Here is a 235,598-nt window from a genome sequence, read left to right on the forward strand (position 1 = left end):
AATTCACAAGAGTAATCTGTAAAACAACAGGCAAAAGGTCAGGGCAGGGAACAAACAAAATCAGAAGGAAAACAAGCAACATGAAACAAGAATGAGCAGAGAATGTGTGTAAAAGTGGTGCTCAAATGGTCCAAATGATTGCAAACAGGTGTAACAGAACCAAGGAAATGTGCATCAGCTGTTATGGAGTGACTAGTTGCAATGCATGTTGGGAGTTGTAGTCCAGGTGAATGGCTGATGTAGTGTACAGATATTTGGAGTGCCTTCCAACTATGACAACTGTATCCTGGTAAGGAAAAACTCACCGTGGCTGAATAACACATATGGGTTTGCCACCGGTGATCGCACATAGCACAGCACAGAACCCCAGCACATGGTTAGACCAAGATTAGACATCGTACTGGGCCAGGCACCAGGCTCCTCCATTGAGTAGGGTGCTGGGGGCCTTGGAGGATCTCTCTATAGATTGCTAAATGGGAAACTCGCTTTAGCAAAGCAGAATAAGTGCATTTATTTCTGGGTTAGGGAACATGGGGCAGCAAGCGTTTTTGACTCCGAGATTAGTTTTCTCCCTATTGACAAGGGTTACTCACTCGGGAGGAAACTCGCTCCAATTTAAGTGTATAAAATTTTGTAAAAGCATTAGGTGTCGCCCAGTCCGCAGCTCTCCAAATATCTGTGAGAGAGGCATAGCATGCTAACGTCCAAGATACACTTCTTGTTGAGTGTGCTCTCATCCCCCCACAAACGCACGGTCAGAACATCATCTTTAAAAAGATGTGCTGCTCAACCGTGTTGCTCTTTTATGGGATCTGCTCTTATACGGAAGCTACCAGCAAGACGTCCAGGGGATGGGAAAGGAGCCCAGTTCGACTGCCGATGTCATGTCGTTGCCCGCACTGGTTTCTCTGTGAAATCACGTTGGCAGAATTACTCTTCGGTCTCTGGTGTGAGGCTCTGATGCAAAAAGCCAGTTAATGATTTACTAATGATTAATCACTGGCACCTGCAGGGCCAAGCTCTGCCAACTTATTGGCATTCATTGGCTCATTTTCTTAAGCCTTTTTTACACCACAAGTGTAAGCAGCGCATGAGCAGAATGTGAGCAGTGTGTTTTTTTAGCGTCCATGTTAACGGATTAGAGTTTTCATACTGCACGCAGCAGCAGCGAGGCATGAGTGTCGCTGAAGCAGTAGTGCTGCGATAGTTTCGGTGCTGGGTCTATTTTTGCAGTGCAGCACACGCTCAAAGTGACATTGCATTGATATTGGAACAAAAATTGCGGGCCCCATGGGTAAACATGCGTATAAGTCAAAATGAGATAAGACAGAATGTAGAATCTAGAAAATGAAAAAATGCATAATGTTTCCTGTGAGGGTTGAGTTTAGGAGTTGGCTTGGGTTAGGTGGGATAGAATATACAGTTTTGATAGCACATACATCATAAGTGGTTCTCATGCTCATGGTTCTCATGCTCTCAATGCTTTTGACATCACATTTATGTTGTTAAAATAGAACAACTAATGATGTATTTGCTATCAAAACCCATGGGGCACGCAATTTTTGTTCCAATACAAGTCCACATGAGTCTTTGTGCATTCAGGTTCCCACCGGGATATAAAAACAAGTATACACACACACACACACACACACACACACACACACACACACACACACATATATATATATATATATATATATATATATATATATATATATATATATATATATATATACACTTTAAGATTAATTATATATATATATATATATATATATATATATATATATATATATATATATATATATATATATATATACAGATAATGGGCACCATCCAAAAAAAAAACACACACACACACACACACACACAAAAAATTCATCACAGCACCACCAACAGCAAAACAACCCTAACACAAAACAGAAATTTCACACTGAAACAGACAATACAATTTATTCTGTAGTGTGTACACCTTCACAAGATAGATCACCTAATAGAGGAGATTAAACACATCTGAAAAGTGTGTATGAGTAATGTCCATGCTTTCATAGTTAATCAGTAAAGATTATCAACATTAAATCACATCAAGATACATTACTTTTCTTATGACACACCTTTAGTTTTTTTTATTTTGAAATGGGCTGTGGATCACTAGGATTGATAAAATGTAAAATATCATAGCCATGTGCAAACTATATATTTATCTATTGATGTCAAAGAGCCTATGGTTAACCACTAGATGGAGACAGTAATGTATGAGACTGTCCTGTTATCACAGAGAACTATTAAAGTGACAGTTCACCCAAAACCCAACATTTCAACAGCTAAAGCGCCAACACAGATTGGCAACCTATAAGATTGTAAATTATTTGACAAGAAAAAAAATCGATAAACATGTTAAAGTGGAATTAACTTAACTAAATTTAACTAAATTAATAAATCTCTTACTTGTCTTGTAAAAAGCAAATATTTCTATCTACAGCTGGACTAGATTGAGTAGTTTTTGTAGTACATATGTTATAAAGTACTACTGCTTGTAACATTTTCCTGTTCCTCAAAGCAATATTGTAACGTTACTTCAAATCATTAATTTATTTACAGTACATTAAGGATACCTTTCACATTTATTATCTGGACTCTTCACACTGCTGTTTTCCAGACGAAACACCTCTTTAATGCCCCCATTTGTCCAGTTTATTTTTCTGTCACTTTCCAGTTCCATGCTTTCTAATTTTTCAGTGATCTGGAAAACAAGCAAGAAAACAAAAAATGAAAATACAGGCTTTATCTTTAATTAATAATGGAATATTTATAATATGATCTTGCTTTTGGTTATATCAATAGTGGCTTTGCACTCTTACGCATGCTCTTGCTCACCAGCAGCAGTTGATTGACACACACTGCTTAAGGGCGCTACACACTACACGAAGTAGGCTACATGATGTTTAATTGACTCTTCGCTAAGCCACAACCAAAAACCACCACCTACCAATCGTGACTTAGCAACCGTAGCTATGGGCAGGAGCTCTGTCAAGCTTTCGAGCGAGGGAAACTGACGGCAATAACTCACAAAGCTTTTACTTTAAACAAATCTAAACTGTTTCATACAAAAATACAAAGCAGGTTATGTTTCCCAGCGGTCGATTTCTTTTTTTTTTTTTTTTGCTTAATATATAAGCACTGCTCCATTTAAGCCTTCACCATAGTAGTCATACTAATAGCAATCATATTTCCATCTGTTTAAAACTACGAATATTTGAAATTACATATCAACAGAACGAAACCGAGATGTGATCTCAATCTGAGGGATCAATATACTTTACCCGCAGCTGTTTTTCAGTCATTTATAACCCTCATGTCCATGTCAGAGCTACAATTCACTGATGTTTTCGTCAGTCTTTTGGAGATTTAGTTATTGGTGACGATGTTATAGCGGGTTAGTGTCTGCTTTTATATTTGGTGTCGGATTAATCTTTGCTGGTAGGGAGAATCTATTTGTTCACTTCTGCTATTTATACTTTAATTTGCATTTCAATTCATTTATTCCTTCCACTTAACTGCAAATTAGAATAGAAACAGTATAAAGAGCGCACAAACATACTGTACGTACAGACAGTGATAGGTTTACATTGTTATGGGTAAATGATGCTAATCGACACAATTCGACACAAATCCACCAATTTCCCCTTTTTGGCTGTTCTTTCTTTGAATGAATTATGTAGAAGCACTGTCCATGTGTGTTTCCTTGTCGGTTAGTAACCCTACATTTCATTTCACAATAGTCTTATCAGGCATTTTGGCTGAATAAGATAAACTACAGTTTAATTAGTTATTATTAGATTATTTTAAAGTTTTACCTCTCCTGCTGTGCATGAACTAAGCTGCTGAATGGTCAGCCTATTAGGCAGCTAGGCTAAGCTAGCTTAAATTTTGATTCGATTATTTTCTAATCGTTGCCTATTATGTAGTAAATATACACCTGTAATGCACACTGCAGTCCTTTTTGTCCGGCTTTCTCCGATATCTTACCTGTTTGCCAAAAATGAATAGTTATATCCCTGGCAATGTATGACACTGGCGCATAAACATTGTAATAGACGTTGCAGGCACGAAAGCTTGACAGTCGAGCAACAGTAACTTAGGAGGGCGTGGCTTAGCGAAGGGTCAATTATGGGTCGCATGTGAATAAGACCAAACATTGTTTGTGCAAACTTTACCTACTTTCTCTAAAATATTAAAGTACTTTAAGCAGTTTTATCTTATTATAGACAGGCATAAATACGTGTCACGGCAAGACATTTATAGTTCATATATAAAAAGAGCGCTTACCTTATTTCACTGTGATCACTATGCGGATCATATTCGGTTATTTCTTCAGTAGCCTTGTAAATAATGTGTTTTATTAATGGATTGTTTATAAGGACAAAGCTATTAATTCCTGTAATTCTCCAAATGGAAAATGCTTGGGTGTTTTGATAATATATCATTCAAAACTTTATCATGTTTATGATCTGCCCCTTAGCGTTCAATATTACAAATCGACATTTCACGTTGCACGCATCACCGTCGCGCTTGTACACACGATTTAAATGAATGCTTTTTGTCTCCCAAATTCATAAAATAAATAGAACGATAAAATAACCTTATCAACTGGTTCACTGTGATTTCAAATAAAAGTTTCTGTTCAGAATGATTAAAATTGATTTTGTTTCCGTTTTTTTATTTTTGCTCTTGCAAAATATCATTTGTTTTCGTTTTGTGTTTCCATTCCTTGAATAGGTTCAGAGCCCTGGCTATAGGTGAACTGAATAAACTAAACTAGCCTTAGTGTGTGTGAATGCAAGAGTGTTTGGTTGTTTCCCCAGTGCTAGGTTGTGGTTGGAAGGGCATTATAAAATATATGCCAAAATAGTTGGTGGTTCATTCCGCCGAGGCGACCTCCGATAAATAAGAGACTAAGCCGAAGGAAAATGAATGAATGAATTTTAACCATTTCATTAAGTGTATACCTAAAAGCAGTGTTGTTGAACTACAAATTGAGAGCGTAGAAGGCAGACACAAACCTGATTCAGAATGGCAGTCTGTACTGAAGGATCATTCAGTTTGCAATTTCCAACACAGGATAATTTCAGTTTGACAATTTGTTTTCTCTTTTCCTCTAGTGAAATACACACATGTAGTCATTTTCAACAAGGAAGAGACATTACTGATACATCACAATCTGAATGTTTCAAGAGTGATCATGTTTCTATTAACTGATTAAACTCACCTGCATAGCAGATAAAAGGATGCAGGACATTACAACTTTCTTGACTCCATTTCCCAGAATCAGTTGTTGACATGCTGGCACAGTCAGGCCGTACTCTCTGGTTTGGTTGACCTTTTGCCCAGTATCTGAATCGGAGATCCCACTGATCAGACCATTCCCAAGTGTCCCGGAACAGACCAATCCAGATGTACCATCCTTTTAAAGCTACTGCAGTTAGCTTGTCGTTCTCCACAGAGCTGTGGATTGTGGGCAGGTCTGTGTAATGCTGTCTGCAGTAACTCTGAGCCTCTGTCCAGTGTAAAGTACCAGCATTTTGTATCATGTAGTATGTAGTGTTTTCTGTTAGAAAAAAATTAAGTATTAGTTCCTCATCTCTTCATAATCTCTTAAGTTAAACTGCAGAATAAAACACTTCAAAGAATGCAGAACTCACTATAACACACAAAATATCGCCCATAATTGCATGGCATATTACTCCAAGAGCCGGAAAAAGTAGCTACACAGTATCCATCATCATTTGGCATTCCTGAAGCCCAGTTAAAGTACTGAGAAGAGTTTTCTCCATTCGACCAACCCCAGCGCTTCTCTGTTCCACTTTTCAGTCCAATCCACACTGATCCACTGTATCCAGCATCCACTGAATGCATCAGTACGTTCACATCATCCATGGTGTCTACAGTAGCCAGATCAGTGAATCTCTCTCTGCAGTAACTCTGAGCATCTGACCATGACATCTGCAGGTTTATATATTGATACTGACGAGAAATAGCAGAACTGCTGCAGAGGAGCCCTGTAAAAACCAACATGTTAAATCATCTATATCTGCACACGTCTTCAAAAATACAGATTACAGCCAACCAACCTGACAGCAGAAGCAAAAACAGACTCTCCATGACTGCTCAGACGGATGTTTTCTGTTGGCTCCTAATGAAAGATAAAAATAAAATTTGTTTACAGTACCATTGTACCAAGTAGAGCATGTTGAATTTAATTTATTTAATTTAGGGCCCTGTGCATCTGGGGACTCATTAACGTTAGGCATGCCCAAAACAGGCTCTGAAATATGCTATTTTTGGGCATAGATGGGATTTATTAACAAAAACTTTTTAGCAGCACCAGTGGTGAGCTAACAGACTGACAGCAAATAAAAGAAAGATAACATATTTAACTTAAATATTCACATGTGTAATAATGTTTTTTAACTACAGCGGTTCAAACAAAAGTTTTGCCGAATGACTAAAAAGTTATCATTATGCTGGCGAAAAGTGTTCTAGTGTTCGGGAGATAATAAAGGAAAATAGGTCAGCATTAATAGCTAGTAAATGTGGGAAAGCGTTGTCATTATGTGATTTTTTTGTATTGCAATATGGAGCAATTAAGTGTTGATGTTACATTAAAAGTAATTCACAACTACTTGAATATGAAATTATTTAATGACACTAACTTGCTTAGATTACAAGAGAATTAGTCAAAAATAACTGTATAAAATGATAAAACATGAAATGATAAAAATGATAAAAACGGTAACTGTACCCAGTTTACATGTAAAATAGTTGCCTGAGAGAGAGAGAGAGAGAGAGAGAGAGAGAGAGAGAGAGAGAGAGAGAGAGAGACAAAGACCAGAGCGTAGGGCCTCAAAGTGAGCCTAATAGCAGTAGAGTCAGAGAACATAGACTCAAGACAGAGCAGGAAAGGAGCAGAGCAGGAAAAGAGACAGAGCAAGGTTTACCACATATTTTGTATCTTTCTTTACCATGTGACCCAAGCCCAAAGGCTGAGACATTAAAACTGACCAACCAACATGTGACCATATCTAAACAAATGCATATGATAAGTTGTACTCTTACACATTATTGAACCTGTTGGTCATAGAACCATTTACCCATAAACATATGAACCTCTTTAAATTATTATTATCAGTCCTTATAATTAATACTAAAAAAATTTACTTTTTTTAAAAAATAGGCTAAAACAACATACTTAAAACTCCACCATAACTGCATACGATACATGACAAAATTAACAATTTCTACGTTTATAGGTTCAGCGGCTAATCAGCCGGAATCAGTTGACGAGACGGTGACCAGCAAGACCTAGCTGTCACTCAAATATCCACACCCTTAATTATGCAGACTAAATATAACTTAATATAAATGAAACTGTTGAGTTACAAAGAAATTAACCCCCCATCACAGTTGTCATGAAGGGTAATATTAGCTATATGAACCAAAATCGTTTTTTGGACCAGGCTGTAAACACCTTTTTTTCTGTTATTAAGTTAGCCATTCTAATAGTGGGTTCAATAGAAATTTGCAAAAGTTGCATGTTTAAAAAAAGAACATAAAATATGTGTATGTTTATAACCACCTCAGAGGAATGTTGGGGTTGCAAGTCACTGGCATTGCTATTTTGGGGGTAAAAAGTTTGGGCTGAAAAGTTTGCGAACCACTGCATTAGAGATCACGGCTGGTGGTTGCTTACAAACACCAGACACCTCAGGTGCACAGCTCCTGTTAACTCAAAAGGCGCAGGGCTTTTCAGCAAATGTGTCTGATTGTAGTTGGATCATATCAACACCTTAAACAAACAATACCAGATTTTGCTTTGAAATGGCATGAGACAACATCTCTAGCTGGATCTTGATTTATTTTTTTGATGGACACCAGTGTGGGATTGCTGTAGCAGCTCAAATGTTCCAAACTAAATGGAGACACACTTAAGTTCAATTAGGTCAAACCAAACAAGATTATTAATTATTATGACTGACACACCATCAATACCAGCACCAAAAGGCATATCACTAAAATATTGACTCACTATTGTGATTTTGTCATTTTTGACCCTAGGGGCGAAAGATGTATACAGAATTCTAGGACAACACAAGGATTAAAATAGGTGCTTTACCTACGCTCAGAGCTGGAGAACCTGCTGAATTTAGATGCTTATAGATCTGTCATATAAACAATCATGAACAGTAAATCCATTGTGGCCAGAAGTGAAATTGAAGTTTCTTACCTCAAAATAGTTTGTCCAGTAAATCCTTTTTATTTGTACAGTGAGACTTACTGTACAGTTTCTTCTGTCACCTGACGAGGATAATGGACGTGTAACAGACTGATGTAAACTGACGATGTTATATTTTACCCACTATATTCCACATAAATACACCCTTTAAATGGTCAAACACTATAAGCTGCAATGTGGACCAGAGCTTAATCTAATAAATCCCCTGGCTCTCATCTATTTGCTTACGAGGTCTTTGACAAATATATTATCGCTTAAAGCCACCAATCAGAATGTAGAATGTAGAATGTACACCCTTTAAGCCATTTTACTACATTTAAATTTAACTTTGCCCCACAACAATTACACTTTGATTCATTTTTAAACACCGAGATATGTTTCAGAATGAGGCAAGGGCGTTCAGTCTGCACCATAACGTTACATTATCTGAGATCAAAAGTAACAAAAATGTAAAATAAATGTTCTTTTTTTAAATAACAAGGCATGAGACATTTTAACATTCAAAGCCCTCATTTTCATTAAAGACGTTTGCATGTTGTTGCTGGTCAGAACATCTAATCTAATGGATCATGTGGAAGATGCTTTAACTCTCAAAACACTATTTTAATATATTGTATAAAACATCTACAGCTTAATATACAAACAATAAACTATGAATCCATTTAAAAATCATTCTTCAGGCAAGTCAACCATTGCAAATTATTATAAAGCGTGTATAAAGCGTGATTTCAATAAAAAATAAAAAAAGAGCAAACAAGGAACTTTCTGGAAAATATCACTTATACATTTGGAAGTTGCTGCATGAGTGCTAATTTAATATTTAATATGTGTGTGGACATTTGCTTGTGTTCAGTGTCATTGCATATGTTTTGTGCAGCAGTATGTTATCAAAATGTTTGGTATGAGGCAACCACTTCACTGTTTAACATTTGCGCATTTAAAATTTGCACATGTTCATTGTACTAAATTGCACTAATTCACTTATTTACTCCTTGCACAAGGTCTTTTGTAATTATGTACACACCCACTGTACATATACATTTGTAATCATGTTTATTTATCTGCACACTTCTGATTATTAATAGTCAATATGTACATGTATTCATTGTAAACCTCTGTTCATAGCTAATTCAACCTGTATATAATGTTCATAGTACATCCATCTGTAAATATCACCATAGTTTTTCTATAACTGCACTTTATAACTGATACCTGTATCCTGCACTTGCTGCTTTTCCACTGCTGGTTAGACCTAAACTGCATTTCATTGCATTGTACTTGTACATGTGTAATGACAATAAAGTTGAATCTAATCTATCTAAAAAATGCATGGACAATTCAACAAAAGTAACTAAATAAAAGCACTACAGCAACCAGTCTCATCACACAAAACCTTAAAAGTTGATTAAAAAGTCTGTCATCAAAATAATTATCTTTAATTACCTTCCTGAGTCACATCACCATGTTTATTGTTTTTTCTGTTTGCTCTGAGAGGCAAAATGCAAATAACTGGAATTCATTTATTTGAATCATATTAATGTTAACTGGTTAAACTCTGGCAATTTGTAAATCTCAACCTATCATGGTTTTTGGTTACCTGTTACTGACTGGCCTCTTCCCAAATATCTTATTGATTTGCAACACATTTACCTCACAAATTAACCACAAAAACATGGTGGTTACTAGTGCAGTCATGTAGTGATGATTTTTACCAGCAGAGAGCACTATCAGTAAATCACATATAGTCTTTCATATTCTCATGACCAACTGAAGTAATACTGTAAATCATATAAGTGAATGCATTAGGAATTGGTTACCAATTAAATAATCAAATAGGAAACATACACTATATTCAATCTGTTAGGAACCAGCCAACCTTCAGGCCTTCAGTCCTTTATCCATATCACTACCATCGGTATATGATCCACCATTCAAATTTGCAAGCATTTCAATAAGTACAGATGAAACCAGAAGTCTACATACACTGTATAAAAAGGCACATAACCATTTTTTAAAAAGTCAGATGTTAATGTGAACAGATGTTGAACATGAAACAAGACTGAGCAGAAAATGTGCGTTAAAGTTGTGTTTAAAAAGTCCAGGGGCCTCATGTATGAAGACTTGCGTGGAAATCTTACTAAAACATTGCGTACGCACAAAGCTGTAAATGTGCGTACGCAGAAAAAATTTCAGATGTATGAAACACTGCGTACGCCGAATCTCACGCATATTCTTTTGTACATCTGAATGAACATGAAACTGAGCGCAACATGCACGAGCACAAAAACCCCTCCCTGCCTCCTCCCCCGTATGAATATGCTAATGACTATGCTAATGGCAAAACCCAACGAAAAAGCAATGGCAAAAGCAAGCAAAAAGAAAACTTTGAACAGAATGTGAATTGGAGGTGCTGCTTTCGGAGGTAGACCGGAGAAAAGCGGTGTTATTTGCAAGTTTGTTCTCCGGAATTAACAACAAAAGAAAAAAATAGAGTGGGCGAGTTTAGCTGATGCGGTCAACACAGTTGGGTCTGAACATATCGCACTGAGTGCATTAAAAAAAAAAGAAATAGTGTGGTTTATATCTGTAAAATGTTACAGGACGCTTAACAGTCTCAGTGGCGCGCTCGTAAGACGCTTGTGATCATGAATTGATACGTTCGAGCATGAACTCGGCTCGAATCCAGCGTCTGATGAACTCTTTCTTGTTTTTTTCCCCGCTACACATCAGATTTTGCCAACTATTTATCACGAGAAAGACAAGTAGCAATCATCAATAAGTTCATATCAATAAGCATCATATTTTATTTGCAAATTTTTTGAATGGAAATGTTTCTGATTCACGCATGCAAATTCATCTTCAGATAGTGTCTTTATAGCAATGTGCATGCGGTAGATTGCTCAGATTACATTGGGAAAACAGGCGACTGCTGCAAATTGTGCTTTAATGTTTAGCTGGTCAAATGTATGGTATGGAAACCTTATATACCTGCTGAACCCGTCTCATACAGCTGCCATTGCAAGGCTCAGACACTTTGTAGAGAGGAATTTAACACAACTGCCTCTAGGAGTCGCCAATGGAAATAAAACAGACACGCACAAAAAATGTGCGTACGCCTGCCAGAAAGCTGCCGTGAAGCTGCGCACATTCCCACGTTCAGTTCATTGTTAGTAAATCCAAACGTGAGCGATTCTGAGCATGAAACCTGGCGTACGCAAAGTTTTTGTGCGTACGCAGCGTTGATACATGAGGCCCCAGATGAACACAAACATGTGTAACAGAATCAGAAAAATGTGCAACAGCTGTGGAGTGATTAGGGGCAATGGATGTTGGGAGTTGTAGTCCAAGTGAATGGCTGATGGAGTGTATGTTGGAAACTAAGCAGAACTTAAACCAATTGATGTATTGAGTGGTAAATGCACATTAACACTGTACTATACGCATGTTTAGAAATGTTTTTTTACTAAACATTGCAAAATTTCTTCAACTAGTTGATGTATCATTTATTTTATTGCATTGAGGTACTACAATTACAGGGTATTGTTAAAAGGGTCCTATTATCATACCTGCCAACTGTAGGAAGCTGTCTGAAGGGGTGCCTGACCTGTCCTATGCAATGGGTAACAGCCATTGCCATCGAAACGGTCAGTGATCCGGGATTGTACCAAAAAGCTGAGGAACAGAGCAAGGGGTTGAAATTCTATAGTTTTACGGGAGAACTGACATACCGAGAGATGGGTCTGAAATTCGTAAGACTCCTGTGAGAAATGGAAGTTTTTTCAGGGATGCCTATTATGTGTTTTCCCTTTTTAAAGTTGTGCTCAGTGTGTATAGTTGCGTGGTTGGTTATAAAAGCATACAAAGTTCCAAATGAAAAGGGAGAGATCACTTTTTTTTTTCAACTACAACGAATGTGTCACCAAGTTAATCTGCACTGCAGGGAGTGAGCTGGATTTACAACATGCAAACTCATAGACTTGTGTAAGAGTGGCTGTTGCACTTAAAGGGTCACGAAACACCAAAACACATTTTTTGAGCTGTTGACAGTCGTATATGTGTCCCACACTGCTAAAAACACTATTAGGACACCTATATTTCACTAAAAAGTGTAAATTGGTTGTTTTTGCGTTATTTCAAGCAAATTCGTACTTCCGGTTTGAAACTAATTTTTGAAGCTGCGTCACAGTCATGACATAATAGCGTTTTATTCCAGCGTGCAGACTGGGCGTCTGTGCCAGAGTGAGTCTTATTACTTCTTACAGTGTGATGCATTAATGCATGAGTAAGGCTTGGTTCAAACCAATCAGCGCGCTCTATTGTGCAACTTCATTAATATTCATTACTATCACCATGTTTTCAGGACAGAGACGCCACGTTGTGTTGGCAAAACAAGCGTGAAGTGTTGCTTTTATAGTTTGCTGCAGTTAAGTTTCGTTTTCATTTTCTCTCTGTGAGAGCTCAGAGTCACGTGTGGATTAACAGTGTACGCGACGCGCGACAACAATAACTTAAGTGTCTAAGGAGGATTATTGTTTACCTGAGAGCTGTTCTCATCTGCAAACGCTGAGATCCAGATTCGTTTGTAGTATTCTCTTCATAAAGACGCGGCTCTAGTTGCTGGTGATTGTCCTGTCTCTACAGATTTGGTAAGTGAGCGACCAGTGCTCTTTGTTTATTCAGTTTGGTCGTATCTAACAAACTATTGCACAGAGTGTAAACACGTTAGCACCACAACCAAACTTTAGGTTCAGGGTTGTTACCACATTTAGTGACCGGAATAACACGCGCGGCTTTCTGACACTACCTGTCGTGTGCATCTAAGTTTCTGGGGAATGCTGAGGGGTTTTTTTCTCTCATTCGCCGTGCTGTATAAAACATTGCATGAAAAATACACGCTTAGAGCAGCTCCTCGAATCAAATATCTCGTGTGTCGCGAGGGGCATGAATGAATTCCCTGAATGAAAGAGCCAAACTGCAGTTAAAGTCCACCATTTAATAATTTGGCAAATAATTCGACTACAGATGTCCATGTAGGTTAAACACCATAACTTTCTCCTGTATGTGTATGTGTGTGTGTGTATTTTGACTCTGAAACTCGCGAGTGCCCAAATAGACACTCCCACACCATCCCACTTTTCTTCCTCCGACACTCCCCCCTAAACAGAGCTGGACACGCCCACTTTTCTGACTTTTTCCAAAGTAGAGGTGTGAAAACACCCTGCTGAAACGAGGGGGGTTCATGGCCCTTTAAAAAATGAAGTAAACATTCTAGTTTCTCAACTAGATTTTAATTCTCTATAGTTTCTTAGTGTATTTGTTGTGAATAACAGACATGATCAGATTAGGTGTAAAAGGATTAGCATGTCATCCCCATAGACATCAGCATGTATTATACAAACCATAGCCACACTTTGTATTTTAAAAACCACAGACCATACTATTCCATTCTTAAAATAGTAAAAGTGGATTGAAACACAAGCTTAATGCGTTTGCGTAATGTACTTATTGTAGTACATATTTTACAAAGAACTAGAACTAATAATATTTTCCTGTTCCTCTAAGCAATATGGTATTATTACTTCATATCATTGAAATTTTTACAGAGCGTTAAGGATACTTTTGACATTCATCTGAACTCTCCATTATTCTCCAGATAAAATACCCCTCCACCGTCCCCATTTCTCCAGTTGGTTTTGCTGTCACTTTCCAGTCCCATGCTTTTTAATTTGTCAGTGAACTGGAAAACAAGCAGAAAAAGACCAATTTAAAATACAGGCTTTATTTTTAGCCCAGAATGACGGCAAAAGCAGTACTGCAGAGGTGAAGGTATGAGTGCTGCTAGATGGGTGTAATGGTGATGGCAACAGAGGTTATGCTCCAAATTCAGCGTTATTATAATGGAGCCTCAACAGGCAAGGGTCAAAACAGAAGCAAAACAGTATCGTAGAGGGTAATCAGTAACAGTAATCCAATAAACAGAGTCCGTTTCAAGAGTGATCATTTGATTTTGTTAACTGGTTAAACTTACCTGCATAGCACATAATGGATGCAGGTAATCACAGTTTTCACGACTCCATTTCCCAGAAGTTGTTGACATGCTGACACAGTCAGGTCCTGCTCTCTGGTTAGGTTTGCTTGATGCCCAGTATCTGAATGGGAGATCCCACTGATCAGACCACTTTTAAGGCTCCCGGATGGATGGTGGCCAGGTCTGTGTAACACTGTCTGCAGTAAATGAGACTCTGTCCAGGTATGAGCACTTTGCATAATGTAGTATGTGTAGAGTCTTCTGTTAAGAAATAAAAGTATTAATTCATCACTTCAAAATCTGCATAATTTCCAGTTAAACTGCAAAATAATTCACTTCAAAGAATGCAGAACTCACTCTGACACACAAAATATTGCATATAGATATAGTATAGGGATCATTCTATGCTTTTGAATGACTGTATTTAAATGCTACTCATCTGCTGCGTCTGGTGCAGACAGTAATAGGACTCAGGGTTATAATGCATTCTGCTACTTTAAATTTACATTGGCAATATTTATATTATTTGTTGATTAAAAAACAAATTATCTGTATTTATCTGTATTTTTTATTTCATTTCATTATATGCAATTTTCAGCTAATTGGATTTCTACGGCGTTTCATGAATGAGGCCGGTGTTGAGATGTGTTTTATTCTATCTGATCACAATACAGTATACAATTGAAGTCAGAATTATTAGCCCCCTTTTAATTTTTTTTCTTTTTTAAATATTTCCCAAATGATGTTTAAAAGAGGAAGGAAATTTTCACAGTATGTCTGATAATATTTTTTCTTCTGGATAAAGTCTTATTTGTGTTATTTCAGCTAGAATAAAAGCAGTTTTTAAGTTATGTCCTAGTTTTCTTATGCCTGCCAATGTGAAGTAAGTGTTTTTGTAGGAAAAATATCCTTATTTGAAGTGATAGTTTTCTTAAAAATGAAAATTATGTACTTAATTATTTACCCTTGTGTTGTTTCAAACACCTGAGACCTTAGTTCTTCTTGGAATACAAATGTAGATATTGTAGGTGAAATCTGAGAGCTCCCTCATCAAAAACCAAAACCACTCCAAAATACGAAAAGAAAAAATAATCGAAACAGATCAAATGTCTTATCGGAATATTATCAGTAAGACAAATAAATACAAATAAAAAATTATTTTCTGCTTTTATGAATACTGATAAAATCTTTTTTCACTTATGCAGATACTTAGTATTAGTATTAGTATTAGACGATATAATAATACGATATATGTCAAAAACAAGTGTTACTCACAAATTAAACTTTAAACTTTTTTTTAAACATTCACATAGTTTGTGATGAAGATGAGGTTGTTTCTCCATACAAAATATATTTAAGGATGGACATCGTAATTTATCTGATTATTTAGAGGTTTGGTAAAGGGCGAACGTGTATACAGAATTCAAGGACAACACAAGGGCTAAAATGGGTGTTTTCCCTACAATCATACAGGAGAACCTGCTAAATTTAGATGTTTCTACATCCATCATTTAAACATTCATAAAGAGTAAATCAATTGCGGCCAGAAGTGAAATTGTAGTTTCTTACCTCAACATTGTATTCCAGCTGCTCAACATATTGTTTTCCAGCTGCTCCTGTCACCTGACAAGGAGAATGGCCATGTAAAAGACTGAAGTAAACTGATATTATTATATTTTACCTACCATATTTCAACTAAATACACCACACTAAATAACATGCAATCTAGACCAGAGCTTAGTCTAATAAATCCCCTGGCTCTCATTGATTTGTTTATGAGGTGTTTGACAAATGTTCTAATGCTTGAAGCTACCAATCAGAATCAAGAACTCTCTACACCCCTTAACCCATTTTACTACATTTAAATTTAAATCAATGAGTTCATACACTTTCAACTATTACATTTTGATTAACATTTAAACACCTCAATGTGCTTCAGGTTCAGTCTGCACTGTAACTTTACATTATTAAATACATTTTCATGTTGTTGCTGCTGAGAACATCTAATCTAATGGATCATGTGGAAGATATTTTGACTCTCAAAACACTATTCTAAAATATTGTATAAAACAGCTTAATAAACACTATAAATCATATTCATCCCATTTAAAAATCATTCTCCATGTCAATCACTACAATTTTAATACAATGTAAAGCATTCTCAAATAAGGCATGCTTCCAATAGATGAATAAATAAAGAGAACAAACCAGTAACTTTCTGAAACATATTACTAATGAACTTGGAAGTTGCTGCATGAATGTTAAAGCTGAGAGTCTGCAGTTAAAGCACATCTTGTTCTGCGCATTTCAAATCTATTGTGTTGGTGTATAGAGCCAAAAATGTAAGAATTGTGTCAATGTCCAAATATTTATGGACCTTACTGTATATTCATCCATTTTAAATATTGTTTATAATTATTACAACCTCTATATAATGTTCATAGTACATCCTACTGTAAAAATTACTAATAGCTTTTCTATAATTGCACTTTATACACAGTTTAAGTCAGAATTATTAGCCTCCCTTTGAATTTTTTTCTTTTTTATATATTTCCCAAATGATGTTTAACAGAGTGGGGAAATTTTTACAGCATGTTTGTTAATGTTTTTTTTTTTTTTTTTTTGGAGAAAGTCTTGGCTTTTTATTTTGGCTAGAATAAAAGCAGTTATTAATTTTCTTAATACCATTTTAAGGACAAAATTTTTAGCCCCTTTAGGCATTTTTTTCCCCGACAATTTACAGAACAAACCATCGTTATACAATAACTTGCCTAATTACCCTAACCTGCCTAGTTTACCTTATTAACCTAGTTAAGCCTTTAAATATCACTTTAAGCTGTATAGAAGTGTCTTGATAAATATCTAGTCAAATAATATGTACTGTCATCATGGTAAAGACCAAATAAAAAAGTTTTTAGAAATAAGTTAAATCTATTATGATTAGAAATGTGTTGAAAAAATCTCTTTGTTAAACAGAAATTTGGGGAAAAACGTATGCAAACATATGGGGTCTCATGGAGACTTGACATTCCCTCTGTTAGCAATTAACATTACAGTAAAAAGGAAATGTACAGTACAGTGTCCACTTCGTATCCCTCTTTTCTATCCTAAGCAAGCAGCTATGGAATAAAGAGTTCTTTAAGCTAAATTCTTCTGGTCATGTTGATGATGCTTCTTGGGGATCTATATGGTGTAAATTTAAATTTACCTCAAAGTACTCCAATCTTCAGTGACATAACCTTTCCAATGTGGCACCTCATGAGATTTGCAAACAAGTCTTATGTGTTACATATGGGCCGCAACTTAAGAATGGATGATCACTTTAAGAGACCATATTTCTCACTAGCTCGACGTTAATGCTCTCTGGCTCTAGATGGTCTGGAGAAAAAGGTTGCTGTGCATGACACCTCGATACCCCGAGATGCTTATTGCACGCTGGGGACTTATTGCCACTGTTTAACCTATATTGCAGATGGGGAAACGGAGTAAACTCCCTCCTTAGCTTTTACAAACCCAATCACATTCCAAAGCCCCTTCCAGATTTGAAGAAAAGAACTATTCGAACTTAAAGCTCACTCTAATTGATATTTAATGTGTGCTGGAAATCTATATACTCTGCCCTATGACGAAAGTAATTAAAACAGTATATGCATGCTTTTATAAAGTCCTTTTTGAGCCTTATACAGTATAGAAATGCTTGGGAGGTCCCTCATTATGCATAGGAGCGGTCCAGAGACAAAGAAAATCTCCCGCTCAAACTTTACCATGAAACTATAGGTCAGTCAGTAGAAGCTCTGCGCAGAAAGGTCTGATAGAAGCTCTTTAAAAATGCCCCCCTTGAGTGGGCAGACCGCATTTCTGATATTAAGTTTTTCAAAACTTTTAAATGAATAATCTATTTCACAAGGAGAAGATATAATTCCCTTTCCTAATTTATAGATCATTACAGAGTCTTCTCAGACGAGCGGGCAAGGTCTTGTTATATTTATTTGGTCACATTAACAATAACTTAATTCAGAATATTAATAATATTTTTATTATTCATAAATCATCTCATTATTATTGATCATTATTATTCATAAACTGAGCTAATTTCTCTACATATGACTCATATTTATTACCACTTGAGAGTAACGGCGTTATGCCACAGAATGTAGCAAAGTAATAGTAAAGTTTGATCCCTTTTTTTTTTTTTAACTTTGAGTAAAAGTAGAAATCTTTAAAACAACTCAAAAAGTACCCCAATTTTTTACTCAAGTAAATGTAACAAAGTAAATGTAATTTGTTACTACCCACCTCTAGCTATGAATGTATCCCATCCTAAAGAAATCTAGCATTTTGTATAGTCTAGTTATATTTAATCACCTATTATATATCATAAAGTTAGTTAGTTAGTTAGTTTATATAGCACACTTTTTACAACACAACGCAACACAACGTTGCCCAAAGAGCTTAACATAATCAATACTAAAAATAAAATCTACATCACATACATAACAATTAAAACATAAGGCAAACCCCACAACATTAAAAAGGCTCAAATACTAAGAAACAAAGATGGCCTTTCAAACGCTTTTTAAAAACAGATAGAGTTGGAGCATGTCCGATGTGGGATGGAAGCCTGTTCCAGAGTTTTGGGGCAATAATAGCAAAAGCGCGATCCCCACTTCGCTTACACCGGGACCTTGGTACAGAAAGAATAAATTCATCAGAAGACCGCAGTGACCTACCATGTAGCAGGTCTGATAAGTAGGTGGTGCCTGATCGTTTAAGGGTTTAAAAACAAAGATTAATAGTTTAAAATCAATATAATATAATATAATATAATATAATATAATATAATATAATATAATATAATATAATATAATATAATATAATATAATATAATATATAACAAGTACAGCTCTGAATAAGCACGTTGTTCCATTTTTATGATAACTGAACATTACCCATATTTTGACTTGATTTCCCTACCCCCACAAAAAGGTATTTGAAACATTACAGCAGATACTTTAATTTGATGTTTTCTGTGCGTATAAAATCATTTTGTAGTTGATTTGATGAACACACCAAAATGCACACTCTCATTTTAGACACATATACAAGAAATATATAATCAGGTTATCATTTTACAATAGTTATTTCATTATTTTTATTACAGAAACAATATTCTTTAATTAAATTAAAACATAATCAGAAATAAATAATAAATAAACACACTGCATAACACACTGCTCACACTGCTCACATTTGGATTTTATTGACCTTTTTAGTAGTTATTTTAGGTTACAAAAATGAACTTTTAAGAGAGTTTCAATCTTAGAAATAAAACTATTTGTAGTTCAATTTGTTTTTATTTAATTGATACAACTTTCTATCTCCTATATGTAGTTAATATTTCAACTTTTAATCTTTAAATCGGTTTCAAAGTCAGTGAGGTACACAGATGAACGCTGGCCTTTACGTTCAATAATTAGTTGGCGGGTAAGTCTCCTCATGAAACACCTCTTCATCTTCACTCTGTTTCCAGCTTATTTTGCTCTTTCTTTCCAGTCCCAAGCTCCTCAGCTTCTCATTTATCTGGAAGACCACCAAGAAAGAGTCAAATACAACACTATTCAGGTCAGAATTAGAGATTATGCACAGAGATACATACCTTATTTAGAAAGGCGGTCTGTAGTGTGGGGTCATTCGGTGTGCATTTATCTTTACAGGACAATTTTATATGAACAATCTGCTTATTAATTAAGCTGTCATCTTGAGAAAAACAGAGAAAACATGTCATAACATTAGCACTTAGAGTCATCGATGGAAGAAAAGATACACTACCTGTCCAAAAAACAAAAAAAAAAAAAAGAACTAGACTAGTACTTAAGAAAATTTAGTAACACATAGATTTTTTTTTTTCATTAGTACTGACTTGGTACTGAAGTTTTAGTTCTTTTGACAACACTACTGGCAGTGGTGTAGTAATATTCAATATATGGATATTTGTTCTTGAAGGGCAAATTCAAACTTAACAATAAAGTGGGATCTTATATAGAGTAATTAAGCATTCTTGCTGCCAGGTAGAAACTCTTTCACGACATGGTCTTGGGTTGAAACCTGGTGGTTTGTGACCCCTTGTCCAAATTTACCCTATTCCAGAGTAATAGACGCATCAGGATGAGAAGCATGGTAAATTACATACATACAAGCATGGTAAATTAATCAGGCTCAAATTATTTACACATAGATTGACCATCATCCCATCATTAATACAAGATCTCGGCTGAAAATGAATGCAACTCTACACATTGTGACATTACAGAAGCATACTGAAACAATGACACTGTGAATTGATGCCACAATCATTTTTTTTTATGTTGCAGCCTTGTTCCAAAACGAATTAAATTAATTTATTTCCTCTCAATTCAATACACAATACCCCATAATGACAATGTGAAAAAAAAGAGTTTTTAAAATTTAGCAAATGTATTGAAAATAAAAAACCTGAAAAAAAAAAAAATCACATATATATCAGTGTTCACAGCCTTTGCTCAATACTTTGTTGATGCACCTTTGGCAGCAATTACAGCCTCAAGTCATTTTGAATATGATGCCACAAGCTTAGCACACCTGTCTTTGGGAAGTTTTGCCCATTCGTCTTTGCAGTACAACTCAAGCTCTATTACATTGGATTGGAAGAAACGGTGTACAGTCACTTTCAGATCTCTCCAGAAATGTTCAATAGGATTTAGATCAGGACTCTCACTGGGCCACCCAAGGACATTCACCGAGTTGTAATGAAGCCACTCCATTGATATTTTGGTGGTGTGCTTTGGGTCATTGTCTTGCTCAAAGATCTGTCGCCCCAGTCTGTGGTCAGGAGCACTCTAAAGCAGGTTTTTTTTTATTCAGGGTGTCTCTGTACATTGCTGCATTCGTCTTTCCCTCTATCCTGACTAGTCTTCCAGTTCCTACTGCTGAAAAACATCCCCACAGCATGATGCTGCCACCACCATGCTTCACTGTAGGAATGGTATTAGCCTGGTGATGTGCCTGGCCAGGCTTTCTCCAAACGTAACGCCTGGCGTTCACTCCAAAGAGTTCAATTTTAGTCTCATCAGACCAGAGAATTTTGTTTCTTATGGTCTGAGAGACCTTCAGATGCCTTTTGGCAAATTCCAGGCAAAGAGTCCATACAGGCCTGACTGGTGGATTGTCCTTCTGTAAGGTTCTCCTTTCACCACAGAAGAATGCTGGAGATCAAACAGAGTGACCATCAGTTTATTGATCACCTCCCTGACCAAGGCCCGATCACTCAGCTTAGATGGCTGGTCAGCTCTTGGAAGAGTCCTGGTGGTTCCAAACTACTTCCACTTATGGATGATGGAGGCCACTGTGCTCATTGGAACTTTCAGAGCAGCAGAAATCTTTCTGTAACCTTCCCCAGCCTTGTGCCTCGAGACAATCCTGTCTCGGACAATTCCTTTGTCTTCATGCTTGGTTTGTGCTTTGACATGCACCGTCTACCCTGGAACCTTATATAGACAGCTGTATGCTTTTTCAAATCCTGTCCAATCAACTGAATTTACCACAGGTGAACTCCAATGAAGCTGCTGAAACATCTCAAGAATGATCAGTGGAAACAGAATGTACCTGAGCTCAATTTAGAGCTTCACGGCAAAGGCTGTCAATACTCCGTACATGTGGTTTTTCAGGTTTTTTATTTGTAATAAATTTGCAACAATTTCAAAATATCATTTTTTCACATTGTCATTATGGGGTGTTGTGTGTAGAATTTTGAGGAAATAAATGAATTTAATCCATGTCGGAATAAGGCTGCAACATTAAAAAATGTGAGTATTCTAGCGCTATGAACACTTTCCAAATGCACTATAGCTAAAGATAGTCCAACACAAAAATTGTATTTATATTAGAGTACAACTACATATCTTTGAACACGCAGAGTATTGCCATTGTTTTAAGGGGTGATAATTTTTTTTTTTGTTTAAATCAATGAATGAATTGGTTAAACTCACCTCCGTAGCAGATAAAATTCTGCTGTAAATTGCAGCTGTATTGAGCCCATTGCCCAAAATCAGCTGTTGACAGGCCGGCACAGTCACCAGATACTGAACTGAGGGGTGGTTGATCAGGAGCCCAGTATCTGAAACTGAGAATATCCTGATCAGACCATCCCCAAGAATCGAGGAAAAGGCCGATCCAGAGCGTTGATTGAGTACTGATCATATGCTGCTGATCTACACTGTCGATCGTCGCCAGATCAGTGTGGTAATGTCTGCAGTAGCTCTGGGCATCTCTCCATGTCATAGCAGTATTAATAATAGCAAATCCAGTGTGATCTGTTCAGAAAACAAGACAAGGGCCAGCCTTTTGAGCCAATCAGATATACTGTATAAATGAGATGGAAAAAACTGATCTGAGGACTCACCATCGAAACATAAAAATGGGAGAACAGTGCTGCAGCTCTCATCAGACCAGTTTCCATAAGTACTGCTCCCACAATCCCCATCTCCACTCGGTTCTCCTGGATTCCAGAAACTGTAGGTGGACAGTACGCCGTTGCCCAAAGACCAGATCCAGCGGTTTTGTCCTCCATTTTGGAGACCTATCCACACTGAACCACTAAATCCAGGATCCACTATATTTACCAGACGATTCACATCATCCATGGTGTCTACAGTAGCCAGATCAGTGAATCTCGCCCTGCAGTAACTCTGAGCATCTGGCCACGTCATGCTTTTATTCACATACTGGTAGATGTAAGGAACCTTTGTCCCTTTAACAAATGGAACAACAGCACTGTAAGAATATTGAACTGAATATTCATAATAATATACCTTGCTTAACACTTATTCCCACTGCATGCATACATTTAGAAGCCAATTTAATGATGTATTTCAAATTGACAATGGTGCTTATAATGGGAAATCTTTTAGATTTTGGCACTTCAACTGCCAAAATTCAAGCACTGTTAATGCAATGCATCTTCTTTTTTTATTTCTTGTATTCTCTGATTATACCAACACATTCTTTTCTGACACTGAGAGTAGGAATGCACTGATTCCAATACTTGGATCGCAAGAGAGTAGAGAGGGTTTATCTGCGCTTCACACACAAAGTAGGCCAACCTGAAAGTTTAAATAAGAGAAGGCTCAATAATACACTGGACAGATCCTCAACGCACTGATTTCTTCCCTTTGTGCTGCTCAGTTTTGAAAGTGTCCGCAGATACTGGAGGGCTGTGCTTGTGTCTCAGTGATGCATCAAGCACTTTATCAAGCGCACCGGCTATACAGAAGCTTGAAACTGGGGCTGCAAATGTACACAATGTAAACAAAGCAGTACTTGCTTACTATTTTGAATATCAAATAAGTTCACTTTCTGCGCATTTGACCCGACTGAGGCTCAGAAAAACAAATTCCCTTACATGTACATTTCCCATGAAAAGTGATGTTTGCAATTTGCAACCATTGCCACTACTTTTGGTGCAACAAATTTAATCATAACTGTCAAATGTGTTGACATCTGTGCTTATTGACGAACCGGTAAATGCAATTTATTTTTATTTGTTTTTATTTAAAACTGTTTATTAAATATAATACAAAGGTAAACAAATACTGTTCATTTAACAAAGTATATGCTTATCTCTGGACTTAAAAGACAAAGTTATAGATGGAGGGAAAGTATGTTTTGTTAAAATTATTTGTTTAGTGAACATTTTTTTTGTGTTGTTAATGCAGTTTGTGGGAAACGTTTTTTCAAAATAGTGATTTCTTAGAAAGAAAACTAGAATTGGCCTAAATGGCATCAGACAAGAAAATTGCAATTGTTGCATCAATAATTTGAAGAGTTTTTGAACATGTTCATCACCGTCCACCAGAGAAAGAAGAAATCCCATTTACAATATTTAGTCCATTACTTTTGCTTCCTAAGAAAAACAGCATGGATATTAACCCTACCTATGACAATGACATCAGATGTGCAGGAATGATGCAAATCTGGCATTAGGGTGGTTAAATGATGACAAATGTTATTTGAATAATTTCAAATAAAATTTTAATATACTTTCAATTTTAAATATTGTTTATATATTTTAAATATTTTGAGAACCACACTTTGACATCTGCACATTTTGTAGTAGCAAAGAAAATTAGTGCATGATTAGTTTTTTTAAGAACAGCCTGTTTATAACTTTTCCTGAAACTGTTTATCTAAAGCTATCCAGTATTTCTCTATTTTATTATATTTGCTCTCCATACTTTTGTATATTTTGTGGCACGATAATATGGTAAAGTAAATGGTGAAGTTCTTCCTTTCCAGCTGTGGCCGCTGGTTTGCATGGTTCGGGACCCTTGGAGCTGCACATCGATGAATTGCTCTTCAGTGTTTAAACTCTTAGAAGTGAATATTAAACCACACTGAAAACTGAACTGACACTGTTTTAGATCACTATAATCTTCTATGCGAAGCTGCTGACACAATCTATATTGTAAAACCGCTATAGAAATAAATAATATATATATATATATATATATATATATATATATATATATATATATATATATATATATATAGTCATTGCTACTAACTTTTTGACCGCTTTTAATAAAAAAAAAAAAATTACCGTAGAGCACTGCAATCAAGGGTACGTTTTCCAATCAACAACATTATTTTTTGTATCATTAAGGATATAAATAATTCCTGAAAATGTTAAATTGTAAATCGTTAAATTATATAAGACATGACTGTGTTCAAAATGACAAACGTAAATGTTTCGGAGTGCATTTGAAGTGAGCGCAATTGTCATAGTTAAAACTGAACTGTATTTCAAAAGTTCATACTTAGCTGAGGATTCATTATAAAGCTTGTTTTGTGTGCTGTCGTGGGAGAGAGGCCTAGGTCATTAAGATCCTCGAGCCCGGGGTTCCCTTCCGTTTGCAAGGCAAGAGGGGAGTTTGAGCTCGGGTAAATCTCGAGATCTCCCCTGCTGTCGTAGCTAATGAACAGATAGTGATTGCTTTTAAGAGATAACTACTTACTAGGAGCATGTCTATGGCGCCGATTTGGATTAGTCAATTAACTTAAGTTGCATGTTTTTGGACCGTCGGAGGAAACCTGGGAACCCGGTGGAAACCCATATGAGAATGGGGAGAACGTGTAAACTCTGCACAGAAACATCGGCTGGCTTGGTATGGACTAGAACCAGCGATGTTCTTGCTGTGAGGCAACAGTGCTAACCACTGAAGTTTATAAATAAACTTCACTTAAAATAACTTCATGGCTTATAACGTAAAAATGTAAAAACGTAAAAATGGAGCAAGAGAAATTTAAACTTTCGAAATTATTTAAAGTGGACGTTGAAGTGGGAATTTAAGTGTTGGCATGGGGGTAATTTGGAAATGAACACAGCCGGGAAATCTGCTAATAACTACAGCTCTAGAGTCAAATCAAATAAAAAGCTTGTGGACGTGCAATTTTTATCCAACAAGCTATTAGAATGAACAATCAGATTGTTTTCATGCATGCAAACGCTTTAATTTTTAAAACCACACAACATACACCAAAAAACATCAACCCTACTAAAATGTTATTTTAAGAAAGAAGAAACACTCACCTCCATAGCAGATAAAAGGCTGCTGTAGGCCACAGCTGTATGAAGCCCATTTGCCAAAATTAGTCGTTGACATGCCGACACAGTCACTAGATCCTGCACTCGGGGATGGTTGACCTACTGCCCAGTATCTAAAGAACCAGCCCCATTTGTCAGACCATTCCCAGGAGTCCTTGAACAGGCCAATCCAGAGCCACGCATTGTAGGAAACAGCACTGTTTATCTGCGCCAGTTCTGTGGAGTTGTGGATGGTGGGTAGGTCTATGTAATGCTTTCTGCAGTAGCTTTGAGCATCGGTCCAATTCATCCACATAGTTAACATGGTGTATCCAGTGCCTGCTTTCAAAAATAGGTTCACAAGTCACCATTCTCAGCTAAATGAAATAATCAAGTGCCAAACTTGTAACTTACCATTGTAGCATGCAAAGTAAATCAGATCAGAGCAATTGTAAGTGCGCCAGTTTCCGTAAGCCAAGAAGCCACATTCATTTGTACTGGACGGTTCTCCATTGCTCCAAGCAGTGTACTGTGCGATTGTGTTATCTCCATAAGACCAGCCCCAACGTTTCTGTGTCCCTCTCTTCAGTCCAATCCACACCGATCCATTGTATTGAGCACCCACTGAATTTAACAGCCTGTTCACATCATCCGTGCTCTCTGCCGTAGCCAGATCAGTGTACTTCGCTCTGCAGTAACTTTGAGCCTCTGGCCATGACATTCTTATATTTATAAAGTAGTAATCACGATAAAGCTCAGAATTCATCCTCAAAAGCCCTGCAGGAGTGATTCATATGGTTGAAGTCAAAATGATTGGCCCTCCAGTGAAATATTTCCCAGATGCTGTTTAACAGTCCCTGCCATAATGACAGTAGATAATATTGGATTATACTTTATTTTAAGGTGATGTTGTTTAACTGATTTATTCATTTAACTATTGAGTTATTTTACTTCTTTGTAAGTACTGACTATATGGTTGGGGTTAGAATGTGGGTTAGGTTTATAAAATTATAAAGCAGTCAGTCATTCATTGATTTCATTTTCGGCTTAGTCACTTTATTAATCAGGGGTTGACACGGCGGAATAAACCGCCAACCTATCTAGTATATGTTTTACTCAGCTGATGCCCATTCCAGCTGCAACCCAGCACTGGGAAACACCCATACACTCTCATAAACACACATACACCACTGACAATTTAGCTTACCTAATTCACATATAGTGCATGTTCACCTATAGTGCATGTCTTTGGACTTGTTGGGGAAACTGGAGCACGAAGGAAACCCACACAAACACGGGGAGAACATGCAAACTCCACACAGAAATGCCAACTGACCCAGCCGAGGCTCGAACCAGCGACCTTCTTGCTGTGATGTAACAGCGCTACCCACTGCGCCACTGCACCGCCCAGCAAGGTTAAAATAGTCTCCGTGTTCAGTCTATTACTTCCACTGTACTTGTAAAGCTGAATCCAACCTTGTGACATCAGACACAGCGATAATCTAAGATGGCGGCGCCCTAGCTATAAAAACTATAGTTCAATATGCCGTTTTCTGCAAAATGGTTTCATTAATCGAGTTCGTTTAATCTATTTTTATTAAAGTGGAAACCAATTTACAAAGTGAAGTTTATTCATAAACTAATTTTGAGAGTAGCACATGCTTATGATTGACTTGTATGATTGACTATTGCAACCACCAATCAATCTTCCCTTCCACCCCAACTCCTCTTTTTACAGGGCAGCACAGAGGCCCAGTGGTTAGCACCGTTGCCTCACAGCAAGAATGTCTCTGGTTCAAGTCTTTACCTGGCCAAGTTGACATTTCTGTGTTTACATGTTCTCCCCATGTTTGTGTGGGTTTTTCCCAGGCTCTCTGTTTTTTTTCCACAGGCCAAAAACATGTAACATAAGTAATTTGACCAAATCGACACCATAGACGAGTGATAAATCAGCAATATTCTCTTCATAGTTATTCATAATTTGCATTCACTATTAACAAGCAGGGCAGTTTTCAAGATCTACCCGAGCTCAAACTCATCTCTCGTTCTGCAAACAGGAGGGAGCCCCATGCTCAAGGATCTAATGAGCTCAGGGTCTCTCCCAGAACAGCATGCTAAACAAGCTTTCAAGAGTTCACACTTAGCCGATGATTAATTATAAAAGCTTGTTTGGCATGCTGTCCCGGGAGAGAGCCCTGAGCTCATGAGATCCTCGAGCCCAGGGCTCCCTCCCGTTGCAAGGCAGGAGTGGAGTTTGAGCTCAGGTAGATCCCGAGAACTCCCCTGCTGTAGTAACCAATGAACAGTAAGTGATTGCTCTTGAAGATAACTACGTACTAGAAGCATATCTATGGTGCCAATTTGGATTAGTCAATTAACTTTATTGCATGTTTTTAGGCGGTGGGAGGAAACCGGGGAACCCAGGGGAAACCCACGTGAGCACTGGGAGAAGTGCAAACTCCACACAGAAATGTCTGCTGGTGTGGTAAAGCCTGGAACAAGAGACATTCTTGCTGTGAGGCAACGGTGCTACGCACTGGGCCACCGTGTCACCCATCTAAGAAGGAGGAGTAAGGGTGGAAGGAGGGATTTTTCAAAACAAGCATAGCAGTGGAATGAAACCCAGGGTATTTATAGTAGTTTACGAGTCATCTGATTGGAGCGTAGTGAATTGGATAAAGCGGATCCAGCCGCTAGCAATCATAAGCACGTGATCCTCTCGAAATTAGTTTATACATAAACTTCACTTCTTATCAATCATCAGCTAAATTTGAACTCTTGAAATAATGTAAACATGACTGACTGCTTCACTTCCACTAATTTTTCTATTGAGAAATGTTTATTAATTACAAGTACTGGGGGTAAGGTTTATAAAATTACTGCATAATGACAGTAAATACTGTAATACTGGATTACGCTATTTAAAGTGACATCATTTAAGTATGTATTTATTCATTTAAGTATTGCATAGTTACTTTATAAGCTACTAGTATTCAACTTCGTGCAAATTTAAGGCATAACTAGCTTAATTAGGTTAAGTCATTGGACAATAGTTGTTCATTCTGTAGTCAATCGGAAAAAAATTCAATTTAAATGGGCTAATAATATAATACAAAATAATTGCTTCAATTCCAAGAATAAAAATACTGTATATAATAGGAAATAGTAATAATTTCCTTGCTCTGTTAAACAGCACTTGGGCAATATTTGAAAAAGAATCCAAATTTCACAGGAGGTCTAATGTTGTGTTCACACCAGAAACAGTACGCAAGGATAAATTATTCATACAACCAACCTGACAGCAGCAGCAGCATAAACAGACTCTCATGCATGACTCCAGATCCTCTCTGCATTGATGAAGAGATATTCAAACATTATAATTTCCTTCAGAAGTATGCAATAGTGTTATGTATAGTACAGGTATTAACCATAACTTCACAGTTCTGTCTATAAATGTTCTTGATTGCACTGCAGATGTATTTGATACCAAGAGCACAAAATCAACTCTACAGACTACAGATTTCACTAAACTCGACACAATTCCTGCAGTCTCAGACAGAAGCACACTCATATTGTAGACATTACTAATACTGATACTTTCTCAGGTGAAATTTAGTCATCTGGGAAATACCAAACACCATTGTGGTTTAAATTTAGGGGCCGTGATGGCTCAGTGGTTAGCACTGTTGCCTCAGCAAGAAAGTCGCTGGTTCGAGTCCCAGCTGGAATCCACTGTGCAAAACATATGCCAGAGTATTTGGCAGCTCATTCTGCTGTGGACCCCCTAACAAATCAAGTACTAAGCGGAAGAAAATTTAAAGAATGGTTTACTTTTATAGACACTATTCTGCATATTTGCCTACATTGCAATCAAGGCACAGTTCATTTGATCTTTTCATGCTGTCAAAGCAGGCAAACTCTTGAGCTTGGTAATTCTACAGAAACACAGATTTTTTAAAATAAATTTTAAATAAACTTCCAATTGAGCATGAGAATCAGACGAAGTTTCAGTCTCAACCGTACCGTGATATTTTCCCTGAAAGCAAGATGTACTACCTAAAACAACACTACTGATTTTAATGCATTTGCCTGCATGCAAGTGTAGCACAAAATAAAAGAAGCTGATTTAATGCTTTATTATAAGGTATCCTTACGTTCTGAGTATATACAATTAATTATGCATAACTACACTCATTTAAACTTAATCCTAAGTCAATATCTAAACCCTTTTCCTGTAGTAAGCACATGACATTAATTGAAGCTACTAAGTAGTTAAATTACTAGTTAATTTTAACAAGTAGACCTTAAAATAAAGTGTGATTAAATCTGATTTAGGTGATGACAACAAGAGGAGTGATATTAATATTTAAATACTGTAGCTCAATTTCATTTACACGTTTTTTTCCCCCTTCGCTGTATCATATTGCTGTTCTTCATGCATCAAAACTCATTTGACAATTAATAATAAAAGGAATGCTCATTAAAGCATGTTACCTATTAGTATGACATATTTCATATGTTGTGTGTCAGTTAATGTGACTCCTTTATTTATATGACTCCGTTTCTTCAAATCCAATGATGGGAGGAAAATATGACAAGTATAGTAATTATACTTTAATATTTTGTTTATTTATTTTTTTTAAATTTCAACATAATTTTTAAAGTACTGTTTAACAGTTTTTTGTATAGTGGAGAGCAGGGACTAAAGTAACATGGGACAAAAGTAACACAGTGATTTTCTGGAAGCTCTGACAACATTTGCTTTCCAGCCTAACCGCACATTTTACCTGCAACCCTTGGTAGAGCTGCCAAATATAATTTGATTTCCAGACTGTGTCCTGCGGTTAGCTATAGATTTTCATTTTTAAGTGCAGAAAGTAAACGAATGTAACTTTTGTCTTTATTACAAGCAGTGTTGGGAAGTAACTAGTTACATGTAACGGCGTTACGTAATTTAATTACAAAATAAAAGTAACAGTAATTAGTTACAGTTACTGAGAAAAAACGTGTAATTAAATTACAGTTACTTGTGAAAATGGTAAAGACTACAAATGGGGTTACATCTAAAAAATTGTCCTTAAAAATCTGGGATATGTTGAATAATATTAATCTGTTGCTTTGCCTGTTTTTGATATGCACGATGCCTTTTGCTAAGGCCATTTATTAAAGCGGTGTTATTCTGATACTTTTGATTTGCAGCGCACCCACGGGCAAAATTCTCGGGGGGAACATGTCCTCAGTATAAATGCTTGAAAATTATTTTGTTGAAACTGTCTATTTTAAACTTAAAAGCAATCAAAAAGTTATCAGACGTAATTAGTTACTTTACTTTTATAAAGTAATAAAAGAGTAGAGTAACTTATTACATTTTAAATAGGGTAATTTGCAGTGGTGGAAAGAGTACTGAAAAAGCATACTTAAGTAAAAGTACCATTACTTGCCTAAAAATGTAGTGTGAGTAGAGTAAAAGTACCTGTTGTAAATATTACTCAAAGTAGGAGTAAAAAGTAGCCCTTTTAAAAGTACTCATGAGTAGTGAGTATTATGCTGTTTAAAAGCTGATGCATTTACATGTAATTTGAAGATGTGTGTGTGTAAACGTAACATTCTGTAGTGCATTTAGTTATTGTCCAGCAGGCACACAATGTCATAAGACGTTAATATTAGGTTAGAATTAGGTTGTGATGTCAGGTGACCAAAATTCAATGTCTAACCAGCGTCTAAGGACAGCATTATTTTGATGTCCAATAATGACATCAAATGATGTTGATATTTGGTTGATTTTAGGTTGTTAGAAAGTGACCAAAATCCAATGTCGAGCCAACATCTTAAACCAACATCCTATTGACGTCAAATACTGACATTTATTCATCAGTTATGGCAGCCAAAATTCAACATCTGACAGATGTCAGTGTTAACGTCGACACAACGTCAAGCTGTAACATCATTAGACGTTGATATTTGGTTGGTTTTAGGTTGGTCGTTGGACATTGATATCGTGCTGACGTGGAGTTTTGATGTAAACTCGATTTTCATTTCCAAACAAAATGCAGCGTCTCCACGACGTTAGGGTACAATTTTAATCTGACGGCATGTTGATGTCTTTTGCCTGCTCGGTCTTTAAGGCCATTTCGGTCATCATACAGTAAATATCCATCATCTTCTCATCAGTGACATGCATCTAAACCAGGGGTGCCCATACTCGGTCCTGGAGGGCCGGTGTCCTGCAAAGTTTAGTTCCAATCCCAATTAGACACACCTGGGCTAGCTAATCAATCTCATACTAGGCTTTCTAGAAACATCCGTGCAGGTGTGTTGAGGCAAGTTGGAGCTAAAATCTGCAGGACACTCTGGAAGTCCCAGAAGTCATTGCGACCTTAGGTGGAAAGCGCAGCATTTTATCTAGATTTAATGTTAAAATTTAGAGATTTAACTTATTCACCTCAGGAGTTTACCTAAATGAAACGGTGAAAGTAAACATTACCAGAGACATCTTAATAAAGGAATAAACACATTTAGGGTGTTTGTTTGCTGAAATTCATATTAAAATCAGTTTTATTTATATTGTACAGAGTATATTAATAATGTTTTTTTATGCAAAGTATGTATTTTGAAAAGGGGGGAAACAATAAATCTTTGTATGAATGCTGCGATGTTTAGATAAATTAAACTTTAAAACGCGTGAAGGTCATGTGACCATCAGGAAGAACGCAGCATCTCATTTCTTAAAGGGGACATTCTCTGCCCTCGTGTTCTCCTGAGTTCGTTCTTCCGAGGACACCTGGCAAGACCGCTCTCCACAAGAACTCAAGTCCATTCTCTGGGTTCTTGGAATTGAGAAACAGCATGGGTTTGGGCATCCCTGATCTAAACAGTCTCTGGGTCAATACATGTAAAGATTTTGAACATCTACTTGGACATTTAATGCTTCCAAACAGTTTGCTGCAATGTAAAGTGCACATGTCTTGAAGTAGTTCATTATGATGCAATTTACCTTCTATGTGTGATTTGATGGTGAAAGGAATTTCAGGACTCATTTTTCTTATTCCCATAATCAAGAAAAAAATAAAGTAGTGACTGCAGGTTGAAGGAAAGTAGTGAGAGTAAAAGTACAGATACTGCACTAAAAATGTACTCAAGGAAAAGTAAAAGTACACATTTTTAAAGCTACTTAGTAAATTACAATTTCTGAGAAAAACTACTCAATTACAGTAACTTGAGTATTTGTAATTAGTTACTTTACACCACTGGTAATTTGTGATCTGTAATTTATTACATTTCCAAAGTAACCTCCCCAACACTGATTGACAGTAATGATCAATCTACAGGTTATTTAGTGCAATAACTCATCCTTAAGTTTACAATGCCTTCAGCTTTTCAGTTTAATAGTAAATCAGGTTTAAATGGTAAGAGTTTCTGTGGGAATAAAAGCAACACTGTTATTTATGTCCCACTGCTTATAGCTATACATTATTTTTCTTTTCCACATTAGAGTTTGCAGTGATTGGTTTCAGAGGTTTTATAAAATTAATGCACAATGCCAATAATAATAAAAAATATAGAAACATTTTAGAAAATTTTTACATTTTGCATTGTTGGACTGCTTTCGAAACATTTGATAAAGCTGAAATTTAAATTGAAAATGCAGTTTAATATTATTTTGCAGAAGTAAAGGACAAAATATGTTTGCAGTTCACATTGACAAGGTCATAATCAGATATATATTAAATAAACAGGATTAAGCCAGTAAATCTAGCAGATATTGTTGCGTTACTTTTGACCCACTCGTGTGTTACTTTCGTCCCTGCTGATGGAGTCAAATGTAACAATGTGCAACTTTTGTTTAAAGTGAAGTTGTTCTACATTGATATAAAATAACACCTCATTTTGATCGACCACTGTTATGAGTTAGTAATCAAAAATATATTTCTGCTAAAAACATTATCTTTTAAAATTAGTTTATGAAAAATGAATTTTTATCCCCACTCTCCCCTAAACAATGTTTATTAAATATATTTGTAAATATATTTACTAAATATATTTGATATTTATTACAACAAAATAATTTAAACTAATGAATTATATTTAAAGTCTACTCGAACCAAAAGTTGCTGAGACTCTGGGGCGTTTTTTATTTATTTATTTATTTTTTGCACATCATTTTCTCATAGCAAACTAATGGTGACATGGTATTAATATGCAGGTCCTATTGAAGCCCTCAGGTTGATGTCAACAGAAAAATCCCAACACCAAGTACAGAAGCAAATGAGCTTTTACTGAAGACTACCAAAACAAACTTTTTTTTTTTCAGTGGAATATATTTAATGGATTATTCACCTGAAGAAAAACAATTATAAGCAACCAAAATAAGCATTACACTTTGAGTTCAAACTGACTTTAAAGGCATATTTTGAATAATACTAATAAATAAATAAATAAATAAATAAATGTTTATTCCTAATGGTAAATTAAATTACAATAAAATGTGATATTGGGCTTTATTCTGTTTGGCAGTTCTGATGGGTGTAGCATGTTGCTACCAATCTAAGATCAACATTCAGATAAATTACATATGCAAGAACTGACACGTATGATATGAATAAAGATGATTTTGATGAAAATACATCAGGTTAACAACAAAATAAAGCTTAGTAACAGCTTACACTGTTTTTCTGTTTTATAAACTAGGTAGGAATGTGTGTGTGTGTGTGGGGGGGGGGTGTCTCTGCCAAATATAAAAAAGGAGGGGGGGGTTGGGGCGCAGTATTATAAGAATTACAGGAGTTCTACTGGAAGATATAACTAAACAGGAGATGGGTGTAAAATACGGGAGACTCCTGAAAATGCCAATATAAACACATGCCTAAATATAAATTCAAAATTAGTTAAAATGCATCTCTCCTATGTCATTATAAATTTTTGTCTTCAAATTTATATGAATTAGAAATGCTGTATTTTACAAAAAGCTTAAACAAATACAATTAAAAATGAATACTTGTATACATGGTCAACCACTCTAATAACAGTGTTCACATGTCAAAAGTGTTGTAGTCTGTATATCGACATATTCTGTGCAATCTACCTCAATATGAGATTTATGAATTTAAATTCTGTGCAGATATTATATAGGCATCAAATAAAAAAAAAAATCCATTATATAACAAATTATAGGAAGAAAAGAAATGTCTTACCTTTATTAGTTTTTTTTTTTACCAGAGGCGTCTGCTGGAGCTCAATTGTAATTGATTAAAGTGATGCAACACTCACCACTTTATATATATCCACACTCTAGGACTATCAGATATTTGAATGGGATACTGAGTACGACAATTTGAATAGGATTCCAGACAACAAATGAATTTAGGCAGACATTTCTTTCTTTCTTTCTTTTTTTTTCTTTCTTTCTCTATTTATTTGCAACATTTTTCTCTATTACATATAAATACTAAACCATAATGCCTGAAAAAGGGTTGTTGTTGGATTTAAGCAACCAAATACATTAATTATTTTAAATGCTTTGTGGGTTGTTATACAGGCATCAAAAAAAAAAAAAAAAAAAAAAACACTTTCAATATGTATCAAATGATAGAAAGCCAAAAAATCTCTTACCTTTTTTTTTACCAGAGGTATCTGCTGCAGCTCATTTGTAATTGGTTAAAGTAAGGCAACACCAGCCAGTATTTACAGTAGTTGGTTTAAGAAAAACCGGCCCCTAAATTAAATTGCAATTAAACTGCAACATGGATTAGACTTAAGCCACTAAACCTAACAAATCCAAATGTTTTTGGCAAATAATGTTTCCAACATGGAAACTGAAAATGAAGCGTTACAGAAATCTCATGAGTTGTGAACCATCTGAAATCCTTAAAATACAGTTCATTTAAAGGTATGTTTATTAAGAGTGACATTGGGATGTTCAATATGTACAATATCAAGTAATATTCTCTGAAAGCAAAAAAATAAAGCACCTATAGAACAACCCTGTCAAAGCTAATTAAAATGCATGTGGATTTCTGTGAGGCAAAGACAAGTATTTTTCATATTCAAATAAGTCATTTTCATTGAAGATGCAGTTGGACATTGTCTCACGTTTATCACATTCCTCAGACTTAAAATAATTTCAATATTTATTTGTTCTTAATATTTGTCTGTCAATATTTTTTTCTTATATAAAATAAAAATACAAAAAAAAAAAAAAAAAACATGAGAAGGTTTTCAGGATGATGGAAAATCCAATACTGACATCTTTGCTTTGCAAGTTTAAAAAATAAATTATGAAAAAAAAAGACAGACAAACAGACAGACAGGCAGGCAGGCAGGCAGGCAGGCAGACAGATAGATAGATAGATGCATGGGCGAACGGATGGATGGACATACTGACGGACGGACAGACGGACGGACCAACCGAGTAACAGACAGACGGACGGACGGACAGATAGATAGATACACAGACAGATGGACAGGCAGGCAGACAGACAGATAGATGTTAAAATAAGTTTCATTGTAGTTTATGTACTTTATAGGGTTTGATGCTTTTTCTAAACATTATTAAATGAATGTTTGTTGTAGGCCTGTTTGCTTGTGCATTTCATAACTGTTCACATTTATCTGCTGATAGTCAATATTGTCTCATTAGTTGCCGAATTACAGAAAATGGTTTTAATTTCCAAAAGTAGTTTTTTTTGTTTGTAAGATTTTTTAACATTACAGTGAAACTGCTGCATTCACTACAAATGATATCTATCACATGTTCTGTGGTGTGAGAAAGAGAAATAAGCAAAACAGCTATGCAAAATCTGATCAGAGCACTCAGACTCAAACGGGCTGCCAGAAATTTGGGATTTAGAGTAGGATCATTTGAATAGGATTCAATACAACATATGACATGACACTTTTTACTTGATTTGTTTTATTTTCTGAGAAATAAGGTTATTTGCAACATTTTTCTTTATTAAACGAGAATGCCAGAAAAAGGGGTCACTGTTTGGATCTAAGCAAGCAAATATATAAATATATGTATGTGTATATATATATATATATATATATATATATATATATATATATATATATATATATATATATATATATATATATATATATATATTAGGGTGAATAATTATTATAGGTTTCTGGCTAGGTTAAACAGTATAGTCAGCTCCAGAATAACTATTTAACCTAACAGAGGCAGTGAGTAGCTTTTCAATCATTTATATATGCCAAAATCATATTACAAGATCACAATTTTTAGATTTATCTTAAATTTAGCAATTTTAACAAGGTTCAAATTTTGAAATGCTTAATCTTCACCAATTGACAGTTCACTCAAATTCACGATTAACTGATCAGAACACTGTTGAACATCTTTTGGATGTAGTATACAGGACATTGAAATTGCTCTAGATGTGGTCTTGTTTTACAAGACATTTTTCTGAAGCTCTGGAACTGTTGGGCAGGGTTTATTTCTTTGTTACTGTATTGCTATTTCTTAATTAGCTGAAGCAACCTGAGATAGATGATGAAAAAACTGTCATGGACCAGAGCTGAATTATAAACTCAACTAAACTAATACTGCTACAATATAAAAGCTAAGGAATCCTAAATCATTCCAATGATGCAAATGTGGTCAAACAATAAATGTGTTACACGTCAACTGTTCATGAATATTTTTTCATAATATTCTCAGACTGTCTGTAATCTTTGTGTTAGACAAACTAAATTATATCTAGATGCAGGTAAATAATCTTACATTAACACTGTTATTTTAATTGCTGTTTGTTAATGTAAGGTTAACTTTTACATTGCTTGTACTGACATTGACTTTACTGACAATTGTTCTAAAAGCTGGTGATTCTGTTGCTAAGTATACACACCATTACATTGCTAAATTGTCAAGTAACAAGTATAATATTATCATCAACATTTTATTAGCAATGCGTTAAATTACACTGCTATAACAGCAAAGATGATGAGATTACTATAATGCCATTATTGTTGCATGTGTGGCATTAAAGAGCCCCTATTATGAGTTTTTAAAAATGACCACGCAGTGTGTAACAGCACTGAGTGAATGAAAACATCCAGCTGAGGTTTAAATCTAAAGGTGCACTGTGTTTACAACTATTAATTCTTTAACAAAACAGTCGATTCAGAGTCTAATGAATTAATCGAGTTGGGTTGGAATCTTTTGCCAGAACGTGTCGACGTCGATACGGTACATCACCAAATATGTAATGTAATGTATGTAATGTAATGTGTATTTATATAGCGCATTAATCATTTATGGCCATACACTTAAAGCTCTTCACAACCATGAGGGGGGGGGGGGGTCTCTTCACAACACCACCAGTGTGCAGCATCCACTTGGATGTTGTGACGGCAGCCACATGACAACAACCCCAGTGCGTTCACCGCACAACAGCTATTGGGGGAGTGGAGAGACGATGATAGAGCAAATTCGGTGGATGGGGAGGCAATGTTCGTAAGGGCCAATTGAGGGACTTTGGCCAGGACACCGGGGTTACACCCCTGCTCTTCACGAGAATTGCCATGGGATTTTTAGTGACCCCAGAGAGTCAGGACCTCGATTTAACATCTCATCCGAAAGACGGCATCCACTGACAATGTAGTGTCCCCTTCACTTTTACTGGGGCAATAGGACTCACACAGACCACAGGTTGAGTGCCCTCTCCTGGCCTCTCTAACACTACTTCCAACAGCAACCTAGTTTTCCCATATGGTCTCCCATCCAGGTACTGATCAGGCTCAGCCCTGCTTAGCTTTAGTAAGTAACCACTTTTGGGCTGCAGTGTGATTTGGCTGTGAAATATGAAATATGAAGTGCCAGTTCCAGTAAAAACATTAATGCACCTTTCCCTTCAGACACTAGTGGAGCGCGGGGGATTACGGCACTGATCCTGACACGAAGATGACAATCACTGACAGATGGAGATTCGGCTGCGGGGAATAAAGGTTTAAATTTTTTCACAACAATACCACAGTATAGCCTACAGCTAACCTATCTCTCAGATTCTGGCGTGCATTGCAGCTCTAAAGAAAAATATAAATTATAAATGATCTTAAATAAAACAAATACATTTTTAGAGATGCCATAAGTATATAATTTCACTCACCTGGGAAACAGAGGCCAAGTGAATGGTTTGTGAGCACAATTAAGTGCACACAGCATGCCATATCATCTGATAATTGTAAGAAATTAAAAAAAAAGACAAAAAGACAACTGATTGTGTAAAGCCACATAAAACAACACAAAAATACAATGTGCCAAGTTCAGCGGCTAATCAGCCGGAATCAGCTGAGGTGACGTGACAGTGACCAGCGAGACCTAGCTGTCACTCAAGTGGCCACGCCCTTAATTATGCAGACTTTATAATATAACTTAACATAAACGAAACGGATGAACTATTAAAAAAATTCACCCCCTCACAGTTGTCATGAAGGGTAATATTAGCTATATGAACCAAAATCGTTCTTTTTAACAGGCTGTAAACACTTTTTTTGGCCATTCTAACAGTGGGGTCAATGAAAATTTGCTCCTTATGGAGCCAGGCCTAGTGGAATTTTGATGAATTGCAGCTTCAGTTATTTTAGTATTTGCTTCACGAGGCAGAGCAGGAGGTTGCCGCTTGGCTGAAACCAGTTGACCAATCACAACACATTGGGTCATAGGACCAATTAGTGCAGATGCAGACAAATGAATGGCTAAACTAATTATATAGGAGTCGTTGGGATAATTCGGTACAAATAAACACATATTATAAAACAATGAAAGTGTTTTTTTTGACCTTGCATGCATATCAGCCTGTTGCTGGAGACCCCTAAAACCAAAATGTCATTTTTTTAATGCAAAATACAGTCTCTTTAAAAGTCACTTTTGCAAATGTAATGTGATGCATACACCAAACACAACATCACATGTTTGAAGCATATACAGTATACATGATAAAATGTGAAAATACTTTTATTATAGTCTCTTCACATCTTTTAAGAAAATACTTTTCCCTAAAACTGTTGTGACAGACAAATGTTTGTTCTCACACATTCAAATAGCTGAATATGCATGTGAACACGAGGTGGGGGCATAATCTCTACTCAAAGCAGGAAACATGTAGGGGGCTATACTCTGGTCTTTTTAACAGGTAGATGGAAACAACCTCCGCTCTGCTTTCTATCTTTGGTCAGCTGAAAAACCAGCATCGCAATGTTCTCACCATAGTATTTATGCACCTTACACATTTATTTTTAAATGGGTTTTAGAGCTAGTAAAGTACCAGAGGGGAAAAAGAAGACCACAAACAGGAAGTCAGTTGCAGACATCATACCTGCAGATTAGATCGTTTCTGAGAGCAACAGAAATGTTTTTATGCTAGACTATTTTAGAGAAGTCACTGTCGTTTAGAATTTTTGAACTATTGATAGTAGATATTTTGTAAGTCATACTCTGCAGAAACAAAAACACAGAGATAGAAATACAGACTTCAGAGAGCAACGTAACTCACTTTTTTTATTTCTTGAAAAATTTATTTTTGTAGTGGTCAAATAGAGGGACCACTGAATGAACCAATAACTTTTGAAAACAGGGACTGTTGTAGCCTAAATGATTTTCATAAAAGTATAGCTGTTTTTTTTCCTTCTAAATGCCTTATTCCTTTAAAAAAAAAAAAAAAAAGATTCCATGTCACTTCCTCCCACTTGCATTAACATTATTAGTCACAAGCTCACAGTCATGTGATTACTTCTGCAAATGCAACCATGCTTCTTGTTTTATTTCCTTTTTTTAACTTACATGTTTTGTTACCTGATTCAGACATGTTCAGCTAGCGAGTACCTATGAGGTGATGCATACAGTATGACAATGTATTGACTGCATTTAAAAAAAAGGGTATTTACAAGTTGTCACCACAATCATGTGACTTTCAGTTCCATCTGGCAATTTTAAGCTCAAGTTCGCAGGTTTAAACAGGTTGACAAGCTTAATTAAAATACCGTATGTGTCATAGCCTACATCTGTGAAACCACAGAACATACTTAAATATAGATTTGACTGCAATACAGGTCAAATGAACACTATGGGCTAGGATGGTACCAATAACTTTTATTATTTTTTACACTAATGATGTTTACAGGGACACATTATCAATAAATAAAGGATTTTAAGTGATATCTTTTTGAAGAATGCCAAATAAAAACCACAAAACCCCTTATGGGCTAAATATACAAAGACTTTTCTGTCGATGTTATTCACATATAAAAGTGTTCTTATTTACAAAAAAACACTATGCATTAATGAAGTGTGCTTCACACAGGTAAGTGGGCTTGACAAATCACATGTAGAAACACTCTTCTTTCTCTCTCTCATTCATTCATTCATTCATTCATTCATTTTCTTTCTGGTTTAGTCCCTTTATTAATCCGGGGTCGCCACAGCAGAATGAATGGCAAACCTATCCAGCACGTTTTACGTAGCAGATGTCCTTCCAGCTGCAACCCATCACTGGGAAACATCCACACATACTCATTTACACACATAGACTACAGACAATTTAGCTTATTCAATTCACCTATACAACGACTTTGTGGGGAAAACCAGAGCACCCGGAGGAAACCCACACGAACACGAGAAGAACATGCAAACTTCACACAGAAATGCCAACTGACCCTGCTGGGGCTCGAACCATTGACCTTGCTGTGAGGCAATTGTGCTACCACTGCAACACAGTGCTGCTTTTCTCTCTCTTTCAAAAAAAAAATAAAAATTTATATATATATATATATATATATATATATATATATATATATATATATATATATATATATATATATATATATATATAGATATGAAAATCACTGCCGACTGCTTTATTCTAGAACTTAAATCTCTGAACCGTAAGGGCCCTATCATACACTTGGCGTAATAAGGTGCAAAACGTGTTTGTCGCAATTTGTGGCTATTTACAGACCAGCGCAACGCTAATTTGCACGTTTTTGCATATTGTTTCAAAAGTTCACACTTAGCTGATGATTGTTAATAAGCTAGTTTGGCATGCTGTCCCGAGAGAGAGCCCAGAGCTCCCTCCCGTTGCAGGGCGAGAGGGGAGTTTAAGTTCGGGTAGATCTCGAGACACCCCCCTCCCTCCTGCTGCGTAAGGATTGCTAAGGTGATGTGTTGCTGACAGAATTTAATTTGGTGCTAATTTGGTTTAGTCAATTTACTTAAGTCTCATGTTTTTGGGAGTGTGGGAGGAAACCGGAGGACCCGGGGAAAACCCACGCAAGCACGGGGAGAACATGAACTCCACACGAAAATGCTGTCCGGTTGGGTGGATACCTGAGTCGTAGGCATTTTTTGCTGTGAGGCCGCAGTGCTAGCCACTGGGCCGCCCTGCTGTCCTGAAGAAAAGAGGAGGAGAAGGGGTGGAAGGGGGGATTCTTCAAGACAAAGATGACTAAAGGTAAGATGTTTGGTTATTTATACTGGGTTAGGAATAGTCTGATTGGTGGTTCGTACATTAGCTTGACTCGGGGCCAGCCGTGTCAATCATAAGCATGTGATCCTCTCGAAATTAGTTTATGAATAAACTTCAATTAAATAGAATATCCATTTATGCCACTTTGTGAACTCATGGGTGTGCTGGTCTACAATAGAGGTGTGTTAAGGCACATTGTTGGCGTGTTGATGTTTTGAGGAACTGAAATAAACAGCGCCATTGACGAAGTAAAAGCTGCTCTAAAGTCCAGCGCAGAGCGCGTTAGTTATGTGCCTATGCAGGTCCAAACACTTACACACTGTACAAAGTACTGAACTACTGAAATGTTTTTAATACTTTTTGGTGCTGCTTTTTTGGTGAAGGCCTCTCATATGGGGAATGAAGTCAAATGAATTGCTCAGGTGTTAGTTTTTTCAGACTTCAACAGAGTGTAAAAACCTTGATAGTTCTGTGGGTCTCGTCTATCAAATCTGATCTTTAATTTGAATTTTTTATTGGATTCAAGTCAGGTGATTGGCTGGCTCATTCTACAGCTTTATTTTCTTTCTCTAAAAGCATTTGGCTGTGTTTTGGATCATTGTCTTGCTGAAATGTCCACCCTGGATTCATCTTAATCATCCTGATAATGTAGATGTTGGACTGAAGTACCTGATGTTAATTTATAATGACGAAGGGCAAAGGGTTGATGAAGAACTACTGAGAGATTTCAGCTGCTGTCTGGGCATTTTTGTCTTTTTACACCTCCCTTTCTTCATGTGTTTAATACTTTTTTCCTGTGTCATTTCATTTTCGTACACATAACCTCATTTTTAAACTAATTAGTTTGCTTTGCGTACATTTTTTTGGTTAAAATCATCAGGTGAAAAGTCATGAGCACCTTTAGAATTTTATTTTATTTTTTTAAAGAAAAGTTGACTTTTTTTTATACTTTTCACCCTCACTGTATCTGCAAAATTTAATAATAGATACATTTTAACCTATGACCAAAAATCATATCACGCCTCTATGTAAGGGGTATGTGTTTGTTCAGAATTTTCTCAGTGTCTGATTTTAATGTTTTTTTTTCTGAGATTAAACAGGGAAGCACTGTCTATTTGTATATTTATCTTTATATACTTAAAGTATGGAGTTATGTTCAAGTCATATTAAAAGAGAAATTATGTTAATAATTTAAATAAGTTTTATGTAAAAATCCGTATTTAGGGAACAACATGTGGTTCTAAAGCCACTTTCTGTGTGTGTGTGTTTCAGTTTCATCAAAGTAATTTCCTGTATGTCATATACTTCCTATTCTACATTGACAAAAATGTATTCTTGAACTCACGCCAGGAGTTTGTTAAAATGGAATTAAATAATCTGCGCCTGATCGTCACTTTGATTTTCATCCATTTACAGAGTTTCAACATGGGTACAGTACCAAGTCCCTGTGTTCTACTTAAACTAAGTTCTGTTATTGGTTAATATATCAATATATATATTGAGAGTAGTCATAAGATTATGATCAGAAGGCAATTGTTTGACTTAAGTCTTTTTAAGAAATACTGTTATACTGATTAAGAAATTAACAAGCTGAAAGAATGAATTTACATTACCATGTTTTCCTATATTTTTGAGTACTGTTTAGACAACTACGCAAACTTGTTTAAATGACATGCAGTGGTAAAATCACTTAATCACAAAAATGCTGTCCGGTTGGGTGGATACCTGAGTCGTAGGCATTTTTTGCTGTGAGGCCACAGTGCTAGCCACTGGGCCGCCCTGCTGCCCTGTAGAAAAGAGGAGGAGAAGGGGTGGAAGGGGGGATTCTTCAAGACAAAGATGACTAAAGGTAAGATGTTTGGTTATTTATACTGGGTTAGGAATAGTCTGATTGGTGGTTCGTACATTAGCTTGACTCGGGGCCAGCCGTGTCAATCATAAGCATGTGATCCTCTCGAAATTAGTTTATGAATAAACTTCAATTAAATAGAATATCCATTTATGCCACTTTGTGAACTCATGGGTGTGCTGGTCTACAATAGAGGTGTGTTAAGGCACATTGTTGGCGTGTTGATGTTTTGAGGAACTGAAATAAACAGCGCCATTGACGAAGTAAAAGCTGCTCTAAAGTCCAGCGCAGAGCGCGTTAGTTATGTGCCTATGCAGGTCCAAACACTTACACACTGTACAAAACACTGAACTACTGAAATGTTTTTAATACTTTTTGGTGCTGCTTTTTTGGTGAAGGCCTCTCATATGGGGAATGAAGTCAAATGAATTGCTCAGGTGTTATTTTTTTCAGACTTCAACAGAGTGTAAAAACCTTGATAGTTCTGTGGGTCTCGTCTATCAAATCTGATCTTTAATTTGAATTTTTTATTGGATTCAAGTCAGGTGATTGGCTGGCTCATTCTACAGCTTTATTTTCTTTCTCTAAAAGCATTTGGCTGTGTTTTGGATCATTGTCTTGCTGAAATGTCCACCCTGGATTCATCTTAATCATCCTTATAATGTAGATGTTGGACTGAAGTACCTGATGTTAATTTATAATGACGAAGGGCAAAGGGTTGATGAAGAACTACTGAGAGATTTCAGCTGCTGTCTGGGCATTTTTGTCTTTTTACACCTCCCTTTCTTCATGTGTTTAATACTTTTTTCCTGTGTCATTTCATTTTCGTACACATAACCTCATTTTTAAACTAATTAGTTTGCTTTGCGTACATTTTTTTGGTTAAAATCATCAGGTGAAAAGTCATCAGCACCTTTAGAATTTTTTTTTTTTTTTAAAGAAAAGTTGACTTTTTTTTATACTTTTCACCCTCACTGTATCTGCAAAATTTAATAATAGATACATTTTAACCTATGACCAAAAATCATATCACGCCTCTATGTAAGGGGTATGTGTTTGTTCAGAATTTTCTCAGTGTCTGATTTTAATGTTTTTTTTTCTGAGATTAAACAGGGAAGCACTGTCTATTTGTATATTTATCTTTATATACTTAAAGTATGGAGTTATGTTCAAGTCATATTAAAAGAGAAATTATGTTAATAATTTAAATAAGTTTTATGTAAAAATCCGTATTTAGGGAACAACATGTGGTTCTAAAGCCACTTTCTGTGTGTGTGTGTTTCAGTTTCATCAAAGTAATTTCCTGTATGTCATATACTTCCTATTCTACATTGACAAAAATGTATTCTTGAACTCACGCCAGGAGTTTGTTAAAATGGAATTAAATAATCTGCGCCTGATCGTCACTTTGATTTTCATCCATTTACAGAGTTTCAACATGGGTACAGTACCAAGTCCCTGTGTTCTACTTAAACTAAGTTCTGTTATTGGTTAATATATCAATATATATATTGAGAGTAGTCATAAGATTATGATCAGAAGGCAATTGTTTGACTTAAGTCTTTTTAAGAAATACTGTTATACTGATTAAGAAATTAACAAGCTGAAAGAATGAATTTACATTACCATGTTTTCCTATATTTTTGAGTACTGTTTAGACAACTACGCAAACTTGTTTAAATGACATGCAGTGGTAAAATCACTTAATCACAAAAATGCTGTCCGGTTGGGTGGATAGCTGAGTCGTAGGCATTTTTTGCTGTGAGGCCGCAGTGCTAGCCACTGGGCCGCCCTGCTGTCCTGAAGAAAAGAGGAGGAGAAGGGGTGGAAGGGGGGATTCTTCAAGACAAAGATGACTAAAGGTAAGATGTTTGGTTATTTATACTGGGTTAGGAATAGTCTGATTGGTGGTTCGTACATTAGCTTGACTCGGGGCCAGCCGTGTCAATCATAAGCATGTGATCCTCTCGAAATTAGTTTATGAATAAACTTCAATTAAATAGAATATCCATTTATGCCACTTTGTGAACTCATGGGTGTGCTGGTCTACAATAGAGGTGTGTTAAGGCACATTGTTGGCGTGTTGATGTTTTGAGGAACTGAAATAAACAGCGCCATTTACCAAGTAAAAGCTGCTCTAAAGTCCAGCGCAGAGCACGTTAGTTATGTGCCTATGCAGGTCCAAACACTTACACACTGTACAAAGTACTGAACTACTGAAATGTTTTTAATACTTTTTGGTGCTGCTTTTTTGGTGAAGGCCTCTCATATGGAGAATGAAGTCAAATGAATTGCTCAGGTGTGATTTTTTTCACATACTTCAACAGAGTGTAAAAACCTTGATAGTTCTGTGGGTCTCGTCTATCAAATCTGATCTTTATTTTGTTTTTTTATTGGATTCAAGTCAGGTGATTGGCTGGCTCATTCTACAGCTTTATTTTCTTTCTCTGAAAGCATACGAGAGTTTCCTTGGCTGTGTTTTGGATCATTGTCTTCCTGAAATGTCCACCCTGGATTCATCTTAATCATCCTGATAATGTAGATGTTGGACTGAAGCAGCTGATATTCATTTATAATGACGAAGGGCAAAGGGTTGATGAAGAACTACTGAGAGATTTCAGCTGCTGTCTGGGCATTTTTGTCTTTCTACACCTCCCTTTCTTCATGTGTTTAATACTTTTTTCCTGTGTCATTTCATTTTCTTACACATAACTTCATTTGTAAACTAATTAGTTTGCTTTGCATATATTTTTTTGGTTAAAAACAAACGGTGAAAAGTCATCAGCACCTTTAGAAATTTTTTTTTTTGAGAAAAGTTGACTTTTTTCTATACTTTTCTCCCTCACTGTATCTTCAAAATTGAATAATAGATACATTTTAACCTATGACCAAAAATCATATCACGCCTCTATGTAAGGTGTATGTGTTTATGTTCAGAATTTTCTCTGTGATTGATTTTAATGATTTTTTTTGTCTGAGATTACACAGGGAAGCACTGTCTATTTGTATATTTATCTTTATATACTCAAAGTATGGAGTTATGTTCAAGTCATATTAAAAGAGAAATTATGTTAATAATATAAATAAGTTTTATGTAAAAATAAGTATTTAGGGAACAACATTAGTGGTTCTACTGCAGGGTTTTTGCGTGTGTGTGTTTCAGTTTCATCAAGTAACTTCCTGTATGTCATATGCTTCCTACTCCACATTGACAAAAACTCATGCCAGGAGTTTGTTAAAATGGAATTAAATCATCTGCGCCTGATCATCACTTTTATTTTCATCCGTTTACAGAGTTTCAACACAGGTACAGTACCAAGTCCCTGTGTTCGACTTAAACTAAGTTCTGTTATTGGTTAATATATCAATATATATGTATTAATAGTAATCATAAGATTATGATCAGAAGGCAATTGTTTGACTTAAGTCTTTTTAGGAAACACTGTTATACTGATTAAGAAATTAACAAGCTAAAATAATGTATTTAAATTATCCTATATTTTTGAGTACTGTTTAAACAACTATGCAAACTTGTTTAAATGACATGCACTGGTAAAATCACTTACTTTTCTGAACACAAGTATAAATGAACAAAACGCTAAAAAAATAAAGTCAGAAATCATAGCAAAACTATCAGACAAAATAAAAAAGGTATATTTTGTAAAATGAATACTTATCTCTGATTGGACAAGACATCTGTTAATCAAGGCATACAAAAAGACTACAGGGATGTGTTTAAAGTCACAGTGTAGAACTTACACCCATTGACTTCCATGTATAGTATTTTTTTATAAATATAATTCAGGTTAATCATGTATGAGTAATAGGAAGTTTTTTTAGGTAAACTTAATAATTTTAGCCAGTGTGATTAATGTAAGTTGAGATGACCTAAACCTAAACAAAATTTAGGATAGCAACATTTTTTTTACAGCATAACGCCATAAACAATCACTATGGTATTTCCGATTTAGCTGAAATGTCTCAGTTTTTTAATTTGTTCATTTGTTTTAAGTTTCACCATTTTTTCTTGACTTGTAACGTTCATATTTTTCATTTTTTGATATTGTTGTTGTGTTTCATAACTTAATTTGCTTTGAGATGCATCATTGCATTTGTTAATTTGTCATTTTATTTATTTAGTTTTTATTTAGTTTTCAACTGTGAATTGTTTTGTATCTCAGTCACCGAATTAAAAGCATAAAAAAAACGTATGTGTCATAATGAAAATTTAGATAAACCTATGCATAGCTGAATAATAAGTTTAGTACATGGACATGACTACACTGTGAGGCTCAAACATCTTTTTTCCTTATTTTCATGTAAATCCAGGGACTGTAAAGTCACAATGAAACCAGGTTAATCAAACCAAAATACAGACTGCTTCATTGCATACAGGATCATTAATATGCACACAGAGGCTGCGTTTGATTAATTATGATATTTGCTAGTGAGATTACAACAAGTCGTTGCCTTGTACTTGTACATGTGTAATGACAATAAAGTCGAATCTAATGTAATCTATTCCCCTTATTTATTTAGGTTGATCTAATTGAGATTAAACTTAATATGTATGTGGGACTCTTATTTTGAAAATGAGAGAGGCTGGAAAACTGCACTATATTTAATTCACAACAAAATTTTTCCCTTTTCTCTGCTTCCCACGCTTTCCTGTCTAACCTCTCCACTGTCCTATCAGTAAAGGGTAAAAAGCTGACCAATCATTAATAATCGAGGATAAACTCATTAAGCAGTTGTGTTATATTATGTGTCATGCATGTGATCATTATTCACACACACACGTTTGGTTTTGTGAAAAGTGGGGACATTACATAGGTTTCCATTCATTTTATACTGTCTAAACCGTATATTAAATTGCCCTCACCCCACCCCACCCCTAAACCCAACCATCACAGGAGACTCTGTGCAGCTTTACTCTCTGATTAAACTCACTCTGTAGGATTTATAAGCATTTTGAGTAATGATGACGTGACCAATGTCCTCATATTTCACTTCCTTTTTTTAATACCTGTGTCATACCCATGTCAGTATACAGATTTATGTCCTGATATGTCACAAAAACACACACAAACACACACACAAACACACACACACACACACACACACACACACACACACACGCACACACACACACACACACACACACACACACACACACAACGGTAAATGATGGGTAAACGATGGCAGAATTTTAATTAAGGTAATTTTATCTCTTTAAAGAACAATGTGTAGTAGAATAAATAGTTTTCTTAGCAAGTTTTGCGTGTGCTTACACTCTTGTGCAAGTAACAAAGAGTCTGAACGTAAGTCAATACATGGATATATTCACAATGAACATTATAATTACAAGCTGTTCCCACATTAGCAATAAAATGTATTGATAAATGTAAATTCTTACCCGTTGTCATTGTATACGGTCCATAAGAATAAAATCAATTGACTGCTGTTAGTTTCGAAGCCACATGAACCTAGTGTAAATGCTACACAACATAAACATTCTCTTGATCACAGATGCATTAATAATCTAAATAGCTATTATCTGCATAGGAAGGAAATGTTAATTTCAGAAATTCAATGTCTAAACTAATTGTTTTCTCTTCACAGTATCCAGTGAGGTGACTCAACCAAAAGCAATAAGTGTCAATAAAGGACATTCCATTACACTTACCATACAAGACAACACAAGCCAAACAAAACAATACGATGATTTTCAATGGAAAAAAGATAAAGACGACATTGTAGTCACTTACATTTCTAATAAATCACAGATTCAGCCTTCCTATAAAGATAAAGTGGATTTTAATCCCGACTACTCTCTAACAATCAAGAACACACAGGAGACAGACGGTGGACTTTACACTGCTAAAGAAAGTGGAGATTCAGATATCATTCTTGCTCTATACAATGTAACTGTTGGTAAGAAATACTTTTTTTTTTAACCATTTTTGTTGTGTTCAGAGCAGCACAGCTTTCATAGGATATTTCAATGCTTACTTGCTTTTCATTATTTACAGTCAGTGGTGGATCAAGCCGAGGACCAGTTTCCCTCACATGGATCACATTTCTCTTTCTTTTGGGTCCAGTGATAATTTGAGCCAAGTGATGTGCTGGAGCTGCAGAAAAACCAAAAATATATTTTATTTTTTTATTTTATAGTTTATCATTAAATGTCCTTGTTTTATGCAAAAGCAAATTATACTCCCCAAAACATACACATTTTCAAAGATTATAGGTTAGATTTCAGTGGACAGAAATAACTGATCAAAATATGTACCTTTGATGCAAATGCTAGGGCAGCACGATATTGAAGAGATCAACATCATCAATTAATTATACCCAATTATACTCAATATCGCAAAATGAAATGACAGAAAAATTATATATTGCAATATGATTTTTCTGTCATTTCATATAGCGATATTGAGTATAATTAATTGATTATAATTGACTAATCAAATGTAAAATGTATCCTCGTATTGACACATAAATAAAATTCATCTTTCATATACTTGAAAATATGATTATCTCCTTTGCCTGAATGCTTTTTGAAATGCTCACACAGTCACAAGTCTTAAAACATCTGCAGATTATAAAGCTTTTGCTAACTTTATGGTTTTATGGCTTAAATTTTGCAATGTCCTCCAGAAACGATATGTTTTCATCCGTCTGTCAAAAAATATTAGCATCTAAGTTTTGTTTTTAAATCTTTGTGTAAATCCTTGATGAATTAAAGAGCATATTGTAGGTTAGACAACCCAGTGAGACAATGTAAGAGTAAAGTAGGAACTAGATTTTCTTTAAAATACATGTTAAAGTTTATTATTAAGCCGTTTGGAGTCGTTTTTGGTCACAGATATTTACTTCAGCATCTGAAAAATCGCCAAACCGTAAGTGACATCGGATGAGGGAGTTCGCGCAAATAACAGTATGAAGACAACTGAACGTGGTGCATGTTTGGATGCCGAGATAAGATACTCTGAGAGACTCACACAAACGACAGACCACAGCCATACAATTATAAGCCTGTGGACAGACCAGCAGACAGAACAGCAGTCAGCGAAGTGTAATTTAACTCTATTGTGAGGAGAACCAAGAATAAACTTCAATCATAATTCAAGTTCAAATTCTAATTCAACTCAAGTTCAAGATTTATTTATATTGCACAAAATCATAAGCAGTGTTAATACCGGCATTTTCACTCTTTATATATGGATAAGTATCTGTGTGAGTGTGTGTACACTGAAAGAAAATATATCATCTGACCCATTTAAAAGTAAATCTAAAATAATTTTTCAGTAAGTTGGCTAAAAATTTATGTGGGTACCATACTATCATGTCTTTAATGTGTGCTAAATTGTGGATGCTGTGTAAAAAGATGCCGACAGCCTCATCATTGTAAATCCGCTGGAAGGATCTAGAAAGGAGAGCAAATGTAGTGGACAGTTCTGCATTCTTGTCGAGCCTGTGATTATGGCGAGTTTGATGACCTCTAGTAAGGCAAGGCAAGGCAAGTTTATTTATATAGCACATTTCATACACAATGGCAATTCAAAGTGCTTTACATAAACAAGAATAAAAGAAACAAGTAAAATAAAAATAAAAACAAATAATAAAAATGCGTAAAAACAAAACAGAACATAAAAACAGGTAAAATGTGATATAAAAGAATGAAGAAGAAGAGAAAAACATGATAGTGCAATATGTCGGACGTAGCACAGTGCTCATTCAGTAAAGGCACAGCTAAACAGATGCGTTTTCAGTCTTGATTTGAATGTGCCTAATGTTGGAGCACATCTGATCATTTCTGGAAGCTGATTCCAGTAGCGGGGGGCATAGTGGCTAAAAGCCGATTCACCCTGCTTTGACTGAACTCTTGGAACTTCTAGTTTATATGATCCTAAAGATCTGAGTGATCTGTTGGGTTTGTATTCAGTGAGCATATCTGTGATGTATTTAGGTCCTAGGCCATTTAGAGATTTATAGACCAGTAATAATACTTTAAAATCTATTCTGAATGTAACTGGCAGCCAGTGTAAAGACCTGAGGACAGGTGTGATGTGCTCTGATTTTCTGGTTCTGGTTAGCATTCTGGCTGCAGCGTTCTGGATGAGCTGCAACTGTCTGACTGTCTTTTTAGGAAGACCAGTGAGGAGTCCATTACAGTAATCCACCCTGCTGCTGATAAAAGCATGAACAAGTTTCTCTAAGTCTTCACTAGAAACAAAGCATCTGATTCTTGCTATGTTTTTGAGATAAGGGCCGGCGCGTCCTAAGAGGCAACCTAGGCAGCCGCCCAGGGCAGCGTCCGCGACACCTCCTTTACCACCTCAGTTATGTTCGCGACATCTCCCTCACCACCCGCGCGTCCTCAGTTAAATCCGCGCATAGGGCGGCAGAATAGAGAGGCCAGCGTCTGCGACACCTTACTCACCACCCGCGTCATCAGTTATATCCGCGCATAGGGCTGCAGAAAAGAGGGCGGCGTCTGTGACACCTCCTTCACCACCTGCATCCTTAGTTATGTCCGTGACACCTCCCTCACCACCCGCGTGTCCTCAGTTATATCCGCGCATAGGGCTGCAGAAAAGAGGGCGGTGTCTGCGACACCTCCTTCACCACCCGCATCCTTAGTTATGTCTGCGACACCTCCCTCAACACCCGCGCGTCCTCAGTTATATCCGTGCATTATTATAGGGCGGCAGAATACAGAGGCCAGTGTCCGCGACACCTCACTCACCACCCGCGTCCTGACCTGTCAGCTTTAATTGAGGGGAAAACTGGATAATTTTAAGATTTTGCCGGTTAATTTCATTTTCCGGGTTTAAAATTATTTTTGGGGCGAGATCAAAATCTGTGACGTAGCACGAATCTGCTAGTGGAGTGATGACGCATCAGTTTCTCATTATTGTTCATAGACTGAGTTTTCTTATCCTATGAGAAAACCCTGCTTCTTAATTATTCGGTAGAGCACATGCTTTCCAAAGGCAAGACAGACCTGTCAAGCTGTGAGATCCAATGACTGGGTTAGACCACATTCGCACACAACAAGCAGTATTTACAACCCAAGCTAATTCTGAAAACGTAAAATGTTTTTTTAAAGTGGACGCTACGAGACGGTGTGACATCGTTCCTCTTCGCGCTCGCTAGCTGACAGCTCACCTCCATGTGGAGGGCTTTCCCGCTGCAGCCAGTTTGTCCAGTTAGCTAATCGTGTATGTCGGCAGAGTGGAGACGCGGAGAGGAGCTGTCCGCAACAACGGCGACGACAGGGTTTGAGTCCGGGGAAGAGCGGTTCCAGAAATCAGGAAGGACAAAAACAGAATCCAAAAAATAAAGTGAACAAGTTAATAACAGGGTGAGAATATGGTGAAATTTAAAAATGTGGTAAAAAATGAGGGCTTTTCCTTTTCTGGACGGCTTTTGTAAATCGTTTGTTGGGTTTAGGGAAGGAAGCTGGAGGGTGGGCGGTTCAATCGGTAAAACCGGTTGGGTTTAGGGAAGGAGGAGAAGGGTGGATCAGCCGACTGGCCGGTTGGTCACCCAGTCAATCATTCAGTCAGTCAGAAAGACAGACAGACTGTCACTGGACAGCGGCCCATGAGAGACGTTCGAGATGTGAAAAAGCACACACAGCAGCCTCTTGCGGATTCGCGAAAACAAAAACTACACAAATACGTACCTACCAGGACGTATTTCGTGGTCTCCAGAAACGTTAACGAGACAACATTTTCAGAATGAGCCTGGGTTGAGTATTTAGCCAGGGCTGTGTTTCTTTTTATGATTCACAGGGTTTGTGACATGTTTTCATCACCTATCTCCGTGCTGCTATGTTCACCTATGTTTAAATTCATCTGGATAACCGGCAGGGCTAAGGGTTGAAATAGACAGGGAAAGAGACATGCTGTACGGCTATCCACTGTGTCTGCAGTCAGACCCAAGGATTTAAGAGGAGAAAAGTCCTCCTCATTTATAGTGTTTATATGATTGGCTTTATAATGATAATGAAATGAAGAAATTATGAATAAATCATGTTGCAGGGAATTAAATTACTGTTTATTTCTTTGCATTTTAACTTCATAAACTATAAAATCATGGGTCTCCTCACGGTTTGTGTCTCATTTTGTAAGCCAACTGATAACAGTTGTTCGCTCCCCTCTTTTTTCCCTTTGCCATGATGACAGTAGATAATATTTTACAAAATATTTTTAAGACACTTTTGTACAACTTAAAGTGACATTTAAAGGCTTAACTAGGTTAATTGAGTTAACTAGGCAGGTTACAGTAATTAGGCAAGTTTTTGTATAACATTAGTCTACAGAACAAACCATCGAAAAAACATGGGCTCTATTTTGACGGTCCATGCGCAGAGTGTAAACGCAGGGTGCAAACGCTTTCAGGGCGTGTCAGAACGCATTTTTGCTAATTTACGGATGGAAAAATCTGCTTTTACTCAAAGTAAGTCTAAGTGGAAAAAATGAGCATTTCACTAGTAAACAGTTAACAGTTTTTTTTAACAAAAAACTGTTAAACAGAGCATCTACTGCATGAGAATGAGAGATAATGAATCACTTTAATATTTTAAGCACAAATATTCTTTTCAAAACTATTTCTAAATCAGTTCTAATTTCCAGCAAACGAATAAATGAACAATATTAACGAAGTGTGTTCAAAAACCTAAAACACATGCTGTGCCCCTTATGGTCTAAAACCTGCAGGTGGACAAATCTTGTTTTTAAAAAAACAAATATAAATATGGATATAGTAAATAATACTGATAATAATAATAACATTATACAAAAGCAAATTGTTATGAATGAACTGAAAAAGCCTCCCGAGATGAAGAAGACATAAAAGCAGTGATTTTTCATATTTATGTAGGCTACAAAATAGTATGTTTTGTAATATTTTAATCCTTTATATTTATATCCTATATCTATTCTTATTATATCCTATATATATATCCTTAATCAAAATAGTGACGCGCCAGCAGTGCGCCTCAGAACACCTTCCTTTTTAGACCAGAACGCCTATGGGTGCACAAATGAGTGCTAATGCATTTGCTATTTAAACAGCGTAGCGCAACGCCTCAAAACGACTCTTGCGCCAAGCTGAAACTACCAAACAAGTATTGCGCCGCGCCTTGCGCCACATTGCGCCGGGTGTATAATAGGGCCCTATATAGCTAAAAGGGGCTAATAATTTTGCCCCTAAAATGGCTTTTTAAAAAATTAAAACTGCTTTTATTCTAGCCAAAATTAAACAAATAAGACTTTCTCCAGAAGACAAAATATTATCAGACACACTGTGAAAATTTCCTTGCTCTGTTAAACATCATTTGGGAAATATTTAAAAAAGAACAACTAATTCAAAGGACGGCTAACAATTCTGACTTCTACTGTAAATGTCACAATACATCTGAACTAACTAAAACCCTGTATTACTTTGTGACATTCTGAATTTTCTAACAAACTAAAAAAAATGTGACTAGTCAAATGCACACAATTGTGTCAAATCTTATACAGTCTTACAGTCTTTTTTTGCCAATATTTTGTATGTAAGCAGTTAATTATTGTGTCAATTAATCAGAAGCAACACAATTACTAAGTGAGGTCATTACATGTACACTACAGAGCAGATAAGTTTTAGTGAGTAGTACTGATAACTAAAATGTATTGGCCAAAATAAAAACATCACAACAAATGTGCATGAGCCAGAATGCATTTCAAAGCTAAATACACTTAAAATCGTTGAGCCCACATCAGCACTTTGGGTTGTGCCTTGTCTAGCAAATACGTTAGAAAAGTTGAAGTGCAAAAACCACAAGGGTTGGGCTGTTTCTCAAATATAACGGACAGTCCCAGCAAATTTGTATGTCTATACTGCAATCAAAAGCAGCAATTTATATTCTTTTTGCAATGATAGGCACAACAACACAAAATGTGACCATATGTGGTGAATATACATGCTTGACTGGAATACATTGAGGTCTCTGAAATTTCCATCCCCAACTTTATCTAGATAGTGGCATCAGCCATTATGTTTCTTTTGCTTGGTTTTTAAATAAACTAGTGCAAACATCTATGGCCAGTCCGCTATGCCACTGTTTGTGGCACGTTTTTTTGTGGCACCACTACTGTAGTCAACATTTGCAGTGGATCAAAATTGTCCTTAGACAAAAATGGGTGTTGTTAATAAGTTTTAGGAGAACTATGATGAAGGTTTTATAACTATAACTGATTTAGAAATTGAAAGACAGGCTTGTAGATGTTTGGAATAGTTTGTTTGTCAATGTGTGATTCAAGTTAACTGTCAATTGTTTTTTGTTTGTTGTTTGTTAGACCCATATGACATGTATACTGCCTAATCTTGGCCAGGTAGCGCTTGTAAAAGAGATTTTTAATCTCAATGTGTCTTTCCTGATAAAATAAAGGCTATAATAAGAATAATAAAAGGTTTTGATGTAAATGTTGACTACTGTAAATGTTCTTGGTGTTGTACCAGGCATAGGCAGGAAAACATTTCTCATAAAAGAAAGTCCTCCCTCTACTGTAGATAAAAATGTGCATGAAAGTAAACAACATTGTGGTTATACTTTAAGTCACATTAACATCACAAAATAAGTGCAATGCACTTATTGTGTTCATATTGTACTGCAGAGGACTTGATATATTATGCTGGGATGTGGGCAGGGTTAGGTAGATTTAAGGGTAGGTTAAAGTGTAAGGGATGGTCATCAGTGTAATTATAAATGTAATTACAGAAATTACATATGTAACTAGATTCTTAAAGTTTGAGAACAAACTTTGAGGCTGGCTTGTGAAAGCCTGATGGTAATAGTTTATTTAGTTTAAACAGTTTTAAAAAGTATGAAAAGATAGATAGAATTCTTCTCTATGATGTTCTGATACTGAGATATAGCTGCTGTTATATCGTTGCTAGGTTAGTCTGTTTTGTTGCTATGGAGTGGATTGACAGCTTAGACTGATGATGTATCAAAGCTTCTTGCCAGTATGAACAGTTAAAAGCAATACCCATGTCTATATCACACTGCAGCATGACGATAACAATCTAAACCTCTATAATGGCAGTTTATGGGACCGTTGCTAGGGTGCCGTATCTGGTTGTTAGGGGTGTGGCTAGAAAGTTAAAAGCTCATCAGTTATTGGTAGTTTGGTAGTCTGAGTTAAATGAGCCCAGTTAGAAGTTTGTGCGACAGTCGGATGTAGAGTTATGAGCTCACAAAGTTTGACCCCATGTAACGTCAATGAGAGTCTTTTGCAGTGGAAGTCTATGGGACAGTTTCTAGGGTCCCAAAAGTGGTTGCTAGGGTGTGGCCAGAAAGTAAAAAGCTCATCAGGTATTGGCAGTTTGGTAGTCTGAGTTAAATGAGCTCAGTTAGAAGCCTGTAGGACAGTCTGATGCAGAGTTATAAGGTCACAAAGTTTGGTCCAATGTTAAGTCAATGGGATTTTTCAGACGGTCCCGGGACGTTTTTCGGAAAACCAAAAGTCGGATCAGTCGGAAAAGATATAGCAACCTGAGTCAGACCAGTTTGGAGGTCTGGTGTGAGTTTGGTGGTCATAGCTTGAAAGCTCTAGGAGGAGATAGAGTTTAATTTTTAGTCTCAGAAGAAAAATAGGATAACAATAGTCTGGCTTGCTACACAAGCCAGCCTAATTATATGCAATTAATTGTAAAATATAGCTACAATACCTGTACATGTATGTTGAAACCAGAAGTTTACAAAAAGGCACATAACCATTTTTAAAAAGTCAGATGTTAATGTGACTACACCTTTTTTTTAGGTAAGTTAGGAAAAATGTGTTTCTGTTGTGCTTAATAGCAGAATAATGAGAGAGATATTTTTGAGAAATTGTTATAGCTTTTCTTGAAAGTCACGTTTACATACAATAAGATTATTATGCCTCTGAAAAAGCTCAGATGATGGTGTCAAGGTTTTTTAAGTTTCTGGTTGGCTAATTGACAACATTTGAGTTAATGAGAGGCAGAGCTGTAGAATATTATTTAAGGAAAACCTCAAACACACTGCTTTTTTGTGTGACAACATGGGAAAATCAACAAGCCAGAATCAACAAAAAAGCCAGATTACAATTTGCAAAATTACACTGGGAAAAAGAATAACTTTTGGAGACATGTCCTGTTGTCTAATGGAACTAAGATTGAACACTTTGGCCATAAAGACCAGTGTTACATTTGGAGGACAAAGGGGAAAGCCTTTCAAGTAGGAACACCATCCAAACTGTGTAGTATGGGGGCAGCAGCATCATAATGTAGGACTGTTTTGCTGCAGGAGGGACTGGTACACTTCACAGCATAGATGGCATCATGAAGAAAGAACATTATGTAGAAATACTGAAGCAATGTGTCAAGACATCAGCCAGGAAATTAAAACTTGGCCACAAATGGGTCTTCCAAACGGACCATGACCCAAAGCATACTGACAAATTAGGTAAAATGTGCTTTAAGGACAACAGGGTGAATGTTTTGAAGTGGCTATCACAAAGCCCTGATCTCAATCCTGTAGATTTGTGGGCAGAGCTGAAAAAGCTTGTGCGAACAAGACTGCCTACAAATCTGACTCAGTTACACCAATTTTTTTCAGGAGGAATGGGCCGAAATTCCTTCAAACTATTGTGAGAAGCTTGTGGAAGGATACCCAAAATATTTGACCAAAGTTATACAGTTTAAAATAAAAACATACCAAGTAAATGTATGTAAACCTTAGACTGTCTAGAAGAAAAAAATAAAATCATTTTCTCATTATTGTGGCATTTAGCAAATGTAAATCATTCAGGTAATCCTAACGAACCTAAAACAGTCAAAGTTTAGTATAATTTACCATCAGACATTTTGGTTATGTTCCTTTTTTTTTTAGAGTGTATGTAAACATCTGGTTTTAACTGTATGTGCATTGTACCAAACTATTCATTTAAAAAGGGAGAAAAAGATGAAGTTGTTCTTGGTTACACTTAAAGTCAAATTAACTACTATGACATACATCAGTAGTTAACATGACTTAAAATAAAAAGTAACCAAGAATAATTCTTCTTTTTTGACTTCTTACTACGATTAGGATCAGTTAAAAGATTTCAGTTCCTATTTATCATAACAAATGCAGATGTATGTTCTTTTCTGTAAACCTATTAGAGCTCTGATTTATTTGCCGTTATAGGTAATTGAAACCACAACTGATAGTAAATAGTCAATCTACTTATACTATAAAACCAGTGTGTTTGTGACAATATGTAAAAAAATGTAATAATATTATCAGAAAATGTTCATTTAAAACATTAAGCAGCATAACGAGCTGTTTTGTAGGGCTAAAAACCAATGGAAGTGATTGAGATCAGAAATCGAGTTTCAGAAGAGAAAAGGTAAGATTAGACAGAACTTCTTCAACAGACATTGCAAAACTTTCTTCACAAACCACAGCACCATTTCCCCAAAATTACGTTGCGTAAGCTTTATCTTGTTGTGAAGACAAGACATTATCATTAGTGAATCACTCTGAAATGTGTGTTTGCTTTTTTAAACTGCTTCTTCCATTGCTAAAAGTGACTTTTGCATGTTTGTGTTAATCAATATTTGCAAAAAAAAAAAGAAAAAAGAAAAAGAAAAAGAAATCAACGTCACCAAGAATTCTTTTCATTCATGTTTTAAATGAACATATGTAAGATTTACAAACAAGAAAACCCCTTGGCATGATATGGTCAACAAAGGGCTCATTCTGAAAATGTAACCCAATATAAGTTTCTGGAGATCTCGAATTATGTAGCCAGAGCTACGTATGGCTGCATGTTGTCTTTCAAACGAATGCTACAATGCGGTATGACGCCGTTCGCTTTCTCGCTAACCAGCTGACCACTTACCTGCATGTGAATAGCTTTCCCACTGTTACCAGTTTACCGCTATAATGTGGCTAAAGTCTGGAGAAGAACGGTTCCAGTAAGCATGCAGGGGAAAAAAACAATAGTAGTCAAAAAAATAAAATAAACAAGTAAATAAAAGGGTGAGAAGCTAAAACTGCAAAAAAAAAAAAAAAGAAAAGAAAAAAAAAAAGTAAGCCCCTGGGGCATATTCGGCGCTCTATAGAAATGTATATAGGGGTACGTAATCAGAATGAGCCTGGGTTGAATATGGTGTATGTTGGTAAATTCAGACTTGTTTAAGAAGCAAAAATAACTCAAACGATGAATTCATTCACAAATCACAATTTATTGTGGCTAATACATGTCTTTCACAGATGAAGCTCAGTCTAATCAAGGATTAGGCCATATTTTAATAATTACATTTCAGTCATTTTTATAAATATGCACCAGAATAAAATCCTTAATCATGTCTGTTAAAACAAAAAGGCACTGCTGTATTTTAAGATCAGCGAGTCCAAGTTTCTTTCTGTTTAGAAAGAGCTCAAGCTTAAATTTTAATCTGGGACAAAGCTTGTGAAACTGGCTGTAAAATATTCAGAAGCATCTGATTCATTCCTGGTAAAGATCTGACGTGTCATGATGTCAATGACTTTATCTAAATAGGTTTTAAGGTAGATACAATATACAGGGCAAAGCCAGACAAGGTTTCAGTAAAAAGGCGAAAGTGGTGTTAAATTGTTCCTTTAAAAAGAAAAGGAAAAACGGCAGGCAAGTTAATTCACCTTATTAATAGCCATTTGAATCTTTTCTTAAAATTGCAAACTGATATTTTCTCATAATATTTTTGCTGTATAGTCATGCAAACACTTGTTAATAGAGCAAGTAGTTTGACCATTTTCTGACGTTTATTATTAAATAATTTCTCCACCAGGCAACTGATTTGTAAGTTCCAAAACAATTGCAAAAACGAGCTCACGTCCACATTGCAGAATAAGGTTAATTATGAAGATTACTTGGACAGCATGTGTTAATCATATTTTAATATCTAAATTGTTTTGTTAAATTTGAAATTCATGCTTGTTAACTAACAATGACTAGCATTATTACAATTAGGTTGTAATAATGCATTTATTAACATGAACTAACAATGTACAATACATTACAGTATTTGTTAATGAAAAACAGTCATTTATTGTTAGTTAACAAGCATGAATTTCAAATTTAACAAAACAATAGTAGATATTAAAATATTATTAACACATGCTGTCCAAGTAATCTTCATAATTAGTTCATGTTAGTAAATAATTAATAATTAACTAATAAAACTTTATTATAAAGTCTGACCAGATTTTTGTGTGTGTGACTCCAGTCAGTCATATTTTGTTGGAATATTCAATCAATTCCATGCATGTTCAATAAAAAAAGGTCAGGAGAGGGTTTTTTTTAATGTCAAAAATCGTAATAATTCATTGGATACAAATGAACAATTCAATTCACAGAATTTTGTTATCCTTAATGCAATGCAAAAGTTACATTCAGGAGGTGTGCAACGCTTTTCATTTACTGACTTCAACTTATATAGGCATCTGATATTAACAGGTGGAGTTTGGTGAAATTCGTCACTTGCAGGGGCGGACTGGGACTAAAAATCATCCCTGGCACTGTAGCCACACAAGCCCACATTACCACACCGACACAGCCCCATCCACGGACACGCACATTCACTACTTATATTGGTGTACAGATGGTGAAATAATACAAGCAGTACACAGCAAAATATGGGGACCCAAAACAACTCTATGGGTGTTAATTTCAACACTTTGAAAGTGTCTCATGGGGTCCACTCAAAACAAAGTTAAATCAACACTTTCAAAAGGGTTGGCATATTAACACCGAAGTAAGGGTTAATTTTAACTCTGGGCAGAGTTAAAAAATTTAACTATATTTAACACCGCCTGGTGTAATATATTGTTATTTTATTCAACTCTCTTGAGTGTAAATATGGTAAAAAGGTCAAATAGACTGTAAATTACAAAAGAAAAAAACATTTTATTTGAAAACATTCACCACTTCAACAATTCATTCAGTTTTTAAAATGCAACAATGTCAAATATGCTTTAAATGTTTTATTAGTACAGACGGTATCAACAAAATATGTATGACCAGTGCTCAAAAAGGCTGTTTCAGTCCTTTAGTCCAAACTTGATGTGTTATCAGAGCAATTTGAAAGTTCAATATAGTGTCACTCATAGTTTTCTTCTGAAATTACATTTTAAACAACTTGGCTTGCAAATCTTTCACTTCTGGTGTTTCCTTGGTCCTCCATATCAAACAGAGCAGTTTAAATGAAGGTATAAATGCTGTAAACTTGTGTGAAAACAAACTGGAGCTAGGAAATCTCATCAAGCATGTCCTGTGAATGAAGTGCTTCCCAGCCACAGGATGACCTTTTTATCCATGACGAAGTAGTAGCTGCTGATCGCTCGTCTGCTGGTTCCTGATGCACGGATATACTGTAGGGTGATGCTCATCTAAGAACTCTTCAAGACTCCAGCATGACTAAGAAAAATGTTTGAAAACAAATTGCAATCAAATTCTATGATATATTTAAAAGAACATTTAAAGTAAATAAAACATTCAAGAAATCTAAACTCACCTTTTGAAAATCTTCATGATGATCCACAACTTGACTCTCCCAGCTGGTTGAGGTGACAGGTTATGGAAAAGTAGAAAAAACACATACATCACTGTTGGATCTCCAAAAACAATTAGATTAACCACTATGACTAGAACTGGACAAACAGGCAGCTGTCTGTCCAGAATCCTGAATTTAACACAACACTTGGAGCAAAATTTAGAGGAGCTTAAAATCTTTTATATCATTTAGTGATGCTGACTTCCCCAAAATATTGGCCACAGTGTAAAAAATATTCATAAACTTCATAAACAACAGTTTTCTGTAAGCGTGTGCGTGCGTTCGTGCGTTCGTGCATGCGTGCGTGCGTGTTTCTTTACCAGATTCAACTTGTTAGGCCCTTTCAGGTCCAGAATTGAGGCCACCTTTACTGGAGTCTAGCAGATGTTTTAGGTCCAAATATAACCTAAAATATTAGGATAAGCAGAAGTGCAAAGTAAAGAGCAAAACATTATTTAAGTAACAGTTCACCCACAATACAAAACTTATCACCTTCATGTCATTCATTATTCTTTAATGCTCTAATACCCTCTCAGCTTATTGTGAAACAAATACAGAACTTTATCAAACATACCTTCATTATTATCACCACATATGACAAAGAAGGTGTGCTTGGTCATTTCACCAACTCTGGAAATACACCATCCGTCTCTAATCAGCCACCGTCACAGGGTCTTGTGTTATTGTATAGAGAACTGTGGCTGTTAAAAAAACAACAAAAAATTAGTATCTAACACATATGCATAACCTTCAGATAAAAAGGAGAGATGAACATCACAAAGTATGCCTCACACTTTTTCAGATATCTTTTGAATCAGATGTTGATTATTGATAATAAATCTACAAATCAAACCTGTATCATCATTAGGCTGCTCAAATATGAATCAGTTGATTAATTTTACAGACAGGCGGCTGTTTACAACGCACTAAATTGTCTTTAATAAAAAGGAAATGTTGTGTACAGTACATGCTAAGTTTAGCCTATAGTTTTAAGCACAATATCATGCGGGAGAAAAAGCTTGACTAAGATGTTCCTGACTACAGAAATAGCCTAACTTACTAACGTCAGACATCCCGAGTTGGGAAAAGTAATTTTCGGGGGATAGAGTTGATTTGCGGGAGGTAGCGGGAGAAATAAGTACCTAAAGAACAATGCTGAGTTGCGCGCGACGTACCTAACGTTAAAGAGCGGTGGGGGTGACTTGCGCGCGACGTACCTGAAGAGCTGGGAGGGATGCGGTGGAGAGGGGTGTGCAAAGTGTTTAATGACCGGGCGGGAGACGCGCGATTTCCGGGAGATTATCATTCATTTGCGGGCATCTACTTGGGCATCTGGGAGTCTCTGTGCATTTGCGGGATAACGTTAACGTTAGTCCCACAACTTCCGGGAGACTTCTGTAACCTTAAAAGTCTGAGAAAGTGCAAGCGCGGTCATTTAAAGACATTAATGTTAACATTCCGACTTTAATGGTTGTCAACGCTTAATATAATTCAAGCGTATGTTATCACGCGAGTCTATGGACTAACGGTATATGGACGGCCACGAATGAACCAGTTTAAAAGGGCCGCGGTGTTTAAAACAACCAAATTAACGTACACGAATAACAAACAATCATATGTTTTAGTCAGGAAGCCTTTTACAAGTAAGCATATGTTCATTTACTCACCAGATATGTTTTAGAAACTCTCCGGAGCTTATGGAAACCGTCCTGTGTTGCCGTTAGCATCCGGGCAGAGTAGGTTAGGCTGCTCCGGTGAATCTCTCGCTAGTTTGTTTCGAATTAAAGGAGAAGTGTCCATTTTATTTTACAGATGGGTAACAACGCACAAAATGGCATTAAGCGTGACAGAAATGTGTTGAACATGTACATTTGATGTTTTTATGCATTATGTATGCGTGAGCATATATAAAAACATTCTTGAAAAGAAGTGAATAGTAATGCAGTTAAGCTAGATACACAAACGACCATGAATGAACCGCAGAAGTTTAAAATTGTCACTCCATTCTGAAGTTATTAACTTAACAATATGTTTACAACTGTATTTCCTTAGAGAAAGTCAGTAAAATACCAACATTTAGGTAGTTTGACTCACCAGTTGCTGTTCTAAACCTCAGATGGAAAATGGCGTCTGGAAAATTCTTCAGTGACTGGGGCTGCATGAATTCCCGGATGTTGGAAATAACACCACCAAGTGTAGAAAAGATAACTCCTTGATTTCGCACTGAATAAAATCAATTCTAACTCTTATTATATTCATTTATTAAAATCTATCTCTTTAACGTCAACACTTTACTCTGAAATGCTTCAACACCGAGAATTTAACTCAGATGAATTTGCTGTGTACCATAGATATTTAAACATTTAATGTATGTGACTGGAACAAAAACAAAACATTTATAACAAAGTTATATATGTTCATTTCATTCATTCATTTTCTTTTCGGCTTAGTCCCTTTATTAATCTGGGATCACCACAGCAGGATGAATCGCCAACTTATCCAGCATGTGTTACGCAGGGGATACCCAATTCACCTATAGCACCTGTTTTGGACTAGTGAGGGAGACCGGAGGGAAACCCACGCAAACATGCAAACTCCACACAGAAACACTAACTGACCCAGCTGAGGCTTGAACCATCGACCGTCTTGCTATAAGGCGACAGTGCTACCCACTGCGCTGTCCCCTGTTGAGACTATTTCAGTTGATTTTATGCATTTGGCAGCGTCTGATTTTAGAGCAATTTTTTGCTTTCTCTGAGCTTTTCGGCACCACCTATCCTTTTTTTTTACGTTCCATCTCTGACAATTAGCTTGTGTTGAACTTATGGTTTGTTTGACATTCTTGCCAGATTTTGATTACGTCCACGTAACCTCTGATTGGGTCAGCCCCTCTCGAAACGAGCTGGCCATTGCTGATTGGTCATTGCTTAACATTTATTATTATTATTATCATCATCATAATATTCACATCTTGCAAGAGATAAAAGCTGCCTGCATGTAAAAACAATACATATAAAAATAAAAAATAGCATAACAGCCCAAATTTAAAGAATGGTCCAGCCCTTCTGGCATTTGCCAGAATATCCAGATGGCCAGTCCGCCCCTGGTCACTTGTCAATCATTCTCCAGTCTTCCATTGGCTGCACCCATCCATGCAAACTCTTTTTCAATGAATTCTCGGCACAACATTAAAAACATAAGACTTTCTGTCTGTTCTGTGTTCAGTTTTAACACCTTTCTGTTTCTGCAAAGCTGAATTTAATTTTGGACAAGCATTTATCTACCTCTGCAAAAATGCTTCATTAGTATGCCAAGCATATCAGACTTGAGAAAAACTTCAGTTTATATATAAATAACCAATATAAAAAATTGTTTGATGTAAAAGGAGACAAAAATATTTAAAAATATATTCCTTTTTCCCAACATTTTCACAGTGGAGGAAGTTAAGCAGTGAATGTCCAAAAAAGGAGAGACTGACAAACACTCATTTCTGAAGAAAACAAGTATAAAAGCACAGCACCCACTGCAGCCTATAAATGACCCCAAACTGTGGCCATCAATAATGATAGAAAACAAGAAACAGTGGGTGGGCAAATAGACTGAACTAAACATCTTCCCTAAAATAACGCATAGCCATGTAGGAAAAAATAACCTGCCACAGCAGTGCATTGGCCATTCTGAGAATAACCTGAAATAATCCACACGCAGAAACTTTTAAACATCTCTTAATACGACAACGGCTTCTGACAGAAAGTGCAGATATACATGCTCATTGAAGGAGGAAACATATGTGGGCTCCAAGCAGTCACTTATCTGATGTTTCTCACCCACATCTGTTATTCTAGAAGCTTAAACAGGCCATCATGTAAGGCAAAGTTGAAGAAAAATAGAACTTCCTGGCAGAGAAACTCATTTTGAGTTTGAGCTTTCTCTGCTTCAAAAAACAGTTTTGCATTTGCTAAGAATATCGGACAATTTTTCTGAACAACTTTCCGATCCACAAACGGAGCTCCCCGTCTGATGCATTTCGAACAAATTACAATGATGAAATTAAGATCCTCCATTTCACCACTCAAAAATTGGATCAGAAAACTGCGAGTTTTACAAGTTAACAGACTAAAAGATATTGCTTAATGTAAAATAGGTTTGCACAAGATTGAAACCAAAAACTGACTTTTGAACAATTAAATTTTCCAGATGACTTGAATAATTACAAAGAATTAATTTTCAAATTTAAATGGTGAAAAACATGAGATTCATCAAGAAAAGCCACTTGCTTTATATCTCTATGTGTTCATGGCATTTCCTTTAGTGTCATGGGCCGGGTTTTTCAGAAGTAATCGACTAGGATTTTGGATAATGGCTTGAATCTAATTTTGAAAATAGTTTTTTTTTTAAAGAAAAAACGGATTACAATAGGATTAGATCACATAATCCAATCTTGGTCTTGATCCGGATCGAACCTTTAGTTTAGGTTTTTTAGACCTTTTTTGTAGGATTTGTATCACTTTGATCCAAAAAGTCTGGATTAAACTGATCCCATCAGAAAGGTGGATTCAGCATGGATTTCATGCCACAGTTACTGTAGATGTGTCAACCTTTACTGGTCTCGCGGTTTGGTTACGATAATCATGCCCTCGATCCGGTTCAATTCGATATCTCGGTGCATTACGGTGCATTGACGATGCTTTCCATACACAGTGTTATATTTTGGGGGAAGGGTATAACAAGTTGTCTGTAAACACACAGACACACAGCACCACACTGTCTCTCATTCACACACATACACAAACATAGACAGCACCAAACAAACAAACAAACAAACACAAACACACTCAAGCTCTCGCAATATGCGTTTCGCCGGGAGAGCTCACGCTGAGCGAATCGAAAAAAAGAAAAAAAAAAGAAGCACTTTTCCGATGGTCCCTTACTGAGAGCTCCGCACGGCGCGACCTCTCCTGGCTAAATGCATATTGCGAGGGCTTGAAGGGAGCAGTAGTCGTAATTTTGAGTGAAAAAAAGAGAAAAAGACAGCTGTGAAACATAACCAGCTTTGCCTTTTTGTAGGAAACACACTTTAGATCTTTTTAGGGTAAGAGGTTTTTGAGTTATTGCCGCTATAAGTGAATGTATCAGGAATATCGAAAACAAAACCAACTGAACCACACTCATTTCTGGTGCCCCCCTGGATGTACAGCACCCTTAGCATTTGCCTATACTGCCTATGCAACGGGCTGGCCCTGAGTTGGCTCCTGAGTTTTGTAAATACTCGCGACAGAGTGCATAGGAGATAAATGACGTCAGTACATGATAACCAGTTATGATTATTACTGAACCGATACCGAATTGCCTGCGTCTGCATCACGGTGCACCAAAGAAACATATCATTTTGACAGTCCTACCCACAATGTAATGAAAACTTTAAAAATGTGTCAAATAATGCTATATTTAGATCATGCAGTATCTTACAAGATATCCTATTTATTCATAAGATTTTAATTGTATTTGTTTGTCCATCAGGCTACAGTGATTAGGTAGGCTTTAATGTATTCAGCCTTTTAGTTTTGGCGTACAGCAAAGTAAAAAGTGTTTGGCCTTGTAAAATAATCCCCCAAACAACTGTCTAAATAGACCAAAAACAAAACATTTTATTCTGTCACTAATTGATATGTATTCATCACAAAGGAAAATATTTAGTTTTTAGCATATTTATTAGGGATACATGCAATGATTACAGACTAACCCCCCACAAAAAATGCAAAGAATGGCAATCACTGATTTTTGAAATCACTTTCAACAATTGCACAAAGAGACTGAAAGGGCAGAAGCACAGCTTCGTCTGGCAGAGAAACAACTGACTCTGACCAAACTGCAGCAAACCAAGGCCAGACTTGAGATCCGCCTCCTAAAGGGTTTGCTCACACAAGCTGCTCTTTCCACATCAGAGGAGGGAGTCTGAAAATATTGTGGAGTTTTTGACATTAAGTCTTTTTTTTAGATTCAATACATCTATATTTGAAACTTGTAATAAATATCCTCAATGTACAGTTTCTGTGTTGTAGATCTCAGGATAACGAACTGCTGGAAGTGGGTGGGGTTTTACTTGTTCTTAGTTTTTTTTTTTTTTGTTTTTTTATGTGTGTGTGTTTTCATTTCAAATAAAAATAAACATATTGACCCACACTGGCTATTCTACTTGTTGCTCTTTACATCTATAGTTCTACATTGGGATTCCCTATCCTGTTTGAGCACTGGTTATCCAGATTTAGTGATCCCGAAAAGTTCCTAATTGGATCAGATTGATCCAATTCGATGTTGCTTTGGAAAAAAGCTGTCTCAAAAAGTAAGCTGGATTACATGATTTAAGCTGTCAATCTTACATTGTCCTTTTTTTTTTTTTTTGTGAGTATGTTGTTGTATTTGCAATGTCTGTATTTTGTACTGTCTAGAGCCAGCACCTAAGCTTTTCACTCATCATACCACACGTGCTGCTGCCAATGTGACAATAAATGTGATTTGATTTGATGACCACGGATCACAAAAAAAAAAAACAGATTACTAAATTCGAATCAATCAATCTACATGTCATTGCAGATTAAGTGAATAAGTCGCACCATGTTGGTGTTTTGTAACATCTAATTTTTACGAGGTGGGTCATTAGCCCTATGCTCAACCCCCAACCTGGAAGACCAGGGGACTATTTCATAAAAGTGGTTAAGAAAAGCGGGGATTAAAGTCAAAAGCCTGACTTCAATGAGCTGAACTAAACGCTTAAATTTGTTCCATAACAGCAAGTTGAAGATCATTTGATCGGACTAGTCTGTGTTCAGTTTAAATAATCTAGATAACTGCTCGTGCATGTTTCTGTCGTGAAACCTTAAAAGTCGAGCATAGATACATCGATTATGTTGCGTGCTACCATGGCAACTTCGAGAACTGAAAGAGCTCTGAAATGAGACACAGCTGTGTTCACAGCGAGTGAGCCGCGAAACTGCAGATTGTTTAATAGGCTACATTAGTAGCAATATATTTTTTAATATAGGCTATTATTTAGGCCTATTAACATGAAATTAAATATTTGTTATAATACATAGTAATTGTGCTTGACCGTGCGCGTGCGTGAGAGAGAGAAGGATTTGCGCTTACTGCCAATTGTTGCTTGCAAGGAAGTTTTAATGCCTTGCAGGCTCACTATAACATATGTTCTAAATGTAAGCACATAGGTTTAAAATAAATAAAGAGCCGTGCACGCACAAGCGGTGGGATTTTTAATTTGCTCCCGAATCTGCTGCAAATCGTTGCATTCCGTTTGCCACTTGTGTTTCCTGCGGCCCGTGGGAAAATATCTTTACATTAATGTGACGCTGTTGCACAGTACGTGTCATGTTCACCACACGAACAACCACCAGATGTCGCTGGTAAACACTCACAGAACTACAAATGTGTTTGTAAATGGACTTTAACTTCATACATGCTCTTCCCCCACACACCTGCTTCCACATTTAGCTTGATTACATTCGCACACCTGCGGACTTTCAGAGACTGATTAACACACACTATTAAAGCCACACATTCACTCCTTCAGATTGCCGAGTCTTGTTATCTGTCACAGTAACATTACAACGCGTTTCCTTTGTCTGTCTTTGCTGTGTTTTTGATCCTTTGCCTTGTTTATTTATTTAATGCTGTTTGCTGCCTGCCGGTATTGACCACTGCTCGAGTGACAATTCTAATAAACCTGCACGTGGATCCAAACTTCTGTTGTTGGTGTCACTTCCCCGTCGTACAGAAGACTCGGCCACATCATGCGTCTGCGTCAGGAAGCCCGGTCTATAGAGGAATATGTGGAGGACTTCGTCCAGGTAGCCCATTTAACATCTTTGGATGATTTATGCCTGATGATATTTTTTCGTGGAGGACTATCTGAACCTCTGTACTTCACAATACCACTGCATGACCCCCATTGGACACTTGAGTTCTACATTGATCTGGCTCTGCAACTTAGTGGGTCCCCCTTCACCGTTGGCAAGGTGGAGGAAACCCCTAAATGTTTTTTTGGGGGGGGGGCAATAGACAGCAAGACCCGCCAGCTGCGGGGCTTGCAATCCCCTCTACTGACAATATTATGCTTGCATCTCCAGTACTTCTGTCCCCTGTTCACCAGCCTAGACCTCAGCCAGCTCACAAGATGGCCGTCTCCAGTTCCCCATGTCACAAGATGGCTGCCACCAGTTCTCTATGTCACAAGATGGCTGCCTCCAGTCTGCCAGTTCACAAAATGGCCGCCAACAGTCCAGCTTGCAAGATGGCTGCATTCGGTCTCCCAGCTAACAAGATGGCTGACACCAGTTCCCCATGTCACAAGATGGCCGCCTCCAGTCCTCCAGCTCACAAGATGGCCGCCTCCAGTCCTCCAGCTTACAAGACGGCTGCTCCTCCAGATCACAAAATGGCCGCCTCCAGTCCTCCAGCTCACAAGATGGCCGCCTCCAGTCCTCCAGCTTACAAGACGGCTGCTCCTCCAGATCACAAAATGGCCGCCTCCAGTCCTCCAGCTCACAAGATGGCCACCTCTAGTCCTCCAGCTTACAAGATGGCTGCTCCTCCAGCTCACAAGATGGACGCCTCCAGTCCTCCAGCTTACAAGATGGCTGCTCCTCCAGCTCACAAAATGACCGCATCCAGCCCTCCAGCTCAGAATGTGGTAAGAGTTAATCTAGCACAAGCTCAGAAGATGGTTTCCTGTTCCTTGTCTGTTCCTGCCATAGTTCCCGTTGCAGTTCCTGAAATACCATCACCTGAGCCACCAGAGTGGCCACCACCACCTAAGTTACCAGAGCTGATGCCACCACCAGAGCTGTTACTGCCAGAGCTGCCACCGCCACCTCCAGAGCTGCCAGACCCTCCAGTGCTGCCAGACCCTCCAGAGCTGCCAGACCCTCCAGAGCTGCCAGAGCCGCCGCCACCTGAACCCCCTGAATGGTCGCCGCCGTCGCCACCTGAACCCCCTGAACCCCCTGAATGGCTTCCTGAATGGCCGCCGCCACCTGAGCTTCCTGAATGGCCGCCGCCTCTATTTTCATTAAAAAATAATGTATATCAGTCAGGTTTTGTTCACACTAAACAAAACCTCCGTCATCATTTACTCACCCCTTAACTTGTTAAAAAAAGTTTTGACATTCTTTCTTCTGTTGAACACAGAAGAAGCCTGGAAACCTTTAACCATTGACTTCCATAATATTTGCTTTTCCTACTATGCAAGTCAGTGGTTACAGGTTTTCGGCTTTCTTTAAAATACATTTTTAGTGTCCAACACAATCAGTAGTTTGGAAGCACTTGAGGCTGAGAATACAGAGCAACTTCCCCATAATCTTTATGAAGTAATATGTCTTAAAAACATGCAAACTATAACATTTTGCAAGTTTTCTTCAATACAAGATACAGCTTATGAAGGTCATTTTGGGGAAATGACTTACCTGGGTAAATAAAGGTTATTAATTGATGAGCGTTGAGACATTATAAGCAAAAAGCTGCGCTTTAATTTTTTAAACACCCACAGACATCATCATCACCAAATATAAATCAGATGCAAGACTTTCTTGTACATAGCAGTTGGTTTATGCATTATAGGCTTTACATTATAGAGAAAAAATAACATTAAACCAAGACCGCTGTTCAGTCAGTTTTCCTAATGGATAAACAACTCTCATTAATAGTTAACATGCTTTCACTGTTGTTTTTAACAGGAAACACAATTACCGGTACTTATAATTCTCTCTTCATATAGCCGTATGCCTATTACATACCCATAATGCACTGTGATATAGCCTGGTTCTGATCATATTGCTTTCTTACTACAATCGATCTGCTCCAGAGTTTGTTTTAATTGAGCCGAGACCACCTCATTCAGGCGATCTCAGACCAATTGTTTTGGCGTACATCTGAGCGGGATTGCTGGATTCATGTAAGAATGGGTTTTAACCACAGCGGTTCAAACTGTAGTTCTGCAGAATGCCTAAAAAGTTATCAGTATTGATAAAAGAAAAAAAAAAAACTGTATATTCTAGTCAAACCATTCTTCTGCAATCTCATACCAAAAACGGAAATAAGGGCAGTATAATAGCTGAAAATGTGGGTGAGCGTTGCTATTATGTAATCGTATTGTATTGCAATATGGAGCAATTAAGTGTTGTTGTTAAAAGAAGTAATTCACAAATACTTGAAAATGAGCTGATTTAATGACAGTAATTCTCTATGGTTACAACTAAACTAATTACAAAATAACTGTATAAAATGATAAAATATAAAAAGATAAAAACATGTAAAAATAAATGTACCTAGCTTAAATGTTATAATAATTTTACCATAGGTAGAAGGAGAGACAGGGGGAGGGAGAGACAAAGAGAGTAGGTAGGCCTCAAAGAGCCAGAAAAGATTGCCTCCAGATCAGGAGAGGAGCAGAGCAGGAGAGAAGCAGACCAGGAAAAGAGCCAGAGAAAAGTTTATGACCTATTTTGTTTCTTTCTTGACCATGTGACCAATTCTCAAATACTGAGACAATCAAACTGACCATTAAACATGTGACCTCATCGTAAAAGCGCTAAAGTCCACACACCAGGCCCTGATCTTATCAGTATCTGCCTTTGGAATTTGTGTGAGACCCCTTTGGTGAAAAAAGACATGTTTTGCCATAGAAACAAATGCATATGATAACTTAGACTCTTAGGGTGCTTTCACACCTACACTTTTGTTTCAGAACCTGTCTCGAGAAAACTTTGAGTAGGGCGGGAAGTTTTGTAAGTCTCCGGATGCCCCCAAACGAGTGATAATCTCTCGGTAATCTCGCGTTTCCCTCCCGGTACTCAAATAGGCTACGTCGCGCACCCTTTTCACACCTCCCCACCGCTTCTCTCTTCACTTTTAGACACATCGCGTGCACCTTGTCAAACACCACCAAACCACCACCTCTCCTGACAGCTGAGCAAGTCTCTGCAAAATAAACCCTGACACTTAAACCAATGTGAGGAGAGTTTACTCACAGCTGACTTGCTTTAGCTCTTTTGGTCTGATTAGAAACTTTGCAGTGTGAAAGCGAACCGCTCCAAGAGCAAAGAGCAACAATGTAACATTTGTAATCTCTGTTTCGGAACAACTGAATCGATTCACAGGTGTGAAAGCACCCTTACATTGTCATATGCCAAACGAACCGCACTAACTGGGGAAACACACCAGGTTCCAAAACAAAAGTCTAGGTGTGAAAGCACCCTTAAATCTCTGGTAAATCTGATGTGCCCATTTCTGTTTCTGACCTACTTGCACTACTTCTGATATGAAGATATCTACATTCAAAACTCCCATTGGTTTTCAAAAAAAAAAGCTGATTCTGTACTTGAGTTGATTAAAAAAAACACAACCTTATGTCAAAATATCAAAGGAATTTTGATTTCTTAACCCCCGTAATGACCAGAAAATTGCCAATCAGTATGAAAAGAAAATCAAGAGTGAGATTATGAGGCAAGTTTTCACCAGTCTGAAGATGAGAGTTTGACAAGTGCAAACCTACTTGATACTGTAGCTTGATAAGTGCAAAACCTACTTAGGGTCTTACACACTCACTGCTAAGGGCTAGTGGTTTGTGAAGTGGTTGGTTGTACGTGAGATCTTCCTTTGTTGTGAGATCTCTGAGGGGTTTGTGCTGTGCTAACTACACGTCAAGCCATTTTGGGTCCTGTCTTCGGATGACTGCACAAACAGACTCGCAGTACTACATATTTACATTTATTTTGTTGAATTTTAACATTCAGGTTTTTTTTAGATTTCCTGTCGAGACAATTTAAATAAGGTTCTCACTTCCTCAGCCTGAAAGTAAGCAACAAAATCACCACAGAAGGATCAACTCTATTGGTCTGTTGCAATGAAAACGTGTCACCATCTCGTGTTCTTCATGACATTTCTGATGATCTGCAGCAGAGGTACCAAAACATGATCATTTTATCTGATTGTTCTTTAATGGTTGTTTCTATAGTTAGCTGCATTTCGTTACAGCATGCATATTTTAAGTGACTTTTGATTGTCATAACTGGTTTGATGATTTACGGACTGTATGACATTTGTTGACATTTTTGTATTGCAACTATTTGTTTATATTGCCGCCAAAAAAATCAATTCCGTCTTTATTTACTTATCTTCCGTTTCTTCCAAGCCTTTTGAGCATTTTTCCCTTTGGTTTAATACAAAAGAAGATATTTTGAAGAATGTTAGAAACCTAAATCCACTGACTTCCATAGTAGCAAAAAGTATAATTGGAGTTGATGGCTTCTGTTGTAAGGCTATGCAACAGTAAATAAAAAAGGTTTGGAAGCACTTGAGGTTTAGTAAATACTGACAGCACTGGACTTGCTTAAACTGGTAATTTTATGATATTTATTAAAATATGTATTCAAAACTTTAGTTGATTTTATAGTTCATTTGAAAGTAATTTCCCTTTTTGAGTAAACTTTTTTTTATTTTTTATTAACATGTCCATCTAAGAAAACAGCTCCATCTAGTGTAAATATTCAACACAATAAATCATAAATGGCTATCGCATGTATAAAATATATCAATCTAATGAAATAATAAACTAAGGCAAGTCCTGCACTTTGATAAAATAACATATCTTTGTTTTTTCTCTCCTCAGCATCCAGATCAGAAGGTCCTGTGTTTGTACAGACAGGGCAATCCGTTAAACTGGACCCAAATAAAACTCTGTCTGGGCTTAGTAGATTTGCGTGGATAAAAGATCCAAATGCCAACATAGTCCGATTTTATAATGATTCTAACACAATTAAATATCACAGTTTATATAAGGAGAGAGCAAAGTTCAATAATCAAACCTTCACTCTGATGCTGAAGAACATGCAGAAAAATGACAGTGGAAACTACACCGCAAAAGCAAGTGGACAAAAAGAAACAGTGGTTGCTGCATATTATGTCTCAGTTATAGGTGAGTGTTGCATAGTCTTTCAAAACATTGACCTTATATTCTTCATGTCTTCCAGTCTCTTTCACTTCTATTGATTTTTAGATGCGTGTTGTGCTGCTTGTTGTTGCAAACTGATATTTGCATGCTATATTATACTACTTGGGGCTGCACTGTGGCTCAGTGGGTAGCACAATCGCCTCCGGGCAAGATGGTTGCTGGTTCGAGCCCCAGCTGGGTCATTTCTGTGTGGAATTTGCATGTTCTCCCCGTGTTGGTGTGGGTTTCCTCCGGGTACTCTGGTTTCCCCCACAAGTCCAAAAACAAGTAGTATAGGTGAATTTGGTAAGCTAAAATTGCCCATAGTGTATGTGTGTAAATGAATGTGTATGGATGTTTCCCAGTGATGGGTTGCAGCAGGAAGGACATCTGTTGTGTAAAACATGCTGGATAAGTTAGTGGTTTGTTCCACTGTGGCGACCCCAAATTAATAAAGGGGCTAAGCTGAAGAAAAAATAAATGAATGAATGAATTATTCTACTTTTTATGTATAGTTCTGAACACACTTGTTTGTAAGAGTAAGAGGCAAAAAGTATTTTGACTGTTATCTGTCGTTTTTTTATTCCTAGCCATTTCCCCCATAGGATACAGAATTTTCATAAGTTCTAAGACAATCGCAAAAACAAGCACACTTCCACATCACACAATCATGTCAATAAAAACTGCCCATAATTGTGTGTAGTGGAAGAGTCATCTTTCATTAGGGAACACCATTATCATGAGGGTGTATATCTTTTCTCAAACAACACGTAGGAATACTTGAATAGCAAAAACTATGATTTCCCACATTGTAAAACAAAATCATGGCTGCCTTAAATTTTTAAATTGAATCAAATTAATCTTACGAGTTCACTGAATTTATGTTAAACTGACTTTACAAAGCTAGCATAACTTATAAAATTAAGTTAGAACATAGAGGTGTGAACCTACACTGGTCTCATAGTTCGGTTACGATTATCATGCCATCGATTCGATTCAATCTTGATGCATCATGGTGCATTAATGATGCCTTCCATACAACAATTTTATATTTTACTTTACAGCACAAGAATTTCTTTAATAAAGTGCATCATTTATAATACATTTTCTGTGTATTTAAAATACAATTTCATATTTTAATACAAGCAGTCAGATATATGTACTATACCTTTCATTTTACCTGCGCAAAGATATTACTTGCTCTTAAATGCACAGAATAACATAGACGACAATCATCAGCCCTTTTAATAGTTTATTTTACAGACTTATAATATGCTGTTGTTCTATTGGAGTTTTTATTCCAAAATGGCAGCCGCCCCATCCAGTGGCTGTTTCCCAAATCGTAAGTGTCACCTCTTGGTGATTCTATGCTCTTTGCTTTTAAAGCATTGTTAAGCGAGTTGTTAAACGCCTATGATTGGTCACAAGCTCAACAGAAAAGGCTGTGGTTGGCTTTAACGCTCTGGCGCTGTTCACTGATGAGTGATGCTGATAAATGGCAGCAGCAATCACAGCTTATCCTGATAGACGCGATGGAGAAAACTCTACAGACATGCTTGTGTCTGAATCCACAAGTATCACTATAAGGAGGAGCTTAACGTGAGCAGAGTTTCAGCGTTTTTTAAATAGATGGAGCGTTTTAACTACTCGCGATCGCATCGTAAGCTACCGCAATATAGAGCATATGAGATAAATTACACCAGCTACGTAATAACCGATTAGGATCTATTACAGAACAGATACCGAATTGTCTGCGTCTGCATCGAGGTGCACCGAAGAAACAATTAATCTTGAAACTCCTATTAGAACATGATTAACTTAGTTTAATAAGTTACAATGAACTAAAAACGTGCTGTCGTGACTAATTAATCATATAATTTTTACTGTGCAGTAAAATATTGGCCAGAGCATATCATTTTACTTGCTTGTCATCCCGCAGTCATTCACACTTCAATAGAGAATGAGAATGTGTTGTAACAGCGCAATGCATTCTGAGTATTTAGGACAAGGGAGCTTGATTCTTACTGATCTCGATTGATTTATCATATCAGATATACACTCATCAGCAATAAACTAAGCGCTCATTTGACAAATAATAAAGAAAGTCTTCTCTGGAAATGTTTCCTTGCTGCAGCTCGTCACTACCCTATCAGTTATGGATAAACTTGTTCATTTATTTGATTCACCCCCTGCGCTCATGCTCTATTTCCATTGGTAAAGTGTAACTGGAGAAGCAGAATGTTATGGAATACATAATATCAGACACACAAAGAGTGTTTATAAAGCTATATACACATCAGTTGCGAGATGTTTTTCAAAAGTCGTTACTATGTATGTTTGTTTTTCTGTTTTGATTTCTATTGGTTTGCATTGTGCTCTCCTGCGTTTGACCACAAACATGGCCGACCACAACTCATCATGACGCAGACGTTCCTGAGCCCTATATGGCAGTCATTTTTGTTTTCACTTTGAAGTGCCCTTCACAGGGTGATATATCCCATTTGTAATGCATCATACAGTGCATCCAGAAAGTATTCATTGCGCCTCACTTTTTCCACATTTTTTTATGTTACAGCCTCATTCCAAAATGGATTAAATTAATTTATTTCCACCAAATTCTACACACAAACTTTGTGTTGCAACTTTAAATCACGTGTACATAAGTGTTGATAATCTTTGCTGTGAAGCTCTAAATTGAGCTCAGGTACATTCTGTTTCCACTGATCATTCTTGAGATGTTTCAGCAGCTTCATTGGAGTTCACCTGTGGTCAATTCAGTTGATTGGACATGATTGGAAAAGGCATACAGCTGTCTATATAAGGTCCTAGGGTTGACAATGCATGCCAAAGCACAAACCAAGCATGAAGACAAAGGAATTGTCTGTAGACCTCTGAGACAGGATTGTCTTGAGGCACAAGGCTGGGGAAAGTTACAGAAAAAATTCTGCTACTCTGAAAGTTCCAATAAGCACAGTGACCTCCAGCACTCATCACCAGGTTAATACCATCCCTACAGTGAAGCATAGTGGTGGCAGCATCATGCTGTGGGGATGTTTTTCAGCAGCAGGGACTGGAAGACTAGTCAGGATAGAGGAAAAGATGAATGCAGCAATGTACAGAGACATCCTGAATGAAAACCTGCTTCAGAGTGCTCTTGACCTCTCTTGACTGGGGTCACTATTCATCTTCCAGCAGGACAATGACCCAAAGCACATCACTAAATATCAATGGAGTGGCTTCACAACAACTCGGTGAATGTCGGTGAATGAGTGACCCAGTCAGAGCCTAGACCTAAATCCTATTGAACATCTCTGAGATCTGAAAATGGCTGTACACCGTCACTTCCCATTCAACCTTTTTGAGAGGTACTGCAAAGAGGAATGGGTAAAAATTCAAAAGACAGATGTGCCGAGCTTGTGGCATAATATTCAAAAAGACTTGAAAGAGGCTGTAATTGCTGCCAAAGGTGCATCAACAAAGTATTGAGCAAAGGCTGTGAACACTTCTGTACATGTGATTTTTCAGTTTTTTTTATTATTAATAAATCTGCAATAGTTTAAAAAATATATTTTATCACATTTTCATTATGAAGTATTATGTGTAGAGTTTTGAGGAAAAAAAATTTTAAATCCTTTTTGGAAAAAGGCTATAACATAAATAATGTGGAAAACATTATGCTCTATGAATATTTTTCAGATGTACTGTACATCTTTATTGTCAACTACGCCCCCTAGTGGGGAAATTGCATACTGTTGCTTCAAATTGGAATCAAGTTCTGATTTTTGGGTTACATATGGCATCACAAGAGTTCAGATTTATGAAAAAAAAAAAAAAAAACGCTACAACATGCCAAGTCCATGTAACCTCTCAACCTGCTTCTTAAAGCCTATATTTACTTCAATATATTCCAGATGCAGTGGATTCTCCTGTTCTGCATGAGAAGTTGATCATGATCAGTGTTAACTCCTGTATTGTTGACGTCTCATGTAGTGCCCATACTCTTCAACTCAACAACCGATACTACAGCAACAACTGCAGTCAGGAGGAAGTGACATCATCTGAAATGCAGACTTTAACCCTGTACTGCATAGGGAATGTGGTTGTTTGTAATTACAGTAACCCAGTCAGCTGGAAGAACTCCACGATAAAGATGAATCACCTTTGCACATTTCATCACGAAAGCAACAACTCCAGCAGTACATCACCTTTATATTAGGTTGCTCATAATCAAAATACTAAGAATTATCTTTAATGAAGAGCTCTGATGACTGTTAATGTCACATTTCACTTTAACAGAACCTCCTGAAATGCCTCCTGACCAGCTCAGTTCTTTTCCTCTCTACTGGCTCTTGGTCATCGCTGCTGGTGTTACAGTGTTGGTTTTTGTAGCAGTTTCTGCAACAATCTGCATTTACCAGAAGGGTAGAAAAGGTATGGATAAAATGAAAAAGATATATACAGTGGTCCCTCAGTATTCGCGGAAGCTACGTTATAAAAATAACCATCAGTAGGCGATATCCGTGAAGTAGTCAACTTAATTTTTTTTACTTTTAATTACTAAGATGTTTTATGCTGTAAAACTCCTCACTCCACTTTGTAAACACTTTTCTCAGACAGGCATTAACATTTTTCACACGTTTCTCTCTTGTTTAATTTAGTCCAGTATTAGAGAATGAAACCACAGATCAAAATCATTTGATCTTCATTTATTTATTCTGTAATGGTGCCCTACAGCTGTGTAACTTCTACCTTCCTTTAGCATGTCCAGACGTTCACCTTTTTGTGTAGTAGTTAGCATCTTTCTCTGCTTTTTGGGTGCTACCGCAGGTAGCTTTGATGGTGCTGAAGGTTTTGTTGACATTGTGCAAATGTTGTGACACTTGCAAACATACCAGTACTGTACTTCAAGGTCACACTGCTAGCGACTGACAATTTACGTAAATTTTGCAAGCTGAAGGTAATCTGTACTGTACAGGAGACATGGCATGGAAGAGATTGATTGACAATCGTCTACAGCCAGTCAGGACACAGAACACAATGCGCTAATCACGAAGCAGAACACGATGAGAGGCAGCAAAAAGTGAAGCAAGTTATAGCAAAGGACCACTGTATATATATATATATATATATATATATATATATATATATATATATATATATATATATATATATATATATATATATATATATTATTTTTACTCTTTGTGGGATTCTTCATAATTGTTCCATTTTGAATCTCTTAGAAGAAGAAGAAGTGATCGATCACACCATCTATGCACAAGTTAAGGTAAGCTTTAAATCATTTTGTGCAACATCATAGATAAATCTCAAATGAACACATAGGGCCCTATCATACACCTGGCTCAATTGTTTGCCAGTTTCATTTTGACCTAGTCTCATTTTGATTTTTTGCGCCACGCTGTTTAAATAGCAAATGCATTTGATCTCATATGGGCCGCCATAGGCGTTCTGGTCTAAAAAAAAAAAAGAGGTGTGTTAAGGTGCACTGCTGGCACGTTGCTATTTTAGGAACTATAATAGACTGCACAATAGACGAACTGAGAGCAGGTCTAAAGTCCAGTGCAGAGTGCGTCAGTAGTGCGCCTCGCTTAAGCATTGCTTAATACATACAGTATGAACAGCAACACACAAATATCTTTACATATGAAAAATAATTAAAGGATTAAAATATTACAAAAATTATTATTTTCTTCATAAATACAAAATCCATTGCCTCCATGCCTTATTCATCTCGGTGGGCTTTTTTAGTTTATTCATGACAACTTGCTTTTGTATAATGTTATTATTAGTAGTATTATTATTTATTATATGCATATTTATATTTGTTTTATGAAAAACAAGCTGGGTGAAGCAGTGGCGCAGTAAGTAGTGCTGTCGCCTCACAGCAAGAAGGTTGCTGGGTTGCTAGTTTAAAGCCTCGGCTCAGTTGGCGTTTCTGTGTGGAGTTTGCATGTTCTCCCTGCGTTCCCGTGGGTTTCCCCCGGGTGCTCCGGTTTCCCCCACAGTCCAAAGACATGCGGTACAGGTGAATTGGGTAGGCTAAATTGTCCATAGTGTATTAGTGTGTGTGTGAATGTGTGTGTGGATGTTTTCCAGAGATGGGTTTTGGCTGGAAGGCAATCTGCTGCATAAAAACTTGCTGAATAAGTTAGTGGTTTGTTCCGCTGTGGCGACCCCGGATTAATAAAGGGACTACGCTGACAAGAAAATGAATGAATGAATGAATGAATAAAAACAAGCTTAGGTTTGTCCACCTGTCAGGATCATATAGGGCATAGCATGTGTATTTGGATATAACTCAGTTTTTTTGACCACACTTCATTATTATTGTTCATTTATTCGTTTGCTGAAAATTAGAACTAAATTTAGAAATAGTTTTGAAACAAATCTTTGCACTTACAAACTAAATTAATGGATACTAATGGATGTCTGTGCGTACAACACATTTCCTTATCCACAAAAGAGTGAAAGTGAAAGTAAAGAATGAAGAGGCTCATTCACTCATTCTCGTGCTGTAGATGCTCTGTTTAACTGGTATCTCGCTGGTGAAGTGTTCAGCTTTTCTAATTACAAATTCCACCATGTAAATAGCGTATGCGCTATGGTGTGAAGAATCTGACACTTAAAGGAAATGGGAGATGAGACTCTGATCGGTTTATTCTCAAAACACACCTATAACTCATTACGAGAATAAGTACAACCCTGTTAGATCATGCGCCACGGCACAAAGCGGATTTTTCTGTCCTTAAAATAGCAAAAATGGATTCTGACAAGCCCTCAATGCTTTTGCGCCCTGCGCTCTGGACTTTACTTCCAGATCCTCAAAATAAAGCCCTTAAAATCCTTGGGTTATAGTAACCCAATGCTGGGTCAAATATTGCCAAACCCAACAGTTAAAATTGTTGTAAAACAGTTGTAATTTGAATTGAATGTAAAAAAAAAAACAAAAAAACAACAACATTTGTTTTGTAGATATTTGACTCTGTTTAATTCATACAACAAATAAATGTTTTAAAGCCAGTTATCCCTAAAAGGTCCCGTGAAGTTAAAATAATTTTTTTTAGATGTTAGTTTTAGTTTGTTAAAATGTCTATAATCTAGTTTGCTCAAAAAAATTTAAAATAAATAAAAAAACGGACAAATTTGCGTTTAGAAAATATAAAACTAAGGCGAGGCAGTGGCGCAGTAGGTAGTGCTGTTGCCTCACAGCAAGAAGGATGCTGGTTCGAACCTCGGCTCAGTTGGCGTTTTTTGTGTGGAGTTTGCGTGGGTTTCCTCCTGGTGCTCCGGTTTCCCCCACAGTCCAAAGACATGTGGTACAGGTGAATTGGGTAAGCTAAATTGTCCGTAGTGTGTGTGTGTGACTGTGTGTGTGGATGTTTCCCAGAGATGGGTTGTGGCTGGAAGGGCATCCGCTGCGTAAAAACTTGCTGGATAAGCTGGTGGTTCATTCCACTGTGGCGACCCCGGATTAAGAAAGAGACTAAGCTGACAAGAAAATGAATAAATGAAAAAAATAAAACTGAAAGATTTTCTGCCTAAAATAGATCAACAATTTTTTTTCAAGTCACCTCATACTTCAGTTTTTCATCAAATCTTCTGACCAATCACATGCTCTCAGGTATCTGACATGCCCTGCCCCCTACTCATTTGATGTGTTTAAGCTCAACCACTCTCCCTAACAGAGCTGTGAGAAAACAAAACACTATTGGCTGTTTTTTTTAGAAGGGAAGGACCTACTCTGTCCTACCCTTACTTCATTTTTCAGTTAAGATTATGCCAAACATTGAATAAAAATGCTCATTTCAAAGCGCTTCATGGGACATTTGAGGCTATAAAACACACAGAATCCCTGTCCTTAAACAGCAATGTTTTACATGCAGAAACAACAGCAGCCTAAGCAACTGAACATTGTCTAATTTTACGCGCACTGTGAAAGGAATACATTCATTTATATCAAATCAACAAACACAAATATGTCTCAATAAACAACAAAAGGAATAACCTCGTCTTGTACCCTATCATTTTTCTAGTCACTCTATAAGTTCAAGATGATGACACGAAGGACAGCATATGCTTTTTTATTTTACATAGGCCTATCGAATGTCATGGGATCTCACTTTTCACTAAGGTAAAACATAAAACCAAAATGAAAGAAACACCATTAAAAGAGGCTCTGTTTTGTCAAGTTTACATGTTTACAGCAATGTCACAGTGTTTAAAAAAAGAACCTTTTATTGGCCTTGATTTAATAAAGCAAATAAAACGAAAACAATGTCATATCATTTGTTTCGAAAAATGAATAAGCAGTATCTCAACGTACATAAAGCATCTTTGACATGACTGGACCCACAAAAATTCCCAAATCATGTTTTCAGGGAAGTCTATGCCTCATTTAGGGGAGCCGAGCTCCCTCTAGCTCCCCATAGTTCGCACCCTGATTACACTTATAGTATAAACGCAATTAAGCATGTACAGTAGAATTTATGATTCTTTTAATTGTTTTGCAGCCAAAAAATAAAGTAAAAAGCCCTCTGGAGATGTTGGAGAGATCAGGGAATCCTCAGACTGTGTATGGGTTTGAAGGAGAGCACAAGCAAACTCAGAACACCAGTCAGACAATGACAACACATGAGGTGAGAAAAAGAGGAAATCATTTACTTCATGCAAGAAGCATCAAAAGAACAGCTATACATTGTCTTCCTATGTACTCCACTTGATATATGTTTACTTCATCTGTATTTCCACAGGCACAGACTACAATGGAAAATCCCCCCTGCACCACCTACAGTACAATAGGAGAACACCAGACACCAGCACCGCCCACTGAATCAGAAAATACCATTTATTCGGTTGTGACTAAACCCCAACGTGGCAAACCACCTATTCATACATAGTATATTAGTAGAATGCAAATAAAATGTGTCAATAGATATATATATATTTTTCCGCATATATTTAAAATACCATACCCATGCATACTAAAACAACGGCAATTAAATAACAGAAATTTACCCTAAAATAACTGATAATAAATTACAGAAAATTTAACTTTAGGACATTTCTGTAATTTAAAGGCTGTTATTTTACTTTTTTTTTTTTTTTTAACAGTGTAAGTTACAACACTGTTTTAAGCAAATATAATCACAGAGCAGGCAGTTGCCTCTTTCAGGTCATGAGTAAAAGTCAGCTCAATAGAGTAAAGGAACTATGGCATCATTTTGTAGGATAATCAGCTGTTAGCATTAGACTAGTTCCCTCAAAAAATAAAGCTCTGCGTTCAAACATAGTTCATTATACTTGCATATATTTCCAATAAAATAATCTTCAAAAGATTATACAACTTATGACTTTTGGCTCCTAAATCCAAGCACAAGAACTGGAAACCATTAGGCTATAAATGAACTACTGTACTGTACTACTGCATTGTCACCCCCACCCAGCTAGCAACAATCTTTCAGGCTTATTTGTTTATTTATTTATTTTTTTTAGAAATATTGCCCATGACAAGGATTTACTGTAAATTTTTTTATTGTCCTTCAGTATACTTCACACTTCAGTATAACAAGACTCAGCCCTGATATGTGTGAGAGTGCTCACTTTTTAGTCTGAATATAAAGGACTAAAGGTATGAGTGAGTGCTGCATGACAGAATTTGTAGTCCATATAACGCCAATTTGTAGTTCAATATTGAATGGTGTGTCAAACAGTTATCTTAAATAAGTCCAAACGAGTCTGCAAGAGTCTAGATTAGAGTTTAGAGTCTCCTTTGAACAGAGTTGTCTTGTCTATTATATGTTTAGGAAGGGCAGTGTTAAGATAGAGACAAAAACATGTAACTGAGGTAGATATGTGAAAGAACCTGTCCAGCCATTGAGCAGACAAGTTTCACCTGCCCAAATCTAATCAACAAAGCAGTTTCTTTGACCTGAGACCCTGCCTGTAGCATTTGCATTACTTCAGGATCTCCCAATGCTCAGGAAGGCAATGTCTCTTCCACACCTGGGTTGCTAGAATTTCGAATGAAATGACATTAAAAACAATATAAATTTAGAGCTATATAACTTAATATATTCATTTGAAACAATTTATATTCTCACAATTACTACCAGGCAACTCGTACTATATTTGCAGTATGTAATATGTTTACAACAAATAGTAAACAGGTTTTCTATATTCGTGAAATTCCCGGATAATTTACTACTTAGTCTTGTCAAATTTCGATATATCGATAAATATTAATAATAAAATATTTAAAAGGATACAAACTTGCTTTTGTTTTGTATTGATGCTGGCTTCTCTCTCTCTTGCTCTCTACATAACAGCAGGGAGTTGAATAATTGCAGTGATATTTACTTATTTCATTATTTTGAATTGTGCAGATATGATAACAATATAACAGATTAACACATCAGGACTAATTCAGCACACTTCTGGCCACACGTCCTTACTGTCTAAATGTTCAAAGTTGAGGGGGAATGGAGGCTGGAATTAGGAAATGATTAGCATTGATTGTTTTACTGGCAATAAACAAAATAAGTAAAGTTTATTTATAAACTAATTTCAAGAGGATCACGTGTTTATGATTGCTTGCGGCTGGTCACGCATTATCCAATTTATGACTGACCAATCAGATGATTCCAAGGCCACTATAAATACCCTAAGTTCCATATGATAGCCATCTTCATTTAGAAGAATCCCCCTTCCACTCCTACTCCTCCTTCTTTCCTAGAAGGGTGGCACGATGGCTCAGTAGTTATACTGTTGCCTCACAGTCAGAACGTCACTGGTTCTAGTTCTTAACAAGCCAGTCAACGTTTCTATGCGGTGTTTACATGTTCTACCCGTGCTCATGCGAGTTTCTCCCAGGTTCCCCGGTTTCCCGGTTTCCTTCCACCATCCAAAAACATGCAACTTAAGTTAAATAACTAATCCAAATCAGCACCATTGCTCCTAGTAAGTAGTTATCTCTTAAGAGCAATCACTATCTGCTCATTAGCTACAGCAGGGGAGTTCTCAAGATCTACCTGAGCTCAAACTCCCCTCACGCCTTTCAAACGTGAGGAAGCCCTGGGCTCAAGGATCTTATGAGCTTAGGGCTCTCTCCCAGCATGCCAAACAAGCTTTCTCATCAATCATCAGCTAAATGTGAACTTGTGAAAGTAAGTAAAGTCCATTCTTCATTGTAATATTCACTTTCTTTTCGATTAACCGAGCTGCTAGATTACATTGTTTCCGCACAACATGTTTCATGGCACTGCAGCAAAATGTCTATTTCTATGTAATTTTTTTTCTGAGAATTATATCTACAGTCACACTGAAGGCAGTGAGAGCGTCAAAGGTCACTCTGGCCACCCTGGCGACAATGCTGTGTGCCTTCAGCTCCGGCGGTGAGAGCATCAAAATTGGCTACACTGATCTTTTATTTAAATGGGCTGTTGCAGCATATCAGCTGCTTTCCCGCATAAAACAAGATTTCTAGTGTAAAAATGTTGCACACTTATTATCAAATTCATTTAACCATGGAAGATCTAGGTGCATGTGGTGTGGCTTTGCTTCACTTAATTATCCAATGTGTCCATATGTCTGGAATATTCTGAGGCAGCAATACTGTTTTGTATTGTTGCATTTGATTCCCGCTTAAAAAAAAAAAAAAAGTTCATCAGTAACTCGGTAGTAACTTTTTTAATGTATGTTCCAGTAGGAAAACATAGCAAAAAAAATGGAAATCCGGCGACCAGAATAATCAAACCGTTGGGAACAACTGTGGTCGGAACCAAAGTTCACAGTTACTGTGTTCTCTGGACTCTTCTGAAGCGATGGACTTTTACATTACAATGTCTTGCCGCCAAACCGCGTCATAGCTCATTACCATAAAGTTTACTTGATTTCAACTCTCCTCGATGCCCTCACCGGCGAAGATGGGCCGTGCTGCTCCTCGACACTAATCGAATGACTTCCAGCTACTTTGACGCTCTCGCCACTTTCGGTGTAAACATACAGTAAAAGTTTTTGTTCTAACCATCAGTGACACCAACACACAACGCTACTTGCTTCTTCTATGTAATAACTGGATTTTCACATGCTTTTTTTTTTCTTCGTATAAACAAGATTGCAGAATACAAAACAAATATGTGTCTATTATGTATTTTACTCACAGTTCTGTTTTATCATGCACTCATGAACCACATAGGATGGCTTTTCTTACTGCTTTTCCACACTCACAATCATGGTCACGGTCAAAAAATGTTGTGCTCCCCTTGATTACACACCTGTTCCTCTCTTCCACTCCGGATGAAACTGCTCTACCCAGTGGTCAAACACAGAGTTTCAATACCTGTAATAGCAGTTTTGTATATTTTTGTAATGTACTGTATTATTTATATGCAATATATCTGCTAAAGTATTTTTATATATATATTAAGTTAAAAAAATACAAATGTCCATGTTAGATCTAGTGCATTTAATAATATTACTTAGGAGTTTTAAGATTTGAAAACTTTTGTTGGAATCAGAAAATAAGATAAGATTGTTCTAGCTATATTGAATAGTAATTTATTGCCTTTTAGACTTTAGGACTGCTGACACCTAATAAAATAAAATGCAAAACATGATGTGGTTTAGTTTTGTAACTGCACTTGTATACCCTTAAATGTTAAAGATTTAGTTTCATAGTGTATCGAAAATTTTATCAAATATTTTTGTCCATCGTATCAAAGTTGGAAATTCCAGTCTCGTGACAACACTACTACTACTACTACTGTTGCTAAAACCTGATGAATGTGAGGACTCTGCTTGGGATACTGTTTCCAAGAGTGCAACATGCTACACAAGATGTTTCATCTTAAAAAATTATGGTGGATGAGGAACATGACCCTGACTAAGCATGATTATAAAGCAGAAAGAAGGGATAAAGAGTGAGGGAGGTAAGACTTTATAACATTAATTCTCGTCCATGAGTCGGGTGTAAGACAACAGATAATTCTATAAAACATTTATTTTTTGTATCCTATAGAATTGTCATAATATTCATGCAAAAGATTTAAGCGATCTTAGCATATCACACTAGTTGTTACATTGTCTTCCAGGAACATTTAGGATTGATTTCTGTCATTTATTTTGAATAATAATTGTATGATAGTAATAATAATAATTGCATTTTATAAAAAATATAAATAAATTGGGGCATCACGGTGGCACAGTGAGTAGCACGATCGTTTCACAGCAAGAAAGTCGCTGGTTTCGTGTCCCGTCTGGGTCAGTTGGTGTTTCTGTGTGGAGTTTGCTTGTTCTCCTTGTTGGCGCAGGTTTCCTACGAGTGCTCCGGTTTCCCTGACAGTCCAAACACATGCGCTATAGGGGAATTGATTAACTAAATTGCCCATAGTGTGAATAAGTCGGAACATATAAGTTGGCGATTCATCCCACTGTGCTACCCCTGATTAATAAAGGGATTAAGCTGAAAAAATGTAATGAATGAATAAATAAATTGTTATATTTAGAGAAAAATTAAAATAATTTGTGTGTGGGTTGGGGGGGGGGGGGGGGTTGGGGGGGGGGGGGGTGGGAGGTTGGGGGTAATATACCCAGGGTGCCATTTAAACTACAGTCCCCACTGGTAATACATTCATCTTTGTCATGACAACTTGACATTACCAAGACAAAATAATGTCATAAATCTGTCATAAACATGATTGACATAAGTAGGCCCACACGGAATCTGTGCGCGTAGAATTCCACAGATTTTCTGCAGAATTCTGCAGATTTTTAGCCCAATATTAATTCTGTTTATTTACTTGAGTAAATGTGCATCTAAATTTATTCAGTTTTTATTCAGTAATTTATTACTTTTTATTTCATATATTATAAATAATTCAGCAGAAATCCGCAGATTTTTACCAAAATTCTCTGCAGAATAGGAAAAAGCGTCCGCAGATTTCATCTGGCCCTGGTCATAAATCATTAAAATTGTGTCATGAAAGTTTTTCTGATCATGTTTTCCGTGGAACAAATTGTAATTATCATTACTCTGTCAAATAACATTTTAATGACAAATTTTGCTTGTAGCACTAGTTGACGTCCAAATAACATTCGGTTAAAAAATTCATGACATACTTAAAATGGCTTCATGGCAGCATGCGTGCACCTCAGACCATTGCTGTCAACATCTCTGAACTGCCAAATCTCTGTTGAAACATATCCGTCTGTATCATGTCTGTCAAGAGTCTTAAAACCCCCACTCTAGTTGTCGCACATGCTTCATCCTACAGATCACTTAGCAGCTTCATTTTTCTAAACAAACTTGAAACATTAATATTATTAAAAGACACTGGCAACAACTCATCCAAATAATGTGATCATGGTATTTCTATCTCGACATTCATTCATCACTTTAAGAAAACATTTTATGCTATTAATAACTTTCTGTAGAGATATATTCCGTTGTGTTGTAAGACATGGAGGCCCCATACCAAACAGATTCAATTGTTTTTGCTGCAAAACATTTTGTTTTTACCCAGAGTCTTAATTTTACCTAAAGAAAATTAAGCAACTCATCCTCTATAATATTTTTGCTGTCAACAGTGTTAAATACAGTACCTCAGGTTTTTGATAAGGTCATTTAAATGCAGAAGCAAACGAAGCTGCTGTCAGCCCTCTTGTCGCAGCATCTATCATATTGGACTAAATGCAAAAAATAATAAAAAATAATAATAATACATTTTTTTCCCGCTTTTTAATATTATTGATTGTTGGTTCATCAGCAGTTGAGTAAGTAAGAATTAAAGTAGTATTAAACAGCATGGGTCAATAATGATGGGGAAAAAAGTGCTTGTGTGGTGATGTGACTGCAGAGGAAGCAGTGTTTCCTGTCTGTTGCGTTTTGACACTCAGGAAGTGCAGTCAAGAGTAGTACAGTTTTTAAATCCATTAAATTCTTATAATGGCAATTTTTTGCACTCTCTCTTTACTTCTTTGTCTTCTGAACTTCAAAACAGGTAATACAAGTTCATTCTAAGGGATTTGTTTTGTCTTACTGAGCATTTAGTTTTTTCCTAATAGAAGTATTGACCTTATTCTCCGCAGATGAGTGGGCGCTGCCATTTGAATCTTTTTGGCACGAGACTTCCGGTCTCATTCACTTTCATTCATTTTTAGACATTAAAAACTGCTCGTTTCGCTGTTTGATGTTGCAATTTAATATTTTCTTATTATATTATGCTACTTGGTCTGTATAGTCATGCAAACATTTGTTTGGAGAGCAAGTAGTTTGACCGTTTTTTGCCATTTATTATTCCTTGTTATTTCTCCCATAGGCGACTGAAACGGAAGTTCTAAGACAATCGCGAAAACAGGCACACTTCCGCATTTTAGAATAAGGTCAATAGTCTTTACAGTACTTTTTGAAAATCAATATTTTTTTTCTTAGTTTCTTTTCATTTACAAAAGCATCCTAAAATAACTTTCTGTACTCAGGTTCATGCTTTCGAATAGGATTGTTTTTAGTTAGTTTGCTTATTTTTTTTGCCGGTTTCTTTTCACAGCTTAGCAGGTTTGTTAGAAGTGTTGCTAACCAACGTGACTGACATTTGTCCTTCCTCTTTCATTTTTAAATCTCTAAAAAAGTTATTTTTTCTTCTGGTTTTTGTTTTATGTTCTACTAATACAATATAAATGCACAAAACCCATAGGCCTGTAGCCAGAAACACACATTAATGGGTACTTTTCCTATTGAAATTTAGCTTTTAATTAATTAATACATTTTGAAATAAAATATATTAAAGACAAGTATTAAAATTTAAGCAGATATGTTGAGCACCATTAAATACAAGCTAATATTATATTTAAATATTTAGCAATTTATTAGGCTTATAATACTGCACAAATTGATTTATGTTTCCCTATATGGCTGTTATGAATTACTGTTATTGTTACTATTATTACTAGTAGTAGTAGTAGTACTAGGTAATTGGTAGTACTAGTAACTGGTAAAATTCTAAGTAAAGTAACGCCTAATAGTCAGTCAGGGGGCTCAATCAACTGTGATCCATTAGACCCCTAGCTTTGTCTTATTGTTTTATGTATACTTATTTTACATTTAGTTGTTTTAGATTTATATATACTTATTATACTTATTATTTTCCTGGTAAAGCATTTGCTGAAAACTTCAGGATTTCAGGCAGGATTTCATGCACGCCTGTGCAGGGAATGCAACAAGCTGCGTCATGTTTAGGACAATAGATCAAACAACTAAGTCTGAATTGGGTAATTAGGCGGAGACCATTTGAAAGTTTGCTGAATAATTGCTTTATTCAGGGTTTATTTGATTTTACTTTACAGAAATCAGTCGTAATCTTGTTTATGATCACTAAACTAAGATTTTCTTTTTCTCTTTTCCCCCAAAGGGGCCTTTGCTGAAATCCAGCCCATATCACTGCAAGCAGGAGACTCTTTTGAGTTTACTCTGAGGGAACAACCTCCACCATTTGTACAGTTAATCTGGATGAAAACGTCTTTTCACAGCCAACAGACAGAAACCATTGTGACATATTACAATACGTCTAAGGATTTTGAACCTGACAGTTTTTACAAGAACAGGGTGGCATTCAACAAAATGTCCTTCTCTATGACCATGAAGAATATGCAGAAAGCAGACAGTGGACTTTACTTCACAACAATAATTGGGGGAAAAACCATAGATATTTCTCACTACAATGTATCTGTTGTTGGTAAGAGCAGAATTTAGACACCTCAAAACCTACACTAGTCAAACAGATGATATCACATGATGCATGCATGGTGATCTTGAATGTGCAAAAAGGCACAATTTTTGAACAGCCTCTAGAATGACAGCTGTTATGTTTAGCATTGGCAAGGGGAGAATTCTGTTTTATGTCCAGTACATTAAATTATTCTGTCAGTCCATGCTCCAACTGGCAGTGCATTATACCCCTCATAAGATTTTTTTTAGACATTTAAATAATAAAGCGATAAACATTTTAATGTTACATATTTATTTTCTTCCATTTTTTACTGTTGCAGGCAACCATGGATCATCCACTAGCATCTTGCTTCCTTGGATTTTATACTCCTGTACATTGAGCACTATGATTCTATTTTAAATGTTTAGCATTTTTGTAGCATGGTAGCCATTCTTTCACGACGCGGTACTGGGAATCCACTCCAGCAACCTGAACTACACACCTAACAATCTTTTACCTGAGCTCAAACTCCCCTCTCGCTCTGCAAACGGCAGGGGCGTAAATCTGATTTAACAGTAGTGGGGGAAAATAACTATAAAATTAACTATAAAATTTCTTTCGAGCATTTTTTTAAGGGGACACAAATAATACAGCCGAATTGTACTATTAAAGATATGTCCACACAGTTAAAAATGGTTTCATCATTATTATTATTATAGTATGGAGACTCCGTCATTATGATTTTTTTTCAACGTTTTTCTCAGGTTCAATGACAAAGCAAATTTTAAAAAAAAACTATTTATTGCATTGTTTGATGTGTTGTTTACAGTCAACTGACTGACTCCTGAAGCAGAATAAATGCAGAAAGACATTTTCCATACTCATAATAACTAACTTTAAAAACGTTAAAATGACAGATCATGTTGTAAATCAGTGAGCCAGTGAAATCTGCTTAACGGCCATAACTCCAAAAACATTAAAAAAATTGTTCACCCCAAAATAATTGTCATTATCCCTTCAATAAAGCACAACACCCTTACCTGACACTGTACATCTGACTGATCCAGCTCTGCATGATCCCGAATCATTACTTTCTCCTTTGCCTGTGATTGATATTGTGACATTAGTATTTTCATAAGCACTCATTATGAAAGCCAAATTGCTTAATATGTGAACTTTTTGTACTTGGCGTTTAGCTGCACTGAAAAAATTATCTTCTGTCAATTTTTTATGTCATTTTATAAAATGCATGACACTGCCAGGCACGTTTCTTTATACTGTAGCACATTTTATACACAATGGTTATTTAAAGTGCTTTAAATAAAGAATGCAAAACTATAATAAAAATAATCACAACAATAAAAACAAAGCAATAAAAAAGGTTAACATTTTAATTCAAATTAATTGAGTCACTTAAAACAGAATAGAAACTGATTATACAAAAATACAGTGGGGTTAGTGTGCTCAGTGTAGCACAGTGCTCATTTAGCAAATACACAACTAAATATTAAGCTAATTGTGGTCGTTAATGTTAAGTTAACATTATGCCAAGTCATCACAAATGAAACGGCATGGGAAACGGTTTTAGCGTTAGCAACAAGCTAACGTTAAGTAGATAAGTAATTTTAATCGCTAATACAGAAGATTCATGGATAATTACATGGGTAAAAAGCAATTTTTACCTCAACTAATTTATGAACGAGTCTGTATTAACTACATCAAGGAGAATCGCTTTATTTAAGGTGAATAAAATCCGTAGCTGCAGCCACACACCTGACGTGTATGTGTGTGTGTGTGTGTGTGTGTGTGTGTGTGTGTGTGTGTGTGAGTAGCCGAATGAGGGAAAGCATTCAGTGGGCCGAACCACTCTGAGGTAGGGGAGGGGGAACTCAACTGTTTCTAAATGCATTTTAAATGATAAATGCGGTTTTCTTTCTACTTAGACAAATATTTTAGCTATATATACATTTATTTTTCACAATTGAGAGTTTTTTTTAATTTTATTTTTTTTGGAGGGGGGGACAACCCTCGGATGGGAGGGGACATGTCCCCTGGGATTTACGCCCATGGCAAACGGGATGGAGCCCTGTGCTCGAGGATCTTTGCTCAGGGCACTCTACGAGAACAGCATGGCTTATTATCAATCATCAGCTAAGTGTGAACTCTTGAAACACCGATTAAATGATCCAACAACCTCTGACAAAGTTTGTTGCCGTTTGTCTGTGCGGTCTGAATTGGCCTCATGCCAACAGTTAAGATCACAAGATACATTAGTACACTGATCATAAATATCATGAATAGTGGACCCTTAACACAAAAAGACATTCAGTACAATCAGGTCATGAGTATTTTTCCGTTGACGGTTGTATTTGGCAATTATCACTTCATTTAAAACATTTAACTATTAAAGATAATTCAGTTTAGATCTGTGCTTAAATAAAATGTCAAGAGTTATAAAATGACCTTTGATTTAGTTTGTGAATACTCACTCTTGTTCTCACACTTTAGAGCTATTTCCTGTGGTAGACAATGCGGTACATAAAGCAACTTGGTTCCACTCTTTTTTTTCAGCGGTGCTCGACACTGTTAGTCTTTCAGGTAATGCTACATTGTATATTATTCGTTTTAAATGTGCTCAAATTAATAGACAATAAGGTAGACAAATTTGCAATATTTATAAAGTTTATAGCCAATGTGTCTGGACATTTTTATGTTTTCTAATACTGACTCTGGCAGGACAACCACAGGCAAGACAGCAGTTTATTGCAATGACTTTTGTGTTCTTCGTTGCAGTTTTGATCTCAACCACAGGTATGAAAATCATTCTCTTCACAGAAATAGCTTGAATTCAGGATAACTGAACAGTTCTTTACTATCAAGTTGAATGACCCTTCTGATGATGCAATAAGCAATACAAGCAATTATTAAACTTATAAAATGTAATAAACAATTTGAAATATTTTTTTACGTAAAATACTTTTGACTTAAAAGAATAATGTAGAAAATAACTGTGTTACTTGGTTGCATCTTTTTTTATTTCATTCGCTTAAGAACTAATAAGAAAATTAAATAGTGATTATTACAGTACTATGGTTGCTGCAACATTAATTACAAAACAATGTATTTAAAGGGTATTTAAAGCAGGTAAATATGTTATTTTATTTTATTATTATTGTTATTATTATTATTTTTATTATTATTATTATTATCATTATTCAGTCTGGGTTTCCATTATGAGCCAGATAATAAATTCTCTGAATTTTATTAAACAAAAGCTTAACTTCTATAACATTTAATGAACATAAAAACAGGCTGATGTTGCTCTATATATTAATAAAATAATATGCTAAATTGGAAACATACTATTAAATGGGTTTAGTTTATATATAATTTTGCATTCCTTTTATATCCACTAAGAGAACAATAGATGATTTCCAAAAAGATTTTTTTTTTTTGTATTTTTCTGTCATCTACTTTTTAAAAACCCAGTTGTTGTAGTGGTCATTTTGGAGCCAAAGCACAAATTCATATTATCCTGACACGTTAGTTAACAGGTACATTCTGCTAATGGCACTGACTTAAATCATTGCCAGTTGATAGGAAATTAATAAAATGTAGCTAAAAAATAGCCTAACCACAAGAGATTTGAATAAAAACGTAAAAAATTTAATAAAAAAGCAGAAAATATTTATTTATATTAATAACCGAAAACTAAAACAAAAAACAAAAATGCCCTGATATTTTATATTGCACCAAAAAAAAAAAAAAAAAAAAAAAGAGAAGCCATGATTTTAAATGTCTGGAATAATAGACTTTTTAAAATTCAACGTTATTCCAGAAATTTAACGACCTGTGTGAACTCTGTAAAGAGATGTTGTTTAATTTGGTAAAAACTATATGCCCTGTTCAGGGTTTCTGTGCCAATTCATGTTGCTCAATTAAAAAAAAACAGGAACAGTATATGAAAAATAATATTGACATACATGTGTGCCTGTGTGTGCATATTGAATGGCTGATAAAACAGGGTATGTGCAGGAATCATAAAGATAATTTCAATACCTTTTTAAGACTTTTTAAAGACCTCAGAATATTTAAAAGAACTCATTGCCATTTCAAGTTCTAACCAGTACCAAACCTTTAATTTAATAAACAGTTGTTAATAAACAGTTAAATAAATGAATGAAGCACAACTGTGCAACAGAACTTAGATGAGCTTGGAAGAAAGAAAGCGGGAAAGAAAAAAATATGTGGTTGTTTTCAGCAACAGGATTCAGCCACTGTTTAAACCCATCTTTCTCCAACCAGGAGTACGCAAACTTACATTATCCTATTTTGCCATCTGCTTTGCTCAATATTCAATTTTATTCAATAAGTATATCATGGGGGCCAGTTCATGTAAAGCATCCCAAATGAGGGGCCGAAGAGATATGACTTACAATATAAGTGAAGACACAACAGCATATACGATCCCATTAGCGGTATTTTTGCTCCTTAAGACATCCACGTTGACTTGTTCTACATTAAAATGTTAGTAAATTGTGTTTTGAAACTACATAATGGCACTGCATTGTACAATGTGACTTTTTTTAATAAACATTTACATTTTGTATTTTAAAGCACAATGGAATCAGTGTATTGCTTAAGTAGGCGTCTTCTACATTCAGACACATTCATATGTTGTATTTTGAACTGCATAACAATTATGGATGCAATAATTATAGATTTTGGTTGTACGATCATAGTCTGAATAATAATCAGGTTTCACGGTTATCACGTCCAATGTAAATTTAAGCTTTATATTAGGTAAGTATTTAAATGAACGGTTGTTATCATCTGCATTCATACATACATCATCATTTTAAGAATTTGTAATAATTCGTCAAACTTATCTTTTGTTTACACTGCACTGAAAGCCATGCACAGCTTCCACCGCAACTGCGTGAGATATTTTCTACTTGGTGCATCTGGAAAGCACGAGCGCATCGCTCCGCTTGCGGGCACATATTAGCATATATTCTAATATTGGAAATAACAGCCTGATCTCACAAGGAAATGATAGTATTTTACGTTTTACCAGTTTAGTAGCTAATTTGTACTAGGCTTGGGCGGCAATACGGTAATATGGTATACCGCGGGATCTAAAAATAGCAACGGTGTCAGTTTCAATACGGTTATACCATCATAAAAAACAATGCACTTGTATAGGAGACAACTATTAAATATTAAAATAACTTATTTAATGCCTACAAATGCGTATGCGTGATTGTCATCACGGGACAGTGTGGAGAAGAGAGAGAGAGAGGGAGAGGAAGAGGGAGAGGTGAGGTGGGGAGTCGCACACCAAGTGACCAGCAGTTTGGCAGTATTTCCGGTTTCGACCAAACGAGAAGGGAGACGTGGTAAATATGAACTAGAGGTCTGCATTCTTGCTGCTGTACTGCAGGAGCCGACCAGATTTCTTGCGGTGCGGAAATGAGTGTCCGAATAAAGTGTGGGACAGGAGCGGTCGGTATCTCTGGTGTAATTTGAAAGCAGCGCGGCCTAACAATATCGTACCTGAGCGAGCGAGCACGCACACGTGGATGCTGTTTGTTTGTTTGTTTGTTTGTTTGTTTGTTTGTTTGTTTGTTTGTTTGTTTGTGTGTGTGTGTGTGTATCAATAGTTTGATGACGTTGTCTGAGCCTCACGTCATATTTTTTTAATTATGCACAGTAATACCAGATACCGGGGTAAAATAGGGAGGAGGATTGACGGGAACAAAATTTGGATACAGCCGAAGCCTAATTTGTATGAATTCATACAAGTCCAGTTGTTGGAAAATGTAAGATTTTAAAAAGGAGGCATGGCACCTAACCCCAACCCTAACCCCAATTGCAATTAGGTGATGAGTAAATCATACCAAATTGTATGAATTAGATCATATGAATTCATACAAATTAGCCACTAAATCAAAAAGCTACGAATTGCCGTGAGATTGTGTTGGAAATAACGAACTTGCATGCAGAAAAGACACGATATGTGAATGGCCTGCTGCTATAGTTGATCTAGTGTGCGTGCTTAATAGGTGTGGCTATAAGCTCAGAACTTTAAACTAGCGCACAGGTGACACAAATTTGGCCGCCAATTGAATAGCCCTGCTTCATGGTTTTGCTATGTGGAGAGCATCACACCGCTTTCCTGCGTTTGTCACAAATTACTTGACATCACCGAGACAGAGGAGCTTGTTTAGAGTCAATATAAAACAGAAAAGATCAACAACCTACCTAGTCTTTACACTTGGGCCAAATACAAATACGTCAAGTAAACTGGCAAAAACACAAGAGTGGACATTGAGATGCACATACAGTATCATACATATGAGCAAATGTTTTCTATTTACAGTATTGGATGTACTGATGACACGACTACAGGATGACATCTACTTTACTAACACTAAATTTTAGCTTTTACTAAGGATGTGCAGTGCCAAACTCAGTCACTTTTCCCGCTTGGCGAATACAGAACATTCTTTTAAAAAACAAAAAAGTCCTATGAGGTTGATATTACATTTTATGCATCGAATGTCACAAGTGTAAATAAATAAATAAAAAAAACAGAGTCTCAAAACCTTCAAAACACCTGCAGCTGACCATCTAAACAGAAAAAGCTAATTAAAAAAGGTCAATAGTATCTGGATGCAGACTTGGATATGTAAGCTGAGACTACATATCTTAGACATGAAACGTCAGACAGAATGTACTCAATGGAGCTAATGAAGTCCCTGTGTTTGCCCCTTTGTAATGAGACATGAGTGCCGCCTTAAACTGTGACTGCTAAAGGGTAAAACTTTGAAGTATTATTACATTGTGCAAAGAGTATTTTTTTCCATTAGCGTCTATGACGCATGAAAAAGACTCCCATACATCAGACTTGCCTAATGTGGGTTTACTAACAGTAAACTGGCCGTTTTCTAATGCAAGCTGAAAGATAGCACATCTTCAGCACTGGCTGTACCCGTGCTCAGTAAGAATGAGGAAATCACAGATATGCTGTTCCGAAATAACGTCGGGACTTGAGAGTGCTATATTATTAGACCGCCTGCTCCCATTCACATTGCACCAGTTACCGACCGCTACCGCATTTTATTTGGAAATGTATTCCCCCGCCACAAGAAATCTGGCCTGGTCTTGCAGAGATCTAGTTTGAAGTAATAAAGACATGCAAAGAATTGCAGACGTGTTGCAGATGCACGTGATATATTCTGCATGCTAATTATCTTGGCTTAAAATAGAGATACAAGTTTCACAATACACTTAAATAGAAACCAAAAACATTTGTCACAGAAGCAGCACATTGCAAAGCTGTTTAATGACCACCAACTCTCATCTCAATTCTAACCTGTGATCTTGATAAGTCCTTCTCACTTCTTGTAAGCATTTGAGAGTCAGACACGGTTACTGTTTCAAGTCATGCACCGTGTAACTTCCTGACAATGATTCATAGCACAATGTGAACACAGCAGCAACTGAACGCTACCCCAGAGAGTCACACAGTACGAAAACAACTGTGATCTGACAGCTTTAAAAAAATCAGGCAGTGTACTCAGATAATTTTGTAAAATTGTAGTATGTTTTGTTGCTTCTAATCATTTTAATGCATCCTTGTTAAATAAAAGTATCACTTGCAGCAAAAAAAAAAAAAAAAAAAAAAATATATATATATATATATATATATATATATATATATATATATATATATATATATATATATATATATATATATATATATATATGATTGGATTATCCCTATTTTAAAAGCGAAATGATGAAATGAAAGCATCAATTTTACCTCAGGATGGATGATCTGAATTGTTATTGTCCGATACAGAAATTGCTGATCAGTGACCAGCCACAAAAATGCTTATATCTAACTTTTGCAACCAAAAATTTATTTGATGCATTTTTCTCTGTTTCTGCAGCATCCATATGCAAAGCTATAAATGTTGTCTATGTGCAGACAGGAGGTTCTGTTCAGCTAGACATACAGACTGATAATGTACCACACTTTAATACACTGATCTGGATCAATGATAAGTCCGAAAATATTGTAATATTCACAAGAAAAAGCAAGGACATCATCCCTAACAAGCACAGTGTGATTTTCAACCCGTCAACATTCTCTCTGACACTGAAGAACATGCAGAGGACAGACAGTGGACTCTACACAGCAAGAATATTTGGGACTCAAAATGAGGATATTGGGACATACAATGTATCTGTTATTGGTGAGTTTGAGTTGCATTTTAGACGTTGCTAAAAATCAAACCAAAGTAGGGCTGCACGATACTGGAAAAATGAGAGATATGCGATGTTGTTAAGTATTGCAATAATGGTATTGCTTATGATATAACATTTTCCTAGAAAAAAAGATAAAAGACTGAGATCTAATCGGATCTAATTAATCCTAATTTGGACAAAATATAAAGTCAAACTGCAAACATGTAGTCTTTAAAACACTATGAATTTGTGTAAAGTAAATATTCTTACTTTGATTGGCTGTTGCCCTCTCTTATTTCAACTCTAGGGATGCAGCGATTATAGATTTTGTTTGTACGATTATAGTCTGAGAAATAATTCACAGTTAACACGATTACTATGCATTCTTTAATTTCAAAACACTACTAGTTTAGAAAAATCACATGAAAACTCCTTATATTTTACAGAGTTATTTATTGCTGCTCAGTAACTAATTAATACAGCACATAATAATAGTATTAAAAACAAACAATAGCCCATTTCTCTCCTTGTTCATTAGTCATTCATTTACAGTTTAAATATATTTATGCTTAAATGTCAAAAATTTCACTTATTTTTAAGCACAATGAATAAATTAAAAAATAAGAATAAATGAAAAATAGTATTTGTCTAATGCAGGGCTTGAAAATAACTTTTTTTACTTGGTACCACCGGTACTCCCCACTTAGAAAACTTAGGAGCACCCACCAAGAATGAAGCATTGCAGTAAGAAATATACATTTTGCAATGTTGTTTTATAAGCATGTCAATTTAATAAACAGAAAGATCGGACAAAAGAAAGGAAGAAAAATCTTAGTTCTACCACTCTTTAATGGTTTTGGTTTCGGTTTGTGTCATTTTAAATGCTCAGTCTCGTTATGCTCTGATTTACATTTTACTGTGTTTGTGGAAAAGCAGGCGACCCAATATATGAGTAGGGCATAGCAGGAATCTCGCGATGGCCACCTGCGCAATACCGTTTCTTGCCATGAGCCGCAGTTTCAGTTTAAACTTGGTAAAGGTAAGCTTCTTTGCCGAAGATGTGTACAGTGTTATTTTTACATTTAGCGTCTATTTGCACTGAACACGCAGTGAATGCAACGCATCGAGATTTAGGCCATTAAACAGCTGAGTCTTTTAGCATTCTCTCTCCAAAATCACTCGACTGATCTTGGCTGGTGGATCAACATTCACTGCATGATCGCTGTCATCGGCGCCATTATATGTAACCTAAAAGGCCCTATTATACAACCGGCGCAATGCGCAACGCAATTGTTTTTTGCTAGTTTCAGCTCGACGCAAGTGTCGTTTTGAAGTTTTGCACATTGCTGACACGTTGATATTTTGAGGAACTAAAATACACTGTGGACTTTAGACCTGCTTTCAGCTGGTCTATTGTAGTGCAGAGCACGCTAGTTGTGCACCTCGCTTAAACATTGCTTAATTCACCTCAGCCATAGTTATTCCATTATGCATGGTTATTAGTCTTGGTGTACAAACTAGTGCACAGCTGGCATAACTTTGTTTAGTTGCTGCAGTTTTGTTCCATGCAGAAATGCAGTGTTGAGAAGCCTTTATAAATAATTAACTGTGATGAATTAAAGCGCAGTTAAAAGTGAAACAGGTTAATCGTTGCACCCCTACTCAAGCCATTAGTGTTTAATTTTAGCTTCACCTCTGGGTTCTTTCTTCCCATCTGATTGGTCAAATTTAGATAAACATTCATTCACTCATTCATTCATTCATTTTCTGTGATTTATCAGAGGTCGCCACAGTGGAATGAACCGCCAACTATTCCAGCATAAGTTTTATGCAGCGGATGCCATTCCAGCCAAAAACCAGTACTGGAAAACAACCATACATGCTCACATTAACACACACTCATACACTACGGCCAATTTAGTTAATCTAACTCACCTATACCACATGTTTTTGGACTGTGGGGGAAACCGGAGCACCTGGAAGAAACTTGCAACAACACGGGGAGAACATGCAAACTCCACACAGAAACTGACCCAGCCAGGACTTGAACCAGCAACCTTCTTGGTGTGAGGTGATAGTGCTAACCACTAAATCACTGTACAACCCATTTAGATAAACAACCAATGAATAAAATAAAAGATAATTCAACACATATCTATGATATGTACAGTACTGTATATGGCACAATCTATTATTGTGATAACTGTAATTTTGAAATATATTGTGCAGCCCTCAGCCAAAGTGTCACATATCAAGCTAAATCTCATTTCAAATCAATCATATATGGATATACATGTATGACTTGTATGTATGTAGTTAAAAGAACACAGAGTATGTGCTTTTGAACATTCAGTTAACCCTTATTAGAACCTGAAGTTTTAACTTGCAATGTAGGCAATACCAATTTTCTCTTTCTGACATTTCTAACATAGCTTTTGCAGCACGTCATATTACCCTTAAATTAGCTTAAAGTCTTTATAAACACTTGTCTGTCACCGTAAATATGCATCCTTATGCAGAAACATTTTATTTATTCCAGATGCAGTGGATTCTCCTGTTCTGAACAGGAACTTCACTATGATCAGTGTTAACTCCTGTATTGTTGACGTCTCATGTAGTGCCCATAGCTTTCAACTCAACAACCAATACTACAGCGACAACTGCAGTCAGGAGGAAGTGGCATCATCTGAAATGCAGACTTTAACCCTGTATTGCATAGAGAATGTGGTTGTTTGTAATTACAGTAACCCAGTCAGCTGGAAGAACTCTACAATCGAATTAACCCAGCTTTGCACATTTCATCAAGAAAGCAACGACTCCAACGGTACATCACCCTTACTTGAATATTAGGTTGCTCATACTCAAAATACTAAGAAGTATCTTTAATAGAGTGCTCTGATTACTGTTAATGTCACATTTCACTTCAACAGAACCTCCTGAAAATGACCAGCACAGTTCTTTTCCTCTCCACTGGCTCTTGGTCATTGCTGCTGGTGTTGCAGTGTTGGTTTTTGTAGCAGTTTCTGTAACATTCTGCTCTTACCAGAAGTGTAAAAAAGGTATGCATGAAATGAAAAGGATATATGTTCAGTAAAAATAAATAATTATTTGTGGGATTCTTAAATTATTCTATTCTAAATATCTTAGAAGTCCAAGTGATCGATCACACCGTCTATGCACAAGTTAAGGTAAGCTTTAAATCATTTTTGTGCAACATTATTGATTAATGGTCTTAAATCTAAGAATGAACTTTTTTTTTTTCAAATGCTGGGTTAAATATTAACTTATTGCTGGGTTAATTATGGACAAACCCAACAATTGGGTAAAATATTTTATTTCAATTGAATGTAAAAAATTTACCCAACATTAAAATTGTCCATATTTGACTCAACATTTGATTAACACAACCAGACATTTAAAAAGAAAATTAATGTCAGTTAATACTGGAGAAATACAAACTTCAGATCTCTTTTATGTCCACATATTATTACACTTGTAGTATAATTGTGATTAAGCATGTACAGTAAAATTTAAAAGACTGATTGAATTGTTCTGCAGCCAAAGAATAAAGTAAAAAGACCTCTGGAGATGTTGGAGAAATCAGAGAATCCTCAGACTGAGTATGGGCTTACAGGAGAGCACAAGCAAACTCACAACACCAGTCAGACAATGACAACACATGAGGTGAGAAAGAGAGGAATTAATTTACTTCATCATGCAGAAGCCTGGAAATAAGCATTAAAAGAGCAGTTATACATTGTGTTCCTGTGTACTCCATTTGATATATTTTACTTCATCTGTATTTCCTCATATACAGGCAAATACAGCAATGAAAAATCAGCCCTGCACCACCTACAGTACCATAGGAGAACACCAGAGACCAGCACTGCCCTCTGAATCAGAAAACACTATTTATTCTGTTGTGACTGAACCCAAACATGGCAGACCACCTGTTCATAAATAGATCAAGTTAAATATATGTAAAATGTGTGTCAATTGTCATTTTTGAAATACCACTCCCTATCATACAAAAAAAAAATAATAATAAATATATATTTTTGCTGCTTGCTAAAACTTCTTATTTAAAATGAGCTGGATAAACAATTCTTGAGTTTTTTTTTTTTTTTTTGCAGGACAACTTAATTGTTTTTTGATTGATGCACTTATATTTGTAAAAACAATTAAGCTAACCTAATTGATTTGTGTTGGGACAGACAACATGAAATAATTGTGTGAAACCCAGCATTTTTATGTGTGATGACACTTTCTTGTAGTTTTTTGCTATTAAACTGTTTCTGATGTCACTGCACTCTGGTTATTTACACATATACAGTCCATAATAATCACTGGACTGATATAATTCTTAGAGAATAAGTAAAAGTGTAATTCTCTATTTCTCTCTTAAAGGGATTGTTCACCTCAAAATGAAAATATACTCTGCTTAAGGCTGATTTATACTTCTGCGTCAAACACCGGCGTATGCTACGGCGCTGACGCATAGCCCTTCGCCGTGAGTTGCGCCGGTCACTTGACGCAGAAGTATAAACCAGGCTTTATACACACAAGGGCCTCCAAACTTTTATAAGTTTTTTTTCTTAACACTAAAGAAGAGTGTTCTGAACACAGAAAACATGTAACCATTGACTTTAATATTAGGAAAAGGGAAGTCTTCTGGAAGTCAGTGGTTATAGCAAGTTTCAACATTCTTCAGAATGTCTTCTTTTGTGTTCAACAGAAGAAAAAGTCAAACAGGTTTGGAAGTGGTATGGATAGAGAATAATGACAGAAATGTAATTTGTGTGAGCTTTAATAATGAGAAACACGTTACAAAGTGAAAATGTTCCATGTTTAGTACTATTTTGACCAATTTGTTTTTCAACTATTTATTTTCGTGTAACTTTAGAAGACAAGAAATGTATGATTCATGCAAAAGTCAAATCATAGGTTTTATTTATAATAATATGTTTAGCCCTTGGAACTGCTATTGTACAGTTGAAAGCCAAATTATTATTATTTTATTATTATTATTACTATATTAATTATTATATCATTATTCTTTAGTATATTCAAACATATTCTTATTACACGTTTTTATTATTTTATTAATCTACACTCATATTCAAATAAGTAAAGTTTCATTTGGACATTGAGCATGCAATTTGACATTTTTGCAGTATTTCCTTTTATTTTTTATTTTTTATGAATTAATTCTGTTTTTTGCGGAGAAAAAGAGTTTAGCCCCCTTAAGAAAATTCCCGATTGGCTACAGAATAAACCTATGTGGCCAATGATTTGAACTACCATAACTAACCCTATTTAACCTAATTAACCTGAGCCTTTAAATGGCAATTTTTTTTACTGAAAAACAGTATCTTGCAAAAGATTTAATAACATATTTTTATTATTAATGTCAAAAACAAAATAAAGTCCTTTTAAGAAATTAGTTATTAAAACCTGTTAAAATATTTTTTATATATATTTTTAAATAAAATTAAAATGTTTAAAAATATGTTATTCTTTCATGGCACTTTGAATTAAAACATTTCAATAAAAAATAATTAAATAACAACAGGAGGGCTAAACATTTTGTCTTCAACTGTATACTAAAATATTCGTTGTTATAACTCTGACACAGTAAGTATTGTGAACATTGAGATTTATTTTTCATGTACTGGGTGTTTTTGGCTTGGTAAGGGTCTTTATTGTGGATATCTAGAACTGTTAATGATAGTGAAAGTGAAAAGAGACCTCATATAATAGTGAAGAGCTTTTTTTTTTTTACAGTATAAGGTAATACAAAATTTAATTAATTAATAATTTTCCTTCAGCGTAGCCCCTTTATTCATTAGGGGTTGACACAGCGGAATGAATAGTCAACTTATACATCATATGTTTTACACAGCGGATGCCCTTCCTTAGTGGGAAACATCCATACACACACGGTTGTGACTATCCTTGATTAAAGTTCAAATTAGTCGCATCTTAGGTCTGCTAAGGGGTTTAGAAACTTCATTAGCTAATAATACATGGAACAATAAATCTTCATTTGTGGCTGTTTATTGCAGAATTAGTTGAACAAAAACTTATATGAAATAAACAAAATCAAACGACTTTGGCCATCAAACACTAAAGGTAAGGTCTAAAGACCATGTGCTCCCAGCAGGCCCTTCTCCAGTAGGCCACACCCAGGCCTTTTAAGCTTCCTTTGGCCTGCAGGGGGTGCAAATCTCCAAAATAAAATAAATCAAGATTAACATCACAACCTTTAAAAAAATAGACAAATGGCTCCTACACACACTCATTTACACACATACACTACGGCCAATTTAGTTTATTTAATTCCCTTATAGCGCATGCCTTTGGACTGTGGGGGAAACTGGAGCACCCAGAGGAAACCCACACGAACAGAGAGAACATGCAAACTCCACACAGAAATGCCAACTGGCCCAGCAGGGAATTAAACCAGCGACCTACTTGCTGTGAGGCGACGGTGCTAACCACTGAGCCACTGTGTCGCCCCAATACACACCAATATGCTACATAAATAATTAATAAAAAGTATTATAGAATATTGGATCCTACTATTCTCCAACATTAAATACTCTCACAGTAAAATGAAAACTTTTGTAAGCAGCCATGTTTTAGGCATGGGCAGGGCTGGCCTGTGGCATAGGCAGTATAGGCAAATTCTAAGGACGCTGTACATTCGGGGGTGCCAGGGGGAAGAAAAAAAAAGTGTAACTTTCACTGATCTTAAAACTAGTTGGTATATTGACTTATACCGAATATAATAAATAAATACGCCCACATTTATTTAACTGCATAGTGCAAAGTCTACTAAGAAGTAGTATTAAATAATGATAATATAGCTTAATCATCTAAGTGTCGATCATCAAAAAGAAAAGAAAATAATTCAATGTGTGCATGCTGACTGACTGATGCACTCCATATGATAAACTTTTCCCAGATCAGCTTACACGCCATTTAAAGAGGAGCGAGTGTGGGATGCTTTGGTGATTCGTATGCGTGTTTAAACAGACAAATACGCTTAAAAATATGTAAACATGCCCGTCCTGCGTGTTTTTTTTTTAAACACTACTAATTTTCTCTTAAATGAGCTCAAACAGTTACTAAAGTAGTCAAATGCTTTCATTATAGATCTGTGCATTCTTACAGTGACACCTCTGTTATTAAACAAAACACAATAAGAGATTCATTTGCTGCTCTTCACTAAATAACTATAGTAACTTTTATTAATATGCAAATACAAAAGTGAAGTAGATTTTATAGCTTTAATTTCTGTATAGGTCATTGATTTTAATAGGCTAAATTGTTTTATTTTACTGTCAATATTTTCTAATGTTTGCTATGTATTCTATTATTTGAAGCTATTTGTCGTCACATTTTTTTACATCCCAACATTGACAGATATGGCATAACATTGCTAATCTAGAAATAGCTATAGTGCTATGTGTTAGCTTTAACATCAGCTAATGTTATAGAAGGGCACAGATGTTATGGAAAATAGTAATAATAATGTAACTACCCTCATCATTCCTTCTTCAAGCAAATGTTTAAATATTAGATCTATTCAGCAATAACGTTAATTGCATTGGCATATTTATCTGACGTTTTTCCAGCTTGTAGTAGTCGATCAAAAAGCGATTTAGTTTCTTATGACAATATACACTAGCAGTGGAATTTACTGTGATGTGACGGATACCTGAAAAAACCACCTGAAATCTTGCCTAGGGTGCCAAATTGGTTAGGGCCGGGCCTGGACACAAGCAAACCAAGACTAAAAACAGCATCATACAAGAGCACTGCACAGAATGTGTAATAGCTGTTAGTTGGCCACCAGATGGAGAACTCATCAACAACTTACAAATACAGTTTTAAATGTTAGAACCATCAAAGCGGTTCATATTCATTTAAACAACTCAATTTACATACATAATAGATTTTTAAAAATGAGATTTGGTCACAAACATAAAAGCTCAATTTTCCAGTGTGTAGCGTCTCATTTTATAACCAAATGAACATAATTTAAGTCAACAGGAAAGTGGTGAAAGGTGCTAAAAAAAGTGAGAGGTGGGGTGAGCAGTGAAGTGGAACAGTAGAAGAAAAAAAGAGATAGAAGAAAAAAAGGTGGCCCCTAATGACTTGCAAAGAAGGAAAAAAACAGACTGAACCATAACTCTTGAAATCAAATACTGCACATCCACAGGCTTTATGAAAAATGGCAAACTCAGTAAAACAAAAATAAACTTTATTCATCTTGCTAAATATTGTGATAGTTTCACATTTTGTGTGTGTTGTGTTGGTCTTATACTTGACTTTCTAACTCAGGGAGAAGTTCCTCTTACAAGCTCAAGACATTATATTTAAGTTCAAGTGTCATATCCGCATTTTGCTCATGTTCAGGTGTCCAAATAGCTGTGATATTTCCATCTGAACTACAGCTAGAGGCAAATGGAAATGACACTGAGTTGTTTCTGACACTTCTCTAACACATTGCTAATTTCCTTTTATCAAACAACCCACACAGAAATGTGTTTGTTCACTTGAATGGCATTAATTCAGCTCCTGCTGTTTGTTCAAAATCATCTTAATTCGATACATCTTTAATGATTTATTTCAGTAACCATCAGCAAAACACAGCAAATAAGTACTTTAAAATCTCTATGGAAATGCATATGTTTTTTATGATTTTATTATTAATGTTTGATGACAGTCCTTTTAACAAATGAATCAAGGTTGTTTCGGGGAATGATTCCAATTCAATGTCAACGAGCTAAATCAACATTCAATAAACATAACATTCTGGCTGTGGTGTGATGACTGTCTATGAAAACTGAAGTATGCATAAAGCTAGAGTGCTGAACTCTGTCTTTATATAGAAAAGATTATTTTTATCTCATCCGGTTTCAATGTGGAGATCTGTGTGTTTGTGCAAACAGGAACTTCTCTTAAACTACTAGTAACTGATGATTTATACCTAAAAAAAATTAATCTGAAAATCTAGTAAAAGGAATCTAAGAAAGTATACTTAAAGCACTCAAGGACAGAGTGTATTTCAATCATAAAAACTTTCCTCTGATACCAAGGAACATGCAGAAGAAACGCAATGCACCCACACAGCAAGAGCAAGTGTAGACACAAAGAAATTCTAACACTAACTGTGTATCTGTTTTCAGTGAGTGTCATATGTACATCTTTAATGTTTTCTCTTGAAGAGAGTCTAAGCTTAGTTTTTAAAAGCAGATAGCGCTGTATGCAGTTTATTTTTATCAAAATAAACTGTTAAATCATGCATACAGCTGAGGTCAAAAGTAAAGAATATTTAAAAAAATGTTCTTTATTTGTTATTTATTATTGATTAATTATTATTGAACACATGAACAAATACTCAGACTATTCACATTTTTTGAAACTGAAATCCATCTATCAAGATCCATTGAGTATATAATATACACGTTTTTATAAATGTATTATTATTTATCATATTTTACATCAGGCCTTTTGGTAACTTTTTTTGCTCAAAACTTTTTATTTTAATTACAAAAAAGTGAGCCCAATCAGCACATATCACTTTGAAAAAAAGCTATGCATTTATACTTCTGCGCGCTGTATCTGTTGGTCTGCATTAACACTTCCGAAACGCTAGTTGGCAGTGAGGCGTTAATGTTCCTCAGTGTCGAGTTTCTTCGCTGCTGATTTGCTTTTCCTAAACACTTCCTGAATGTACAAGTGGCTCAAACTCGCTAATTTTGAGGCAGGAACTGGTGGACATGCAACAACTTTAACTATGAGGTAAACACAAAACAAAACTTTCCATCCAGAGCTTCTTCACGGGACTCCACACTTGAAAACAATCGCTCCATCGGCCTTGCGCCATTCGCGCAGTTGTTGGTCCCGCCCAGACTCGTCAGCGCTACCAAGCCGACCAATCACAGAGCTTGAGCTATGCGTAGTTGCGACGTGAAGTTACATTTTTTGAAAGGTGCACGTCAGCGACGCCGACTGCCATGGCGTAGGGTTATGCGTCAACACCGTAGCATATGCGTGCATTTGACGCAGAAGTATAAATCAGCCTTTAGTATGCATGTTAGAAGTGATTGCATTTTTAAGTTCGTTTGCCCTTTAGGACTCCCATATATATCACTTTGTTTTGACAAATGTACAAAAAGTACAGAAGCAAAGCAAATTGGGAAGAAAATTGGGGTGGGAGGAGATGTCATTCTGTGTGACTTAACGTGCTTAATGTAATTGTACATTTACTACTTCATACTATTTCAGTTGTGTTCAGAACTGCAAAATGTATTTGTTTGAAGCATGTTGATGAGGAAAAAATATCCTTAATTTATTGCTGGAAATATTTTGGCACTGTCACACTTGCCTGTTATAAAATATAGTTGGACTGGGGGGATAGGGGCGTAAAACTCGCATACCCCTCAGTAAATGCTGAGATGCCCTTATCCCTGCTTAGAGGACCATCTGCTGTTAAAAACTACACTGAAATAATATTCAAAGATGATTCTTTGGAGAATTTTTTTTTTAATTTTAATTACTAATTAAAATATTTGAATAATAATAAATTTATTATTAATTTTATTTGGGCTGAATTTAAACAAGCAAATTAAGTTGAACATTACTAAACCTAATTTGTTTGTTTAAATTCAACACATAAATTGTTTGCAACAATTTTGCAGACATTATTTTTTTCAGTGTAGCCTAGAGCACTATTTGCCGTTAAAACTAGCCTAGAGCACCATTTGTGCCTAAAAACTATTATAGAAAAGTTTTAGACTTAAAGAAACTTTTCAGCATTCTGAAAAGTTGCATCTCAAACACAACAGAATATCATCGCTCATCACTAGTGGTGCAGATGCGTTCTCTAACAAACTGTAGTTTCAAAATGCAACCATTTAGTCTGGAGACCTACTAAAGTTTTACTGTAATTTGACAAGTTCTATCACCGTTAAATAAAGACCTAAATACTGGACTGAAATACAGTACCTGTTGGTTTACTTTAACTTTGGCAAAACTCATTTTAGCCTTACTGTATATTGATATAACATAAGTTAGAGAAGCATCTCTGCATCTCTTTTGAATAATGCACGTTTTGCCTACTGGTCTACTTTATTTATCGTCAATTTCTGTTAAAAAAAAAAAAGTATAGAGGTGTCTGTAATGTTTTCCCAACACAAAGGAGAGAGAAGAAACAGTTGGCAAAAAAGAAGACAAAATATGATCTTAAGTTTCGTTCAAAAAAAAAAAAAAAAAAAAGCTGTGGGGTTTTATAAAGGGAAGCACACAAACACAATTAAACCAGTCAAAATTATTAAATATGATAATTTTGCTTAGCTAACAATGTGAAAAAAAAGGTATAGGAGAAAAATTAAAGAGACATCCTGATATTCCATGACTTGCAAAGAATATATTTAATTCGCTGATGTTCAATGTCTGGAACAGACCTTTTAGAATTCGATGACATTGCAGAAATTGCATGACCCTTGGGAACCCTGGATAAGGGCACCTCGTAATAATGATACAGTTGAAGTCAGAATTATTAACCCCCCTGAATTGTTAGCCCTCGTTTATTTTTTTCCCCAATTTCTGTTTAACGGAGAGAAGATTTTTTCAACACATTTCTAAACATAATAGTTTTAATAACTCATCTCTAATAACTGATTTATTTTATCTTTGCTATGATGGCAGTCAAAATTATTTGACAAGATATTTTTCAAGACACTTTTATAAAGCTTAAAGTGACATTTAAAGGCTTAACTAGGTTCATTAGGTTAACTAGGCAGGTTAGGGTAATTAGGCAAGTTATTGTATAATGATGGTTTGTTCTGTAGTCAAGTCAAAGTCAAAGTCAACTTTATTGTCAATTCAGCCACATGTACAAGACATAGAGAATCGAAATTGCGTTACTCTCAGACCCAAGGTGCTTAACATTAATATAAAAAATATATATATAAAAAATAGTAGAGTTTAAGAAAAAGAAAATTTACAGTATACTGTAGACTATTAGAAAAAAAATATAGCCTAAAGGAGCTGATAATTTTGATCTTAAAATGATTTTAAAAAATTAAAAACTGCTTTTATCCTAGCTGAGATATAACAAACAAAACTTTCTCTAGAAGAAACAAATTATCAGACATACTGTGAAAATGTCTTTGCTCTGTTAAACATCATTTGGGAAAAAAATAAAAAAAAACAGGGGGGGGGGGGTGGGCTAATAATTCTGACTTTAACTGTTCTATAGTTCATCTGGATATATTATTGTCTACTGTTTTTTGAATACTATGAATCAGCCCCACTAAGAGTGCATGCTATGAAACACTTTATAGTACGGGAGTATATCATTTTGGATAAATCACTTGATTACCTAATTTTGGCTTATTTGATTAAGGTTTCAGCTGGAATCTGCAAGATTAAAACCCTCCAGAAACAAAGAATAGTGATTCCTGCTGTAGAAGTTATGAAAGAGGGACATGAACCATAAATTAAGCTCTGTACCACAACTTATCATGCATGTGGGTGGTTTCCAGAGTAGTTTCTGTTTTTATTGTGATATATGAGTAAGGTTATGAGGATATTTCCATTTCTTATTACTTAATCATTGTAATAATTTAATAAATCATTATGTACAATCACATATACTACTAGGCACAAGCAGGAAGTGGTTTAGCTGAAGTACAGACTCAGAGTGACAACAACAGAGAGTTTGATTCCTTTAGTTCCTTAATTTAAGTTGAGCTGGAGCTGTTTCATGTGAGATTTCAATATTTTTTAGGCTTTGTAGAATGTGCAGCAGATTTTTTTTTTTTTTAAAAACTGAGTCATAGCATGCATTTACATTTAGTAGTTTTGCAGACTGACTTTACATTTGCTGAATTCAGAAGTTGTTTACTCCAGCATTATAACCGTAGAAACAGGAGGATGTGGTGTAAAGTTGAAGTGTGAACTTGCTACATGCAAGACTTTTCTTTTGTTTATGCTAATCATCATACCCATATTATCCATCTGGACTACAACATCCATCATGCATTGCGTCAGTCATACACACACAGCTACAGATCATTTACACTAATTACCTTTAACAACACTAACATACTCTCTTAAGTCTTTTTTTTTTTTTGCTACAATTCAAAGTGTTCTCCCCTGTTTAGCCTTGCCAATGATTCAACACTTTGACTGATTATCATGTTTTGGATTTTTTGCCCACCGTCTTGACACTTCATCTTTTTTATGGATTACACTCTACACTGCAAAATTGCTTTTCTTAATTAGATTTTTTGTTTAAGATATTTAGAAATTTGTTTTTTTTACTCTTCAATCATGAAAATTTTTCAAGGCATGCAAAACATATGGTCTTGTTTTAAGAAATGCCATACCAAAATTATTTTTTTCCTTAAATGAAGCTAAATAATCTGCCAGTGGGCTTAGCAAAATAATCTTGTTTTTCCTTCTGACATTCGATTAATTTACTTTCCCCATCAGCAGATTAAGTTTATTTTAAACTCACTTCAAATTGACATATTTCTTAAATCAACACTATAATTTTTGCTTGTCTAGAAAATAGAAGATATTACCCATTGATGATAATCGATGATAATTTTACTGTAAAATAAAATAATAATGGGATTTAAATAATAATAATAATAATAATAATAATAATAATAATAATAATAATCTTTTCCATTTAATTTATACACTTTAACTTCCACCATTTCCGATAATCGTTTCATTTACAGCCCCTGATATAAGAGAGGAAGTACAAGTGTGACAATATGCTTTAATTTGCTACACTGCTTCATCTCTGTTTAAGCAAAGAGCAATGAACACTATTAACACACCCCACACAGACTCTTCCATACCCTCACTGCACATAATCAATATGTAGCATGCACTGCACTTTAACCAATCCATACTTGAAACAATACTGCCAACAATTATGTGGACACCTATTCACTGTACACATCGCTGTCAATTTTACATTGTCGTTGTATTTGCACTGTCTGTATTTTATACTGTCTGAAGCCAGCACCTAAGCTTTTCAATCATCATAGCACATGTGCTGCTGAGGATGTGACAATAAAAGTGATTTGGTTTGATTTGAACGGCACAGGGATAAAGGAACAACTCAGCTTAAATGTAAAATGCACAGAAATGACTTAATGCGTGAAGTTTTGAACTTGCATTGCAGTGCTCGTGTGGGTATTGTTGAAGGAATTTTGTCGTGTCACATGTTGTTTGGACAGTCTTAGTCAGTACCAAAGACAAAACTGAAACCAACAAAATAATTGACCCGAATGAATATATTAAGATATTTTTTACATATTATAGTGGAAAAAATTTTATTTTTATTTTTATTTTTAATTTTTTTTTTTTTCGCAATACCCCTGTTGTTCAGTCATTAATTTCCTTTCTTTTCAGCATAGTCCCTTTATTAAACCAGGTTCACCACAGCAGAATGAACCGCCAACTTATCCAGCACATTTCACACAGTGGATGGCCTTACAGCCGCAACCCATCCCTGGGAAACATACACACACTCATTTACACTCATACACTACGGACAATTTAGCCTACCCAATTCACCTGTACCGCATGTCTTTGGACTGTGGGGGAAACCAGAGCACCTGGAGGAAACCCACGCAAACGCAGGGAGAACCGGCAACCTCCATACAGAAACGCCAACTGACCCAGCCGAGGCTCGAACCAGCTGCCTTCTAGCTGTGAGGCGACAGCACTACCTACAGCGCCACTTTGTCACCTTACCTCTGTTGTATTTAAAAGTATTATCTTTTATTTTTAATAATGTTAGATAACCACACTCTAAACCAGGAGTTCCCAAACATTTCAGCTCATTACCCCCAAAATAACAATGCTATTGACTCGCGACCCCTATTATTTTGGCAACGGTTACAATCATTCAAACGTTGCATGCAACAGCTCACATACCAATAAGCCTATATAATCATGAGCATATTGACAACACAAATTATATGGTTGTTAGACTGTTGCATTGTTCTATTTCTTTTTTCACCTAATAAGATCGGTGGGCTTTATGTTTAAGCTACATAACAAGTCTTTTCTTGGTTTAATTTTGGATACCACCACTCGGAGATCACCCGGCCTGTATTATAGGCCAGTATTTATTTTAAATGTAAGTGCCATAACGATGTCAGAAAATTTTGTCTGGTGCCGTAAAATCAATCTGGTGCAATTGATGCTATGTCATTAATTTAACGTAAAACACCTGGGGATGCATCCCAATAAAAAAAAATATATAAAAAGGCTGAGTGCTTATTATTTGTATGTTGCATTTTTATTGTAACTATTTTTACCTTCTGTATAGGTTATGAATAAACAATGGTAGTTTTAATGGTTTATGAAAATTCTCAAAGCGAGATTGTGGGTCTTTGTGGCTTCTGTTTTTACAACAGGAAGTCAAAACAACAGCAGTTATTTTGAACTCTGTTTGTCATCAGCAGCAATGGGGATAAATCATTTTGTGCTTTTTCTTCTGATCTTCAAAACAGGTAAAACTAATGATCACACAATAACTGTTTATTGATCATTAAAATGGTTATGCTAGATTGGGTTTATATACACGGTCTCAAAGCTAATTTACTGGTATTTTGTCCACACAAACATAAATGTATTTGATACAAATGGGTTTTAGGTTTGATGATTGCTTGTGAAAATGTTATTAAGTAAAACTTGTGATTATGTTCATAATCTTAAACTTTTACTTTACTGCAGTTCTCATTTTTACACAATTTTAAGAAATCTGTAGTTTTATACTATTAAACTAGTTTAAATACTGTTGTGCTCCATACACCTGTACTTCATTTTGTATTTTAGGGCTGCACAATATATCGTTTTAGCATTGATATCGCAATGTGTGCATTCGCAACAGTCACATTTATTTATGCAGATACTTACAAAATAACCAAAATACAAATTTTCCAAATTGAGATATATATATATATATATATATATATATATATATATATATATATATAAGTCATCTGGTGAAATGGTATTCATAGCTAGTATTCATAAATAGTATTGCAAAAAAAGTATCCTAAAAAGAAACAAACATTGCCGTACGTTTACATAGACACCAATATTCTGATTTTAATACTCTGATTAAGGATCTAAAATGTAAACAGCGATTTTTGATGACCTGAATCCAACTAAAGTCATTATCAAAATAAACAGTAATGGAATTATGTAGAGTACGCCTGTTTTAGCAACATTATTGAAGTGCAGTACAGACATCTAAACACCTTAATTAAATTATTACCATCATGTAGGATTTTCGCCGTATTTTGCGACAGGATATTCTATACACACACACGTTTGTTTGACTCTATCCTCTGCACATACCGAGTCAGTGAAGGACTACAGACATCTACATCATGAAATGCTGAGGTTTTCTCCCATACAGCCCGCAGTATCAAATTCAATTAAAACTACGCTCTTCCAGCAGTTCATACTCACATCCAATATCTAGCTTGTCATGGGGGGCATGAATGAAATTTTCTAAATGAAACTCATATAAACACCTTTATCATAATATTGTCTTTTTCAGATTAAAGCAAATAATTCGATTAACGATGTCCATGTAAACATGGTCAATATGTCACACCTTAAAGAATGTAAATTTCCACAAATTCCCATAGTTAATTGTCATCAAAATTAATTTTAACCTTAATAATGCAAGTAGTTGTAGTGTAGTTGATATTGTTTCTCTATATCAGTAGTCCACCGCCGAGGCAACCCTCTGACACTGCCAGATTTGCATTCAGGCACTTCAAGTTGGTCCAGTACACAACATAAGAGAAGCAGGATAAATGTACAATATGCTTTCAGCTGCTACTGCTTCACCTCTAAGTTGGGTCTGGTGCTGTTTTTTGTTTTTTGTTTTATCTCCCTCATGTGTAATGTTAGGAGACTGGTTAATTAATGGTTAACTTATTTTTCATTCTGGAGTGAGGTGCATCAATTTAAAGATTTACCAACATTGCTATCCCATAAGACAGCATGCTTTGGATAAGTGATCTACCACGAGTATGGTGATTTTGCCATTAGAATTAGGTAGGTCTGGATAAACGTGGCTATTTGGGATCATGGTCTATACGTCTATAGAAGCATTAGTGATTGGATGACTTGAACTGGGGATTTTGTGGGATAGTTAAAGAATAAGGTTTCTTAGAATGGTGGGAAATGTTACACTTTTTTGGGGGGATTCAACAGTCGTGGGGTCAGTGAGCTGTGCTTCCTGAAACTCTGTTTCGAGATTTTATCAAATGGGAACTACAATGGGGGTAGTTGGGAGAATAGGCTCAACAGTGACAGAGTGTAAAAATAGTTCTGTTAAACCCCACATACAGTACATTTTTCAAGTGAAAGTGCCACAAAATTTGATAGAGTATAAAACATCTCATCATCTATAAATGAAAAAAATACAATCCATACAAAAAAAATTTTTATGTAATAACTTGTTAAAATAAAATTCATATAAATATAGTACTGACCTTTACTGTGTGTATTTCATTCTAGCATTGTTATTTTATTAAAATTACAAAACAATTGGTTCTGAGTATTTCTACATTGATAGGCCATAACATGTTCGCACACCTGAAAAACTGACTGGATTTCAGCGTCAGCTAATTTATCCTATGCCTTTGAACATGCATTTCCACTTTAGTAAAAAATCTTCTGGGATGGTCATTTTTTTATGGTAATGAATTGTTAAAATATGACAAAAGACATTCAAACTTAATTCTAAAATGTTAATAGAAGCTTTGAATGTAAATAAAACATGAAAACAAATTCTGGCACAAACAATGCCACTATAGAAGCTAAAACATTATTTTTGAATATTATTAATACACAAACAATTGTCTCTTTATTTATTACCGAATGATCTTATAAAAAGAAAATTTAACCAAGTAAGCTTATTATTTGCTTATGATAAAAATGCAAACAGAATTAGTCTATTTATAATAAGTTATTCTCTCTCTTAAAACCATGTATGCTGCATTTTCAAATGCCAAACAGTTCCTTATACGCCACTTTCAGAAACATTTTTATAATGGTTTTTTTAGTTTGTTTGTTTTTTGTTTTTTTTTAATTCACCAGATGCATTAAAATATATATTCTCTCTTCTTAGGGTTCAGTGCCGAGATCTCAGTGTTTGTGCTGACTGGAGATTCTGTTGAACTGGATATACAGACAAAACTACCAGAAATTGAGGAGTTGACGTGGATATATAACAAATTAGAAAGTATAGTTAAATATTACAGTAAATTTAACATTGTTAATTTTTACCCTGCCTACAACAACAGAGCAAAGATGAATGAGACCACCTTCTCTCTGATACTGGAGAACATGCAGAAGAAGGACATTGGACTCTACACAGCAAGAATAAGTGGAAAAACAAACAACGATATTGTCACATACAGAATATCTGTTCTTGGTGAGTTTAACATTGTTTGGTTTTCAGATTAGATCATTAATGGAATGCCTAAAATGTTTACGTTTACAACAGTTTATCTGCTACTGAACAGTTTCAGTGTGGACCATTGTCTCACGGTTTGGTTACGAATATCATGCCATCGATTCAGTTCGATTCGATAGATCGGTGCATAACAGTGCATTGAAGATGCCTTCCATACATAATTTTATATTTTACTCTACAGCAAGAATTCTTGTATTAAAATGTATAAACATTTATATTTATGTATTATTTGTTAAACTATTTTGTCCTTTAATACAAACAGTCAGGACTGTAGCTTTAAAAACTCAAGTGCATGCACAAAACAACATCAGCATTAATAGCAAACAAACAAATATAAATATCCCACTCGATTTATAAGCCCTGTCAAGCGAGTTCTTTCTTACAGCCCTATGATTGGTTACGTGCTCAACAAAATGGGCTGCGATTGGCTCTAATTCTCAGCTACTGTTCACTGATGAGTGACACTAATAAACAGCAGCGGCAATCACAGCTGATCCATAATAGACAATGTGGAGAAAACTCTGCAGACATGCTCGTGTCAGTATCCAAAAGTATCTCTATAACAGCCGAGAGGAGAGGCCACCACACCATGCAAGAGAAATTGAGTTTACTTTCATTTTCTCAATCACAGGGGCTTCTGCTGTAACTTCAGTGTCAGTGAAAGACTGTCAAGAAAACACACATGCGGTGAATTGTGCAGCGTTTCTGCATTTTTAAATAGTGTAGAGTGTTTTAATTACTTGCAATCTCCACCCTCACCATAGTAAGCTACTGCAATATAGCACATATGAGATAAATGAGATAAATGACGTCAGTAAGTTAAAAGTCAGTTATGGTTATTACTGAACCAATACCAAATTGTCCGAGTGTGCATAGCAGTGCACCAAAGACACAAATATTGACAACCCTATTATGCCCGACACACTAGGAAATGCAAATAAGAAAAAATTTCTAAATTCAAACACAACTAGGAACTAGCACCCTCAGTGCACTGTTCAGGACATCAACCATTTTGAGTGCTTAAGTTCTTCCAGTGCACCAAAACGTTTGTGCCCAAAAAAAAAAAAAAATCCTACAATGCACAAATTTAGGACACATCGACACTTTGGAAGCAGGAAATATAAATCACGTGACCCAAATCATTAAACTGTTTGTCTAAAAAGAATCAATTATTAATTTATTTTAAAGGCAATGCAAGTTTATTTGTATAACATATTTCATACACAGTGGCAATTCAACATGCTTTACATAACTAGAAATAAAGAATGAAAGAAAATAAATAAATAAAAATAAAAAGTAAATACAAATAATAGAAATGATTAAAACAGATGAAAGTGTTAAAACAGGTTATAAAAGAATGAAAAAGAAAAGAAAGACATAAAAGTGCGATCTGTCGGATGAAGCACAGTGCTCATTCAGTAAAGGCACAGCTAAACAGATGTGTTTTCAGTTTTGATTTGAATGTGCCTAATGTTGGAGCACATCTGATCATTTCTGGAAGCTGATTCCAACAGCAGGGGATGCAGTAGCTGAAAGCTGATTCACCCTGCTTTGACTGAACTCTTGGAATTTCTAGTTTATATGATCCTAAAGATCTGAGTGCTCTGTTAGGTTTGTATTCAGTGAGCATATCTGTACTGTATTGGGGTCCTAGGCCATTTAGTGGTTTATAGACAGGTAGTAATATGTTAAAATCTATTCTGAATGTAACTGGCAGCCAGTGTAAAGACCTGAGGACAGGTGTGATATGCTCTGATTTTCTGCTTCTGGTCAGAATCCTGGCTGCAGTATTCTGGATGAGCTGCAACTGTCTGACTGTCTTTTTGGCAAAGCCAATGAGAAGTCTATTACAGTAATCCACCCTGCTGCTGATAAAAGCATGAACTAAGTTTCTCTAAGTCTTCACTGGAAACAAAGCATTTAATTCTTGCAATGCATTTTAAGATGGTAGTATGCTGATTTACTAACTGCTTTGACATGACTGTTGAAACTCAGACCTGACTCCAGAGTCACACCAAGATTCTTGACCTTATTTTTTGTTGTTTGACCCTTAGAGTCAAGGTAAGCATTCACCTTGAAAACCTCATCTCTGTTCCCAATAGGGTTGGGTACCGAAACTCGTATGCACCCGATCAAATCAGCATATGAATTTTGGTGCCTAATTTCGGTGCTGAAAGCAGGTCACGCACCAGAAGTGCTGCTCAACGACGCGCAGCGCCATGCAGTTTAGAATTCGCAAGTCAGCGGCTGTCCGGCCGTCATGACTGTTCATATTTCTGCCATGCCACAGGGCGCCATCTGAATAGTTTAATTTTAATTAACATGCGAATGTGCACGTCTGGTGTGTGATGCTATCATCTGTCATGTGCGCGCTGTGCCGCGGCTCTGAGCGGCGCATCCGCTGTGTGACGCGTTTAAGAAGCATAAAGGGGTGCATTAAAGACACGCGTGAGTAAGCGTTGTGTCACTATCTCTAAATGTTTAATTCTAAACAGTTTTGAGTGAAACGGATGTTGGCGATGTCAGGCGTTTTTATTGTAGCTTAAAGAAGGCAAAGCGCGCAGTACAGCGCATGTGGCGAGCGACTCACTTCATCAACATGAATGATCGCGTTCATCTAATTAGCTTAAACTAAGCATTCTACAGTAAGGCAGTATTTTACAAGCAAGGATTCTGACACACCAACATGCAGCAGATATTACAAAAGTTCAAGTAAGAGAAAAACACTTCAAACTTATAACATGTGAGGACTCATGGATTCACCTTAAAGGTGAGATTGTCTTTGACAGCTTGCGCCATTCTCTGACACATTATCTGAGTATGTTTACATGGACACCAATAATCGGATTTTAATATGGTTAAGACAATACTCTGATCAAGAGTCTACCACGTAAACAGTGATGTTTTAATATCTTAAAGGACCACAGACACAAACTGTGGAGGAAACATTTATAGGCTGGTGACGCAATGACGTTAATGGATCTGTGCTATAACATGTAATTTGGAATCATGAATGTAACATTCAAAAAGCATTAGATCACTGATGTCCATGTAAAAGTAGGCCACAAGCCCCAAACCCAGAAAAAAGGTGTTCCCTAATTTTGATGACAGCCTTTCCACAGGTTAGTATGAAGCTAATGTAATGTTAATAGCATAATGTAAATCTTGCATTTATGCTAATAAACAAATGATCAAAAGAAATATATTAATGCAATTCAAATAAATAAATTATGAATTTGATGTTTACTTTAAACTTATTATAAATATATATATTTAAATTGTTCAGTTATAATGATATATATATATATATATATATATATATATATATATATATATATATATATATAAATAAAAGTATCGATTTAGCACCAGTACCGAAAAAAATACTCAAACAATACCCAATCAGTTCCCAAATGCAATGAATTTTTCTCTTTGTTTAACTAAGGAAAGTTTTGGCACATTCAATTGTTAATTTCTTCAATGCACTAGCAGAGGGTGTCAATAGGGCTATAGTAAGTAGGCAGTAAGGCTAAGTAGATCTGAGTGTCATTAGCATAGCTGTGGGAGGAAATTTGGTTCTCAATTTTTGGCTCAGAGGGAGCAAATAAATGTTGAAAATAAACATAAACAAACATAGGTTAGAAAAAACCTAGCAAACATTTAGAATTGTTTGGTTAATAATGGTTGAAATGTTGCAATACATGAAACATCAAATTATTTAGCTAATGTACTTTTAAAATGATTATTTCTGCTGTTATTTATTTATTCCACTTTTGATTGGGTTCAATGAGTGTTTCTCAGGTCAAAGTCAGTGTCCTAATGTGTGGTAAACCAAGCTCATCACACGAGCTCAAACAGAGGAAAAATAAATTGACCCACATTCTACAAGAGTAATTCTATTCTGAAGGAAGGTTTAATTCCATTTTTTGTATAATTTCTAAAGTCTTTCCATACTTCCATACAGTGGTACACATTTTAAAATCAATTTTCCTTTAAAGTTACATATCTAACTGGTAAAAGTGAAAAGTGTTATTGTATATTTTTTCCTGCATATTTTTAAACCACCTAAAAACTAGGCGCTTTTTTGCTTTGGTTCTAGAGCCCCCTTTTTTTTTTTTTGAAAGTGTGTGGCTCTGTGTGCTCTAAAAATGCAGACACTACTGTTTGATGTAGTAGAAGATGTCAGCAGACACTGGACAAAATAATGTAATATGTAAGCATTATAATATGTAATGTTAAGCTTGAAATGCCCTTTTTTGAGGGGCATTATAGGTGGGTTTGTAAATTAAGTGTTAATAAGTTCCTTACAGTAAAACAAATGTGTAAGTGATGCATATCAGCAGAAAAAAGAGATTCTTAGCTTTCAAATGGTACAATGGTATTTTTGGAGAATAAATAATATTGCATATGTTTGTGCCTTAGGACGAATCAACTTGATACTTGGTGCTTTTTGTTGTAAAACCAATTTTAAAAGCGAGTAACATAGACATTGGAAAAATTATATTGTCTCCATCTGTAGTATGCAAGAGTTATTGTAATACAGTTTGTTTTTGTTTGTTTGGAGGGGCCTGGGGGGGGGGTATAAATTTAATTGTAAATACATTTCTTATTGTAACAAAAGTCAAAGTGATATCTGGAAAAATAGATATTCTAAACTTAAAGCAATCATTTCTGGTTCAATGAAGCAGTTTGTCACTGATTCTCTTCACTAATAAAAGAATGTAGGCTCCATCTTAATAATTGTTCTCACACAAATCTGTTTAAGATGCTAAAGATGCTTAAACTGGTCCAGCACTAACTCCTGTACTGTGAAATTCACATGCAAAGCTTAAAACGTCAAACCTTAAAGCATAAAATCAGAACAACAGATGTTTTCCAGATAAATACAACATCATCACTATCATTCTGTCCTGCAGTGGGGAATAAATTGTTACTGCAATGATCACAATGTAGTGTGCCACCAACGCAACCTCTATCAACTTTTTGTTGCACTGTCAAAACAAAGTTTTGCAAAATGGAAACATTTAGTTGTAGCCTGAAGCCCTGTTAATGTTTTGACTTGGTATTTTCAACAAATCACTGAATCTGTGGCTTTTAATATTTAAATGTGTGTTTCAGATGAAGTGGAAGCTCCAGTCCTGACTGTAAAATCAAACGGGTCCAGTTCGAAACTGTGCAGCTTTACATGTAGTGGACAAGACATTACTATGAGCTCCATCTATAACAGTAGCAACTGTCCTGAGGAGGAAGAGACATCAGCTGATGACCACACCCTAAGACTGAACTGCAATAGCACATTTATCACATGTAACTACAGCAACCCAGTGAGCTGGAAAACTGATATTAAGAAGGTTCACGAACTCTGCACTGTTAAACTAAAACTTCATACATACTGCATGCGCTCTGACTAAAAAACTACAGGCGAGTAAACAGAAAATAAATTAGTTACAGTGAGTAAACACTGAACTGAAATACTTATATACAAATACACAGAGATAGAATCAATAAATATAGATACAGATGATGTCAAAATTATTAACCCCCTTGAATTTTTAGCCCCCATTTATTTTTCCCCCAATTTGTTTAACGAAAAGAAGATTTTCAACATATTTCTAAACCTAATAGTTTTAATAACTCATTTCTAATAATTGATTTATTTTATCTTTGCCATGATGACAGTAAATACCATTTGAATAGATATTTTTTAAGACTTCTATACAGCTTAGTGACATTTAAAGGCTTAACTAGGTTAATTACACAGGTTAGGGTAATTAGGCAAGTTATTGTATAACAATGTTTTTTTCTGTAGACTCAGTAGTATTGAAAAACAATATAGCTTAAAGGTGCTAAAAATTTTGAACTTAAAATGGCTATTAAAAAATTAAAAACTGCTTTTATTCTAGCCAAAATAAAACAAATAAAACTTTTCAGAAGAAAAAAAGATTCAGACATACTGTGAAAATTTCCTATCTCTGTTAAACATCATTTGGGAAATATAAAAACTAAAATTCAAAGGGGGCTAATAATTCTGACATATACATATATATATATATATATATATATATATATATATATATATATATATATATATATATATATATATATATATATATATATATAAATATATATATATATATATATATATATATATATATATATATATATATATATATATATATATGTGTGTGTGTGTGTGTGTGTGTGTGTATAGAGAGAGAGAGTGAGAGAGGAAACCTTATATCAAGACATAATCTTTAAAATAATGATTTCTATTAAAAACTTTAAAAAGTTGTGACTACAATAATAACAGCGGGGCATTAAATAAATGCATATTTTCCGTGGAGCGAGCGATTTGAAGAAGTCTGCTATTTTTATTTGACGGAAGGAAAAAAACATGATTAAATAAAAAAAGCCTATGCCAGTTCTTAAAAAGGATTTAGTCAATGTTTTCGTTTTGTAATCTTAATTAATAATTTTAATGAAAAATTAGGACAGGTCTATTTATTGTATTCATTTTCTTTAGTTTATTCTGGTTTTCTATGCTGTTGGAAAGATGGCAGGTGCATGAAGATGTTCTGTTATGTTCTGTTCTTAACATGTTCGCATATTAAAATAAATCAGTATTTTAAATTGCAATATTTAATGTGTCAGACACAAAATAAACACAAGTTTAAAAAAAAAAAAAAAAGTGTAATAATTTCATATTAATTTGACCAGTTAATCGTTAATATCCGATTAACGAGCCGCGGTTGTCGGTTAGCAAAATTAACCGAAATGAGCATCCCTAATAATATATATATATATATATATATATATATATATATATATATATATATATATATATATATAAGTAAGTAAATATGTCTACTAAGTATGTATTTTGTTTGTTGTTTTTTGTTTGTTGTTTTTGTGTCCAGATACTGTTTTAACAATCCAGAAAAGCACTCAGTGAAGAGGCAAATTATGTTTGAGTGATTTTTTGCAATAAACAAAGACTCCACCTTGGATAACGTGTGCCTTGATAACACCCTGGATGTGTTAAGCATTTTATCCAAATAAAAAATGTAAGTGAAATGCAATCAGATATCCCAGCTCAACCCACGGCCAAAATCTTTGCCCATTTTGGGATGTCCCAGATGACTGGTCGCCATGATGACAAGATGGCAATGGCAATGAATGGGCTACACCCACCTGTAGTTTTATTTTTTTTTTATTGTTGAACATTTAACAATAAAAAGCATATCAAATCTTACAAGACATTCACATTATAACAGACAATGTCTAAATAAAAGAGGGCATATAGAAATCATCAACTGCCAAAGTTCTGTTCAAAAATTCAAGATCGCAAGATATGAGGGCGCGTGAAAGTTCATGAATGTGTTCTTAATATCGAGGATGCATCGATGCAGGCTTGAGCGCAAAACTCGCTCAAAGTCCCAGAAGTCATTGTGGCTGAATAATGAGGTGGAAAGTGCAGTATTTTATATACTGTAGATTTATTAATAAAGTTCAGAGATTTATCTTATTTGTCTCAGGAGGAGTGTTCTTTTTTTTTTTTAATATTATATTTTTATTTTCTTAAAGCAACAGAGCGATACAGAAAGCAACAGCAATTATAAAGACAAAACAGAAAAAACAATCAAAAAATAAAACAATAAAATAAAAATAAAAGGGACATAAGACAGAAAAAAGAAGGTTTTAAAAACATTATTACATCAGTTCCTCTACTATTATACATGGGTCAACAATGTTACACCTATATATCTAGGCCAGTGGGCGCAGGCAATATGGTGATCTTGCAGACGATAACAGGGTTATACCATTAAACTGTTGTTCTGGGCATTTGACAAATAATTAAAAAAGGGTTTCCAGGTGGCTTCGAAGCCGGCAATGTTGTCAGAAAGATTGTGTCTTAATCTCTCTAAATGTAAAGTGGTGGAAAATTCTGAAAGCCAGGACTTAAAGTGGTTTTGATGGCGTTTTCCATAAATAAAGAATAATTTTTTTTAGCTAACACCATTCCATATTGAACAGCTTTTTTAAATTGTTGACTGAACCCACGAAGTGAGTCAGACCAACCAAAAACAGCGATTGCTGGATCAGGGGCTAGGTCACAAGAATAAGCCTCAGAGTAAAAGTTGAAAATTTCGCTCCAAAACTCAAAAAGTCTTGGGCATGACCAAAAAAGATGTCCTAAAGAGCCTTCCGCAGATTCACATTTGTTACATTTAGAGGAGATGGAGGGGTAGAATTTATTAAGCTTAACCCTGGAATAATGAAGCCGATGTACTACTTTATATTGGATTAGTTGATGTCTGGAGTTAATAGAACATGTATTTATGACCTTGATAGACTTTTCCCAGTCCTCATTGGTAGTTTGAATGCCTAAATCTTTCTCCCAGGAGTCTTTCAAATACAAGGTAGATATGTCAAACTGATTATTAATTTATATACATCATGTTCATCTGCTAATAGTTCAAAGTGGGAGATGGATGTACGAACACAGTTTCTCAGCTGTAGATATTTAAAAAAATGTGATGGTAAAAGATCAAATTTGTTACAGCTGAGGGAATGTAGCAAATTTTCCATCCATGTACAAGTCTTTTACAGTGACTATTCCTTTACTGGACCAAATCGAAAATGTGGAGTCATTGAGTGATGGCTTAAAGGCGTGGTTATGAGCAATAGGGGTGGACAATGTGGTAGATGGCAACATAAACACTTTCCGGATCTGACACCATATTTTGAGAGAGCTGCTAAGTATAAAATTTGTATTGACTACTTTTATCGATGGTAGAGGCGCCGCAAAAAGTAGAGAGGAAAGAGAGTAGTTTGTAACACTCTGTTTGATGGTGAGCCAAGATGGAACGTCACCTGCAGACCCTGCAGGGTGAGATTTTTTCCAGTAAGATAAGGCTCTGCAGTTCGCAGCCCAATAATAATACTGGAAGTTTGGCAGGCATAATCTGCCCTGCGACCGAGGTTTACATACGTGTAGTTTAAAGATACGGTGCGCCTTAAAGCCCCACACAAATGGTAACACAATCAAATCGAGAGTTTTAAAAAACTTTTTGGGCAAAAGAATTGGAAGGTTTTGCAAAAGATATAAAAATCTTGGCATTGTTACCATTTTGACTGCAGGAGTTTTCTTAAATGAAACGATGAAGATAAAAATGAACATGAACATTTTATAAAAGGCAAAAACACATTAAGGGTGTTCATTTGCTGAAATTCCTATTAAAATGTCTTTTATTTGTATTGCGCAGCATATATTTGTAAGGTCATTATGCATAGTATATTGTGAAAATGGGAAAAACAATAATTGTATGAATGCTGTAATGTTTAAAATTTTAATTAAAACGAGTGAAGGTCATGTGACCATCAGGAAGAACCAGGGAAGAACACAGCATCTCATTTCTCACAGGACGCATTCTCTGTTCTCGTGGTCTCCCAAGTTCGTTCTTTCGAGGTAACTTGGCAAGACAGGTCTCCACAAGAGCATGAGTCCATTCTCAGCCTTCCTGGGATTAAGAATCAGCCATTGTTTGTCAAAATGTGAGAACAACCATAAATATTTATGACCCTTCAAGACCCTCCTCCGCACACTATATCTTTCTAACAAAACAAACAAAAAATAATCTAATGTTCATAGATATATCTGGGTGTCAAAACTCTAACCATTATTTTGCCAATTAGTTAGTAAAGGCTGTATAAATATATTTTTTCATATAATGAAAGAATCGTAGTTTGGTTTTTGTTAGAGAAAAGGAATTTATTTTTATTACTTTTGTGTTTTCATTTATTAGAAAAATGTTTTAGACTAACAACAGATTAATCAATCTTTTCTATTGTATTATAAAACATCTTGACCAGACAAACTTCCTCTTTTTTTACTGTGCTGCGTACTTTTTAGAAGAACTGCTGACAAGTGGAAAACGAGAATAAGAATAAATTGAGGGTGGGGGCCTTTGTTCCAGAACTATAGTCTAGACATGTCACAAGTTGTCATGATGCTTGTAGAAGTTGTGAAATATATTAAACATGCACGTAAGTGTTCAGTTCTGGTATGCAGAGAATGGTTGCAGAAAGAAGAAGTAATGTCTAGGGGTTACAAGGGACTGCAGAATGACTGATAAGTGACGTTAAACCAAAACTCCACCTGTTAAGATCAGTTGTGTATATTTGCTGGAGTCAGGAAATGTATGTTAGTTGCGAACCTCCTGAATGTAATTCTTGTATTGCATTGGGGTAACATAACCCAGAGCTCTGTCATCGAATTATTCATTTGTATCTAATAAATTACTAATATTTTTGGCATTGAAGAAAAAACACTCTCCAGACCTTTTCTTATTGAACACGCATGGAATGGGCTAGATTATTCCACATTTCTAGCATTAGAGCTGTTTGATACACAGGAAGTGTGAACTGTTTTGAATCTCTATAAAACTCTATAAAAAGACTTTATAAAACTATTAAAAAGCTTTTTCAGCAATGTACACATCACATGCAAAACCAAACATTTATAGTATCAATATTAAATAGATAAAGACAGCAAATTGGGTTTTGCACTTTACAGATTTTTTATCGCTATTTTACATCCGTTTAAAATCTATGGCAGGCAGGGCCGGAGTGGGATTCCTTTTCAGCCCTGGAGTTTCAAGCCTCAGACTTGCCCACCTCAGTTCACGACTGACTATATTAAAATAAGGTCATTTCCAAATCAGTTTCTAATTACACTATCACGTCTTTTCTTGAGAAAACAGCTGCTTTAGAACTTCAAATGTTCAACAACCCTAACAGTATTTTAGGTCTTAACAAAAAAATAAATAAATAATTTTACTTAGACAAGGATCAGACCCAAGTCGTTGGCGTCGTTAACCAACATGCTAACCACTGGACCACTACAGCTGTTCATTGAGAGGCGACTCATCTGACCCACGAGGCTGCAAGAAAACAGATAAAAAGAGCAAAGCTGCGGTAAAATAATGAATAAGAAGATTGTGGTCAAGTAAATAAATAAATTAATTTAAAAAGTGTGACTGCTGAGAGCAACAGATTGTGGAGCTATAGGGACACCGGCCCTCACGGCCGAAAAAAGGACCAGCCCACCGGGAATTCTCCGTCCTCGCAATTAGCCAATCTAGGCCGGATAGCAGGAACTAAGATGATGCTTTGGGTGGTTTCCAGAAATATAGGAATATAGGAAGTCAAAGCAACAGCAGTTCTTCTGAGTTGTGTTTTTGTTCGGTGACAATGATGATTAATCATCATCTTAAATTTCTGCTTTTTTCTCTGATCTTCAAAACAGGTAAAACCAATGATCACAAATTAACTGTTTATTTATAATTAATGCTTATGGTTACAGAGATGACTACACTAGGTAAGGTTCACATACAGTCTCAAAGCTCATTTACTGGTATACCATCTACACAATCCATCTGTATAAAATACATATAGTTTTGGATGATTTATGAAAATATTATTAAATGAAACACTGAGTACAGTGCATTCTTCTTTTTACATTAAGAAATTGATTGCTTGATATAGTTTAAAAAAAAAACACTCTTCTCTTTGCCCTTGTACTTCATTTTGTATTTTTTGACAGTAGGATCAAAATACGGGTAGTCAATATCTAAAACTCTGTGAACTAAAGAAATATTTTCAATTTGCTAATGTGTTTCAGTATGTGCTCTGTACCAAAGAGCCTCAAAACTTTAGCATGAAAGTTGCGCATTTCGATTATGTTGATTTTTATTAAGCATAATTTAAGAGTGTTGTCTGAGATGAATATAGCCACAAACTGTTTGGCAGTTTGACAATTACAATGTTCAGCTATTGTCTGATATCATAAAACTGCGTTTAGAGAGCATGGTTTCATATTGAGTAATATCTTAGCAACTCAAACAAGGGTTTTTTCCATTTCAAAATGGAGTGGTACAATTCTGATCATACCGCCAACTAAGGAAAGCAAAGGCATTTTGCATTATGTTCTAATAATCTTTGATACCAAAAAAGTTGCTAATTTGGTTAAAAAATGCTAACCCTTTCAAACTATTTAATTTATATATATATAATTTTTTAGAAACATATGATAAGCTGTATCAAGCTGAAATACAAAATGTAATATTAACAGAAAATGACTTTATTATCTGAACGCAATGAACAAAAATTTAAGACAGAATAACAAAAAAAAAAAAAAAAAAAGAGAGATAGAACCGTGCAGGGAGTCTGTGTGTAGCATAATGATTATTGATTAAATAAGTCATAACTACTGTATAAGTGCCATTAGTCTTAATGAGTGCATCTCTGGTGTAACTATTTTAAACAAAAAACAGTAGAAATTCAGAAAATTGTCAAATAATTGCAATAGCAATAACTCATTTACTTGACAGTTGTACAGAATATTTGGGGTTAAAAAGCAATCCAAACAATACAATGCAAGAAAAGTTTTTATAAATGCTTCAGTAGCATTTTTGAACATTGTTTGTTCACCTTTTATTTACTTTTTTTAAATGGTGGCCCTATGAAAGTATTATTAGATATATAAATATATTAAGTATTAAAAAATAATACATGATCTTACATATTTATTAAAATGCTTCTCGTACGCAATGAAACCAATATATTGATTGAGTTCTCATGAGAAAAAGTTAGTGCAATTCACAAATAAATATCCAAAAGTCTAAACACACAAATAATTTAAAAACATTTTAGACAGGAAGATAAAGAGTGGTCCATGAAAAAAGACAGTTAAAAGAAAACCGCTTGGTTTATTAGTGAAGTTAGCTTGTACAGTTTATATCCTCAAAAAATTAAGCTTATGTGTGGTCTTTTGGTTTTTTTTTACTTTAATCTACTGATTATAAATTAATTATTATTTGCATTGCAGCAGTCAACATATTTATATTTTAAAAGAAAAATAGTTTTTTTATTTTATATTTATTGTGTTATGGATTTAATAATTGTATAAATTGTGGAAGAGATGCGTCACTTTGCTCATTTGATTGGTGGAATATTAGTATTCATTTATTTTCTTTTCGGCTTAGTCACTTTATTAATCGGGGGTCGCCACAGCAGAATGGACCACCAACTTATCCAGCATACGTTTTATGCAGCAGATGCCCTTTCAGCTGCAACCCATCTCTGGGAAACATCCATACACACTCATTCACACTCGTACACTACAGACATTTTAGCTTGCCCAATTCACCTGTATCACATGTCTTTGGACTGTGGGGGAAACCGGAGCACCCGGAGGAAACCCATGCGAACGCAGGGAGAACGTGCAAACTCCACACAGAAACGGCAACTGACCCAGCTGAGGCTCGAACCAGCAACCTTCTTGCTGTGAGGCGACAGCACCACCTACTGCGCCACTGCATCACCTTGTAACAGTTGTACTGTACTGTTTTCTTGTAGTCATACAAGCAACTTACAGTACGCAGATATGTAAAATTTATTAAATAGCGCTTCACATTTTCCAAAAAAAAAATTATAATACAGCTTTATTCCAAAATGGATTAAATTTATTAATTTCCTCAAAATTCTACACACAATACCACATAATGACAATGTGAAACGTGATTTTTCAGGTTTTTATTTTTAACAAATCTTCAACAATTAAAAAAAAAAAAATCTGTTTTCACATTGTCATTATAGTGTATTTTGTGTGTAGATATTTCAGGAAATAAAGTAATTTAATGAATTTTGGAATAAGGCTGTAACATAAAAGTGGAAAAGGTGAAGTGCTAATAATACTTTCTAGATGCACTGCAAGTTGTTGCAAACAATTTACATGGGATAAATTTGAAAAAAAAAGTTAAAGATTAATAAATTACATTTGTTTGTTTAAATTCAGCCAATTTAAAAAAAAAAAAAAAAACTTTGTAAATCAAATTAAACTTTTTGTGTGTTTGTGTGGATGGAGTAATAATCCCATGTATGCAAAACAATAAATGCAGCATTTAGGTACAAAAATTAATAAAAAAAAAATTAAAAAAAAATGTAAAGAACCAGTATGGTTGAAACTCACTTGACCTTTTGTCACACTGTTAATGTGACGCCGGGGAGTGACACCAACAACAGAAGGTAGGATTCAAATGCAGGTTTAATCGTAGTCAGGCAAGCAATGGTCAATACAGGGGCAAACAGATGTATGAGGGCAATCCAGAGTCGAAGTCAAAATAACAGGCAGATGGTCAGAGGCAGGCAGCTAACAGCATTAAATAAATAAACAAGGCAAAGGATCAAAAACACGGCAAAGGCAGACAAAGGAAACCGCGTTGTAATGTCACTAACAGTAAACAAGACTCGGCAATGTGAATTAGTGTGTGTGCTGCTTAAATACTGTGTGTAATCAGTCTTGAAGCAGGATCAGCTGTGGGAGTCTAATCAGTGGAGACTTGGAGCAGGTGTGTGTGTGTGGCATGACTGAATATGTAGTCCATTTACTGGCAGATTTGTAGTTTCATGAGTGAGTGTTTACCAGCGACATCTGGTGGTTTGTTCACTGGTAAACGTGACAGTTAATTTACTGAAAAGTATAACATTTGTGTTTTTGGAAGCTCGGTTTGAACAAAAGCATTTTTTTAATTTAATGACTTTGTTAAAATAAAATTCATACTACTATATTTTTCCTAAATGTGATTGTTTCATTCTAGCATTTTTATTTCATTAAAATTACAAAACACAAAAGTTTTTCCACAAAATAGGTATCTTTACCTTGAGAGATACATAGTTAAACTGACCGATACATACAAGTCAAACTGAACGCATACATTTCAGCGTCTGCTATTTTTCCATGCCTTTGAATAATGACATAGATTTTCTGTTAACAAAAACATAACATTATGACAGCAAAAACAACATTACTTCAGACGTCTTTCAAAACAACATTTTCACATGGTGAAAAAAAAAACAACAACACTACTTTGAAATTATATTACACAAACAATGCTCTTATTATTTTAGTTTATATTACGATATTTATAGTTGAATTATTAATTGTTATAACAAGAAATGAAACCAAGTGGACTTATTATTTGATTATGATAAATTTGAAGTCTATCTCTCTCTCTTTTATTTAAATGGGGTATTTTTTAAATGGCAAACAGTTTCTTTTATACCATTTTCAGAAAAAAATGTTTATATTTAGATAAGTGAATTCACCAGATGCATTAAAATATACATTCTCTCTCTTTAGGGTTCAGTGCCGAGATCTCAGTGTTTGTGCTGACTGGAGATTCTGTTGAACTGGATATACAGACAAAACTACCAGAGTTTGAGGAGTTGACCTGGATATATAACAAATTAGAAAGTATAGTTAAATATTACAGTAAATTTAACATTGTTAATTCTTACCCTGCCTACAACAACAGAGCAATACTTAATGAAACCACCTTCTCTCTGATACTGGAGAACATGCAGAAGAAGGACAGTGGACTCTACACAGCAAGAATAAATGGACAAATAATCAACGATATTGTCACATACAGAATATCTGTTCTTGGTGAGTTCATTTGTTCTTGATGTTCAGATTAGATAATTTATGAGTCTGTAAAAAAAATTATATTAACAACAGTTGACAATCCTTTAAACAGTTTCACCATGGCATGTTGCCTCATTAATAAATGTTAATAAAAGTGAAAAATATATGAATCAATTGCAATGCAAAACAACAGATCCCTATGGAGTTATTCACACTGTGAATATGAAATTTCAAGACAATTTCCACATGCAGTATTTATTCAAGAAAAATCCTAAAGCCACAATGCAGAGCAAAGCAAATGATGTAATCCAAGTTACAAGTTGGCAGACATATGTCAAAAAATATAATTCACAGTACAGCGAAACAAAAATGAAAACATCTGCTGTGTTTAAAATTGCATGCATAGCTACTATATAGTAAGCAAAATGCAACAGGGGAGCTTTTGAGTATGTTTGAATCTTCCACAGTATTAATTGATTAGACAGGAATTACTTTAATCCTTGCGAGGCTCTGCAATATTTATACTTAATTTGCATTTGAAAATACCTACTTATCTACTATACAGTACGAAAAAAATCTGTTTGTGTAGATCTGTAATCACGATCCTCAGTAATCACAAAAGAGTAGGCGAGAAATCCCTGGATGTCTTACTGCTTCAGCCCAGATTCTGAAACACTCAATGGGATGGACACTTTATCCCAGGAGGCCATAGGAAAACAATCAACATATAGAGGGAGGAAAAGAAGAAGAAATGTCACAATATTGCAGAAAAACGGGACACTGCCATTTTGAAATGTAAGTATTAAATCAAAAAGATGGCTCCTTGTGTTAAAAATTGCATTGGTTGAGCTACTGTAAGGTGTTAAACGCTTTATAATATTGAAAATATTTTTTTTCTGCTGTAAAACGTTACTGTTTAGGACCTTAAGTAAAACACACGCAAGGTTAGACCAAAAGGATGATTTAATGTCTGACAGAAAAAATATTAGTATAAGTATATAAGTATTGCAAGTCACAACATTAAATAAACATCTGAAAAAGTTGTATTTGTGAAGTAGAATGCTAATGTAGCGCTGTTTACATTATATAAATGTAATATTAATCTACATAAAAGCATAATTTTATCTTTATTATTAGAAGGCTAGTTATAGAGATACATTGGGAACTACCTCAACATGTACATGTGTTATTGACCACATGAATCACAATGGTAGTGGTGATGTTACAGGGACAGCAGCACACGTGTGTTTGTATGTTAACTGGTGCAGAGTGACTGAGGAAACTCTGCCATAAAGAAGCTTTTAGTGAGTGCAATGCAGAAATTAAGTCTTAAAGTATGTGTTGTTTTTTAATACTATTATTGTTGTTATTGTAATTGCAAACTGCTATCACAAATGTTTGTTGATTTTTGATTGTTGATGTCTGTGCCTTTGCAGCAGAACTTATAGAGGAGCAGGACCTGCAAGGCAAGGTAACTGGGATGTTTGTGGATAAAAGAGAACACCTGAACCCAAAATATGAAAATAAATGTATTACTTTCAATTTAAAAAGTAATTCAAAGACAATTTGCTGTTAAAAATACAGCTTTTTATGTTTGTGTTTTGTATGATCTGAAAAGTGCACAAAGAAGTCCACAGCAGCATCCTGGAAATGCTCTAGAGTCATCACTCCAGTTGCCCGTGTGTCCTCATCTGGGCCAGATGTTACTGTGGTCTCTTCATCTACAGTATGAATTGGTATCTCAGGCATGGACAGCCTCATGTCCCCTTTCCATTTCAGTCTGACTGCAGCAATAAGGGATGTGATTGATAGCAAAGACTGGTGAGATCCTGCTGATCAGGTGCAGAACTGACCCAGCTGCATTGAGAAGGCAGCAGAACACTGGGTTCTCTGTCTATAAATACAGGAGTTGGACAATGAAACTGAAACATTGGTCAATTTAGTGTAGGAGGTTTCCTATGTAAATTTGACCAGCCTGGTGGGCAATCTTCTTTGATTGCACATATCATCAGTAAGAGCAGAGTGTGAAGGTTGAATAAGCAGAGCCATATGATCGTTTTGCTTTAAATATCGCAATGCACACATTATGGCACATCTGAGACAAAGCTGGCACATCTGAGACAAAGACAGCAAGTGTATCAAGAGTCACAGCATCCAGGGTAATGTCAGCATACCACCATGGACAAACCAATTGGAGTAACTGTGGATGCAGGAGGAAGCTGTCTGAAACAGATGTCCGAACACTAACCCGGATCCGATCCAAAAAACATAAAACCCAGCTACCCATTTCTCTGCAGAATTAACTTTTGATGTGCGGAAATCCACTAAAACTGTTTGTTGGGAGCTCCACACGGTCATGGCTGAGCTGCTGCAAGATGGGCTCATCACTGCCAAGGACAACCAAACCATTTTGGAGGACCATGTGCACCAAGTGGTTCAAAAATTGTATCCTGAAGGAGGTGCTGTGTATCAGCATGAAAAAGCACCAATAGACACAGCAAGACTGGTGACAGTGGTTTGATGAATATGAAAAAGTTGAACATCTACCATGGCTTGCACAGTCAACAGAGCTAAATATTATTGAGCCACTTTGGGGTGACTTTGGAGGAGTGAGTGAGGAAAAGTTGAAGAGTTCAGATGCTAAAGCCACTAAACGCCACTTCTGCTAAAAATGAGATTATGACATTGAATGAATGCTTTAGGCACGTAGTACACCATCAATAAATAGATTTGCTTCAAATTAGAGGTCTGCATTCCCGCGGCTGACCCGCGGGCGCCGCGGGACCCGACCAGATTTCTACGGCGCGGGTATAAATTTCCGAATAAATCACGGGAGCGGTCGGTAACGGGTTTAATTTGGGACGGGAGCGGGCTGTCTCGCAATATCGCTCCCGACTCCCGAGTGAGCACGCGTATGTATGTGTGTAAATGAAATAGCGCGATGCTGTGTTTAGCTTGTTTGTTGCAGTGTGTGTGTGTGTGTGTGTGTGTGTGTGTGTTTGTGTATGTATGTGTATGTGTATGTGTATGTATGTATGCGCATGCGCGAATGAGAGGGGGGGGGGGGGGGTGTGTGTGCGCGAATGAGAGATAGAGAGCTTTGCCTGTGTTTGTGCTTGGTGCTTATGAGTGTGTGTTAGAGGGCGCGCACGCGCGCGAATGAGTGAGAGAAATGAGTGGTGCTGTGCGTGTGTGTGTTCATACAGACAGCTTGTTATAGGCTGTCTGGACTGTATAACTGGGTGATTTTCGATTTTGTTCTCCCCCCGCTCTTTAGCGGGATCGGGCGCGGCGGATAGAAAACGGGGCGGGTCCGGCAGCGGGACATCAAGTGCTTAATATAAGCCGGAGCGGTCGGGTTCGGGCTAAAACCTGGCGGGTGCAGGCGGGAGCGGGATTCAAAATTTAGTCCCGCGCAGATCTCTACTTCAAATCATCCAAATCCCAGTGTCAGAGCATTCAGAAATAACAGTTTGTTGGTAAAAGCCGATAAACGCCACTAGCCTTTGACAGCAAATGCCACACTATATCACGAGAACCAATCAGAAGCACAAATCGAATCATATGTTTTAAATGTAGCAGTGCGCTGATAGGCCAGCTTTTATGAGGAGGGCATTTTATAACGCTTTCGATTTTAAAAGTTTGATGAACTGGGTGAGACTGTTCGACTGTCAGTAAATGGCAAACGAAAACTTCCCTTAGCTCAAAACTCTGTGCATTATAAGAAAAAGAAAACATACTGTACAGTTGGAAGTGTAGCATGCATTCATAACGATTTTTTGTGCAGTTACGCTACTTCGAATGAGTCCAATTTACTATACATTAAACGGCAACTGTGTTTCACAAAAGATGTTCTTTTATCCCACATGGATGCTATGAGGATAAAGAAGAGACCAAGACCTTAAGTATGGTGAGAATGAATGAATGAATGAATGAATGGCAGCTTCTACAATTGCCTGAGAGTCATCCCCTTTTTGCCCAGTAGGCCTAACTTGTGTTTTATTTGCTACGTTAAGCTATTCTTTAAAAGATAAATATAATGTATTAAACTATATATTTAGTATACTACTTCATAATACCTATACGTCTGATAAGCTTTTTATATTAATGTACAGTGCACAGATATTGATGTTTCACAATGTTTTACACTACATTATTTAAATCTACCTAGCTTAGCTTGCAATGTTTGCAATTTTTACATTGCTCTACTTACATTAAATATAAATCCCAAATATCAGAAATGACACCAGATTATTAAGATTTACTTAATGTCAGTTTTAATGTTATTGATTAATGCACTTGACAGAATTCATTCATTCATTTTCCTTCTGCTTTTTCCCTGGTTTATCACAGTGGAATGAACCGCCACTTACATGACAGATTTATGCATTTTAAATTTCAGGTGGTTTGTGTTATGCGTTTTATGTTTGGTAAAATAATTTATAACTGCATCTTTAGTGATTTTTCAACTAAATACACAGCCTTGTTCCAATTGGTGTATTTAGAGGGTTTTGCATAAAAAGCACACTTGAAACTGGTTTTCATGCAAAAGAATATCTACCTGGTAAAAAACAAAGAATTGTATAAAATGAAATTTTTGAAAAAAAGGTATTTTATTTACTAGCTAATAACCTTATAATTACATGTATAATGAAACTTCTAAACCTAATAAGAGGAGCCTGATAGAAAATGCTCATTTACAAAAAAAAAAAAAAAAAAAAGACGTCTGATGGATTTAGAGGGTTTTGCATCTGAACTCTTCAGTTTTCCTCTACCAGCATCACGTAGTGTCCTGGCCACTTATCTGCAAGAATGGCTCAAAATACTTTTGGTCACTGTGCAGGACATGAATCTGTCATTACCAAGACCAATTGATGCTGTATTGGCCGCAAGAGGAAGTCCTACACCATACTAATGAATTACTGTGGTCTACAATCAGGCGTTTCAGTCTTTTATTGTCCAACTCCAGTACATGACTGTTAGAATAAGTTTGAATAAAGATTTGAATCATGGAATCATGTGGTAATGACTTATGTATTTATTCGTTGTCATGTTTACTATAATTCATTCTTTTATTTATTGTTGTTTCCTTTTGTTGTAAATAAAAAATAATAATAATTGTTTCGGTAATGTATACATTATTTATTTGTAAATCGTTTTCTAGTAGTGCTATACAAGCAAGGACAAGTAGACTGCACATTATTTGCAAGGACTTGCATGATTTGCCTGCTTTGCCGGTAAGCAGATAGAATAGATTGGAATACTAAGTTTTAGCATAAGCCAGTATGAGATTCTGATGGTATGATAACCTTGGATAATAATATCATGGTTTCACGGTTTTGTAATTACTGCTCTAAAATATATTATTTTTTAATGTCTGGGTAAAAAACAAAAAGGTTTTCCCATTTGAAGACAGTACATTTTATTTGAATTGAAATATTTTGGAGTAGTAAACATGTCAGGCTAAATAATTCAAATCAATCATTGACTTCCGCGGTCTTCATTTTTTTCTAAAACACAGATTTAAAATGGCATATTTGGATTTCTTTACTGCTGGAGATACTGTTGTCTTAAAAAAAATCTCAAGTGATTTAGTAAAGCAGTTAGAGTTCCTGAATAGCATGTCAAGATATTGGGTGCGTATACATGGTGATGCAGCTATAGACATTAGTTTTTAAATGCTCCGTTCTTGTAACACATTTTGTTTTAACATTGATTTGACCTCCGAATGAGCACTTTCTGAATAAATTTCTTGTTTCAGTCATAAAAAAGTAGCATTATCAAAATACATCAAGTCATAATTTCAGAGTATTTGTACAAGTCTGGATTCGAACTTGAGCCAAATGCAGCACAATTGATTTATGCACATGCACAGTTCACTAGGCTACATGAGATTACAGTCAATCCAGATTCGCTAGGTCTCGAAGCACTTTAGAAACAACCGATGCTTTGAATCGCTTTAGTCAAGTAACCAGGGGCCTCATGTATCAACGCTGTGTATGCACAAAAACTTTGCGTACTCCAGGTTTCACGCTCACGTTTGGATTCACTAATGATGAACGATGAAACGTGAGAATTCATGCCTGGCTTACGCACATTTCTTGTGTGTGTCTGTTTTACTTCCATTGGCGACTCCTAGAGGCAGTTGGGTTAAATTGCACTCTACAAAGTATCTTTGAGCCGTGCAATGGCAGCTGTATGAGACAGGTTTATCTGCATGTCCTGCAGGTATACAAGGTTTCCATATACCATGCAGCGCAATTTGCAGCATTTGCTGTTTTTCCCAAATTAATCTGAGCAATCTACTGCATGCACATTGCTATAAAGGCACCACTTAAAGATGAATTTGCATATGTGAATCAGAAACATTTTAATTCAATAAATGTGCAAATAAAATATGATGCACACACTTATTAATGATTCCTACTTTTCTTCCTCGTGATGAACATTATATGCAAAATGATATGCAGCGAAGGGAAAAAAGAATGAGTTCATCAGACACTGGATTCGAACTGAGTTCATGCTCGAAACTGGTCAAAACATGTTGCCATGCATTTTACGAGCTGCGCCACTCACACTGATGAAGACACTACAAAATTTTACACCATCACATCGCACTATTTCTTTTTTAATTCACACGATGTTCAAACCCAACTGCGTTAACCGCATCAGCTAAACTCGCCCACTCTATTTTTTTCTTTTGTTGTTAATTCCGGAGAACAAACTTGCAAATTACACCATTTTTCTCTGGTCTACCTCCGAAATCAGCACCTCTAATTCACATTCTGTTCAAAGTTTGTCTTTTTGCTTGCTTTTGCCATTGCTTTTTCCGTTGGGTTTTGCCAAAATTAGAGTCATTAGCATATTCATACGGGGGCGGAGGCAGGGAGGGGTTTTGTGATCATGCATGTTGCGCTCAGTTTCACTAAATTCGAATGTACAAAGAGAATATGCGTGTGATTCGCCGTACGCAGTGTTTCACACATCTGAATATTTTACTGTGTACGCACATTTACAGCTTTGCTTGCACGCAATGTTTTAGTATGATTTCAACGCAAGTCTTCGTACATGAGGCCCCTGGTGTTTCGAAACATTTTGTCACATAGCCTGGGTGTTTCAAAACACTTTAGTCACCTGACCTGGCTGGTTCAGATCGTGCCGTGTTTAGAAACACTCAATACAGTGTCGAAACGTAAGTTTCATATCAACCATCCCTACTTACGAATCCCCACAACACCCTACATCTAGAAAATCATGGCAAAATTGTTTAAAAATAAAAATAATAATTGTGCAATCTGAACAGAATTTAACTTGTTAAGTCAGGAAAAGGTCCACAAACTGGGACTTGAACTTAGGACAACCAAAAATCCGCAATGACACTACATGTTGATGCACTGCTTATGAGGCTGGTGCCGACCTGTTTTGATAAAAGTGCATACTCCTTTCCAGTAGGCAATGACATTGATATTTGGTTGATTTTGTGGTGTGTTAGAAAGTGACCAGCGTCAAGTCAGCACCTTAAACCAACATCATTTTGACATCAAACACTTATTCGTCAGGTATGGCAACCATAATTCAACGTCTGATAGATGTCATAATGGTAATGTCCACACAACGTCAAACTGTAACATCAATAGACATTGATATTTGGCTGTTTTTAGGTTGCGTCGGAAAGTGACTAAAATACAACGTCTGTCCAATGCTGGACACACACACACACACACACACACACACACACACACACACACACACACACACACACACACACACACACACACACACAGTTGAAGTCAGAATTATTAGCCCCCTTTGAATTTTTTTCTTCGTTTTTAAATATTTCCCAAATGATGTTTAACAGAGCAAGGACATTTTCACAGTATGTCTAATAATATTTTTTCCTCTGGAGAAAGTCTTATTTGTTTTATTTCGGCTAAAATACAAGCAGTTTTAATTTTTTTAAACACCATTTTAGCCCATTATTAGCCCTTTTAAGCTAGATTTTTACTCGACTGTCTACAGAACAAACCCTCATTATACAATATCTTGCCTAATTACCCTAACCTGCCTAGTTAACCTAATTAACCTAGTTAAGCCTTTAAATGTCACTTTAAGCTGTATAGAAGTGTCATGAAAAATATCAAGTCAAATATTATTTACTGTCATCATGGCAAAGATAAAATAAATCATTTATTAGAAATGAGTAACTAAAACTATTATGATTAGAAGTCTGTTAAAAAAATCTTCTCTCCATTAAACAGAAATTGGGGAAAAAATAAACAAGCGGTCTAATAATTCAGGGGGGCTAATAATTCTGACTTCAACTGTACATACATATATATATATATATATATATATATATATATATATATATATATATATATATATATATATATATATATATATATACACACACATATACACACACACACATTTATTTTATTTATCATTTTTTTGCTCTAGTATGTCTTTGTCATTGCTCTTAAGTTTTGCTTTTTTACTGACAATATTGTTGTCATGGCTGGCACTATTATTAATACTATTATTGAACAACTTGTGTATTGGTTTATACATGTATATCTACACACTTTGTTATATGCTGTTTGTCTACGGCATATTTTTCTGTGTTCAAAAAATACTAATTAAAAGAAAAATTTGATTGAAAAAATAAAAAATGTATAAAGTATATTGTGTCGAATGAAGAAAATAGTTGTTTTTTAGCGAGACATTTAAAAAAAGAACACAGTATTTTTGAGTACAGTAATGACAGTGCCCTAGCGTGGGCACAGTTCAGATAGCCTAGTGTTAGTCCACCCTTATAAAGGCATGCCAAATCACATATTTATGCACTATTCTATGCCCTTTTGTAGTATAAATGGTGTAAGTAGTGCGTTTACACTGAAAACTACAAAAAGAATAAGTGCACTTTAAATACCCAGATGAGGCACTGATTCAACCGTTAAAATGTAGTGTGTAATGACACTTCACTCACTCAACGACAGCAGGTTTGCTCACATAGCGGATAGGGCAGAGCTATCGGGCGCATATGTTGGATTACTTTAGTTATTTTGGATTGTGCGAGCAAAATTCTCCTACAAGAGTGATTATAGCACATCCCGATAGTGAATGCGGTTATACTCATGGCAGGTATTATTTGAAACTTTTGACATTTATTTCAATAACTTGGCAACCGTCAAATGTCATCTGGGAAACGGTATGAATTTCTGCTAAGTAAAAAAAAATATTAGTGCTCCATTTGGGATAACACTACATACATATACTCTGCTGTTGAGTGTGCAAGTGCATACCTACATTGTGGATAAGCGCATAGTGTATAATGTGCCATTTGGGACGCAGCTAGTAAGTAAGTTGATAATTACAAACAGCTGTGAATAAATATAAAAAAAATCAGAAGTCCAGGGGTGATCAGACCAGGAACATAAACAACCTGCTGCCCTCTTGAGTCCATGAGATGGCACTGCACATTGATGTTACAAATAAAGGGTGAGACCGATATGCTACTGCACCAAAAATGTGTCGTTTCCTTCAGGTTCGATGATAAAGCAGTGTCACTGATTTTCTTCACTATTATGTCACCATCAGTCTGAAAGGGCCTTTTCAATAGCATGAAAATGTATTATTTGGCATTAAACACATCGTTGTTCATTTTAAGCTTGATCAAAGGTTGTAGGCTGCATCTTATAATTTTTCTCTCACAAATATATGTTTCAGATGCAGTGAAGGCTCCGGTTCTGACTGTAAATTCAATCATGTTCAGCAGTAGCTCCTGTACTGTCAACTTCACATGCAGAGCTCAAGATCTTATCATTAACTCTAACTATCAGAACAACACATGCTCTCAAGAGGAAGTGACATCACAGGAGAACAACACCCTCATCCTGTCCTGCAGTGAGGAGTTGATCATGTGTAATTACAGCAATCCTGTCAGCTGGAAAAAAGATGAAACAAAGATTAAACAGCTCTGTGTTAATAAAGGTACACACAAAGAAACACCACATTCAGAGTATAAGTTAACATCTCTCAAAATAACTAAATAGTTTAACTACTGAATTGATGTGTGATTTTAGAATAAATTAATTCACCACTGTTCTTAATGATGAGTGTTGATGTTTCCTTTTCCAGAGAATGAAGAGACAAAACCCAAGCCAACTCTCCTGTGGCTATATGTTTTAATAGCTGCAATAGTGATGCTGATACTGGTTGGGATAGGTATAGTCATCCACCGCCACACACGTAAAACAGGTATGTCCATATCCCTCACACATATATGCTATAATAAAAATAATGAGTAATTGTAAAGCAAGGTGACAACATTTTTTTTTTACATGGGGAAGTACTAGAATACTCACACCACCTTGAGTGGCACACGCCTTTAGTTCTTTACTATTTTCTCTACTGAATTTTCTAATAAAATAACAATTTAAATATTTGAACTTATTATCTATAAAGTTTAGACTTTGTTTAGAACCCATATTTTACACCTTAACAAGCTTGTTCAGGTTTAAATGTCAAATGGTTTGTACTGCACATACTGTACGAGGACAAAACATTTGTTATTTGCCGGTGTCAAAAATAAATAAATAAATAAATAGCCGGAATAAAGATAATAGAAAAAACAGTACAAAGAATTATAACTGACATTGTTTAAACTTAATATCATTTGTGTGCATGTGGAAAATCTTTGCAAAAAGATGCAATTAGTTCACAATGTAATGCTAAAACTGAATATAACCAAATCTGCTTAAAATCAGTTTGGAACTGACATCTAATATAATAAATCTCCCTTTTCCTATGAAATGTATGCTAAATTAAATTTTCTTAATAAAATTGGGATATTTATTTTTTTATATAATAATGTCATAACTTTTTTTCTGACAATTCTTGATGCTAATATATTGGTGTATATTCTAAACCTTGTAGGCACTCAAGAGGTCAGTGATACAGTCTATGCTCAAGTTGAGGTAATCTTTAAAGTACTATTAATATGCATGCAGATATCATGGATTTGTTGTTACGCTAGTTTTCAGCCATGTTAGATCTCAAAATACATTACTGTATGTAGTGCACACCCCTATCCTAAATATGTGGTCATTTATTTGTCTTGATGTTTAAGTTTCAGTCAAGCAAAGCTTCCATTACACATATACCATACTAAAAGCATAACTATATCAGTCAACTTAACAGAAAACAACATTTGACTTTGCAATCCAGAACACATCTCAAAATATGTTACTTAATAATTAAATGAAATCATTTTAGTTTATCTTTCTCAAAAATGTCAGCATTACCAACCATGAGTAAACTCCTTTCTCTGATTAGTCTATTACTGTAAATGTACACTCACTGGCACCAGTGAAGATGACAAATTTGTTTATCTTGCTGATGAAACAATTTTAAATACAAACTCACATCTAAAATATATATTATTCTAATATAATAATACTTTGTAATAACAATAATAATAATAATGATAATAATAAAAGTATTTGTATAAAATAAAAGTTTCATTGTCAGTCAACTCTCAGTACATATTTCAGTGCCAGTGGTGTAGTGGTTAGTGCATTGACACAGGCACTCCAGTGCTCACAGCGACCAGAGTTGGATTCCACCTCGCTGTCCTATATGCTGATCCTTCCCCTCTCTTTGCTCCCCATGCTTTCATGCCAATACTCTTTCCTATCCAATAATGGTGAAAAACCAGAAAATATAATTAGAACTCTCAGTACATATTACAACTTTGAATTTTATTAATGCTTAATTTGTAAACCATGATTAACAAATGCTGTATAATTATTGTTCTTTCTTGGTTCATGTTAGTAAATACATTAACAGTAATGGAACGGTATTGTAAAGTGTGACCAAAATCAGCACTTTAAATTGTAGAAATATGAATTATTAAAACATACATGCAAGGCCACAAGGCTATTGTATATTTTAATAAGTATGTGTTAACGCTTACTCAAGTTTAAATTCAAGTTAATTTATTTATAGAGCCCATTTAAAAAAAGTCACAAGTCCGACCAAAGTGCTTTACATAACATAAGACAAAGTCAACTAAAAAGACAGAATATAAAAACATAGAAATAAGACAAGAGAAACAACTGAAAAAAAAGCTCTGAGAGAGTTGTTTGGGCTAGATTATGACGCCATTCATTAATTTATTTACATTTATTCATTTTTGTTTCGGCTTAGTCCCTTTATTAATCTGGGGTTGCTACAGCGGAAAAATCCGCCAATGAAGGGATTTATATACCAGTAAAAGCATTTTAAAATCAATCCTGAATTAGACGGGCAGCCTATGGAGTTTTACTATTAATTTTTGATGATGCGTTTTCTATATTCTCCTGAAAGAAATGTTGTTTAATTTAATCAGGGTCAAGAAATGAAGACGACCAACTGTGACGCCCACACTTATGATGTTCCAGAGCGGGTGAGAAAAAGCTAACAGACAAAAGATTATAAAAGCCTTGAAGGAACGCTCCACCTTTTTGAAAAAGACTAATTTTACAAATTTCCCTGTGTCAAATAGTTGACTCAAACCAAAGTGGTGGGGTCACTTTTAGCTTAGCTTATAATAATGAATTTAAATGGATTTGACCATTAGCATTTTGTTAAAAGCAAAATTATCAAATCTTTTTTGAAAAATTTTTTTATTTAAAGTTTGAGTCTTCTGTAGTTACATTGTGTAATAAAACCGAAAGAAAATAAAAATTTTGTAAGACAATATTCCCAAGAAATATGCTCTCATTCTGGCATAATAGTCAAGAGACCCTGCTGCTGTAACATTGTTGCACTAGGCGGAGTGCTATTACGCAGCACATGAGAATGGGCTGTTTCCAGAGGGCTGCTCCTCCTACTACTACTACAAATACTACTAGTACAAAAACAACAACAACAACTACTGCTGCTAATACTAGTACAACAACAACTACTACTACTACTACTACGACCAGAAGACTAACTCTGAATAGGAAAATTAAAACTTTATTTTAATTTTGGAGTGAAATGCTAAAGATCAAATCTGGTTCAATTCATTATGCTAAGCTAAGCTAAAAGTGATCTTGCCAGAACAAATAATCAAACAAATGGATTTAAAAATGGTTCAAGTAAACTGTTCAACTCAGAGATGGGGTGTTTAAATCATTGGGGTGTTTCTCCAATGTCCCATTTACACTGTCAGGTCATGATGCTCAATTCCGATCAGATTTTTTTTGCCTCTCCGTTTACATACTTTTAATTGTGACCCATGTCCGATTCATGTGTTTACACCTGCTATGCAATTTACGACATTGTGCATGCGTAAAGGCGGGTTCTAGCATCTGCACCACACTAGCCATAATGGAAGAAATTGTCTTGCTTTCAGCTCTCAAAATTAAGCGAAGTTCGCCCAACTTTAAAATGACTTTGAGACAGAGTAGGAGTAAAAGCGCCATCATCGCAGCTTGCGCCTATGGTTTATATATGATGTCCTCCACCATTCAGATCTCAGGTCTGGTGGGAGCAAATTATGGCGACTGACCAAGTTCCTCCTCTATGTTTTTTGGTTGTTGCTGTTACCGCATCAGCATCTCCACACACGCTCTTCCTTCTATGTCATTCAACAGTGGAGAATTACCATGTTAGCCCCTTTCCCACATACAGAACTGTCCGAAAAATTGCGGGTCATTTTCCAAAAAGGTCTGTATGTGTGAACAGGCCCTTTTTGAAAATATCAGTAAATTTGGAATGCTGCGCTGTGTGAACACAAAAGGAAAATTGCAGAAAAGAGCGAGTTCACACTTGGAATTCCGTAATGTCCTCGCCTGTGTGAACAGTACTTTTTTTATATACCGGTAAAGGCGTTCCGAAAAATTACTGCATATTTACCAGAATCACTGTGTGAAAGGGGCTTTAGTCACAAGTATAATGACATAAAAAACAGAAAGCCTCAATAAATTCGATCTGCCTGTTTACATAGTAGTCACATTGTCACATATGCAATTTATATCTGATTTATTTCCACATATGAAGGAGGCCTGAAATCCATCTCTGAATATCCGAATGCATGCGTTATTTTTATGATTACATAGTCATAGAACAGATATATCTGAAAAAAATAAATAAAATAAATTCAGAATTGGGTAACATTTAACTGGCAGTGTAAACGGGGCCTGAATTGCTTGTTGTATAGCAATAGTCAATGTGTTTAATTCTTTATTTAGTGCAGTATTCATTAGCAAAACTGTTCATGAGTGCATTTGTAATTTTTTTTTCTGTGAATTTTATCAGCTTCAAACTCTGACACAAGAGGAAATGGAAGTCAACAACCCCACCACAACTTACTGCACCGTAGGACAACACAAAAAACCTACAAATCCCATCGAACCAACAGACCATACTATTTACTCATCAGTGTGCAAACAACCACCAAATAAACAAACTGTCATTTGATTTGATGACACAGAAAATTTAATTGTGCCTTTTTGTCAACTGAGAAAGTTGTCACAAGGACTGATCTCAAAATGGCATCATACTCATGCATTCCCTGTCATAAATTCATTTGATAGAAATAAGACAGATACAGTATCCTAGAACCCCATTGTGAAGCCTTTGTCCAGAGGCATATTTTAGATTTTTATACTTTAAATCATGGCATTTTTTGAACATTCCATCCCAAATTTTATTTTTCAAAAATAGCCCCATTGTCAGTAGTAACAACTGTAAACTAAATCCAGTCTACATAAATAAAAGTAATTTAGATAATAGTGTATTAGCCTTCTTTTCCGTTTTTCATAGGTATGATTTCAGATTAAACGGGTATGAAGCCAGACAAGCAGCTAATGCAGTAAACATGAATACAGTTTTATTTATCTCTACAGTTTATAGGAAACAAAAAAAAAATCAGTATTTTAGTTTTTATTTTATTTATTTATTTTTTATTTTAGTTATTATCAGTTTAGTGATTCATAACCACAAGATGGCAAGATTTCGTCCTAACTCTATCACATGGATATGCTCAACACTCTCAGGTGAATTTCGAAAAACTCAAACATGCTTTGTGCTACAGACCTCAGACAAAAAGTCACTTAAAACATAATATTGTGCTATTACTTATATAACTAATAACACAAAAAAGCACAAATTTGTTGTGTAAAATTAAACAAAATAACAAAAACAGTGTTACTCACGTGTAAAAAAACAAAGCAACCGCAGCATCCAAACTCTGTTGGATTTTTCTGGCCTTTATGCCCTCTATTACAGTAAAAAAACAGTCTTTTCATTATTAGTGCATGTGGCTCCATAAAATCCTGACATTTTCAATTCCTTCTTTGGTCTTTCATTCCTGTCTTTCTATAAATCTCCCTCTTTCTTTCTGACCCTTTTGATGATTTACTTTTAAATGCAAGCCACAAAAACTGATTGGTTGAAATCTACTGATTGGTTCCTATCTACTTAGTTTGTTTTTTCCATTCCCCTGTTTTTCAAGGAGGGTTTAAAGCAATTTGACTGATAACCACCAGATTGTATTTAATTTTATGCTACATTTCTAATTTTTTCTCATGTTTTTTTTTTCCTTTTATTTTTTTTACTAAATGTTGTTTAAATAGCATGTTTTTAAATCTTGGTTTTGTCTGTTTAAATACGGAAGCGTAGAGCTGCCACCCAGGTAAAAAAAAATCTGAACTTTATTACGTTTGTACAATATACTTTTCATGTTCTTACAATATAATATCACGTTTGTACAATATAATTATCACGTTCTTACAATATAATATCACGTTTGTACAATATAATTATCACATTCTTACAATATAATATCACGTTTGTACAATATAATTATCACGTTCTTACAATATAATATCACGTTTGTACAATATAATTATCACGTTATTACGTTAAAACTTTATTGCTTAGGCTACGTTTACCTGGTGCGATCAGAGCGTGAGAAAATGTCTCGTTTTACAGAATTAAGTTTTATTTTATGCTTGGATTGACACATGGGGAAATTTTGCAGCTACTGATTGTGATTACTAGACCCAGTAATAAAACAGTTAGTGACGTTATGATCCATACTCCATCGCAAGAATCTTTGCATGTCTGCCAATGCGAGTTTATTGCACAAACGTGATATTATATTGTAAGAACGTGATATTATATTGTAAAAATGTGATATTATATTGTAAGAACGTGATATTATATTGTAAGAATGTGATATTATATTGTAAGAACGTGATATTATATTGTAAGAACGTGAAAAGTATATTGTACAAACGTGATAAAGCTCAGATTTTTTTTTTACCTGGGTGGCAGCTCTACGCTACATAGTGTATATAGTAAAATATTCATAAAGTAGGAAGCTATTGATAGTAAAATAGTTTGTTTCCCTTTTGCACATTTTCACATGGTGTTTTATCCCATGCCTTTCTTTGCTTCAGGTGTGCTGAGTTTACTTGATAAACATGTAATCACATGAAATATTTCTTCATGCTACAGTGTTGCCCTGCTTTTTTTAGGTTGCCTGCTATCTTTTAATACTTATTTCATACTAGTACCGGTTTATTTTATTTGTATCGGTTACCTATGAAATATATAATATTTATTTATTAGATTTTATTCATTAGAAGTTTACAAAATTGATATGTGTCATTTAGTTAATTAGCTAATGTTGAAACCAGTGTTAGGGGTGACGCAGTGGCGCAGTAGGTAGTCACCTCACAGCAAGAAGGTCTTTGGTTTGAGCCTCGGGTGGGTCAATTGGTTTTTCTGTGTGGAGTTTGCTTGTTCTCCCTGCCTTTGCATGGGTTTTCTCCGGAAGCTCCTGTTCCCTCACAAGTTGAAAGACATGCGGTACAGGGGAATTGGGTAAACTAAAATTGTCTGTGAATGAGAGTGTATGGGTGATTCCCAGTAATGGGTTGCATCTGGAAGAGTATCCGCTGCGTAAAACATATGCTGCATAAGTTGTGGGTTCATTCTGCTGTGGCGACCCTGGATTAATAAAGGGACTAAAGATTGATTTATACTTCTGCGTCAAGCACAAGCATATGCTACGGCACGGCAACCTCACAAAAAAAAATTAACTGCATGTCGCAATGATGCGTACCATAAGCTCTGTGATTGGTTGGCTTGGTAGCGTTGACGAGTGTGGGCGAGACCGAGAGCCGCCCAAGCCCGATTGTGTGATTGTTTACAAGTGTAGAGTCCGGTGAAGGAGCTCCGGATGCAAAATTTTGTTTTGCGTTTACCTTGTGGTTAAAGTTGTTGCACGTCCGCCGGTTCCTGCCTCAAAATGAGCGAGTTTGAACCACTTGTACATTAAGGAAGCGATTAAAAAAAAAAAAAAAACACCAGCGAAGAAACTAGACACAGAAGAACATGAACACCTACTGCCAACTAGCGTTACAGAAGAGTTATTGCAGAGCAACATAAACAATGCACAGCTATGGGCGTCGTGGTCAAAAGTATAAACCAGGCTTAAGCCGAAAAGAAAATGAATGAATGAAACCAGTTTATAAAGTGCTCTGCAGATAACATGTATATAGATGTATATAGTATGAATGCTTGAAGCAATAGAAATAATGATGGCGTCACTGTTTCAAAAGGTCGCTGGGTCGAGCCACGGCTGGGTCAGTCGCATTTCTGTGTGGATGTTTGCATGTTCTCTCCATATTCATATTCATTCCGCTGTGGCGATTCCTGATTAATACAAGGACTAAGCCAAAAAAAAAAAAGAATAAAATAAAGTCTAGGCTATGACTAACAATAATTAATATAGCTTAATGTTTTGCTCGTCAGTGCTGATATGATCTTTTAAAATAATTGAATATTTTCTGTAACATCATGTGGACAAAACTGTAACAAATTGTATGAGAATTTTTGCTTTTAGTAATGTGTTATTCATTTTCAGATGTTTGTGTTTTTATCTATTTTCATGATGTCAGAAGAACTGTTTCTGCATTGGATGTACATTTTAGCCTAAAATAATAAAGTTCTTGAATTACATTTGCATTAAATTTTTCTCCTTGGAAATCATTACAATTTAGATATCATTTAACTTAAAAAGCTGGTTATATTCACAGACTGTTTAAACCTTTTATAAAAGGATTTTTGCATAATAGGTCCCCTAAAAGTTTTGAACGAAAAAGGCTGATTTAATGGTATCTGTGTTTTGTTGTACATCGTATGTATATTTATAAACTGTCTGATTGATCGCACTTGAATAAATTATGATCCATATGTCATGACAACATATGTTTTTATGTTAAGCATAAATGATTAAAGTTAAGTTCAGTGTTTTACATTAAGTTATACTTTTCAGGTTAACGTAATTTCAGTTAAAATTACTTCATTCCCTTAATTTGAATAAAATTATGTTATTTTAGTGTGGTTTTAACCCTGTTTAACAATGCTTTATTTAGCTTATTTTTGCTTTTGAATTGCATCATGGAACCCTAATATATCTTCCAACAACTTTTTACCTTGAAAAAGTTAAAAATGTGACTTTTTAACATTTTAATTAGATTAAAAGTTATGCAGGTATGTGCCAAAAAATTAATTTAAATAGAGGGAAAGTCCATTTATTTTAATAATTTGTTTCAAAAAGCGAAACATTATTAGTTCACCACTCAAAGTGAAATATTTCAAGCCTTTATTTGATTAAATTTGAATGATTATGGATTAAAGGAGGAAAAACCCCAAATCCAGTACTTACAAAATGAGACTATTTCATGTGCGCAAAAAAAAAGAAAAAAAAGAATGTAAATGCATGTTAGCCTTCTGAAAAGTGTGTTAATGTACTGTATTTTCTCAGTACTTTGTTTGGCCACCTTAGCACTAATTACAGCTTCAAAGCGATGTGACATGGAGGCAATCAGCCTTGGACTAACATAACACCTCAACTGTGTCATAGTTGCTTTGATATCAGCCTTCAGCTCGTCTGCATTTTGAAATCACTGTTGCCTCATCTCCCTCTTGACAATAGCCCATAGATTTTCAATGGGGTTTAAGGGTGCTTTCACATCTGTAGTTCGCTTCATTTGGTCTGGACCAAGGGCAATAAATGATACATTGTTGCATTTTCTGAAATGTTGTTTTGATCATTCTTAAACGCCTTAACCATTTCAGTATTAATGTATATTACTAATGACCTCCAGAGTGTCAAGAGCGTCTGTTCTCTGCATCTCATGGTTTCAAACGCCCCCACGTGTTTGTGTGTCAGCTTTGTCTTCTGAATTGCAAGTACATTTATTAAATAAAGAAAAGATTGACGCAGCTTCTCCTACCGCTGTAAATTCTGTTTTTACTGTTGATATTTGGCGCCAGTTAATCAGGAAGAGATGATTTTGTTCTCATTGATTCGTTAAATGGAAATGCTGCTTTATTCGCACATCCTTTATTCCAATTTTGTACATACATTTAATTAATATTTTTTTGTAAACATAGCTATTGCCTACATTTTAGTCACACGAAGAACAAAGTCTTGTATGAGAATGGCTTGTTCTTTTTAAATAAATAATTTGCTTTAATTCACTGTCCTTTGACATGTACTGTAACTAGATTAATGACATTATCATTCGTTCTATTAATTATTTTTAGTTCTGCTTGCATTCTAAATGTCATATCAACCTCCACTACTTGATTAATAGAGGCAGACACACAAGTGCAATGTTAAATCAATAAAGCGGCTAAGCCGATAACAAAATGAAGGAATCATTCTACTTTTCATGTAGACATGAACACATTTGTTTGTAGAGCAAGTATTTTGACCGTTATCTGTCGTTTATTATGTCGTTAATTTTCAGAAGTTCTAAGACAATTGCAAAAACAAGCGCACTTCCACATCACACAATAATGTCAATAAAAACTGCCCATAATTGTGTGCAGTGTTTCATTAGGGAAGAGCATTGTCATGAGGGTGTATATCTTTTCTCAAACAACACGTAGGAATACTTGAATAGCAAAAATTACGAATTCCCACACTGTAAAAAAAAAAATCCTGGTTGCCTTAAATTTTTAAGTTGAATCAAATTAATCTTACGAGTTCACTTGACTTATATTATGTTAAACTGACTTTAAAAAGCTTGCAAAACTTAAAATTAAGTTATTATAGAACTAAATCAATGACAAAAGTATTGAATTTAAAAGCTTGTTGAATAGCACAAACTGAAAAAAAATAAAAAACCAAAGTAACAAGTTTTTGCAATAATAATAAAAACCCCTTATGGTTATGCCTTATATTGGATGGTTCTGTATGAATAACTTAAGACGCTCCTTGAATGCATTTGCACGTTATGTTAAATTATTTTAAATTACACGTTCCATCCATGCCCAACCTTAAATCACACCTGAACACTCTGTCTAACAGTTCCATTTAAACTGTTTTGTGTGACATTCTCATAAAATCTCTCAGGTTTTTAATTACTTATAATGTCCAAGACATTGCTATTAATAGTAAATGCTACTTTTGTGCCTTTATTAGCTTTTTTCTCGCCTGTTTACTGGGTTAAAAATCTTTCATTATTCCATCTCCACCTGCTGGTGAAAGCTAGTGCAGCTAGCAAACTTCAATCTATTGCTTTTCCTGCAGTTCCCGGATGTAATGTTGAATTTTAACAGTCCATTTGAACCACTGAATTTATGTAAGCAAATATTTGAACTGAAATAAAATGAACTGGAAATTATCTTTTGACTATATTATACATTGCATTTTTAAAGGGTATTGAATATTTTGTAAGTGAAATCTGGAAATTGAATGTGAATTATTGAATTTACAAGTATGAAAACGTGTTCGAAATATTTTTCGTTGAAATATTCACAGCTTAAATAAACAGATATGTTAAATTTCAAGACCTAAAAATACAAACCCTGGAATTCAAGTCATTAAAATGCAAGAACTTGTTACTTCAGCGTTTTATTTTTTTCAGTTTGTGCTATTCAACAAGCTTTTTAATTCAATACTTTTAGCATTGATTTTGTTCCATAAGTTAGAACATAGAGGTGTGAACCTACACTTTTCACACAGTTCGGTTACAATTATCATGCCATTGATTCAGTTCAATTCGATATCTTGGTGCATCACGGTGCATTGATGATGCCTTCTATACAACAATTTTATATTTTACTTCACAGCACAAGATTTTTTGTATTGAAGTGCATACTTTATAAAGACATTTCCTTTGTACTTGTAACACAATTTTGTCTTTTAATACAAGCAGTCAGATATATGTACTGTACCTTTAATTTTACCTGCTTAAAGATTTTACCTGCTCTTAAATGCACAGAATAGCATGAGAATTTAAAAATAAACAAACTTAAAAATTATGCTGCTTGCTTTGGCAAAGAGCTTAGAATCACCAAGAGCAACACTCAATAGAACGTTCAATTGCAACTGTAGCACCCAGCAACATCCCTGGATTCTGCCATTTTGGAGTGAAAGCAATCGGCTGTCCATTGGATCTTATTGCTGTCGCGATGGCAAGCAGCTGCTTTGTTCTTTTATTTATTTAAAAATCTGTGATACAACCTGAAAGACGATACAATACAGCTTTTAGAGCATTGTCAAGCGAGTTGTTAAATGCCTATGATTGGTCATAGGGCTGCTCGATTTTGGGAAAAATCATAATCACGATTATTTTGGTCATAATTTTAATCACGATTATTCCAAACGATTATTAGTTGAAGTCAAAATTATTAGCACTGAGAATTTTTTTAAATAAATATTTCCCAAATTATGTTTAACAGAGCAAGGAATAACAGTATTTCCTCTAATATTTTTCCTCTGGAGAAAGGCTCATTTGTTTTGTTTTGGCTAGAATAAAAGCAGATTTAAATATTTTGAAACCTCTTTTAAGGTCAATATTATTAGCCTCTTTAGGCAATATATATTTTTGATTGTCTGCAGAAGAAACTACTGTTATATAATGACTTGCCTAATTACCCTAATTAATCACACTTTGAATTTAAATGTTTGTATTTAAAAAAAATATCTACTAAAATATTATGAGCTGTCATCATAGCAAAGATAAAATTAATTGGTTATTAGAAATGAATGATTAAAACTATTATGTTTAGAAATCTTCTTTCCATTAAACAGAAATTGGGGGGAAAAGGTTGCTAATATTCAGGAGGGCTAATAATACTGACTTCAACTGCATATATTATTTTCCTCCCTGCAAAGGAAAGAGAAATAAGTACAATAGAATAAAAATATGAAACAAACTGTGCTTTTAGCATCTTCACTGTAAGAAAAACACTTTAGCTACAAAAGTTTTCAGTCAAGAGCAAAGAGGGATTTTCTCGTTGTTGCAGAGCTGTGCTCTGTCACTTTAATGGTTTCGCTTTCACGTGTCTTTTGATCCTCAACTCGTTTGTTTATTACAATATGAGGGTTAATATGAATAATCACTAAACACCGCGTTTTGACACCTATTTGAACATTAAAGCGCTCACGTTAATGACTTTAGATGTCTGCGCTCTCTGCTCGTCTCAATGTGCGAATGAGACAAAGTGCAGAACGCATGCTATACTGACTGTCTGCATGCCGCACACACATAAACATGCGGTCTTTCGCGCTTTTAGGAGCAACAAGTGAGGACAACTGGACAGGGGGCGGTAAATAATGGAATACTCATTTATCTCGATTAATGGTTTTTCATAATCGTTAGAAGCCATAATCAAAATCGGATTTTTGATTAATTGCACAGCCCTAATTGGTCATGCACTCAACAGAGAAGGCTGCGACTGGCTCTAACATTTTGGCGCTGTTCACTGATGAGTGATACAGCTGATAATGATAGACGCAGTGGGTAAAACTCACTCTGCAGACACGCTCATGTCTGGATCCACAAGTATTGTTGTAAGGAGGACAAGGACAAGAAGGCTGAAACTAAACATTGATTCTACAAATAATGAAGAAAATCATCTCTGGAATTATTTTCTTGCAGCAGTTCGTCAATACCCTGTCAGTTATAGATAAACTAGTTCATTTATTTGATCCATTTCCTGCGCTCATGCTCTGTCTCCAGCAATAAAGTGTAACTGGAGAAGCAGAATGTTATGGAATACATAATATCAGCTTCTCAGACACACAGAGCGTTTATAAATCTATTTACATTTCAGCTGCGAGACGTTTTTCAAAAGATGTTACCATGTTTTTTTTTTCTGTTGTGATTTCCAATGGTTTACATTGTGCTCTCTTGCTTTTGTCCACAAACATGGCCGACCGAAACTCGTCATGACATAGGCTGCGTCCGAAACTGCCTACTACTCAGTAGGTACTGTATTTGAATTTAAACATACTACTCGGCTGTTAGAAAAGTATGTTCTATACAGTATGAATGTGAAAAGTATGAATGGAATTCGCATGTACTACATCCGCCATTTTGTCATGTCACATGACCTACCCACGTCAGATGCGTCGCTTCACTTCCATTCATGAATTCTCTCGCGGGGCATTATGGGATAACGCAACGTGCATGGGATGCGCACTTTAGAATCTCGCCAGAAGTAGTAAGTCATCCGGGTACTTCTCGCATACTGATTCTTCGAATTTTATGAGTTCGGACATACTACTCGGCTCGCATACTGATTTTAGCCTACTATATAGTATGGAAGTATGCGGTTTCGGACGCAGCAATAGACTTTCCAGAGCTCTGTATGGCGGTCATTTTCGTTTTCACTACAAAGTGCCCTTCACAGGGCAATATTTACCATTTGTAATGCACCATACATCTTAATTGTGAACTACGCCCCCCTAGTGGGCAAATTACATATTGTACAAATTACATACTAAATTGCAATCAAGTGCTAATTTTGGGTCACAATAGATTTCAGCACCTTTATTCTAAAAAAATCAAAAATAAGTACAACATGCTTTCTGACAAGTCCATCTTACCCCACAACCTGCTTCTTAATGCCACATTTACTTTAATATATTCCAGATGCAGTGGACTCTCCTGTTCTGCATGAGAAGTCAATTATGATCAGTGTTAACTCCTGTATTGTTGACGTCTCATGTAGTGCTCATACCCTTCAACTCAACAACCGATACTACAGCAACAACTGCAGTCAGGAGGAAGTGACATCATCTGAAATGGAGACTTTAACCCTGTATTGCATAGAGAATGTGGTTGTTTGTAATTTCAGTAACACAGTGAGCTGGAAGAACTCCACAATTGAAATGAACCAACTTTGCACATTTCATAAAGAAAGCAACAACTCCAGCAGTTCGTCACCTTTACTTGAATATTAGGCTGCGTATGCTCAAAATATTAAGAAGTATCTTTAATGGAGAGCTCTGATGACTGTTAATGTCACATTTCACTTCAGCAGAACCTCCTGAAATGCCTTCTGACCAACACAGTTCTTTTCCTCTCCATTGGCTCTTGGTCATCGCTGCTGGTGTTACAGTGTTAGTTTTTGTAGCAGTTTCTGTAACATTATGCTCTTACCAAAAGCATAAAAAGGTATGTATGAAATGAAGGAGGATATATACAGTGGTCCCTCATTATTCGCAAAAGCTATGTTATAAAAAAAACCTGCAAATAGATGACATCCGCAAAGTAGTCAGCTTTATTTTTTATTTTTTATTATAGATGTTTTAAGGCTTTAAAACTCCTCACTACACTCTTTATATACTTCTAAGACAGGCATTAACATTTTCACACTTTTTTCTCTTGTTTAAAACGGTCAAAATTCAAACCTTATAAGTCTAGTATTAGAGAATGAAACCAAAGATTAAAACCATTTGATCTTCATTTATTTATTCCGTAATGCGGTGCCCTACAGCCACATAACTTCTACCTTGTCCAGAAGTTCAAGTTTTTGTGCGATGGTTGGCATCTTCCTCTACCTTATGGCTACTACCGCAGGTGGCTTGGTCGGTGCCGAACGTTTCGTTCATTGTGACACTTGCAAACACACAGTACAGCACTTCAGTCACACTGCTAGCGATCAACGATTTATGTAAATTTGGTAAGCTGCACAAATTCTGTAGTGTACAGGAGGCACGGCATAGAAGAGATTGATTGACAATGGTCTACAGTCATTCAGGATGCACAACACAATGTGCTAACCAGGATGCAGAACACAATGCAAGGCCACAAAAAGCGAATCGCATTATAGCGAAAGACCACTGTATTCCAAAATGGATTAAATTAATTTATTTGATCAAAACTCTACACACAATAACCCATGATGACAATGTGAAAAAAAGAGATTTTGAAATTGTTGCAAATATATAAAAAATAAAAACCCTGAAAAAAAAAATAAATAATAAAAAAAAAAATCACACGTACATCAGTATTCACAGCCATGGCTGTGAAGCTCTAAATTGAGCTCAGGTATATATAAGATCTATATAAGGTCTAAGGGTTGACAGTTTATGTCAAAGCACAAACCAAGCATAAAAACAAAGGAATTGGCTGTAGTCCTCAGAGACAGGAGTGTCTCGAGGCACAAGGCTGGGGAAGGTTACAGAAAAAAATTCTGCTGCTCTGAAAGTTCCAATGAGCACAGTGGCCTCTATCATCCGTAAGTGGAAGAAATTTGAACCACCAAGACTCTTCCTAGAGCTGGCCGGCCATCTAAGCTGCGTGATCGGGGGAGAAGGGCCTTAGTCAGGAAGGTGATCAATAACCCGATGGTCACTCTGTCTGAGCTCCAGAATTCTTTTGTGGAGAGAGGAGAACCTTACAGAAGGACAACCATTTGTGCAGCAATCCACCAATCAGACCTCTATGGTAGAGTGGCCAAACGGAAGCCACTCCCCGCCTGGAGTTTGCCAAAAGGCATCTGAAGGACTCTCAGACCATAAGAAACAAAATTCTTCAGTCTGATAAGACTAAAATTAAACTCTTTGGAGTGAATGCCAGGCGTTACGTTTGGAGAAAACCAGGCACCGCTCATTATCAGGCTAATATTATCCTTACAGTGAAGCATGGTGGTGGCAGCATCATGCTGTGGGGATGTTTTTCAGCAGCAGGAACTGGAAGACTAGTCAGGATAGAGGGAAAGATGAATGCAGCAATGTACAGAGACATCCTGAATGTAAACCTGCTTCAGAGTGCTCTTGACCTCAGACTGGGGAGACAGTTCATCTTCCAGCAGGACAATGACCCAAAGCACACTGCCAAAATATCGATGGAGTGGCTTCACAACAACTCAGCGAAAGTCCTTGAGTGGCCCAGCCAGAGCCCAGACCTAAACCTGATTGAACATCTCTGGAGAGATCTGAACACCGTCACTTCCCATCCAACCCGATAGACCTTGAGAGGTACTGCAAAGAGGAATGGGCAAAAATCCACATAGACATGTGTGCCAACCTTGTGGCATCATATTCAAGAAGACTTGAGGCTGTAATTGCTACCAAAGGTGCATCAACAAAGTATTGAGCAAAGGCTGTAAATACTGATGTACATGTGACTTTTCAGGTTTTTTTATTACTTTTTTTTATTTATTATAATTTTTTTATTATTTAAATATATTTGCAACAATTTCAAAAAATCTTTCTTCACATTTTCATTATGGGCTATTGTGTGTAGAATATTGAGGAAATAAATTTATTTAATCCATTTTGGAATAAGGCTGTAACAAACAAATGTGAAAAAAGTAAAGCAATATGAAGACTTTTTAGTTGATTCTTTATAATTGTTCTATTCTGAATCTCTTAGAAGAACAAGTGATTGATCACACCATCCATGCACAAGTTAAGGTAAGTTTTAAATAATTTTTGTGCAGCATCATAAATAAATCTGGAATAAACACTTAAAATGCTGGGTCAAATATTGACAAACCCAAAGGTTTTAAAAATATCCTCATAATTGAACGTAAAAAAATTAACCCAACATTAGGTTTGTACATATTTGACTATGTTAGATTTATACGACAAACCATTGTTTTAAAGCCAAGACTTGCTTAAAGGTCCTGTGAAATTAAAATAAAAAAATTAGTTTGAGTCTGTTAGATGTCTATAATCTATTGTTCTACAAAAAAAAAAAACAAATGACACAATTCACATAAAGAAAATATAAAAATGATAGATCTGCCTAAATAAAATGACAGATCATCGTTGTCTAATTTTACCTGCACTTTCAAAAGGATACACTATTTAAAATAAACAAACCAAATATGTTTATTATTAATAACCTTGTCATGTAACTTATCATTTATATATTCGCTCTAAGTTCAAGATGATGGCACCAAGGACAGCATATGCTTTTTTATTTTACATAGGCCTATAGTTTAATGTTTTAGCTTATTGTCTGACCTTTCTACAGCAATGTCACTGTGATTTAAAAAAAGAACATTGTATTGGCCTAATGTATAAAGCAAGTAAAATGAAACACAACGTCACATCATATCTTTTGGAATATGATCTCAACGTACATAAAGCATCTTTGACATAACTGGACTTTGCTCCTCAGCACCCCCACACCTTGATGCTCATGACAAGAATAGAAAGTGTATTTTTTGGGGGGGTTTTTTTGTAAATTGCCGTCATGCATACATTTTTAATATGTATGCACTTTTACACATAATAATCCATGATCACATTACACATTGCTAAAACCACATGTCAAAATAATATATTGTCAATTTTTTTTGACTCCCCGCAAAAAAAATCCTCATTTAGCCGAGCTCCCTTTAGCTCCCCTTAGTTCGCACCCTGATTACACTTGTAGTATAAATGCCATTAAGCATGTACAGTAGAATTGATATGACTCTTTAAATTGTTTTGCTGCCAAAGAATAAAGTAAAGAGCCCTCTGGAGATGTTGGAGAAATCAGAGGGTCCTCAGACTGTGTATGAGCTTACATGAGAGCACAAGCAAACTCACAACACCGGTCAGACAATCACAACACATGAGGTGAAAAAAGAGGAAATCATTTACTTCATGCAAGAAGCATCAAAAGAGCAGTTATACATTGTCTTCCTATGTACTCCACTTGATACATGTTTACTTCATCTGTATTTCCACAGGCACCGACTACAATGGAAAATCTCCCCTGCACCACCTACAGTACAATAGGAGAACACCAGACACCAGCACTGCCCACTGAATCAGAAAACACTATTTATTCTGTTGTGAATAAACCCCAACGTGGCAAACCACCTGTTCATAAATAGATCAAGTTACATGTATGTAAAATGTGTCAATAGTCATTTTTTTAAATACCATTACCAACCATACAATATGAAATTACACATTTAAAATAAGAAATGCCTCGTCTTGATACATAATCAGTATTGCAATACACCAGTTAGCATCCAGTCCAACCACCTTAAGTGAATCTTACTGGCTGTTTTCGAAATGCTATAGTATCATATTATTTCTACAGCATATCCAACGCAATCTCACGGCAATTCGTAATTTTTTTATTTAGTGGCTAATTCGTATAAATGCGTACAATCTAATTCGTACAATTTAGAACGATTTGCTCATCACCCAATGGCGGTTGGGTTGAGTGCCATGCCTCCTTTAAAAAAATTAATTAAATAAATTAAGTAATTAATAAAAAAATAAATAAAATTGCACAAATTAGCCACTAAACTGACAAAACATAAAATACTTATGTTTCCTCATGAGATCAGGCTGGCATATCCACTGTGTATGTGTAACAGGGTTATATTGTATCTCTCCACTTGCATACATTGAAATACTAATGGGAAGGAAGGGGTTAACATTTGTTTATTGTTTTACATGTAGAGCGCCCCCTCTGTTACCTAAAAGAAAATTCATTGTAGTATGTATAGGAGGAAGCCATTGCACGATGCTGGTAGATTAGATCTGCGCTCATTTTTCTGTTCTGACTGTTTTCACAACAATAAAATCGATAAAAGATATATCAAAGTGAATATTTATTTACACAACGCAGAAGAGACGCAAAACACTAGTTACATATGCTGTGCATCTGTTAGCAAGAAACAATAGTCAAGTCGCTGTTGAAAATTCCAGAAGACTCTTTCAAGCAGAATTATCTGTTGGTTGTTCTGCAGTCAAACAGTTAACTTCAAGAAGTCCACACAAGTCTGCAAGAGTCTCCTTGTGACAAAACTGTCTTGTTTATTATATGTTTTAGGAGGGGCAATGTTAAGTTGAAGACAAAAACATGTAAATGAGGTAGATGGGTGAAAGAACCTGTCCAGCCACTGACCAGATACATTTCACCTGCCCAAATCTAATCAGCAGTTTCTTTGGCCCGAGACCCTGCCTGTAGCATTTGCAGTACTTTGGGATCTGCAAATGGAAGGCCATGTCTCTCACACCTAGGCTGCTAAAGTTTAGAATGAAATTACATTTTTAAAAACCACAGAACCAAAGAATATAACTTTACAGCTATAACTCAATATATTATATTAATTTGAAACTAGATTAGGGCAGCATGGTGGCGCAGTGGCTAGCACAATCTAGCAAGAAGGTCAGTGGTTCGAGCCCTGGCTGGGTCAGTTGACGTTACTGTGTGGAGTTTGTATGTTCTCCATGTGTTGGTGTGGGTTTCCTCCAGGTGCTCTGGTTTCCCCCACAAGTCCAAAAGCATGTGTGACATAGGTGAATTGAATAAACTAATTTGTCCGTAATGTATGTGTGTAACTGAGCGTGTATGGATGTTTTCCAGTGATGGGTTGCATCCGCTGCGTAAAACATATTCTGGATAAGTTGGCGGTTCATTCCGTTGTGACAACCTCAAATTAATAAAGGGACTAAGCCGAAAAGAAAATGAATAAAACTAGATTATGTAAATTTATATTCTCACAATTACATACTACCAGGCAACTTGTACTATATTGGCAGTGTGTAATATGTATACAACAAATAGTAAACAGATTTACTATATGCATGATATTTCCGAAACTTAGTGTTGTCAAATTTCGATATATCAATAAATATTGATACTGAAATATTTAAAAGGATACAAACTTGCTTACAAACTACAATCGCCACTGACAATACATACATCTTTGTCATGACAGCTTGACATTACCAAGACAAAATCATTTGTCATAAATCTGTCATAAACATGATTGTCATAAGGCATTATAATTTTGTCATGAATATTTTTTCTGATCACGTTTTCAGTGGAATAAACTGTAATTGTCATTACTCTCTCAAATAATTTTAACAACATCATTAATATTTAATAACATTTTAATAACAGATATTGCTTGTAGCACTAGTTGACGTCCAAATAATATTCCGTAAAAAAATTCATGACATATTGAAAATGGCTTCATGGCAGCATCTGTGCACCTCAAACCATTGCTGTCAACATCACTGAACCGCTAAATGTCTGTTGAATCATGTCCGTCTCTATCATGTCTGTCCAATGTTATAAAACCCCCACTCTAGTTGTCCTGCAAGCTTCATACTACAGATCACTTGGCAGCTCCATTCTTCTGAGCAAACTTAAAACATTAATATTATTAAAAGTCACTGGCATCAACTCAACCAAATAATGTGATCGTGGTATATCTTGACATTCATTCATCACTTTAAGACTACATTTTATGTTATTCATTTCTTCTGTGGAGATATATTCCATTGTGTTGTAAGACGTGGAGGCCTCAATCCAATCAAAGTCAAATGTTTTTGCAGCAAACAGAATAATGTTGTTGTTACTCAAGAGTCTTCATTTTACCCGAATAAATTTAAGGAACTCATCCTCTATAATATTTTTGCTATTAACAGTGTTAAATACAGTACCTCAGGTTTTTGATATGAACACAGAAGCAAACGAAGCTGCTGTCAGCTTTTGTGTCACAGCATATATCATATTGGACTAAATAAAAATAATAAAAATGAATAATAGAAAAATGTCCTCTTTTTAATATTATTGATTGTTGATTCATCTGTCGTTGATTTTACATCAGTGATTTGGCAGCAGTTGAGTAAGTAAGAATTACAGTTGTGATAAATAGCATGGGTCAATAATAATGGGGAAAATACCTTCTTGTGATGATGTAACTGCACAGGAACTTAGCAAAGCTAACTGTCTGTTGCCTTTTGACTGCAGGAAGTGTAGAGTTTTTAAATTCATTAAGTTCTTATGATGGCAATTATTTGCATACTCTCATCACTTTGTCTTCTGAACTTTAAAACAGATAAAAACAAGTTAATTCAAAGTGATTTGCTTTGCCTTACTGAGCATTTAGTTTTTTTTCTTTATAGAAGTATAGTCTTTATAGTACTTTGCTGTATGCTTTTTGCAAATCATAATTTTTTTTATTTCTTATGATTCACAAAAGCATTCTAAAATAACTTTCTGTACTTAGCTTCGTGCTTTTGAATATGATTGTTTTTAGTTTGTTGTTCTTCTTTTTTGCTGGTTCCTTTTCACAGCTTGAGAGTGTTGCTAACCAATGTGGCTGACATGTTTTCTTCCTCTTTCAATTTTTTAACCTCTAAAAAAGTTTTTTTTGTTTGTTTTTGTTTTATGTTCTAGTAATACAATAGAAATGCAGAAACCCCCTAGGCCTATATCCAGAAACAGAGATAATAATGGGTACTTTTCTTATCTGATTTTGTTTTATAAATAAAATATATTAAAAGTTAAAAAGGCATTTATATTCAGAGTATTAAAATCTGAGCTGATAAGTTGAGCACCATTAAAAATATATTAATATTATATTAAAATATTTAGCAATTTATTAGGCATAAATTAGGCTAATAATATTGCACAAATTGATTTATTTTCCTTATATGGCTGTTATTAATAACTGTTATTATTACTATTATTAATTACTGTTCTTATTACTTTTATTAATTACTGTTACTATTACTATTATTAGTAGTAGTACTACCACTAGTAGTAGTAGTAGTAGGAGCAGCAGTATACTGTACAATAAGTTTTAATTCAATGCAGCTCATAAATAAAATTCTACAGACAAATCCTCTCACAACTGGGGGAAACTGGAGCTCCCAGAGGAAACCCATACGAACACAGGGAGAACATGCAAACTCCACACAGAAATGCCAACTGGCCCAGCGGGGAATTAAACCAGCGATCTACTTGCTGTGAGGCGACGGTGCTAACCACTGAGCCACTGTGTCGCCTCAATACACACCAATATGCTATATAAATAATTGATAAAAAGTATTATAGACTATTGGATCCTACTCTTCTCCAACATTAAATACTTTTACAGTAAAATGAAAACTTTTGTAAGCAGCCATGTTATAGGCACGGGCAGGGCCGGCCTTTGGCAGTATAGGCAAATGCTAAGGAATCTTTGTACATCCAGGGGGGTGCCAGAAAGGGAAAAAAAAAGTGTAACTTTCACTATTCCTAAAACTAGTTGGTATATTGACTTATAAAATAATACGGCCAAATTAATTTAACTGCATAGTGCAAAGTCTACTAAATAGTAGTAATAAATTATGATAATGTAGCCTAATCACCTAAGACACCCCGCCCCCCATTCGAATATTTAGGCTTTACCTGCTACACAGTGTTGTATTTTTTGACTGGTCAACAAGGTCAATATGTCAAAATGTCCCAAACTGCCTAGTGTGCAGGAGAGGCGAAAAAGAAAAGAAAAGAAAAAGGAAAAAACGTGACAAAGACAGAGGTAATGCAACGTTAAGATTATTTTGCTGTATCCAAGCGATGATTGATAATGACATTAACAATTAGCATGACACATACCTGTCAACCCTTTTGTTTTGACCGCTATCACGTTTAATTTTCCCATATTTCCCCGCATGTTAAATCTTTATATGAAAAGTGAAAGTACCATCAATACAGAGCTGTTCACAAATGTGATAGAACTGCAAGAGCTGATCAAGATAATTCTGCTTTTGCTTTATTTTAGCTTGAAAGCTTGTTAAAATAAATATAAAAATGTTTGCATTCACTTTCTTTCCATTAAAGCTGAGTGTCGATCATCAAAAAGAAAAGAAAATAATTCAGTGTGTGCATGCTGACTGACTGACGCGCTCCATATGATAAACTGTTCCCAGATCAGCTTACACGCCATTTAAAGAGGAGCGAGTGTGGGATACTTTGGTGATTCGGGTGTGTTTAAACAGACAAATACGCTTAAAAATATGTAAACATTTCCGTCCTGTGTGTTTTATTTTAAACACTACTAATTTTCTCTTAAATGTGCGCAAACAGTTATAAAGTGGTCAAATGCTTTCATTATAGATCTATGCATTCTTTCAGTGACACCTCTGTTATCAAACAGAACACAATGAGAGATTCATTTGCTGCTCTTCACTAAATAACTATAGTAACTTTAATCAATATGCAAATACAAAAGTGAAGTAGATTTTATAGCTTTAATTTCTGTATAGGCCATTGATTTTAATAGGCTAAATCTTTTATTTTACTGTCAATATTTTCTAATGTTTGCTATGTATTCTATCATTTGAAGCTATTTGTTGCCCCATATTTTCTACATCCCACCATTGACAGATAAGGCATAACATTGCTAATCAATAAATAGCTATAGTGCTTTCTGTTAGTTTTAACGTCAGCTAATGTTATGGAAGGGCGTAGATGTTATGGAAAATAGTAATAGTAATGCAACTACCCTCATCATTCTTTCTTCAAGCAAATGTGTAAATATTAGATCAATTCAGCAATAACGTTAATTGCATTGGTATATTTATATGATGTTTTCCCAGCTTGTAGTAGTCGATCAAAAAGCGATTTAGTTTCTTATGACAATATATACTAGCAGTGGAGTTTACTGCGATGTGACGGATATCTGAAAAAAACACCTGAAATCTTGCCTAGGGTGCCAAATTGGTTAGGACTGGGCCTGGACACAAGCAAACCAAGACTAAAAACAGCATCATACAAGAGCACTGTACAGAATGTGTAATAGCTGTTAGTTGGCCACCAGATGGAGATCTCATCATCAACTAACAAAAACAGTTTTAAATGTTAGAACCATCAGAGAGGTTCATATTCATTGGTTCATATTCATTTGAACAACTCATGTTCAACTCACAACAACGTTTACATACATAATAGATTTTTAAAAATGAGATTTGGTCACAAACAAACATAAAAGCTCGCTATTACAGTGTGTAGCGTCTAATTTTATAACCAAATGAACAGACTGCTGGAGAGGTTATGATTTAAGTCAACAGGAAAGTGGTGAAAGGTGCTAAAAAAAGTAAGAGGTGGGGTGAGCAGTGAAGTGGAACAGTAGAAAAAAAAGAAATAGAAGAAAAAAAGGGGGCCCCCAATGACTTGCAAAGAAGGAAAAAACAGACTGAACCATAACTCTTGAATTCAAATACTGCACATCCACAGGGTTTATGAAAAATGGCAAACTCAGTAAAACAAAAATAAACTTTATTCATCTCACTAAATATTGTGATTCACTCATGTGAATATTGTTTCACATTTTGTGTGTGTTGTGTTGGTCTTATACTTGAATTTGTAATTCAGGGAAAAGTTTCTCTCACAAGTTAAACACATTATATTTAAGTTCAAGTGTTATATCCGCATTTTGCTCGTGTTCAGGTCTCCAAATAGCTGTGATATTTCCATCTGAACTACAGCTAGAGGCAAATGGAAATGACACTGAGTTGTCTCTGACACTTTTCTAACACATTGCTAATTTCCTTTCATTGAACAACCCACACAGAAATGTGTTTGTTCACTAGACTGGCATTTATTCAGCTCCTGCTGTTTGTTCAAAATCATCTTAAATCAATACATCTTTAATGGTTTCTTTCAGTGACCATCAGTAAAATACAGCAAATACATACTTTAAAATCTCTATGGAAATGCATATCTTTTTTTATGATTTTATTTTTAATGTTTGATGACAGTCCTTTGAACAAATTAATCAAAATTGTTTCGGGGAATGATTCCAATTCAATGCCAACGAGCTAAATCAACATTCATTAAACATAACATTCTGGCTGTGGTGTGATAATTGCCTATAAAAGCTGAAGCATGCATAAAGCTAGAGTGAGATCTTTGTGTTTGTGCAAACAGGAACTTCTCTTCAACTGGTGACTGATGATTTATACCTGACAAACAAAATGTAAATCATGTAGTAACTGCAGGTTAAAGGAAAGTAGTGGAGTAAAGGTACCGATACAGCACTAAAAATGTACTCAAGAGAAAGTAAAAGTACACACTTTTAAAATGACTTAGTAACTTACAATTCCTGAGAAAAACTACTCAATTACAGTTATTTGAGTATTTGTAATTAGATACTTTACACCACTGCTAGTGATGCCGATGCAACCATTTAGTCCAAGTCTGGAGCCCTGCTAAAGTTTAACTTTAACTTGGTAAGTTCTATCACCATTTATTAAAGGCTTAACACTGAACGTAAATGCCTGTTGGTTTACTTTCGTTCGGGCAAAACCTATTTTCGGTTTTAGATAGATATAACCACAAGTTAGATACGTATATTTGCATCTCTTTTGAGTCATGCACTTTTGCTTACTGCTCTACTCTTGTTTATTGTCAATTTCAACAAGAAAAAAAGTACTAAGTGGAGAGACGTGCCTTGCCTTGCCTATTATGCAGAGATGCCCAATCTTAGGCCCGTGCGCCAAAGTTGGCCCTTGGTAACCTTTAATTTGGCTCGCCATATAAACTTAAAAGAGGTATAGTTTTTTGTTTGTTTTATTGTTGAGCTACAAAAAAACCTAACTGAAAATAATGTTTCAATTAAATGTTGTAAATGAATCAGATTTTACAAATACACGTCACTGTGGGATAGAAGACAACGCAGAAGACATTAGCAGGGTCAGGTGCAACTTTAATAGTGTATTCAGAATTGATCTCTGTTTTCATTGTAATAAGCTCTGTAAAAAAATATTATTACATTTATTGATGTTCAATGTCTTTGATGTTCAATGAATTCTTTTAGAATTCGATAACATTCAGAAATTGCATGACCCTTGGGAACCCTGGATAAGCTAACCTCATAATTAATGTTAATATAATTCACCTGAGAACATCTAGCCTACCTTTTTTTTTTTGTTTGTTTTTTTTTACTATGAATCGGCCACACTACTTAGCACACATACTGTTAAAACACAACACATACTTTAGGGGAGTATATTATCTTGAATACATTAATTGAATAGCTAATTTTGGCTTATTTGATTGGGGTTTCAGCTTTAATCTGCAAGAATAAAACCCTCTAGAAACAAAGAATAGTGATTCCTGCTGTAGAAGTTATGAAAGAGGGACATGAACCATAAAATAAGCTCTGTACCACAACTCATAACATGAATGTAGGTAGTTTCCAGAGAAGTTTCTGTTTTGATTGTCTTCTGCGAATAAAGTTTTGGGGATATTCTCATTTCCCATTACTCAATCATTGTAATAAATGTATGCATAATTACTTAAATTAACATATACTACTAGGCAGAAGCAGGAAGTGGTTTTGCTGAAGAACAGAGTGACAACACCACAGAGTTTGCTTCCTTTAGTTCCTCAATTTAAGTTGAGCTGAAGCTGTTTCAATATTTCCAGGCTTTTGTAGAATGTGCCACATATTTCTTGTATTTTCTTTAAAAATGGCGTCATAGAATGTATTTACATTTAGTAGTTTAGCAGACTGACTTTATATTTGCAGTTTAAAAGTGGTTTATTCCAGCATTATAACTGTAGAAACAGAAGGATGTGGTGTAAAGTTAAAGTGTGAACTTGCTGCATGCAACACTTTTCTTTTGTTTATACTAATCAATATTTTTATAGTTGATACTGACTGAGCAGAAAACAACTGATGTGATCGTCCTCACCGTTGGAGATTACTCTGCCTATTACCCATAGCATCCTACCAGACTACAATGTCATCCATTGCATCTGAACTGCGATCTGGACACTGACACACACATACTGTATATACTATACCTGCAAATCATTTACACTGATTACTATTTAAACACCATTCACATACTCCCCAGAGTCTTTCTAGACTTTTGTTGCTATAATATAAAGGGTTTTCCCTTGTTTAGCCAAGCCAGTGTTTTGACCATAGGAGCATTTATCGCATTTTGTATACTTAGCTGGATGGCTTATTCTAGGGAAAAACTAATTTGACATATTTCTTAAATTATTTTTTGCTTGTCTACACTCTCAGAAATAAAGGTACGCGAGCTGTCACTGGGGTGGTACCTTTTCTAAGGTACACATTTGTTCTTAAAGGATCCATATTGGTACCTCAAAAGTAATTTATTACTACCTAAAAATTAAGAGGAACATTTGTGTACTTTTTAGGTACTAATATGTACCCCTGAGGTATTAATATGGACTTTTAAGGTACACATTTGTACCTTTTGAAAAGATACCACCCCAGTGACTGCTTGCATACCTTTATTTCTGAGAGTGTAGAAAATACTTCTTTATTTAACTGTTTTTAAATATTTGGAGTAGAAACAAGACAAAATAAATAAATAAAGAAAAGCATTTTTTGCAGCATTGGTTGTTAGCACCTGCCTATCTGACCACTCTTAATAAAGCTGAATTTGGATCCAGCCCCTGTTGTCATTTTCCCTCTTCGCATCAATAACAGGCCTACACTGTTAGACATTTCAAAGGGTTTTTACAGTAACTTACTGGCAACGAAGTTACTGTATTTTAGATTTACAGTATACAACTGTAAATCCGTTTACAGCATGTTACCGTAGTGTCTGAAAATGGTTAACTACTGTAAAAACCTAAGTTAACAGTTAGCTACTGTAAACCTTTTAATTTTGTCCTAAATATTTTATAATATAATTTTATTAATATTATTTTAATACTATAGACCTAAAAAAGACACAATTACAAAATATTAACAAAATAAACACTCTTTATTTAAAACATTGGAGATGCTTAAAACAAGCTTAAAAATGTGTAAAAACATTACATTTCAATCATTCAAAATATTTTACTTTAAGAAAAAAAACATTGAAAATGACAAAGCACATTAACATACATGTACAAAACTAATTTAAGTGTCTGACCTGCATTTATTTGTTTACCTTGGTTGCTTACTGGTCTTGCTTATTTTTTAAGCATAAGGCTGTGCTGATCAAGATGTTCCTCCGAAATGCTGTTTGTTTCTTCAGACAAAACCTGCTGCTGTGCCAGTGCCATATCTAAACAGAAAAAAATATAATGGAAACAATTATGTTAAACCAAATGTCAAGAGTTGTGATAAAAAAATAATTAGCAAACAATAAATAGCAAAAAGGTGGTTATTAGCATAATGCATAGAGGTAAAATTGGTTTTATATTAGCAGATTCAGACTTCCCCCTTAATAATTTAATTTCATAAAAGTATTATTTGCAAACTCTAAATAGCGAAATCATTTTAGCAGCTAATGACTATCAAAGTACAACATGCTCACGGTCAAATAAACAGTGTTAATGGTGATTTCAAGTCATACTGGCATGCTAATTCTGATCGAATATTTAAAGTAACATGGTAAACAGTATAGAGTCTTCTAAATGAACGAATGTGCGAATATAAAACCAACTTTACCTCTATGCATATTGTATAGATTTACGTTAACGTTCTTATAGGTTACGTCGCGATGTTATTTTCTCAAGCTAACGTTATACGTTACTCTAAACCAGAGAAAAATAAGTTCACAACATCTAATATATATAGTATAAATCAATATAAGTTAAACGTTGCACGTTAAAATGAGTTTGAGTCCAATTCAGTATAAACTTAGCTCAGTTTAGCTAACAGTTAACATTACCATTTTAAGATCGCTTCAGCCAATGTTGCCGAGCAAACAAATGCTAATAGAGGTGCTCAAATCAATGTCGAGTGTTGTCAGCACAGACAGACGGGCTTTTACCTGGATTATTTGTTGGTCTTTCATTCATATTCTTCTGGGGGAAAACACTCTCTGCCGGACCGTTGTCTCGTGCTAAGTGTCCTCCAAAACTGTCTGCATACCTCTGGTTCCCTCCTAAACCAAATCCCGCTGCAACACCGGTTCCTATGTAAATAAATAAAAAGATATGACGAGAACAATGGCTAATAGTCATAAACAGTCTTATTTAAAGTAATAGTAGTGTTAATGTAATAAATTAAATAAAGGTAACATCTTAATAGATGATATATTTCTTAAATGGGCGAAATAACGCCAAGCCAGAGAAAATATTAATAGCCAACTTTATACTTTACTTTGTTCTTTTCTCGTCCACAAAACATTCTGTAAAATGAAACACTGCCTCAGCTTACCAGAGTAAAGTTTGTTAAATCCAGTATGTTCTTCAGGCACACTAATAAATTGTCCTCCAGAATTGCTCCAGGGTCCTTAGGCAAAATGTGGTGCAGAGTAGTCGAATCGCCGCAAGGTGGCGTTGAAGCAGTTGTGGAAAATACAGTATAATACACAAATTTTTACAAATACAGTACATCGCTGTATATGTTGTTCGACGTCACACTAAATTCCCATAATGCAACGGTAAATACAGTTATTTACCGTAAAAGGAATTTGCAGTATTACACTGGGTGAAATACAGTAAATAACTGTGTAATTTACAGAAATGTCTAACAGTGTATGTGCGCTGCTCTCATCTGGAAAGGTGTGCTGATGGCCTGTAGCTCAAACGGTAACACTTTATAATAACTACACACTATGAATCATTTACTAAGCATTAGCATCTAGTGAATTCATTATTTGTTAAGCATTAACTCCACATTAATAAGCGTTAGTAAGCAGTTTTTAACTGCAGCTACAAATGCTCTATTCTTGGCTTATTAGCACCCATATAATGTGCTTAACAATTGTACTTTCATACTTAGTTAATGATTTATTTTTCATTACTAAATTAAGTATTGCATTATTTACAAACCAGTTGTATTTAAGAGTAGTTGAGGGTTTTTAAGATCATTCAGAATGAGTTAGTAAATGATTAATAAACTCTTGAAATCAACGTTTATATGTCTTATTATTCAGGCATATACTAATAGTTAACTGCTTACTAACGCTTATTAATGTAGAGTTAAGGCTAAACAGATAATGAATTCATTATTTGCTTATGGTTAATAAATGATTTATAGTGTGTAGTTATTGTAAAGTGTTACCAAATGCTGTTTTAAAATGAAAAGGAAGGCCCTGTTTACACTGAGTTTTCGTTTTAAAATGGCATTTTAGAATAAAAACAATCTACGTCCACACTGGCATTTCATACCACTGAAAACGCACATCACGTGATCACACACACACACACACACACACACACACACACACACACACACACACACACACACACACACACACACAGCAACATGTGCACACGTCACCTGAGCTCCAGGCAGTCAGGGGGTGCTTTGAGCACACCTCCTCAGATGAGAGCAGCACACATTGTTCAGAGTTCCTCAAGAATCTTCCACTAAATCTCATCTCACTATAGTTGTTGAACTAGATGATTGATTCATCTTGTTGATATTGAATGACCCCTTGGTATTTTAAATCTATTTCTTGTTCTCAGGTAACATTATTTGGCTGAGTACAAAGTTAATATATCAATTAATGTAACCATGTACACTGTTTCTGCACATTTGACTGATTGCTTGCCTTTATTTCCTATATTGTATAAACTTATTGTACATTATGCTTTTATATTATTAAAATGATATTCAGTAAAAGAGACAGGGCACTTGTATTTTTTATGAAAATTAAAGGAGGCAGTTATGTTATAGACTGTTTGTTATAAATATGCATACAGTGAAGATGAAAGTCATGTAAATATGTAGCTACATGGTGCCTTCACTTTTTTAGCAAAGTGAAAATAGGCAGTTTCTCATATCATGATTTTATTTTATTGTTAAAATACAAATGAAATCAGAACTAAGATTTTGTTAGCTCCCATTGCCAGTTTTGTGGTGAACAATTTGTCTATGCATGTCATTAAGAAAAAAAAAAGTTTGTCCTCCTAATTTTTATATCGTAGTTTTCAGATTATGTCTGTCTGAGGTATTGGGCATGGTTGACATATTAACCACACCAACAAAGAGACAAAAAACAAACAGAAATTGAGCAGTAGGTGTCTGTTAGGTTGTAAAAACTCCTCTAAAACCCCTTTCCCAGTCTCTCTGAATGAAATATCTACCTTACTACATCCAATCTTGCAACAAAAAAATAAGCCATGCCCACTGTATTCTCATTTAATATTTTGTTTCTCAAGGAGCTTTAAACAATACAAAAAAAGAAAAAAAAAAAGTGGCAGCTTCCAGTTCATGTGAACAACGTAGCCAGTGTGATTTGAATGACGTTATAAACTATACTTTTTACACTTAGAATTTACCTGACATGTCCTCGGGAGTTTGTCTTCCATATCAAACTTGCAAAGTCTGAACTTACAAGGAACAGATGCAAGACTGAACTTTTCTTGATATTGAGAAAAAGCCCCAGTCAGGTAGGGAAATGTGAGAAAATTATAATTAATTTTTTATTGAGTTATCCTTTTTTATTTGGAAATATGTTGTTTGTGCTTTCCCTGAAGATATGCTGAATTATTCTTATTACAGTCATGCTTTACTGGAAATATTTTGTGCTCTCTGACAACTAATATATAAACTGAAACTCTGCTTTCTGTGAAGTTGTTTTGCATACTAATGAAGCACTTTGCAGAAGGAGCTATCTTAGACACGAAATATGCAGCAGAAACAATAAAAATAACGTGCGCCTCTCGCTTCTGATTTCCTGTTTAACCATTTATAAAAACATATTGGGGCCTATGGAGGTCTCTAAGCGTGTGCATTCAACTGGTTCAGTTGTTCTTAACAGAAAAGAGGAACAACAGACGGTGCAGAAAAGCTGATGGAGACAACCAGCCTTCCCCCTCTTCTGTGAATATAAACTGGGTCTTTAGTCCCAAGAAAACACTCGCAGAGCGCCTGGTGTGTTCTCTTGGATAGCATTGTAAAACCAATAGGACACTTTTTTTTTTTTATTCATTTGTACTTAATAAATTACTAATATTTTTGAAATTGATCTCCCTCTTTTGAGCTTGTATTGAACACGCATGGAATAATAGAGCACCTATTCCAATGTCTGCAGCCAGGCCTCCACTTTTTCTCCACATTTTTCCCGATCCACACTGACACTGAGCAGCAGCATTTTAAAACGAAAATTGTTACTTCAGAGTTTCCAAAACGCTCAGTTTTTTAAACTCGAAAACTATGGGGTAGTGTGGATGAAAGTAGTAACTGTAGCAAAAGTTTTGCGTTTTTTTTTACTAAAATCTATTGGTGTAAACAGAGTCTCAATTTAGTGATGTAGTTAAATTTAAGTGATGTTTGTAAACAAATTTCGGGAGGAGCATGCGCAGAAGTTTCAGTATCGAATACGTCATTGACAATTATCCCATCATCAAATCAGTTTCTGAGCAACGCCTATATATATCAAAGCTGTCTTACCTGTAGCATCTCACGACTTTAGCATTGGCACATCCAATCGCTGTAGCCTTGTCCAAACAGCAAATTTCTATGAGGATGACACGGCTTCTCTTGCAAACTCCAAGCCGACGTCCAGCGCATCAGCACTTGGCAGAGCATATCAACAGAGTCCGCGGTCTTAATTTAGGCCCGCCACGCCGCCGCTCTTCCAGACACCAGCAACAAACCTGAGCCGCTCCCCAGTTGTGAACCACCGGCCCAGAACAACAGCTACAGCTACAGGCGAAGCGCCACCATCGGCCAATTCGCCATGACAGCGTGAGCACGTCTCCGCTACGGCATGCCGCTTGCAGATTAACCAGGTCTGTTCAGGCCCTGATGCAAGTTCCAGCGTGAGGCTGCCTCCGCTGATGTCACCAACACCGGCAGCCCCTTCTCTCTTCTCTTTTCCTTCCACCTGTGATCCTAGGGCCATCAGTAGCGCGAACACACCTCCACAATCGGCTCTAGTCCCTAACTTTCTTCAGGCCCCGACGCAAGTTCCAGCGTGAGGTCGCCTCCGCTGATGTCACTAGCGCTGGTAGCTCTCTTCTCTTTTCCTTTCACCCGTGATCCTAGGGTCATCAGTAGCGCGAGCATGCCTCCGCAAACGGCCCTAGTCCCCAACACTGCAAACGGCCCTAGTCCCCAACTTTCTGTCAGGCCCCGACGTAAGTGGCAGCGCGAGGCTGCCTCCGCTGACGTCACTTGCGCCAGCAGCCGCTCTTCTCTTTTCCTCCCACCTGTGATTCTAGGGTCATCAGTAGCGTGAGCACGCCTCCGCAAACGGCTCTAATCCCCAACTTTCTGTCGGGCCCCGACGTAAGTGCCAGCGTGAGGCTGCCTCCGCTGACGTCACTTACGCCGGCAGCCCCTTTTCTCTTTTCCTCCCACCTGTGATTCTAGGGTCATCAGTAGCGTGAGCACGCCTCCGCAAACGGCTCTAGTCCCTAATTTTCTGTCAGGCCCCGACGTAAGTGCCAGCGTGAGGCTGCCTCCGCTGACGTCACTAACGCCGGCAGCCCCTCTTCTCTTTTCCTCCCACCTGTGATCCTGGGCCACGTATAGACTATATTCCTTAGATTCATCGTCTAGGTACTTAACACGTATAAACTTAAGTACGTTATTAACGTTTACATAGACAACACGCGTCTATAAAATAAATTGCTTAATTAAATAAATTTGATAAGTAATTATGAAGTAATAATAACACCAAGCTAATAAGCAACTTCAGCTCAGAAATCATCTAGAATCCCATGACTAGCTTACCCCATCTATTTTCACAGCGATTCAAGTCGCAATTGCACTCAATATAAACCATGGAACTCCATTCAAAACTTCGGGTACTACTCAATGCTCCTAGCACTACCTTAAGTTCCTTTAATCATATCAATTAAGTTTTCCACAGAAATTAAACCGAAAAGTCAGTGGAAATGCGCTATCGTTGCCCCCTTTTTACCATTTCAACCCCTAAACCTTTCCTAACCCTGGTCATTATCCCCTTTAAGGAGTTCTATTATAAGGTTGCTGCTGCACAGCGACCGCTCTCACTGGGGACCGCTCTCACTACTTCAAGCACAGTGGCTGCTTCCACTCTAGACACACGCCTTATTACGCTCCACTGCAAGCGCAGTGACCGCTCCTACGGTAGACGTACACATCATTATTATGCACCACTGCTAGGGCAGTGACCGCTCTCACTGGAGACGCACACCTTATTTATCATGCACCACTGCAAGCGCAGTGACTGCTTCTATGGGAGAAGCACACCTTATTTATCATGCACCACTGCAAGCGCAGCTACCGCTCCTACAGGAGTCTCACACCTTATTTTGTATTATTGCAAGCGCAGTGACTGCCCCTACAGGAGTCGCACACCTTATCATTTTGTACTATTGCAAGCGTAGTTACCGCTCCCACCGTAGTCACACTCCTTATCATTATGCACTACTGCAAGCGCAGTGACCGATTCTACGGGAGATGCACACCTTATTACATACTACTGCTAGTGCAATGACCTCTCCTACAGGAGACACACACCTTTTTATCATGCACCACTGCTAGCGCAGTGACCGCTCCTACGGGGAACGCACACATTAATATTACGCACCACTGCAAGTGCAGTGACCGCTCCTACAAGAGATGCACACCTGATTACACACTGCTGCTAGGGCAGTAATTTCTCATACAGGAGACACACACCCTATTATTAAGAAAAAACTGCAAGCACAGTGACTGCTCCTATGGGAGAAGCACACCTTACTATTATGTGCCACCGCAAGTGCAGTGACAGCTCCCACTAGAGACGTACACCTCATCAAGCATCACTGCTAGTCCAGTGACCGCTCCCACGGGGGAAGCCCACCTTATTATTATGCACCACTACAAGTGTAGTGACCGCTCCCACTGGAGACGTACACCTTATTATGCACCACTGCAAGTGCAGTGACCGCTCCTACGGGAGACACACACTTGATTACACACTACTGCTAGTGCAGTGACCACTCCTACGGGAGACGCATATCTTATTATGCACCACCGCTAATGCAGTGACCGCTCCTACGGGAGACGTACACCTTATAATTATGCACCACTGCAAGCACAGTTACTGGTCCTACGGGAAATGCACACCCTATTACACACTGCCGCTAGGGCAGCGACCACTCATACATCATACAGGAGACACACACCCTATTATTATGCACCACTGTTAGTACAGTGACCGCTCCTACGGGAGATGTACACCTCATAATTATGCACCACTGCAAGTGCAGTGACTGCTCCTACGGGAGACGCACACCTTATTACACACTGCCACTAGGGCAGTGACCACTCATACCTCATACAGGAGACACACACCTCATTATTATGCACCACTGTTAGTACAGTGACCGCTCCTACGGGAGACGTACACCTTATAATTATGCATCACCGCAAGTGCAGTGACCGCTCCTACGGGAGACGCACACCTTATAATTATGCACCACTGCAAGTGCAGTGACTGCTCCTACGGGAGACGCACACCTCATAATTATGCACCACTGCAAGTGCAGTGACTGCTCCTACGGGAGACGTACACCTCATAATTATGCACCACTCCAAGTGCAGTGACTGCTCCTACGGGAGACGCACATCTTATAATTATGCACCACTGTAAGCGCAGTGACTGCTCCTACGGGAGACGTACACCTTATTACGCATTGCCTCTAGGGCAGTGACCACTCATACCTCATACAGAAGACACACACCTTACTATTATGCACCACTGTTAGTACAGTGACCGCTCCTACGGGAGACGTACACCTCATAACTATGCACCACTGCAAGTGCAGTGACTGCTCCTACGGGAGACGTACACCTTATAATTATGCACCACTGCAAGCACAGTGACTGGTCCTACGGGAAATGCACACCCTATTACACACTGCCGCTAGGGCAGCGACCACTCATACATCATACAGGAGACACACACCCTATTATTATGCACCACTGTTAGTACAGTGACCGCTCCTACGGGAGACGTACACCTTATTACACACTGCCACTAGGGCAGTGACCACTCATACCTCATACAGGAGACACACACCTCATTATTATGCACCACTGTTAGTACAGTGACCGCTCCTACGGGAGACGTACACCTTATAATTATGTATCACCGCAAGTGCAGTGACCGCTCTTATGGGAGACGCACACCTTATAATTATGCACCACTGCAAGTGCAGTGACTGCTCCTACGGGAGACGCACACCTTATAATTATGCACCACTGCAAGCGCAGTGACTGCTCCTACGGGAGACGTACACCTTATTACACACTGCCGCTAGGGCAGCGACCACTCATACCCCATACAGGAGACACACACCTTATTATCATGCACCACTGTTAGTACAGTGACTGCTCCTACGGGAGACGCACATCTTATAATTATGCACCACTGTAAGCGCAGTGACTGCTCCTACGGGAGAAGTACACCTTATTACGCATTGCCTCTAGGGCAGTGACCACTCATACCTCATACAGAAGACACACACCTTACTATTATGCACCACTGTTAGTACAGTGACCGCTCCTACGGGAGACGTACACCTCATAACTATGCACCACTGCAAGTGCAGTGACTGCTCCTACGGGAGACGTACACCTTATTATGCACCACTGCAAGTGCAGTGACTGCTCCTACGGGAGACGTACACCTCATAACTATGCACCACTGCAAGCGCAGTGACCACTCCTACGGGTGACGTACACCTCATAACTATGCACCACTGCAAGTGCAGTGACTGCTCCTACAGGTGACGTACACCTTATTATGCACCACTGCAAGCGCAGTGACTGCTCCTACGGGAGATGTACACCTTATTATGCACCACTGCAAGCACAGGGACCACTCCTATGAGAGACTCATACCTCATCATACACCACTGTCAGCACAGTGACAGCTATTACGGGGATGCATACTTTAACACACACCATTGCTAATGCATTGACCATTCCCATGGAAGACGCCCGTCTCCTGTGGGAGCAGACACTCTTGCTAGAGACATTCATCATGCACCACTATCAACACAGCAACTGCTTCCTCCCGAAACACATACCTTATAACTCAACAGCACCCCTCCAAATTTTTAAGATCAGCAAATTTTGGGGGGCTTGCACATTGTCTGGCTGCTGTCCTGTAACAAATAGCGTTTTTTTGGGGAGCATTCTGCGGCCGGGCTAGATACTTCACTCGAATCCCAACTCCTCCTTGTTTCCTTATAAGGGAAATAACTCGAGTTGGGGTGTCTCCTCAAGCTTAGAGCCCTCCCCCCGGACAGCACGCCAAATATGCTTTATACTTAAACGAATGCAAGTGTGAACTCGTGAAGTGATGTTTGTAAACAAATTTCGGGAGGAGCATGCGCAAAAGTTTCAGTATCGAATACGTCATTGACAATTATCCCATCATCAAATCAGTTTCTGAGCAACGCCTATATATATCAAAGCTGTCTTACCTGCAGCATCTCATGACTTTAGCATCCCTCCACCACCCCGTCACCTCACCTCTTGCATTACATTCCCGGGGGGAGCGTTCTGCGGCCGGGCTAGATACTTCGCTCGAATCCCAACTCCTCTTTGTTTCCTTATAAGGGGAATAACTCGAGTTGGGGTGTCTCCTCGAGCTCAGAGCCCTCCCCCCGGACAGCACGCCAAATATGCTTTATACTTAAACGAATGCAAGTGTGAACTCGTGAAACTATTTCTTTTCATAGTCACTGTTTCCAAACGATGTATGTTTGGGCAAGTTGGAGCAAACGTCAGCAGGACAGTTCCCCCAAAGACAGTTTAGACACTTTAAAAAAAAAGGTGCTCGTGAACTTTAGCTGTTCCCAAATCAGAGCAAACTTTGAGACAGATTTCTACAAAACAATCTACGTGACATTAAATTACACATACACTAGGGATGTCAATTTCTACAAATACCCATAATTGACTGTAATTTAAAGAATCAATCACTTGATTAATAGATAATCCTAATAATGCTACATGCAGCTGTGTCTACTTCAAAAAAAGTGCAATTATCATCTCCTATTGGTAAATTTTGCTGTAAACTAAGACTAGTGGGACTGTAAAACAAAAAAAAAATAATGATGGATAGTTTAACAAAACCATTCAATAACTAAAAGTCATGACTAATATGCTGACAGATCTGCATCAAGGTGTTTCTGGTCTAGCAATCGATATAAGAGAGGAAGTAGAAGTGTGACAATATGCTTATATTTGCCACACTGCTTTATCTCTGTTTAAGCTAGGACTGACACGGATATATGCACATCTCAGCTAGAAAGTAAACTGCACAGACATGACTTTGCATTGTGTGAGGTCTTGTACTCGCATTGCAGAGCTTGTTTATGAGTCGTTGTAGGAATTTTGTTTTCTTATGTGTTTTTAGGACATGGTCTTAGACAGTATCAAAGGCAAAACTGAAACATGATTTTACAACAAAATTATTTAACACCATGATGCAAAAATTGTTTAAAATTTGCTTGAAATTTGAAATAATTTTTGCAACACCTGTTGTTTTTGAATGCACCATCTTTTATTCCTGATGATGTTTGGTGACCACACTCTAACCAGTCATGGTTTATGGGTCTGTGTGCTCTTTGTGTGTGTGTGTGTTGTTCACATGGGTCTCTTATTTTTTTTCATTGTGGCTTTTGCTTCTACAATAGGAAGTGACAGCAACAGCCGTTCTTTGAGCTCTGTTTCTCAACAGCAGTAATGGCGATAAATCATTTTGTACTTTTTCTCCTGATCTTCAAAACTGGTAAGACTAATGATCACAAAGTAACCAATTATTAATCATTAAAATGATTATGCTATGTTGGTTTTATATACACTGTCTCAAAGTTCATGTACTGGTATTTTGTCTACACAAAAATAAATGTATTTTATACAGATTTAGGTAGTTTTAGGTTTGATGATTATTCGTGAACAATGTACTTTACTGAAATTTTTATTTTTACATCATTTAAAAAAAATAATAATAATCGATAGTTGGATATTAGTTTAAAAAAACACTGTGCTCTTTACTCCTGTACTTAAATTTCTTTGGCCGTATTATCAAAATACATATACACACTAAAGAAAGATTGTTCATTTGCTAATGTGTGTCAATATTTTTGCTAGCCATTAAAGAGCCTAAAAACTAAGGGCATACCCACACTATGCTATCCGAACCGTGTCCAGACCCGTTTCCCGGATCGTTTGAGAAGTGTGAGTGCGCTGAATCGGGTTCACTTGGCCGGTCCTGGCCCGGTTGGAAGAGGTGGGCCTGAGCGCGGTTCACTTGGGCTTTGGAGCGGTACGCTTGTAGTGTGAGTGCAAAACGCGCCAAAGCCCGAAACTGTAAGCGAGACGTGACTTTAAAGGGCTGTTTCATATGGATTTATTAATCAATCTTACTGTTCAATGAATGCAAACTGCTGTAGAATATTAAAGACGCAAACCCCTCACTGCACGACAGCTGCGCACCTTCAGCAGACCTCCTCATTCCTTCAGTACGAGGACTTTATGATTGTTTATGAGCGCCAAAAGAGGCGGATCTTTTCGGCAAAATATCTGACTTCGTGTCACTGCATCCCTAAGGACTGTTTGGGGAAATATTTGACTGCATGTCACTGCATATCAAACGACTGAAACGATATGACTAGAGAAATCTCCACTGTGCTGAGCGAGAGCGCTTACTGAACAGCACAGCATCGATGACGTAAGCATGACCAGACCTGATTGTAATTTGAGTGCGAGCCGTTGGGGGAGACGGGAGGGGGGACAAGTGTGCTTTGACCCGGTTTGAGGGAACTGTATATAGTGTAAGAACCGCCTTAGTTTGAAAAAAGCTCATCATTTCTTTTATAAATTTAAGATGGTCGTTAAGATGGTTTACAATTTAAGCTCGGTCCTGAAGGGCCGGTGTCCAGGACGGTTTATCTCCAACTTGCTTTAACACACCTGCCAAGAAGTTTCTAGTATATCTAGTAAGTTCTTGATAAGCTGTTCAGGTTTGTTTGATTAGAATTGGAGCTAAACTCTCCAGGACACCGGCCCTCCAGGACCGAGTTTGGACACCCCTGCCTTAGAGTATCATGCAGAGAAGAGCGTAGTGTGAGTACACCCTTAGACTAGTGAGCCTGGACGCTCACTAGTCTAAGGGTGTACTCACACTACACTATCTGAACCAAGCCCGGGCATGTTTCCTGGTTCGTTTGATAAGTGCGAGCAGTCTGAATCGGGCCCTGGCCCGGTTGGAAGAGGTGTGCGAGAGGTTCAGTTGGGCTTTGGTGTGGTACTCTTGTAGTGTGAGTGCAAATGCAGATGTGTGACTGTTTCATATGGATTTATGAATCATTCTTACTTTTCAATGATTGTAAACTGTCATAGTTTATTAAAGACACAACCCCTAACTGCATGTCAGCTACACCGTCAGCAAATCTCATGAGGCACAAGAACTTTTATGATGATTTATGAGCATCAAAAATGCTGCATCTGTTTGGCAAAATATTTGAATGTGTCAACTGTATCCCAAACGACTAAAAATAATAAAAACAATATAAATGAAGCAATGTCCACTGTGCTGAGTGAGAGCACTTCTCTTCCTCTTAAACTGAAATCGCATCAATGACGCAAGCATGCTCTGGTTCGTAAGGCAAAATGCAGTGAGAGTGCAGGCCGTCTGGGGAAAGGGGAGACTATCGTTTCTAAACATTCTAAACACAAAATTCTAAGCTAGTTTTCTAAGCATTTTCCCCAAAAATATGTCAAAAGATCAGTTATCAAAAATCATTCCATTTGCATGAAGAAAGTTTGGGCCAAATTAAGACAGAAAACATCTTTAACAGCACACGAAGGTTAAAAAACAGACACAAAAACAGTGTTTTTGTTATTACCACCAAAGTATTAAGTAGTTTCATGAAAATATGTAACAGTAACCATGATTATTATTTCAGCAATTGCATTTATGCCAATAATAATCAATGTGGGACATTCAGTTGGAAATGGGGTACACAGTATATGAACATGGTAAAACTTTGCTCCACGTTGTTTAGTTGAGCAAGTAAACAAGGCAAATAGCTGTTGATGAGCATTAGATCTGTATTAAACGCTAAATACGCTATTTTGCTGTGTATAGTATTTCTAAATGATAAGCAAACCCTGTATAATCATGACAAATGTCTGAAAATGTGCATGATGATCGGTCCAGTAAATTCACCAAATGCAAACATCATCATCATCATCATCATCATCATCATCATCATAATAATAATAATTCTCTCTCTTCAGGCTTCAGTGCTGAGATCTCCAAATTTGTGCAGACAGGAGCTTCTGTTCAACTGGATTTACAGACACAACCACCAGAGTTGTTATATATAACCTGGAAAAATGATAAAACTGAAAATGTATTTAATTATTTTCATGTCGCTAAAATGAAGACATCTTTCCCTCCTTATCAGGACAGAATAGAGTTCAATGAATCAAGCTTCTCCCTGACACTAAAAAACATGCAGAAGACAGACAGTGGACTCTACACAGTAACAATAACCAGAGCCTCAAGTAAAGACATTGTTGATGTATACAGAGTGTCTGTTATAGGTGAGTGTCATTTTGCTTGGCGTTTAGATCATGAGACTCATTTATTCTCAGTTCTTCATGTTAAATATATGTGTGTTTTTCTTCAATCATCCACCCTTATAGAACTGTAAAATTTAAGTGCAAATTAGAAAAAAAAATAAAGTTTACAGTGCAAATTAGTGAAGCATTGACCTTGATTTCTCAAATTAACCAATTCTGATACAGATTCAGATTTTTTTCTGAGTGCATAAACAAGATGTTTATTTGCTTTTTAACTTCTGAGCTGATTAAAAGTGAACAAGTGCACCAATAGGCATTAACTCAATCACGTAGTGTTGCTGAAAATGCTAATTTACTCTTTTTAATACAACAAACAAGGAAGTCAATTTGACCATTTAAAAAATTTGTAATTTAATTAGTTAATTAATAATAATTAATAAATAAACTAATATTTTAAAAAGTCTCTATATTTCATTCTAACATTGTTATCTTATTAAAATGAAAAAAAGGCTCTGCGTATTTCTAACTTGAATGGCCATAATAGTGATATTGACCCCATGAATTTTTGTGTAAAGTATTTGATATACAACATCATCGAGTTGAAAAATCGTAGTATGGCACTAATTGAATTGAGAATAAAAGGCTTGCAAACATGACCATTTAGCTGTAGCCTGAAACCCTGCTAATGCTTTGCCTTACATTTTTTACGTATCTCTGAATATGCTAGTGTTTCCTTAAATATCTTTAAAATGCGTTACAGATGAAGTGGAAGCTCCAGTTCTGACTGTAAACTCAAACTGCTCCTGTTCTGAACTGTGCCGCTTTACATGTAGTGGACATAACATTAATATTAGCTCCATCTATAACAGCGGTTGTTCTAAGGAGGAAGTGACATCAGCTGATGACCACATCTTAAGACTCAACTGCAACACCATGTTCATCATGTGTAACTACAGCAACCCAGTGAGCTGGAAAACTGATATTAAGGTTGTTCATGAACTCTGCCCTGTTAAACTAGACACATTCTGTATGCGCTCTGACTGAATAAAAAGATTGTTACTGTGAGTAAACACTGAACCGAAATGACTGTTGATTTACTTTTATTCTAGGCAAAAATATTTTTGGTCTTAAATAGAAATACAGCATACTTATAAATTATCTCAGCGTCCTTTTTGGTTTATGGCTTTGTCAACTTTTTTTTTGGTGGTCAGTTTCTGACTCAAGGCAGCAAAAAAAAAAAAAAAAAACAACGCACAATGAAGAGGCAAATTATGTTTTCCTAATTAGCAATAAAGGCATTTTATGTTTAAACTTTTAATAGACAGATTGAAACCATGATTATCTTATAATAAGCAGATAGGTAGAGTCTGTAGCTAATATAAAAGGCTCCACCTTAAATAGCCTTGATAATCAATGAATGATTTTCTAATGAATGTTCACTCCAGGATAGAGTAACACATATCCATTCTTTTCTCTTTATAATTATTAATAATACTAAATTAGTGTTTAAGGGCCTAGATTTTCCTCAGGATCTTTAGGCCCATTCAGGAGGTTACTGAGACCTCTCACGACCTCTCACATGGAACTGCACATTTGACACTACTTAAACTGCTGTTAGTGAACGTAAATATTGCTGTGTGAAAGAACTAATTATTTTAAATGATTCTGTTATGAGGAGCTGTATCTGTATTAATCTGCTATGTTTATTCTACAAGTTTTGATAAGGTAGGTGGGAGCACAAGAAACAGCATTGAGTATAAAAAACCTTGAACTCTGTGCGTGTGTGTGTTCTATAATAGAATAGCCTACTGGTTCCCTGAACTTTGGCTCCTGTCTCTATCCTTTCTTGGTAGAAGATATGACCCCACCTTTGTATACCCATTTAAAAATCATCTCACTGTGTTTTAAGCAATAAGGTTAAATCACCTATACACAGTTAGTGATGCTGTTCAGAGTATAATTTTGTTGATTTGAGATTGTACGTAGAGTGGCCTATACAAACTGTTTTGAAGCTGGCTTTAGATGATGAAACTGCAAATTTGATTGAATTTCTGATTCTGGCTCTTCTTCATCTGACACGTGGGTCATTTTGGGTTTAAACTGTCGGCCAGCAACACCAATCACATTAATATCACAGAATTTAACTGTTTGCTGACAAATATTCAGCAAAGTTATACATTTTTACCTAAAATTTTAATTGAATGTGTTGTCATTTTCACTTATTGTATTGTAGATGTACAGTTTAAGTTTGTGTGAATGAGCGCTGTTCACATTGTTATAATCTTTACCTAATAAAAAAAAAAAAAAGTAAATTCCCACTTCATCTGCAATAAAGAACGCAAACACAATCCGCTCCATTGCTGACATTTGCATTTAAAAATACAACAAGAATCAGGATGGGTAGAGTTGTACCTGCCCACTCTCGCCTTCATTCCAGTCGAGGCAATGCATATCTAAAAAAATAAATAAATAAATGGTTTCGCATAGTAAAGGCTCTACTCCACTGACATCAAATCAATCAATTCATGTCCTCTGGTCTTTTTCCTAGCAGTATAACTGTTGTCCTTTATGTTTGCAATATCCAGGTCTCACCCAAAATCTCTGACGCATGTACAATCTGTAACCCAACTGTGGTCTGCTTCCACTGCTGAACAACAGCTCACACTAAACATTCTGTGTCCTTTGAAGAGCGGCAATTTGGAGCATGTGCAAACTGACATTAGTCTTTAATAAAATTGCCAAAACAGAGACTCTACATTTTTTGCGTAAGCAAGTATTTTATAGCACTTTAAAATACTCAAAAAAGGCTCTGTCAGTGTTTACAATCTATTATATTTGATTCATCAAAGTCACACAAATGCCAATTTCACATCTTTCAGATCCAAAACGGAGAGATGTCACATCCATAATGAAACTTTCCTCATAACTGCAAAAATAATAAAATAAAATCAATCATGTTTCTTCTAGACAGCTGACTCTTATCCTTTTGATAAGCAATGTTTCTTTTGGGTTGTAGTTTATTTCACAGAATTTCTACAAAGTAAACTGTAAACTCGCAGACTTTTTTTTGTCACAATGTTGCATGTTTACTTTCCTCATTTAAAGTCTAAAAAATGTTTACAGGTTTATGTTTTTCTGATCCCTTAAACTCTGTAGTTGTTTTGTTAAACAGATGTCTCAATATAATGTTAACATATACCTTTCTGTGAATTTATGTTTAAAATTTTTACAGCAAAGGACACATCCATAACTATATATATATTTGGACTCCTAGAATTTGTGCTCATTGCTTTGATTAATATGCCTGTAACGGAGGCCAGCTAGTGATATGCAGGTGAACCTGTGGGACCGATGGGTTACATGTGGGAGCTTGTTCGGGATGGGAGTGAGGTTTAGGGGGGTGAGTGTAACGGAGGCCAACTAGCAAAGTGCAGGTACACCTTACTTCCGTGACCTTAAAAGGTGCTCTAGCGACAGACGCTATAAGCCATGGTCTTTAGCCTCCTTGTTAGACCATACAAAGAATCAAGGTTCAATCCCAGCTTAGACCTGGGGGGTATTCCAGAAAGCAGGTTATGTGACATACCTGGATAAAGAGTAACTAAGTGGTTAACCTCAGCTTTTAGTTCCCAAAATGGAGGTACATTTCTGAGTGTGTATGTAACTATAGCAACTAGGGCTGTGCAATTAATCGAACATCCGGTTTCGATTTCGATTTTGGCTTCTAACGATTATGAAAAAACATTTATCGAGATAAACGATTATTCCATCATTTACCACTCCCTTTCCAGTTGTACATGTTTGTCGCTCTGCAAAGCTCAGTTCCACGTGAAAATTGCTAAAAGCATGTGCTGTACTGTAACGTTTGCAGCACGGGATGCGCCTCATTGATGTACATTTGAATCATTCATATTTTTAATAGCGCGAAAGAGCACGAGCAGAGCAGCACACACATCTAACGGCATCTTAATGCGAGCGCTTTAATGGTCAAGTACATGCACATTTGTGTCAGAGCACGGTGTTTAGTAATTATTCATATTAACCCTCAATTGTGTAATAAACAAACAAGTTGGGAATCAAAAGACACGTGAAAGAGAAACCATATCAGAGCTGCACTATTCTTAAAGTGACAGCGCCCATAATCCTTGCTGCCGTCTGTTTTTTTTTTTTATCAAACATAATTGCTTAAGGGGCTAATAATATTGACCTTATAATGGGTTTCAAAATATTTAAACCTGCTTTTATTCTGGCTAAAATAAAATAAAACAAATCAGCCTTTTTCTAGAAGAAAAAAAAATAGAGGAAATACTGTTAAAATCCCTTGCTCTGTTAAGCATCATTTGGGAAATATCTATTTAAAAAAAAAAAATCTCTAATAATTTGACAAAAACTGATAATCGTTTTGAATAATCGTGATTACAATTATGACCAAAATAAACGTGATTATGATTTTTACCCAAAATAGAGCAGCCCTACTAGTAGAGCTGCACAATTAATCGAAAAAAGATTGCCATCTCGATTCGACTCCCGAGACGATCTTAATCCAGCATTTCTACAATTCTGTCAATTATATTTTCAAGTTCAGGAGAGAAGAAAAGGCGGCTGCACGAGTCTTTTCATTTTTTCACATATATTCCTCAGCGACATGGATACCTCCAAATGATGTTAAAAGAGTCACATAATGTATTTATAAGGTATAATTCATCTAAAAATGTCATTTCTGTCTTCATATAATGCTGTATTCACGGTCGGGAAATCACACGTGACGTGAGCTGCTGACTGTGCGGGAGTGCGCCCTTAATGATAGACGTGCGCGCGTCTACTTTAGTGAACAGAACTTGCATATGCTGTGAAAGTAACATCTAATGAGGTTGTACATAATATTTAGTTTGTGGCACAGAGTGATCGTTTGAGAGCCACGCGCGAAGTATAGACAGCACTTAGCAGTGAAAATGAAACCAAAAGGTGCACATCATTTAAATAATCATATCGCATTTTAGATTTATGACTGCAACAAGCATTTGATAAGTTTTTTTCTTTCATAATCGAACACACAGATGTGCATGAAAATTAATGTCTACAGTGTCAGTATAACTACTCCAGCCTATATAATGTTGATTTTACCAGTGATGGTCTAAATGGTCATTTTGTAATCTTATTAGTAATCTAGTTAAATGGTCTAAAAATGTTGTCAATAACAAATTGCAAGCATATATCTCAAACATAATTCAACATCAGAATTATTATAAGTAAAATAGATTTATAGAAACCATAAGATCTATACATATTATTAATATTGTTGTTTCACCATATGTTTGAAAAAAATCTAAACAAAATGTCATATCAAGCTTTATTTTACATCCACAGAATCGTGGCAAAATCATGATCTTTATTTTAAGCAAAAAAATAAATAAATAAATAAAAATCGCGATTCTCATTTTAGTCAGAATCGTGTAGCTCTACCTAGTAGGTAGTGTTGTCACGATACTGGAATTCGTTACCAAACGATATTGAAATTTAAAAAAACGTCCATTTCTGCTAACATTTGAACACTGTTAAGCATGTTCTTAAACAGCGCTGATTTGCCCTTGCGTTCACATGCTCAAAATAAATGGCTGTGATTAACCGTGAAGGTCATCCGTTTACTAAACTCACTACTGTTTACTGAGGGTAACCAGAGCACATGCAATCAGCTGGTTTGTCTATAAGCTGACATTCGAGGGATGCGCTGATGAATCGACCGGTCTTCATGGCTTTAAAACACTCCAGTGTCCCTGTATCTGTGATTACACTCGGTAAACAGCGGTGAGTTTTGGTTTTTTTAGTAACACAATATTTCATAAGTATCTACATTTGGTAAAAATATGTTTTTACTCCTCTGACCCTTCTGGACTTGAAATACATCACTTCACTGTCACACAACCGGATTCAAAAAAGCATCAGAATTTAGTTTTTTTTATTAGTATTGTTTTTAAAGACTGAGTAGAGCTAAACTTCATGTGGTACCTCACTATTTCCAGGCAGCAGAGCTTCCTCTTCACACCTAACAAAATTTTCTGCTGAATGTAAAAATGTCAGACTGTTTTTTTTTTTTTTTGTGGAGTTCATGAGTGGTTTATTTCACAATGCTGTGAGAAAGAAGAAGGATGTAGAGAAGAGATGAAGTGTCAATTGTCAACGAGACTTCTACAAAACTATAAAAAATATATATATACATAAATTAATTTAAAAAATTACAATAAATAAATAAATAAACTTTGAGCAATTTACACAGCACATGCAAACAGGCCAGCATATAATAAGCTGGAGAGGGCAAACTGTGTTACTGCAATTCACTTTAAAAAGTTTTTAATGCATTTGTTCAAATCTACAGTAACAGGAAGAAGTTCTGCATTGTGGCTTCTACTTTTACAATAGGAAGTTAACGCAACAGCACTCATTTTACATTCGGTTTCTCATTAGATGGAATGGCGATAAATCTCCTCCTCAATTTTCTACTTTTCCTTCTGACCTCCAAAACAGGTAAAACTAATGATCACAAAGTACACATTTATTGAGAATTACTGGTTATTGTTACAGAGATAACTACACTAGGTAGGGTTCATATACTGTAACCAAGCTCATTTCCTGGTATATTGTCTAAAAACGGGTGTTTCGTTTTTGATGATTACTTGTGAAAACGTTGTTAAATCAAACTTTCTTTACTGCAGTTCTCATTTTAGATTGTTTTGAGAAATTGGTAGTTCGAAAACTGTTGCTCCTCAATCTTATTATCAAAATACAGATAAACTCTGTGTAAACTTAAAAAAAGATGGTTAATTTGCTTGTGTCTCTGTATTTCTTCTACGTACCAACTTTTAATGTGAAAGTACAGTAGCTCATCATTTCTTTTAAATTGACCTCCATACAGGCATAATTTAAGACTGTTGTGTGATAGTTGCCAGTCTTGATCACAATGTTCACCATTCATCTTATATCATAAAATTGTGTGTTTTCATAGCATGATTTCATATTGAGAAATGTATCTTGGTGTATAACACATTTTTCGGGCTCAAAATGTGGTGGGGGCACAGTCCAGTCAAGTCAAGTCAAGCTTTGTTGTTATTCCGCTACACGTGTGAACATACAAAGAACAAAATGCCGTGTCTTGCAGGACAACAGTGCTAGCGAGATCAAATTTGTTGTGGTTAAAGATCAGACTGTCCTCTATCAGTGTGCCAAAGCTTGCGCAAATTTTGCAAATGGTTTATGGGGCTGCCATCAGGGCTTAATTTGTGCCGGAATATGTCAGATCCGGAACCTCTGAAATCCTGAATCATCTCCCTCCTCAACCACCCTCTTTGCCCATCCACTGTTCACTGTTCACAAATGTGTCTTCAGCTCAAGGAAACACTTACTAAGCCTTGTGTACTGTTAAATGTACTACCCTTTTTATTATGTTGGTGGCATTTATATCCACATTGTCTTCCATTATAACAATTTTTTTTTTATTTGCAAAGCCATGACATCAAAGAATCATTCTTGATACCCTTGCTGGGTAGAGGCACAATGTGTAATTCTTACTGTAGATCACAAGTTGGCAGCATTAACCCTTTAGATAGGAATGTGAAAAAAAGTTTCTTGCTCTTATATGGAGTTCTATGGAGTAAAACATAGATTAGAGTGTGCATAAATACACTTACTACTTTTACTTTGTTCTTAGATTTGAGCTGCTTATTTAGATGTTCTCAGACATGTCAACATACATGTGCAAAGGTCTCACCCCCACACAATACTCCATATACCTCTATATTTGTTTTGCAATACAACCAATCATAAACTGTAAAAATTGCACATGCACCTCTTCCCAACAGGAAAAAACCATTATCAATCAAAAACTCATGACTTTATAGTGTCATGGCTTAACAAAAAATAAATGACATTATAATGGAAGTCAATAGGGAAAAAACGGTTATACATTTTTTTCAGAGTGTATTGTTTCTAAACATTCTAAACACAGAATTCTAAGCTAGTTTTCTAAGCATTTTCCCAAAATATATGTCAAAAGATTAGTCATCAAAAATCATTCCATTTGCATGAAGAAAGTTTGGGCCAAATTAAGACAGAAAACATCTTTAACAGCACACAAAGGTTAAAAAACAGACACAAAAACAGTGTTTTTGTTATTATTACTAAAGTGTTAAGTAGTTTCATGAAAATATGTAACAGTAAGCATAATTATTTTTTTTATTAACAGCAATTGCATTTATGCCAATAATAATCAATGTGGGACATTCAGTTGGAAATGGGGTACACAGTATATGGACATGGTAAAACTTTGCTCCACGTTGTTTAGTTGAGCAAGTAAACAAGGCAAATAGCTGTTGATGAGCATTAGATCTGTATTAAACGCTAAATACGCTATTTTGCTGTGTATAGTATTTCTAAATGATAAGCAAACCCTGTATGATCATGGCAAATGTCTGAAAATGTGCATGATCATCGGTCCAGTAAATTCACCAAATGCAACCATCATCATCATCATCATCATCATCATCATCATCATAATAATAATAATTCTCTCTCCTCAGGCTTCAGTGCTGAGATCTCCAAATTTGTGCAGACAGGAGCTTCTGTTCAACTGGATTTACAGACACAACCACTAGATTTGGATGAAATAACCTGGAAAAATGAAAAAACTGAAAAAGTATTTAAATATAATTATGAAACTAAAAAGATTAGACCTTACCCTCCTTATCAGGACAGAATAGAGTTCAATGAATCAAGCTTCTCCCTGACTCTGAAGAACATGCAGAAGACAGACAGTGGACTCTACACAGTAACAATAACCGGAGCCTCAAGTATAGACATTGTTGATGTATACAGAGTGTCTGTTATAGGTGAGTGTCATTTTGCTTGGTGTTTAGATCATAAGACTCACTTATTCTTAGTTATTCATGTTAAATGTGTGCTTTTCTTCAATCATTCACACAACACCATATAAAATCAGTCTCTATGCTGATGATATATTAATTATACTTACAAAATCCTCAAACATCATTACAAGAAACAATAAAACTTATGGATACTTGTCTAAACGTATCTTAATACTCAATCGACTGGAATAAATCTGCTATACTTCTATTAAATTCCACCAGAGTGGATGTGGCATCCCAAACAGCACAAATCCCTCTGTGCACAAACTACAGTACATAACATATTTGGGTATCAATGTTTCTGCCAGGCTGTCAGAGTTGTTTGCACTTAACCATACTTCATTACTTAAAGAAATAGATGACGATCTTCAACGTTGGATGAACCTACCACTTTGAATCATGGTGAATCATTTTGCTTGGTGTTAAGATCATGAGACTCATTTATTCTCAGTTCTTCATGTTAAATGTATGTGTGCTTTTCTTCAATCATCCACCCTTATAGAACTGTAAAGTTTAAGTGCAAATTAGAAAAAAAAATAAAGTTTACAGTGCAAATTAGAGAAGCATTGACCTTGATTTCTCAAATTAACCAATTCTGATACAGATTCTGATTTATTTATCCTTTTAAAAAAAGAACCCAAACAAAAAGTAAAATATGAGTGCATAAACAAGATGTTTATTTGCTTTTTAACTTCTGAGCTGATTTAAAAGTGAACAAGTGCACCAATAGGCATTAACTCAATCACGTAGTGTTGCTGAAAATGCTAATTTACTCTTTTTAATACAACAAACAAGGAAGTCAATTTGACCATTTTAAAAATTTGTAATTTAATTTGTTAATTAATAACAATTAATAAATAAACTAATATTCCAAAAAGACTTTATATTTCATTCTAACATTGTTATCTTATTAAAATGAAAAAAAGGCTCTGCGCATTTCTAACTTGAATGGCCATAATAGTGATATTGACCCCATGAATTTTTGTGTAAAGTATTTGATATACAACATCATTGAGTTGAAAAATCGTAGTATGGCACTAATTGAATTGAGAATAAAAGGCTTGCAAACATGACCATTTAGCCTGAAGCCCTGCTAATGCTTTGCCTTACATTTTTTACGTATCTCTGAATATGCTAGTGTTTCCTTAAATATCTTTAAAATGCGTTTCAGATGAAGTGGAAGCTCCAGTTCTGACTGTAAACTCAAACTGCTCCTGTTCTGAACTGTGCCGCTTTACATGTAGTGGACATAACATTAATATTAGCTCCATCTATAACAGCGGTTGTTCTAAGGAGGAAGTGACATCAGTTGATGACCACATCTTAAGACTCAACTGCAACACCATGTTCATCATGTGTAACTACAGCAACCCAGTGAGCTGGAAAACTGATATTAAGGTTGTTCATGAACTCTGCCCTGTTAAACTAGACACATTCTGTATGCGCTCTGACTGAATAAAAAGATTGTTACTGTGAGTAAACACTGAACCGAAATGACTGTTGATTTACTTTTATTCTAGGCAAAAATATTTTTGGTCTTAAATAGAAATACAGCATACTTGAGAATTATCTCAGCGTCCTTTTTGGTTTATGGCTTTGTCTACCTTTTTTTCGGTGGTCAATTTCTGACTCAAGGCAGCAAAAAAAAAAAAACAAAAAAAAAAAGCGCAATAAAGAGGCAAATTATGTTTTCCTAATTAGCAATAAAGGCATTTTATGTTTGAACTTTCATTAGACAGATTGAAACCATGATTATCTTATAATAAGCAGATAGGGAAAGTCTGTAGCTAATATAGAAGGCCCCACCTTAAATAGCCTTGATAATCAATGAATGATTTTCTGATGAATGTTCAGCTTTAGCATTGATTTGGGCAATTCAACATTTTGAGGTTTACCTGACTTCTGGTATTACCCCAATTGTGATATATACCGATCATAATCCCCTACCTTCTTGCATTCTCTACAAAATCCAAATCAGCGTCTTATTCGATGGTCTCTCTTTTTACAACCATTTGCTCTGGATATTCGTCACATAGAGGGCGTAGACAATGTGTTGGCTGACACCTTGTCTAGAGCCCCTTATGGCTAGTGGTTTGATTGAATGAGTTTTTGTTTTTTTTTTAGTTCTAGGATGTTTGGCTTTCCCTTAAATTGCTGCCTCCAGATATTGGTAGATTGCTGGTGATTGCTCAACATTTTTCTAAGAAACAGGAAAAATTCATTTTCATTTTGTTTTAATTTATTTGGGGATTTATAAAAAGTTAAGGACAGAGATTATTATAATCTCTTTCTTTTAAGGGGGAGGTGTTATGGGTTTGTGATTGGTTTGTTCTGTTTCCTGGTTTTTGCTTTCTGTTTCTAAACAGGCGACTCGTTATGATGCAGCAGGTGCGGCTAATCTTCAGGCTTTATAAAAGGAGCTTCCAAACTGTGTTGGAGAGACTGCTTTGGAGGACCGTTTTTTCGTTTAACTTCCTTTGCCTTACCCACCGCTTATATTAATTTTGTTTATTTGAATTTTGCCCCTATATAATTTGTTGTATTGAATAATGTTATGTTAGACAATTAATTTGTTTACTTTGATACCCCTTTTTGCACATTATTTTATTTTCTAATTTTTGTCTTTTTGTAACCTGTAAATAAATATATTTGTGCATTATTACATTCAACTTGGTTTGGGTTCCCTTCATTTTGTTGCGTGCTTGAGCCGGCTAAACCTTATGTGGTACCTCACTATTTCCAGGCAGCAGAGCTTCCTCTTCACACCTAACAAAATTTTCTGCTGAATGTAAAAATGTCAGACTGTTTTTTTTGTGGAGTTCATGAGTGGTTTATTTCACAGTGCTGTGAGAAAGCAGAAGGATGTAGAGAAGAGATGAAGTGTCAATTGTCAACGAGACTTCTACAAAACTATATAAAAAAATAAATAAATAAATAAATTTTATATATATATATATATATATATATATATATATATATATAAATTAATAAAAAAAATACAATAAATAAATAAATAAACTTTGAGCAATTTACACAGCACATGCAAACAGGCCAGCATATAATAGTAAGCTGGAGAGGGCAAACTGTGTTACTGCAATTCACTTTAAAAAGTTTTTAATGCATTTGTTCACATCTACAGTAACAGGAAGAAGCTCTGCATTGTGGCTTCTGCTTCTACAATAGGAAGTTAACGCAACAGCACTCATTTTACATTCGGTTTCTCATCAGATGCAATGGCGATAAATCTCCTCCTCAGTTTTCTACTTTTCCTTCTGACCTCCAAAACAGGTAAAACTAATGATCACAAAGTACACATTTATTGAGAATTACTGGTTATTGTTACAGAGATAACTACACTAGGTAGGGTTCATATACTGTAACCAAGCTCATTTCCTGGTATATTGTCTAAAAATGGGTGTTTCGTTTTTGATGATTACTTGTGAAAACGTTGTTAAATCAAACTTTCTTTACTGCAGTTCTCATTTTAGATTGTTTTAAGAAATTGGTAGTTTGAAAACTGTTGTGCTCCCTAATCTTATTATCAAAATACAGATAAACTCTGTGTAAACTTAAAAAAAGATGGTTAATTTGCTTGTGTCTCTGTATTTCTTCTACGTACCAACTTTTAATGTGAAAGTACAGTAGCTCATCATTTCTTTTAAATTGACCTCGATACAAGCATAATTTAAGACTGTTGTGTGATAGTTGCCAGTCTTGATCACAATGTTCACCATTCATCTTATATTATAAAATTGTGTGTTTCATAGCATGATTTCATATTGAGAAATATATCTTGGTGTATAACACAGGCATTTTTCGGGCTCAAAATGTGGTGGGGGCACAGTCCAGTCAAGTCAACTCAAGCTTTGTTGTTATTCCGCTACATGTGTGAGCATACAAAGAACAAAATGCCGTGTCTTGCAGGACAACTGTGCGACATATATTAATTATAAATACAAACACAACACTGGACATTAGAGCTATAATAAAAAAAAAAAACTATGCATAACTAACATATACTATAAAATAAAATAATACTATTAAAGCAAAAACATGTTGCTTTATTATTTTGTAATAATCTTTTCAAATGAAACATTTAATAAAAAAGGCTAATCTGTTTAACGTTAAACAAAATACAACTTTACTGGCTAAACTGTTCATTTACAGAGAAGTCTTGTACTATGACAAGCCAATTATTGGGGCCAAGCAGCCCAGCAGCCACATCCTAAACAAGCATGGCAACAAGCTAAAGAGCAATGGAAAAATTACGTAACTTTTTGGCAGCATGGTCTGAGCCAAACTCTATGTAAATTGGACTAACAATCTATGGAGAGTTCAAAACAACAGATTTTCAAACAAGTTCAGGATTGCAGACAAGAAGTTGTGTTAATTAGGGAATAAATTATATCTATGTTCTTTGTATCATACAAGGAATCTGACCAGTCTCATGACAATAGACAAAACTATTCAAAAGTCATTTGATACACTTTGTATGATTTCTATTGATTTTGCATTGATATTGAATTGCTTGTCAATTTTAACCAGAAGGTGGTGCAAACTGACATAGTTTGGTCAATGTCAGGTCTAAATAACACACATTAAGTTTGGTTTAAATGCTTCAAACCATTGAAGAGATTCAGTCTGTAATGTCATCTGGCAGCATTACATCAAGTTTGTGCATGTGCTAAATGACAACTATCATGATGAATTCCATGACTTGGAGGAGTTAAAAAAGAATATGTAACAGTAAGCATAATTATTTTTTTTATTAACAGCAATTGCATTTATGCCAATAATAATCAATGTGGGACATTCATGTGTTGGAAATGGGGTACACAGTATATGGACATGGTAAAACTTTGCTTCACGTTGTTTAGTTGAGCGAGTAAACAAGGCAAATAGCTGTTGATGAGCATTAGATCTGTATTAAACGCTAAATACGCTATTTTGCTGTGTATAGTATTTCTAAATGATAAGCAAACCCTGTATAATCATGGCAAATGTCTGAAAATGTGCATGATGATCGGTCCAGTAAATTCACCAAATGCAACCATCATCATCATCATCATCATCATCATCATCATCATCATAATAATAATAATATTTCTCTCTCCTCAGGCTTCAGTGCTGAGATCTCCAAATTTGTGCAGACAGGAGCTTCTGTTCAACTGGATTTACAGACACAACCACTAGATTTGGATGATATAACCTGGAAAAATGAAAAAACTGAAAAAGTATTTAAATATAATTATGAAACTAAAAAGATTAGACCTTACCCTCCTTATCAGGACAGAATAGAGTTCAATGAATCAAGCTTCTCCCTGACTCTGAAGAACATGCAGAAGACAGACAGTGGACTCTACACAGTAACAATAACCGGAGCCTCAAGTAAAGACATTGTTGATGTATACAGAGTGTCTGTTATAGGTGAGTGTCATTTTGCTTGGTGTTTAGATCATGAGACTCATTTATTCTCAGTTATTCATGTTAAATGTGTGCTTTTCTTCAATCATTCACCCTACACCATATAAAATCAGTCTCTATGCTGATGATATATTAATTATACTTACAAAATCCTCAAACATCATTACAAGAAACAATAAAACTTATGGATACTTGTCTAAACGTATCTAAATACTCAATCGACTGGAATAAATCTGCTATACTTCTATTAAATTCCACCATTTAAGTGGATGTGGCATCCCAAACATCACAAATCCCTCTGTGCACAAACTACAGTACATAACATATTTGGGTATCAATGTTTCTGCCAGGCTGTCAGAGTTGTTTGCATTTAACCATACTTCATTACTTATAGAAATAGATGACGATCTTCAACGTTGGATGAACCTACCACTTTGAATCATGGGCAGAATATCAGTTACTAAAATGTTCATACTCTCTAAATAAACAACTTATTTTCAATGATCCCAACACAGCCCACTTGTACCTGGTTCAAATATCTAGATTCAATTAAAATAAAAAATAAAAAACATTCTACATTCTAAAAACAAGACCCCAAGAATCAAATTGACAATCCTACAGAATCCTACCAAAATCACAAGGAAGATTAGAAGCACCACATTTTTACTATTGTTTTCTGGCAAAATGTCTCCAAAACAGATACTGATCAGTAGCTTTTGATGTGGAGGGAACTTTTCTGCTGAAGATGCTGTTGCCCTAAAACACCTTAACCAATTAATTAGGGCCTGAACACCACGTGATAATTACAGGCAGGTGTGTTTGATATGGGTTGCAACTGAAATCTGCAGGAAGGTGGCTCTCCAGAAACAGGGTTGACCACCCTTGCTTTACATGGACACCAATAATCCGATTTTAATGCGATTAAGACAATACTCTGATTAAGAGTTAACCATGTGAACAGCGATTTTTGATTAATTTAATCAGATTAAGGTCATAATCGAACTAAAAAGAAATCAAATTAAGAAATGTGGAGTATGCTATTTTTAGTTGCATTATTGAAGTGCAGTACAGACATGTAAACACCTTAATCAAACTATTAACATCATGTAGGACTTTTCACCACGTTTTGCAACAGGATAGCACACACACACAAACACACACACACACACACACACACACACACACACACACACACACACACACACACACACGGCTGTTTGACAATATCTGCACCTACCGAATCAGTGCAGACTACAGGCACCTGCATCATGAAATGCGAAGGTTTTTTTTCCCTTATATTTAGCATGCGGTATGATCTTCCATTAAAACAAAACTCTTTAAACAGGTCATAGTTGCATCCAATATCTCGTTTGTCACAGGGGACATGCATGAAATGTTCCCAATTACAAGTGAAAGTGCCAAACTGCAGTAAAGTCGACAAATTTAAAAAATTAAACTTTTTTCCTGTCGCTCAATTAAATTTTTTTTTATTCTAAAGTTTAAGTGCAAATTGATCTTTATTTTTACACTGATGTCTTTTTTCAAACTGGCTGATTCTGATACTGACTAATTAATTTGTTTTACTTTTAAAAGTTATAACTGAATATAGTAAAATATGAATGCTTAAAAAAGGTGTATTTATTGTATAACTTTCTGAAGTGATATAAAAGTAAAATCAACAAGTGCACTTTAATCAAGCAACAAACAAAGGTGTTATGTACTCGAGCACTTAGAGCAGGGGTCATCAATCTCAGTCCTGGAGGGCCGGTGTCCTGCATAATTTAGCTCTAACCCTAATTAAACACACCTGAACAAGCTAATCAAGCTCTCACTAGGTATACTTGAAACATCCAGGCAGGTTTGTTGAGGCAAGCTAAACCTTGCAGGGACACCGGCCCTCCAGGACCAGGATTGGTGACCCCTGACTTAGAGATTTAAAGAGCCCTTATTATACATTAAATAGAGTCATATTTTGGTTGTAAGGGTCTCCAACAACAGTCTAATATGCATGCAAGGTCAAATATTATGGAACAAAATCAATGCCAAAAGTATTGAATTAAAAAGCTTGTTGAATAGCACAAACTGAAAAAAAAAATACACAGAATTAACAAGTTCTTGCATTTTAATGACTTGAATTCTAGAATTTGTATTTTTAGGTCCTAAAATTTAACATTTAAGCTGTGAATATTCCAAAGAAAAATATTTCAAAACACGTTTTCATACTTGTAAATTCAATAATTCACATTAAATTTTAGATTTTACTTACAAAATATTCAATACCCTTTAAAAAATGATGTATAATATTCAAAAGGTAATTTTCAGTTCATTTTATATCAGTTCAAATATTCGCTTCCATGGATTCAGTGGCTCAAATTAAACTGTTCGAATTTGACATTACACCTGGGAACTGCAAGAAAAGCAATAGATTGCAGACTGAAGATCGCCAGCTGCTTTTTTACCAGCAGGTGGAGATGGAATATTTTAAGATTTTAAACCCAGTAAATAGGCGAAAAAAAAAACACAAAAGTAACATTTAATATTAATATTAATGTCTTGGACATTAAAAGTAATAAAATGAGAATGACTAAAATATGCTTTGGTCTTTTATATTTGCCCTTGTGCAACGAAAGCCAGCTGGTGATCGTGTAAACCTCACTCCTCGGATCCAACGACAGATGTTCAGCAATCTTTGGCCTCCTCAGAGCATTTGCCTCCCACGCTGTATCGCCGGCTTGCATCCTGCTCGGACCGGTGGAGTTACATGCACATAAACTGTCTTTGGACAACTATGATGTTACACAAACTCTATCTTTATTAACTCTTACTTCCATAGACGTAAAGTATTATATTGACTGCTAAAGAATATAAACCCAAGAAAAATAGGAGAGGAAATAATATAATAATACAAAATAGATAATTGCCAGAGCTAAGAACAATTAAGAGCAAAGATATAAGTTTCAAAACCAGAGAGATTTTATTAGAATGTCACACAAAACAGTTGGAACTGTTAGACAGTGTTCAGGTATGATTTAAGGTTGGGCATGGATGGGACGTGTAATTTAATATTATTTAACATAACGTCTGAATGCATTAAAGGAGCCTCTTTAGTTATTCATACAGAACCATCTAATATATGGCATAACCATTAAAGGGTTATTAGACTATGAAGTGTTTGCGCTGTTTAAACGCAGCTATGTCAGGATTTGGATAGACTACATATTTTTTATTATTTATATTATTGTTTTATTGTTTTTATTATTATTATTATTATTATTATTATTATTATTATTGGACATTTATTTAGGATATTGCGCTTTAAGTCATTTGTGATTATAAGTTAATATTTCTATTTATCCTTATTAGCTATCATTCTGCCTGCTATTCTCTTCTTAATTCTAATTTTTGGGATTCTGCCATGGTTAAACACTTGCAAAATGTTTTATAATTTGTACACGTTTAAATGAATCCTGCTTTTATGTTGGGTTCACCTTAATGGCAGAAGTACAGTACATTCCATAAAGTCGATGCAAATGTGTGAATAGGGGCTAAATATCCCCATGCAGCATAAATAAAGCAAAATGTGTGATGCGTTTGCCATGAATGTGTGTGACTGGTCTTAGTCGTGTCTACCACACAAGTTGTGGGATTCATTTACTGTGTGATGCTTGTGATCCACGTCAAGTGACATTATCAGGGTGTCCACTGGGTCTTAAAAAGTTTAAAATTTCAAAAATTTAATTTTAGGCCCTAAAAAGTCTTAAAGTCTTAAATGTTGTTGAAGGGTAATACACATAACTGTAATCTAGTAGAATTATGACGTAAAGGAAATACAACATAAATGTGTCTGCGTTTAAAATACCATGGTAAATATACACACTTTTTTTAAACACTCCAGAACATAATAACATCTATCACTTATTATAATATACAATAGTGAAACATACTGGAAAGTCACACAACCAAATTATGGCAACGCACATTCAGCCAGAAGCAGGGCTGGACTGGGGCAAAAAAATCGGCCCTGGCATTTTGGGCCAGAGCAGCCCACTAAATTCAATCAAAATGTTATCTATATATGCACGTCCAATATTTTTATCAACTCATATTCTATAAAACACAAAAGCCATATATATGAAATATATAAATAAATACACACTTTAATCTCAATTTAATTTCTGTATACTGTCCATAAAGATATTTGTTGAGTTTTAAAAAATACACTATTCATTCATTTATTTTTCTTTGCATAAGTCCCTTATTTATCAGGGGTTGCCGCAGTGGAATGAACTGCCAACTATTCCAGCATGTTTTATGCAGCAGATGCCTTTCCAGCCACAACCCAATATTGGAAATCACCCATACACACTCATTCACACACACTCATACACTAAAGCCAATTTAGCTTATTCAATACACTATTCACTCAGCCTACATTTCAATAATAAACATAACAAAAACTGCCTGCTAATGCATCGGTTAATCTTCATAGGGAACAGTGTTACATTTTAACCTCTTTCACCTCATCCTTCTTGCTGTTTCACTATCTAAACAATGAAAACATAATATAAGTCAAATTTGTTTCATTTTGATATTATGATTAACAGACACCAAACAGCCTCGTGTAGCTGCATATTTATATGAGCATCATCTTCACTCTACATATTTATAACAAAATAGGGCTTAAATATAACTGCCTCCTTTCATTTCCATTGAAAATAATGAACTTTACCCTGTCTCTTTTGCAGAATATCAGTTTTAATAATCAATAATGGTCATTATAACAGTATAACATACAATAAATTTAAACGATAAAGGTAAGCAATCAGTCAATGTGCAGAATCAGTGTATGTGGTTACATAAATTAATATATTAGCTTATCTTTGCACTCAGCCAAAACAGTTAACTGAGAACAAGCGATTCAAAAGACATAAGAGTTGTTAGATAGAGACAACAAGATGAATATCACGTTTAACAACTATAGTGAGATCAGATCCAGCAGATGAACTGTCTGACATGCACTATACTCTCACCTGGGGTTTATGCTCACCAGCTGAACTACTGTCTGCAGCTCTTGACAGAGAGTGTGCATGTGTGTGGTCACGTGATTTGCGATTTTAGCCGTGTACTAGAATGAACAGAGAACTTTTCAGAATCGCTAAATGAAACGCCGGTGTATTTCCCACGATTTCTCTGTGCCTCCCTTGCGTTTCTTCTCTCTGACTCTCGACTATTTTGACAAATACACACAGACGATGCTCGCTCACACGGAGTCCAAAATAGGAGTTTGTGATTGGGCCAGCCCAATGTCAGTAAAGAAAAGAACCAATGGGCTGCAGAGTGTCACATGGGCCGTCCCAGTCTGTCTGTCCGGGAAAAAAAGCATCTACTTTCAGATAGTCACAGATCACAGGAGCGTCAATTAATAAGACAGAAAAAAACGATAGGCTATTAAGCCTTTTATGGGCCGATCAGATCATAAGACGATGATCAGCCCGGCCCAAAAAGTACGTCGGCCCACCGGGAAAGTGCCCGGTTTGCCAGATGGTCAGTCCGCCCCTGGCCAGAAGCCTGTTTGTACACTAAAAAAAAACACTTAAGATTTACTTAAAATTCTTGTACCAATTTACACAAGCAAAATTCAAGTAAATTCTGCTTTCTTATATCAAGTACAATAAACTTCCTTATGTATAACATTCATAACACTACTAAATAAACTAAGTAAAAGTTAATTGATTCTTTAACTTTTATTTAAATTAATCAGTCAGTTTTTTTTTATTTAGCAGGAGCATTACTTATCAAATTAATAAAAATGTATGTTACAAATTACTACACATGGCGTAAAGTTATTGAATTAAGACACAATTCCACTGACTTCATTCATTCATTCAGCTTGGTCCCTTATTTATCAGGAGTCGCCACAGCAGAATGAACTGCCAATTATTTCAGCATATGTTTTATGCAGCGGATAACTGGCCCAGCCAGGACTCAAACCAGCGACCTTCTTATTTCCACTAACTTGAAATGTGTTATTTCACATTGCTTATAAGAAACCCAAGAGCAAATTTGCTCTAAAAATGCTGATCTCAGAAGTGTTAGCACAACCCTTTTAAACCATGCACTAGGGCACACAAATTGTTTTTTTTCTGTCCTTAAAATAGCAAAAGTGGATTGAGACATGTCCTTAGTGACTTATTGAGCCATCCGCTTTAGACTTTGCGCTTAGATTGTTGAAATAGAGCTACTTGTGAGTAAAGTACTGTACAGTGACACGATCAGTAGTAAATCTCCAAAGGCCAGAGGGTCCCACAGAACAACCAAACATGCCCTGAAGAAACTTAGGAAATAACAGTCTATGGGAAATCCTTAGGATAAACAAGAGATTAAACTGCTTTCATTTGATTCAGCAGGATTAAATTTCCTGATAACGATGCATGTAATGATGCAACACCTTTGTCCCTGCTTATTAGAATGCTATTATGAAATATGTCACATGCTTTATTCTATGTAAGAAGACACAGTTTCACTTATTTCACTCGACTGAAGCTATGATTACCATTATGTAGTATTTGCACTCGCTTTCAAGTTTAACATTAGCAAAATTTACTGTACTACAAATATAGTAAAGTAAATCACAGAATAATTATTTGCGATTTGACCATTATATTTGTAGGGCTGTGTATTGACATGGGCCTCACGATATGATACATGAGTCACGATACAATTAGGCTAGGGCGGTATTACTGTATTATGGTATACCGCGGAATTTAAAAATAGCAACGGTGTCAATTTCAATACCGTTATACGTCATAAAATATTAAATATCCTTTACTTAATGCCTACAAAAATGTATTTGTGGTTGTCGTCAAGGGACAGTGTGGAGGAGAGAGAGAGCAAGAGAGAGAGAGAGGGAGAGGGAGAGTTGACATGACGAGTCGCGCTCCAAAGTGAACTGCAGTTTGGCAGTATTTCCGGTTTCGACTGAACAGAAGGGAGAAGTGGTTAATATGAACTTGAGGTCTGCATTAAAGTTGAAGATCTTTGCCCGAACCAGGCGGGACCTGAAAAATCCAAATCCCTGCATTATAATTAGGGATGTCCCGATACAACATTTTAACTTCCGATACGATACCGATATTGCAGCCATCAGTCCGACACCAATATAAATCCGATATCAGCACAAATTATGAATACTTTATTTTTACCTATTTTGTTGAGTCGAATGTATAAAAGGCTAGATCAACAAGTCAGCAACAGTAAGTATGGAAAAAACAACCAGTTTATTAACTTTTGGTTGCTTAAATGTGAACCTTTTACATAAGAATATAAAAAAAGAATTAAAGAATAAATATTAAGACCCTGAAAAATATCTTAATTGAATAAACAGAAATACATTTTTAAAGTGTAAAATGCTAATTAAAGGTCACTTCAGTTGTTCATTTTATACCATCAGCAAAGAGTAGAAACTGCTGAGAGCAGGAACATAAAAAAATATATATTGTTAATTGAAATACTGCTAAAGGTTTAGTGTCCAAAATTTCAATTTCACACACAGCTTTTTGATCCAGTTGAGCTGAAAAATATCTCACACTGGGCAGCAGAAATAATTTATTGTTAAGTAAATAAAAATGTGCTTCATGGTTAGTACACACATTTACATGATCAGAGCTATTTCATCTGTGTTTGTATCATAAGAAGATTATGGCTGTATCAATGTTCCCAAACATTATAAATTTTATAATTATATATATTGCACATATTATCTTTAACATAAAAATACTTGCAGAGGCTAGATTGAAACACACCTTTTCCCCACAGCACTTAAAATAATGTGACTTTTAAGAATAATTTTATTTATCAAAATTCATTATATTTGCATATTTGCACAGATTACACCCTACTGCACACAAAGTAAAATTAGACAATGTAAATAAAGAGAACTGAACAACTGATGTGCAAAGCTGACACTGTTTATCACAGCACTTTATCTTTCTGGGTTTTTTAAAGAAGAGTTAAACATGGGAATGTCTCTAATAAAATTTTCCTACTGCCACAAAAGTAATACCATTCTTTCTTTTAGACTGTAATGGCCCTCAGCAACAGAATGATTTCTTATTCTTATTTAACAGACAATGAAAACAACAAAAATGTTGAGCATTTTACATGACACTGTTCCTTTCAGAGTGTTCAAGTAAAAAAATTAAATAAAGAATAATAAATCCACTATTTCACTCCTATTATTCATGTGCACCACTGACAGGTCAAATCTGCTCCCTCTCTAGTCTTGGTGCTGCTGAGAGATTGAGATTGAAAGTTTGCGTATAAAATAATGTAGAAACGCAGCTAAAGAAAGCATAATCCGAGACATGTTTGGCGATTTAAATCTTGGCTGAATTGGCTCAATTTTTAAGTCCCAAATAGAGGATATGTCCAGGAAAAAGATAATGTATTGTAGGCTTTTTTCCCGCATGTCCTCGCGCTCTTCTCAAAGCTAAAGTCAGAGCAGGTGTCCAGCGCGTCTCTGTGGGTCTGCAGCAGCAGAGTCTGTGGCAGAGACTTTTCTCACGCACACAGAACCGAACCGCTGAGGTAAAGTCTTATGTGTGGGAAGCGCTGGTAATGAATTAGGTATCACACTGGATGAACCACGATATGCCATAACCGAATTGAAGCTCGCATGATGTGTGCTACGTCGCCATACTGTGCCTTATATTGCTTCAGCAGCACTATGTAAAAAAATGTAAAGATCGCTTGACGTGAAGTAAATCAACCAGTAACGTTAGAGATGTGCCATTGTTGCTAGCGTCAGCGTGTGCTACCGTCACAATATATTTCTATCGTAATACACCATAACTTAGTGTGAAGAGCATGTTAAATCTTAGAGACTTTGCTAGCAGGCAGTGTTGTGATCACGTGGGCTTTGCACGCTGGCTCTGGACGCTGCTGGATAGAATAGCTGTAACAGAGTTTAGAGAGTATCGGACTGCTTATATCGGAGATTTTTAACGCAGTCCGATATAGTTTTTTGGACTGATATCGGACGAATTTCCGATATCAATATCGGATCGGGACATCCCTACTTTAAATACCTGGATGATGCACTTATTTAACCATTAAAATTAAGTGTGTAATAATGGACACTTCACTCACTCAACGACCGCAGGTTTGCTCACATAGCGGAAAGGGCAGAGCTATTGGCCGCACATGTTGGATTACTTTATTTATTTTGGATGGTGAAAGCAAAATTCTCCTACGAGAGTGATTATAGCACCTCCCGATGGTGAATGCGGTTATACTCATTGCAGGTATTATTTGGTACTTTGGCCGATTATTTCACTAACTTGGCAAAAATCAAATGTCATCTGGGAAACAGTTTGAATTTCTGCTTAGTAATTAAAAAAAATAGTGCTCCATTTGGGACGACACTACATACATATACTTTGCTGTTGAGTGTGTAAGTGCATACCTACATAGTGGCTTGGAACGCAGCTAGTAAGTAAGTTGGTAATTACAAAAAGCTGTGAAGAAAGAAAAAAAAAATCAGAAACGTAAACAACCTGCTTCCCTCTTGATTCCATAAGATGGCACTGCACATTGATGTTGCAAAAAAAAGGGTGAGACCGATATGCTACTGCACCAAAAAATGTGTTGTACCCTTTCTTTCAAGTGTGAATTTACTGTGGAGGCAATTAATAACTTCAGGTTCGATGATAAAGGAGTGTCACTGATTTTCTTCACTATATTATGTCACCATTAGTCTAAAAGGGCCTTTTCAATAGCATGATAACATATTATTTAGCATTTTAAACACACCGCTGTTCATTTTAAGCTTTATCAAAGGTTATAGGCTGCATCTTATCGTTTTCTCTCACAAATATATGTTTCAGATGCAGTGAAGGCTCCAGTTCTGACTGTAAACTCAGTCATGTTCAGCAGTAACTCCTGTACTGTCAACTTCACATGCAGAGCTCATGCAGATCTTATCACTAACTCCAACTATCAGAACAACACATGCTCTCAAGAGGAAGTGACATCAAAGGAGAACAACACCCTCATCCTGTCCTGCAGTGAGGAATTGATCATGTGTAATTACAGCAATCCTGTCAGCTGGAAAAAAAACGAAACAAAGATTAAACAGCTCTGTGTTAATAAAGGTACAGACAAAGAAACACCACATTCAGAGTATAAGTTAACATCTCTCAAAATAACTAAATAGTTTAACTACTGAATTGATGTATGATTTCAGAATAAATCAACTAACCACTGCTCTTAATGATGAGTGTTGATGTTTCCTTTTCCAGAGAATGAAGCACCAAAAGCCAAGCCAACTCCCCTGTGGCTATATGTTTTAATAGCTGCAATAGTGATGCTGATACTGGTTGGGATAGGTATAGTCATCCTCCGCCACACACGTAAAACAGGTATGTCCATATCCCTCACACATATATGCTATAAAAAATAATGAGTAATTTTAAAGCAAGGTGACAACATTTTTTTTTTTAACCCATAAGAACCCGGACTGATTTTGCCTTATAGAAAAATTATGGGGCATATAATACAGACCAAATGGACCACTCATAACATGTTTCTGCAGTTTTTTTTTTAAATGCAACCACTCTTTGTGAAAGATATGTAATGTTACATATATGTCACATTGGGCGTTCATAATACATTTTTCATGTTACATACACGTCACATTGGGCATTTATTTCACAATTGAAAAAAATACATTTTGTCAGTTTTATCTGCTACATAACATTTTTTTTCAGTTTATTTGCTTTTCCTTAACATATTTCAAAGCCCCATAACTGTGACCAATACTTTTTGCAACAACTCTTTCGAAACATCAAAATTAGGCCTTTTTTGGTATATGGTTGTTCGTGTATTGTTTTCACAACTTTAAAATGTGTGAACTAAATAAAAATAAATAACTACCTCACAGTGGCTCAGTGGGTAGCACTTTTGCCTCACAGCAAGAAGGTCACTGGTTTGAGTCCCGGCTGGGTCAGTTGGCATTTCTGTGAGGAGTGTGCATGTTCTCCCCATGTTCGCGTGGGTTTCCTTCAGGTGCTCCGGTTTCCCCCACAGTCCAAAGACATGTGATAAAGGTGAATTGAATAAGCTAAATTGGCCGTAGTGTATGAGTGTATGAATGCAAAGTGTGTATGGGTGTTTCCCAGAACTGGGTTGTGGCTGGAAGGTCATCAGCTATATAAAACATATCCTGAATAAGTTGGCGGTTCATTCCACTGTGGTGACCCCTGATTAATAAATGGACTAAGCCGAAATAATATGAATGAATGAATGAACTACCTCACACTGAAGGTTAACATGTTAAACATGCACATGTTGTCAGCCACCATGAAACACCTTGCATCATTTTTCCAGTACGCTCAGTTTCCTGGCATTTTGTCTTAGACCAATGCGCAGATAGCTTACAAACCAGTATTTAGAATTCTTTAACAGTGGAGTTAACACTTTTTTGAAATTTAGATTGTTGCACACTGTACAAATGTGTTTGTTCCTTCAGTAACATGAACATTTCTGCTGTTATTAACTTTCTGAAATACTCCAGTGGTGTGTGAAGATTGTCTGGAGGTTTGGCACTTGGTCATTTGAATGTGCACTCAGGGGTTTCAACTTTCTCCAAGAAAAAGTTTTGTTACCCTTGCTGATTGCATCTTGCTGGCCAGAGTTTATGTTTTGCTGTGCAGCTTCTGAATCTAGATCACTTGATCTGCTAATGTCTAAATCAGATCCACTTGATTTATCATCCTCCATGTCTTTTCTACTTGAAGTGTAATCAGAATTATCAATGTCTTTATTCGAGTCACTGTCACATCCCTCATACTCACTGTCATCTCTGTGGATAAAGTTTAGTGCATTCTGAACATCAAATTGTTTCCTGAATCTAATTATATTATTCTCTCTTTAAATTTACAACCTTAAAATAAGACCAACATATGATATAAACATCTTGTTACAGCTTGTAGTTATAAAATAGTTTCAAAATACATTTCATTAACAATATATTTTATGTGACGTTATTTTTTTTTTGTTAAAATATGCTTTGAAATGAGCAGTAGAAAATATAGAACACTAAAATAATTTAATCAGCTAAATTAATTGAGCAGTTTGTTACTATTTTTCTTAATGTGACAAATATGTCACCTCAAAATTCCTCCTACTGTTTTAAGGTTATCAGCCCGATGTGACATATATGTCACCACAATATCTTCGTACCTTGATTTATATCAGTTTGTTCAAGAAATGTATTAAAATCATGGTAAATGTAATCTAGGATGTGTTATTAAAACATTAGAATAGTTAAATGGGTAAAAACATATCTTTAGTAATAAAAACAGATATCTTTAAAAATTGCTGACACTGCAACATGTACTCCCCACACAGTCCACCATTTTGGACATGTTGCCATGACAACAAAAATGCACACATTCTCACGTGACTAAACCTGGATGTTACTTATACGTCACTTTGAGACTTCCCGAGTTGAAAATAAGGAATAATGCTTTAAAAATACCTTTCCAGATGATCACAATTGTTTGTAACACCCGTGTCACAGTGGGTTCTTATGGGTTAAATAGGGAAGTACTAGAATACTCACACCACCTTGAGTGGCACACGCCTTTAGTTACTTCTTTACTATTTTCTCTACTAAATTTTCTAATAAAATGACAACTTAAATATTTGAAGTTATTTTCTATAAAGTTTAGACTTTGTTTAGATCCCATATTGTACACCTTAACAAGCTTGTTCAGGTTTATATGTCAAATGGTTTTTACTGCACATACTGTAGGAGGACAAAACATTTGTTCTTTGCCGGTGTCAAAAAAAAAAAGAATAAATAAAAAATAAATTTAAAAAAATAGCCGGAATAAAGATAGTAGAAAAAAACAGTACAAAGAATTATAACTGATATTGTTTAAACTTAACATCATTTGTGTGCATGAGGAAAATCTTTGCAAAAAGATGCAATTAGTTCACAATGTAATGCTAAAACTGAATATAACCAAATCTGCTTAAAATTAGTTTGGAACTGACATCTTGTAAGAACGGTCTTTAAACTACAGCGGTTCGAACTGTAGTTCTGCCGAGTGACTAAAAAGTGATCAGCATGATGGTAAAAAAACTGTACATTTCTAGTCAAACCATTCTTCTGCAATCTTATACCAAAAACGGAAATAAGGGCAGTATTAATAGCTATAAATGTGGGAGAGCGTTGATATTATGTGATTGTATTGTATTGCAATATGGAGCAATTAAGTGTTGATTTAAATCAAAAGTAATTCACAAATACTTGAAAATGAGATGATTTAATGACAATAATTCTCTATGGTTACAACTGAATTAATTACAAAATAAGTGTATAAAATGATAAAATATGAAATGATAAAACATATGGTATAAATTGTACCCAGCTTAAATGTAAAATTAAAGTTACCAGAGGTAGAAGGAGAGACACGGAGGGAGGGAGGGAGAGAGAGACAAAGAGAGCAGGCCCAAAAGCCTGATTGCAGTAGAGTCAGAGAAGATAGACTCCAGAGAAGGAGAGGAGCAGAGCAGGAAAAGAGAGGGCAGGAAAAGAGAGAGAGCTTACCACCTATTTTGTATCTTTCTTGACCATGTGACCACCAATGCTGAGACATTCAAACTGACCAATCAACATATGACCACATCATAAAACCCCCAAAGTCCACACAACAGGCCCTGATCTTATCAGTCTCTGCCTTTGTAGTCATTATGGACCTTTTTGAGTCAAAAAGACATGTTTTGTCATATAAACAAATGCATATGATAATTTAGCCTCTTACAATCTAATATAATAAATCTCCCTTTTTCCTATGAAATGTATGCAAATTTTCTTAATAAAATAAGGATATTTATTTTTTTTATATAATAATGTTATAAAATTTTTTCTGACAATTCTTGATGCTAATATATTGGTGTATATTCTAAACCTTGTAGGCACTCGAGTGGTCAGTGAAACAGTCTATGCTCAAGTTGAGGTAATCTTTAAATTACTATTAATATGCATGCAGATATCATGGATTTGTTGTTACGCTAGTCTTCAGTCATGTTAGATGTCAAAATACATTACTGTATGTTGTACACACCCCTTTTCTAAATATGTGATCATTTATTTGTCTTGATGTTTAAGTTTCAGTCAAGCAAAGCTTCCATTACACATATACCATACTAAAAGCATAACTATATCAGTCAACTTAACAGAAAACAACATTTGACTTTGCAATGCAGAACACATCTGAAAATATGTTAGTTACAGATAAACTAAAATGATTAATACCGTTTCATTTAATTCTTCTCAAAAATGTCAGTATTACCAATCATGAGTAAACTCCTTTCTCTGATTAGTCTATTACTGTAAATGTACACTCACTGGCACCAGCAAAGATGACAAATTTGTTTATCTTGCTAATGAAACAATTTTAAATACAAACTCACATCTAAAATATATATTATTCTAATATAATAATACATTGTAATAACAATAATAATAATGATAATAATAAAAGTATTTGTATAAACTAAAAGTATCATTGTCAGTCAACTCTCAGTACATATGTCAGTTAGTGCATCAACTCAGGCACTCCAGTGCTCACAGCGACCCAGAGTTCAATTCCACCTCGCTGTCCTATGCTGATCCTTCCCCTCTCTTTGCTCCCCATGCTTTCATGTCAATACTCTGTCCTATCCAATAATGGTAAAAACCCAGAAAATATAATTATAACACTCAGTAGATATCACAACTTTGAACTTTAATAATGCTTAATTTGTAAACCATGATTAACAAATGCTGTATAATTATTGTTCTTTCTTGGTTAATGTTAGTAAATACATTAACAGTAATGGAACAGGTATTGTAAAGTGTGACCAAATTTAGCACTTTAAATTGTAGAAATATTAATTATTAAAACATACATGCAAGGCCACAAGGCTATTGTATATTTTAATAAGTATGTGTTAACGCTTACTCAAGTTTAAATTCAAGTTATTTTATTTATAGAGCACATTTAAAAACAGTCACAAGTCCGACCAAAGTGCTGTACATAACACAAGACAAAGTAAACTAAAAAGACAGAATATAAAACATAGAAATAAGACAAGAGAAACAACTGAAAAAAAAGCTCTGAGAGAGTTGTTTGGGCTAGATTATGACGCCATTCATTAATTTATTTACATTTATTCATTTTCGTTTCGGCTCAGTCCCTTTAATAATCTGGGGTTGCTACGGCGGAATAATCCGCCAATGAAGGGATTTATATACCAGTAAAAGAACTTTAAAATCAATTCTGAATTAGACGAGCAGCCTATGGAGTTTTACTATTAATTTTTGATGATACATTTTCTATATTCTCCTGAAAGAAATGTTGTTTAATTTAATCAGGGTCAAGAAATGAAGACGACCAACTGTGATGCCCACACTTATGATTTTCCAGAGCGGGTGAGAATAAAGCTAACAGACAAAAGATTATAAAAGCCTTGAAGGAACGCTCCACCTTTTTTGAAAAAAACTAATTTTACAAATCTCCCAGAGTCTAATAGTTGACTCAAACCATTACTGAGTCCATTCAGCCAATTTGTTGTTCTGGTGGGGTCACTTTTAGCTTATTAACTTATAATAATGAATTTAATTGGATTTGATCATTAGCATTTTGATAAAAGCTAAATTATCAAATCTTTTTTTAAATATTTTTTATTTAAAGTTTGAGTCTTCTGTAGTTACATTGTGTAATAAAACCGAAAGAAAATAAAAAATTTTTTAATAACAATTTTGTAAGCCAATATTCCCAAGTACTATGCTCTCATTTTGGCATAATAGTAAAGAGACAATGCTGCTGTAACATTGTTGCACTAGGCGGAGTGCTATTACGCAGCACATGAGAATGGGCTGTTTCCAGAGGGCTGCTCCTCCTACTTCTAGTACAAAAACAACAACAACAACAACTACTACTACTGCTGCTGCTAATACTAGTACAACAACAACTACTACTACTACTACAACTACAACAACAACAACCAGAAGACTCTAACTTTAAATAGGAAAATTAAAACTTTCTTTTAATTTTGGAATGAAATGCTAAAGATCAAATCTGGTTCAATTCATTATGCTAAGCTAAGCTAAAAGTGATCCTGCCAGAACAAATAATCAAACAAATGGATTTAAAAATGGTTCAAGTAAACTGTTCAACTCAGAGATACTTGTAAAGTGGGGTGTTTCTCCAATGTCCCGTTTACACTGTCAGGTCATGATGCCCAATTCCGATTTGTTGAATTTATCAGATTTTTTTTGCCTCTCCGTTTACATACTTTTATTTGTGACCCATGTCCGATTCATGTGTTTACACCTGCTATACAATTTACGACATCGTGCATGTGTAAAGGCGGGTTCTAGCATCTGCACCACACTAGCCATAATGGAAGAAATTGTCTTGCTTTTAGCTCTCCAAATTAAGCGAAGTTCGCCCAACTTGACTTTGAGACAGAGTAGGAGTGAAAGCGCCATCATCGCAGCTTGCGCCTATGGTTTATATATGATGTCCTCCACCATTCAGATCTCAGGTCTGGTGGGAGCAAATTATGGCGACTGACCAATTTCCTCCTCTATGTTTTTTTGGTTGTTGCTGTTACCGCATCAGTGTCTCCAAACACGCTCTTCCTTCTATGTCATTAAACAGTGGAGAATTACCATGTTAGCCCCTTTCCCACATGCAGAACTGTCCGAAAAATTGCAGGTAATTTTCCAGAAAGGTCTGTATGTGTAAACAGGCCCTTTTTGAAAATATCAGTAAATTTGGAATGCTGCACTGTGTGAACACAAAAGGAAAATTGCAGAAAAGAGCGGGTTCACGCTTGGAATTCCGTAATGTCCTCGCCTGTGTGAACAGCACTTTTTTTATATACCGGTAAAGGCATTCCGAAAAATTTCCGCATATTTCCCAGAATCACTTTGTGAAAGGGGCTATTGTCACAAGTATAATGACGTACAAAACAGAAAGCCTAAATAAAGCCGATCTGCCTGTTTACATAGTAGTCACATTGTCACGTATGCAATTTATATCTGATTTATTTCCACATATGAAGGAGGCCTGAAATCCATCTCTGAATATCCGAATGCATGCGTTATTTTCATGATTACACAGTCATAGAACAGATATATCAGAAAAAATAAATAAAATAAATTCAGAATTGGGTAACATTTAACTGGCAGTGTAAACGGGGCCTGAATTGCTTGTTGTATAGCAGTAGTCAATGTGTTTAATTCTTTATTTAGTGCATTTGTAATTTTTTTTCTGTGAACTTGATCAGCTTCAAACTCCGACACAAGAGGAAATGGAAGTCAACAAACCCACCACAACTTACTGCACCGTAGGACAACACAAAAAACCTACAAATCCCATCGAACCAACAGACCATACTATTTACTCATCAGTGTGCAAACAACCACCAAATAAACAAACTGCCATTTGATTTGATGACACAGAAAATTTAATTGTGCCTTTTTGTCAACTGAGAAAGTTGTCACAAGGACTGATCTCAAAATGGCATCATACTCATGCGTTCCCTGTCATAAATTCATATGACAGAAATAAGACAGATACAGTATTCTAGAATCCCATTGTGAAGCCTTTGTCCAGAGGCATATTTTAGATTTATATACATTATATTGTGGCATTTTTTGAACATTCCATCCCAAATTTTATTTTTCACTTGCTAAATAACTTTCAAAAATAGCCCCATTGTCAGTAGTATCAACTGTAAACTAAATCCAGTCTACATAAATAACAGTAATTTAGATAATAGTGTATTAGCCTTCTTTTCCCTTTTTCATAGGTATGATTTCAGATTAATCAGGTATGAAGCCAGACAAGCAGCTAATGCAGTAAACATAAATACAGTTTTATTTATCTCTACAGTTTATAGGAAACAAAAAACATCAGTATTTTAGTTTTTATATATTTATTTTTTTATTTTTTTTATTTTAGTTATTATTAGTTTAGTGATTCATAACCACAAGATGGCAAGATTTCGTCCTAACTCTATCACATGGATATGCTCAACACTCTCAGGTGAACTTTGAAAAACTCAAGACCTCAAAGAGTCACTTAAAACATAATATTGTGTTATTACTACTATAACTAATAACACAAAAAAGCACATATTTGTAGTGTAAAATTAAACAAAATAACAAAAACAGTGTTACTCATGTGTAGAAAAACAAAGCAACCGCAGCATCCAAACTCTGTTGGATTTTTCTGGCCTTTATGCCCTCTATTGCAGTAAAAAAACAGTATTTTCATTATTAGTGTTGCTCCATAAAATCCTGAAATTTTCAATTCCTTCTTTGGTCTTTCATTCCTGTCTTTCCATAAATCTCCCTCTTTCTTTCTGACCCTTTTGTTGATTTACTTTTAAATGCAAGCCAAAAAAACTGATTGGTTCAAATTCCAATCTACTTAGTTTGTTTTTTCCATTCCCCTATTTTTCAAGGAGGGTTTAAAGCAATTTGACTGATAACTAGCAAATAGCACATTGTGTGCGTGTACATTATATTTAATTTTATGCTATTTCAATTTTTTTCTCATGTTTTTTTTTCCCTTTAATTTTTTTTTTTTTACTAAATGTTGTTTAAATAGCATGTTTTTAAATCTTGGTTTTGTCGGTTTAATAAGATAAGTTTACACTGAGACAAAATGTTTATATTTTTTCAACATATGTAAATGATAAACTTTTTCATTTTCAAGTAGAATTGTATTTAGAAACCTTTAATGCCGTTTCAACATGTACTGTAATCTCATCAATACATGCTGTATGTTTATTATATATGACCTTCATCAGGGACCAAAATATCATGGTGTATATAATAAAATATTCATAAGGTAGGTAGCTATTGATAGCTATTGATATTCTTTGCTTCAGGTGTGCTGAGTTTACTTGATAAACATGTAATCACATGAAATATTTCTTCTTGCTACAGTGTTGCCCTGCTTTTTTTTTTTTTTAGTACCGGTTTATTTTATTTGTATCGCTTACCTATGAAATAGATATCATTTATTTATTAGATTTTATTTATTAGACATTTACAAAATCGATATGTGTCATTTAGTTTATTAGCTAATGTTAAAACCAGTGTTAGGGGTGACGCTTTGGCGCAGTAGGTAGTGCTGTCGCCTCACAGCAAGAAGGTCTTTAGTTCGAGCCTCGGGTGGGTCAATTGGTTTTTCTGTGTGGAGTTTGCATGTTCTCCCTGCGTTCGCATGGGTTTCCTCCGAATGCTCCTGTTTCCCTCACAAGTCGAAAGACATGCGGTACAGGGGAATTGGGTAAATTAAAATTGTCTGTGAATGAGAGTGTATGGGTGATTCCCAGTAATGGGTTGCATCTGGAAGAGCATCCACTGCGTAAAACATATGCTGCATAAGTTGTCGGTTCATTCTGCTGGATTAATAAAGGGACTAAAGATTCATTTATACTTTTGCGTCAAGCACAAGCATATACTACGGCACGACAGCCTCACAAAAAAAATTAACTACATGTCGCAATGATGCGTAGCACAAGCTCTGTGATTGGTTGGCTTGGTAGCGCTGACGAGTGTGGGCGAGATCGAGAGCCGCCCAAGTCCGATGGTGTGATTGTTTACAAGTGTGGAGTCCGGTGAAGAAGCTCCGGATGCAAAGTTTTGTTTTGCGTTTACCTTGTGGTTAAAGTTGTTGCACGTCCGCCGGTTCCTGCCTCAAAATGAGCGAGTTTGAACCATTTGTACATTAAGGAAGCGATAAAAAAAAAAAAAAACACCAGTGAAGAAACTAGACACAGAGGAACATAAACCCCTACTGCCAACTAGTGTTTCAGAAGAGTTATTGCAGTGCAACATAAACAATGCACAGCTATGCGCGTTGCATGCGTCGTCATAAGTATAAACCAGGCTTAAGCCGACAAGAAAATAAATGAATGAAACCAGTTTATAAAGTGCTCTGCAGATAACATGTATATAGATGTATATAGTATGAATGCTTGAAGCCATAGAAATAATGATGGCGTCACTGTGTCAAAAGGTTGCTGGTTCGAGCCACTGCTGGGTCAGTCGCATTTCTGTCTGGATGTTTGCATGTTCTCTCCATTTCCGTATTCATTCCGCTGTGGCGATTCCTGATTAATACAAGGAATAAGCCAAAAAAAAAAAGAATAAAATAAAGTCTAGGCTATGACTAATAATAATTAATATAGCTTAATGTTTTGCTCGTCAGTGCTGATATGATCTTTTAAAATAATAAAATATTTTCTGTAACATCATGTGGACTTTTTGCTTTTAGTAAAGTGTTATTCATTTTCAGATGTTTGTGTGTTTATCTATTTTCATGATGTCAGAAGAACTGTTTCTGCATTGAATGTAAATTTTTGCCTAAAATAATAAAGTTCTTGAATTACATTTGTATTAAATTTTTCTCCTTGGAAATCACCACAATTTAGATATCATTTAACTTGAGAAGCTGGTTATATTTACTGTTACGAACCGCACAGTTTTGCTGCGTGTATGCTCTTTCTCTCTCTCTCTCTCTCTCTCTCTCTCTCTCTCTCTCTCTCTGTACCGGCCCTGTCATTTTCTCAGGTACCGCCTACTTTGGAGCACTATTGGCTGACAGGACTGCCAATCCTAATCAACCATGTGACGATGACTTCTCTCTCTGCCAATCGCGTTCGTTGCAGAGCCCTTTAAAAACGGAAGCGGCAACGGGGAGAGATCAGCTGTTGTTGTTTTGGCGTGTTGTCTGTTTGGTGGTGTCCGTGTGCGTTGTCGCTGTTACTGATGCGTACTTTGATTGAGATCTATTGATGTTGACTTTGAGTGAGTAACTGATGACTTTGAGTGAGATTTGTTTGAGAGTTCTGACGTGTGTTGCTACATCTATAGCCCGCTAATGCTCCATTCAAAACCTTCTGTGATTTGACAAGGGAGATCAACATAGTAAGTCACGTGACATACATATTTGCACGCAGGATTATTGATGTATAGACACACTAGTTAGCGAAGTGCGCTAATTTTGTATTTTTATTTATTAGTTAGAGTAAGTTCAGGGCGCTTTGCGCTGAAGACTTTTCTTTTCATATTGTTATTTTCTTATTTAGTGGATTGGGGAGGAGATTAAGGGAATGTTTTTGTTATATTTATTTCTTTGATTTCCATGCGCAAACTTCAGTTCCCTCTCCTATTTGTCTTGGTTCTTTTCAAATTTATCTTATGGTTTGTAAATATTGTAAATAATGTGGGAGCAATAAATCTTTTGCGGTGCTAATTTGTTGTTTGGTGTTTTCTTTTGCCATTTTTCAACATCAGTTTATACTTTGGTCATCTTTATGTTACTCCTTTTAATACCCTAGACAAATTGCCATCAAGGATCGTAACATTTACAGACTGTTTAAACATTTTATAAAAGGATTTTTGCATAATAGGTTCCCTTAAAGTTTTGAACGAAAAAAGCTGATTTAATGGTATCTGTGTTTTGTTGTACATCGTATGTATATTTATAAACTGTGTCTGATCGATCGCACTTAAAAAAATTATGATCCATATGTCATGACAACATATGTTTTTATGTTAAGCATAAATGATTAAAGTTAAGTTCAGTGTTTTACATTTTAAGTTATACTTTTCAGGTTAATGTAATTTCAGTTAAAATTACTTAATTCCCTTAATTTGAATAAAATGATGTTATTTTAGTGTGATTTTAACCCTGTTTATCAATGCACAGAACTGTAAATATACATATACATATACATATACATATATATATATATATACATATATATATATATATATATATATATATATATATATATATATATATATATATATATATATATCTGTAAAGTGGCTTTTTTCCCGTGATTCCCGTTTTTTAGCTATTTAGTTATTTAGCTTATTTTTGCTTTTAAATTGCATCATGGAACCCTAATATATCTTCCAACAACTTTTTACCTTGAAAAAGTAAAAAATTTGACTTTTTAACATTTTAAATAGATTAAAAATTATGTGCCAAAAAAAATTAAATAGAGGGAAAGTCCATTTAAATAATTTGTTTCAAAAAGTGAAACATTATTAGTTCAAACTCAAAGTGAAATATTTCAAGCCTTTATTTGATTCAGTTTGAATGATTATGGATTGAAGGAGGAAAAACCCCAAATCCAGTACTTACAAAATGATAGTGTGCGCAAAATTTCATGTGCGCAAAAAAAAAAAAAAGAATCTACGTAAACGCATGTTAGCCTTCTGAAAAGTGTGTTAATGTACTGTATTTTCTCAGTACCTTGTTGGGCCACCTTAGCACTAATTACAGCTTCAAAGCGATGTGACATGGAGGCAATCAGCCTTGGACTAACATAACACCTCAACTGTGTCAAAGTTGCTTTGATATCAGCCTTCAGCTCGTCTGCATTTTGAAGTCACTGTTGCCTCATCTCCCTCTTGACAATAGCCCATAGATTTTCAATGGGGTTTAAGGGTGCTTTCACATCTGTAGTTCGCTTCATTTGGTCCGGACCAAGGGCAATAAATGATACATTGTTGCATTTTCTGCCATCTTTGGGTCGTTTTCACACCACACTGCTGGCTTTGGTCCGAACCAGTTGAAACGAACCAAAATGCAGTCATCTGACAAAATCCACATGACTCATTGGCCAGATGTTGTTGAATATATTTCCTAAACTGCTTATTGATTGGGAAATTGATTGGGAAAATGCCAATAAACTCCCGCAAGTAAACAAAACCGGCAGACACAAAATGTCGTTTTTACTATGGAGGGACGACTGCGCTGACTGATTGTATCCCTGCTTTAGACAAACTATACATTACTAGAATGAAGTGCGGCTGCGGCTGAAAAACAATGTTTTAATGCATCGCACATCTCTTCAGGAGGAGGTGTAAATTAATTTAGCTAAACTGCGACATGATCATCTTGTGGAAATATTACCACCTATCCATCAGGTAATGTTTTCCCCTCTCTCTCTCTGTTTGTAAAGCGCTACAAATATTTTCCTCCATATCCCATAAAGCACAGCGCATCGGCCTACAGCAGCTGGATTAGTCCAAAAGGCACAGGGCTTTTTGCGGTTGGGTCTGTTTTAGTATGAATCATATTCTCACCACAAATAAACCACTCCAAGGTTCGTTTGAAAGCGTATCGAGACCACCTCTTCAAGCAGGTCTCAGTATGCTTATTTGGTCGGCTTTTGGTGCGCACTCAAGTACGATTGCTGCATTTTCACTTTCCCAAACAAACTGCACCAAGAGGGAAAACAAACTCTTGTGCGATTCAATCTAACTAAATAAGGCAGGTGTGAAAGCACCCTAAGTCAGGCAAGTTTCCTGGCCAATTAAGAACAGGGATACCATGGTCCTTGAATCAGGTACTGGTAGCTTTGGCACTGTGTGTAGGTTTCAAGTCCTGCTCGACTTCATCACTCCATTAACATACTTAGATACTGCTGAAGGATTCAGATTTATACCTTCCAATTATTCTCAGCATGGATCAACTTTGATCCTTTTCTCATCATCCTGTTTCTCGTTATTTTTATTAAATTATTATTTGATCATTTAAATCAGTATTTAATTTTAAAATGATTTTAACTAATGAATAAGTAACACACTGCTTTACGTAAGAATGTTCAGTGTCCTGACCAGGTCATGGAGGCCTCTCTCCCTCTCTCTCTGTCTCTTGAGTGGAATTACTAATCTTGAAGATGGGGAACAACTGTTTCTATTGTTATGATTCTGTCTACAGTAATTTAGCTATTTTAATTGTTAATTCTTTTAAAGTGATTCCTTTTTATGCTAGATGGATTTTGTGTATAGTGAGAATATTGTAGCCGAATGTTGATTAAACCAGTTTTTAACTTGTTTGATAAGACAGCTGAAAGAACAAGAAACAACCTTGAGTTTTCATACCAGATTGTCTCTTGCGTATGAGAATGCATGCATGGTTCAGCTTTTTACCGGTCGGAGATAAGCTCTTAATAGTTTAGGGTCGGCTTGACCCCAGACCATGCCGCCACATTTAGAATTGTCTATTTTTGCTTTAACCAATTAAAACTATTTACCTGGATCACACCTTTTCTGGACTTGTGTAAACAGTATAATTGCTGCATTGTTGTACTGTAAGGCAGAGCGGCCTAGGAATTTTAAAGCTAGTTTCTGCTGATGAAACTGCAAACTATCTTCAGTAAACTGAATTTATTTATTTGAATCTCTGACTCCAGCTCTTCCTCATTTGACAGACTGGTCATTCTTTGGGTTAAAACTGTAAATTATCCCTACACTGCACTCTGACAGCATCCAGCTTCTTTTTCAATTGTCTTTAGAGACCTTTCTTCCTTAGGGAGGGTGCCACCAATGATGGTCTTCTGCATAACAGTCAAGTCAGCAGTCTTCCCTGTGATTCTAAAGCCTACTAAGCCAGACTGATACAATTTCAAGGCTTTGCATTAATAAGTGGACTGGATAGAGACACAGAGAGCCACAAATTTGAACTTTGTCATGATATTCTAATTTTGTGCAATACTGGATTTGGATTTTTTCATCTTTAATCCACAATGATTCAAATTGAAAGAAATAAAGGCTTGAACTATTTTACTCATGAACTAATATAACACACAAGTTTCACTTTTTGAAACAAATTATTGAAATAAACTGACTTTCCCTCAATATTCAAATTTTTTGGATCATATTGTCTGGGTTGAGGTTGTGTACAAAAACCTTGTAATAAACCACCAGTACATTTTCTGTTTTTTTTTTTTTTTTTTTTTTACAGATTTCCATAAATATAATTTCTTATACATGATAGTATCTATCTATGCACAGAGATATCAACATCCCATAATGCAATTCACAACTGTAAATAAACAAAAAACACTTGTGAATCAGAAACCGTTAAATAACAGATATTTTTATAGAATGGAGGGAGGGGGATGGACGTTTTGAAAATATTGCTAACAGGAAGTGTGTGGTTTCTGCAGTGTCACGGGGGTGAACAGTGAAAAAGGCAAAAAGACCCCTAAAGACATGACATGAACGATGAGAATAAAACTAACTACAGGCTGTGGAAAAAAACTAAAAAATCATTTGAAATAATTAAAAGTCACATTTATTTCTATAGCACTTTATACAATACAGACTGCTTTACAAGGTAAAGCTTAACAAGGTAAATCTGCCCAATTAATATTGTCACAAACTTGTAACTGACATTTCATCAGTCTAAAGAAGCTTAAACATAATACACAAAACATAAATAAACTAATTCTGCAATCATTTATACATCCTTGTTTCAAAGTTCAAACCTTTACGTGTTTCTTTCTTTGAACACAAAATTTTTTTAAAAAATGCTAGAAACCTGTACCCATTGACTTCCATAATATTTGTTTTTCTTACTATGGAAGTCAATGGTTACAGGTTTTCAGTCTTTAAAATATCCTCTTCTGTGTTGAAACCTAAACTTTTGGAACCACTTGAGTAAATAGTAAGGAATTTCATTTTTGTGTGAACTATTCCTTTAAATTCCAAAGCATTTCTATAAAATACAGTGCTGTTTTTCAGATCTTGTCAGTTTGATGTTAAATGACTTTGCATGAATTATGAGTGAATGATGACAATGTTCTTTAAGTAAACCATCACTTGTTTTTGTTACAGCAAAAAATGCATAGCCTATAAAGAATTCAGAATAAGGGTTATCTATGTGGAAAAACCCAGATCATCCATCATTGTGGGATTCTACAGGGTGAATATACATGCGGTAAGCCTTTGTACTTGAGTATTCTGGTGTCATTGTTATTGTGGTAGGGTGACATGGGGCCCGTTTCAGAAAGGAGGTTAAGTGAAACCTCAGAGTATTTTAACCCTGAAATGAGAGAAACTCTGGGTTTTCCGTTTCAAAATGGCAGGTTTATCAAACTGGAGAAAGCAGGGTAAGTCAAGCCTGTTTCTAAAAGAGAAGTAACTTTAACTCAAGAGTCAGTTACCATGGTAACTTACTCTGTAAACCTAACCTGGTCAAGAGCAGGTTTTAATACTCCGAGTTTCTGTCTGTCTCCTCCTCTTTTTTTTTTAAAGACGAAGCGGTAGTTCTCGCCTTAGCCTTACGGTTCCACCCACCTATTTTAAAGCTCATTTTGGATACGCGCATAAAAACAATTGATGGAAACGTCATGATGCACATAACTTTTGAAAATACGCATAATAAAACATGCGCATAACTGAGTAGGATGAACTTTTATTTGATAAGAAAAGATGTGCATAAAGTGCGATGGAAACCCTTTTACTGAACAAATTCCATTATGTGCATTAAAAAAAAGGTTTGTTATAAGAGATGGTGATGAAAATGTGTGTGAATGGACAAACCAGCAGGCTGAGCACATTGTTAAACATCTGAAATGTTGTTTTGATCATTCTTAAATGCCTTTACCATTTCAGTATTAATGTATATTACTAATGACCTTCAGAGTGTCAAGAGCGTCTGTTCTCTGCATCTCATGGTTTCAAACGCCCCCACGTGTTCAATGTGTGTCAGAATTGTCTTCTGAATTGCAAGTACATTTATTAAATAAAAAAATGATTAACGCAGCTTCTACCACTGTAAATTCTGTTTTTTACTGTTGATATTTGGTGCCAGTTAATCAGGAAGTGATGATTTTGTTCTCATTGATTCGTTAAATGGAAATACTGCTTTATTCGCACATCCTTTATTCCAATTTTGTACATAAATTTAATTAATATTTTTGTAAACATAGCTATTGCCTACATTTTAGTCACACAAAGAACAAAGTCCTGTATGAGAATGGCTTGTTTTTGAAAAAAATAAATAATTTGCTTAATTTCACTGTCCTTTGACATGTACTGTAACTAGATTAATGACATTATCATTCGTTCTATTAACTATTTTTAGTTCTGCTTGCATTCTAAATGTCATATAAACCTCCACTGCTTGATTAATAGAGGCAAACATGTTGGCGCTAGTGGTGTAGTGGTTAGTGCATCAACACATGCACTCCAGCGCTTGCGGTGACCCGGATTTGATTCCGCCTCGCGGCCTTATGCCGATCCTTCCGCTCTCTCTGCTCCCCATGCTTTCCTGTCATTTCCCTCTACTGTCCTATCAAAAATAAAAAAGGTGAAAACCCTGAAAAAAAATTTGAGGCAGACATACAAGTGCGCTGTTAAATCTATTAAAACTGATCAACGTGAATAAAAGTAGGAATGTGTGTAATTTTTTGAATAAACATCACACGTAACATTACTTATTTTATTATACTTACATATTTAAATACTTTAGATGTAAAATTATGCATTAACTTGAGCAGCTGTTTTCCCACGCTAACTGTCTGTTTCACTGATGCAGTGGTGTTGCTTTTTAAAATATATGGTCATATTTGCTATAACTTTGCATGAGCAGATCAAGTTCAGCTGGAGAAAGAAATTATCTCTTTTTTCAGATGTAGCCATAGTCACTCGTAATATCTGCACTCCATTGATAATGCCTTTTTATAGTCACAGTGTGTGCGCTTAACTCTGAGTGGGTCTACTCAAAGTTGATTGACCCAACTCAGATCAGCTGTTCTGAAACTGAAAACTCATTTTTTAAATCTCTCGGAGTTCAAGTTTAAACTTCGAGTTGGTTGAACCTCCTTACTGAAACAGGCCCATTAGAGGTGTGAACCTATACTGGTCTCACGGTTCGGTTCAGTTACGATTATCATGCCATCGATTCGGTTCAATTCGATCTCTCGGTGCATCACGGTGCATTGAAGATGCTTTCCATATACAGTGTTATATTTTAGGGGGGAGGCTATAACATGCTGTCTGTATAAACACACACACACACACAGCACCACACTGTCTCCCATTCACACACATACACAAACATAGACAGCATCAAACAAACAAACACACACACACACACAAAAACACACACACTTATGCCCTTGCAACAGGGAGAGCTAGCGCTGAGCGGAGCAGAAAAATGAAAAAAATAAGCACTTTTCCGACAGTCCCTTACTGAGAGCTCCTCTCAGCGCGAGCTCTGTCGGCCAAAGTAAACGCAGACCGCAAGGGCTTAAACGGAGCAGTGCTCGTAATGTCGAGCGAAAAAAAAGAAAGACAGCTGTGAAACATAACCAGCTTTGTCTTTCTGTAGAAAACACACTTTAGATCTTTTTAGGGTAAGAGTTTTTTGAGTTATTGCTGTCTATAACTGAATGTGTGTCAAGAAAATCAAAACAAAACCAACTGAAGCGCGCTCATTTCTGGCGCCCCACTGGATATACAGCGCCCTTAGCATTTGCCTATGGTGCCTATGCCTCTGGCCGGCCCTGAGTTGGCTGAGTGTTGTAAATACTCGCGCTTACCTCCCTCGCGACAGAGCGCATAGGAGATAAATGACGTCAGTACATAATAACCGGTTATGATTATTACTGAATCGATACCGAATTGTCCGCGTCTGCATCACGGTGCACAGAAGAAACAATTAATTTTGACACCTCTAAGACCCATGATGTAATTATGTGTGTATTTATATAGCGCATTCATCATGTATGGCCATACACCCAAAGCGCTTCACAGTCATCATGAGGGGGGTCTCTCTACACCACCACCAGTGTGCAGCATCTACCTGCATGATATGATGACAGCCACAGGACAACATGCTCACTGCAAAAAGGTGCTCACTGACAGCAGAACTGGACTGGGGCAAAAAAATAAAATAAAATAAAAATAATATAAAAATAAAAATAAAAATAAAAAAAATAATTGTGTATTGTGTATGGCTGTACACCCAAAGCGCTTTACAATCATGGCAGGGCGGGGGTCTCTCCACACCACCACCAGTGTGCAGCATCCACTTGGATGATGCAACAGCTGCCACAGGACAATGGCGCCAGTGCGCTCACCACACACTAGCTATTGGTGGAGTGAAGTGACAGTGATAGAGCCAATTCGGTGGATGGGGGATGATTGGGAGGCCATGATCATAAGGGCCGATTGATGGACTTTGGCCAGGACACCGGGGTTACACCCCTGCTCTTTACAAGAAGTGCCATGGGATTTTTAATGACCACAGAGAGTGTTTAACGCCTCATCCGAAAGACGGCGCCCACTGACAGTGTAGTGTCCCCTTCATTTTTACTGGGGCATTAGGATTCACACAGACCACAGGTTGAGCGCCCCCTGCTGGCCTCACTAACAACACTTCCAACAGCAACCTAGTGTTCCCTAGTGGTCTCCCATCCAGGTACTGACCAGGCTCAGCCCTGCTTAGCTTCAGTGAGTAACCGCTCTTGGGCTGCAGGTTGCAGCATCTACCTGGATGATATAATGACAGCCACAGGACAACATGCTCACTGCAAAAAAGGTGCTCACTGACAGCAGGGCTGGACTGGGGAAAAAAATTAATAAATAAATAAAAATAAATAAATAAATAAAAATCAGCCCTTGCATTTTGGGCTAGAGCGGTCCACTACATTCAATCAAAATGCTGTCTATCTATGCACGTCCAATATGGTTATCAACTCCTATTTTATAAAACACAAAAGCCATATATATGAAATAAATAAATACAAACTTTAATCTCTATTTAATTTCTGTATACTGTCCATAAAGGTATTCGTTAAGTTCTAAAAAAAAAAAAAGACAACATTCATTCATTTATTTTCCTTCGCCTTAGTCTCTTATTTATCAGAGGTTGCCACAGCGGAATGAACTGCCAACTATTCCAACATGTTTTATGCAGCAGATGCCCTTCCAGTCACAACCCAATATTGGAAATCACCCATACACACTCATTCACACATACTCATACACTACAGCCAATTTAGCTTATTCAATACACTATTCACTCAGCCTATATTCAATAATAAACATAACAAAAACTGCCTGCTAATGCATGGGTAAATCTTCAAAGGGAACCATGTACTTTATAACCTCATTAACCTCATCCTGCTTGCATCTAAACAATGAAAACAGAGTATAAGTAAAATTTGTTTCATTTTAATATTATGATTAACAGACACCAAACAGCCTCGTGAGCTTCTTATGTACATGAGCGTCAACTTCACTCTGCATAATTATAACAAAACAGGGCTTAAATATAACTGCCTCCTTTCATTTTCATTGAAAAGAACAAACTTTACCCCGTCTTTTTTGCAGAATATCAGTTTTAATAATCAATAATGGCCATTATAACGTACAATAATTTTATACGATAAAGGTAGGAAATCAGTCAATGTGCAGAATCGGTGTATGTTACATAAATTAATATATTAGCTTATCTTTGCACTCAGCCAAAAGAGTTACCTGAGAACAAGTGATTCAAAAGACATAAGAGGTGTTAGACAGCAAGATGAATTTAATATCACATTTAACAACTATAGTGAGATGAGATCTAGCAGATCTTTGATGAACTGTCCAACAAGCACAATACTCTTATCTGGGGTTTATGCTCATCTGCTGAACTACTTGCTGCATCTCTTGGCAGAGTGTGTGTGGTCACGTGATTTGCATTTTTAGCCGTGTACTAGAATGAACGGAGAACTTTTCACAACCGCTAAATAAAGCGAAATATCCCGCGATTTCTCTGCGCCTCCCTTACGTTTCCTCTCATGGACTCTCAACTATTTTGACAAATACACACAGACGATGCTCGCTCACACAGAGCCCAAAAGAGTTTGTGATTAGGCCAGCCCAATGTCAATAAAGAAAAGAACCAATGGGCTGCAGAGTGTCACATGGGCCGGCCCTGTCTGTCTGTCCGGGGAAAAAAAAAAAAATCTATTTTTGGAGAGTCAAAGATCACAGCATCGTCAATTAATAAGGCAGAAAAAACGATAGGCTGCTAAGCCTTTTATGGGCCGATCAGATCATAAGACGATGATCAGCCCCACCCAAAAAGTACGCCGGCCCAGCGGGAAACTGCCCGGCCAGTCCGCCCCTGACTGACAGTGCGAGTCCTTTTCACTTTGCTGGGGCATTAAGACTCACACAGACCACAGGTTGAGCACCCCCTGCAGGATTCACCATCACCACTTCCAACAGGAACCTAGTTTTATCATGTGGTCTCCCATCCAGGTACTGACCAGGCTCAGTCCAGCTTAGCTTCAGTGAGTAACTGCTCTTGGGCTGCAGGGTGATATGGCTGTGGTGATGCTGACTCTGTGATAACCTAAACTTTTGGAACCACTTAAAGGAGTAACTTATTAGTACATTTTCATTTTGTATGAACAATCCCTTTGACTCAGCAGCACTAAGCATTTCTATAAAAGAAAGTCTTTTTTTAGATCAAAGTCATCCATCATCTGACAAGCCTTAAAATGAATGTCAGTTTTAAAGAATGTGTTTTGAGATCAGCTCTCAAGTTGTGGTAATATATGGAGAAATGGAAACAGAGATGAAGAAACCAGAGTCAGTGAAACTAGAGCTTGTCTGGCCAAGCAACATTTTTTAAATAGCTGCAGTGTATGCATTACATGTCATTTATCTACAGTATTACAGTAATCTAGTTTTGTTTGGCTTTGTTTGTTATTTTATTTTACGACATATTTGTCTTAACTGAGATGGATTCTTTCAGGGATCATTCCGTCTACAACCCTGTACCGTAATGAGTCCATAGAGTTAAGAGAAGTGGAAATGGTTTCTTCCTGGTTAAATCATATTACTTTTAAGAAGCTCAAGAACCTCCATCACTGACAGACACAGAAAAACAGGTGTTTGGTTTGCTACAATGACATTTCAGCTGCTTCTTTCATTTTTTCTTCTAACATTCAACACAGGTACAAATTCAAGTAATTTTATTGTGTTTGTAAAATGTTCTATTTCCTAATGTTCAGTCAGCGTTTTTGTTGTTGTTGTTGTTTTGGTTTTACTAAGATTATTGCTGAATTTAAAGGAATAGTTCTCTCAAAAATTCCAACACCATTTACTCACACTTAGGTGGTTCTAAATCATGAATTCTGTTAAGATATTTTGAAGAATGTTGGGGGGAAAACAGCCAATGACATCTATAGTTATAGAATACATGGATCTCATCATTGTAATACATGTTAGTCCATTACTGTAATCAAAGAATAAGGCAGGAGAGTAATGTTGATAAAATAAATGAAAAATAGCTGCCTTTGGAGATTTGTAGACACTCGGAGGCAAGCCAGATACAGCATTACAAATCATACTCCTTCCTTGTAAAATAAGCTCTTGATCTTGTTAAAAGCTGCTTGTTTTTTTGCCATCTCTGTTCTGTTTAATTGTAATATGCGAGGATGCAAATACGTTATATGGTATAGATGACATGGTATTACTGCTCTTGAGCAGGTGGCAAAACTGATAACCGGCACCTGTCCTCTTAGATATGATCATTTAAAAATGGGAACATTTAAATGAGTGTACTTCTAAAAACATAAAAACAACAGTTGGACATAAATAGGATGTATCATGAATAAATTACATACTAACGATGAGCAGAGACAACCACTATACCAAACTTGAAGCCCAGCAATAATGAAACTTAGCATTACTAACTTTTAAATGAATTAACTTATAACTAACATACAACGGCTTTACATGTTTCTGTATAAATGCAGTTTGAGCTGGGTAAACAAAACTGAAAAACTAAAATAAGTTAAAAAGTTTCTCTATAAATACATTGTCACCATGCACTGTCATTTTCTGTCTATCTTATTGGTAACACCTTATTTTGATGATCCCTTGTTGCACATTTTGTTGACTAAAAGTTGCATGCAATGACATGCAAATTGCTCCTTGTTTGAGTAGTAGTAGTAGTAGTAGACTGTCTGCTTAATATCTGCTGATACTTCTTCAACAGACTATAAAAAACTTTGCAAGTACATGTCAACTTACACTAACCCTAAACCCAATGGTCTACTTATAAATCTTATGAGAACTAGTTGGCATGTAGCTGCAATGTAACTTCAAATTCAACAATGTGTTAAAGGGACTATCAAAATAAAGTGATATCATGTTTTTGTTTAACTCAATCTATGCCTAAGAAGAATCACTGGGCCCTATGATACACTCGGTGCGCAAGACCAAATCATCCTTAATTTTCCTGTTTTTCGCCACCTTTTTTAAATAGCAAATCCATTTGCACAACTTTGTGGACTCATGGGTGTTCTGGTCCAGAAATGAGGTGTGTTAAGGTGCACTGTTGGCACGTTGCTATTTTGAGTAACTGAAATAAACAGTGCAATAGCCCAGCTAATAGCAGGTCTAAAGTTCAGCGAAGAGTGCGTTAGTGGTGCGCCTCGCTTACACATTGCTTAAAACTCACAGGTTGTACAGCAATACGCAAATATCTTAAATGAAAAAAATTAAAGGAATTAAGTATAACAACAATTACTATTTTCTACATAAATATAAAATAAACTGCCTCAATGCCTTCATCTGGGAGCTTTTTTTAGTTATTTTTTTAGTTTATTTACCTTGTTTTTGAATAATGTTATTATTATTATTAGTAGTATTTATAATATGCATATTCATTTTTGTTTTATTAAAAACAAGCTTAGATTTGTTCAGCTGTCTGGGTTTTGGACCATATGGGACATCGCATGTGTATTGAGATATAACTCAGTTTGTGACCACACTTTGTTGTTATTATTGTTCATTCATTTGTTTGCTGTAAAGAAGAACTGAGTTTAGAAATAGTTTTTAAATAAATCTTTGCGCTTAAACTAAAATAATTATGTAAGCTAATGCATTTCTTCAGTGGAGTGCATACATCACCGTTTCCTTACTCCACAAAATAGAGAAAGAGAAAGTAAAAGCTGATTGGAGGAGACGCGTTCTTTATCCTTACAGTGCAGATGGCATGTTTAACAGTTTTCTCACTAGTAAAGCATTCAGTTTTTGCACTCACAAAGTATGCCATGTAAAAAGCGAATGTGTCATGGCGTGATGCAACTGACTCTTAAAGTAAATGGGAGATGAGACCCTGATTGGTTTATTCTCAAAACACACCCAGAACTCATTACGAGAATAAGCTCAACCCTGTTAATCCATGTGCTGCGGCGCAGAGCATATTTTTTTAAGTCTAGCTTATTTGACTTCTACACAGATTTAATTTTAATTTGACTTGCTCTCTGTCCAGTAACAATGTTCTGCAGGGGTGGAGGGTGGCAGGTAGGGGTGCAGGGCGCAGTGGACGGTGGTGGGATGTGAGGGGAGTACCTTGGTATGGTTTCTATAATCTATGGCAGAGGTGCCCAATCCTGTTCCTCAAGGTCGACCTTTCTGCAGAGTTCAGCTGCAACCTCAATCAAACCCACCTTTCTTTACTTGCCAAGTGCTTTTTCAGATCCACATTTTTCTACGCTGTTTCACTGTTTGTCCACATGAAAACACAGCGTCAAGTGACTGAAGCAGGTCACACATTAGATGCGCCGCGACACGCACATGACAGTAAAAAGTATTCACCTTATTCTCAGCTGATAAGTGGGCGCTGCCATTTGAATCTTTTTGTCTCGCGACTTCCGGTCACATTCACTTCCATTCATTTTTTGACGTTAACAACTGCTCGTTACGCTGCTTGATGTTGCAATTTAATATTTTCTTATTATATTATGCTACTTGGTCTGTGTAGTCATGCAAACATTTGTTTGTTGAGCAAGTAGTTTGGCCATTTTCTGCCGTTTATTATTCCTAGTCATTTCTCCCATAGGCGACTGAATCGGAAGTTCTAAGACAATCGCGAAAACAGGCGCACTTCCGCATTTTAGAATAAGGTCAATTGAACACCAGACACACACATTCGCATGATGAAAGGATGTGGCACTATCTGATCATTTCTGTATCTTTTTTGATATATTGATCACTCCAGCT

General features: G+C 35.9%; 9 protein-coding genes and 7 long non-coding RNA genes across 48 annotated transcripts; 11 read left to right on the forward strand and 5 right to left on the reverse strand.

Moving 5' to 3' along the window:
• Positions 1 to 1,934: 1,934 nt before the first annotated feature.
• Positions 1,935 to 14,027, reverse strand: LOC147846500 (C-type mannose receptor 2-like). Of its 5 annotated transcripts, none has more exons than XM_087241545.1 (7): positions 13,535 to 14,027; positions 11,857 to 12,289; positions 6,129 to 6,190; positions 5,700 to 6,056; positions 5,267 to 5,605; positions 5,061 to 5,155; positions 1,935 to 2,740 (listed from the first exon to the last, which is right to left on the reverse strand). In XM_087241545.1, the coding sequence occupies exons 3-7, from the start codon at positions 6,157 to 6,159 to the stop codon at positions 2,603 to 2,605; spliced, it is 960 nt and encodes a 319-aa protein (XP_087097671.1). In that variant the 5' UTR covers positions 6,160 to 6,190; positions 11,857 to 12,289; positions 13,535 to 14,027; the 3' UTR covers positions 1,935 to 2,602. The 5 variants fall into 5 exon arrangements, with proteins under 5 accessions (XP_087097671.1, XP_087097673.1, XP_087097675.1 ...); XM_087241547.1 differs by having other exon boundaries at positions 11,857 to 11,962; positions 13,908 to 13,977; XM_087241549.1 differs by lacking the exons at positions 11,857 to 12,289; positions 13,535 to 14,027 and adding an exon at positions 8,282 to 9,503.
• A 291-nt stretch (positions 14,028 to 14,318) lies between these two features.
• On the reverse strand, positions 14,319 to 219,085 carry si:dkeyp-94g1.1. Of its 25 annotated transcripts, none has more exons than XR_015477976.1 (12): positions 218,940 to 219,085; positions 50,281 to 50,399; positions 41,607 to 41,687; positions 29,231 to 29,282; positions 26,350 to 26,712; positions 25,942 to 26,274; positions 22,756 to 23,103; positions 22,343 to 22,666; positions 19,975 to 20,075; positions 19,783 to 19,898; positions 15,888 to 15,941; positions 14,319 to 14,579 (listed from the first exon to the last, which is right to left on the reverse strand). XR_015477976.1 is itself a non-coding variant. In XM_087240143.1 (11 exons), exons 4-11 carry the CDS (start codon positions 41,628 to 41,630, stop codon positions 19,785 to 19,787), a joined length of 1,659 nt encoding a protein of 552 aa, XP_087096269.1. In that variant the 5' UTR covers positions 41,631 to 41,685; positions 50,033 to 50,065; positions 50,281 to 50,399; positions 218,940 to 219,085; the 3' UTR covers positions 19,554 to 19,784.
• Positions 47,458 to 50,802, forward strand: si:dkey-53k12.2. Its single transcript, XR_015479047.1, has 3 exons — positions 47,458 to 47,575; positions 49,891 to 50,202; positions 50,301 to 50,802. It is a non-coding gene; the product is annotated as a si:dkey-53k12.2 (long non-coding RNA).
• On the reverse strand, positions 62,206 to 65,018 carry LOC147846501 (uncharacterized). Its single transcript, XR_015479059.1, has 6 exons — positions 64,966 to 65,018; positions 64,539 to 64,637; positions 63,446 to 63,572; positions 63,192 to 63,277; positions 62,833 to 62,875; positions 62,206 to 62,735 (listed from the first exon to the last, which is right to left on the reverse strand). It is a non-coding gene; the product is annotated as an uncharacterized LOC147846501 (long non-coding RNA).
• LOC147846502 (uncharacterized) lies at positions 68,179 to 79,712 on the reverse strand. The gene is made up of 5 exons (XR_015479116.1): positions 77,069 to 79,712; positions 76,482 to 76,927; positions 76,131 to 76,440; positions 69,424 to 69,634; positions 68,179 to 69,202 (listed from the first exon to the last, which is right to left on the reverse strand). It is a non-coding gene; the product is annotated as an uncharacterized LOC147846502 (long non-coding RNA).
• Positions 74,541 to 88,503, forward strand: LOC141378913 (uncharacterized). Its single transcript, XM_087241516.1, has 8 exons — positions 74,541 to 74,632; positions 74,730 to 74,843; positions 75,551 to 75,856; positions 79,783 to 80,067; positions 80,168 to 80,302; positions 81,115 to 81,158; positions 84,403 to 84,528; positions 84,643 to 88,503. Exons 2-8 carry the CDS (start codon positions 74,786 to 74,788, stop codon positions 84,787 to 84,789), a joined length of 1,101 nt encoding a protein of 366 aa, XP_087097642.1. The 5' UTR covers positions 74,541 to 74,632; positions 74,730 to 74,785; the 3' UTR covers positions 84,790 to 88,503.
• Positions 90,719 to 93,285, forward strand: LOC141378927 (uncharacterized). Its single transcript, XR_015479053.1, has 3 exons — positions 90,719 to 90,888; positions 92,296 to 92,619; positions 92,933 to 93,285. It is a non-coding gene; the product is annotated as an uncharacterized LOC141378927 (long non-coding RNA).
• LOC141378922 (uncharacterized) lies at positions 95,160 to 105,152 on the forward strand. Its single transcript, XM_087241584.1, has 8 exons — positions 95,160 to 95,190; positions 95,386 to 95,403; positions 100,551 to 100,856; positions 103,388 to 103,672; positions 103,779 to 103,907; positions 103,996 to 104,036; positions 104,407 to 104,532; positions 104,666 to 105,152. The coding sequence occupies exons 3-8, from the start codon at positions 100,769 to 100,771 to the stop codon at positions 104,810 to 104,812; spliced, it is 816 nt and encodes a 271-aa protein (XP_087097710.1). The 5' UTR covers positions 95,160 to 95,190; positions 95,386 to 95,403; positions 100,551 to 100,768; the 3' UTR covers positions 104,813 to 105,152.
• Positions 116,217 to 125,300, forward strand: LOC137487487 (SLAM family member 9-like). Its single transcript, XM_087241596.1, has 3 exons — positions 116,217 to 116,405; positions 119,048 to 119,353; positions 124,514 to 125,300. The coding sequence occupies exons 1-3, from the start codon at positions 116,255 to 116,257 to the stop codon at positions 124,804 to 124,806; spliced, it is 750 nt and encodes a 249-aa protein (XP_087097722.1). The 5' UTR covers positions 116,217 to 116,254; the 3' UTR covers positions 124,807 to 125,300.
• LOC141378915 (SLAM family member 9) lies at positions 130,517 to 152,882 on the forward strand. 4 transcript variants are annotated; one of them, XM_087241534.1, is made up of 8 exons: positions 130,533 to 130,703; positions 134,598 to 134,711; positions 134,813 to 134,903; positions 144,612 to 144,875; positions 145,023 to 145,142; positions 145,821 to 145,861; positions 147,274 to 147,330; positions 149,169 to 149,352. In XM_087241534.1, exons 3-8 carry the CDS (start codon positions 134,816 to 134,818, stop codon positions 149,328 to 149,330), a joined length of 732 nt encoding a protein of 243 aa, XP_087097660.1. In that variant the 5' UTR covers positions 130,533 to 130,703; positions 134,598 to 134,711; positions 134,813 to 134,815; the 3' UTR covers positions 149,331 to 149,352. The 4 variants fall into 4 exon arrangements, with proteins under 4 accessions (XP_087097658.1, XP_087097660.1, XP_087097659.1 ...); XM_087241532.1 differs by having other exon boundaries at positions 130,517 to 130,703; positions 134,598 to 134,903; XM_087241533.1 differs by having other exon boundaries at positions 130,570 to 130,703; positions 134,598 to 134,903; positions 147,274 to 147,377; positions 147,717 to 149,352.
• LOC147837245 (uncharacterized) lies at positions 135,472 to 139,583 on the forward strand. The gene is made up of 4 exons (XR_015479098.1): positions 135,472 to 135,677; positions 136,319 to 136,353; positions 136,501 to 137,873; positions 137,977 to 139,583. It is a non-coding gene; the product is annotated as an uncharacterized LOC147837245 (long non-coding RNA).
• Positions 170,850 to 177,727, forward strand: LOC147846503 (uncharacterized). Its single transcript, XR_015479117.1, has 3 exons — positions 170,850 to 171,972; positions 172,189 to 172,385; positions 175,182 to 177,727. It is a non-coding gene; the product is annotated as an uncharacterized LOC147846503 (long non-coding RNA).
• LOC148679740 (uncharacterized) lies at positions 177,967 to 181,956 on the reverse strand. The gene is made up of 4 exons (XR_015941942.1): positions 181,141 to 181,956; positions 180,398 to 180,583; positions 179,994 to 180,234; positions 177,967 to 179,880 (listed from the first exon to the last, which is right to left on the reverse strand). It is a non-coding gene; the product is annotated as an uncharacterized LOC148679740 (long non-coding RNA).
• On the forward strand, positions 183,455 to 187,436 carry LOC141378925 (CD48 antigen). The gene is made up of 3 exons (XM_087241604.1): positions 183,455 to 183,558; positions 186,072 to 186,380; positions 187,120 to 187,436. Exons 1-3 carry the CDS (start codon positions 183,513 to 183,515, stop codon positions 187,401 to 187,403), a joined length of 639 nt encoding a protein of 212 aa, XP_087097730.1. The 5' UTR covers positions 183,455 to 183,512; the 3' UTR covers positions 187,404 to 187,436.
• LOC141378926 (natural killer cell receptor 2B4-like) lies at positions 192,753 to 196,882 on the forward strand. The gene is made up of 3 exons (XM_087241603.1): positions 192,753 to 192,881; positions 194,930 to 195,238; positions 196,446 to 196,882. The coding sequence occupies exons 1-3, from the start codon at positions 192,827 to 192,829 to the stop codon at positions 196,727 to 196,729; spliced, it is 648 nt and encodes a 215-aa protein (XP_087097729.1). The 5' UTR covers positions 192,753 to 192,826; the 3' UTR covers positions 196,730 to 196,882.
• LOC110437901 (SLAM family member 7) lies at positions 198,430 to 220,533 on the forward strand. 2 transcript variants are annotated; one of them, XM_087241530.1, is made up of 8 exons: positions 198,430 to 198,562; positions 200,393 to 200,701; positions 210,583 to 210,849; positions 210,997 to 211,116; positions 214,682 to 214,722; positions 216,123 to 216,179; positions 218,045 to 218,538; positions 218,827 to 220,533. In XM_087241530.1, exons 1-7 carry the CDS (start codon positions 198,508 to 198,510, stop codon positions 218,204 to 218,206), a joined length of 1,011 nt encoding a protein of 336 aa, XP_087097656.1. In that variant the 5' UTR covers positions 198,430 to 198,507; the 3' UTR covers positions 218,207 to 218,538; positions 218,827 to 220,533. The 2 variants fall into 2 exon arrangements, with proteins under 2 accessions (XP_087097656.1, XP_087097657.1); XM_087241531.1 differs by lacking the exons at positions 214,682 to 214,722; positions 218,827 to 220,533 and having other exon boundaries at positions 218,045 to 218,350.
• The last annotated feature ends 15,065 nt before the right edge of the window (positions 220,534 to 235,598 follow it).

Source organism: Danio rerio, chromosome 2, assembly GCF_052040795.2.
Source record: "Danio rerio strain M-AB ecotype USA chromosome 2, GRCz13ab, whole genome shotgun sequence".
Lineage (NCBI taxonomy): Eukaryota > Metazoa > Chordata > Actinopteri > Cypriniformes > Danionidae > Danio > Danio rerio.

Coding starts and splice junctions, on each gene's coding strand:
- LOC141378926 (XM_087241603.1), top strand. CDS start 192,827: ATGGCGATAAATCTCCTCCTCAATTTTCTACTTTTCCTTCTGACCTCC. Junction 192,882..194,929: donor CCTTCTGACCTCCAAAACAG/GTAAAACTAATG, acceptor CTCTCTCCTCAG/GCTTCAGTGCTGAGATCTCC. Junction 195,239..196,445: donor ATACAGAGTGTCTGTTATAG/GTGAGTGTCATT, acceptor AATGCGTTTCAG/ATGAAGTGGAAGCTCCAGTT.
- LOC141378922 (XM_087241584.1), top strand. CDS start 100,769: ATGCAGAGGACAGACAGTGGACTCTACACAGCAAGAATATTTGGGACT. Junction 100,857..103,387: donor ATACAATGTATCTGTTATTG/GTGAGTTTGAGT, acceptor TATTTATTCCAG/ATGCAGTGGATTCTCCTGTT. Junction 104,037..104,406: donor CCGTCTATGCACAAGTTAAG/GTAAGCTTTAAA, acceptor ATTGTTCTGCAG/CCAAAGAATAAAGTAAAAAG.
- LOC137487487 (XM_087241596.1), top strand. CDS start 116,255: ATGAAAATTCTCAAAGCGAGATTGTGGGTCTTTGTGGCTTCTGTTTTT. Junction 116,406..119,047: donor TCTTCTGATCTTCAAAACAG/GTAAAACTAATG, acceptor CTCTCTTCTTAG/GGTTCAGTGCCGAGATCTCA. Junction 119,354..124,513: donor ATACAGAATATCTGTTCTTG/GTGAGTTTAACA, acceptor TGTGTGTTTCAG/ATGAAGTGGAAGCTCCAGTC.
- LOC141378925 (XM_087241604.1), top strand. CDS start 183,513: ATGGCGATAAATCATTTTGTACTTTTTCTCCTGATCTTCAAAACTG. Junction 183,559..186,071: donor TCTCCTGATCTTCAAAACTG/GTAAGACTAATG, acceptor CTCTCTCTTCAG/GCTTCAGTGCTGAGATCTCC. Junction 186,381..187,119: donor ATACAGAGTGTCTGTTATAG/GTGAGTGTCATT, acceptor AATGCGTTACAG/ATGAAGTGGAAGCTCCAGTT.
- LOC141378915 (XM_087241532.1), top strand. CDS start 130,649: ATGATGATTAATCATCATCTTAAATTTCTGCTTTTTTCTCTGATCTTC. Junction 130,704..134,597: donor TTCTCTGATCTTCAAAACAG/GTAAAACCAATG, acceptor CTCTCTCTTTAG/GGTTCAGTGCCGAGATCTCA. Junction 145,862..147,273: donor CAGTCTATGCTCAAGTTGAG/GTAATCTTTAAA, acceptor TAATTTAATCAG/GGTCAAGAAATGAAGACGAC.
- LOC110437901 (XM_087241530.1), top strand. CDS start 198,508: ATGGCGATAAATCTCCTCCTCAGTTTTCTACTTTTCCTTCTGACCTCC. Junction 200,702..210,582: donor ATACAGAGTGTCTGTTATAG/GTGAGTGTCATT, acceptor TATATGTTTCAG/ATGCAGTGAAGGCTCCAGTT. Junction 214,723..216,122: donor CAGTCTATGCTCAAGTTGAG/GTAATCTTTAAA, acceptor TAATTTAATCAG/GGTCAAGAAATGAAGACGAC.
- LOC147846500 (XM_087241545.1), bottom strand. CDS start 6,159: ATGGAGAGTCTGTTTTTGCTTCTGCTGTCAG. Junction 6,057..6,128: donor GTTTTTGCTTCTGCTGTCAG/GTTGGTTGGCTG, acceptor TGGTTTTTACAG/GGCTCCTCTGCAGCAGTTCT. Junction 2,741..5,060: donor AGACTGCCATTCTGAATCAG/GTTTGTGTCTGC, acceptor CTTGTTTTCCAG/ATCACTGAAAAATTAGAAAG.
- LOC141378913 (XM_087241516.1), top strand. CDS start 74,786: ATGAAAACGTGTCACCATCTCGTGTTCTTCATGACATTTCTGATGATC. Junction 75,857..79,782: donor ATATTATGTCTCAGTTATAG/GTGAGTGTTGCA, acceptor AATATATTCCAG/ATGCAGTGGATTCTCCTGTT. Junction 81,159..84,402: donor CCATCTATGCACAAGTTAAG/GTAAGCTTTAAA, acceptor ATTGTTTTGCAG/CCAAAAAATAAAGTAAAAAG.
- si:dkeyp-94g1.1 (XM_087240134.1), bottom strand. CDS start 219,036: ATGAAAATACTGTTTTTTTACTGCAATAGAGGGCATAAAGGCCAGAAA. Junction 29,283..50,280: donor CTGTAAATAATGAAAAGCAA/GTAAGCATTGAA, acceptor TCATCAATGCAG/AGAGGATCTGGAGTCATGCA. Junction 19,899..19,974: donor AGACCGCCTTTCTAAATAAG/GTATGTATCTCT, acceptor GTGGTCTTCCAG/ATAAATGAGAAGCTGAGGAG.